The sequence below is a fragment of the Saccopteryx bilineata genome, chromosome 8, assembly GCF_036850765.1.
Source record: "Saccopteryx bilineata isolate mSacBil1 chromosome 8, mSacBil1_pri_phased_curated, whole genome shotgun sequence".
Taxonomy (NCBI): Eukaryota; Metazoa; Chordata; class Mammalia; order Chiroptera; family Emballonuridae; genus Saccopteryx; species Saccopteryx bilineata.
In genome coordinates, this window is record NC_089497.1 from 64,432,898 (window position 1) to 64,721,255 (window position 288,358).

At 40.4% G+C, this 288,358-nt stretch overlaps 1 protein-coding gene and 1 pseudogene across 2 annotated transcripts; both read right to left on the reverse strand.

Annotated features, from left to right (window-relative positions):
• Positions 1 to 30,854: 30,854 nt before the first annotated feature.
• Positions 30,855 to 186,557, reverse strand: TPRG1 (tumor protein p63 regulated 1). Of its 2 annotated transcripts, XM_066241635.1 has the most exons (6): positions 186,394 to 186,551; positions 152,407 to 152,637; positions 135,641 to 135,732; positions 111,848 to 112,024; positions 49,734 to 49,887; positions 30,855 to 33,013 (listed from the first exon to the last, which is right to left on the reverse strand). In XM_066241635.1, exons 2-6 carry the CDS (start codon positions 152,626 to 152,628, stop codon positions 32,819 to 32,821), a joined length of 840 nt encoding a protein of 279 aa, XP_066097732.1. In that variant the 5' UTR covers positions 152,629 to 152,637; positions 186,394 to 186,551; the 3' UTR covers positions 30,855 to 32,818. The 2 variants fall into 2 exon arrangements, with proteins under 2 accessions (XP_066097732.1, XP_066097733.1); XM_066241636.1 differs by lacking the exons at positions 30,855 to 33,013; positions 49,734 to 49,887 and adding an exon at positions 110,801 to 111,283 and having other exon boundaries at positions 186,394 to 186,557.
• LOC136312288 (5S ribosomal RNA) lies at positions 182,648 to 182,765 on the reverse strand (annotated as a pseudogene).
• Positions 186,558 to 288,358: the final 101,801 nt, after the last annotated feature.

Below are 288,358 nucleotides of genomic sequence, written 5' to 3' on the forward strand. Positions count from 1 at the left end.
TCAGGAAGTTAGCTCTTGGTCATCTGTGATCTCAGGGCACTTCATTTTGGGAAATGTAAAACTAAACCACTCACCTCTCAACTCTTTCAAGTGAACCACTGCATGCTATGAGTCACTTCCTCAGAAAACGTCCTCAGCTCCTCATTAGTTTGTTTGCCTCTCTCATCTGCAGAGTTCAATCTCACCATGGTCGATATGAAAATCATTCTAGGCTTATTGTTTCTATGCCAATACCAATTCATGCCAGAACCTTCATTATTAATTTCTAAATGCCCAGGCTCTCCCTGTCTCATGGAATTTCCTCTCAAGATTTTCCTTTCTGCCAGGGGCTTTAAAATCCTATTTTGGCCTGACCAGGAGGTGGCACAGTGGATAGAGCATCGGACTGGGATGCAGAGGACCCAGGTTCAAGACCCCGAGGTTGCCAGCTTGAGCACGGGCTCATCTGGTTTGAGCAAAAGCTCACCAGCTTGAACCCAAGGTCGCTGGCTCCAGCAAGGGGTTACTCGGTCTGCTGAAGGCTCACAGTCAAGGCACATATGAGAAAGCAATCAATGAACAACTAAGGTGTTGCAACACGCAATGAAAAACTAATGATTGATGCTTCTCATCTCTCTCCGTTCCTGTCTGTCTGTCCTTATCTATTCTTCTCTCTGACTCACTCTCTGTCTCTGTAAAAAATAAAAAATAGAAAATAGAAAATAAATAAAATCCTATTTTGAAACTAAATATTAGGCCTTTCCTCCTTTCACACCTGCACTTCTCCAGTAACAATTCACCCTGAGGGCACCTGGCTAAAGGGAATAGCCACAAGGTCCAAGTAATTGGAAGGAGGTACACACATCAATTAATATTTTTAAATGTCATTCAGCTTTCCAAAAACTAAATTGGTTTAATTTTTCTTAACAAAAAGGAGGGGTTAAAAGCACTTATAACCCAGAATATCCATATTCCCAATTTTTAAATCTGGCAGGTTCTTCTGCTGCAGGTTTCTAAGAAACATGCTTGGAATATCCTGCAAGATGCCTTATTCCTATATTATTACTCTTTCGTCCTGGTGAAATAGCAGGATTTATTCCTATCTGATTTATCTCTTGTCCAGGTAAGTTAAGGTAATCATATGCAAGTCACAAGAACTCCTTTTGGGCCCTGGGACCTCAGGTAGTGATTAGAGTGGCCTGGGCTGAATCATGTCGCTGTGTGGATAGCAGGCCTTCCAGAGATGCATAGGAAGGCATACTGGCAGGCCTAGGATGGTGAGGAAGAGCACAGCTTGACCAGGTCAGAACGCATTCCTCTGTCATAGTGCTCTGCTGAACTGGAATGTACCTCTGTCTTCCTGGGCGCACAATGGGATGTTATGAAAAAATACACACCAGTAGAGAGAGCCATTTCATCTCAATTCATGTGTCAGCTAAGGAGGACCTCCACTGTGAAAGTACCTTTAACAATGAAAATCTTAAAATCAATACATAATTATTAATCATTTCTCTATGGAGTGATACACTATGCAAATTAGATAGTGTTTTCTTAGGTCTTAGTCTCAAACTCAGGAGAGCAGAGAGTGTGTTGCCATCAGGAAATGCTGGGGAAATGCCAGCACGGGGTCAGGCAAAGGGTGCATGCTCAGGTGGTAAAGACACCACTATGGCTCCGATGAGAGGCTGCAGTGGAGGAACTGGTGGAAAAGAAGCAGTGCAGTGCCTGGGAGATCTAAGAGGCATCAAGGAGGAAGACTTACCCTGGGTGTTGCTTTTCTTGCATTTCCAGCACATCTCTCCTCTGCATCCCAATTCTGTCATAATCCACTGTGAGCTCAGGTAATGCAAACTCATTTTCATATCAGCAAAGGGGATTAGGAAGGTAAATCTTCAGAGGGAAAAAAAATCTGTGATGTATTTTAAAGCTGAATGCAGTATAAATGACGGTTTATCTACTCTTTTGTATTATTCATGCCATAGCACCCTGTCATGGCCACAAATAAATGAAACCTAACAAATGTTGAGTGGTCCCTAGTGGCCCAGAATCACCCCAGAAGCTGAGGATTAGCTGCAACTCATCCCTGGGTCTCACCGAGTATGAATGTGAAGGCCTGGAAGATAATCAAATTAAAATCAAAAGACTTCCTCAGTCTTTTCAAAGTCCCTTTGATAAACAAAAAACAAATTACACACCTCCATTTAATTGCATTTGAAATTCAAAGTAACCTAATATTGTGACAAAAAGGCGAATCAGATCAACGGAACAAGTGTGGGTCTGTGTACTTAGACCACACATCTCTCTCTGACTTTTATAAACCCTCCTTTGAGAGCTAAGGTGTCAGACAGAAATCAGCAATAGCCTTTGCATGGCTCGTGAGCTAAGAATGGTTTGTAACATCTAAAAGGTTGAAAAACCTCAAAAGAACAATAATACTTCATGATAGGTAAAAATGATATAAAATTCAAATTTCAGTTTTTGTAAATGAAGTTTCATCAGAGCCCAGCCACGCTCGTCCATGCTGTCTGTGACTTGCGTTTGGAGTAAGCAGGAGAGCAGGGGTCCCCAAACTTTTTACACAGGGGGCCAGTTCACTGTCCCTCAGACTGTTGGAGGGCCGGACTATAAAAAAAACTATGAACAAATCCCTATGCACACTGCACATATCTAATTTTAAAGTAAAAAACAAAACAAAACAAAAAAAAAACGGGAACAAATACAATATTTAAAATAAAGAACAAGTAAATTTAAATCAACAAACTGACCAGTATTTCAATGGGAACTATGGGCCAGCTGTTGGCTAATGAGATGGTCAATGTCCGGTTCCATATTTGTCACTGCTAGCCGTAACAAGTGATATGACGTGCTTCCGGAGCCATGACGCGTCACTGGAAGTAGTACTGTATGTGAGCGACGCCACATTTTGTGGCGCCACCACATACAGTATTCCAGGAGCACAGGATGCATCACTGACCACCAATGAAAGAGGTGTCCCTTCCAGAAGTGCGGCGGGGGCAGATAAATGGCCTCAGGGGGCCAGCAGTTTGGGGACCCCTGCAGTAGAGTATGTGTAACAGAGAGCCGGTGGCCTGCAATGCCTACAATATGTGCCCTTTGACCCTTTACAAAAAATTAATTGTTTATTTTTGGTGTAAACCAATTTTTTTAAAGATAAGGAAATTAAAACCCAAGCAGAAGTAATATCTCAATGCCACACAGCTGGTATGTGGCAGGGACCACACTGAACCCCAGTCACCTGAAACCCACCTAACATCTTTTGTCATTACACCACATGGCCCAGGAGTCGGCAGGGACAAGAGGACACAGCGAGTGACTGAACAGGCCATAGGAGCCAAAGCCTCTATTTCAGGGCTGCAGGAGCAAAAACAAATAATGTTACCTAAGGAAAGGAGAAGAAATATCAAAGCAAACATTAAAACTAATCATAGAGGTGTGTGTGGCCAATTCATTTTGGCCCATCACGTGCCCTACTGGGTGTGGTGGGACCATGTCACCTTCTGGTCTGAACTGAGTGTTGTGTGCTTTTGGATCAGAGGACCCATCGAATGTCTGTACTTATTCTTATATTGCCATCGCAGTCTAAGAACCACAGAAACAGGAATATGGAACATTTCATATGAGGGAGGGTATTGGAAAAAACAAAAAGAAAGAACCTCAGAGCAGGGGAGAGAATGCAGCTCAGTTTTCTGCTGGAGGCTACATTTTTATTTATTTATTTTTTTCTGACTGGCACGTGTCTTCTTTGTTTTGAATAATGGAGATAATTATACATTCAAGGGATCATACTCTAAACCCCTTAAACGATTAAGAAATCTTATTGCAGGCAATCATGAGAAAATGTAAAGGAGGATTACCCAGAGAGACAATGGAAATCATACTTCTGCGAGTCCCTCGCTTAGCACAGAGAACTAATCACCACTCTCCTCTCTTTCCCATGGCCTAATTGTTGATATTCCAGGCCTCTCTCAGGGCAAAGCAATGTTCTCTCCTAAACCCTGTTCATGTGAAGTCAGAAGTTTGGATGGGTCCCTCTTGGGAAACTGCTACCTAGGTGATTTTGATACTGACCTGTCAGCTCCTGTTTACTAGTAACTAGTCAGAGAACAAAGGCTTTCATTATATGCAGGCTGCAAGATTCTTTGTGTAGAAAGAAAGGAACCTTGGACTGAGTAGCTACCACATGGCAGACACTATTCTAGAAACTGGGGATTAAACAGTGAAAAAAAATATGTATCCCCTGACCTTAAGGACCTATATCTAGTCAAGCCAGATAGATAGAAAAGGAAAAAATTCAAATATGTATCGTAAAAATAGGAAAAACATAACTACAGATTTTTTAGGGCTCTCTAGGTGCTAAGCAATTTGAAGAAAAAAATGGGATTAATCAGAAAAAGAGGCTAGAGGAGGCATCTGTCAAGCTAAGGGGAGAAGTATGAAGCTCTGAAGATCAGCGTTACAAGAAGTCAGTCCTATAGAGGTCTTGTGGCCTCTCCTCTCCCTCACCAACACAGGCTTCTTTTCTAGGACTTGAGATGAAAATCCAGTGACTGACTGATTTCCATAAACACGAGTTGACTGTCAGTGGATCAAAAAATACATCACTGGAACTTCCCCACCACATGTCACTGTTGTCAGGTTTTATGGTCCATCGACAGTGACAACAATCCAGGCTCTGTTTTCTCTCAATTACACTTTAAGCTGATCAGGGTGAGACCTTTCATTAAAGAAAAATCAACAACTCTGAAAAGGCAGGTGTTAAAAGAGAACAAAAGGATTCAAAGTTAAAAATGGCTAAATCGTCTTTGCTGGACTTGGAGCGACCAACACAAGCCTTTGACTTTACAACACTAGCCATAATATAGAATGGAAGTCATGGTTCGCAAAAGTTATCTAGAGAGTGGTAGAGAACCGTCTCATTTTAGTGTCCTTAGGCTGCCAGGGGAGAACCAATGTTCACTTGTGTTTTAATAGTGGAAACATAACTTAATAGTCTAAGCTTCAGAATTCTTAGACTTCCTGGAACTAAAAGTTTCAAGTCTTGGCAAATTTGAGTCATAGCTTTAGTCTCTGCCTCCTTAGAAGAAAAAATGTGAAGAGCAAGTGATTTATGGTATGTTCTTCTGGAAGAGTTCTCCAACCCCTGGTCACTGAATGGACTTTGAAATATGCCCACAGGGATCCTTTATCTAAGGACAATCTCTGAGTGCTTATTATTTACTTTACTAGTGCAGAAGCTCTTTAATCATTGTCTCTGCATTTACTTTAATCTAGAAACTGTCAATTTATTAGCTCATAACATTCCTGAAGCTTCTCACCATCTTACTGGAGAGAGACTAGTATAAATTCACAAGAGGAGTCTAAAAAAGTCAGATTGATTTGAGATTAGGATATGAAAAGACAAAATAATATAACAACTACAATACAGACTTAAAGTTTATTTCTGAAAAGAAACATCCCATATTTTGTTTTAAGTGGAATAACACCATTTTTAACTCCAGCCAATGACAACAATGATGAGTTGAGTAAAAGCACTATTTATGATAAACCTGATATTATCCATTGCGAAGGATTTTCAAAATTATGGGAAGTTACTCAAAGTACCCGTTTGAGAGATGCTTCATAAAACAAAGTGATTAAGAAACCATACAAAGGCCATGAGCTACAAAACATATAAATAAGCAAACAAATAAATTGAAAAAATTCAGGCCCTGGCCGGTTGGCTCAGTGGTGGAGCGTCGGCCTGGCGTGCGGAAGTCCCGGGTTCGATTCCTGGCCAGGGCACACAGAAGAAGCACCCATCTGCTTCTCCACCCCTCCCCCTCTCCTTCCTCTCTGTCTCTCTCTTCCCCTCCTGCAGCCGAGGCTCCATTGGAGCAAAGATGGCCCGGGTGCTGGGGATGGCTCCTTGGCCTCTGCCCCAGGCGCTAGAGTGACTCTGGTCACAACAGAGCGATGCCCCCCTGGTGGGCATGCTGGGTGGATCCCGGTCAGGTGCATGCGGGAGTCTGTCTGACTGCCTCCCCGTTTCCAGCTTCAGAAAAATACAAAAAAAAAAAAAAAAAAATCCATAGAGAGCAATCAGAGCTTCAAGAAAAATATTGTTCAGGATACAGGGATACAAGAACCCAGGACAGCAAACAGCATATGAAGCTCATGCTAAAAACAAAAAGGATTAAAATAATTACTCCACCTTTAAATAAAACTGCAGTATCCTTGGCTTCTAGATGACCTCAAGACTAGCCACAGAGAGTCTAATTACTACAATGACTCAGATCTACCAATGATATTCTTGATCTCTTCCTATTTGTCTCTGATTTTTCTCCACAGAGCTGTTTTATCAAGTAAACATTCACTATTTTTTTCTTTCTTACAGAAGATATTAAAAGATTACCTGGCCCAATTTATTCACTTTACAAATCAAGAAACCAGGGCCCTGAGAGGTTAAAGTAAATTTCCCAAAGTCGTCTAAGTAGAGAGTACCACACACAGGACTAAAATCCTGAATCTTTGAATTCCTAAATCATATTTCATTCCAAGAGTTCATTCTTCCACTCAAATAATCACCACATTTCTCTTAATCATAGTGGTAATTTCTGCAAAGGTAGAAAAATACTGGAGGTGGCTCTCATGTTAGATTTTAAAATTAGCATTTGGGAACTATATATCTATAAGGATTTACTGAAAATTGGGAGGAAGACAATACCATCACATTTCTTTTCAAGGGAGTCCCAATACACTCTTCCAGAATACCAGCTTAAAATAATAGGTTCTGTCTGCTCTGTCAATTATCCAACCTCTTACTATTTTATTACCAGAAATAGAATTTAGGGATTCAAGGGATTTTAGAGATCACCTAGAACCTACTTTCTTATCTTATCAATGAGAAAGCTGAGGGTCAAAGATACCTTACAAAAGTCCCAAAATATTAGAATTTGAATGGGCAATGGATATTTAGTCAACTTAATTATGAATTTAGAGAAACAGAAGTACAAAATCACTTAATTATTATAACATGTTTCCTACCACCTGTAATTGACAACTATTTATATTTTGTCATATTTACTTCAAGCATTTTTATATAAGAAATAAAACTATTCAGATGCAGGTGAAATAACCTTTCCCCAACCCTTAGTCTCACTTCTCTCCTTATCAACCCAGGTACAGCCAGTATTAGAAATTTGTCTGTAAATCTTTGCCATGTACTTTCTATAATTTAACATACACTTGGTGTAGAGCCAGAAGCCGGGGCCAGGGCCACCACTATCAAAGCAGCCCGGCCCATGCAGGTTTGCATTGGATTCGGACAGTCGGTAAAGAAACAACGGAGCCAAAAACTGGTGGGCCATAGTCTTTAATCCTAGCTTGCACCCGGCGGGCAAGTAAAAACATACACTGGGCTCCAAAACCCACTCACATTCAGTGCTCACAAAGCCACTGACTTATCTGAGTTTCCTAGAATCAAAGGTTTCTAGCTCACCAGCCTTATTCTCCTCAGTTCCCCATCTCCTTCCTTATCCCAGATAGAAACTCTGCACAAACTGGCATCTCACTCAGCACTCCACCATCTTGGCTGCTTCTCCTGGCCTACTCCACGTGGCCTCCTTCTGCTCTCTGCTCTGCTCCCTCTGCTCTCTCATGCTAATCATCCCAGGAACCAAGAGAGTAAGCTCCTGTTCTATTTTATAGTGTAGCTTCACAACCTTTAATCCAATATATAAAATAGGGAAGTCTCTAATACAAAGTCACTTCTCTGAGGCATGATTGGATTGTACCACCCCACATCAAAAAGGGTGGGAAAGGCTTAATCCCAAAACCAAGCCCCAGGCTACAAGGATTCTCAACACACATTAATATCACCTGGGCGACAGCCTCACGTGGGCAGCACCATTTTTAACAAAGTGAGCATAATACATTTTATCTGCCCAACACTTGGTCAAATAAGTTTATAAATATGATATATATGTTTGCTTGCTTTGGGTGTGGGAGACAGTCTGTAAACTGGCGAAGTCATTATAGCCTAAGGTGTAGTTTTCAACCTAAGCTTTTCCCCACACCCTTGACTGTTGCATGGTGGGGGGTGGTGCACTCTTATGAGGAATCCCATTTATGCCTGAGATAAGTGACTTTGTATCAGAGACTTCCTTATTTGTATATTGGATTAAAGGTTTTGATTTCTACACTATAAAATGCGGCAGAGGAGCCCATGCTGGAAGAGAGCAGAGAAATGCCATGTGGAGGAGAGGAGAAGCAGGAACAGAAGTAAATAAGGCTGGTGAGGTAGAAACCTTTGATTCTAGGAAACTTGGATAAGTCAGTGGCTTTGGGAGCCCTGAATGGAAAGGGAAGTGTTTTTCCACTGTGTGTATTTCTTGCCCGCCGGGTGCAAGCTAGGATTAAAGCTGATAGTCCACCAGTTCTTGGCTCCGTTGTTTCATTACTGTCTGTTCGAATCAAATGCGAACCTGTATGGGCCAGGCGGCTGTGATGGTGGCCATGGCTACTGGCTTTACAACACTGTAGAGCCAGAAGCCAGGGCCACCATCAGAGCAGCCCAGCCCATGCAGGTTCGCATTGGATTCGGACAGTCGGTAAAGAAACAATGGAGCCAAAAACTGATGGGCCATTTTCTTTCATTCTAGCTTGCACCCGGCGGGCAAGTAAAAACACACACTGGGCTCCAAAACCCACTCACATTCAGTGCTCACAAAGCTACTGACTTATCCGAGTTTCCTAGAATCAAAGGTTTCTAGCTCACCAGCCTTATTCTCCTCAGTTCCCCATCTCCTTCCTTATCCCAGATACAAACTCTACACAAACTGGCATCTCACTCAGCGCTCCACCATCTTGGCTGCTTCTCCTGGCCACATGGCCTCTTTCTGCTCTCTGCTCCCTCTGCTCTCTCATGCTAATCATCCCAGGAACCAAAAGGGCAAACTCTCGTTCTGCCCCAATTTTATATTGTAGCTTCACAATCTCTAATACAATATACAAAACAGGGAAGTCTCTAATACAAAGCCACTTCTCTGAGGCATGATTGGATTGTACCACCCCACATCAAAAAGGGTGGGAAAGGCTTAATCCCAAAACCAAGCCCCAGGCTATAAGGATTCTCAACACACATTAATATCACCTGGGCGACAGCCTCACGTGGGCAGCGCCACTTTAACAAAGTGAGCATAATACATATTTTATCTGCCCAACAAACACTTACAGCTATCAATGGATAATACATAACTTCTGTTAGTACCAGGGGTTAGGGACCCTTCAATCAAAAATGTTTCTGATTTTTCTGATTGCAAATTATTCTTTCTAGAGAAAAATTGTTAGTAGAAAATTAATTTAAGACAACCAAATTGTAAACAATTTTGATCTAATATACGGTAAGGTGCCAGGAAACTGTAAAACTTAGTATTGGCAACACCATTTTAAAGAGGAAAAGTCAGACTTTCTGTCCTGTTCTTTCTTTGGAAAATGGAGGGAGAAGGATATAGAAATCATCTGACTTCCAAGGACAACTGGGTCATTTTGGTTTTAAATTCTCTGAAAGGATTAAGGTTATCTGAAGAACTCCCCTTTCATTAAGAGGCAAAATTTACATACCACCCTACACTGATTTTAGCTCTCCCTCCCTGGAATCCTGAGATTAACGAGTACCTCTAGGCATAAGAGAAGAGATAGATACCATAAGGATTTGTGAATGTCTTTGATTGTAGTACCTTGAAAGTTTTAACATTTTCCCTAGACAAATGTTAATCTTGTTGTAAAACCAGTAGCCAGGGCTACTATCACAGCAGCCCGGCCCATGCAGGTTCGCATTGGATTCGGACAGTCAGTAAAGAAACAACGAAGCCAAAAACTGATGGGCTGTCATCTTTAATTCTAGCTTGCACCCGGCGGGCAAGTAAAACACACTGGGCTCCAAAACCCACTCACATTCAGTGCTCACAAAGCTACTGACTTATCTGAGTGTAGAGCAGATAGAGTATATTATGCTCACTTTGTTAAATATGACGCTGCCCATGAGGAGGCCGTTGCCCAGGTGATATTAATGTGTGTTGGGGGTGGGCTAAAGGCAGGCAGAATCCTTGTAGCCTGGGGCTTGGTTTTGGGATTAAGCCTTTCCCACCCTTTTTGATGTGGGGTGGTACAATCCAATCATGCCTCAGAGAAGTGACTTTGTATTAGAGACTTCCCTATTTTGTATATTGGATTGAAGGTTTTGAATCTACACTATAAAATGGGGGCAGAACAAGAGCTTGCTCTCTTGGTTCCTGAGATTATCATTAGAGGAGAGCAGAAAGAGGCCATGTGGCCAGGAGAAGCAACCAAGATGGCAGACTGTTGATTGAGAGGCTAGTTTGTGCAGTTTGATGCTGGAGAAGGAAGGAGATGGGGAACTGAGGAGAATAAGTCTGGTGAGCTGGAAACCTTTGATTCTAGGAAACTCGGATAAGTCAGTAGCTTTGTGAGCACTGAATGTGAGTGGGTTTTGGAGCCCAGTGTGTATTTTTCCTTGCCCGCCGGGTGCAAGCTAGAATTAAAGAAAATGGCCTATCAGTTTTTGGCTCTGTAAAGCCAGGAGCCAAGGCCAGGGCCACTATCAGAGGAGCCCAGCCCATGCAGGTTCGCATTGGATTCGGACAGTCGGTAAAGAAACCATGGAGCCAAAAACTGGTGGGCCATAGTCTTTAATCTAGCTTGCACCCAGCGGGCAAGTAAAAATACACACTGGGCTCCAAAACCCAGTCACATTCAGTGCTCACAAAGCTACTGATTTATCCGAGTTTCCTAGAATCAAATGTTTCTAGCTCAACAGCCTTATTCTCCTCAGTTCCCCATTTCCTTCCTTATCCCAGATACAAACTCTGTACAAACTGGCATCTCACTCAGCACTCCGCCATCTTGGCTGCTTTTCCTGGCCTTCTCCACGTGGCCTCCTCCCGCTGCTGGCTCTATTCTCTCTGCTCTCTCATGCTAACCTCAGGAACCAAGAGCACAAACTCCCGCTCCGTTCCCATTTTATAGTGTAGAAATCCAAACCCTTAATCCAATATACATAATGGGGAAGTCTCTAATACAAAATCATGATAGGATTGTACCACCTCACACCAAAAAGGGTGGGACAGGCTTAATCCCAAAACCAAGCCTCAGGCTACAACAATTCTCAACACACATTAATATCACCTGGGCAACGGCCTTTTTAACAAAGTGAGCATAATACATTTTATCTGCCCAACAGGCTCCATTGTTTCTTTACCAACTGTCCGAATCCAATGCGAACCTGCATGGGCCGGGCTGCTCTGAGAGTGGCCCTGGCCGTGGCCACTGGACTTACACCGAGTTTCCTAGAATCAAAGGTTTCTAGCTCACCATACTTATTCACCTCTGTTCCCCATCTCCTTCCTTCTCCCTGCACAAACTCTGCACTAAATGGCTTCTCACTCAACACTCCAGCATCTTGACTGCTTCTCCTGGCCTCCTCCACGTGGCCTTTCTCTACTCTCTGCTGTCTCCTCTAAGGTTAATCTCAGGAACCAAGAGAGCAAGCTTCTGTTCTGCCCCCATTTTATAGTGTAGAAATCAAAACCTTTAATCCAATATACAAAATAGGGAAATCTCTAATACAAAGTCACTTATCAGAGACATGATTGGATTGTACCCACCACATCAAAAAGGGTAGGAAAGGCTTAATCCCAAAACCAAGCCCCAGGCTACAAGGATTCTGCCTGCCCACAGCCCGCCCCCAACACACATTAATATCACCTGGGTGACCCATGTGGGCAGCGCTATTTTTAACAAAGTGAGCATAATATATTTTATCTGCCCAACACTTGTTAATGATTATTTCATCCTGTCATGCCCCCCAATCTGTATGTAATCAAAGGGTATATAACCAGCCTCTGAAATATAATTGGGGCTGCATGATTTGGGTCTGCAGAATCCCCTGTGTATGCCACTGGCTTAATCAATAAAACTCCTCAAAATTCATTTTTGGACTTGGTGTCTCTATAAGAACCCGCTTAAGTGAGGTACAGTACTTTTCAGAATCTGGGGTATGGTACTTTACAACAAATACACCCATTTAATAGGCATGTCAGAGAGATTAAGTATCTTGCCTCGTTGGATAGTAGTATATTCAACAGGAACACAGATGTCTTCTGTCTTACACCCTTCTCCACATTACATTTTCACTAAAAGTCCCACCTGATTGTCTTTTTTCTCCTATTTTAAGTGCTGTGGATGTGTCTTCTTTTTATCATATTTAGAAAGCCACATTTCTCCCCTGCACTCCATTAAGGAAAGAAACAACCCTGGGGTTGGGAAATCTCATACCAGAAACAATCTACGCTTTAACTTTACACTTTGTTCTGAACAGCAGGGCTGCCAGGCAGACACCAGGCTCACACACTATTATGAATCTGTCAGCAATTAGAATTCTAAACCCTATTCGGTTTTTACTTGCTTCAATCAACTTGTCACTGCAGTGGGGATTATCTACTTTCTCAACATAAACATAAACAGAAGTGAGTGCAATGGCTTGCGTCCTTGGCTGAGGCACAGCCAGAGAGAATGTTAAATAGCACATTTTGCAGACAGGAGGGATCTGGGGCCTTAATGGGCCATAATTAGAGAGGGCAGAGCAACACTAGCCTTTGTGTGAGGCTTCAGAATTCTGCTTCTTAGGCTCGGGAGACATTTTGGGAGATGTAAAAGTCTGCTGTCTGCTTCTCCCATCTTCCTTTCCTGAACTAGAGAGAAAGGAACAAGAAAGAAGAAACTGCCTGTGCAATGTTTCTGCTCAGACTAGAAGGACCTTGGAGATAATTCCACCCAACCCCTCATTTAAAGGATTAAGAAACTGAGATTCCAAGAGAGTGTAAGGCTGTGGCCAAGGTCAAATCTGTGACAAAACCCAGTGTCCTGACTTCCAACCCAATGTCCTGACTTCCAGCCTCGTGCTCTTCCCACCTTACCACACTGCCCCCTGCAGGAGAGGTGGAAAAGATCACATCCTTCGCCCAAATTCTCTTCTGAGTTTTCCAGGGCACACAGTAGTGCAAAAGACAAAGCCACACAGTGCAATAAAAGTGAGGGCAAAGCACCCCATGATGCCAGGGACACCTACAGAAGATTCTCATTCCACATCAAATCTTTTCTGAAGAGAGTATGCAAGTACACAAGAAGAAATTAATTTGGTTCTTTTCAACAAGCTATTTTTAAATAATTGTCTAGGAAGTTAGAGTTGGGTGGCGAAAGACAAAGAGAGTTTGGTACTTTCTACAACTAATTATAGTTAATATTATATATTGAGTTATTTAACCCTCATAAAACTTTATAATATGAGGTTAGCATTATTATTTCATCTTTATTTTACAGATAAGGTAACTGAAGCACAAAGTGTTGTATAACTTGCTCAAGGTTATACACATGGTATGGAAAACTAAGATCTGAACCTAGATGATTTGACTCTAGAATCTTGCTCTTAACCACCAAGAGTCAGGGGACCAACCATCCTGATTTGCCTGAGACTGCCCAAGTTTTAGCAATGAAAGTGTCATGACCTGGGTAATGCCTAGTCTCAGACAAAGTGGGATAGGTGATCACCCAATGCATAACTATACTGAATCCTTTGTTTGTCAACAGTTAAACCCAAACCTGAAGAGGTGATCTGCCTACTGGGCTGCCATACCTTTCTTTGTCCCCCTGGGAGGCTGAGGTTACAAGAAGAACTTAAATATTAATATGTGCCAAGTAATATACTGATGCAATGATAAGACTGAATATGTTTTTAATTCCAGCATGCACCCTGGCTGAAGCATACAGATAAGAGCCTCAAGGAGGATTGGGTCAGTTGCCTAACATCTCAGGGTCAGAAAGTGCAAAGCCAGGTTTTGAACCTAGGTAAGCTGAAAGATCTTGAGGGAAATAGCTAAAATTAGGAAGACTCAACATATAAAAAGTCCTATCTGTTTGGTCTTTTTTCTTTTCCTCAGATATGGGAATTCACACCTAGAAACTTAAGTATGATTTTGAGAATTCCCCTCTTTCTGAGTAGAGCTTTGAGCGTCTGCCTCCTTCTCATGGGATATAGCATGAGCTGGCCACAAATTGGGGCCAATACCTCAATGCTCTTCTCATCTCCATGTTATGCCCTCATTGTTTCTTCCACTTAGCCAGTGATTTTTCAATCAGTGTGCCACAAAATTTTAAAACATGAGATACTTGACTATTTAGTCAGGGGAACTAACCTCTTTTCCCTTAGATTGTCAAATAAAAAAATGACAACAGCCAAAACAATAGTGGCTATCTGATGTGAATAAATCAAAGGTATACCTATTTCTTTTTGTCAGACTGGTAAAAAATATATTTTTTGGTGTGCTGCAGAATTTTAGTAATTCTGCAGATTATATGTGCCATGAGATGAAAAAGGTTGAAAATTGCTGACTTAGATAATCACTCCCCTACAGTTGTACACACGTAAAATTCCTACCCATTCTTCAAGAGTTATTCAAATATCACTTCCTAAAAGCCTTCCATGGACATCCTTGTTTAACTTAATCATTCTCTCATTTTCTTTTCCTAAAAATAATTTGCCATTTTAAAATAGGTATCTTTTTTGTGACAGAGACAGTGAGAGAGACAAAAAGAGGAACAAATAGGGACAGACAGGAAGGGAGAGAGATGAGAAGCATCAATTCTTTGTTGTGGTTCCTTAGTCATCCATTGATTGCTTTCTCATATGTGCCTTGACCAGGGGGCTACAGCAGAGTGAGTGACCCCTAGCTCAAGCCAGTGAACTTGGGTCAAGCCAGCAATGTTGGGCTTCAAGCTAGTGGCCTTTGAGCTTCAAACCAGTGATTATGGAGTCATGTCTATGATCCCACACTCAGGTCAGCGACCCCACGCTCAATCTGCTGAGCCCGTGGCCCAAGCTGGTGACCTCGGGGTTTTGAACCTGGGTCCTCTGCATCCCAGTCTGAAGCTCTATCCATTGCACCACCATCTGGTCAGGCTAAAATAGGTATCTTAATCTGCCATACTCCAGTCACACGAGCAGGGGTAGAAGAGGGATGTTGCCTGGACCTCTTGCTATGCTGAGAGCCTAAGTAGGCTTTATCCTATTTCCTCTTTCTGTACCCCACAGTACCAGAGGGGCCACTGTGCACAGTCATTAATTCAGGTGTCTTGTTATATAGGTATGTGTACATACATATCCATGTATTTCATTGTGAACCAGGATGTGTGTACATGAAAATTTGGATGATGAAAACAAATATCCAGAATGTTTGGGTATTTCAGGGCATAATTTCTTTGTCACTCCTAGGCTAAGCTCTACTGTAAAATTAAAACAAAAGATTAAAGCAATTGGCTAGATGTTTGTTTTAGGTACCTACTTCTATAAAACTCATAGAACTACTTATCTTAAAACTTATCTTAAGTATCTGTACAAAATTATTTGGTGTCAAGAATAATAATTTTAAAAACGTATCTTCTATAAAACTTACCTTAAGTATCTGCACAAAATTATTTTGTGTTAAGAATAATGATTTTAAAATGGTTTAATAGAAATAAATGTGGGGCAGGGAGTCAGTTTTCACCTTCTTAGTTATGACCTAAACTCACTGTGTGACCTTTGCTCCTATTTTTGCCCGAACTGTAGCATGGTAGTGGCAGAATTACATAATCTCAGCTCCACATACCTATAATCCAATAATTCGAATGATTAAAGCATTTTTCCCCCCATAGGGACGTTCTGTTCCCTACTGTTATAGCCTTGGCATCTGTAAACTTTTGGATGAATAGTATTATTAATAACAACTTGGTCAAGGACCAGTTGAAGCCACCTGAGGAAGAAGAGGGAGTTATGTTTGAAGGAAGGAAGCCAGAGATTCTGGAGGGACATGATGTGTGCAATGAAGGCTGGGGGTTTAATGAGTTTGAGGCGTGAAAAATTCAAGCTTCAGGGCAGCATTCCCTGGCAGTGTTCAGCCCAGCCTGTTTCCATGCCCTCTGTGGCCGAGTGCTATTTTAGAATGTACTTGCGCCTGGATCCTCTAACACAGCTGTGGCTGTCTGTTAACTTTTAGGCATGGCTCTTCATTCAAGCAAATGGCTCTTGGTCTTATATTGACAGACCTAGAAGAAAGGTGGCTGGAAAGGAGAGACAGAAAGTTGACTGGGGCAGAAGAAGTTGACTTCACTGAAATTGAAACGTAGCAAACTTAATCCAGTGGGTCAGGGAAAACAGATTAGTCTATGATGCTCATAAGCAAATGGTATGGGATGTCTTACTGAACAGCCCCACCCAGCAAAAAATGTTTAATTCAGCATTTGAGAGCCCCTCAAAACTCCTTTGCCATTAACGTGCCTTTCTAGCTAGGACATAACCTCTTGAGACCTTAACCCATGGAAAAAATGAGAGCCCTGATGAGTGTTTTCACTATGCTCCCACCCTTCTCCCCTCTGGAATCCCTTCCAGGGCCCAAAGTGCAGAGTTGTCAAGTCCTGCCCCGAATGCTTTTGTTAAGTGGATACCCAGCCCAGCTGAAGAAGCTGTGTTGGGTCAGGTTAAGCTCTCCAGCAGCTGGGAAGGGCAGAAGTGCTCACCATAGAAACAAGCCCCTCATCAATCATTCAGTGACTCACAAGGAAATGACTAGGATGCAAAGGGGACTAGAGTCCCTGGAAAGACTACATCTTTTTTCTTTAAAAAAGTTGACTGACTACATTCTTGTAAAACAAGGAAAAGCCACTTCCAAAACAGAGTAAAAATGGCAAGAGTTGCTTCTGTGTCTTGAATTTAGGCCTAGATATTATGGCATTCTGTTCGTGGGAAAGCCAAAAGTCCCCATCTGTGTGGATTTTCTTTTTTTTCTTTTTTTTTTAAATTTTATTTATTCATTTTAGAGAGGGGAGAAAGAGAAAGAAAGAGATAGGGAAGAGGGGAGGACCAGGAAGCATCAACTCCCACATGTGCCTTGACTAGTTAACCCCGGGGATTTGAACCAGGAATGTCAGTGTTCCAGGTTGATGCTTTACCCAATGAGCCAGCACAGGTCAGGTGAATTTTGTTCATGAAAATAGTTCTATTTGAACAACTCAATGTTGTATCAAGGAAGAAGACAACTTGATAACTTGCCCAAATTCCACCTCGTGAATCAGTAAGAGAGCCAGTACTAGAATCAACGTCTCCACTCCAGATCTGTTACTTCTTCCACATCATGGGGCGAATTTTACAGTGCACTAAGAAGATTAAATTTCAAAATATCTTCCTTAATGGGTCCCTTTCAAAGCTGTGAAAGAAGCTTTAGTAATGTATTCCTGTAGTTCTTTTCTTTTTCCTTTCAAAAGTAAAATATTTTTTTTTAATTTTTTTTATTTTAATTCATTTTTAGAGAGGAAAGGGAGAGACAGAGGAGAGACAGAAGGGGGGGAGGAGCTGGAAGCATCAACTCCCATATGTGCCTTGACTAGGCAAGCCCAGGGTTTCGAACCGGTGACCTCAGCATTTCCAGGCCAACACTTTATCCACTGCGCCACCACAGGTCAGGCCAAAAGTAAAATATTTTAACTGCAATTGGTTAAGAATGCTAGTTCTTTTCATTCCGTATCCCTCTCTGTCACTCTTCTCCTTAGGCGGGGAGTTAGAATGGCTTTGAGCATTTGTGAGATCTGGCTAAGGGGACATTGAGGTAGGTTAACATTTAGTCAACGTTTAGTAAGGTATAATTATATGGTTCCTAGTCACTCCTGGGAAGAGTTATTATCTATCTTGATGTAAGAATGAGTTCCAAGAACACTTCTATAACCAACTAGCCATCAAGATTCAAAAGAATGGAAGGGCCAAAGTTTAGGTCTTGTGGAGATCTTAAAGGGCCGTGAGGCATCTGCACAGTAAACCTGAGGGTAGCGGTGAACAAGGTTTAAAATATGCAGAGCCAGCAGGTAATCTGTAAAAATTCTTCTAAATCTCATGTTTCATATGTTGCAGAAACTTGCTAGACATTTTCCAGTGTCTATAATAAATTGTGAAGTGGAATGAAACTTTTTAAAAATATCGATAATAAATTTATAAAAATATGTCTCAATCAACTAAAGAGAAATTGAATTATATATTCTTTTTTTTTTCTTTACAGAGACATAGAGAGAGAGTCAGAGAGAGGGATAGACAGGGACAGACAGACAGGAACGGAGAGATGTGAAGCATCAATCATTAGTTTTTTGTTGCACGTTGCAACACCTTAGTTGTTCATTGATTGCTTTCTCATATGTGCCATGACTGTGGGCCTTCAGCAGACCGAGTAATCCCTTGCTGGAGCCAGCGACCTTGGGCTCAAGCTTGGTGAGCTTTTGCTCAAACCAGATGAGCCTGCGCTCAAGCTGGTGACTTCGGGGTCTTGAACCTGGGTCTTCTGCATCCCAGTCCGACGCTCTATCCACTGCGCCACTGCCTGGTCGGGCTGAATTATATATTCTTACAAAAATTAATTTCAAAAATATATTGTCATAGGAATCAGCCAATATACAGTCAACAATGTTTATAAAGTATTACAAAATTGTGTTAATAAAAGTAGTAATATGTGTTTTTTTCTGGATTTTTTATATTTTTATAGTATTTGTCAGATTTGTAATACCTGTAATTTTTTTGTAGTTGTTGTAGATATATATTGTCATTCAAAAATATCCATTTTTATGTCTAATTTTGTTTTTATAATATTATATTCTTTTATCTTAAAGAGAGCCCCCATGTTACATAGCCACATAAAATTTGGATCTGTCCCCTGCTTGAGATTCCTCTTTAATGAATTAACATTAATTATAGGATTACTAAGAATGACAAGATATGTTCTGGGTGCATTTTGTGAAATAGAAAACCACCCTTATTATACAATCACTCTAGCACTAGCTTTATTAAAATTTAATTTAGCCATTTAGAAGCGTGTTCCGAGTCTTTTGTTTCGTGCACAGGAACAGTTTCCCAATGCTAATCCATTTGGGTCAATTCCATTGCTGGTAACAGGAGCAAAGCCTTATATAATACTTCACTATTACTCATCAGTGTTATGTTTGTATACTGTTTATCCTCCAAGCAACCAAAACATTTCATCTCATTTGATTTCACCAAATTTGGTATCTAGGTTTACCTAGATACGCACATTTGTGAAATATATCTGAAGGACTGGTTATTCAAACCCAATGGCATAGGAGAGGATTCAATTATATTAATGAATTATTAAAATTTGAACTACTCAATTCTGTCTCTAATATTTACTTAGAGAATCTCTGTGAGTATTAAATAAGATAATATATATAAAATATTTTAACCTAGACACTAGCTCATGAGTGTTTGGTAAATGTTAATTTAATATTAGATGATTCTTTACCCATAGGCAAACATTTGCCAACTTGGGTTCATGAAACACCCAGATGCCTGGAGGCATTTCTACAGTTCCTTGAAAGAAAATGTGGTCACAGTACATGAGCTTCAAATTTCTCTGCTCCAACATGAACCACTGATTGTAAGCAAGAAATCCAACCCAGCTCATTTTTTGAAAACTTGAATGGTTAGGAAACTTTATTGAGAACAGATTTGTGAGGTGATAGGCCATCAGAAAATCTGATTCTCAATTTATTTACTTCCCAGTTACGTGACCTTGGTCTAGTCATTCTATTTCTTTCTATTTTTATTCCTTTTCCTGAAAAACAAAAATGTTAATAACTTAACACCTAAAAGAAAATAAAAAATAATAAAATATTTGATATATTTGAAGCTGCATAGACAACGAGCTATTATTTTGCAACAGGAAATTAAGATGAAGAACTAAAGCAAATCAGCAGGTAATATGTCTCACGTTCCTTCTTTCACAAACCCTATCACTACTTTCCTCAGAATTATTATGTGAAAACAAGTGAGATATAGTTAATATGTAAATATTTATAACCTGAAGATATAGAAGTAAATACATATTTGAAAAAAAAGGCAAAAAATTAAGAGTTGCTGAAGAAAACCTAGAGTTATCTTACCAACATCTTTATTTTCATAGAGGGGAGATGAGCTAAGCACAAAGATTTTAAAAAAAGGGGAGTAAAATTTATTATTTAAGTAACAAGTATAATCAATAAAGTAGAAAATAAACATTGAAGGAGGAAAGGGAAATGCAAAGTATAGTGTATGTAAACTAAGTTTGGGTTTTCATAAACTAAAGTCAAAAGATGATATCTGATGTTGATAAGTAAATACCTACAAATAAAAACATATTTTTGTAGAGTTATAAAGGTAACTACCAACAGAATCAGAAACACTGTGTCTTAAAATAAGTTATGACTAAGTTAGAAATAGAAAGGCAAGATTTGGGAAGCCATTGGTGTCCAACCCAAGCTCTTTTGTGTCATTTGATTTTCTTTACTATTTGATGAAATATGGAAGAAAAATATAAACAACTAAATAGGACAAGTTCTTGTTTATCATTGGTGGCATCAAGATAATCTCAGACAGATAGTCAATAGCATTACTAACAACTTGATTTTTAGGCATTTCATTTCTTATTTTTTATCCTATACTTGTATTGTCTACTAAGATAACCACTAGATACATGTGGCTCTTTGAAATTAAATTAGTTAAAACAAAATAACATAAACATTTCAATTTCTAAACCTCACCTGACATATTTTATGGCTAATGGCTACTGTGTTGGACAGCAGAGAATGATGAAATTTTACATTACTGCAGAAAGTTATGTATCCTCTAAGCAATCTATCCACACTTGAGGTTTTACCTATCACTCTTTCTTGGGTGACTCCCTGACCTTTATCTCTAGCCAAACATCTTGTTTCCTGAGTGACAGGCCTTCACATGCAGCTGCTGATTAGACAGAAATATTTTCACTTGATGTTCCATAGCTCTTCATATTCAGTGTATCTAAATCTGAACACATTGGATTTCCTGGGAAGGTTATTTCTACTTCCTATATTCCCTACCTCTACTATTGGAGCCATCATCTGAAAAGTCACTAGAATCTGATGGTGTGTCTCTGTCTTGAAGCACTCTCTCCCTAACCCTGATGGTAGCCGAGGCTCAGCACTTCCTGACATATTTCTTCTGGCCAAAGTTTCCACCAGATCATTGTGTTCTGATTAGTCTGGGTGTGGCCTACACTTCTGCTAGCTGAACTCTGTTCTAAAATTGACAAGCTCCTGACTGAAGCTCTGTGCATCACTCAACTAAGTCTTCTTTAGGTTTTTTCTAAATCCCAGTAAAATGCCATTCCTCACTTTCTGTAACTATGATACAGTCTCAGTGTTGCTATGTGTTTTGATGTAACCACAATAAAGTCTGGGGAATAAAAAAGACTTTTTGTAAAATCAAAATACTATTTTTTTCTAAGGTCAGGGAAAAGGCTTCAGTTGGTCTGCTGCTTTGTAAAACCAGACCACAAAAAGGCAGTGGTTTCACAGAAGCTTAAACATGTGCTACTGAAACAGGTTGAAACCCAAATGACTATGGCATCGGCATCATAAAATAGATTACTAACTGATTGCCTAATATGTGTAAAGGTCTAAGTTAGAAGAGTAATTGGGATACCTTCAAAAAGTTTACAGTCATTCAGGGCCAAAAATAGTTAAGCAGTTACCTTTAATATAAGTTAAGTTGTGGGTCCGGTAGAATGACCAGCTTAACACTTGTTGCAATCTTGTCCTAGTGGGTCTTTGGTATTGCAGAAATTAGAAAACCATTATAACTCTCAGGTTTTTTTGTAGCTAGATTCTGGAAGTGATTAAGTTCTAACTTAATCCGCATTTTCTCCTGATGAGTGTACAATCTTGGCCGAGTTTCTTAGCCTCTTTGTACTTTGCTTTTCTTGGTTTGAATAGAGTTTGTGACATTAATGTGTTCTTGAGAGGAATCTGACAATTCATTGAGATAGTAAACACAAAGACTTTTGCATACTGCCAGGTACCGATAAACACTCAAAAAATTTGTGCAGTTACTATTAAGAGGAAGAAATGAAATGCCCTTCCCACGTCCTGCTTCACAATAATTAAAGAGGAAGGGGCAGAGCGTATCACACTCATTTTGCTGTTGCAGACCTAGCACATACAAAGTGGCCCTGGAGCCAGCAGGTCTAGTGGAATCTGCTGCTCGTTAGAGTAGACTTAAGGTGTGCTGTTATCCTGCTCCCTGTTGTTAGGATAGCAACTTCCAGTTTACCTTCCTGTGTAAGGCAGAGATAACTAATCCTTTGGTTGGCCAATTTTGCACTGTTGTGCAGGGAATCTCTTCTGGAGTCACAGCCTAAACTTGTGTCTCCAGTCCTCCTAACAACACTATAAGTACTTAATTCTACATATTAAACCCTTTGTGTTTAAAATAGTTAAATGGTTTATATTATGTGACACTGAACCTAACCTGATATAGGCAGAAGGGAAGAAGTGGCATTCTGTATCTGCCACTAGCAAGCTAGGGTGGCTTTGTGAAATGTGTGTGACGGTAACTGAGTCATATCACTACTCCAGATCTGTTTTCTTATCAAATGAAAAGCAGCCTTAAAGCAGGGCAGAGAAATGGCATTTCATTCATTCTGCCCACCAGGAGGAATTTCTTGCACCACCATGTATCAGGACAGCCGTGGAGAAGGTGCCACAGCTCTCCACTTTCAGGTTATGTGGCATATGATACAGAACTATTTGGAAATCAAGTTCAAAATTCTTTCCTCAGGTCATTGCTTGTAGGAAAATCACCATGAAACCACAGCTATGGGCATTTAGGCTGCATTATTATTTGGTGGCTGATGGTCATGTGTTCAATCTCTACTAGGAACTAGTAGCAATCAAAAAGAAAAAAAGAATGTTATCTAAGAGGATGGAATATCTTTGCTGAAAATTTTAAGGTCTATCCAGTGATTCCCCTGTAGTGGCTGGCCAAAGGTTCCATGCAGGATCCTTGTGCCATGATACTTCAAGCAACCATTGCCCCTGCTGGGTGCATAGCCCACATGATGGAGCAGCTTGCATAGCAGCCTGAACCTGCTCCAGATCCTTCTCCTCTTCTGTGCCTCACTGAAGCTTAACAACTTTCAGGGGTTTCAAATAGAAGACCAAAGTGAGATATATGTTGCCTCCAAGATCCACAGGACCCCATTAGGCATTGTGGCTTTTTCTTAGTAATAGCAGAGCAGAAATCTTCCAAGTTCTTTAGAAGGCGTATCTTGACATATCCCAAGCTACTGATACTCTAAAAAATCTCCAGTGTGACTTTTAGGGACAAAAGCCGCAGAATTCAGGGGTGGAGAGAAGATATATTTCCATGCATGTATCACACAATTGTTAGAATATTTTGTACTTCCTGTTCACCTGATCATATCAACTTGATATTATCAGTGAAACAGACCGGTAGAACAGAGAGGTGATAAAATTCCCTGTGGACTGGAATGTGACATAGGTTTGTATAATCCTGAAAGTGTTACTGGTCCTGAAAGATGAAAGCAAACTGCCTGTGATGATCTTTAATAATAGGTAAAAAGAACAACAAAAGATACTCACCACATCAATAATTGCATACCAGGCTCCAGGGGATTTCTTGTTTTGCTCAAGCAAAAAACAAACATACAAACAAACAAACATATCTGGATTAAAAGCTGTAGTTGGAATCAACACCTAATTAAATGTGCAATAATTTGTTCTCATTCTCTATTGTTTCTAGAGTTATAACCAAATTCATTTTCTTACAAGTAACTAAAAAAGTGTGATTCATGAGAAGGTGTAATATATCCCAAAATAATTGTGAAGTTTGACAATTTATACCAACAAAACACTAAAGAACATGTATGGGAACTGATCCCAAGGGTATTAGTTCAGGGTGAAGGAAATATAATGTTGGGAGTAAAAAAAATTTATTGATTAGCATACCCTAGGTTAAAATTCTGGATTCATTGTATTCGGGCAACTAAAAATGGCTCTAAAAGTTTGTTTGATTGATTGAGTAAAACATAGGCCCAAAGTGTATATACACTGAACAGATTTGAAGGACCAAGGAAAGGCATCCAAGGACTTCGGGAGACTAGGATGCTAAAGTGTTTTAATTGCTTAAGACCTTCTCACTTACCTCTGACTGTGACCTCTAAAAAGTTCTAGAGACTTCAGGCTCCAACACCAAGGCCACGAGAAATGCATTTGTAAGAGAAATCTCAACATTCTTCAACAGCTCCATTGTGGCTATTCTCTGCAGGTCAAGAATGACAATGGGAACTGTTGCCATTGAATTGGGCAATCTGGATTCAGTGAGGATAATGGTATCCAAGGGTGGCAGTTTCTGATTCAAGTCAAACTTCAGTTCATTTCTGCTTAGACAGCAAATAAGACTTGCATGGGCTGTCCATTGTTTTATGCTCTAGGGATAAAACAATGAAGTAACCAATACCAAAGCTCTCTGTTGGTCAAACGATTCTGATTACTGCTTTGGCTCAGTTGTCCATCATGAAAACTATGCCTACCATGTCCCCTACACCGAAGACATTAAAAATAATGTCAGTTTCCAGATACTATGAAAGTGTAAGTTTGACACTGACTCAGGATAAAATGTGAAACAGACATTTTAACAAAAATTAACAAAGAAATATAAAGTCAAAAAAGAAAAGCAATAATTACTAAGAGTTAATATAGGCTCACTACAAGTAATCTGTACTAAAGTGCCCTCATTTGTTCCTTAAATAAGATTACTAAATCAGAAAAAAAAATAATGATATATTTAATTATAGTATAAAGTTGACCATAAGTTTCAGGTGAACAAATAGCATGATAAAGAAAACCTGGATTTCATTAACAGTATATTGGCCAGTACAGAACAACTACACAGTAACTGCACTAGTCAGCCTATATTTCAACTGCCATGACAGTGTTGAATATACTATTTTAAAAGAAATACATCACATGAAGAATGGCTGTGGTAACTGCGGCTTTTGTGTCAGAAATAAAAATGAAATAAAAAAATGAAACTATTTGGTTGGCAGAGCACTAGTTAGCTGCCTTTATTTAAAATGTAACCATATGAAATAGATAATTGATTAATTTAAGATAATCTCAAAGGAAGATCTGGAATCAAGTAGAGAAATTTCCAGGCAAGAATATTTGGATTCGTTATTCAGAAAAAACATCTTGTTGCTACAAATGCTTAGCAATGAGATTAGCTGCCGTAGAAAGCAAGGATTCTCTAACCTTGGGAAGTTTTTGCAGAAGCTTAGTCAGCATTGGCTGTGTGTGTTCTGGTGGAGCACATTTCTACAGTAGGTAGGAGGCCACACTACATGACCTTTAAGTTCCCTTCTAATCTGAATTTAAGTGAATCCATAAAGAATGAGCAGAGAATGTGAAAGGAAGGAGAAGGAATTTCTGAGATGCGTGGCAGTAGGCATTGTGAACAGGATGTGATTGAGAAGGTGGGGGTTTAGAGAACTTGATCCCACCCAATATATTCTCCATTCATAATATAGCATACAGGAGCATCAAGTGGTTCCTTGTATGTGCTCTGACTAGGGAATCGAACTGGCAACCTCTGTGCTTTGGGACGGGACTCCAACCAACCAAGCTATCCCAGGCTTAATTTTTCTTTTTTATATATTTTTTTAGAGGCAGAGAGAGGAAGGGAGAGAGGGGGTAGGGGGAAAGGAAGCATTCACTTGTTGTTCCCCTTATACATTCATTGGTCGCTTCCTGTGTGTGCAATGACTGGGGATCAAACCCACAACATTGCCGTTTCGGGACAATGCTCTTCATCAACTGAGCTAACCGGCCAGGGCCTCCCCTATATACATAAACACACACGACTCAAGTTTGTTCTCTCCTTAAATTAACCCAGCAGTTATGGTACACTGAGTTAGTTGGCATGGCTTTCCCTGGGCATGAAGATATATGGAAAGAGCAGTGGACCAGAAAGGAAACTGGAGGTTTTAGAATCTATTCTGGTATGACAAGATAGTCACCATCTGCTTTTTGAGCAATTTCTTGCAAATTCTTGTTGGCTTTACTAACAAAGAGGCTTGTGAGATGTTTATCAAGAACTTTATATAACTGAGTATAAAAGAGTTCATCAGGCATAAGATCTAGACTCAGGAGCAACCTATGTGTTTGCTTCTCATATATCACAATGGTTGCAGCCCCGAAATGAAAGGTAGTTCACATTTTTTTAAATCTTGCGTTTTGAGGCTAAAGCAAGTGTTTAATGGAGGATATCATAATTCTTCTTTTTGGCCACAGAATTGTCCTAAGAGGTTGCTATAATCGAATGGAATAAGGTAAGTATTGATCAAGTCTCTATCACTCCCAAGGCCACAAAGGCCTCTGAGGATCTGGTATCTCCAAGGAAATCGGGAGACCTGACCCCTCACTGCCATCAGAGCACATTGTGGGACGTGCAGGCCAAAGGTGATTCTACATGTCAGTTTCCTGCTGCTGAGCATAAGAAGTCACTCATGAGCAGTGTCCCTAAACCACAACTACAGGATATAGGCACAAGCTCTTGTATAATTGTTGGCAAAGAGCCAGAAAGCATTCACCTCTGTGCAAATACTGGGACATTTTTTGTTGTTGTTGTTATTCCCTTTGAAAACCACAGGCATTAGCCTCTTTTATTCTTCCCCTTGGCACGAGTCATCCTCTTTTCTCCAACTCAGTCTCTTGTGTGTAAAGAATTTCTGAGGAGCTTTTAAGCCTAAATTTAATACTTCTGCCCTCCCCTCTCCTGCCCCCCAAAATGCCAGGCAGAGGTAAAGCCTCCATACAAAATATTTGCTGGTTGTGCTGGCTTCCGCAGCTTTATTTGGGCTTTTTGATCAGAGAGGAAATCAGGGAGCTCGGTGAATGACCCTAGCCTTCAAGAAAATAACAGGCAATTTCTGGAAATTCCTTCTAGACCAGTGGTCCCCAACCCCCCTGGGCCATGAACTGGTACTGGTCCGTGGGCCATTTGGTACTGGTCCGCAAAGAAAGAATAAATAACTTACATTATTTCTGTTTTATTTATATTTTAGACTGAACAATGTTTTATTTTTAAAAAATGACCAGATTCCCTCTGTTACATATGTCTAAGACTCACTCTTGACACTTGTCTTGGTCACGTGATACATTTATCCGTCCCACCCTAAAGGCTGGTCCCTGAAAATATTTTCTGACATTAAACCGGTCCGTGGCCCAAAAAAAGTTGGGGACCACTGCTCTAAACAACAATGGCCTACTTTTTTTTCTCACTTAAGAATTAACCCAGTGACTATGAAACACTGATTTAAATAAAATGCCTTTCTCTGGGAATGGAATATATGGAAAGAGCAGTGGACTGGGAATAGAAAATTGGAAGTCTTCTAATCTAATTCCAGTAGTGCCAGAAATTCACCATCTGCTCTTTGAGCAATTTCTTTCCAGTTTCTAAGTCTTTGCTCTATGAAAGAAAAGCTTTGGATTAGATGGTTCCTATGCTCCCTTCGCCCCACAGTTCTGTGAATTGGACATTTTAGCAATGCTTCAGCAAAGGGACAAGGAGAAGGGGCCTCAGTGTAACAGATCCCAAAATCATAAGTTGTCTTTTTTTTTTCCTGCTTTTGAAGCTGGCCAAATGTCAGGCCTCTGAAGAGGCCCTATTGTCCAGTAGGAGATCAAGCATGGTGACTCTTGACCCTTCACCTTATTGTAAATGATAGAGAATCAATTAACCTTGACTCTGTGCCCAAGTGTCCTATATCCTGACATCGAAACCCAAGGTGAATCAACTCCAGCATAAGAATTTTTTTTTTTGTATTTTTCTGAAGATGGAAATGGGGAGAGACAGTCAGACAGACTCCCACGTGCGCCCGACTGGGATCCACCCGGCACGCCCACCAGGGGCGATGCTCTGCCCACCAGGGGGCGATGCTCTGCCCCTGGGGGGGGGGTCACTCTGCCGCGACCAGAGCCACTCTAGCGCCTGGGGCAGAGGCCAAGGAGCCATCCCCAGCGCCCAGGCCATCTTTGTTCCAATGGAGCCTTGGCTGCGGGAGGGGAAGAGAGAGACAGAGAGGAAGGAGGGGGGGTGGAGAAGCAAATGGGCGCTTCTCCTATGTGCCCTGGCCGGGAATCGAACCTGGGTCCCCGCACGCCAGGCCGACTCTCTACCACTGAGCCAACCAGCCAGGGCAATAAGAATATTTTTTAATAAAAAAGATGGCAGAGCCTGACCAGGTGGTGGCGCAGTGGATAGAGCATCAGACTGAGATGTGGAAGACCCAGGTTCAAGACCCCGAGGTTGCCAGTTTGAGTGTGGGATCATCTGGCTTGAACAAAAAGCTCCCCAGCTTGGACCCAAGGTCGCTGGCTCGAGCAAGGGGTTATTTGGTCTGCTGAAGGCCCACGGTCAAGGCACATATGAGAAAGCAATCAAGGAACTACTAAGGTGTTGCAATGCGCAACGAAAAACTAATGATTGATGCTTCTCATCTCTCTCTGTTCCTGTCTGTCTGTCCCTGTCTATCCCTCACTCTGACTCTCTCTCTGTCTCTGTAAAAAAATAAAATAAAATAAATTAAAAAACAAACAAATAAACAAAAAGATGGCAGAGGGGCATTATAGGGTCTATGTAAACAGAAAAATTTTCTATTCATCAGAACTGCCCTGGATGTATTAGAAGACTGTGACTAGGCTGTCAATAGAGGTGTTCAAGCAGTTTCTGAAAGGGAGACTTCCTGAATATCCTATTGGAAATTTCTGAATAGGATAAAGAACAGATAAAGAACATGGTCAACTACATTTTAATGAGGATATGTTTCATACTAAATGCCTCTTATATCTAACCCTATTCAAAATCAAATCTATGTTGTCCCTTTCAGAAACTTTATTGACATAGTTCAGATGATATAATCTGAAGAAAAAGCCCAGGTGTGTATATTATTCCTATGGCTTGTGGATGCTTGCTGAGCTTAAGGACAACGGGCCCAGGCCCTGACCACTTGGCTCAGTGGTAGAGTGTCGGCTCAGTGTGTAGAAGTATCAGGTTTGATTCCCAGCCCGGGCACACAGGAGAAGCACCCATCTGCTTCTCCACCCTTCCCCCTCTCTTTTCTCTCTATCTCTTTCTTCTCCTCCTGCAGTCAAGGCTCCATTAGAGCAAAGTTGGCCTGGGCACTGAAGATTGCACCATAGCCTCCACCTCAGGCACTAAAATGGCTCTGGTTGCAACACAGAAATGCCCCAGATAGACAGAGCATTGCCCCCTAGTGGGTATGCCGGGTGGATCCTGGTCAGGCGTATTCAGGAATCTGTTTCTCTGCCTTCTTCCCTGCTTCTCACTTCAGAAAAATACACACACACACACGAGTCCAAGTGAGAAGATCAAGTGTCAACTTAGAAAATTATGGTCAGTGTATCCACAGTGACCAAGAAAACACTTCCAGAAAGAACTGACTTTAGTTCCCTTAGATCAGGGGTCCCCAAACTTTTTACACAGGGGGCCTCAGACCATTGGAGGGCCGGACTATAAAGAAAACTATAAACAAATCCCTCTGCACGCTGCACATATCTTATTTTAAAGTAAAAAAACAGAACGGGAACAAATACAATATTTAAAATAAAGAACAAGTAAATTTAAATCAACAAACTGACCAGTATTTCAATGGGGACTATGCTCCTCTCACTGACCACCAATGAAAGAAGTGCCCCTTCCGGAAGTGCGGTGGGGGCCGGATAAATGGCCTCAGGGGGCCGCATGCGGCCCGCGGGCCGTAGTTTGGGGACCCCTGCCTTAGATGTTACCCCACTTTCTGCTGCAAAAGTTACATCACTCTGCAAACAGATACTCAATGCTTTCTCTTTAATAAAATAACTTCATTTCATTAAATCCTCACAAGATCTTTATGCAAAGGGAAGAAGGGGAATTATTGTCTCCATTTTGCAGATAAAAATATTAAACTTTAGGAAAGTTAAAGTAATTTTTCAGGGTCTCACATGACTGACTTAATTCTTTACAAACAAAAAAAGTCTAATTATATAATCAATAGCAACAATTTTTTTAAAGAATCATAAGAATCATAGGTTAAAGGATTATATCAACCATCTCTTTAGCAATTTTTTTCACAATGTCCACTTTATCTGTTTCTACTTGAACACATCAAGGGATAGGGGGCTCACTGTTTCAAGGAGCAACTCATTCTTTAGCCTTGACTCTATAGAGTTTTACACATTTCTAACAGTAAGAAGTTTATTCTTATCTTAAATTACCATCCAAATTCCTGTATTCCCTCATCCTCTGATCATAATCCTGCTTGTAGATCCCATTTATTACTTTATGACAGATTGCACAGGAGAGTTTTTGTGAAATGTGAAGACGGTTCTCACATAATCTCTGATGTCTCCATACTGATCAGCTTTGGTGTGATTAAATGCTTATTCTATTGTTACAGACTAGACATCAGGGCTCAGAGACACCTACGTTCTCTTATCTTTTCTGATTTGATTCCATTGATTCTGCTGCAATGTGTCCTTTAGAAGGTCACTTGGAAACAGTCCAGCTTAGGTTACAAAGAGTACAAATGTTCAGAGAGAAGCAATTGTCAGGCTGATCCTTAAATGGTAACTGAAAAGAAAGGGCTGGACATTTCAGAGACTTCTGCCAACAAATTGCCACTATCTTGAGGCAAATGGGGATTTTCAGGCAACAGTGTTATAATAATTTGCCAATTATATCTACTTCAGAACCACTGCCAAAGCAATCCAACGACTTTTCATTCCACTACCGTTGACAGGACAGCTAAAAATTTCAACATTTCCTCTTACAGTCTGAATAGAAGTTTCCTGCCTTGGGGACTATAACAATATTTACTGTCATGGGGGAAAAGGTGAATTCTGGGAAGGGGAAAGAGAGGAAGGGAAATACTTGTGGAAGTAAATACAGACAAAATGAAATGAGGTTTATTCAAAACTTGGGTTTTTGAATGCTTACATCAAATTGATGCCTGTGAATGTATCATAGGACAAATCTTAGGAATTGAAGAGGTAGGTTTTTCAAAGAAAAGACTTCAAAAAAAGATACCACATAAACAAGAAAAAACTGTTTTTTAACCTGAAATTTTTTATTTAAATACCTACCAAGGTATCTCAACTTTGAGACTAAGGACAGGCAAAAAGCTGATCATTGTGTTCAACATTCAAAACTTATCAAAATATATTTAAAATAAGATAAAATTTAAAAATTAAAAGGAAATACAAGAAACTTGAAGAGTTGAGAAAAAATGAGATAATCTCCCAAATTGTTCAAAATTAGACATACATCAAGGAGAGAGAAAGAGGAAACAAAAGAAAGATCAATGCATACAGAATAGGTTAGGACCTCACACCCTTTGGGATCCATAGACAATCCACAGGAAGCCCCTTTCACACCCAAAACAAGGATACCAGTAGTATTTCCACCTCTACTTCAATCATTACGGCCTACTTTTATTTATTTTACATATTGTATCTCCATTAAAAGGGGAGGGTCTGCTATTAAAAACAAGTTTGGCCTGACCAGATGGTTGTGCAGTGGCTAGAACGTAGAATCGGGACACAGAGGACCCAAGTTCAAAACTCCGAGGTCGCCAGCTTGAGCGTGGGTTCATCTGGTTTGAGCACAGCTCACCAGCTTGAACTTAAGGTTGCTGGCTTGAGCAAGGGGTCACTCGGTCTGCTGTAGTCCCCTAGTCAAAGCACATATGAGAAAGCAATCAATGAATAACTAAGGTGCAGCAACAAAGAATTGATGCTTCTCATCTCTCTCTCTTCCTGTCTGTCTGTCCCTATCTCTGTCTCTCTCTCTGTCTCTGTCACACACACAAAAAATGTTTGAATAAAAAAAACACTGCAGCCCTAGCCGTTTGGCTCAGTGGTAGAGCGTTGGCCTGGTGTGCAGGAGTCCTGGGTTCTATTCCCGGCCAGGGCACACAGGAGAAGCGCCCATCTGCTTCTCCACCCCTCCCCCTCTCCTTTCTCTCTGTCTCTCTCTTCCACTCCCGCAGCCAAGGCTCCATTGGAGCAAAGTTGGCCTGGGCGCTGGGGATGGCTCTGCCTCAGGCGCTAGAATGGCTCTGGATGCAACAGAGCAACGCCCCAGAGGGGCAGAGCATCGCCCCCTGGTGGGCATGCCTGGTGGATCCTGGTTGGGCACATGCGGGAGTCTGTCTGACTGCCTCCTCGTTTCGAGCTTTGGAAAAATGCAAAAACAAAAACAACAACAACAAAAAAACTGAAAACAGGAATGAGCTATTGAAAATTCTTGAGCAAGGAGTGATATAATCACATTATGCTTTGGGAATCTGGCAACCAGGAGCAGAATGGATCAGACAAGGGTCAGCCTCGGAGTAAGTATGGTATCTCATTTAAATGGCTATGACCTTTAAAAAGCACAAGCTATGCTCATTCTCCAAGTGAAAAAATTTAAAAAGTTGATCTAATAATATATTCATAAGAATGGAAAGGACTATATGAACAATTTGAAAAAAAGAATGAACAGTTTGACATCTGGGCACTGGGGTACCATGCTAAGTCACTTACATATGTGGCACTGCTATGGGCTGAATGTCTGTGTTCCCTCAGATTTCATATGTTGAAATACTACACTTTAATGTGGGGTCCAAAGGCAGTAATTAGGTCGTGAGGGCAGAGTTCTCGTAAATGAGATTAATGCCCTTATAAAGAAGCAGAAGAGAACACTTTTGTACCTTTACCATGTGAGGATATAACAAGAGTCTGCAACCTCAGAAGACAACTGAACCAGAATCTTCAATAATCATATATCTGTGAATGATGTACTTATACATCAGGAAGAGTCTCAAAAACCAATACTCCCACGGGCAAGGGAATAGCCAAGTTTGTTGCGGTTTCCAATGAATGACATCAGTCCCATGTAGGTCTCAATCAAAATGGGTTCAGTTAACACCATCAGTCCCTTTCCACTTCCAGATCCGCTTGAATTCTTGAGGGCATTCTGGATAGCTGGAACAAGCTTAGATGTGAACTCAGACAACTAAAGAAGAAAAGAATGCACAGAGTTAGTGAATAGAGTTTAGGTTCAGACAAACTCCCTCCTCAACCAGTCTTTACAAAAGTGGACTTCTCTTGGGAGCTAGTTATTCTTTATTCTTAAACAAGAATGATTTCTCAGAATTGTTAACATTGGTTCTATAAATCTTTTAAAAGAAATAATTAGTTAATAAGTTAGGTACATAAAGTTTATTTTTCTTATTAATCTTAATTTGTGCAACATTAAGAAGTCAGTTTAATGAATATTTACTGACAGTCTATTAAGAATCACACACCTGTTGGGTGCTACTGAAGATTTTAAAGACAAAGAAGATACAGTCTCTGTCCTCAAAGAAATAACAATATAATAATCTCAGAAATTACCTTGTAATGCTTATACAAAGTTCACAAAAAATAAATAGCAAAAAAAGAAGCGCAACACAAAAGAGGGAGAAATACATGGTTAGTGAATCAAAAAATGACTGAGAAAGGTGACTTTGAGGGTTAATAGAGTTTCAACTTGTGAAACAAGGATAGGGAGGGCCTACTTGACAGCTGCTGTTTTTCCAACTCAGCATCCTTTCTACCATTTGAGATTCTTCTTCTAAAAAGAATATTTCAATTTTCCTTTGGAGAGCTACTCTCTTCCATTTAGTACAAATCGTTTAAGTGAAGCTGACTTTAGCACAGGACTCAGGCTTACTCTTTCAGAGGAATTCATTCCTCTGGTTAGAGAGATTGGTTCAGGTACAGCCACATGGCCAATGTGATGGAGAAATTGATAGAATTCAAACCTGCTGGTATTTGTGGCCATTTTTGCCACACATAGTGAATAATGAGAACCTAACTAATAATGAAGCAAACAAAGGTGAAAGCACTAACACATTGAGAGAGATAAATTCTTTATTTATTTTTTTTTGTATTTTTCTGAAGCTGGAAACGGGGAGAGACAGTCAGACAGACTCCCGTGCGCGCCCGACCGGGATCCACCCGGCACGCCCACCAGGGGGCGACGCTCTGCCCACCAGGGGGCGATGCTCTGCCCCTCCGGGGCGTCGCTCTGTTGCGACCAGAGCCACTCTAGCGCCTGGGGCAGAGGCCAAGGAGCCATCCCCAGCGCCCGGGCCATCTTTGCTCCAATGGAGCCTTGGCTGCGGGAGGGGAAGAGAAAGACAGAGAGGAAGGAGAGGGGAGGGGTGGAGAAGCAGATGGGCGCTTCTCCTGTGTGCCCTGGCCGGGAATTGAACCCGGAACTTCTGCACGCCAGGCTGACGCTCTACCACTGGAAACAAGGATTCTTTCTTTAACTTCCAACAGAGGAAAAGCAAAAAGAAAGAATGAGTTAATAACAAGGGTATTTCATCACTGTGTGTAATTTTTGTTTTATTTTGTTTGTTTGTTTGTTTGTTTGCATGTGAGAATGACAGACAGACAGAAAGACAGGAAGAGAAGAGAAGCATCAACTCATAATTGTGACACTTTAACTGTTCATTGATTGCTTTCTCATATGTGCCTTGACTGGAGGCAGTTAATCCCTTGCTCTAGCCAGCAAGTTGGGCTCAAGCTGATGAGCCTGTGCTTAAGCCAGCAACCTCAGGGCTATGAACCTGGATCCTGATGGTCTCAGGTCACCACTCTATCCACTGCACCACCGCCTTGGTCAGACCATCACTGTGTTTTAAAGTTATTGAATTTCAAAGTCAGAAGTAATCTAAGGTTTATCAATTTGATCCATTCTCTACTGTATTATTTTATTTTCCTTACAATAACCTCACCAAAAGCCACATTCCTCTACCTAGACATATTCAATGATATCAAATTCATTGTTACATAAGTGTACCCATTTCTTCACTATGCATAGTGGGAAAATGCTTGAGATTAGATACAGAGGTTTATGTTTTCCTGCACAATCAGTACTGATAATTGGACTTTGAAAAAATCATTTAATCTCACTGAGCCTTGGTTTACACATCTGAAAATGGAAAAATAATAAAATTATAATGTTTCTAAAATCAACTTCATCAGATTAGTGTATGAATTTAAGTAAATTGCCCTGGCCAGTTGGCTCAGCGATAGAGCATTGGCCCAGTGTGTGGAAGTTCTGAGTTCGATTCCCTGCCAACGCACACAGGAGAAGCACCCATCTGCTTCTCTACCCTTCCCCCTCTCCTTTTTATCTCTCTCTTCCCCTCCTGTAGCCAAGGCTCCATTGGAGCAAAGTTGGCCTGGGCACTGAGGACGGCTCCATGGCCTCTGCCTCAGGTGCTAGAATGGCTCTCGTTGCATTGGAGCAACGGCCCAGATGGGCAGAACATCGCCCCCTGGTGTACACCCCCTGCCGGGTGTATCCCAGTCGGGCGCATGCAGGAGTCTGACTGCCTCCTGGCTTCTACCTTCGGAAAAATACAAAAAAATAAAAATAAAATTAATTATTCAAAAATATTTTGTAAAAGCATATCATTTATAGATATAAATATTATTATTTATAGGTCAGAAAGATTTTAGCTTTCTTAATCGTATTTCCTTCAATTGCATACTTAGAATGTGAATTTCCTTAATTCTATACTTAGAATGTATCTTAGACTCCAGGAAGCACTGTTTTATTAAAAAACTGTAATATGTACTTTTTAAAGAAGTCATAAAGAGTTAATTCCTTGGATGCCAAAAGATACATTACATTCTACTCAGAAACCATGATTTACAAAAAACATTGGTGGAGAATCAAAGTATTTTCCCCAAGAAATTTGTCAGTAATAAAGGGAAAAGTACTAACTTTACAGAAAAGAAATTCAGTACACACCACCTTAAATGAATGATCAAGGTTATTGCCACTTGTAATAAGACCCACAGGCATCACAATCTGTGACATGATGCAGTAAAAGAACACAACATTATTTCAGCAGTATCTGTGCCAAAACACACACATACACAACAAACAAACAAAACAATATAGACCTCAGTCTAACCATGAGAAAACATCAAACCAAGTTGAAAGATATTTTACTAAATAATTGACTAGTATTCATCAAAAGGGCCAAGAAAGAATGAGAAGCTCACAGTTTAGAGGATAATATCCACTTCTTTTTTTTTTTTTTTTTTTTTTTTTTTTTTTTTTTTTTTTTTTTGTGAGAGAGAAAGATGGTGGAATAGACAGGAAAGGAGAGAGATAAGAAGCATCAGCTCATAGTTGTGGCATTTTAGTTGTTGATAGGGACAGACAAACAGGAAGAGAGAGAGAGATGAGACGCATCAATTCTTCATTGCGGCATGGCGCCTTAGCTGTTCATTGATTGCTTTCTCATACATGCCTTGACCAGGGGGGCTCAAGCCAATCCAGTGAACCCTTGCTCAAGCCAGCAACCTTGGGCTCAAGCCAGCAATTTAGAGTTCAAGCCAGCAACCTCTGGGCTCAAGTCAGTGACCATGAGGTCATGTCTATGATCCCACGCTCAAGCCAGTGACTCCATGCTCAAGCCAGATGAGCCTGTGCTTAAGCCAGGGACCTCAGGGTTTTGAACCTGGGTCCTCAGCATCCTAGACCAACGCTCTATCCACTGCACCACCACCTGGTCAAGCCTTTTTTTTCTTTTTTTAAAAATAGTTTTTAAGACTTTGTTCACTTTAGACAGAAGAAAGAGAGACAGAGAGCAAGAGAGAGAGAAGGGGGGAGGGAGAGCAGGACTCATCAACTTCCATATGTTTCTTGACCAGGCAAGCTCAGTGTTTCCAACTGGTGACCTCAGCATTCCAGGTTGATGCTTTATCCACTGCGTCACCACAGGTCAGTAGAGGACAATAAAGATATAGAACAAGAACATGTAATAAAGGATTCTGGACTGAACTCTGGACTAGAAGACATTAAGAAAAACATAACAATAGCCTGACCAGGTGGTGGCATAATGGAGCGTTGAACTGGGACGTGGAGGACCCAGGTTTGAAACCCTGAGGTCTCTAGCTTGAGCACGGGCTCGTCTGGTTTGAGCAAGTCTCACCAGCTTGAACCCAATGTCACTGGCTTAAGCAAGGGGTCACTCGCTCTTCTGTAGCCCCCCGGTCAAAGCACATATAAGAAAACAATCAATGAACAACTAAGGTGCCATGACGCAATGAAGAATTGATGCTTCTCGCCCTGGCTGGTTGGCTCAGCGATAGAGCATCGGCCTAGCGTGCGGAGGACCCGGGTTCGATTCCCGGCCAGGGCACACAGGAGAAACGCCCATTTGTTTCTCCACCCCTCCGCCGCGTTTTCCTCTCTGTCTCTCTCTTCCCCTCCCGCAGCCAAGGCTCCATTGGAGCAAAGATGGCCTGGGCGCTGGGGATGGCTCTGTGGCCTCTGCCTCAGGCGCTAGAGTGGCTCTGGTCGCAACATGGCGACGCCCAGGATGGGCAGAGCATCGCCCCCTGGTGGGCAGAGCTTCGCCCCTGGTGGGCGTGCCGGGTGGATCCCGGTCGGGCGCATGCAGGAGTCTGTCTGACTGTCTCTCCCTGTTTCCAGCTTCAGAAAAATGGAAAAAAAAAAAAAAGAATTGATGCTTCTCATCTCTCTCCCTTCCTGTCTGTCTGTCCCTATCTGTCCCTCTCTCTGTCTCTGTCACAAAATATATATATATAACAATAAAAAAAAGTAAAATTTGAGTAAGATCTGTAATTTAGTTGATATTATTGTACCAATGTTTAATTTCCAGGTTTTGATAACTATACTACAGCTTTGTAAGTTGTTAGAAGAATTTGAATGACATATACATGGAAACTACATTTGCAGATTTTTTGTAAATCTAAAATTATTTCAAAATAAAAAGCTTTTAAAACTTAAGTTTAAAATTACTAAATATTAGTCCCCCAAAATTTTTGCAATTTTCAATTATTCAAGGAGAAATGTTTAAAAGAAAAACAGGTGCAAAAGAATATCCTTACTTTGTTTCTCTTATGTCTACTCTTAATATAAACCTATATCAAAATTATACAAGCATTAGTAAATTTTTATTTAATATTTGTATTATGACATGAATTACAGAGACAATTTAATGAAATCATTAAAATAATTTTCCATCCAAAGCATTTAAGCAATTTTTTCCATTTAAATATTTTACTGTCCTTCTAAAAAATTTGCTCTGAATTAATAATTTTCTTTGCAATTTTTACAACAAAAATTTGACCATTTCAAATTTAGCTATTATAAATTTTCTTCTGATGTTGTTTTTAATAGTGTTACTTTCCTGAGTTTGATTTTACTTAACTTCATTTTGTGTTTAATTTTATTAAGACTAAATTTCCTCAGGCAAAACTTTGCTTCTTAAATAATATGTAATTTTTCAGTTTGTTTGCCATTTATATAAGTATTCCCAGTGCCATTTGTTTTAGCTGCTTTAATTTTCTGTGTGTATATGAATTATTTCTATCAGTTCTTTAAACTAACTCTATGTGTCAAATACAGATGAAAGGGTATTTACAATCATTCAAGAAATATTGATGAAGCACCTAGATCAGGGGTCCCCAAAATATGGCCCACGGGCCGCATGTGGCCCCCTGAGGCCATTTATCCGGCCACCCACCGCACTTCCGGAAGGGGCACCTCTTTCATTGGTGGTCAGTGAGAGGAGCACAGGATGCAGATGCCGCAAAGTGCAGCATTGCTCATGTACAGTACTACTTCTGGTGACGTGGGACGCATGTGTCATGGCTCCAGAAGTGTGTCATATTACTTGTTACGCCTAGCAGTGACAAATATGGAACCAGACATTGACCATCTCATTAGCCAAAAGCAGGCCCATAGTTCCCATTGAAATACTGGTCAGTTTGTTGATTTAAACTTACTTGTTCTTTATTTTAAATATTGTATTTGTTCCTGTTTTGTTTTTTTTACTTTAAACTATGTGCAGTGCGCATAGGGATTTGCTCATAGTTTTTTTTATAGTCTGGCCCTCCAATGGTCTGAGGGACAGTGAACTGGCCCCTGTGTAAAATGTTTGGGGACCCCTGACCTAGACTATACTCCAGGCATGTTCTCTGTGAGTACAAGCAAGAATCCTGTTCTCAGGGAGCTGGTTCTTCCTCCTCCTCCTCCTCCTCCTCCTTCTTCTTTCTTATTCTCCTCCTTCTTCCTTCTCCTCCTCTTCCTTATTCCTCCTCCTCCTTCTCCTCCTTTTCCTTCTTCTTCTTCTTCCTCATTCCTTCTTTTCCTCCTCCTCCTCCTCCTCCTTTTTTAAGAGATGAGACTTTTTAAATTGCTTTTAGAGAGACAGGAGGGGGAGGTAAGGCATTCATTTTTTTGTTCCATTTTGTTGTGTACTCACTGGTTGCTTCCCATATGTGCCCTGACTTGGGGTTGAACCCACAATTTGGTCATTTTGGAATGATGCTCTAACTGACAGCTGACAGGCCAGGGCCTGGATCTTATATTTTAGTGGTACGAGACAAAAAGTAAAAGTGATTTTGACAGTAATATATTCTGGAAGTAAAATAAAGTGTAGTAAAGAAATAGCAATGTGACTGAGGGGAAGTTTACATATTATATTCAAGGCAAGTCATTCTCAGGAAGCAAAACTTGAACTGAGGTCCAAATAATAAAATAGAGGCAGCCATATGCAGAGGATATTCTAGGAAGAAAATGGCACTGTAAAGGCTGTGAGGTAGGGATGAGGTTAGTTTATTTAAGGAACACAGAAAGGGACCATAAGACTAGATTACAATAACCAAAAGAAAGAGGTAGGAGTACTAGGCATGAGGAATTTTGTGGGCCATATGAAGGACTTTGGATTGAAGTGATTTTAAGGACAAGTTTAAAGTTGCATGTTGTTTTTATTTTAGAAAAAAATAATCCTGGCTGCTATTTGGACAAGTTGCTGTTAGGGTCAAGAATAGAAACAGGAAGAAGAGTTTGGAGGGCACTTTCATAGTCCAGGCAAGAGATGATGATGGCTTAGACCAGATAGCAGTGGAGAACATGAGAACTGGTTGAATTGGGGATATTTTTTGAAGTAGAGCCACACAACTTGCTGGTATGATTAACTATAAGAGATGAAAATAACAAGAATCAAAGATGACATCTAAAGTTTTGGTCTGAGCAAAAAACCAAAACTTGGGCAGGTGGTGACATAATTACTGAGTTAGTAAAGCCTGTGGGAGTTGGGGTAGGAGGTGGAGAGATATAGTGATCAAGGTTTCTGTTTGAGATGTGTTTCTGAGGTGTCTAACCAATTTACAATACACAGGTAAAAAGTCTATGTCTATAGTTAAAAATTCCATATTAATTATAGATACAGGAGTTAGGAAAAATATTCATAAGTAAAGTTAATAGCTTAAACAAGATAAAGTACAGGATAGAGGTTATAAATTAACAAATATATATTTTGTTGGAAAATGTACTCAGCCCCAGGGACAATGCAAAGATTTAATAGGTAAACTGAAGGCTCAAAAGATCCAGATATTTGTCGAACAACAAGTAGCGAGCAAGCAGTTGAGCAAGGTCTTGGACTCAGCTCTCCTAACTTAAGTCTGAAAGTCCTCTCTCCTATAAAATACTGCTATGATTAACAGTAAAATTCTAATATTTAAGAAAGAATTTATGTTTCTTATTTTCTAAAAGTAGACAGAAAAAATCAGACTGAGTAATTTTTAAACCATATTTCTCAGAACATTGAATTCCCTCTCATAGTGGATGACAATGTAACTTATCATCAAACCAGGATTTTTTGTAAAGAGAGGAAGTGCTGTTATTAAGAATGCTGGGACAGCAGATTCCTGAGGGTTTGGGGAGAGGGTGTGGAAGGAAAGAAAGAAGCCAAGCAGGTAACTTGCTTTAGCCCCTGTGATCAAATCAAGTATATCTACTCTATTTTTATCAGTTTTATATACTTGAGGTCTAAGTAAAACTTCATTTTAAAAGGCTTTGCTTCTAAGGTATTTGGGAAACATAGGATAAAGCTTTTCTAGGAACCTCTGACTATTCCATTCACAGGATCTATAGTGCCCACATTTCTATTTGTCTTAACCAAGCTGAAATCCTAACTCGCCCACATGCCTTCCAATAGAAGGCAAAAGCTAGGTCTTATTCTATTACATTCCACTTATACCGTTATGTATATTATATATTTGTACATTACATGCTTATACATTCCCCTATACCACTTACATATATTTCATCCAGTTTTCTGAGAACAGGTGTGATTGTCTGTCTGTACAACTAAACCATGGTTTCTCTACCTTAAGGCCATTGCTATTTGGGACCAGAAAACTCTTTGCTGAAGGAGAGGATATTTCGTGAATTTTAGGAAGTTAAGAAGCATCCCTAGCTTCTACCCACCAGGTACCAATAACACCCCAGCTCAGGTATGACACCCAAAATTATCTCCACACATTGTCCAATGTCCCCTGGGGAAAAAAGTATTCCCTGTTGAGAACCACTGAACTAAAGAAAGTATAGCATGATGTAACATGAGTATGGAGATCAAACTGATCTGGTCTTAAGGAGCAAATATGGCAAACATTAACTATGTGAATTTTATACTTCCTCTGTGAGTTTTATAGTTCCTTTTTTATAAAATAAAGCTCCTAATAGGGTCAAACTCATAATTTGTAAGGATTAAACTAACTTAAATAAAAGTTGTTTGTTTGTTTTTTAACAGAGACAGAGAGAGAATCAGAGAGAGGGATAGACAGAGACAGACAGACAGGATCAGAGAGAGATGAGAAGCATCAATCATCGGTTTTTTGTTGCGACACTTAGTTGTTCATTGATTGCTTCCTCATATGTGCCTTGACCGTGGGCCTTCAGCAGACGGAGTAACCCCTTGCTCGAGCCAGTGACCTTGGGTCCAAGCTGGTGGGCTTTTGCTCAAACCAGATGAGCCCACATTCAAGCTGGTGACCTCAGGGTCTCAAACCTGGGTCCTTCCGCATCCCAGTTCGACGCTCTATCCACTGCGCCACTGCCTGGTCAGGCAATAAAAGGTTTTTATATAAGCTCTATGTGTGTGTGCACACATGTTTATGTATTTTAGGAAGTATTGGGGAAGTGAAATGTCATTAGTCTGAAAATTGGAATCACATTGCAAAGGCCATAAAGGTAGCCTGTTCCTAATAATCAATAAACATTGTCAATAAATCATTGACATTATCATCACCATCATCATAAAACTATGATTTCCTAATAGCCAAAGTACATACAGTTCACCTCAACCTTTCATTGTCAGCACCTTCTGGAGAGTCAAGATGCCTTTTCATAGATTAATATATGTTTATCAAATTACTGAATGCCTCCCTGGTCCTCATCATAAACTTCATGACAATCTTTGCAGCCTCAGAATCTAAGTGCTGAAAAGAAAAAGAGGATACTCTTCCATACTCAATAAACTTGGAATTTAATCATTAGAGTTAGAAGCGCTTTATTTCTAGTCATTTCTGTGAAGCTTCTGAAAGGAGGAGGGACCAGGAAGACAGAACAAGCAGTACATCGAAGGAGAGGTAGACAAAGGGCCAAGTCCCCAGGCCAGCTCTTGATGTTTAAAGCACCTGAAGTGAATCTGTGTGACAAGAATGCAGTGTCATCTGATATGAATGCCACCAGACACATACTTTCTCTAAAAGCTTTTATACATCCAACCCTGGTTCCTTCTTTTATTCCAGTTTCAAAAACAAGGGGTCAAATTTTAAGAACTCTGATTACACAGGTCCTGTATGTTGGTTAGGGTAAGGTACAGCAGTGTGTGTTTGTGTGTGTGTATATTGGGGAAGTGCAAAGTGTTGAATGTTTTTGACTTTACAACAATTATTTACCAGCTGAGTGACTGGGCACTTGGTTTGCTTTAGGTGCTGTCTGCCAGCAGTTCACTACTCAGAGTCTCAGTTTTCCTTATTACAACCATCACTTGCTTCCTGTTTACACTGGGGAAAAAGACCTGGTTTTATGCCTGCCCACCCACATTCCTCAGCTGAACAGGTTTTCCAAGCCTTCAGGCTATAAGTTTCAGTCTCCTTATGTAGAAAGTGAAGCATGCCGGGAAACAGAATACGTCCATCTAATACCCGACACTGGAAACCAGTTGGGAAGTTACACAGCTGGACAAAATGCTTATATCGTCTTTGCACATTTTACTTGGAATTATCTTTGTGGAGACACGTGACTATGGGTATGTCCAGGCATGCAGAAAGAAAAAGGAGGATGAGGCAGGAGCTTCTTTCCTACAAAAGAGAGGTTTCTACACATCTTAATTTGCATCTTCATCCTATCCCATTTCTTCACCTTTCCCAACACACCCATTCCCCCCCACACACACACACACACGCATACATATCACACATATACACACACTCATACTTTGAACTGGCAAAAATGTACTAATTTTTATCCAAGATTATTTCATATACCTTGCTAATTTGCAGTTTCTAACCATGCTTCTTTTACTTAAGTGTTTTTCCCTACCTTTTTAGGTACTTAAAGCATTCATTCATACCTTGAGATTCACATCAAATGTCATTTCACCTGTTAACTTTCGGATTTACCTGTTTCTTATTTTGGGCTCCCATAAAAATGTGTGACTCCATCTACAAACAGTCTTAGAACATTAAAATATAATTTAATTAACTTTTTTCTTTTTTACTTTCTCCCTTGCCAGTATAAATATTTGGAGGGCAAAATCTGTTTTTTTTCTTAGTGTTCCAAGCTACTAACACATTGCTGAGCATGTAATATTCAATGCCAGGTAGGTACTCAGTGAATAGTGGTTAGTCTGACCAGGTGGTGGTGCAGTGGAGAGAGCATTGGACTGGGACGCTGAGGAACCAGGTTCTAAACCACGAAGTCACCAGCTTGGGTGTGGGCTCATCCGGCTTCAGCATGGGTTCACCAGCTTGAGCATGGGGCCACTGCCTTAAATGTAAGATCATAGATATGCCTCATGGTCACCGGCTTGAAGCCCAACATAGCTGACTTTAGCCCAAGGTCATTGGCTTGAGCAAGGGGTCACTTACTCTGCTGGAGCCCCCCTCTCCGTCAAGGCATATATGAGAAAGCAATGAATGAACAACTAAGGTGCTGCAACAAAGAATTTATGCTTCTCATCTCTCTCCTTTCCTGTCTGTCTGTCCCCATTTGTCCCTCTCTCTGTCTCTCTCTCTCCGTCACACACACACACACACACACACACACACACACACAGATGAAGAAAAATAACAATATTGGTTAAATTGATGTGAAGGAAAATCAAAAGCCTAAGGATATAAAAGTTACATTTGATTGCTAAAACATTGATTCATTTTCATAATTCCCTTGAAGAAAAAGGTAAAGGTGCCAGAAAATAATTAAAAAGGTTAAAATACAAATCACTTCGATTTGGCTATAGAACTTGCATGATCCATTTGCTATTATTTACCAGCTCTGAGCTCTCACTAGTCACTCAGAGCAAGACTCTCCACACACTCCAAGAACCCAGCAAGGCAATAGTTAAAAGAAGGGAGGTACACTGCAAGCCACAAATGTTAAGTACATGAAACAGAAGAGGGTAATTTATCCTGGAGACAATGTATAATATCATATTATATTGAATCACATTAATAAATATAAATACACACAGAGTTCCTTTAAATTTAAAGGCATTTCTCTGCCTATTAGCAAATTGTTTTGGTGTAGAAAGAGAGCTATTTTATTGTAATACTGTACCTTAATCAACTCAAACCCTTGTTTTTAAAATGGAGGTAGCTATCTTGACCTCACAGGGTGTTTGTTTGTGAATTGCATTGAAAACATGCAAGCTGTAATTAATAAACTTAAAGTATAATTACATGATATTACATAAGATTATGTTCATATCTTGCAATAATATAATCAATGCCAAGAACTTTTCCTATGTTCACGACTGCTTTACATGAATAATGCAAAGTATGTGCAGACTGGAAATTGTTGGTAAGCCTCAGAGATAAGCAAGAATGTCTGGAAAGAGACCATCTGACCATATCTGCCAGATGTAGAAATGCTATAGTGAGATGAATTTTTAAAATCTATTTTGGAATAAATTTGATTGTGATTTTTAGAACAGTGAGACTAAAAAATAATAGGTTAGAATTTCAATGCAATTGTGTTCACTGTTCTTTCCTAGAGTAACTTCCTGACCAGTCAACCCCATGACTCAGCTTTGACCTGATGCTGTATAATCTGAAACCTCTGTCACTAGCTCAGCTTTCTCTCCTGAGCTTCAGACCTAGTTTCTAACTGCCTGACAACCAAAATCAACTCTACTCCACATTCCATGGACATTTCAAATTCATGAATTGATCTTCCAAACTAACTCTTCTTTTAGTTTTCCCCATTTAAATGAATAGACTCACCATCTACCTAACCAGAAACCATGTCATGAAATCTTCCTCTCCTTCACCTATTATATCCTGTCAGTTACCTTCTTCCATTGATTCTATATTCTGAATATTGCAAAATGTCATCATCTTCTCTCCATTCCCACTACTCCTAAGTTAGTTTAAACTTGCTTACTTTTATTTTTTTTTATTAAAAAGTATTAAAATATGGTGGGGACTATGTAAGATTATACTCCAGCAAAATCGAATTACTCTCAGTCCAAAACATTCCTTTTACCTTCACATTTCTCTGCTTCTCTTCATTTAATCCAAACTTCTTTTTTTATATATATTTTAAAAAATATTTTTATTCCTTTTAGACAGGAGAGAGAGAGAGAAAAAAAGAGAGAAAGAAGAGTGGAGGAGCAGGAAGCATCAACTTCCACATGTACCTTGACCGGGCAAGCCCAGGGTTGCGAACCGGCGACCTGAGTGTTCCAGGTCAATGCTTTATCCAGTGCACCACCACAGGCTAGGCAAGATCCAAACTTTTTTTTTTAAGTCATCAGTACTAACATAGAATTCTTTACATTTAATTTTTTTGTGTGTGTGATGGGGGGGGGGCAGATAGAGACAGACAAACAGGAAGGGAGAGAGATGAGAAGCATTAATTCTTCATTGTGGCTCCTTAGTTGTTTATTGATTCCTTTCTCATATGTGCCTTGACCAGGGGGCTGCAGTAGAGCAAGTGACCCCTTGTTCAAGCTAGCAACCTTGGGCTTCAAGCCAGTAACCATGGGGTCATGCCTATGATCCTATGCTCAAGCCAGAGACCCTGTGCTCAAGCTGGTAATCCCGCATTCAAGCCAAATAAACTCACGCTCAAGCTGGTGACCTCAGGATTTCAAACCTGGGTCCTCTGCATCCCAGTCCCATGCTCAATCTACTGTGCCACCACCTGGTCAGGCTAGAATTCTTTACATTTTAATATGCCTTCTCTAAAGTAATACATTTCACAAAGGGAAATGATTAACTCATTGATATCTGTATCCTTAACAATTGCGATAATTCCTGTGCTTTGTAGGTGTCAGAAAATAATTGTTGCTAATGAGATTCCAGGAACTGTAAGAGAAAAGTTTCTGAGTAAAAATAAATTTGGATTTCTTAATTTTTTACCTTTATTTTTTTAGCTTATTGATTTTAGAGAGACAGGAAGGTAGAGAGGAAGAGGGAGAGAGATTTATTGTTCCACTTACTTACGCATTCATTGATTGATTCTTGTATGTGCCCTGACCAGCAATCATGGCATATTGGGATAATGCTCTAACCAATTGAGCTACCTGGCCTGGGCAAATTTGAATTTTTTCAAATAATAAGTTGTTTCCTTATTCCCTTAGACTGTAAATAATTTGAAAATTTTGACTGCATGTAACTCAGCTCTACATGATTCCCTTTACTGTGCCATAATAGTTTTGTTAAATTAAATTGTTTCAGGTATTTGATCTAGTTATGCAATTTTCCCCATATTCTGCTACTTGTTCCTGTTTCATTCATATAGGAAATGGAAAAATTAGCGTATATTACCATTTTAACATCTTATGTTATGCCAAAAAATATTCATATAAAAGGTATTCTATATCCCCAGAATTATCTTTCTTCTTATTTATTCTTTTATGTTAATAGTACTGGGTCTTAACCAAAGCCACTTTTGGAAAGTGTCCTAAAAATAAATAATATTGTGACATAGAAACCAACAACAAAAGAAAAACTAAGACTCTAAGAACTGGATCAGAGTACTTATTATTTCACATCCCAGATGAAGATCACTTCTTTCTCTAGAGAGTTGGGACTTGGAGTGGTCTTTGAATTTAGAAATGGCTTGGCAAATAAGAAAGCTAGACTGTTGCCAGGAATTAAAAAAAAAAAGATAGAATAACTTAAGAAGCCTTAAAGATAACACACCTAACAGATCCATCCACGCACCCTGCTGTTCTTGCCTCTGTTCAACAAGAGCTATATGAATATCAAATTTCCCATTTAGCTTTGTCTAATAGGGAGGCTTCATGATATTTAATGTTCCAGTTCACTAATCACATTCATGGATATTTGGAAAATAATTATTCCAGCCTCCTTTTGATATTTTAGTTTTCATCTTCTTAAATTATTTGATTATATTTTTATATAACAGAATAAAACAACACACTAACAAGTATTAGAGTAATACAGTGGAATTTCTCTATAGTGATAGAACTTATTCTTTAATTCTTCACCCTAAATTTCTTCTAGCAAAGGACACTCAAAAAATAAGTATTTACTGCCCCAGTATGAGGAATAAGAGAAGACATGCCCTGGGAGTGGTGGATGTAATAACAATAGTTATTGTTGGTATTTATTTTGACTTACAATAAAATAAAGTTCTCTTAATATAAAAATATATATTATTTTAATGGCTAGAGCTAGATTCCCTTTAAAGGTGGAGAATGACTTTGGAAGGTTACATTATTAAGTTCTTGAGTTGGGACAGCAGGTGTTAAAAAAGAAACAGATAAACTACTTTGTGCTGCTAATAAGAAAAAATAAGACAGACTTTGGGGTGTGGCAAGAGGAGAGGAAAGAAGATTATGAAGCAATGTGTTAGAGTATTATTATTAATTAATAAAGTCTTTTAAAAACATTGAGATCTGGGCCCTGGCCGTTTGGCTCAGTGGTAGAGCGTCGGCCTGGCGTGCAAAAGTCCCGGGTTCGATTCCCGGCCAGGGCACACAGGAGAAGCGCCCATCTGCTTCTCCACCCCTCCCCTTCTCCTTCTTCTCTGTCTCTCTCTTCCCTTCCCACAGCCCAGGCTCCATTGGAGCAAAGATGGCCCGGGCGCTGGGGATGGCTCCTTGGCCTCTACCCCAGGCGCTAGAGTGGCTCTGGTCGCAACAGAGCGACGCCCCGGAGGGGCAGAGCATTGCCTACTGGTGGGCAGAGCGTTGCCCCCTGGTGGGCATGCCGGGTGGATCCTGGTCGGGCGCATGTGGGAGTCTGTCTGACTGTCCCTCCCCGTTTCCAGCTTCAAAAAATACAAAAAAAAGAAAAGAAAAGAAAAACATTGAGATCTGATATTCCATTTGAAGTTTGGGGCTTTATTATGATGTAAACTCCCACTCTGTCACCCCAAAGCCCTCAGTGAATTTACTTTTACATAAATGCTTGCTGTTCATACTGGTTTTCATTTTGTTTTGTTTTGTTGATTTTGGGTAATAAAAAATCAGGCTAGGAGATGATGTTGATTCTTGGGTTGATGTATTGTGAAACAGGATTATAGCAGAAAAAAACAGAAGCATTATCTATATAATTAACTAATTTAGTGCCTGCAATAGCATGAAGCCAGAGGTAAGCAAAGACCCTATCCAGCTTCTAATCACATATATTTTGTCTCAAATCCATTTTAGAATAAGGGACTTAACAATTTAAAATATTTGTTTATGCATATTTGTACATATACTTGCATGAACAAGTGTGTTTAAAATAATGCAAGAAATGTAATGTATGCCATCCAATCACAGAAAGCTTTAGATGTAGGTTGTCATGTTCTGAATTTATATCAAATGAAGAGTTGTGATATTTTGAAGTGAATGTCAGCTCATAAAGGTAAAGCATAGAAAGGGCAGCGAAGGCAAAAATTTCCAGGGCTATAAGTGTACTTGTAGATCTGGTTTTGTTGAAAATGTAAAGTTTGATTTGTCACAGCATGTATTACTCCAACAGTTTTACTTAGACTACTTGGAATATTCTAGTACTGCTTAAGTTTCCCTGGAGAAGAAGAAGGATAGTAAAAGAGACTCTCCCTGACACCAATAATTTTACAATCTACCTGGGGAGATGAGATTTAAAGACATAGACTACTGTTCATTGCTTTATGGTTTATAGAACATTTTTATACACCTTGGTCTCATTTTAGCCTTACAATGCTTATAAAGAGTTTGGGAGGAAGGTCAGTGTTCGTTATTTCCATTTAGAGATAGGACTACCAAGGCCTAGAGAGAACAGTGATTTAAATAAGGCCACTGAGCCTACTTCATATTTCACACTATTCCACACTCCTCTGAATAAAATAATTAGAATTTAATTATATATAGAAAATTATTTTACCCTGTGGGTAATAAACACAGTCTGACAAATGCAAGTATTATAATTTTAAAACAATATTACACTACAATGTTTTTGCTAAAAATTAGCAAGGAGGAAGCAGTATGGTATGGTTAATATAAATATTATTTTTTTATATAAAACAGCTTCATTGTTTACTAAAAAACCTTATATAAACCTATTTGAGTTTTTACCTATATAAACCCTAGTTTGTAACATCACTTTTTAAAACTGTACAGGTTTTAGAAGCACAAAACTTTACCAACAAAGCTAATCCAAGAGTGAATTCCAAACTGCTTTCTTACCTTGCATATTTTAAGGAACTTCTCACTGGTGTTTCTCATAGGATGCTCAGTGAAGGTAGCATAAGGCACCTCAGTGGACCATGGGTTCCAACGAGACAATAGAGACTGCTGCTCCGGACTTCCCCAGTAGATCCTAAGACCTTCTCCTTGTCTCCTATAATAAAGAAATTTTCTTTTAGATTAGCCATTTACATTAGATTAAAACTAAAAGGAAAAGGTAGGAAAGGAATGTGATATCTCAGTAAGCTTTCATACTGTTGTTAAAATAAGAGGCTTAACTATAGACTAGTTGAATTGTTCCAGAAAATTTGGAAGAAGAAAAGAATGAATTTGTTTTCAAACATGATGGGTTCAAAGTGTGGTTGAGAATTCGATGTGAAACTGCTTAGTTGGGCCCTGACAGGTTGGCTCAGTGGTAGAGCATCAGCCTGGTGTGTAGGAGTCCCAGGTTCGATTCCCGGCCAGGGCACACAGAAGAAGCATCCATCTGCTTCTCCACCCCTCCCCCTCTCCTTCCTCTCTGTCTCTCTCTTCCCCTCCTGTAGCCAAGGCTCCACTGGAGCAAAGTTTGCCGGGGTGCTGAGGATGGCTCTGTGGCCTCTGCCTCAGGCACTAGAATGGCTCTGATTGCTGCAGAGCGATGCCCCAAGATGGGAGGATCGCCCCTTGGTGGGCGTGCCAGGTGGATCCCGGTCAGGCGCATGCGGGAGTCTGTCTGACTGCCTCCCCGTTTCCAGCTTCGGAAAAAATACAAAAAAAAAAAAGAAAGAAACTGCTTAGTTGGAAATGTGATTTTGGTGGTCAGGACAGATGCCAGGGCTGGACATTGAGCACTGACCTCATGAGAACATTCTGATTATACGAGTTAAAAGAGAAAGGGAGAAGGAAGAATCTAGGTGGTAGGATAAGAACTGAAACAGTTAAGGCAGGAGATGGATTAAAAAAAACTCAAAAAATAAAACAAGAACAACAAAAAACCATGAAATAGTGGTGATGACAGTGGTTTCCACACAGCTGTAAATATAAACAAGAGTAAAAAATAAACTTGGGACTTCCCAAATAAGAAGATATAGAGATTAAAAAGGATAATGACCAATTTAAAATGTCTTGTGACCTCAACTTCTATATCTTACTATTCTCTGTTCTATTCACACATTCCATTCAGCAACAAAGATGTCAAAGCTTGTAGGGAAACTATCTCTGCCCTTTTCTACTAAATTCACTGTCTTGAACAACAGTATGCAAGAGGCAGCCAATCTCTGGAATAGCCAACACCTGATTATCTGGTAAACCCAAGTGCAGAGCAAGAGAAAGTATTTTGGGAATGATGGGAAGGAATTCGTGCCAGGGGAGTGTGGCCACATTGAATAATAAAATTATAATGTATGTAGCCTCTTCTTTTGCATGTGCCCATCAGAATGTATGGTTTGTGGTTTTAGATATTTCTGATTGCAAAGAGATCCCTGGAGTTTAAACCAAGCTCAGGAGCTTTGCATTCAACAAGCTTTAAAACTAAGTTGCCTGTAATTCTAAACAGCCCCATAGAACATCACAGAGGTCTTGTTTCTTCTAGAAATTAAATCCTGGGATCTAGACTAAAAAACTGGAGCTTAATTGTGGTCCCTTCACAAAGCTGTGACTTCCTGTATTAAGAAAGGATTCCTTTGGGAATGCTATTGTGGTTTTGAATGTTTATCCATATAGAGATGTGTATAAACCCAATCTCACACATAAGCATATTAACACCCCTCTTTCAATTGGCTGGTCTCTGAGCTGCTTCTTACAAAAGCAAAGTAAGAAAAGCCTGGCACATTCTGCTGCCTAGTTTTTAGACTTTTGATGATTGTATTTGAAAGCTGACACCCAACTTTTTTTGTACTTAATCCTTTGCCCAGGAAGAAAAGCAAAATAAAGAAAAAGAAAAAAAGAAGAAGAGAAAAAAAGAAAAACATTGTACATACCTCTAAAGTTCCCTCTAACTAACTATTTACCTTCTCAGCTGCAATACTGACATTTATCATCCCCTCTGTGCTTTCCTTAATTTATTTTTTCCTGGCCTGGTAATAAGCCCAAAGCTCAGTGAATATTCTATGTATGCTGGTTAATGGAACATTCTGGCTTGGTTCCATTAAAACAACTTTCACAATGGAATTATTTACTGCTTCATATGTCATACCGGGTGCAATTTAGCTTTTATCCAAAGGGTATGAAAATCTGCCAAGATAGCTTATCTAATAAGTATACTTTATATATGTTCACCTTAGGATAACCCCAAATGAAGTTTAAGCATGAAATTCAAGAGGGACTCTGTTTCTAAATAGACAGTCAATTTGAGTATGGCAGTGATCTTTCTCAGAGATGCACTATATACTTCTGAATATACAAGTTTAGCCAACCTTCTCTCCTGAGGTCCAGAGATGACGGATGGAAAGATAAATCTGGTAGTAAATATTCTCTCCAAAGGTAAAACTATGGTGGTACTTCTCAAAAAAGCCGTTAGAACCAGAGATGATAGACGAAAATCTATCATCTTTTGTCAAATGTCACTAGGGCAATTGTGAAGAATATAAATACCTTCATGATCAACTGTTTTATTAAAGAGTTCTTGTGCTTATCACGAGAGAAATCCTGTGAGATAGAGTAAAAATGCAGTGAACAAGGTGTCAGGTAGTCCAGGGTTAGAGTCTTGGTTTTGAAACTTAATGCTGTGTGACCATAGGCAAATATTTTTTTCTGAATCTCAGTCTCCCCATATGTTCTTTAGAGTAACTTCATATGGTGACATTCCATGACCTCACTAACTAACTCTTTGCAAATGGTGTAGACAGTTATGGTCATGATGCTACTAGCATTCACAGGGTCAAGGAGAAAAGATTCATTAGAAGTCTCTAAGTTATGGCTCCTTTAATTTAGGGGCAGTAAATTATTCCTCTTCCCCTAACACAGTGGTCAGCAAACCACGGCTCATGAGCCACATGCGGCTCAATCAGATTGAGGACATTTTTAGCAAAGGCCAGCTTAGGAGTACCCTAATTAAGTTAATAACAATGTACCTACCTATATAGTTTAAGTTTTTAAAAATTGGCTCTCAAAAGAAATTTCAATCATTGTACTGTTAATATTTAGCTCTGATGACTAATGAGTTTGCCAACCACTGTCCTAACAGAACACATCCTCTGCTACAAAGACTAGACCAAGTATTGTCCCACCACTTCTAGGGAACTTTAGCTCTCACTGCATCATTTCACAAACATATAAAAGCACAATCAGCCAGTATGAAGGAATAATAGTTTAAGACTACTATAAAATGTCAGAGCTGGAAAGGCTCTTAGAAGCTGTAACCTAGTGTCTTTTTTCTGGGGATGGGAAAATTAAAACTCAGGCAGGACCAGAACTTTCCCAGAGCATAACTAACATAGAGTGTATGTGAGTTTTCCTAAAACTTCATCTAAGAGTATTTTCACCATTCTGGGCTATTGTTACAAAACACATTCCAAGTTAAGGTCCTGCCATTACACAACACAACCTAATTTCCAATTAGACACAGAGTTAAAAGAATTGCCCTAAGGAATCTGCCATCTTTTGTGGGCAAAATGCCTGCTCAGGAATTCTAGCTAAAGGTCAGAGAGAAAATCTCTGTCTCAAGTGAAACTGTGGGTTTTTATATATATTCAATGTTAGCAATTCTGAGATTGTAGGAAAATAAAATAACATATTACTGGATATGGGAGGGGATTATAAAAACATTGTGTCATCAGGGTAAGAAGACTGGGTCTTTCTCACTGAATTGCAACGGTCAAGTTTTCAAAGTGGAGGTACAATTCAAGTAAAGAATGGCAACATCAAATCTTTAAACATGGAAAGATTTTGTAGTTTTCTTTCTAAAATTATACCCTGCGAATAAACTATGGCTTTCACTAGCTCTTATCTTTGAGCATTTTGCACCAGCTTTCTGATCTTTATGTAGCAACAACTTCATAAGAAACAAGAGGGTAACAGATGAGAAAATGTCTTAAATGTTGGAAGGCACTAAAGGCACTATCCAACTGGCAAATATTGAATGCTAGTATGTACTATAATGCTTATTGTGTACTATTAGAGACTTCATATTTTTAAATTTTATTTTACCCTCATATGATTTTTTTAAAACTTCTTTGGCAGAAGTTAACAGGAAATAAGATAAAGGACTTGACCAATCTCACCAGATCACCAAGTCAAGAACTATTATGGAGTAGAATAAAAAGCCAGAAGAGAAACAGCATTATCCCTGTGATATTGGTCCAAAGTCCACATATGCAGTACTTCAAAAAGTTAAAACTCAAAACATCAGAATTTGGAGTAAGGAAAGGTTTATTGATCAAGAAGATACTGACCAAGAAGATAGGAGACTTTGAGATGCTTCAAATCCATCTGTACAGAGTTTAGGCTCCTTTTATATCAAGGGGAGGGGCACTTAGAAGAGGCAACAGGTCAACCAGGACTGCAGATATCTGGGCACCAGCAGGGGTTCAAGAAAAATTGTGCTTAGTCTGTTGACCATAGTTGTGGTGAGTCTAGTTAGGATATGCCTTCAAATCTTTGATAAACAATACATACTTCCCTTATCTCTTCAAGAGAGGCACTTTCTGGTAAGGGATTATTTTTGTAAAACTCAAACTGCAAACAGAATTCCTCCAATGATTAGCATGTCTATATGCAAGAAGTTATTTACCTGAAGGCCATGGGAACAAAGCAGGCTTGAACAAGGTGGAGTCAGAGAAATTGAGCATTTCACTATGTTATAAATATAATTTATTTTGTTCCCACTTTTTATCCTCAAGAAAACCAGCTGTATCTGGCCTTTTTTCCTACTTCTTACTCTTCACTTTTGCTGAATATCAAAACCTCACGGAACAGTACAGAAGTTAGAGGAAGAGGTTCATAAGGACATATGAGAACTTGATACGAAAAGGGGTTTATAATAGAGATTTTTAAGATCCTAGACTGTCTGAGGTAGAAGGCCCCATAGAGTTATATATCTAGTGTTGGGCAGATAAAATATATTATGCTCACTTTGTAAAAGATAACGCTGCCCACGTGGAGGTGCCCAGGTGATATTAATGTGTGTTGGGGGCAGGCAGAATCGTTGTAGCCTGGGGCTTGGTTTTGGGATTAAGCCTTTCCCACCCTTTTTGATGTGGGGCGGTACAATCCAATCATGCCTCAGAGAAGTGACTTTGTATTAGAGACTTCCCTATTTTGCATATTGGATAAGGTTTTGAATCTACACTATAAAATGGGGGCAGAACGGGAGCTTGCTCTCTTGGTTCCTGGGATGATTAGCATGAGAGAGCAGAGGGAGCAGAGTAGAGAGCAGAAAGAGGCCATGTGGCCACAAGAAGCAGCCAAGATGGTGGAGTGCTGAGTGAGATGCCAATTTGTGCAGAGTTTGTATCTGGGATAAGGAAGGAGATGGGGAACTGAGGAGAGTAAGGCTGGTGAGCTAGAAACCTTTGATTCTAGGAAACTCGGATAAGTCAGTGGCTTTGTGAGCACTGAATGTGAGTGGGTTTTGGAGCTCAGTGTATGTTTTTACTTGCCCGCCGGGTGCAAGTTAGAATTAAAAATGATGGCCCACCAGTTTGTGGCTCCGTTGTTTCTTTACCGACTGTCCGAATCCATTGTGAACCTGCATGAACCGGGCTGCTGTGATAGTGGCCCTGGCTTCTGGCTTTACATCTAGTTCTTTTACTTTTTAGAAATATAAACTGAAGACCAGAATTTTCACAGATCAGTTCTTACTTTTGTCATGTTAATTACATATTTTACTCAGTGACTCAAACTCAGAATTCTACTGAAATACAATTGGCAGGGTGGAAGGCCTAAGCAATTATAACTTTAAACCATCAAAACATCCCAAAAGACAACTTGCCTTGTACACTAAAAAGAAGCTAAGGCATGTTAAAGAGATGAGGTTTACACAGAAGAAACTATCATAGAAGTGCCAAAGAATGAATAAATGCAGTTAACACAGAAAGGAGCTCGAAATTGAACAGAAGTAAGACTTTCTTCAACAGCAAGCCTTGTAAGACAAAAAATTATTTCTATCAGGAAACTCTCCCCTCTTTGAAGTCATTTTTAACTGAACTAAAAAAATATACCAACCAGTCACCAGTCTGGGCTAATTCACTCATTCCATACATTCTTCTTTCTTTGGAGAGAAACCACACATCCTCTTTTATAGCACAATATAGCCCACTTCCTCTCCTTTGACTTTCCATTCCCTGCTCACTCTGGCCTTCACAGATGCTGCGCTGTTGCATTAAACTACCTGTTAGAAGAACTGAATGAAGATGCCAGGCTCCCCGGAAGGAGAAATGGCAGCTTTCATTATTACCTCCGTCAGCTGCCCCTTTTTTTCTACACATCTCAAATCTCAAAGCTCCACCACAGAATTAAAAACATAGCTCAAGGCACCAAAGCAAGATTTATGAGGAAGCACAGACATTAACTCTTGCTCTAAATGCAGGGCGTGTGCTTGTAAGTATGGGTGAACAAATAGAGGGAAGTGGTGGGGGAAGAGGTTGGGCAGCAGAGGGGAGACAGCAGTTCAGAACAACACAGTATATTTTCTTAATGTCTCCTTTCAGCCTGTATTGTTGAAAGGCGGGCCTTCTAGGCCCATGAAATGTTAGTCTCTTGCTTATTTAATCTGCACAAAAGGGGGGACTGAGTTGGCACCCTGGAGGGTATTCAATGCTCCTTTGCTCATTGAATGACCTCAGACGAAATATTTTCCATGACAAGAACCCAAAAGACGCTGGCACAGAGTCAGACAATAAGATTTGCAGAATGTGTTTACATTCTCTCCATGTCCCCAGGCTGTTCTAAACCCATCGGCAGGTGCTGCCTTTATCTGCTCTCTTTGCTCACCTGGCTCCCTCCCAGAAGTTTCCAGGGCCTTGGGCTCAGTGTGATTAACTGTTTACTGACATGGGTAACCAAAATAGTCTATGGGTTATATTACTTGAGGGAGAGGTAAGTGATAAAGTAAAGCTCGATTAGCTTTACTAAATTAGTGTTCATTAAAGAGAGATTCAAGGGTATTCAGTGCCCTGGTAAGAATCTTGGGTAGCGATTAGGAACCCTGAGTTCAAAGGCTAGATCTGCCACTAACTTGATGGATAATTTGAACCATTTATTTCTCTCTGGGCTCCAGGGGTCCATCAGTAAAACCAGGTTGTTAAACTAGATCACCATTAAGGTCCTCCTCTGCCTCAGTAAATTAATATCTGGGCTAAAAGACCAAAATAATTTTTATTTTACTGGTTATATCTAAAACCTTTGGATAACTTAATGAATATGAGAAATTCTCAGAGGGCTGCTCACCTGATCATTCTTCTAGAAGAAACAATTTTAAACTGCAGAAAAAAAATGACCTATGGTCAAGTCAAAAGCAAAACGCAGAGCAAGTGAGGGTCAATAATTACAAAATGGGTTTAAAAAAAGGGTATGGAATCACCCAACCTAAAACAGATGTTTATCTACTTAGAAAGTTCAGATGTGCCTGCCTTATAAGCAGCAAGAGTTAGGATTGAGATGAAGACTAAGACCCAAACCAAGAGTACAACCTAAAGTTTTGTGACTCTGTTAGAATGTGTGTGCTTGTGCGTGCGCGCACACACACACACACAGCAAATACTTAGACTAAAATAAGCATGTGCTCTTATACTGCTTGGTACATAATATAGTAAACAGTTAAATTCTTCTTTAATGACAATGAATGAATGAGTGAATTCACAGATCAAGGTAGGATGCCTGTGAGATTGGATGCCATATTATTCCATTATTAGAAACATGTTATGGTAGTAAGATCCCTAAACTGGAAGTTCAGAAACAAAATTCAAATCTAATCCTAGCACTGATACTAACTTTTTGTGTAGTTTAGAGCTGGTTACAACATCTCTAGGTCTTCATTTCCTTTAGTTATGGTCTAAATGTTTGTGTACCCCTACATTTTATATGTTGAAATCATGATGCCCAAGATGATTCAATTAGGAAGTAGAGCCTTTGGGAGGTAATTAGGTCATAAGGGTAGAGGCCTCATAATGAAATTACTGCAGTTATAGAAGAGACTCTATAGCCTGACCAGGTGGTTGTGCAGCAGATAGAATGTCAACCTGGAAGTAATGGAGGCATTGGATTATATATTCTCTAGAGGATACTCCAACTAGGCACAAATCTTACACTTATGACTTATCAGAGCCAAGGATTACTTACCTTTGTGTGTTTTATTTAAGTAACATACAGGAATATTTTATTTTCTAGAATGAATCATTTAAATGGAAGTCATTCTAAAACTTATAAACTTATTTTCTTAACTAGATCATATTGAAAAATAACTAATTATGTTATAGCTTAACAAAAATAACCACAGCCCTGGCCGGTTAACTCAGTGGTAGAGCATTGGCCCAGCGTGTGGAAGTCCTGGGTTCAATTCCTGGCCAGGGCACACAGGAGAAGTGCCCATCTGCTTCTCCACCCCTCCCCCTCTCCTTTCTCTTTATTTCTCTCTTCCTCTCCTGCAGTCAAGGCTCTACTGGAGTAAAGTTGGCCTGGGTGCTGAGGATGGCTCCATGGCCTTCGCCTCAGGTACTAGGATGGCTCTGGTTGCAACGGAGCAAGGCTCCAGATGGGCAGAGCATCGCCCCCTAGTGGGAGTGCCAGGTGGATCCTGGTCGGGCACATGCAGGAGTCTGTCTCTGCCTCAACACTTCTCACTTCAGAAAAAATACAATAAATAAAAGAATAAATAACCACAAACTCCAGATTTTAAGACCTTTCAGGGGTTTATTGTTACTCATTTATATCCAACCTCCTCAACTCCTTAATTTTACTGATACAGAGACTGAAATCTGGAAAGTTATTTAGATTAATACTCAAACCCCCCATAATATTTTTTTATACTCCAATGCCTTCTTTTATGAAAATTACCTATTGTATATGAAGAGTAGGGCTATTTACCCAGGCTCTGAAAGATTCTTGACTGCTAATTTTATTAGTTTATACATCAGCTATCTCTTCCTTCACCACCACTCTGTCATTTCTTACTACTATCAATGTTCCATTATAATACTCTAGTAGCTGTTCTCTCTCTCTCTCCTTTTTTAATTTCTAGTGAGAGACTAGGAATGCATTACTCTTGGCATCATATGAAAATGATTAAACAACAAAAAAAGAATCTCTTTTTCATGCCCTTTTCTGTAAGGAAAATGTATCCATTTTATAGCAAAAGCTCTGGTTTCACAGATGCCATTTAAATGAAGAGGTAATCCAATGAGGTTGATAGTATACAATTTTTATTTAATTTTTCCTTTTTTTTTTTTTTTTTTTTTCTGAAGCTGGAAATGGGGAGAGACAGTCAGACAGACTCCCGCATGTGCCCAACCGGGATCCACCCGGCATGCCCACCAAGGGGCGATGCTCTGCCCACCAGGGGGTGATGCTCTGCCCCTCCGGGGTGCTGCTCTGTTGCAACCAGAGCCACTCTAGAGCCTGGGGCAGAGGCCAAGGAGCCATCCCCAGTGCCCGGGCCATCTTTTTGTTCCAATGGAGCCTTGGCTGCGGGAAGGGAAGAGAGAGACAGAGAGAAAGGAGACGGGGAGGGGTGGAGAAGTAGATGGGCACTTCTCCTGTGTGCCCTGGCCGGGAATTGAACCCAGGACTTCTGCACACCAGGCCGATGCTCTACCACTGAGCCAACTGGCCAGGGCCCTACTTTTTATTTTTTAACTTTTATTATTTTTTTTAAAGAAAGGAAAATGGCTACATGTGGATGTATTTGTCCGGAAGCTTGACTACTCAACACTCTCCTACAAGATGACCTTGAGAACTTGTTTGGAGATTCTAGCAGGGGAGCATAGCTACTCATATACCCTTGACCAAGGATGAGTCTGTCCTCTAGCAGAAAATGTCATCTTCTTTGACAGAGCATATGGCTCCTGGAGGATCGTACTTGGAGTGGTGAGGGAGAGAGGGGACACCCACTTAACCAGTCAGATAAGAGAAATCAATCCTGACAATCAGTAGGGTGACAGATATTGCAGCCAGATCACCCTCACATCTGACAGTAAATAATTTTTAGATAAAAGAGAAGAAACTATATGGTTCTTTTAGTTTGGGGCATCTAAAGGTCCATTTGGCACTACACCTGTCAAAATGAAACAAACTGATCCCAAGGTTAAAACGATAGTCTTCTTTCCACTGATGGGGATGATATAAAATTCTCTCATACTCTTGTCATAGTCTGGTAGACTGGTATTGTCAAATTCTATACAAGGAGCCTCATACTCTCATCCCCCTTCACACCTTTTTAGCGGATAACTCACACAATGTAACAATTGCTCTGAGTAGCAACATTATCAGCAAATCCTTGCTAGCATTCCTTCATGAATTCCAGAGAAATTTCTCTGAATAAAATTGTAATGAGAACTCAGAGACCGGAACAATTCTTTACAGTTAAAGGTATCAAAGAAAGCTGCATTCATTCATTACATAACTACCGATCTTCAACCTCATACCAAGTAACTTGCATTGAAGAAACAGGAAATCATGAGAACAAAGACCAGTTGAAGACAGGGGTAGGAGGAGAAAATTCAATGTACGTGCCATAATTTATATTATTATGATGATCTTATTTATCCTCAGCTGGGCTGCATGTGAGATGGTAGGGTGGAGGGAGATAGGTCAGAAGAAAGTTACAGAACTTTGTGGGGGTTGGGATTGGTTGTACAGGAGACTAAAAGGTCTAGAACAGCCTACTCCTAACATAGAAGCTAATGAGAAGCCTCAAGGAAATCAGTGGAGAGCGGTTTAATTAGCTAAAAAAAATTGTCTCTGATTACTATACTCAAAACTACAGAAGGAAAGGGAACTATGTGTAGAGGTAGGTGGGACATATGGCTAAGCCAGATGACCTCTTGGTCTCCAGAACACAAATGGGGCTGAGTCTTGACCACGTGTGGGCTTCCTACTGGGTGTCATTAAGAAGCTTAGAAGCAAATAAACAAAAAAAAAAGGATAAAATAAAATGTTGGGTGGCTGTGGTATCAATAGCAGAAGAGAGGAGAAGGAGAAACTTTAAATGGAATATACACCTAACTTTCAACTGATTCGAACAGTAGCTGCTATTTAACTAAATTACCAGGCTTCCTAATCTTAATGGCATTTCAGTTTTCTCTTCTGTTAAATAAAATTAGCAATGCTGTCTTAAAAATATACTAAAAGGGTTAAGTAAAATTAAAAATGTGAAGTCGCTAAGTGTCTGATAAATAGTAGGCACTCTATATTTGCTAGTTAGACAGTGCCTTACAACACACAAAACAATTTCTCATCCATTATCCCACTGTTCTTCATGAAATTGTTTCCATAAAAATCAGAAAGGCAGTATGTAATTCCCAGAGACACAGAACTAGTGAAAGCCAGATACTTCTGATCCAGAGCTAGGGCTCTGACCTAGGCCTCCTAGTCCAAAGTCCTGGGATCCATTCAAAGATATGAATGTTGAGATCTGAGGGTTGGTTAACAAACAGGACACTTAGTGGCATTGCTGGTGGAGATTGTCCATACCTAGCAGTACTCCAAGTAGAGGTTTGGTGCAGAACTGAGCCTGCAGTGATAACAGAGAAAGGAGAGCTTGAGAGCCTATCTAGGCCAGCGCCAGCTCTTCCCCTTACAAATATCAAAGAAAATCTGGCATCAGGAAACAGTAGTCTTGAGAAAAACAGGATTAAGCCTGCTACCCCCTTTCCAGTTTATTTATACTTAGACTTGCACTAAACCTGTGTGGAAATATAAAAGGATTGGAAAAGATGGAAAGAAATACATTAGGATATTAATACTACTGATACAATGGGATTATTTTTATTGTTTTAAAAAGTCTTACTTTCTGTAATGAACATATACTAGTGTACATAGAAATAGATGTGGTCCTGGCTGGTTGGTTCAGTGGATACCGTGTTGGCCCAGCGTGTGGAAGTTTCAAATTCTATGCCCAGTCAGGGCACACATGTGAAGTAACCATCTACTTCCTTTCTCCTCCCTCTCCCCTTTCTCTCTCCCCCTTCCCCTCTTGCAGCCAGTGGCTCTATTGGCTCAGGTGTCAGCTCCGGGAACTGAGAATAGCTTGGTTGATTCAAACAGTGGCTCCAGACAGGGCTTGCTGGGTGGATACCAGTTGGGGAACATGTGAAAGTCTGTCTCATTATATCCCCTCCCCTCACTTAAAAAAGAAAAGATAAATGGCATATTTAATCTATTGTCATCCATCAAAGTCAGAGAAAGGACTAATTTGTACCGGGCAGTATGCTAATACCTCCATATTTGTTATCTCCTGTCCTTACCACACACTGACAAGGTAGATCTATTATCTCTAGTTTACTGATGAGGAAACCAAGGTTTGAAGCCATGAAATAGTAAGTGGTAGAGCTAGGATTAGAAGTTAGGTCTCTCTTGTTCCACAACCTCTCCTAATTCCATGGTACCCTATGGATGGTCAGGACATACAAAAAAAGAAACATACCAACCAGTTGTTTGCTTCCTGGTGAGTCTACATAGACAATAATTTTAGAGCTCACATCTTTATCTGTAGTCTCTCTTTACCAAAACTAATCTACCCTTTGCCTTTCTCCATAGTGTTGATCCAACAATCTCCAAAACCTAAAGGGGCTTTCAGTTGCTTAAAAATTTCAGAAACTTTCCCAGCCTGACATTCCAGGCTTTTCAAGTACAGTTCTAGTCTTCCTTTCCAATGTTCAAAATCATGACTCCTCGGGGCTCCAAACAATTCAACTTGCTGAGCCTGTCTGACAGCATTTGCAATACTTTTCCCAACATGAAATAATTCTGTGTACTTGTCTCCTATCATCAAATGATCTGTGAGTTGTTTAATACCAGGGTCCATGTCTAAATTATATTTGTTGCCCTCACAATATCTATCTTGTACTACATGGTCAAACAGTTTTCCCTGGGTCTTTGCTATAAAAAAATAAAGTCAAACGAAACAAAATACTCATTCTTCAGACCAGATTGATTAGGCTGCTCCTTTTGTTTTCCTTAGTCCACATTTCTGAATGGCATTGTTTAAAACTGGGCACTTAAAATGTTTCTTTAAGGGGAATGGGTGAATCCTTTATCAGTTTTGAGGTGTACATAAAATGAAATTTTTTAGAGAAACCCCCAGGACAGAGGGTCTGTACTTCTGCAGGTCATTCTGCTCTGAAAGCACTGTGCTGAAGATGCTGGCCTGACAGGTCTACACCGGGGCCCTTCCACACCAAGAGGCTGCCTCATGTAGAGAGAAGAGCGCAAGCCTTGCAAAACAACCTGGGGAAATGCCACGCTATAAAGGAAACAATTTTGAGGTAACTCCTTCTATTATCAATTAGAATATTTGGCAAATTGCATAGGCCTCAAATTTGTGTCACCTTTCATCTCTCTCTTAAAAGGAAGTTGCTTTGAAGCATTCCAAATAACCAAGTTTCAACAGGCACAGAGTAGCTAAGTTTAAAAAAAAAAAAGAGGAATAAGAAATAAAGCTTCTGAGAAAAACATTTTGCTGAATCTCATTTCTTTCCATTACTTCCAAAGGGAAACTGAGATTAGAAGGTCTGGAATACATACATGGGCAATTAGAGAGACCAATTACCACAAACTTCTGGCCAGACTCTCTATGGCCCACTAGCAAATCACCTGAGCTGCCCAGGAAGGCAGAGGACACAGAGGGCTCTCTGATGGACAGAGCAGGAACCCAGCTCTTTTACCCTTCGATCACACTCCTACGATTGTAACCATTTTGCTGTCTCAAGTTTGGGAAAATTTGAAATGAAAACAATTTCAAAAGATTAAATGTGATATACACTTTTTCCTTGATGTTTTATGATAGCATTTCCTAGGGAAGTTTATTTATAGTATTTCATATAATATATTATGTGGACAAAGCAAAAAATGTCAATCTCTAACTTCCACATCCAAGTATAGTCTACAGTTAACATCATTTTCCTTCTTGGCCATGTTCAATGTGGGCCATTCAAACTGTTCAGCAAGAATTGCATGTTCAGTGGTCCCCTTCATCTGTACCTAAAATGATTACTTTCCACCTATCACAGGTGAAATTCAGACAACAAATACCCATGTTGTTTTTCAGGAACTTTGATATAATTAAAGGAGTGATGGAGTTTAAAAGATGCAGACCCGGGTTCAAATCTCAGTGCCTTTGTTTGCTACATGATCTTGGGGAAGGCACTTTAATCTTCATAGTATGTTTCTTCATTTGCAAAATGGAGATAAGGATGCCTACTTAGCAGAACTATTTTAGGGCTGTATGTAGAGTACAGGGGGTTACAACACAGTTCCGATTTTACGACAGTGACGTAATCCAAATTTTGGAGTAAGTCGAAACACACCCTAGCCTAAGTCACTTACCTATCCTAACACAGTTGTAAAATCATAATCTAGCACATAAAAACACAACTAAGCCACAGAAAAAGAAAAAGGACATAAATATATTGTGCTGTACAGTGTACTGTAGTAACAGAAAAAATGACAAAAAATGAGTAAGCTGAAATACTAATGTGTTAATTATTTTTAAGTTTTTATGGGAGTGAGCATCATAAACTTGAAACGTCTTATGTTGAGACTGTCATAACCCAAGGTCCCCCTGTACCTGGTATCTATCATCAGAGATTTAAAGTTCTCTTTTCACAGGCTTTAAAAAGTAAATCAAAAGAGAAGAAAATCATGAATTCTTTTGTATTCCTGCTCATTTCTTTTGCATCCACCAAAATACTGCCAAACCATAAATTTGGTGGAGGAGTGGGGGGTGGGTGACACAAAGAAAGAAGATGGTATGAAATACAAAACTATGTACAGTTAAGAAATTCCAAACAGGCCTGGCCTGTGGTAGCACAGTGGATAAAGCATCGACTTGGAACGCTGAGGTTGCTGGTTTGAAACCCCGGGTTTGCCTGGTCAAGGCACATATGGGAGTTGATGCTTCCTTGTTCCCCCTCCTTCTCTTTCTCCTCTCTCTCTCTCTTTCTCTATCTCTCCCCTCTTCTCTCTAAAATAAATAAAGTCTTAAAAATAAAAAATAATAAAAAAAATAAATTCCAAACGTTTACTGAAATACAGCTGATTTGCCTACATTCCAGTATATATTTACTTTGGGGTAAGTGAGCTAGAGTTTACTTGGAGATATTTTGATTTATCTTCATGTTGCAATAGTGTTGTTTTGCATACATATGAGCTTGGGGTTTTATAATTTTGTTTTTACTTAAGATTTCCTTCTACCACAGCGCTTTATATTTCCACCCAGGCCCAGGGCAACAGCACAGATAAGAGCCCTGGGAGCCTCCCTGTTGGGTTCCTGGTGCTCAGTCCCGCAGCGGCAGCTTTGTGTATGTAAGTGAGAACAAGCAGCCCACATCTCCAGGTTCCATCCACAGGTCACTCTCCAAGTGGCAACCTCTTGGTCACCCCTCAGGCCTAAGTACAGCCCACTGGCAGCATGTCAAGCTCTGGGAAGGACAGGATCTGAAAGCAGAAGCCGGGCCCATTGAGACAGAGACCGAGAGGGTCGTAGGTACACAGTGGGCTAGAACAGTGCTAGACAAACTTTATGTGTATTTGAATTACCTGAGGCCTATGCTAAAAATCAGATTCTGATTCAGTTAGTGGAGTGGGTCCTGAGGCTCTGGGCTCTGTACTTCTAACAAGCTCTCAGGTGATTATGCCACTGGTCCTATTAGCAAGTAGCCTGGGAAAGGGTATGAGTGGTGAGGGGGCATAGTCCTTGGCCATGAGGGCTACCCTCCCTGTGGGGGTGAACACAGCTAGATAAGGATCAAAGGAGGGCTGTCTACAGTGTGGGCCTAGGACAGGGGTCTTGGTTGCCCAGTGGGAGGCACAATGGTTTGTCCATGCTGCAAAGTAGTAATCTAAGAAAAGAGGGCTCTTTTGGTATGATTAAAGGGAAAATCCAAGGGATAGTATTTGAACAGAATAGGAATATTATACAGTGCAATTATAAGATAGGAATTATCAAGAAAATTTACTTTTATTAAGGAAATAGACTGCTCAGTTTGCTTAAAGATTATTCAAATGTTTATAGAGATACATTTTTTTATCATAGAACATCTCTCTCAATCTCATGTTCTCTCTCTTTATTTAAAAAACAATAACAAGAACAAACACCTAGTGTCTTCAACCATTCTCCATTGAACTAAATTGAAAATTTCCTGACAAGCCAGGTTAGCAGTTAGCCTCCTCTGAATATGTTCCAGTTTTCCAATGTCCTTATTAAAGCTTGTGCCCGAGAAAGGAAAACAATACTTCAACTGAGATCCTATCACTGTGGAATATATCATGAGAACACCCTCCCTCCTTCTGGCGGCTACATATCTGTTAATTTATTAAAAAACAACATTAGCTGTATTGATGCATTACCACTCTGCTGACTCACCTGGAGTGTGCCAGCACATATAGTTTCTAATTTCTAAGTCTTTTCCACACTTGCTGCTGCTTGAATACATTGTGAATAGTTGGTTTTCCAAATTGACTCTTAGAGAAAGTAGACATGGAAAATATAGCTCATATTTGGCACCTGATCTTTCATAAAGAAGGGTTTGATCACAAACTATATGGCAGAACAAACAAATCTTCCTGATTCCTTATTTAGGCTAAATCATGGGTAGTCAACTTTTTTATACCTACCGGTCCACTTTTGTATCTCTGTTAGTAGTAAAATTTTCTAACTACCCACTGGTTCCACAGTAATGGTGATTTTTTTTTTTTTTTTTTTTTTTTTTTTTTTGCATTTTTCTGAAGCTAGAAACAGGGAGAGACAGTCAGACAGACTCCCGCATGCGCCCGACCGGGATCCACCCGGCACGCCCACCAGGGGCGACGCTCTGCCCACCAGGGGGCGATGCTCTGCCCATCCTGGGCGTCGCCATGTTGCGACCCTCCTGGGTGTCGCCATGTTGCGACCAGAGCCACTCTAGCTCCTGGGGCAGAGGCCACAGAGCCATCCCCAGCGCCCGGGCCATCTTTGCTCCAATGGAGCCCTGGCTGCAGGAGGGGAAGAGAGAGACAGAGAGGAAGGCGCGGCGGAGGGGTGGAGAAGCAAATGGGCGCTTCTCCTATGTGCCCTGGCCGGGAATCGAACCCGGGTCCTCCGCACGCTAGGCCGACGCTCTACCGCTGAGCCAACCGGCCAGGGCCAGTAATGGTGATTTATGAAGTAGGAAAATAACTTTACTTTATAAAATTTATAAAGCAGTGTCACAGCAAGTTAAAGCATATAATAATAATTACTTACCAAGTACTTTATGTTGGATTTTTGCTAAGTTTGGCAGAATAAATCTTTATAAAACAACTTATTATAGTTAAATCTATCTTTTTATTTATACTTTGGTTGCTCCGCTACCGCCCACCGTGAAAGCTAGAACGCCCACTAGTGGGCAGTATGGACCAGATTGACTACCACTGGGCAAAATGCTCAAGGCAATAGCAAAAATAATTAGATTCATGATATCCTGGTAAGATAGGCATTGAATTACCAGCTCATCACAAAATGTACCTCCATTTTAGAAATAATTCCTGAATCAAGGGAAGTAAAGCCCAAGCATATAATAAATAAATGAATGGATAGATAGACCAATAAGTAGATAGATAGATAAATAGAGAGAGAGAAGGAGGTAGAGAGAGAGAGAGATAAATGATAGGGAAAAGTTTAAGAAATTGCTTAAGTGTTTTAAAAAAAAGACATCATCTAAAAATAAAACCAAATAAATCACCTTTCTACAACACATAATTAAGAGGTGGCAGAACATTTATGCATTTGACAAAATTAGTTCTGTTTGCATTAGAAGATGATCCAAAAGGCTATAATAGCCCCAGAGTTTGTGCATGGTCTTTAATGAATCCTGCACCATGCTTAGCACAGCAGTGTGCACCCTTGGAAAGTTTTGATCATTAAAATTAAAATTTGCACATATATACAATGTCCTGAAGATGCTACAAGTACAACTTCAGTCTTCTTCTACCATCTTACCATACATTTCTATAGAGAGCAGAGAAGAAATGACTCTCAGAATATCAAAGTAGTTTCTTTATAATTATTTAAAGGTCAATGAGACCAAGGGTTTTTTTGCAATCTGAGTGATGCTAAATAGAGTTTATGTTAACTAACTATTAAATACTCAACAAAATGAATTATCACTTAAAACCACAGAAACAGTGTCATTTTAAAGATATAAAGCATTGAATTTTGTTTTAGCAATAATATTAGTCATTTAATGAATGGATGCTCAGTGAATCTAAGCTCAGAACACTGCCCCAGGCAACATTCATTGAAACAGAATTTCTGCTCTATTTTATGTTTCTCACATTCTAGTAGGTAAGAATAGTGTTTTAAGAAAATAGTAGGAGAAAACAATGAAAAGAAGCTATAATTATCAAGAGGGAAACTCCATCACTGACTTTAGGATGTGAATCCTGAAAGAAGTGGCAATTGGAACATAAAAGTATAATAAGAAGTGCACACTCAAAGATGAAGAGAGAGGTTATTTCAAATAGAAAGATGTAATACAAAGGCATAAATCATGAGAATGGAAAAATATTGAAGTCAATGAACCTCCTACCCTAAGTAGGGTGATTCTGAGTATTGTCTTTAAGTTTAAAGTTTTTAACCAGCTCCTTTTTGCTCCTGAATGAGGAAAAATATTCTCTCCCCCCACTGCCGTGTGTGCGTGTGCATGTGTGTGCGTGAGTGTGTGGAGTAATTGGGGGTGGCCTAGAAAAGGGAGCATCCATTTCTGCATGGAAGCACATAATTGGCATATAGCAAACTCTCCCTGATAATTCATGGCCTGGTATGATAGGAAACATCACTGCTATTTATTAACAGGCACTTTATATAAATATTTATTTACACATTTTATAGAAAGCTTCAAAAACAGATGTTATTTTCTATATTTATTAAGAAATTGAAACCAAACTATTCGAAGAAACCTCTTAACAGTAATGAAGAATTCTCTTTGGTTTGTTTAACCTCAAGGCCTGTGGGCTCCCTCCTGTGATTCACAGCCCACTGTCCATGTCTCCAAAGGGTAGCATGTTTTCCTCACAAATTTGTAGGATGCCGAGTATTTCAGTCATGGTAACATTATTCCAGTTCTGCCTATGTTTATTCTCTTACACCTAAGAAGCAAAGTGGGCCTAAGTACAAATTTACAATCATATGAGGTGATCTTATGCCATCAATCTGATTATCACATAATTTAGAATTGGTTCCAAGAAAGGGTTTGGTTTTTCTTTTTCTTTTTTTATGACATGGATCATACATGTCACTGCAGAGATAAATGGTGTCTAAATACTGGATTCCAAAACTTCATTATTTTGATCACTGTTTAGAAAGTTCAACTTCAGTTTTCAAAATCAGCAGTCAGTCTTCCATGCACAGAACTGGCTGGTGGGAAGGGTAAACTGATAAGGAACATGGATGTATCTTGCTACCTCTTATTCTTAGAACTTTATACAGTATTCCCAAAAGAAATTGTACAGCATTGTACAGAAACTGTTGAATGCCTCTGTGTGACTTAAACCTACCATTTATGGAAAAAGCCAGTCAAAAGGTTGAATAATTGATTGGAGTTGTAATAAGAGACATTGAAAACTACCTAAAGAGTTTATCCTTATCTTATAAAACATTATCCTGTAAATAATTGGGGGCTGAGGGGACCTTTTAATAAGAGAAGAGATATGAACTTCACCACAGTTTTGATTTAAAAAGCTGAAGTAGTCAGAATTTGAGAGGTAGGATGGATTTTGGAGAGTATAAAATAAAGAAGATAAGCCCTGGCACATAGCTCAGTTGGTTAGAGCATTAACCTGAAGAGCGGAGGTTGCTGGTTCAATCCCCAGTCAGGGCACATATAGGAACAGCTGGATGTCCCTGTCTTTCTCTCTCACTGAAATCAATAATAATAATAATAATAATAAGAAGAAGAAGAAGAAGAAGAAGAAGAGTGTTTGCCTGATCTGTGGTGGCACAGTGGATAAAACATTGACCTAGCATGCTGAGGTCACTGGTTTGAAAATCCCAGGCTTGCCCAGTCAAGGCACATATGAGAAGCAACTACTACAGAGTTGATGCTTCATGCTCCTCCTCCTCCTCTCTCTCTCTCTCTCTCTCTCTTACTTGCTCTCTCTAAAATCAATAAATAAAATCTTTAAACTGAGGGAGACAAGTTAAGAGCCTCTGTGAGGATCTCACAAGGTCTGGATCAGGGCAGTAAGGAGAATAAAAAAGAGAATAAGGTAGACTTCAGAGTTAAAGATAATAGGACCTTCATCTCAAGTTGCAAAATAACCTTGAAAAGTTGTTTGGTAAACCCTTCTCTCAACTACTTGATGGTTCTGAGGTTTGTCTCCTCAGTGAGTGAGATGACAGCAGTTGCCTTAGCCAGAGCAGTCAGCACAGGTCCGGGAGGGCGTGAGTTCAGTCCCGGGCCTGCTGAGTTGAGGAGTCTGTGGCATAGCACACCCATCCTAGACTTTTCTTTATTCCCTTTCCCGCCCCATCTCTCCCCACCTTCCCTTAGTAAACCCTCCCCAGGAGTGAAAGAGCTCTTTGATTACCCACCCCACAGACCAGGCCTGCGGTGTAAGAGCAGAAAGAAAGAAGAAGAAAGTGGCTGGACCCGCAGGCATGTGGCCACTAGTGCCCTTCCCAGTTTGCAAAGGTGGAGCCATGGAACGGGAGGGCGTCCCACCAAACAGACCAGGCCTCCAACTCTCTAGAAACTGAGAACCAAGGTAAGGATACTGCCAGAGGAGGCCCATTTCACCTCCTTTAGAAACCGCAGAACCACCAAACAGATACGGATTAGATGGAATCTCTCCTCGCAATCTGGCTTCGAGTCTCTAACTTTAAAGAAAAGAAATTCCTAATGAATGACATAAACCAATTAGAATTGCCTACACTGCGCCCAAGCTCTAAAACAGAGGCTGCAGGTTCCTATTAGGTAGAGTAATCGAAACAAGGGCCAAAACACGCAGTTGTGGGCCCTGGGCTGCCTGAATCCTGGCCTGCCCCGGAAGGCAGGCTGATCCTCCGCATTGAGGAGGCCTCTCTAGTCCATCCACTCACATTTGAGGATGCTTTTGCAAACAGGGTTTTCCCACCTTCCTTCTCTGACTTCCCTGCTCGTTGCTAGGTAGCCTTCAAGTTTCCTGTAAGAACCTGTCACCAAAGGACATGTGGGAAAAAAGTATTGAGATCTGGAATAACTTGTCACTGTAAAGCTTTTTGCTTAGTTTTCTTTTATTATTGATTTTAATTTATTGTGTTTACATGGATTCAAGTGTCCCACCAAATAAATCTCTCCCCCACCCCCATGTTCCCCTTGATACCCCCTTTCCCCCCTTCCCTCCAGGATTTGCTGTCCTGCTCTCTATAACGCTGTGTTATATATTTATAATTTCACTCATCTCTTTCCCTTCTCTGATCCCATCCTTTCATCCTCTTTTGCTTAGTTGTTTTTGTGATGACTATGTTTATAAAGTTCCATATAGAATTTAGAGTTATAACCAAAAAATTTTTCTAGCCCTGAAACCACTATAAGTTTGAAGAATAGAGAAGAAGAGGTCGAGTGGTGGCAGATAGAGAGTAATTGACCATCTAACATTGTCACTTCTTTTCATCCCTCCACAACCCTATCAGCTGTGTATTATTATTATTATTATTATTATCCTGATTTCATCAAGAGTCAGAAAAGTGAAGGAAGTTTTCAAAGTCATGCAAGTAGCAAGTGCAGGAGACATATACCAACTCCAAAATGTGGTATTGTTACCAATCTAATATAATTGCTATTTTTTATAAAATGTAATGGGGGGAAATGGTGGCAAGGATAGAGAAGCAAATAGTAAAAAATAAAGAAAATTGCATCTAATCCCACCACCCAGAGATAATCACCCTTAATATTCTATTGTAAATCCTACAATTAAAGGAGTTTAACTGCCTTTTTGGAGCTTCTTCACTGATGCTACAGAAAGTTTTCAAACAAATTACATCTTCTTGTTATATTCAGAATTATGTAAAAAAAAAAAAAAAAAAAAGGAAAGATATTTTCACATTTTTTAAAAAGTGAAATTGGGAAGTAGCCAGTCCTAACACCTTGCTTGGTGTCTGGAAAATAGAAGGCATCTGTGTTCTTTTAATACCTGCCCCGGGGAGGTCACCTGGAGCGGCAGCCACGGATGTGCAGGCACAGCCAGAGGTCTGGAGGTCACTGCAGGAGCAGCCAGAGGGCTCCTCGGGATCCACTGCAAGCTTGTTTTGTGACCATGGCCTAAAACAGCAATTTTTTACCTTTTCCATTTCATGGCACTCATAAACTAATTACTAAAATTCTGCAGCCCACAAAAACATATATTTTTTGCCATTCTGACAAAATAATATGTATAATTTTGATTCATTCACATCAGATGGCTATTATTGTATTGAATTGGCTGTTACCATTTTTTGTGTGTGTGACAGAGACAGAGAAAGGGACAGATAGGGACAGACAGACAGGAAGGGAGAGAGATGAGAAGCATCAACTCATACTTGTAGCACCTTAGTTGTTCATTGGTCGCTTTCTCACATGTGCCTTGTCTGGGGGGCTACAGCAGACCGAGTGACCCCTTGCTCAAGCCAGCCACCTTGGGCTCAAGCTGGTGAGCTGTGTTCAAACCAGATGAGCCCATGCTCAAGCCGGCGACCTTGGGATTTTGAACCTGGGTCCTCCGCATCCCAGTGCTCTATCCACTGTGATACCACCTGGTCAGGCTAATTTTTTTTTGACAATCTAAGGTGAAAGAGATCAAGGACCCTAACTAAATAATCAGGTATTGCATATCTTAAGAATTCTTGTGTCACACCAGTTGAATATTGCTGACCTAAAACAATGTCTGTGGCTTCGTGCGTTCCCCTTCCAATTCCTCTTTATCCATCTTACCCTGCTTAATTATCAGGGTTGTTTTCAGAATTTATAATATACATATTTATGAATACCCTTTGAAATAAAGCACTCCGCCAACAAAAAGTAACTGTCAAAATCTCTAATAATTAAGGACTTGACTTCTGAAATGAAGATTTTGCCAAGGAGTAAAAGGAATCATAATAGAACCTCCCTTGCAAACCTAAGTTTGCAATAAGGTCATAGCAAAATTAAAATGACAATGCTACCGTAACAATATCATACCTTTTATAGGTGTAGAGTATGAGTGATAATGATGATTAAGAGAGCAAATACTTATTCCCTTTGGCATCATATTTTCAAACACTTTGTAATTGATTTGCACAGCTTTTTCATCTAATCCTCAGAATAACTTTATGTAGGGATATATTATTATCTCTGTTTCATAGATAAGGAAATATCAAAGTGTTTTTATATATAAACCAATAATCTCATTTGAGTCATGTATTCCCATTATTATTTCTATCTTGTTGGATGAAGGAACTATGCCCCAGAAAGTCAATTTGCCTAAATTCACAACATTCCTACAAGTCTGAGATTGCTCTAGAACTAAACTTCAATTGTCTTGATGTTCACACAATTACAGAAAAAGTCTGCATCCAATTAACTCTTCAAATACCCCAGGGTCAGCACCTGTGCTCCTTATGTTACGAGGTTGTTTATCTGACTCAGTTTCAGCCTATGTAATTCGAAAGGCATCGAAAGAGGCTCTCCAAATGGCCTCATCTCAAACCTCTTCAGTAATCCAAGTTTTGAAGCATCAAGGAAACAATGGGGCATCACTAATAAAATTCTGAGCAAGGAGGCAAATTGATCAGAGTGGGATTTTAAGATAATCGACGGTGTTCAATTGAATGGATCTGAGCACTCGTGACCATGGGGGGGGGCAGTAAAATCTAATAATCTCATAGTACTTAATATTTATTCAGGGATGTATTAGATACTAAATAGTTTCAATGAATCCTCACAATCTTATGCAAGTACCGTACAGTAAGTCTTCAGTTAACCTTGTCAATAAGTTCTGTGTCTTTAAGTGAAACGAGGTATAATGAAACCAGTTTTACCACAGGCTAATTGATATAAATGAGAATTGGCGTTCCTGTGGAATCTCATCAATAGTATAACAAAACGACATTGAAGAAACGACACTGTTCGAGGGTCTGATGTACAGACTATCATAATTATCATTTCACAGACGGGAAGAAAAAGGGGGGAAAATATAAGAGACATTCCACACACTATATAGTCACTACTTAAGTTCAGGTTAAGATCCTGAACTTAAACCAACACAGAAAGTCAGGATAATCCACGCTCTTAACCTTTACATTGAAGCCAAGTCAGGAAACCACCATAGTCTTTGAAGAGAGAGGTAATGAAAACCCAAAGTAAGATCAAAACGGTAGAAATGAAAAGGGTTACGTGTAAAAAAAAAATTGTGGCAAAAAATTAGACATGACAGAATTTGACAACCTGATCAGATTGGGGAGAAATAAGAAGGAGCCAAGGATGATGGAATTTTCAAGCCTGAATAATTAAGAGGACAGAAAGGCCATCCTCATAAATAAAGGCCTGCAGAAGAGAAGCAGGCTTGCTGGGGAAGCACCAGACGGGAGGAAGATGACAGGTGGGTTTGAGATGCCTATGGGGCATGCAGGTGGAGACTGCCAAAGGGAAGCAATGCAGGTGTGAGCCTTTCCCAATAGCAAGCCCCCAGACTTTTGGGTCCAATCATCTATTTGCAGCCTGCACTTACCCTGCACATTGGTGAGTGACACAGGTAGAATTTTCCATAAATGCTTGATTTGGGGAAAACAAAAATGCTCACACACAGGCCCAAGCACCCATAAACTCAGCCAGCTCTTAGCAAGCTGGATTATTGTGCAAAACCATCTTAAACTGCTTGTTTTCCAAACCTAATGTATTAGGCACACAAGTCAGCAGCTTGGGGATAGACCCAGAAACAGCCGAGCAATTCTTTCCTTTCCACAGCAAGCTGCTTTCGTGAAGGTGAATTTGCTCCTGCCTGATGATGAAACATACTTGGGATTTCTGAAAGTGAAGGTTGACTCAAATTGCTTTCCTCTGCCCAGGTCAAGCCTAAAAGGACCCTTGGCCTGGCGGAGGTGGGAAGAAAAAATAAAGACAGAAGGGACAATGAAGACATGTTCACAGCTGGCAGAGGAAAGAAGAGGCGGAGTATAAAACCTCAGGGCCCTTGACATAGCCACAACTGTGCCTCAGTTCCTTGAGACTGAAGATCGGGGCACTGAGTGCGTTTGCCTCTTCTAAAAAATAAGCAAATAACCCCAAATGTTATGGTGAATAGTACATCACTTTTCATATTATTACTGTTCGGTATTCTAGTCTTCCTTTCCTCCTGCACTACACGTTGACCTCTGGAGTTTTCCTCCGACTTCCCTCTGCAATCTCACTGCAGATTCTAGAAAGAATTACCCAGATACACAAGACTTGCTATCTCAGTTTTTCACAAATAGCAGTATCTGCTCCTACATACACTTCTCCACTCATTTTGGTTTTTTTTGTTTTTTTTAGTGTAAAGCAGCTATATTACTGGTCCAAATCTAAAAATTTTAGAAATTAATTTTACTTAGGTGAATTTTCAATGAGTATACACATGCATGTACACCCAAAGAGATCTCTCTGTTTCTTTCTTCTCTCTCTCTCTCTCTCTCTCTCTCTCTCTTTCTGCCTCTCTCTCTCTCTCTCTCCTCCCTCCCTTTGCTGCTGTTTCTAATATGAACTTTCTGTTAAAAATCAAAATGCTAATATACACGATTCTAACGTTGGGTGATAAAGTCATATTTCATCATTGCAAACTGAAGTTCTCTAAATATTTTCCCATCTGAAACTTGGTTTTCCTTTAAAAATCATACCTTAAATTGGTGGGGAGTTATCACAGATAAACACATCTGAGTTATGCTGATGCTTCAGAAGTTTACTCCTCATTGAAAATGCTGGTATTTTAAAGTCATTACAAAAACCCAGTGATTTTTCTGGGCAACATCCACTGAGCATCTTTAATCAAAATCATATTTGTACCAAAAGATATTGTGATGCCCAGGGCACTTAAACAGTCAAGCAATACCAGCTGCAGCTCTGAATACTTCTCTGAAATCCTCAGCACCCAGAGCAAAGTGCTCAGGTATTAAAAACACTTCCCTGGAAGAATCACTCTGCCCTTTGAACTGGCAGGGGCTCTGTTGTATTTCTTGTTTCTTTTCTCGTCCTGTCTGCTGGCTTCCACTTTCTCTCTCATTCATGTTCACATCTGTCTATTATCACAACAACACTTGCAGATTACAACTTAAAATAAGCATTTTAATAAATTTCAGCAAAGTATTGTCTTATTCTTTTTAGAGACTCTTAAGAGGTTGGGGGTATGTATAGAGAAATAATACACATTACTTTGATTTGAACTCTAGAGAAATATACAAACAAATTGAAGTTTACCAATAAATGAGTAAAACCCAATCCTCTGACACAGAGAGTTCTGAGATCTAGTATTCAGTGACATGTACAGTCACTTGTAGATTCATTGAGTCCTGACTATGAAGATAGCCTTGTGTTAGGAGCCTTTGTGTGTGTAACCAGCAAAGTGCTTACAATGGTGTTAAGACGTAAAGTTAGATAAGAAATGTTGCTGGAGTAAGAGATGATGGCAATCAATGAATTAGAGCTGAGTTTTTCTTTATAAGAAATAAGATTCTCAGACCAAATTACAATCCATAATTACATTTGCATATGCATACTGTGATCAAGAACTTTGGGAAACACATCTGGGGTTTTTTTTTAGATGTTCTCAATGCACATTAATCTAAAACATTCTGGAAGTGCAAGCATAAGAAATCTACTTGACTGTATGCAGTCTGATATTTCTTCATTTCCTGGAGCCCTGACCACATACTTGATGTGTGTGATTTCATGGAGCACGTTGGGCCTGACGTTCTCAAAGGACCCTTCAATCTCTGACCCAGAAAGGCTTCAATGCTATCACTAAGGGAGCCCAGCAGCACAGAGGGCCCACCTTTCATAGGTCTGGTGTGTCTTGAAAAGAAAGTTTCATGAGACAAAATCCACAAACATTTTCCAAACTGCATGTAACACCTGTCTTTTCCCAACAGTGTGGCAACCAGTATTGTAGAAAAATAAACAAGGACATCTCAGGAAAAAGTGATTTGAAAAGGAAAGAGAAGATGGGGGGGTGGGGTGGCAGACAGGAAACTTTTCCTGAAGTTAATGGAGAAACACTGATCAGAGCTAGGGAACACGAGTGTCCAGTCTTCTTGTCTGTTGCAAAACATGAAAATAGCATAGTGAATTCAAAGTGTTAACCCCCATCCAGATCTTTGATTTATTTAACTCAAGGTTTAGATTTGAATCTTGGCTCTGCAATTTACTAACTTTACTAACTCTGTGATCTGAACAAATAACTTTATCTCCCCAAATCTTGCTTTTTGAATCTTTAAAGGAAGAAAAAAAAATTTACCTCTAAGGATTATTATGAGGATTAAATGAAACAATGGGTGTGAAGATCTCCTGCCTTACTCAGTTTTCACAAACGTTTGTGGAATCAGTAATTGGTCATCCTGAACATTCCCCACCATGAAAATACCGTCTCTAATAAAACTTAAAAAAAAAAAAATAACTTTTAAGGCCTGACCTGTGGTGGCGCAGTGGATAAAGTGTCGACCTGGAAATGCTGAGGTCGCCGGTTCGAAACCCTGGGCTTGCTTGGTCAAGGTACATATGGGAGTTGATGCTTCCAGCTCCTCCCCCCTTCTCTCTCTCTGTCTCTCCTCTCTCTCTCTGTCTCTCCCTCTTCTCTCTAAAATAAATAAAAAGATAAATAAAACTTAAAAAAAAAAGAAAAGAAAAGAAAATACCGTCTCTCTTGGCTTCTACTACTCTATCCAATATTATTTTTAAGGAAATTGTTGAAAATATCAATTTCATAGTCAGTAACTCTAACTACATTCAGTTACTCTATTAAAACATATTCTTTAAAAGATAAATTACTCTAATTTCATAGCATCAAAATTGCCAGCAAATCATATTATAAGAAAATCTTATTTTGTTTATTCATTTCTATCACTACTATAAAACAAATTAGATTAGTTGGGAAAAAGAACACACACACACACACAAAATAAAACCAGGAAGTCACCATGGAGACATTCTCAGTCCTAAACTATGAAAGAAGCTGAATACCTATTTAATGGATCTAAAAAATTTTCACCAGTCCATTAGATCTAAGTTGTCCCATTACATAAAAAGATAGGCACAAACATGAGACAAAAATAACTGAGGTTTGAAATAAAAATGAAAATAAATGGTCGAGGAACTCCAAAGCCTTTAATAATTAACACATAAACCTTCTGGTAATTTAAATTATGGGCGAGATAACTCAGACCCAATACATTAATTCACCTTGAGAGTGGGCTGACTTAAAGCTCCCTGTTTAGATATGCATGGTTTACTCAGTAATAATAATAAAAGAGAACCACAAAATTCCACAAATACAGCATCACTCCCTCTGAACCAGCCCCAGCATGCCAGGTGGCAGAGCACTTAAACCCACACACCAAGAGTTTAACTTGAGCTTGGCTGGGGGACTTGGATGAGACTTTCACTATTCAGAGACAGAAAATATTAATTATCATCAAATCTGTCATTATCTTCCCATCCCCCCTCCACATCCTCATTGGGCCTATCTCATCCTTTCTCCCTCCAGCCAGAAAAATGAAAAGCAGCGATTTGCTGAGTAGGTTGTGGTTTTACTGGAAAAGCAAAGGAGCCGGCTGTGTATACCCATTCGAAGTAATCAAAACACGGAGATGGGAGAGGCTTCCTTTGAAGTGCCCCAAGGCAACTTTGTAGAAAATGTGATTTCATTAAGACACCTACAAAAGAAAAGCAGAGAGAAAGAGAAGGAAGGGAGAAAGAAAGAGACTGGGACAAACAGACAGAACGCACAATGAGAAAGAGAGGAGGAGAGAGAACTAATGAAAAAGAACAGAGAGATAGAAGAAGAAAGACAAAAGCAAATGAGGCTCCAAACCACGTGTTTAATGCCCTCCCCCACTCTCTCTGCCTTTTGAACTGCGTGTCCAGGCAGATAAAGGTGTTAGGAGAGTGTGTGGAAGCAGCAAGCAGCATTGGCCTGGAATACTGAAAGAACAGACAAACGCCTACAAGATATGACTTCAGGAGCGCCTGGGTGACCCATTGCCCAAAATAACACCACTTCACCCACTGCCTGGTGTCGAAAATTCCAGTGTTTTTGCTTCATTTATTTTGGAAAGGGCTGTGATGCCCACTGACATTACCCTAGGTTAGGGAACTCTTCCAACCTATTTGCAACTGGTTATATTCTGTGTGTGCCTTCCAAGGTCTTTCCTGGGCGCTGGTGTGTACCCGAGGGTAAAAAGAAAAAAATACAAAAAATAGTAGGATCTGCAGCAGGAAAAAGAGCCAAATCAGAAAGCTAAAGTCACTATAGACAAAACTTACCTATTCAACTAGCCATCAGTGCACCTGAAACCCAAGCTTACAAAAAACGTTTAGCTTGTATTAGAAATTAAGGGAGATGAAAAAATACCAATTACATTTTTATTTCACATTTATAAAATTATATGTGTTACATAATGTTGAAAATTAAGATAATTATGCAGCATTACAATAAAACACACATACACATAAGCACGCACACACAAATTCACAATAATACAACTCCAGGGTTGTTTGGCTCAAGAGCTAAGTGTCATTTTTCAAAACTATGGTCTTTCCATCTTTCTGCTCTGCTGTCCTCCATATTTCATTTTAGTTCCTCTCATGGTAGCAAGGTGGCTAAAGCTGGACCAGGTTTCACATGCAGACCCAAACACACAGAGTTTTTTCTTTCCATTAAAAAATAATAATCATAAAGAAAATATTCCCCTGGATTCCCCTAGAAGACTTTCACTCATGTAAGAAGCAATATTACTTAGTGGTTAGGATAACAGACTTTGGGGCCAGACTCCTGGGTTTAAATCTAGCCCTATCACTTATTAGCTGTGTTTTCCTGGACCAGTTACTTAACTTCTCTGTTCATCAGTTTTCTCATTTGTAAAATAAAGTTAACAACAGTATTTACCTCAGAGGATGCTATCTAAATTATAACAACATCTGGATCATAGTAAATCTCATTACATATTAGCTATGGGGCCTGACTTGGGTTGCACTCATGCCTAAGCATTAATTCACAAGGGAGGGAGCTGACCAGTCACTCATTCCTTGAATTTGGAGATTACCTTCCCTGAATCACATGACTTCTCAGAAAAGAGTTGATAAATAAATAAAGCTGTTTCTAGCTAGAATGGAAGAAGGGGTAAGTAGTACTTGGGTAGGCAATCAATGTTGTCTGCTATATATATCTTATCCATTATGATAACCCTATCAGCCCCATATTACAGAAAAAACGTCTTAAGACTCAAAGGACTTGACTTGCCTACAGTAATGGAAACAGCAACTGGTAAGGTTGGTGCTTTAAACCAAGCTGTTTGCAAGTCCTGTGTTTTTTCCATTAGGTCAATCAGCTTCATTTTAATGGAAGAGCCAAGGCTTCTCCAAGTATCCACTTGCACAGCTTTCCTTTGGTCTACAGAGTTGCAGGCAGAAATGATTTAGTAACTAGTCTCTGTATACCACAGTTTAGGGCAGTGAAACAATGGAAGAAGTGGGTGAGAAAGACAAAAGGAGCTACAAGTTCTTCAGTTCTAACTACTAACACATGTATTAAGTGAACCATGTCTGAGTCTCCTCTCATTTATGACACTCATCCTTTTTCTCTAGCAATTTAAAGGACATTAAAAATGAGAAAGTAATGATATGGATTTTAATGCACTTTTGGTAGAGAGGCTGAGTAACTTACACAAGTTAGGAAGAATTATCCCAAGAAGAAAACGGCAAAGCTATAATTTCAAGGTAATTTTACCTAACTCAAAGGCAATGCTCTTAGCCACTAGGCCATAGCTGCTTCTTTCTGCACCGTAATCATGTTGCAAAATATATTACAGGACATCGATTTCCTGAAACCTGCAGATTTACCAGGTGTGTTTTCTGCCATCAACTGAATCATACTCAGGAATGTTGAACAGGTCAAAACAGGGCCTCACTATAGGCTGCCAAGGACTGTCCTCCACTGTGCTAACTGTCCACCCTCTGGGGCAGTGATTGGCAAACTAGGGCCTGTAGCCAAATCTGGTCCACTGCCTGATATTTTTTAAAAAGCTGGATTGGAACACAGCCCCATCCATTTATTTATATATTGTCTATGGTTGCTTTCACTCTATAACAACAAAGTTGAGTAGCTATGATAGATAGTATATTGTCCATAGAGTGTAATATATTTACTATATTCCTTTAGAGAAAAGGTTTACTGACTTCCAGCCTAGACCATACCTGACCTCAAACACATCCTAAAGGGTTTGACTTATTGGAATCTTATCATTTTGTACTCTGTACACACTTCCTAAAAACACAGAGCATAGGTGCTTGGCACTTTTCTCCTTCCGTGATACCACATCCAGCCTTATTTAATGAGCACATGGACTGTAACTAGATGGATAGAAACAGGCATTGTTCCTGGCATCATGTATCTGGTTACTGAGTGAGACGGTGCATCATGGACCTGGATAAGCAATCTGCTCAGTGTATAAATCAATCAGCTCTCCAGCACCAGCTTCCACAACTCACCCTGGGCCAGAAGACCAAGGTTTATGACAGTGCGGACTCCTCCTGACATCTGCACTCCTGAGGCTCTCTCTCAACCCCAGGGAGCAGCAACCACTACCCAAACGTTCACCTTGGGAACACTAGCTCTAATGATCCAGGCAGTAGGTTATCCAGGCCCCTCACTGCTCCTGAGCTTTGCAGCCACAACACCATTTTAACTCCACAAAGACAGACTGTCATGGAACGAAAAGGCACCAATTCTAAATCAAACAGCCAGGGGTATGAGGAAAGGCTTGGTGGTGGAGATCTTTGATAAAAGTGAATGTCCTCTGTGAAGGGGGCCAATCAGCCTGGAGATACACATCTGAGAAAGCACATAACTTAATGTTTATAAATCTGAAACATATTTATGGATAGGAAGAATTAGGCTTCTGTGTGGCTATAGTGAGTTCCCCATTTCTGAACACGTTGGGCAGACACCAGTGACCCATTAGCGAGCTAATTTAATAGTGATTCTGATGTAAAATATGGATTTGGACTAGAAAAGCTATAAAATACATCCTAATTCATGGATTGATGCTACTCGTGCTCCTTAATATGTTTTTCTTAACTTGTCTCTACATCAATTGTTTTCCAACAACTGAGCTCCCTAATTAATTGACTTTTAGCACTTCAAGCACACAAACTATAATTTATTTAGTCTTCTATGTTCTGTTCACTGGTCAAATGTGTACCCCTTGCAAAGTCCTAATGAGTGAAACATTTTGATTTTGGGAAGCTTGAATCACAATTAAAAAAAAAGACTTTTTGTTTTTTAAAGCACTTGGTTAGAATAGAATTGAACTATGTTGCTTTCCCATTCTTAACTTCATCCTCCTATCTGCATTCTTTTCTCCACCAAACTATCAGACCACCCAACTCAGTTCCTCTCCTTACTTTGAATTTACTGTTTTCTGATACATGTGTGTGGTTTTTAAATTCCTGAGATCTTAGGGTATGAGGTATGCGCATATGTGTGTGTTTAAGATGCCTCTTCATATCCCGGTAATTACTTTCGGGGCAAATACATCATGTAGTCTTACCTCCATCTCGCACTCAACGCCTTGAAAGCCCTAGGAGGGCTGGAAAGCATAGGGGAAGCTGCCTTGGTTGGGCAGAAAGCCACAAGGCTCCATGTTTCACACAAACCTCCTGTTCCATGTTATTTCCTCTCTAACCTTCTGTTGCCAAACCACCACAGTTCAGCTAATTCCTCCCTGAGCAGCGTCTCCTCCAGTGCTGCAATTATCGTGGAGACAAAACTGGCGTTGGAAATGAAATAATGAGGAGGCACAGAGAGGAGCCCACATGAATCAGCGCTAAAGCATGTGAGGTCACTAAATCCACATATACGGTCCACTAGTCACTAATTTTACCCAGTAACTAAAAGAAAGATGGGCGACGTGAAAATTAGTTGTTTTGAGAAAACCCTACCTCTGTTGGTCCCTTTCCAAGAAAGAGCCTTGCTGAAAAGTGTCAACCTGTCGTCATAAATAATCCCAAGGTACTATTTAGAACTTCCATAAGCCAAGACAAGGCAGAGTAGGGAGAGGCAACTCTCCCCTACTTAGAATAGTTCAACTTTAAAATGGTGCAAGAGCGATACACACTCAGGAGAAATCATACTGCACCTTTTGAATTTTGACGTTTTCCTGGGCTAGTGACAGGCGGTGCAGTGGCTGCAGGGAGTGCAGCTCCCAGTCAGCCTGGCAATCAGACAGGTAAACATCCCAGACTGTACAATGTACTCTGTTGCCAGCATGTTTTGGATATTGTTTTGTGTGTTTTTTTGCATCCCATCACATCTACAGGACGCTCATCTATGTGTGTCTCCTGCTTCTCGTGAGAAGAGGAAGGAGAGTATTCTCTTGAGATAAAACTCAACATCATTGCCTAACTACAGGTAATGTGTGTGTTCTGAGCCTGTTGAAGGTCAGCTAGGCTAAGCTCTGATGCTCAGTAGGTTAGGTGTTTTAAATGCATCTGATGGTATTTTCAACTGGAGATGGTTTTATCAGCACATAAGCCCACCAGGAGCATCTATATAGGAACTGATAACAAGGTATGGTTTTTACAGTTTGTAGTTAATACACATGATCTTTTTGCCTTAGACGTCAATACTTTAACATATGCTTGAGGCAATATATCAGCACTTGTCTGATGGCCTGAAATTTTCCAAGGAACAAAAAAGAGAAACAATTACATCAATAGCCCAAGAAATTTTGCTCCTGGCCCAGTTTTATGGGCATTTGCTTACTCTGCTTTCTAGTAGTGACCAAACACTGAATTCCACCCATTTCCCCTGAAACTATTTTCTTCTGATGGCTGCATTCCTCCCGACAGCAGTGCAATTCTCCTTGCCTCCCAGACTTCAGTCATGGCCATTTGAACTGCTTTTCTTGTGCTCTTCCCCTTCTGCGACTCCCACCCCAGACCTCAGTTCAAATCACCATCTGCTACTCCTGCCACCTCTGTGGGAATAACTAGCTCCTCATCCTCAGAGCCATCTCAGTAGCTCAGGCCCTCCATGTCATTCCTGGCCTGCTGCAGCAGCCTCCAAACAGCCTCCTTTCCTCCCCCATTGTCCAGCTCCTATCCTTACACAAGAAGCTCTCCTCCTAAAGTTCCCTGTGTAAGCAATCACAAAATGTTTCAAGGGACTTAGGCGAGTAGCATTTCTCATTTCTTCCACTTGGAAAGCCGTTATTCAATTCTTAAGGCTCGTTTTCTTTAAGAGATTGTCCATGATCCTTTTGCTTTCTAAATAAGATGCCCTCTCCGTACTCATAACGACCTTAAAATAATTATATTTGACCTTTTGTCCCACAGAAGACTTAGAGTTATAAGGTTGTCTACTTTGAATTCTCAGTGTTTACACAGCATCTGACCTATGGAAGACATGTCGAAAAAGAAATATCTGTTAAATGGATGCACTTCCTCATTTGAAATTCAACTATAGCTTTCACGCTACCAAGAATGTCCAAGCATTTCACACTGGCATTCAAAGTCTCTTCAACTGACCCCATTTCTAGCCTTATCATCCACTACGCATTAATTACACTCAGGCAAAACTGCACGCACTCGCTATTCTCTGCATATCCCTGCTATTTCTTGACCTTGTGTCTCTATTCTTGCCTTTTCTTCTATCTGGACCAGGCTTTTCCTTTAACACTTCCTTTACATCCCAACTCCCCACAAATATCCTGGTATCCCTTCTTTAAAGGTCATGTCAGATACCACTTATTGTATGTTGTCAGATTCAGCCAGCATCATATGAATTCTCTTGGTGTCAACTCCTCTGCAATGACATAAGCTTACTGTACCTTAAAGCATAGTTATCCATATACTTGACTTATCTCTGCATTTGGAACATGCATGATTTATAGCACAGACTATGTTACTTAGCTCTGTATCACAACATCAACATAGTGATGTACATGTATTCACACCCAATGCATGCTTATTCTATTTGAACAGGTTGTTTGAACCTGGCTCGAAATACTACATATACTACTTTTATGCATAGTGCTTGGTGTCTGAGCCAAGTTGCTGAGCAGAAGCTTATTTGGAGTGGTTCAGTCAAAAAGAAGAAGGCCTTAGACCTCCTATAAGTGATGCATTTTTAAAATTCCATTCTTCCTAGAGCAATCAAAAACCATACATACACGCAGTGCCTTAACCTCAATAAATATTTGATAAGTAAGAGGGTTTGTGGATTATAATTGCAACAGTCAATAATGAACTTCATTTTTATGCATATATCAAAATTCACTGAACTCCCAAGATATGCTCTTAGAAAAACTTAGTGGTTCTTGTTTTGTTTTGTTTTTTAGAAAAAGCATAGATCAAAATTAAATTTCAGGTAAAAATGAATAACTGGCCCTAGCCAGTTGGCTCAGTGGATAGAACATCAGCCCGGCATATGGACATCCCAGGTTTAATTCCCAGTCAGGGCACCCAAGAGAAGCATCCATCTGCTTCTCTCCCCTCCCTTCTTCCCCTACTCTCCCTCTTGTCTTCCCATAGCCAGTGGCTCAGTTGGTTTAAGCATCAGCCTCAGGTGCTGAGGATAGCTTCATTGATTTGAGCATCAGCCCCAGGTGGGAATTGCTAGGTGGATCCCAGCTGGGGTGCATGTGAAAATCTGTCTCACTATTTCCCCTCCTCCCACTTGAAGAAAAAAAAATGAATAACTATTTGTATGCTTTCAAATATGGTGAAAATCAACCAACTCTTCTAAATGTTTTTAAACTGATAAGGAATACTTCTTGCCAAATTGAAGGACAAGCCTCATTCCCGTTAGTCTAGAAGAAAAAGAAAAAGAAAAAAAACAAAGGTGGCAAATCCTGGGGATTCTTTTAGAAAAAAAAATTAAATATTGCTTAAGGATAACTGAAATTACATTTACATTAGAAGACTTGTACTCTGATATGATGGTCTTAGAAAAACGCTCAGTGCCATTCCCTGGGCCCCATGCCTCGATTACCTCTCTGCTCACCATACACATGAGAATCATTCAAAATCCAAAAATCAATGGAACTACTATCCCTTAAGTCCATGTTCTGATTTAAGTTCTGCATCATATAAAATACTCCCAAGAAAGATTAGCATTGACCTTGAAATGTATCTAAACAAGCTGAACAAATGGCAATTAGATTTTCTTTTTTTATTCCAAAGAAAATATTTTATATAGTGAAACTTACAGACTGGATTTCATATCCCATCATTAAGGGATTTCCCTCCAGTGATTGTGAGATGTCCCATTCACCCAATATTTTTATTTCACGTTTGCTGCAAAAAGAAAAAAAGATCATCGCAGTGTGACTGAAACAGGTGCGAGGAACACCTTCCTCAGTTCTAACAGACTTCTCAAACCCCTGAGTTTGAGTCATTCACCCTTTTTCTGAAAATCCCTCCAAGATCAGTGAGAAAATAATTGGAGTGCAAGAATTTAAAAAATAAATAATTTGAAGGGTCAAGTATTTGGGGTACAAAATAACCTGTCATCAGGCCATTTTTCAACATACATTTTTTACTGGCTTCCAGACAAACATAACATTATTTCCACATAGGAGTGGGCAGGCACTGCCTTAGTCATCTTTTTGTGTGTGTGTGCTGGTCAATGGAAAGATCCCAGGGGCAACTTTCAATCTGCCTGGGCATGCTCAGCATTTCTGTGGGTTCTCTCTAAGTATGCTTTTAATTTAATGGTTGCTGAGAACATTTCAGGCAAAAGCTCAAGGTCACTGCAATGCAGGCCCATCATATGGAAGAGGGGGTTCAGTGGGACTTGATAAACTCGGGTGCAGGGAGAGCTAAGTACTGATTTTCTACTCTTGTCTGACCAGTGAGGTGCAGAAAAAAAGAGGAGAGAAGTATCAGGCTAGTATCAGATGAGTTGTTGACTATTTACTCTAATATGTGAAGGACTAATAACACAAAAAGATGCCACCTACAGCCTCTGCTATGGAACACGGATTGAATTGTTTATTTTTTCATAGGGACAATGGCAGCAAAAGTGGGATTAGAGCCTGACCTGTGGTGGCGCAGTGGATAAAGCGTCGACCTGGAAATGCTGAGGTCGCCGGTTCGAAACCCTGGGCTTGCCTGGTCAAGGCACATATGGGAGTTGATGCTTCCAGCTCCTCCTCCCTGTCTCTCTCTCCCCCACCCTCTGTCTCTCTCTCTCCCTCTCTTTCTCCTCTCTAAAATGAATAAATAAAATTTAAAAAAATATATATAAAAAAAATGGGATTAGAGTGCTAGTCTCCTGAGACTTGCTATGACTTCCAAAATTACAGATAAAGGAGGACATGAAGACTTGGATTTTCAAACTCTGCGGGATATCCTTTATGCTCTCCTCATCCCCAGAGTACCCCGTGCCTACACCCAGAAGGAGTGGCCACATCATACTGCAACTGATGTTCTGCTTTTGCCTTTCCAAATACTGTAAGCCCTTAGAGAAAAAGATGTCAAGTGTCATCTCTCCAGAGCTCAGCACAGTATCTGACATATAGTAGAAAATAAATAGTTGTTGAATTCATAAACTAACTCTTGATTCTGTGTAGCAATGGAGAAAAATGCTATGACCAAGAGGTGACATTTCCAAGAAGAGCTTATTTGAACTCAACACAAGAAAGACCATTCTAACCAGAGCCTCCCTGAGTGGATCAGGCCAACCAGAAGTAGTGAATTCTCTTTTATCAGAAGCCTTTAAACAGAGGGTAATCACCTTTCAGGGTTACTGGGTGAAGATTCCTGCTTGGTGGTCTCCAATTTAAAGATCTATGACTATTCCATTTCAGACCCAGGCCTCATTTACCTAACAGAAGAGTCTCTAGTGCCACCTTCCTGTAATTTGGTATATTTTATAAAGGACTATCCTTGCCAGGACTGACTAATAAACTTCCAGAACCTATTTAGTATTGAGCCCTTGCAGTGTAAAAACAAACAAGCAAGCAAACAAACAAACACCAAAAAAAAAAAACAACCCACCCAATTTAGCAGGAGACATTAGTGGTTAGGAATTCAGCTTAATCTTCCACTAATGAAGTGATTTGAGTTAGAAGAGCAACACTTGTCCTTATCCCACTAGAAGCATTAGACACACATAATAAATGGATCTCCATATATATATACTAGTAGAAGAAAAGACAAAAAAATTAAATCTGAAAACTGATCAGGATTTTATAGATTACCTGAACTAAAATGTTCACATTTAGGCCTCACAAGGAGGCATCTATAATCACACAGCTGGTGCCTGGTAGAGTTGGCACAAAATTCTCCTGATTACAAGGCCAGAATTCTTTTCATTACCCAATGCTGTGAAGCCCACTATAATATAACTCTTAATTATACAGGTTCAGAAATACAAGTCAAAGCAGATCCCAAATGTAATAATAGATGCTAAAACTACATATGGCAAAAGCATACTATAACATAGTTAACTTATGACGTGAATAAATTACAACGGGATTGATGGTACAGTGTTTTTCCCATCGAGAACTGAGTTGTACTCCTATATCATATGGGTAATCTGTGCAGTAAACTCTGTAACACATGATCTCACTAGAATCCAAGCCAAACAAGAGACATTGGGGTAACAGGGTGTATAGGAAACGCAAAGTACGCCTGCGCTACCTCAGGCTTTGGAATATACTAGCTCTTGTAGACTGACCAGTTACCTGCAAAGTAGGTATGTTTATGTTTATTTTTAAAGATTAGATCAGGACTCAGAGACACCAAGCATTTAATCTGTTGTCCTACTACTAGTAAATGGTAGTCAGGATTCAAATCCACAAATGTTTGGTTCCCAAGCCCAAGCTTCTTCCTGAGGGGTCAGGATAGCCCAGTCATCCATGTCTCTGTAAATAAGTTCGAATTTTCATGAGTAACTCTCCCTCTCTGGGCCTTAGAAAATCTCTAAGGTCTATTCCAGTTCCAGAAGTCGTCTGACACCTCAGATATTCAAGATTTGAAAAGAATTTCTTATCTACATTCTATCCAAAAATAAATTGTGTAAAATACTAACATGCATAATACCCAAGAGGTCTAGATTACTTTCTCTTCTATTTTCTGTTAGGAATCATTTAGCTGGGCTTGTCTGAATATTGGCACCGAGGGCCTTTAGCGAAGAAGCAGATTTGTAGTTTCATTATGTGCATGATAGGCAAGCTTAGGGAGCCACCTCCCATGTGCAGGACTCTGTAAACAGCTGCAGCTTAAACAGGCATTATCGTAAGTGTAGGCAGGAATTAGCCAGTGCTGAAAGATGAGGTCCATCAGATTGATGGGGATTGTCTCAACTTGGTGCACGAAGGCCTAAAACCGTCCCTCCACCTAAGAGGATGGCCTGGGTAGAGAAAACAGCATGTCTCTTTAAGGCTGCATGATGCAGGAGAATGTCCGAACCTGGGGAATCCAGAGACCGAGTTTTGCATTATTTACCAAGAATTTTGTTAAGGTGACCTCACTTTCAAATGAACCTCAGTTTCTTCATTTGTAAAATTCAAAGTTAATGACTTTCTTATAATTATTATGGATGTGTGTGTGTGTATGTGTTTGTGAATCCAAACAAATTAGAAGTGTGTAAGGGCTTTGCAGATTCCAGGACACTAAGAACTAAGAGCTGACATTATCATTTTCTCTCTAGCCTAAATGTGCCTGATGCCTTCACTCCCATTGATTCACTCACCTCAAAAACAGATGAGGTTTTTGTTGTTGGCTTTATCTCTACTTACTTAGCAGTCCCATGATAGGAAAAGAATGAGTTTTGGTGGTATAAGGATCTGTCCTAGGTAAAGCACTGGCTGGCAGGCTTTGTGCCCTTGAGTCTGTTGATCGTTCTCTTCATCAGTTTCCTCATCTGTCAAATGGGCATAATAACACCTCACTAGTGGTGATATTTAAATTCACAATGACATATCTAAAGAGTTTAATATAGTATCTAGTCCACAGTGGCTGTTTTAATAAATTGTAGTGGCTACTGGAATTATTTACCACCCTTTACAAATGACCAATGACAATGGCCACTCCCTGCCAATCCAAACTCAGTCACAGCTCTGTTACACTTGGGAAATAGGACACACAGTCAGTGCTAACTGGACATGAATATGACCCCTCTGCCCTTCTGCCTGGTCCGTAGGCCACAACTTTAACACATCTGCTGCCACCCAGCAACCACCCAGAACTGCATGAATTTCAGATGAGTAGAACATAAGGAACAGCTATTTAAAAATTCTAAGAAGCAGCCCTGGCTGGTTGGCTCAGAGTTAGAGTGTCGGCCTGGCATGCAGAAGTCCTGGATTCAATTCCAGGCCAGGGCACACAGGAGAAGCGCCCTCTGCTTCTCCACCCCTCCCTCTCTCCTTCCTCTCTGTCTCTCTCTTCCCCTCCCGCAGCCGAGGCTCCATTGGAGCAAAGTTAGCCCAGGCGCTGAGGATGGTATGGCTCTGCCTCAGGCACTGAAATGGCTTCGGTTGCAGTGGCCCAGATGGGCAAAGCATCGCCCCCTGGTGGGCATGCCAGGTGGATCCTGGTCGGGCACATGTGGGAGTCTGTCTCTGCCTCTCCGCTTCTCACTTCAGAAAAATACAAAAAAAAAAAATTCTAAAAGCAATGAGGGAAATCTTTTTTGAAAGGCTCTTAGTGATGACAATACAAAGATATGAGGGGTTAAATGATAGGATTGGGTCAAATTCAAAACTCCTGACACTGTAATGCAGGCATGTCTTCTTCCATATGTTTCATTCTGTAAAACTATCTATACCTTTTTTTCTCATCACTATGTCATTTATTATTATTTAAGAGTACCCAGATAAAAATTCAAATGATTGTATTTTGTTCTGAAGGACACCGGAAGGTCATAAATCAGTAGTCAACCTGGTCCCTACTGCCCACTAGTGGGTGTTCCAGCTTTCATGGTGGGCGGTAGCAGAGCAACCAAAGTCTAAATAAAAAGATAGATTTAACTATAGTAAGTTGTTTTATAAAGATTTATTCTGCCAAACTTAGCAAAAATCTGAAATAAAGTACTTGGTAAGTAATTATTATTATATGCTTTAACTTGCTATAACTCTGCTTTATAAATTTTATAAAGTAAAGTTACTTCTCTACTTTATAAATCACCATTACTGTGGAACCGGTGGGCGGTTAGAAAATTTTACTACTAACAGAGATACAAAAGTGGGCAGTAGGTATAAAAAGGTTGACTACCCATCATAAATGGTGCTCTCATTGCTCTACAGATGTTTTTTTTAACAGGTCCAGATAAGAGAGAAGATAGTCAATAGCCAATGTCAGGGAGCTCATTTATGGAAAAATTAAAACTCTTCTTCTGCATCTGCTATTCACCTAATCAATGCTCCATTCGCTAGATGCTTCTAACGGGAAGATTTCCTGTTCTCTGATGACATAAGAAGAAAACCTAAACATGCTAGAACTTAAGTGTGTAGGTCAATGAACAGCCTCCGTAGTTGTTTACTCATCTTTAAAATTTTACTCTCAGATTTGTCACGACGTGTCTTGACCACAGTTCCCTAAGACCATGGTTTAGATCTACAAAATGAGGGAGATTGAACCAGACACCAAAATCCCTTCTAGCTTTTGTTTCTTATCATTACTCTCATTTGTTAAAGTGTAGTAATAGCACCTTGGGAGAATTTAAACACATCTTAACTAACAGGTTTTTTCCTGCAGTAAATTAGGAGGCACAAATTCTAAACTTTAACCCTCTGTCAAGTGTCCCACAGTCCGAATGTTATTCTTCCTGATAGGGTCTCATTGAAACACACCCCACGCAGCTCCTGGACTCAAACCAGTCTTTTGAACAAGCCTCTTATCGCTTGAACTTAAGTTGCCACACGTGCGTCAAGTCTCTCTTTTCTAAGGGAATCTGTGTCAATGGGTATTAGTATGAACCCTAAAGAAAAGGGGTCCAAAGACTTAAAAACAAAAAACAAAACAATGTATAGCTGGTGATTAAGAGACACCTCAGAAAACCATGGGCAGAGTGGTAGCATGTGACTTCAATTTCACATGTTGTTATGGGTAATTATTAGAATGGATAAGAGGATCAAAAACACTAAACTTTAACCCAGAAAGTTAGGTTAAAAGTCTTTTTACATGTGTTTCCACCTTATGCCCTATTTTTTGATTGTTTAGTTTGTTTGCTGTGTGTTTTTGTTTTGTTCAGCCCTCTTTTATACATAGATAGAAAGATAGATAGATAGATGATAGATAGATAGATAGATAGATATAGATAGATATAGATAGATAGATATAGATATAAAAACTACAGATGTTACCTGGATTATTTCTAAAGACAGATGCCCCACAAAACAATTATAAGATTGAATTGCTGAATCCTAATAGTCTCATTTGGTGAAAATAGAAGGAAAATATATGAGGATTCTTTCCATAGAGTAGAAAAGCTAAATTGATGGCACCCCAAAAGCCAACATTTAAATATGAATTACAAGTAGCAAGGGCAAAGTTAAGATGCCCTGTGTCTAAAATATCCAAATTCTCTAGCTTCCCAGACTCTGTGCTTTAGATTCCAGAAAGGATTAAGCTCTTTTTCAGAGAACCAATTTCTCTTTTTAAAGCCAAACCCCCAACTTGGATTCCATTTGTGATTCAGAATCTTGTCATTATGACACTAGAAACCAGAAGCACTTCCTTAAAGAAAAATGCAATGTTGCTCTGAATAACAAGAAAATACTGATGGGTTTTCTTGTCACTCAGATTGTTGTAGAACCTCGAACTGGATGCCCTCCCAATAAGCACAGTTTAAGTTTTTGGGTGGTTCCAAAGCATTTCTCAGCTGGGAGGGAATCCTGCCCTCTGCAGGAATTCTTAGGCAACATCTTCCTAAGGAGGTATTTCTTATTTAAATATAACCTCCTGGCAACCAAATATTTATCTAGAAGAAATTGGGAGTGGCCCTGTCCAATCAGGCACCTGGGTTCAGTCCATTACTCAAAAATAACAGGATTGAGGCATTTGGGGAACGCCTCCTCCCAGATATTTGCCAAGAAATAGCTCAGCAATCCTCCACCATCCACCCATCCTTGTCAACATGCCTCCCTGGGCATTATGAGTGAGTGGACAGCACCACACCCAAGATCAAATCCAGGGCATTCTTGGCACAGATCCCCAAAGGCAAAGTCAAGAGCATGCATGACAAAATCCTTGCCTGCTGCCCAGTTCATCAGAGTATGTGATGTAACTTGATCCTTGTTGAGGAGGGTAAGTCTGTAAACCCCAAGGCAACTCTGTTTTCAGACTTTGCCTCCATCCAAGCAAATCTCAAGTGACTTTGCACCACTGGAGTATTAGTGTAGCACACAAAAGGATGATACATGACCTCTTCTTTCCAAACTCAGGTCAGACTTCAAATACTTCTCATCAGCATGGACTCAAAAGTCTGATCAAACTTTTCTGTGCTCAGATCCATCTCACACACCACTACCTGCTTTAACCATTTACTCACCATTTAGTGAGCACACAGCAGTGTGCCTGCCACATCCCAGAATCATGCTACCAGGTGTAGGGACACAAAAATGCATAAAGTCTTCTCTGTTCTAAAGTATTTATGACTCATTTGCCAATGAAAATATATAAAACCTTTATAGCCTGCCATTTAACACTGCCTATGAAAAAAGTTCACCCTCCCTCCCTCCTCTTTCCCTGTACCCTCTGAAACAACTTTCCACACTTTTGTATAACTCTTTTGATAATACTCTTTCCCAGCATATGAGGCATCTTACCATTTTATACCAAAATTTATCAATTTTTTGCTAAAGAGTCTCTTGTCTCTTTAGCAAAAATTCCCACCCTTAAAAAATAATTGGCTCATTTGTACTCCCATAATATGCTGTTTCTGTCTTTCCTTTAGGGTTTGTCGTGTTATGTGTTTTATGAAAATTAGTGTTCTGCATATTTACTCTCCCTGTGCCCAATTAGATCTCAGGCTATTTGAGGGCAAAACCAATATCTTATTGATCTCTCTTTCCCTGCAGAGACTGAGGACATTGTCCTTCAATTGTTGAATCACCTCATTAAAATTATTACAACTAAACCTTCTTTCCAGAATCTTGATGCAGCAAGATCAGATTTACAATGAAGGAGAGAAAAACAAAACAAAAAAGGAAACAAGGAAAACACACAATGACTGAAACTATATAAAAGAGCTAAAACAACTTTTTAATTTAAAAAGTCAGTAAATAGTAATTACCTAATGTCCTTATTTATAATTTAGGTTTTGCATTAAAATTGGCTTCTTCTGCCTGCTAGCTAAAATCAAATGGTATAAAATTATAACCCTAGGTGATTTAGGTAGCCATTTATTGGGTTTAAGGTCACTGTATCCATACCTGTAGAGTCATCCCTTCTGACTGTATAGGTTTCCTGCTTGGTCTGAATTGGTGGATACTATCTTGTTACTAAATAGATACATTTTAACATGTGCGTTTTCTGCTCACAGAAACAGATTCCCTATCTCTAGGCCCTCGCAAACCGATTCATCAAATTCCTATTCCCATTAGAAAGCAGGCTCCAACTCTCCATTAGTTTGTCTCTGAGTAACAGCCCTTGAGTTAAGTGAATAACTAACACTCCTTTGCTGTTAAATTTACAGCACAGACCAGTAGTCCTCATTGCCCTACTCAGGGACTCAGTAGTTCCCAGGGAGTAGCTCATTTATTAGCATTTTGCGATGCATTGAAGAATATCTATAGAGTGCAGCCTGACCTGTGGTGGCGCAGTGGGTAGGGAGTAGACCTGGAATGCTGAGGTCGCCAGTTCAAAGCTCTGGGCTTGCCTGGTCAGGGCACATGTGGGAGTTGATGCTTCCTGCTCACCCCCCCCCCCCGGTCTCTTTCTCTCTCTCTCCTCTCTAAAATGAATAAATAAAATCTTTTAAAAAAAGAAAAAAGAATATCTATAGAGTGCAATCTTCCTTATAAAGGCACAGAAAATGCGAAAACAACAATAACAACAAAGCTAATAATCTTGGAGCACCCACTAGTCACCAGCTTGGCACTTCTCATATGTTCTCATTTATTCCCCACAACTCCATCAGATGGACATTACTAACCCCATCTTTGAAAGAAGAACACAAACCTCAAAACAGAGATGCAGCAACGCCAATAAACGATAAATCTGAGATTGGAACCATGCTCTGTGGAATCCCGAACTGCAGAATCACACAAAACTGCCAGCCCCACCCTTCCTAGCCTTCAGGAGCTGGCAGAACCCCTTTGTCTTTTCTGGCTCTGTGTGCCTGGAGCATTACAGCCATATTATAGGTGAAGACGAAGAGGTAGAAAGATATAGAGAATAGTGCGTTCTTGCCTTTTGAGAAGTCTTCCTAAAAGGCCCTCTCATTTTTCTGCTTACATTTCATTGACTAGAACTCAGCCAAGTGGAGACACTTGGCTTCAAGAGAGCTTAAGAAATGCAGGATTTCAGTTAGTAACTGGCTGCCTCGGATAACTTCCGGATCCTGTTAGATGGAAAATTAGAGAATGTTGCTGCACGCCACTTGCATTTAACAGATATTTCTTCTACTCTGAGGACTAATTTAGGGGTTTTTTTTTTATTGTTATTTATTTTTTACAGAGACAGAGAGTGAGTCAGAGAGAGGGATAGACAGAGACAGACAGACAGGAACAGAGAGAGATGAGAAGCATCAATCAGTAGTTTTTCATTGTGCGTTGCAACACTTTAGTTGTTCATTGATTGCTTTCTCATATGTGCCTTGACTGTGGGCCTTCAGCAGACTGAGTAACCCCTTGCTGGAGCCAGCGACCTTGGGTTCAAGCTGGTGGGCTTTTGCTCAAACCAGATGAGCCCGCGCTCAAGCTGGCGACCTCGGGGTCTCGAACCTGGGTCCTCTGCATCCCAGTCCGATGCTCTATCCACTGTGCCACCGCCTGGTAAGGCTAATTTAAGTTTTAAAGACAGAATTTCCAGATTCTGATGTAGACAAGAAAGATAGAAAAAGAAAATCAAGTCACCTTTATTCATGACTGAACACAGTCTACAGAGAAGGTCAAAGCTGTTGCTTTTGTCTGAGCAGAAGAACACAACTCTTGAGCTTAACATCACTGTTTTGGAGAGAGGACTCACTTACTACAGCTCCACTACCCACTTCCATTCACTGCCATACTAAGACTTTGTGGCCCTGCTACTGTGTGTGTATGTCATGGCCTTCTCTGCTCGTGTGTCAGTCAAAATATAAACAATACTAAATTTAAAAGCCAAAAATTTTCATGAATACTGAAATTGGAATAGTTTCTTTGAAGATTTGTAGTTTTAAAATTTTTAATAAAGTACGTTAAGACTGAACTTCTGTCATTGTTTGGTGGATGTTGTTGCCATATATCTGTGCTTGTCTGCCTATTAGATAATCCAGTGTGGTTGATCGTTTCTCTTGAACTTCAGTTTTCCCAGGGTTTTTTATACTGAGTCCCATGGAGTGCGGTAATGTTTCAAAATGAATGACTAATTTGGAGGAAAAAAACAATACGATGCCATGTCACCTTATTTACTGAGAGAATATTTGGAGACGGAAGGGATAACTCAAGACAGACTGCACACTGAATCTTAATAACCTCTCACCTGCCTTCCACCACATAAAAATGTTTTGCTTTGTGTTTTGAAAACTATGCCTTCTTTGGGGTGAGGTAAAAATTCTGTTGGATAATTTAGTAGTCAGGCACACCTAAATGAAGAATAATTTAAACTACTTCATAATTGGATGCTAAATGAAGAATAATTTAAACTATTTCATAATTGATTGGATCTTTTTAATAGAGAAATAAAAAATGATATAATATAAAAATATGAAATATATGGCTAAATCCAGAGAATTCAGAATAAGAGAAGAAAAGAGCAAGGAGGCTGAAGGTGGGAAAAAAAAGTGGATCAAACACTAACAGACCTATTTAGTCTTTCCCCTGTGTCTGCAAAGCAATGCGCTAAAGTTCAAGTTCTGCTGGCAATGTTAAAAATTCCCAAAACAAAAACTGTCATTGGTTATAATATCCCTTGACTGCTGACAAGGGGTTTCTATGGTTTTTATTTCATGGGAGCAAAACCAGAAAGAACATTATAAAATGTTGGTTAATCATTGCCCACAAGATGTCAAAGACCTTACAGATTACCTATCTTAACCCTTTTTATGTTACATGGGGGTAAATTGAGGCTCTGAGAGAGGAAACAATTTTATTTTCAGGATGCATAGGAAACTGAAGACAGAATAAGGACTAGAATTCAGATTTTCTTATGCCCAACCCAGAGGTAGAGTATTCATGTTGCATTTTTAAGGTGTCATAGTCACTTAACCAGGATTAACAAGAGCAAGTACTCTTTTTTCTTAGAGTGAATGAATTAAAAAAGAGGGTTTCCCAATCCCCACCTTGCTGCTCATGCCATTCTCCTCCCAGCACCCTGCTGACACTTCTTAACCTAAAGCGTTTCTCAAGAACTCAGGTGAATTTAGCAGGTCTTAGTTTAGAGTAGAATGCCACAGTGTCAAGATGCACATCTGCTTTTAATCCCCCAGGACTGGTTCTATCATCACTGATAACACCTTGTGTTTATAGACTATCTTTCCCCAATAAGCCCAGGGTGATTTATGAACATTATCTTATTACACAAGAAGTAATTATCCTAAGAGATAAGTGGACAATTTTATTCATCTGATACACTGAATCAGACCCATTTCCCAGCAGTTCTAGAGACAGTCCCACAATTCAGAGTTAAGGCTTTCAAATTAATTTTAACTGTGAACCCTTTCATTCTCTAGTGAATGCCAAAGCAGTGACAGGTAAAAGCAGAATTACTCACAACTCCTCCAAAATGCGACAGCTCTTCGAAGTCTAAATACAAAACTCATCCAATGTCAGTGTCTCAGGCTCTTCCGATTGAGCAGATGTGTTAGCTTGCTTACAGTTCCTCAGAGGGACCAGGCTCCCTCCCCCCTTTGTGCAAATTCTTCCTCTCCCCAAAACCTTCTCTCCATAACTCCCTTCACCTTGTCAACTCTTATTTATCCTTCCAATCTCAGCCCCAGAATCCTTTCCTCAGAGAAAACTTCCTTGATCTTTGCCCTTTAATTTAGGTCTAAATCCTGTAATAAACGCTCTGATCTCCTTCACGTGGTAGGCTACTTCTCAGATGACCTCCAAGAATGTCTACTTCCTAAAATTTATGCCCTGGTGTGACAGCTTCCCCTTGAATGTGAACTGTATTTAGCAACTTGCCTCTAGTGAGTAGAGTGTGGCAGAGGTGGTGAGCTGTCACTTCCAAGATTAGGTTACCTGAAGACTGTGGCTTCTATCTTTCTCAACCTTTCCTGCTCTCTATCTCTCCCTTGCTCCCTCGGAGAGGAGCCAGTAGCCATGTTGTCAATAGCCTTGGGGGAAGGCTCACATGGTGGGAATGAATATCTCTGGCCAAACTCCAGTGATGACTTGAGCCTGCCCACAACTACGTAAGTGAACTTGAAAGTGATCCCCCTTAGTTGAGCTTTCAGATGCCACAGTATTGGTGGTACCTTCATCCTGAACCAGAGAATGCAACTAAGTTGCACCTATGCCTGATTCAGAAGCAGAAATAGTAAGTACTATTTTACTGTACTAAGTTTTGTGGATTTTTTAGAAAAATTAGTAAGTTTAAAATTTTTTTTAGATTCTATTTATTCAGTTTTAGAAAGAGAGAGAGAGAGAAAGGGGGAGGAGCAGGAAGTATCAGCTCCCATATGTGCCTTGACCAGGCAAGCCTGGTGTTTCAAACTGGCACCCTCAGCATTCCAGGTCAACGCTTTACCCATTGTGCCATCACAGGTCAGGCTACAGTACTAAGTTTTGAGGTAAGTTATTACAAAGTAATAGACAATTCACATGCTTCATCTATTTCCCTTCAAAGTACCACTATTGCCGTAATTGTATACATATCAGTATGCTTATTTGATTAGTCTGATTGCCTCCTGGACTGAGTTCCATGAGGGAAATCCTCTCTTTTCCACAATTTTATCACAATACTCAGCACAGCATCTGGCAAGGCAAGTGCTGAGTAAATGTCAGTGGTGTGAATAGTTTCTCCCAACCATCGTCTTTTCCCATAGCCTATCAGGCAGCCCACATAATAAACATGAAGTTCATCTCCCGCTCAGAGGCTCATTGTCCATCTCTCCTCCCTCTCCCACATCAGGGAAACCCAGTCTAGTCATCACATACCGGAGATTCCACTTCAGCCAAGTCTTCTCACACCCATGTCTTCCTTTCTCACCCCCTGACCCACCTCAGGTCCTTATGATTTCCCAGCTCTACCATTAGAGAATCTCTCCCATGGTCAGCCCCTTCCTACAGTTTCTGTTTTTTCCAAACTGTCCCTTATCATGTTGCTAACTTTATCTTCTCAAAGAAAATGCCAACTGGTTTAAGTTCCTCCCTCAAAACCTTCAACATCTCACATCCTAGCATCACTAAAACCATACTAACACTAAAACCAAACCATCACTAAAACTCCCCTATACTATTCTTGTTCAAAACCATTCAGAAACTTCTACGCAGCAGCTGGAACCAAACCCCTGGAAGACCTGGTATGATCACAGCATGTGTCTGGATCGTGCTGCCCCTCCCTATCTCTCTGCCCAAATTCGGCACATCCTACATAGACCTGCTCAGATCACACCTCCTTCAAGAGACCTTCTAACACCTTCCAGCAGGAATTATTTCTGTCTCTCCTGGGCCCATGATACTGTTGACTTTCTACTGGAGCACTAACCAAAGCCTGGTTAAAGCATGAGTATATGTGGGTGTGGGTGTGGGTGTGGGTGTGGGTGTGGGTGTGGGTGTGTGTGTGTGATCCCACATGCCTGTGAACACCTCAGGGACAGTATCAATGTCTCTTCACTTTGTCATGCACAAGGCCTGCCACCTGGCCAAGGTTAGAAAAAATTCACTGAATTAATTAGATTACTACTCAAGAAGAACATAGCTTTAGGGGCTGACTTTCTATTTTCAGAATGGTGCTGGTAGGGTGGATTATTAAATCAGTGGCTTTTTCTTTTTTAAGCAAAGACCACAAACCACCTTTGAAGCCAAGAAAAAGATGTGATTGGAGTTGGAGGGAAATAAATCAGTACCTTTAATCCTCCACTGAGTTTAGAAAAACAACCAAATGCCAGCTTCCACCAGATCTTTTTTTTTTTTTTAATTAAAGGTTAGCCGAATTCTTTTAGAGGGCTCAGTTTTCTGGTCAAGTCAATGAAAAGGAACTAATGCCATCCACCGCCTTCCCCTGTCCTCCACCCCCACTCCTAGAGGTAGGCAATCCTTGGAGGCAGCATACACTTCAGCTGTTTGCTCTGTGCTCATAATTAGGTTGTCTAGACAAGAGATGTTGCTGGAGCAATAGAAAATATTTTACACGGTGTTTCGCAGAACCACACTTATAACAGTGATTAGAACATACCGACAGACGCAAAGCCAGCAGAATCGGCCGGGCCATGAGCTGATTCACCCAGAGCTGAGCAGAGGCTCTTTGAAGGTCTTGTCTGAGGAACAGAGGCCAAATTAGAACTCTAGGGCCACAGAGCAGCTCCCTGGCCTTCGGATACAAGGGAGCGAGGCTGGGTGCTGGAGTAATGTCTGCAGTGCCCTCCTTCCACCCTCCTGGTGTCAACAGGGGGCAGTCCCGAGCTGCAGCTCTCGCCACCACCAGCATCACTACAAGTGGATGGCAGTGACCACCACAGCAGTTTCCTGGGCCTCACATCTGCAACATGGACTATCCCTTATATTTTGCAGGATGTAAATTTTAAACAGCAAATTTTAAAATGGAAAGGTAAGCCTGACCTGTGGTGGCGCAGTGGATAAAGCATCGACCTGGAAACGCTGAAGTCGCTGGTTCAAAACCCTGGGCTTGCCCGGTCAAGGCACATATGGGAGTTGATGCTTCCTGCTCCTCCCGCCCCCTTCTCTTTCTCTCTCTCTCTCTCTCTCTCCTCTAAAACTTAATAAAAAAATTCTTTAAAATGGAAAGGTAAGTGTGTGACACCCTCTTGTAAGAAGACATGTATTGGCCTGACCTTCCCACTCAGCTTTTTTTTTAATTCTTTTTTTTCCTTTTAATTTATTTATTCATTTTAGAGAAGAAAGAGAGAGAGAGAGAGAGAGAGAGAGAGAGAGAGAGAGAGAGAGAAGGGGGAGAGGAACAGGAAGCATCAACTCCCATATGTTCCTTGACTGGGCAAGCCCAGGGTTTTGAACCAGTGACCTCAGTGTTCCAGGTCATCATTTGATCCATTGTGCCACCACAGGTCAGGCCCCTCTGAGCTTTTGATGGCAAATCTATGTGACAAGAGCAATGTTTTCCAACAGAACTCCTCACCAGAGATATTTTATTCACTGAAGTAATTGATTAGGTAAAATGGTTTGGCCTCTCAGATGAATGACTTTTGGTTAACTGCTATAGCAAAAGAGAAGTATTACAAAAGCACAGGATTTCAAGACCAGAAGAGGCCTGGTCAGTTGGCTCAGTGATAGAGCATTGGCCCAGTGTATGGATGTCACTGGTTCGAACCCCGATCAATCATCTGCTTCTCCACCCCTCTCCTCTCTCTTTATTTATTTATTTATTTTTTACAGAGACAGAGAGAGGGATAGACAGAGACAGACAGAAATGGAGAGAGATGAGAAGCATCAATCATTAGTTTTTCATTGCGCGGTGCAACACCTTAGTTGTTCATTGATTGCCTTCTCAAACGTGCCTTGACTGCAGGCCTTCAGCAGACCGAAGGTTGCTGGAGCCAGCGACCTTGGGTTCAAGCTGGTGGGCTTTTGCTCAAACCAGATGAGCCTGCACTCAAGCTGGCGACCTTGGGGTCTCGAACCTGGGTCCTCTGCATCCCAGTCCGATGTTCTATCCACTGCGCCACCACCTGATCAGGCCTCCTCTCTCTCTCTCTCTTTTTTTTATCTCTTTCTTCCCCTCCTGCAGCCAAGGAACGAGGGAACCAGTGTCTATCTACCAAACTTATTATCAAACTTGCATCCTCTAAATATTTACAATATAGCCGATATTTTCCTAAGCATTTTATATGTATTATCTCTTTTAATCATAAATGCAGATTAATGATATAGTTTAAAAATTTTAACTATACTCTCTAGTTTACAAATGAGGAGACTGAGTCAAGTACTGTTAGGAGACAGCTCTAGGTCACTCAGAAGCAGATCTAGGACTGGCTCCCAGGCAGCCTGACTTTAAACTTGCTCTTTAAACACATGAGTATCTCCACTCTACCTCCTCATCACAGAGTTCAGAGGGGAATAGAGGAAAAGAGAGGGGATCCTATAACCATGAAAAACTACTATGCAGTTGAGGACTAATAGGAATTAGCTGCATGACAAAGGGAGGGTTTGAAATAGAGAATCTCATGTTTCAGAGCCACCACCATCTAGTTACATGATCTCTTACAAGTCACTTGATCACACACTGTTACAGTTTTCTCATCATTATCTATTAAGGGCATATTAAAAAATAAGGAGGATGCCTGACCAGGCAGTGGTACAGTGGACAAAGCATTGGATTGAGACTTGGAGGACCCAGGTTTGAAACCCCAAGGTTGCCAGATTGAGTGCCGGCTCATCTGGTTTGAGTGCCGGCTCACAAGCTAGAGTGCAGGGTCGCTGGCTTGAGCGTGGGATCATAGACATGACCCCATTGTTGCTGACTTGAGCCCAAATTTCACTGGCTTGAAGCCCAAGGTTGCTGGCTTGAGCAAGGGGTCACTCGCTCTGCTGTAACCTCCCCCCATCAAGGCACATATGAGAAAGCAATGAACAACTGAGGAGCCACAGCGGAGAAGTGATGCTTCTCATCTCTCTTCTTTCCTGCCTGTCTGTCCCTATCTGTCCCTCTCTCTGTCTCTCTGTCTCTGTCATCAAAACTAAATAAATAAATAAAAATAAGGGGAGATTTGACAGGTAAATATGAATTTTTAGTACTCTTCAGGTGACAGGTTTCTTTAATTTAGCATTTTACAATGTATAAAACACTTTCATATTTATCATTTAAATCTATAGTGAACCATGAGTTAAACCTGGCAAAGATTTTTTAATACTGACATTTTATAGATTGGAAATTAAGAGCTCAAATACAGTGACTTGTCCAAATTTAAAGGGCAAGAAATGGGTGTAGTTACGATTAGTCATAGCTTTAGCTTTATGCTTAATTCTCATAGAAGCCCAGTCTTCTTCTCCCTTATCTACTTTTTGGGGAGGTTAAAGACATAACAGGATGTGAAAATTGATTTTTAACTAAAATCTGAGAATAAATTTAATAATGATAGAAATAAATTTAGGGTTTGTGTCTCAAATAAGGAATGACAGCAAAAGGTATGTACCAGAAACCAGTTAGCCTTGGAGGATAAACCAGGCCTCTTACCATTTCCTGACTTTATCTCTTGGGAAGAGAATCTGCGTCACCTCACAAACAAATGACCCGCAGCCTCTAGTTGTCTCTTTCCACTGCCTCTCCCTTCACATGAAGCCAAAGGCAAACAGTGAACAGAACAAAACAACTCTGTTTTTTGAGCACCCGTCTGAGGGATATGCTGGCACATGTTCCGCTAAGTTCCAATAGTCCCCTTTCTGGTTTCTTAGGAGATGCAGAAGCTACATGAACAGAAGGTGTCTTCATCCAGAGAGACAGAGAAGAGGAAAGAAGAGGAGAAAGGGCAAAAAAACAGGCAAGATCAGACAGAAAAGGAAGGAAAAGAAGGGAAGAGTGGGTAGGAGAAGGGAAAAGGAGAAAGGAAAAGAGGGAGGTAAAATATTATTTATTCAAAGAAAATAATACTGAACGGCAAATTGGAAGAATTGATTCAGAAACTCAGCTCTGATACTAATTAGCTGATAGTTCTGAATCCCTTGTCTCATCTCTAATGTATAGCCAGTCAGCCCTACATACTCTGGGGTGTTGAGGATCAACGGCACAGGGGAGGTAAAAAGCTCTTGGAAAATGAGGCCAGTATTACCACCTACAGCTAGTGGATGATGTCAAATCACTGCCTTTTCTTATAATAAGGGGATCTGCTCAGACTTGGTGCAGGCTTTCCTCTGAAGTCAGCTTACCATTATTTAGCAGCTGAATTTTCCTTTGCCTCTTCCCTTTTTTAGTGACCTCTGACCTTATAATGGTGACTTCATGCCCGACCAAGAAGGGCCAACTGACTTGGACATAAAGATAACAATCATATTAATCTACTTAGTTCCACGTTAACAAAAGCTTTTATCTGGGAGAAAATCAGAACTGGTTAACACCCAGCATCTTTGAGGCATATTACAAAGTGCTTCCAGCTATCTCATTAGAGCCTCACAATAAGACTGGTAATGAAGCCGAATGGCAAGTCCTATGAATGACCCTTTGATAAATGAGGAAGCAAAGAAAACAGCTGTAAAATTGGGACTGAAATCCAGGATTCTACTCCTAGTCAAAAACTCTACTAAGATGGTTTTCTAAAAAACTGAGCAGAACATGAAAACGCTGCCTTCACCACAGAGTGTTCCCACCTCCTGGGGCTCAGAGGCAGCCCTCTAACGTCTGACAGCATGCCAGCTGCTGGCGAAGGCACTCTCATTCTAACCCCTGGATGCAAATCTGGATAAAGCCCCACAAGTTAATTAGGAAGGCTGGAATTACACCAGCTCTCCGTGGTAATAATCGTATGCCTCATGGGAAATAAAATAAAATATACCATAAAAAGTGAAATTTGTCTGGTAAAAGTAATGAAGGAAGGGGAACGCAGGATTTGTGAATGTGGGATTAGTGTGAATAAGCAGATTTCTTACTCTTTAGAGTAGAGGCTTTATATACACTATTTAAGATAGCACATCAGTGGAAATATATTATTTAAATAAGTTACCATTGAAGTAACTAATAATGGTCATTATCAACAACTTAAAAAATGAATGATGGAGGCCTTGGCTGGTTGGCTCAGTGGTAGAGCATTGGCCTGGCGTGCAGGAGTCCAGGTTCGATTCCCAGCCAGGGCACACAGGAGAAGCGCCCATCTGCTTCTCCACCCCTCCCCCTCTCCTTCCTCTCTGTCTCTCTCTTCCCCTCCTGCAACCAAGGCTCCATTGGAGCAAAGCTGGCCCGGGCGCTGGGGATGGCTCCATGGCCTCTGCCTCAGGCACTAGAATGGCTCTGGTTGCAACAGAGCGATGCCCCAGATGGGCAGAGCATCGCCCCCTGGTGGGCATGCCGGCTGGATCCCGGTCGGGCGCATGTGGGAGTCTGTCTGACTGCCTCCCCGTTTCCAACTTCAGAAATAAATAAAAATAAAAACAGAATTAAAAAGTAAAAAAAAAAAGGAAAGAAATAAAAATGAATGAGGGAGTTTTCATTTTCTTTTTAATGCTATGCTAAGTTACACTGAGAATCACCAGTATGGAAAAATAGACTATAGATATAGATATAAATAGGCTTCTTGTTTAAAAACAAAACAAACAAATTGTGTGTGTGTGTGTTCAATGGAAAGCAAAGGAAATGAATATAGAAAATATAGTAATATATTTCTAAAATACAATAATATAAAAACTAAGATGGGTTAACTAAAACCATAACTGTTTTATCAATATATATAAATAGGTTAATCTTACAGATTAAAAGAAAAGATCCCCAGGTTGGATCACAGAGTGAAACTTATTTACATCTGTATAGAAAACTACATCAAAAAGCAAAGAGACTCAGAAAGTTTAAAGTTAAAAAAAAGGCAAAGTATTGATATATGAAAAAATTTTAAAGAAAAAGAATAGAAGTTCTGCAATATTCAGCAGGCAAGACCAAAAACAAGCAAACAAGCAGAGCCTTTATTATGAAAATGTTTATAATCTGCTCTGCCCAGGTGGTTCAATGGATAAGGTGTGATCCCAGCACATGGTGGGTTCAATCCCTGGTCAGGGCATATAAGTAAGAGAAGCAATCAATGAGGGCACAACTCAATGGAACAACTAAGTGGAACAACAAGTTGATGCTTCTCTCTCTCTCTTTCTCTCCCCTTTACTTTCTCCCCATTCTCTCTCTCAAATTAATGAAAAAAAATTTAAATTAAAAAAAGAGTTGGTATCCTTAAAAAATGGTTATAATCTAAGATAAAGATTCAACATCTATAAATGATCCTACATCAAAGAAGACAATATCAACATTCTTATGGTAAAGTCACAAAAGCAAAATAAACAATCACAGATAATCTCAGCAAAACTATCAAACAATGAACTAAATGAAATTTATAGAAAATTGGACACAAAACTCTTTTCAGCTGTACATAGTATATTCACCAAGATATACAACAGTTCAGTCAATAAAATAAGTCATCTCTAAATTAAAAAATAATAATATTAAAATATCTAGAAAAATTCAAAATGCTAGGAAATTTACCAATGCACTTCTAAAGTATTCATGGGTTAAAGAAGAAATCATATATCAAAAAAGAAAATATTTTAACTGAATGATAATACAAGCACAACATATAAAAATCTGGGAGATGCAGTAAAGCAACACTCAGAAAAAAAATTATAGCTTTAAATGATCTTATTACAAAAGTAGAAAAAACCTAAAATCAATCCCCTTTGGTTCCAAATTAAGAAGTTAAAAAAGAAAAAGAAAATCTAAAGTAAATAGAACAAAGGGGAAAAAATAGAGAACATTGAAATGCAGAAATCAACTAAATAGAAATAAGACAACTGTGGAAATTAGCAAAGTGAAAAGCACATTTTGCTTAAACCAGCAAAATTGATAGGTTCATCAACAGAGAAAAAATGCACTATCACTAATATCAGGGGAAAAATTTTTAATAAATATTTTATAGCATTAAAGAGATAATAATAGAATATTAACAACTTTGTTTTCAAATACAATGTAAGTGAACTTGAATTCCTAGTCAAATATATATATAAGTAACATAAAATCAAAGAAAAACAATGAGCAACCCAATATTTATTTTTTAAAAATAGCTTTATCAACAACTACCCACAAAGAAATCTCAGACCCAGAAGATTTTTATTGTAAATTCTATTAAACATTCAAAGAAGAGATAAAACCACCCATATACAGAATCCTTTAGAAAATAAAAGAGGAAAGAGCACTTCCCAGCTGGTTTTATGAGGCCAGTGTAATCCAAATACAAAACCCTGACAAAGACATTACAGAAGAATGAAAATCATAGACTAAAATCGCTCATAAGCAGACACACAAAAGTCCTTAACGAAATATTAGCAAACTGACTCCATAAATGTACAAAAAAAATAATATACCATGACTAAATTTGTTTATCTTAGGAATGCATGGTTGATTTAATATTTGAAAATCCTAATAAAAATAGGATTAAAAAAAATTAGTCAAGCTGCTTGAAAAGTAAATATGCATAAATAAAAATTCCTTTGAAAAAGAAAAGAGGGGAGTAACTCTAACAAATATTAAAGCATAAACAGAGGTTACAATAATTAAAGTCATATTGTACTTTAATAAACAGATAAATGGAGTAAAATTAAGAATACAGAAGGACACACAGGCACACATGGTAAAGTATATATGATGAAAGGAAAAAGATGAAGTATTCAATAAGTGATGTTGATATAACTAGCCTGCCATCTAGGTAAAAAATAAACCTGAGGCCCTGGCCCATTGGCTCAGCGGTAGAGCATCGGCCTGGCGTGCGGGGAACCCGGGTTCGATTCCCGGCCAGGGCACACAGGAGAAGCGCCCGTGTGCTTCTCCACCCCCCCTCCTTCCTCTCTGTCTCTCTCTTCCCCTCCCGCAGCCAAGGCTCCATTGGAGCAAAGTTGGCCCGGGCGCTGGGGATGGCTCCTTGGCCTCTGCCCCAGGCGCTAGAGTGGCTCTGGTCGCGGCAGAGCGACACCCCGGAAGGGCAGAGCTATCGCCCCCTGGTGGGCAGAGCGTCGCCCCTGGTGGGCGTGCCAGGTGGATCCCGGTCGGGCGCATGCGGGAGTCTGTCTGACTGTCTCTCCCTGTTTCCAGCTTCAGAAAAATACAAAAAAAAAAAAAAAAAAGAAATAAACCTGACTGCATACGTTTTTCCTTGCTTAAGACAAATTCTAGATGAAAAACTAAATTTTACTGTTTTAAAAAATGATAAAAACACTAAGAGAAAAATTGGAAATACATTTATGTATTTACAATTTCAGTATAGTTTTTCTCAAGAAGAAATATACTTAGACGCCTCAAAAAATTAATACAGCCTGACCAGGCAGTGTCACAGCAATAGAGCATTGGCCTGGGACGCATTAGCTTGGGATGCATTGGCCTGGGACACTGAGGACCCAGGTTCAAAACCCCAAGGTTGCCTGCTTAAGCACAGGTTCATCCGGCTTGAGCACAGGCTCACCAGCATGGGTGTGGGATCATAAACATGACCCTATGGTTGCTGGCTTGAGCCCAAAGGTCACTGGCTTAAAACCCAAGGTTGCCGGCTTGAGCAAAGAGTCACTGGTTCAGCTGGAGCCTCCCAGTCAAGGCACATATGAGAAAGCACTCAATAAACAGCTAAGGTGTCACAACTATGAGTTGATGCTTCTCTCTCTCTCCCTTCCTGTCTATTTCTCTTTCTCTCTCTCTCTCCTTTAAAAAAAAAAGACTAATACATTTGCCAACCTAACATTCAAAGACAGTAAAAAAAAATAGCATTATAAAGTTAAAAGAATTATGACAAAGTAAAAAATAATATATTTGTGGCAGAGAGGGGATCATGTTCTGTGATATATAAAGAGCTCTTACAAATAAGTAATAAAAAATTTAATATCCCAATAGAAATATATATTGGCTATGATCATAAATAGATAGTTCACAGAAAATAAATAAAATGGCTTTATAAGATAAGAAAAACAGCCTCAACTTCCTTCAATTCTAGTGATGGGATATAAACAAAAGTAAGATATTTTTCTTTATCACACTGACAAAGAAAAAGAGTTCATAATATGGAATCTTGGTAAAAATGTGTAAAACAGGATCTTTGTACTCCATGGGAGCATAATTTGGAGTCACCTATTTAGAAGGCAATGTGGCAATAACTCTCAATAAAAATTCCTGACTTTTGACCTCATAATTCTAGTTACAAAAATTTATGTTACAGACATATTTGCACATATATGCAAAGTCCTGTAGACAAGGATATTTATAGTGACGTTTTTTATATTAAAAAGGTAAAAATAAATACCCATTAATAAGGAGCTAAATACATTGGGCTTAAAATAAAATATTCTGCAGTATTAAAAAGAGTGAAGTTGCCCTGGCTGGTTGGCTCAGTGGTAGAGCGTCGGCCTGGCGTGCAGGAGTCCCAGGTTCGATTCCCGGCCAGGGCACAAAGGAGAAGCACCCATCTGCTTCTCCACCCCTCTCCCTCTCCTTCCTCTCTGTCTCTCTCTTCCCCTCCCGCAGCCAAGGCTCCATTGGAGCAAAGTTGGCCCAGGTGCTGAGGATGGCTCTGTGGCCTCTGCCTCAGGCGCTAGAATGGCTCTGGTTGCAACAGAGCCATGCCCTGGATGGGCAGAGCATCGCCCCCTGTTGGGCATGCCAAGTGGATCCCGGTCGGGCGCATGCGGGAGTCTGTCTGACTGCCTCCCTGTTTCCAACTTCAGAAAAATACAAAAAAAAAAAAAAAAGAGTGAAGTTGATCTATATGTGATTATATAAGAGTTCGCAAGATATATCATTGAGTAAAACTGCTTGAGACAGGGCAGTTTATGAAGTGTACACACTGGATAAAATAATTTTGATAATTTGCATGTATAGATATATATTGTGCTTACAAATGTGTACAAATACACATATGGTATATCCATAAAAGACATTTTTATACATTTATAGACTATTCCTTCACAAAACACATGAAACTGCTATCACTTATGGAGAAAATCCTAGAGAACTGATAAATCTGAAGTAGTAGAAATATTTCTTTTTTTTTTTTTTTTTTGACAGAGACAGAGAGAGGGACAGATAAAAACAGACAGACAAGAAGGGAGAGAGATGAGAAGCATCAACTCATAGTTGTAACACCTTAGTTGTTCATTGATTGCTCTTTCATATGTGCCCTGACCAGGAGCTACAGCAGAGCAAGTGACCCCTTGCTCAAGCCAGTGACCTTGGGCTCAAGCTGGGAAGCCTTGCTCAAACCAGATGAGCCCGTGCTCAAGCTGGCGACCTTGAGGTTTCAAATATGAGTCCTCTGTATCTTAGTCCAATGCTCTATCCACTGTGCAACCCCCTAGTCAGACTGAGAAATATTTCTTGAAAAAACAGAAACATTCTCTGTGATGTTTAAATATATCCTTACAGTGTGCATATATTATTGGAAAATCTCACCAGTTCAAAAAGTTAGTGAACTAAATCAATTAATCATTTCTTGCATCTATGAAAAGAGTAACTAAAAAATAGGTCTTTGATATAGTATGCTTTTCATAAGAAAAAAAAATCACTTAATCAAGCTCTGCTTTTTCACAATTTTAGAAAGATTTTTAAGTTTGTCTTATTTATGAGGCAGACCAATAACCAGGTGCTTAAATAAAAATAAAAATAAAAAAGGTACTTCATCTTCAAGAATCCCACAGTTTAATGGGAAGAGCTCACATGCAGAGACCAGAAGAAAATTCTTTTTATGGCTTAGATCTAAAATGTTAGGTCTAAATAGCTCTTCCTGAGATCATAACAAAAAATTACATAGGTCTACATCTGTAATCTCACCAGTTCTCTTGGTAACTATCAACAACTCTGAGACAATTGATGTCCTTACCACTAAGCATCCCCGAAAAATACAAAGAAACTTCTTTTAAGAAGAGTTATTATGGTCCTGGCCCATTGGGTCAGCAGTAGAGTGTTGGCCCGGCATGTGGTAATCTTGGGTTCAATTCCTGGTCAGGGTGCACAGGGGAAGAGCCCATCTGCTTCTCCATTTTTCCTTCTCTTCTTCCTCTCTATCTCTCTCTTCCTTTCCTACAGCCAAGGCTTCATGGAAGCAGAGTTGGCCTGGGTGCTGAGGACGGCTCCATGGCCTCTGCCTCAGGTGCTAGAATGGCTCCGGTTGCAATGGAGCAATGCCCCAGATGGGCAGAGCATTGCTCCCTGGTGGGCATGCCAGGTGGATCTTGGTCAGACACATGCAGGAGTCTGTCTGCCGCTCCCTGCTTCTTACTTTGGAAAATAAATAAATAAATAAATAAATAAATAAATAAATAAATAAATAAGCTATTAGCCCTCATGGAATCTAGTCATTGAGCTTTACAGAATAATTTTAATTCCCAAAGACATTATACCTTTTTCCACGCCCATTACTTTGATTGTACTGTTCCTTCTGCTTGGAATGTTCTTGAACTTCCATTTTCCTTCTTTGACTAACTCCTACCCAATGTCAAATATTGGCTTGGGGAGCAAAGCTCCAGGAATGCCTTGCTGTGTCTCTGTCGAACAAATTGATTGAGAGCCTTTTCTACCATGCTCCCACAACTCTTTGCACCTTACATTTAACTCTTTACTTGTCAGGTTTCCAAAATAAAGTAAAAATGTACTTAAAATTTTATTCCTGTCTGACATAAAATAGGAACTTTATGATGGTTTGATGAATGCTACTGTAGAGCTTCACTGTTCTTCCCTGGGTTCTCACAGCTTACAGAACTAAACTGAATTTTGTCATTGTTTTCCCTAAATGTCCTGACCCCTTACTGCACCACTTTCCCAAGCTTAAGACATCATACTCACTTGTCCAGGGAAATCCCAGGGAAGGCAAACTTGCCCAGGCAGATGCGATAGATAGCACTCAGGGGAATTTGCTGTAACTGCACACAGCTGAGCATGATGAAGTCATATTTGCAGATCAGGAGAGTCTTTTCAGTGACCAGCAAGATCTTCTCCTTCTCATTGTTCCAGTGATCTATTCTGTAAGAATCATCACAGGGAAGTATGGTTGATGGCATAATCTTTCCAAGTTAAAGATAATGAATGGCATTCACTAAACCATCTTTAGTATCACAGAAGGTGGTGAGGTATGATCATTCAGTAAAAATGGGCGTTGAGGAATACCATCTCCTCTCCCTCACAGTCTGGCTCCACGACCAAGGTAGGAGGAAAGGTGGAAGATCACAGGGAAATGTTCTATGGCCACAGAGTTCAGAGATGATTATGGATGATGGGATTCATTAGGGGAAGAGCAATTCTATAACATGTTGGCAGTCAAGTAATTCATGCTCCTCCATATCTTCCCAGTTTTCTAAGTCTTCATAAAGCACATCTTCCTTCAAGGGCACCAAAATCATCTCTTTGTTCTAGCACAATCTGCACCACAAATTTTACTCACTAGGCACTAGTAGTTCATGATAATCTCCAAAGATCATATTGCTGCCTGGAGGTAAAATGGGGACTTGAATATAGGTCCACTGATTCCTCAAGCCATCACTCTTTTAAGCTCATCAATCCTACCATATCATGTGGTAGAAATGTGGTGAAACAAATGAATTGGGATCCTTATGAGCCAAGGACAAACTAGGTACTAGATAAGTGTTTATTGATTTAATTTGCTTCAGCTTTGACAGCTTTTCAGGGTATGAATGAAAATTCTGAGTGTTAAAAATCTCTCCAACAGAGAGAATAAGAAAGAATCAAAACAAAGGCTCTGGTTAGAAGGAGGTAAGCATGCCTGATAATTTCTCTCACCCACAGCACTTTTGCTGTTTGCTATCGCCTTTAGTATGCAGCACTTCATGACTTTTATTAGAATTGTTTTTAGTGCATGTTTTGTCTTCCCTAAGAGAATAAAAAGGGTGATTTGTGATTGGTTTATATCTGAATTCTCACTGTACAGAATTAATCTAACATAGAGATAGTATGCACATCCCACTCCCATCCACGCACAGTAACCACAGTGCTATTCTTTTTTCCTTTTTTTTTTTTTTTTTTTTTGTATTTTTCCAAAGTTAGAAGCAGGGAGGCAGTCAGACAGACTCCCACATGCGCCCATCAGGATCCACCCACCATGCCCACCAGGGGGCGATGCTCTGCCCATCTGGGGCATTGCTCCGTTGTGGCCAGAGCCACTTTAGCACTTGAGGCAGAAGCCATGGAGCCATCCTCAGCACCTGGGCCAACCTTGCTCCAATGGAGCCTTGGCTGTGGGAGGGGAAGAGAGAGACAGAGAAGAAGGAGAAGGGGAGGGGTGGAGAAACAGATGGGCGCTTCTCCTGTGTGCCCTGGCCAGGCATCAAACCTGGAACTTCCACATACGGGGCCAATGTTCCACTGCTGAACCAACTGGCCAGGGCCCACAGTGCTAGTCTTAAAATACAAAAGAAATAATATCATTTCTGTTTACCTTATTAAATAGCCTCTTTTTGATCTTAGGATCAAATCCAAGTTTTCTTAACTGGATGGCAGGCCCCTGAATGCTCTGGCCTCTGCCAAGCATCATCTCACAGCAGACTAAAAGAACCTGTTGTTCAAGTCAAATGTCTCATTCAAAGATGCTTTGCTAAACATTTATATAAACTTGACCCCCTAATACACTCTCTCAGAACATCCTGATCTTTTTTTATAATATTTATCATTGTTTGTATAAAGGAATTATAGGTAAAATGTTTACTAATAAATACCACATAGACCCTGACAAATCAGAATGGACCCAAGGGTACAGAAGGTGGAGCGATGCCAGTGGGACAGGCTGAATATCATCCGTGTGTGTGTGTGTGTGTGCGCGCGCGCGCGCGCGTGTTTTCTCCATGAGATCAGAGACTATGCTGTCAGGCTACTCACTCTACACATTTCCTATCAGATAGCCTGCCCTAAATACATATCTGTGGAGTAAATAAATGAGTGCCTCTCATAACCATTCTGGAGACCTTTGGGCTGAGTGAGGGCAAGAGTGGAAACTTTTGGTTCTATCACTTAGGAACTCTGTAAAGTCAGACTTTTAACCTATCTTTGGCTCATGCCCTTTATTTGTGAAATGGAGACTAGGCTAGAATTCATCTCATTAGTTTGGGGAGAGGACTAAGGGATCTGAGTTAAATTGATGGGAGGAGGAATGGGAGGAGACATGAAGGAAAGGAAAAAGGAGAAGGAGTGGCCCTGGCCAGTTGGCTCAGTGGTAGAGCATCGGCCAGGCGTGCAGGAGTCCCGGGTTTGATTCCTGGCCAGGGCACACAGGAGAAACGCCCATCTGCTTCTCCCCCCCTCCCCCCCTCCTTCCTCTCTGTCTCTCTCTTCCCCTCCCACAGCCTTTGCTCCATTGGAGCAAAGTTGGCCTGGGCACTGAGGATGGCTCTATGGCTTCTGCCTCAGGTGCTAGAGTGGCTCTGGTTGCAACAGAGAAACACCCTAGATGGGCAGAGCATCGCCCCCTGGTGGGCATGCCAGGTGGATCCTGGTCAGGTGTATGTAGGAGTCTGTCTGACTGCCTCCCCGTTTCCAACTTCAGGAAAAAAAAGGAGAAGGAGAAAGAAAGAAAAAAGCAGAAGAAGGAAAATAAGAAGGATGGGATCATTGATGGAGGTCATATCATATGCCAGCTCTTATGGATATGTAAATATTAATTCTACATCTCCCCACTACTCTTTCATGAAAGTCATATCTAAAGTCAATTAGAACATGCTAGTAGATTTAGTAGTGTAGAATCTGAGAGATCTGGTTTAATCCTTGGTTCAAAGGTTTCTGTCTACTCCAGGGGTCAGGAACCTATGACTTGCAAGCCAGATGTGGCTCTTTTGATGGCTGCATCTGGCTGGCAGACAAATCTTTAATAAAAAAATAATAACATTAAAAATATAAAACATTCTTATGTATTACAACCCATTCATTTCCTACCGCTCATGTTCATGGTTGCGGGTGGCTGGAGCCAATCACAGCTGTCCTCTAGGACAACACCAAATTTTTATTGGATAATGCGTAACGTACATGGGTCGTTGTATGGCTCTCACGGAATTACATTTTAAAATATGTGGCATTCATGGCTCTCTCAGCCAAACAGTTTCCCGACCCCTGGTCTACTCCAACAACACTGCAATACTCAGTCCTGATTTCACCAAGCGAAGGAGAGAATGCCTAATGATCTACTTAACACTCACAGTCTTAGTCAGAAAGAGAAGGGGACTCTGAAGTGTCTTATCAGATATCTACATAAATTTCTCTAAATAAATTGCATCTACTTAGCAGCAAGTTATAAGCTGCTGCCTAATAAACCAGACTTGTTTTTAGTCTAAAAAACCGCAGCTCTTGGTTGAATGGTTTTATTGAAAATGTCAGCACTCCATAATGAGATTTATTTTAAAAGGTAAAGGGTTTGGGAAAAAGAAAAACGACAGTTCTTTTTAGGAACACAGAGTGTTATGCTTTGACACAGACTCTGCATAATTTACATGTCAGAAAATTCTAAATTCAAGTAAACACGCAGGCTTATAAATAGTTTGGGGCCACCATCTCTAGCTCCTAGGTGGTGTACTTATTTATTTAGACTTCAATCACACCATTTTTCCCCGAATAACTCATGAAGAAAACATTGAATTTTATATTTCTAATATTAATATAATTGGAGTTTGGTTGGTGATAATATCCGGAACAAATATGAGCATAGGAATAACAATAATATATTGTGTTTGTACAGCCTGTGGATGTTTACACAGCCCTTGAATATCAATGTTCTCATTTAATTCTCACAACAGCCCTTTGAACTAGATGTTATTACCCTCATTTTAAAGGCAATGAAACTAAGGTCCAGAGGCCTTCAAAATGACTTGCCCAATGTTTTACACCTAGCAAGCAGTAGTGCAGGGATGACCTTAAATAGGTATTGAGATACCCAATCTAGCCATAGTGTTGGCTTTCTCCCCCATACCAAATAGAAGACCCTTCAGTATGATGTAAAAATGTGATAAATTTGGAAGGAGATGGTGTGATGCTGTGTATCTCTCTTAGAATTGTTCTCTCTCAGAAACCTCTCCCCAGGACAACACTCTGACTGTCCCTCCCAAACCTTGTCCAATGTTTCCTGTCTTGGGGAAGAACCTGCCTTCTATTCAATCGTGCAAGTGAGGGACGTAGGAGTCACTCTGGTTTCATCCTGTTTCCTCACTTCACATGCCAAGTCATAGACATCTTACTCCAAAAATATCTCTCAAAACCATGCACTTCTCTCCTTCTCTACCTTCACCATTCCAATCCTGCTTTCCTTCATCTCCTGCCTGGACTATTGCCCTCACCCTTTGTCTAGGCTTGGGCTATTTAGACCCAGTTTACATACATCTGCTCTTGTTCCCTTCCAACCTCTTCACCATACTGCAATGAGGTGGATCTTTTGAAAAACCAAATCTGGTCTTCACCTCCCCACTCTGGCTTCAACACTTCAACAGATATGCACACACACTTCAACTGTTCCACAGCATTCTTATGAAAAAATGACAAACATTCTTCCCCTGGTCTAAGAGGCTCTGCAGGGTCAGGCCCCACCTGCTTTGACAACCTCAGTACAGACCAAGCCTCTTCACTCCTTTCTCCTTGATTTTCTTTCAGTTTCTTGTATTCACCACACCCACTCCTACTCAAGAGCCTCTGAACAGGCTGATAGCTCTGGTAGCATTGATTTTTTCTAATCTTCTTTACCTAGTTAATGCCTACAGTGCTGAGCTCGGTTATCACTTGGGCAAATGTTTCCAGATCTCTGTGACTACTTCTCTTTTTCCTAACATATGCTGTCATAGCACCTTACAATTCTTCTTCATAGTACTTATCTTAGATCAAATTTTACATCATTTCTATGATTATCTAAGTAACATTCATCTCCTCTCCTACACTATAAACCTCACAAGACAGAGCCAGTTCTTAGCATCAAGCCCCAACGTTGCATATGTGTCCAAAAAGTATTTCTGAAAAGAATTAATAAGGAATAAATAATCCTTGTGCTCTGCAACCTATAAGCCTTGGCTCATATGGGAGTCCTATCCTCAGGTTGACACACTAAAATACTCCCCCATAAAATAGCACATTTTCAAGAAAGAATTAGTAACAATGGGAAATGTTCATTCCATTTTAGTGAGAAAGAACAAGATATAAAATGTTAACTTTGGTATACCTTCAAATACAACCACAAAATACATATATCAAAATTTCTGTGTGGTGAGATTTCAAGTGACTTTTTTTTCATGCTTTTATAAGTCAGCTTTATTTTTTTAAACAATGAACATATTCTACTTTTATGATAAAAAGATATTATTAAAAATTATACATATCACCATCCTTCAAGTTTTCAGCTTTAATGCTTGCTGTTTCATAAAGCCTCACCCTCACCTCCCCACCGCAAGTGGATGTCATCTTTCTTTTCCTTTAAATACACAAACCTTTACCAGCGCCTCAGCTATGGCACTAGTGACCATCCTGTCTGCATTATAGGGATTTCTGTGCTTGTCCTACCATTCTCCTACATTTGATGTAGAGACTGTGCCTGAGTCCTGCCTGGGTCCCCTCACAGTGTTCAGTACTAAAACAAAGAGAGAGCAGGGAGGTTCTCAGCAAGTGAGCAGAGAATGGAATAAAAAAACTAGAACCATAAGATTTATTTCTTCCGTTGTGAGAGCCAGTCTCTCCTGGCCGAGGAATTGTCACATCTCCTCTCCACACCAGTGTCCCTCTGCTCTAGAGTCATTTCCCTACTTGACAAAGAAGGGATCCCACTTCCCCAACATATGAGGGAAACTAGCAGCTCCTGTGAAATGTGCACTTTCCGGGGATGACAACAGTTTTACCAGCAGAGGGCAACAGCGAACTAACAATGACGGGAAGAACTTGACTGAGCAAGTTTCCAGAACTGACAGCCAATTACTCAAACCATCCCAGATGCCTTTTCAGAGGTCCTAGCCCGATGTTTAGCAGTACTTTCAGTTGCTCTTTTAAGGCTGTGTCAAATCAATTTGTGGCTTGGAAATTATTTTCTTCCAAAAAAGATTTTCCCCCCCAATATTATTCACACACACACATGCACACATACACACAACATGGTGCACACAAACACACACACCATTCAGCAAGACATCTTCCCCAACACTGAATAAAGTGACAACCTGATTGACAAATCAACCTTCTTTTGTGTGCCCCTCTGGCCTCTTAGCATAGCCCAGCCCCTGAAAAGGGAAGACAGTATCTCAGCTAGCCAGGAGTCAGCAACCCAAGAGAAAAACACTGAATCATTCATTCTGCACATATTCCCTGAGTACTCACTGGGTTCCAGACCCTGAAGAGAATCCAATTTGGGTTTTCTCTTAAAACACTAACAGATGAAAAATGCATGACTTTGAAGCAAAGCAATTTCTCTCCTCCTGAGTTAAGTGAAGACTTATAAAACCACATGCAATTCTTTCAATCATTTAGTTACTCTTTCCTAGACTTCTCCGATTTGTTTAAAATAGAATACCCTCCAACTAACAGTATTCTAATGGAAACCTGATGTCCATAAACCTTCCCTGTTCCCAGGTCCCCTGACTTGACTTCCCGTGATTAACTTTTTCTTCCTACTTCCCCGAACAGCCAAACGTGTACCAGATTCTGTGCTAGCTATCATGGATACTGAGAACATTCTGCTCTTAAGGGATACACGGTTCTCCAGGATGTAAGGAAGAGCTGATGTGGCATCGAAAGATGAGATGAGAGTTGATAATGATGACATAAGACTACAAACTCAGATCTCTGGGTTTCCAGTCTATTGCCCACAGGGCTGAGGCAAAGGAAGCCCAGGCACCTAACTGCCGACCTTGATGAAGGTGCTCCTCAACACTTCCTGTTTTGTGAACATCTCAGCTTTGGAAAAGCACAAGTTACAAAGTACAAATGATTCTTTGGACTCTATATCAAAAATAAGTCTCAGGATTATTTATTCATTCTTTCAACATTTCTTTATTACGTACCACTATCGGACAAACAGAATGTCCCATAAAACATAGATAGGCTAGATCTGGAAACATCCATTTATGTATCCATAAAGATATTTTATTTTTCCTGAGTAAAAAAAGTCTTATCATGAAATTCTGTACTGTTCCAGTTGATTGCAGAAAAAAATGACCAATTTTCCCCTCAGAAAACAAAAGGTTTAAATATCTATATTAAATACATATTATATATTAATAAGTATATTTGAAATTTATATATATTTGTACATGTATATACATACTGTATGTACCAGTATATGTGTGCCAGGTCTAAAACATGTGAAACCTACATGTACATATGAATAATTCTGCTGTACATTTCCCTTAAATTATAATAAGAAGTCTCCATTTATTGGAACTCGTCTCTGGATCAGGTACTATGGCAAATGGTATGTTCATGTTATCTCTTAATTCTCACCAAACAATCTTTATGGAGATAGGTGAGGAAACTAAGGCTAAAGGAGGTATTATAGACTAAACTTTTGCTCCCACCTCATTTATATATTAAAGCCCTAGCCCTTAATGTGATGGTACTAAGAGGTGAGGTCTTTGGGAGGTGACTAGGTTTAAGTGAGGGTACACTCCTATGATAGGATTAGTACCCTTATAAGAAGAAAAGGAGACACCAGGGTTTCCTCTCTTTAGGATGTAAGGACACAGTAAGAAGGCAAACTAGGAAAAAGTACCATCAAGAGCCAATTGTCGGCATCTAGATCTTAGACTTTTCAGCCCCAAGAACTGGGAGAAATAAGTATCTGTTGTTTAAGCTACCAAATCTATGGTATTTTGTTATAGCAGCATCTGATGACTGATATAGGATAGTCAGTTGTTCTTAGCAACATAACCAGGATTCATCCAAGGTAAATTTTACTTTAAACCCTTGAGTTTTTGCCTCACCAGGCAGTGGCATAGTGGATAGAGTGTCAAACTGAGACATGTAGGACCCAGGTTAGAAACCCCAAGTTGCCAGCTTGAGTGCTGGCTCATCTGAATTGAGCACAGGCTCGCCAGCTTGAGTGCGTGGTCGCTGACTTGAACATAGGATCATAAACATGACCCCATGGTCACTGGCTTGAGCAAGGGGTCACTTGCTGGGCTGTAGCCTCCTGGTCAAGGCACATATGAGAAAGCAATCAATGAACAACTAAGGTGCTACAACAAAGAATTGATGCTTCTCATCTCTCTCCCTTCCTGTCTGTCTGTCCCTATCTGTCCCTTTGTCTGTCTCTCTCTCTCTGTCACACACACACAACATACACACACACATACACACATACAAAACAAAACAAAAAAACAACAACCTTTAAATTTTCTACTTAACCAAACTGGTATCCATTAGGAAAATAATAAAATCTCTTCAATTAATGAATAAATATTAAAGATATTATATAGGTTCTCAGACTATAAAAGTTACTTATAATTTTCCCTGTCTTTAAGAAGCTAATATGGGAGGGGATAAGTAAATCAAGTATAATGGTATAGAATGATAAATAATAAACTGGAAATTTGCACACAGTGCTATGGAAGTCAGGATAAATGGCTAACATTTAATGCTTACTTTGTGTGAGTTTTTGCTGTAAGTGTATCATGTAGATTACTTCACTTATGCTCACAGCAGCACTGAGGAAGGCAGTGTCATTATCCCCATTTATAGGTAAGAAATGAAAGAATTTAAAGGTTAAATAATTTGCCCAAATTCATACAGTCAAATTCTGAAACTAGAATTCAAACTGAGGGAATCTTCCCCCGGAGTCCAGGCTTTTAATTAAACACTTTGCTCTACTGAACAGCATCTAAAAACACCTAGGAAGGCAGGCAAGGCTCTAGGTAAAATGTGTAGGCTTTGAAAGATGAGCAGAAGATAGCTGATGCAGAGGACAAAGTGATTACTTTTAGACAGAAGGAACAGCATATGCAAGCATGTACCAGGATGTACATGTGCAGACAAGTATAGCAACATGTACAGAATGACTTGTTAGATGAAACATGTTGGCAAATTAAATAGTATGTAAATTAAAATCAGGAAAATAGAATTACTCTTCAAAGAGGAGGGTAGCAACCACGCCGATTCTGGTTCGGGATTGCTGGAATGGGATCCCAGGCATTGAAAGCTATCCAGATGCAGACCGAGGTTTTGAAACACCAGGACATTTTCAGGAGCTGATCTAGGAATCTGAGTCATGCCTAAAGCTTTCAGCCACCCAAGTGGTCCCTCTGGGAGTTTAGACCAAAAGAATTTTTTGGTGGCACTGGAGGATTTGTGGTTAACCCAACATTTCACACTGGAATGCCGCAGAAGATTTCCAAAGAGCGCTTGTCCCATCCAGCTAATGAGTCCTGACCACCTTCACTTTATCAACAGTTCCTTAATCCAGGAAGGAACCTCTTTTGCTCCCTATTTCTCCAACCAGGATAACCTGGATAACCAGCATAATCTGCCTGTTATTAGCTGTAAGATCTTGCAGAAGTTACTTTTCCTTTCTCAAGTTTATTTTCCACATCTTCAAAATGAAAATAATAATGATATATACCTCACAAGAGTGTTGTGAATTTAAGAAATAGTGCACATATAGCACTTAGTAAAATACAAAGCACATAAAATACTCAAGTATTGTTGGATACTAATCTGATGATGATAATGCCAATGAACTCCTCTAAATCCCCTTTAAACAATTTTGCAACATTTATTGATTTAACAGATAATGAATAGCTGATTGAAGTAAATTACTTAACTAGAGTTCCTCTAACCTATTACAGTTTTAAGATACACAAAATATTTCTATTTCAATGACCAAAAGTTAAAAGAGTAGTCACAAATGCCACATATACAAGACATGTTTCTGTCTGTTTGCATATTTATTTGTCTGACACAGCTGGGGTATATTTTCATTCCGTTGGAGGTTACGTTTGAGTTACTCTGTTCTCAGTATCATAATATCACATAATGGCATGTAACGTTCCCTTTTATAGATGGCTGTTGGGGAAGATCAGATGTAGTTGAAACAAAACCCAACAGGAACCCCATGAGAGTGTCAATGGCAGGAGTCCTGTCACACTCACTTAGCTACCCTGACCTGAGAAGCCAACAGTAAATTCAAATATAAAGCCAACTCAGAAGTCACAAGGGAAAGAGCTTAAGAACTATTGCTCAAAGGAAAGTTGTTGAATTTCGATTGAATTTCTTTTCTCCATGTGGCAAGAGGAAGGCTTTTCTTTAGAAAAGCAGTACCAGGTAACTACTCCAGAAATATTCCCCTTTTGTGGTCCAATAAATATTTATTGAGCAATTATTGTATTATACTCCAGGCTCGGGTGGTCTAGTGGGGACCCAAACAAGCCCGTTTCTCCTGTACTTAAATTCTAAGAAGGGATGTAAACTAAATATAGAGACCTGGGTAAAAGGGAGACCGGGGAAGATCTGTGGGAATAGTATCGACATACAGTGAAGACCTAGGATAAAGGCCCCAAGATGGGGTTCGTCGTGTTCATAAAGCAGCAAGGCGATCGGTATGACTGAAGCAACAGGAGCAAGGAAGGGGGTGGAGGGAGATGTAAAGTAGAAACCAGATCACATGCTGGAACACCCCAATTTCTTTCCAGTCTATGAAAGTTTTTCACTTTAAAGATTATTATTTCCTACTTTACAGATGAAGAAACCAAGCCTCAATAAAGCGGCATGCGTCGGCCTAGCGTGCGGAGGACCCGGGTTCGATTCCCGGCCAGGGCACACAGGAGAAGCGCCCATTTGCTTCTCCACCCCTCCGCCGCGCTTTCCTCTCTGTCTCTCTCTTCCCCTCCCGCAGCCAAGGCTCCATTGGAGCAGAGATGGCCCGGGCGCTGGGGATGGCTCTGTGGCCTCTGCCTCAGGCGCTAGAGTGGCTCTGGTCGCAATATGGCGACGCCCAGGATGGGCAGAGCATCGCCCCCTGGTGGGCAGAGCGTCGCCCCTGGTGGGCGTGCCGGGTGGATCCCGGTCGGGTGCATGCGGGAGTCTGTCTGACTGTCTCTCCCCGTTTCCAGCTTCAGAAAAATGAAAAAATGAAAAAAATAAAAAATAAAAAATAAAGCGGCATGCATCTGGTACTGAATGACAGCCAAGCCCAGAATCCTGCTCTCTGACCCCCTTCCCAGGCTATGTACGTACCATCCAGCTGCTTCTCCCACGCGTTTTTCCCACACAGCCAGGCCACTGTGCTTTCCCTACCACATGGCCAACAGTAAAAGGTTATTTTAAAAGCTACACAAAAGAAAAGGCCCTGGGCACACCTTCATCCTTTTCTCTTTCCCCTAAAACGACTGACTGGCTGCTGAATAGCTCCAGTCCCCCACAGCACACCAGAAGCTAACAAGAGGCCCACCCCCCTGATCGACTCTTGCCTCCTCTGAATTCATTTTAGGGGGTTCACTTGCTCAGAAGCCAAGGAAGCTGGCAAGAGAGCAAGGCCTGATTTTGATGGGGTGGCAGGAATAAGGAAGGAATGAGTGACAAGGTACAATAAATGCTCACATCTTGCCACCTCCATTGTCTTAATGAGAAATATGCTACTTGCTGTACTGTGTTAGTTACAGCTCATTGAGTACCGGGGACATAGTCCAGAATCTAGCAAGCTCAAGTAGAGGAGACTTATTCTAAAAATACTCTAGGCCCTGGCCGGTTGGCTCAGTGGTAGAGCGTCGGCTTGGCATGCAGAAGTCCCCGGTTCGATTCCAGGCCAGGGCACACAGGAGAAGTGCCCATCTGCTTCTCCACCCCTCCCCCTCTCCTTCCTCTCTGTCTCTCTCTTCCCCTCCCGCAGCCGAGGCTCCATTGGAGCAAAGATGGCCCGGGCGGTGGGGATGGCTCCTTGGCCTCTGCCCCAGGCACTAGAGTGGCTCTGGTCGCAACAGAGCGACGCCCCAGAGGGGCAGAGCATCGACCTCTGGTGGGCAGAGCTAGCCCCTGGTGGGTGTGCCGGGTGGATCCCGGTTGGGCGCATGCGAAAGTCTGTTTGTCTCTCCCGTTTCCAGCTTCAGAAAAGTACCAAAAAAAAAAAAAAAAAATACTCTAAGGAATTTCTCTGAAATCCAAGGACAGGATTTATGGTTAGGCCTTATGAAACCTGGAAAGCCACAAGGAATGAGAGCTGCTGTCTTAGGAGTTGTCTCCCTCATGATTCCTGTGTGTCGCTCTACACACCTCATCTGTTTCCTTTTGACTGGTGTACTCTTTCTGCTTGCTAACAATTTTTAGGCCTCTTTAATTCCACCTTGTCTCTAATCTATAATCGTTTCCTTTGGCTTTACTATATCCATGGATATTCAGATCTACTCACATAGTTAATTGACCTCTGTAACTCTCCAAGTGCAAATTCTTAAACACGGAACTCTTTTAGCCCAAAGCATTCTTTTTTGGGTCATAGTTCAGCTAACAGACTAACCTCTTTTTGTCTAATCAGTCATAGCCAGGGCTGAAGTTACACAGTAGAAAACAGGAATGGCCAGTGAGATGCATGTTAGTCTATTTCAGAATTGTTTCAGCTATTCTAATTTCTTTGTCTCTCCATCAACATTTTAGAATAATCTTGTCTAAACCTACAAAAATCTCTTGCTGAGATTTTTAAAGAAATTATGTTAAACCTGTATACTGAATTTGGGGAGAATTGACACCTTTACTGCATTGAGTCTTCCAATCTGTGAATATGTTATGTCACACTATTTATTAGATCTTCTTTCATGATCATTTAGTAGCTTTCAGCATGTAAGTCCTGTACATACTTTATTAAATTTACACCTAAGTATTTCTTCCTTCTTTGCATAATTATAAATGTTATTGTATCTTTTTTATTTGTTTTCACTTCTTTAAAGCCAGTTGTATAAAAATACAATTGATTTTTGTATGTCAATCTTGTACCCTGCAACCTTGCTAAACTCACTTTTTCAAGTTCTGGGTATAGATTCCTTAAAATTTTATACAAAGACTATTGTTCCATTTACAATTTTATTTCTTCTTTCTGATCTTTATGCATTTTATTTTATTTTATTGCTTTATTATGCTGGCTAAATAGTCCAGCATTATATTGAATAGTGGTTATAAAATGAATGGTTTTGCCTTGTGCCCAATCTTAAAGGGAAAACATTGTCTTTTCTTAATAGCATGATAACTATAGGTTTTATGTAGATGATCCTTATCAAATTGAAAACTTATCTTCTATTATTTTTCTGAGAGATTCCAAGTGCTTTCTGCACATTGATTGATCTAAACATGTGATTTTTCTTTTTGAGCTTGTTAATATGATTGAATACCCTAATTAATTTCCAATACCAAAGCAGCTTTTTATCCCTGGAGTAAACCCCAGTTGGTCATGGTATATAATTGTTTTATACATGCTGAAATCTATTTGCTAACATTTTGGTAAGAATTTTACAATTATAACATTAGGGATATTGCTTTGTAGTTTCATGTTTGTGCTGTCTTTGACTGAATTTAGTATCAGGTTAATAATGACTTCATAGAATGAGTTCCCTCCTCTACTATTTTCTGGAAAAAAGTATGTAAATTAGTGTTCATTCTTCTCTATAGCATTCTCCAGTGAAATCATCTAGGCCTGGAGAATTCTTTTGTGGAGGTTTTAATTACAAATTCAATTTCTTAATTGTTATAGGCCTATTCGAATTATCTACGTCATGTTATATGGGTTGTGGTAGCCTTTGTGTTTTGAGAAATTAGTCTTTTACAACTAAATTGTCAAATATATGTGTATACAGTTGTTAGCTATAATCATTTATTATCTCTTTGTTGTTTTCAGAGTCTATAGTCTGTAACGATACCATATTTCTTGCTAATACTGGCAATTTGTGTCTTTCTCTTCTTTTTTAGCAACCTTGCTAAAAGCTTGTCAATTTTATTAAACTTTTTAGAGAACCAGCTTTTTGCTTCATTAATTTTCTGCATTTTTATTTCTTTTTCACTCATTTCTACTCTTATCATTATTTTCTTTATTCTGTTCACTTTGTCTTTATTTGTTTGTTTTTTGTAGTTTCTTGAAGCAAAAGCTTAGATTCTTGTTTTAAGACTTTTCCTCAATTGATTTGAGCATTATTCCTTTAGTGTTATAAATTGATCACTCAAGACTGTGCTAGCTGTATCCCAAAATTATAATATCTTCTATTTTTGTTTGATTTTGGTGCAATGTACTTTTTTTTCCCTTCAAAACTCCTTCTTTGACACTTGGGTTATTGTAATATGCTGTTTTTTTCTAAGTATTTGGATATTTTCCCTTTATCTTTCTGGTATTAATTTCTTTGTCACTCCCACTGTAGTCAGGGATCATACTCTGTATGATATCAGTTCTTTTCAATTTGGTGAGGATTGTTTTGTGGCTCAGGTTATATTGGATCTTGGTTTATGTTCTGTGGGTGCTTGAAAAGAACATGAATGTGCTGTTACAGGGTAAAGTGCTCTATAAATGTTAATTGGGTCCTGTTGAGTTCTTCTAAATCTTTGCTGACTTTCTATTTGTCCTATCAATTATTAACAAAATGATGTTGAAGTTTCCAGCTATAATCATGAATTCATCTATGTCTCATTTCAGTTCTATCAGTTTTTATTTTGCATATTTTTCAGCTCTGTTGTTTGGTGCATACACATTTAGAATAGCTTTCTGTCTTTATGGTGGATTGATCCTTCTATAATTATATAATTCCTTCTCTTTGCCTGGTAATTTTCTTTGCTCAGGAGTCGACATTTTTATTAATTCACATAGCACAGCATCATTTCAGAGGCCACAGCAATTCTTCAACTCTGTCGTTCTTTCTACTAAATAGACCAGTAGAAGCCAAGGTCCCCTCCTCTTCATACCAATACCTTCTCCTAGACCCACACTATGTTCCCTACAACAGGGCTTCTGGGGACAACCGAGGGACCCCACAGAGTAGAGACAATTTACTGTTTATGAATCAGGCAGCATATTTATTCATAGAGTCTATAATAGTTGTTTGTATAACTGCTGTAGTAGCTTAAATGTGTTGATAGCCTCAATATTAGATTGAAGTCTTATTTGTTTTCTTTACTAAATCACACACTGATAGGCCCCTACATAATCAAGATTAAGTTTAAATTATTGCAAATTATTTCCAGAACCTGCTGCTTTTCTAAAAATGTCACTATCCTATTTGATACCTTTCAGTAAGTTAATAAAAAATGTCCATAGTGGTCATGAAGAAAGCATAAAGGCAGCAGTATGCTTTAAATGGTAAACGCATTCTAAAATAATGATGATGTGCCTGACCTGTGGTGGCGCAGTGGGTAAAGCGTCAACCTGGAAACGCTGAGGTTGCCGGTTCAAAGCCCTGGGCTTGCCTGGTCAAGGCACATATGGGAGTTGATGCTTCCAGCTCCTCCCCCTTCTCTCTCTCTGTCTCTCCTCTCTCTCTCTCTCTCTCTCTCTCTCTCTCCCTCTCCCTCTCCCTCTCCTCTCTAAAATGAATAATTAAAAAAAAATTAAAAAAAAATAAAATAAAATAATGATGATGATGATGATTTTGATGATGGTGATGATGATGATGATACACTGATTTTATTTCCGTGGCATAAATTTTTCTACCACAACTGAACTGAATATATCAATGTGAGGTCACTGGACATGTGGTTGGAAGACATGCATACAGTTGGCTCCCACATGTGGGCAAGCCCACCATAAACCACAACATCATGGGATGAAGGGAGGCCCAACCAAGGCAATGAGGAGTGGCAAGATATTGCAAACCGGGAAAACACACACTGCCTAAAAGCTTTCAAATGGCTTATAGATCTCCAATTTGTGACTTCAGAAAAAAACATGACCTAAGTTCTTTAGCCTGAAATTTAAAATTCTTGACTTTCTGGATGCTTTCTACCTATCCAGCTGGTTTTTAGGCCTCTCACTCTCGATCACTATAATCCAGCTGCAAGGAAATGCTTGTGGTTCCCTGAGTCTTTGCTCATTACTTTGCACTTATTTGTTCCTCTACATGGGATGTTCTTTCTAATTTATCTTTTTGGAAATTGCTCCTCCTTCTTTAAATCTGACTATACCCTTTGTCTATCTCCACAACAGAGACACAGTGAGGTCTGTGATCCCACAGAATCATTTTCAGGGCTCTATATCAGTAGGTATCCTATTTTGTTATGAGTTCATTTACAGTCCTCCTTCCCTACAAGACTGCGAGATCCTTGAAGACAGAAATCTTGTCTTACTTGCTTCCGTATTTTCATCAGTTAGAGTAGAGTCTGACTTATGGAAGGAGCTCAGTACCTGTTTAAATGAATGTACGAATGAGTAAATGTGAATAAATAATAACAATAATAAAAGCCAACTCCTATGTGGCTCATACAACATGGCGAAAATTGTTGTAAGTATATTACATATATAAGTAATTTAATTCTTAAATTAATAACCTTCTTTATATCCCCATTTCATAAGCAATAAAACTGAGGCCCAGAGAATATCAGATATCTATACAACCAAGGTCACATAGAAGGTAAGTGAATGAACTGGGTATTTAACTGCATCAGATCTTTTTTACCTCTTGGCTCTTCCTCACTCCTCCCTAATTGGTAATTGTCTTGGGAAAACAAACACTTCCAAGTACATTTGTGACTGCAGTAACTAAATGCCCTCACTGTCCTGTAATTCAGGTCACTCAGGGACCATTAGCTATCTGGATGAAGCTGCTGCCACAGGGAATTTATAGAGAAAAGCAATGTGTTTAATTAAGTGGTTGTCGAAAACACCCACCCAGTATAAATGGATTCTGGCAACGAAGGTGCTTTTCTTGCTGTCAGAGTCCTGCCACAGGTCATTAACATCTTGATAGATTTGAGGCACTTTTCAGCCAGAGTGCTTTCACCCAAGGACGGAGAAAATCTCTTTGCACTTTGAGCGACTTGAAGGTCCAGGGAAAGGGAGGCAGGACCCCATGGATGGACCCAGCTCGTGGCAGGGAAGGACCTCAAACAGTAGACAACTCTATCAGAATTAAATTCAAGTCCAGTTCATGATAGATTCTGAGACCTACCGTGTGCCAGACACGGTACCAAGCACTGGGAGGTGGGCATACATGGTCCTGGACAAAGGTGACTCAGAATCAATGCCTGTCTCACAATATGCACATGAACCTCACTGAGAAGGAGAACGTGAGCACCAAAAAGGGGGAGAAAATTACTCTGGTAGAATTATTATTGGAAGGCTTTATGGACAAAATGTTCCTGAAGGACGAGAAGATCGAGATGAGCAGGAAGAGGAAAAAGGAATATAAAATAGAGCAAACTGGGTGAGTGCAATAATAAGGCCAAGAAATTGTATCAGGAACTTTTAGGGAATAGCAGGCAGTTTAATTGTCAGTCTAGGACATGCAGGGGCATAAAGATGAAGCGAAGGAGCATGCAGGCAATGAGAACCTACTGAAGTCCTCAGACCATAGTATGAGACTGGTATGGACAAGTATTTCTCAAATTTAATGCGCATAGGAATCAACAGGGGATTCTGTGAAAATGAGAAGATTCAGGCTCAATATATCTAGGGTGAGTCCCAAGGGTCTGCATTGCTAACTAAGTTCTTAGGCGATGCTAGTCTACTGATTCTAAGACTACACTTTGAGCCACAAGAATCTACAATATGTAAATGAAAGTACAGAAACATTATGGAATTGGATAGGAGATATATTTTAGAATATTAACTTAATTTTCATAGTATGTTTATTACGCATGACTAAAAGGATTAGAAATCCCTGATTTCCAGGATTTTTAGATTTTTTTATTTTTTAATTATAAGTAACATTTTTATTATTATTATTTTTTTGTATTTTTCTGAAGCTGGAAACGGGGAGAGACAGTCAGACAGACTCCCGCATGTGCCCGACTGGGATCCACCCTGCACGCCCACCAGGGGCAACGCTCTGCCCACCAGGGGGCGATGCTCTGCCCCTCCGGGGCGTCGCTCTGCCGCGACCAGAGCCACTCTAGCGCCTGGGGCAGAGGCCAAGGAGCCATTCCCAGCGCCCGGGCCATCTTTGCTCCAATGGAGCCTTGGCTGCGGGAGGGGAAGAGAGAGACAGAGAGGAAGGAGGGAGGGGGGTGGAGAAGCAAATGGGCGCTACTCCTATGTGCCCTGGCCGGGAATCGAACCCGGGTCCCCTGCACGCCAGGCCGACGCTCTACCGCTGAGCCAACTGGCCAGGGCCAACATTATTTTTCATTACAAAAATAGTTCAGCATTTCTTATAACAGAATTAGACCATGACAAGGTAAAGTGTTGATTGGTCTTAACCGTTAGTGACATCCACCATCCCCTATAGGTATCTGACTTTTTAGTTAATTCTAGGAAAATACTGAATAAAGTCAAATGAATAGCAAAAGGCAGAGCATGATCTAAAGAGGAAAAGTTCTCTGAACCTGTCCAATGGATCTCTGACCCTCCTCCCTGCAAATAATAGACAATCAACAGAGGCACCAGACAGCAGCACAAAGGTCATCTAACCTATTAAAACTGTGGTGATCACAGTGTCAGGGCATAAAAAAATCACAAAAGGCAGCAAGAACAGTGCTTTGAGGAAACAGTGAAGCTGGGTGAGAGGTCCCGTGAAGTCAGCCCCGCCTGTGACCCTTTATAAATGGTTGCCCTCAGACAGGCCATTTCATCTCTGGTTTTCTTCATCCATAAAATGAAGCCAATAGTTCCCCCTTGCCTTCTCCTGTGGGTCTGTTTGCAGAGCAAGTGTGAGAGCAGCTGTAAAAGTGGTCACAGGCAGTTCTGCTTTGGGGTTCAGTGTACTCCAGAGAGGCCCCCCCATTCCTTGGGATTCAGTCCCTAGCCACCTGTTCTGTCATGTCCCTTTGTCTCCTAAGATGCCATACTTCTTTATTTATACATCTATAGAATGGAACTTTTTTTCTGGGGGATCTTTCTAGATTAAGCAGAGATGCGCTGCCTACTGCCACTCACTCCACCAAGCCCAAGAAACATAGTTCTGAGTCTACCCAACATGTTTCTGTCAGAGAAACCACACTGTGATTTAGTAAAAAGCACACGTGGAATCTTTGCACAATGCCTAAAGGACTATTTTAGCAAAAGTCAGGCCAGCATGATGCACGGGAGCCCTCCCTCTGCTACTCAAGAGCTGTGTTACTCTTCCGAGCCTTGAGTCCCTCAGGTGTAAACTGCAGGTGACATTTCCTATGTCAGATGATTGCCATGGAGACTGACTTATCAGAAGAGAAGTGCTATAGCAATAGTATTTATTTTTATCATAAAATAGTATTGTTATTTTTATTAAATAATAATTAGAGAATGCATTATATAATTTTATTTCTCTTTCTAATCATGGAGATTTACTCTATCCCACTTGTAAATATTCCTCACTTTGTGCTTCAATTTAAAGAGAATAATATAAACCCTTAAATGTGTGTAGCCATTGACAATTGAAGAAGTAATTGTCCAGTAATAGGTGAATGATTGAGTCACTTAATAAAACTACATGATAATAAAGAATAAAACAAGGAAAAACCTGAGAGATGTACCAGTTAGAGATCATCACAAATATAAGTATTATATTAATATAACAGCAAATAAATGGAATGCATTTATTACAATACTTGGTACAGTTTAAAGTGTTTAATAAATGTTATCTACTATATTACAATGATCTTTGGCCAAAATTCATAGGGAAAATCTGCAATAATATATACCAAAAATGAACAATGGCTGTGGGTTTTTTTTCAAGAACAGTGAATTCTAGTGAACTGAAGAACTGATTTAAACAAATTCATTCATTAAAAAGAAAAAAACAAAATATACTCAAGGTCACCCAGCCGCACTGACAGTAAATGGCAGAGCAATGATGCAAATCCAAGTTTCCAATTCCAGATTCAGGATTCTTTCTAGGACACCAGGATACCTTGTTGACTTCATGTTTATCCTATTGTCTATATGGTTGGTGTAGATAGAATTAAATTTCCTGTATTTATTATACCAAAGTCCTCAGATAGAAACCTTGTGGGTTAGGGAAAGGTAGCGAATGAAACATATTGTAAGTATTTTCCACAGAGATGAAGAGCTAGAGTTACTTGATCCCAGCCACTAGAGCAAGTCTTCTTGTTCATGGATAAGAGGAATGAGCACCACAGTCCCCAGCACCACTTCACACGAATGTGTATGGAGATAGCCTGTCTCCTCCCGCCTCCTTAACCACCACAGACAGACACATCTCAAGTATATTCCACTGAGGAGCCACTTCACTGTCATCATATCACACTTTCTGAGACTCCCTAGAGTGTCAAGATGTTCTTGGTTCTGGCTTAATGTATCACTTCTAAAAGGGTACATGCAATCTCTTTAAAAGTACTTTCTTAGAAGGGCCAGGCAAAACAGTGAAAAAGGAGACAAAATTGAGATAAACACAGTCTTGTCTTTACAGCTGTTGAGGCAAATAAAGTTCCCGGATGAGCTGGGGTGGAGGCCCATCCTAATTTGGGGTCTTTGCGGTGTTCTTAATGGTTGCAGCTACCTGGGACTTAGATGGAAAGGATGGTTATCTCTCTGTTTCTCCTTTTGGCCTCTGTTCATCCTCTCCAGGTCCTCTGACCTAATGTCTTCAAACTCATTTTTCTAATTTTACAGAATAATATATCTGTATCAATCTAAAAAAAGAGAGAGAGAAAATCTTTCCTTTTGCGACAGCATGGATGGATCTGGAGAACGGTATGCTAAGTGGAATCAGCCAGTCAGAGAAAGACAAGTACCATATGATTTCACTCATATGTGAAATATAATGAATAAAATGAACTAATAAGCAAAACAGAGAGACTCACAGAGAGCAGGATGACAGCTATAAGGGGGGTTGGGTAAGTGGGGGTGAAGAGATAGAGCAAAAAAGACAAAAATCCTCATGAACACAGACAACAGCATGGTGATTGGGGGGAGGTGAAAGAGGGGATGGGGGGATAACAGTGATGGATGGACACTTGACTTGGGGTAATGAACACACAATATGTTATACAGAGATGCGTTGTAGAATTAGACAGCTAAAACTTGTATAATTCTGTTAACCAGTGTCACCCTAATATATTTAATTTTAAAAAAATAATTAACGAAAAGCAAGCTCACCTAAACTAATTCAGGCAACATTCCTTGAAACCTTTACTGGCTTAATGTTATTTCAGCTTCTATAAAAAGCAATACTACACTGCTCACAAAAATCAGGGGACCAGGGGACGTGCAGTTACTGCAGTACTTTCAGCCTTTTCTATAGTGCATTTTCACCAATGAAATAAAAGCTGATTTTGCATCTCATTTGCATAAATGAACAACTTTCTTTGACTTGTCATTTGCTTTTCTGATGTTCTTGTTTAATAAAACAAAAGTCAAATGCTTCTTTTTTTATCACTTTATATTCATTTTGAAATATCCCCTAATTTTTGTGAGCAGTGTATAAGAAGCAAGCATGTCAGGATTCGTCTGCGTTTTGAAAAATTGTTCATGAAAATAATATCTGGATCCATATGTAAAGCATTCTACTCAACATCTCTTTGCAGGTGCTCTAATGAACATGTTAGGCATGTTTTTCATAAAACTATACTCAACAAGTTCTATAAAAAGCGAATGACAAGATTGCTGGGATCATGAAGTAAAATTGTGTGCACCAAGCTCCCTTTACAATGTTTGGCATATAGTAGTTTCTCACTAAAGTAGAGATTTTTTACTGTAAACCTAGAACAACACATCATTTCTCCAGACCAAAGCCCAAGAGTAACCCCGGACTCCTTCCTCTTAGACAATTAAACTCAAAGATCCGCTAAGCCCACTTGTGTCAGTTATTGGTTTCATTGCCTCAGTTCTAAATGCACCTGTAGTATATGCTCTATGATAAACAACACAATTCTCTTAAGCAAGTGTCTAAACCGCACACCACGTTATGCTTGCACAGGAGAGAGCGCTAGACTGACAGAGCAGGAAGAGGCTTTTGTCATTTCCAGCCTGGGATGGGGATCAGCAAGTGTAGGCGTGAGAACAGCCCATGTTTCTGCCCAGCCAAGGGCCCAGAGTACAGCTCCTCTGCACCCTAGCCTCTGCCTGGCATCACCCCTCCTCAGCCACCTGCCAGTCTTCATTCATTTATCAGTGAGAACAGTGATTTTTTGCTGAATTGGATAAAACGTTTTGAATGCTGGAGGAACAAGCTCCTCAATATATTTTGTGCTATTACAATGTCACAGCCACAGAGATGACACACTTAAAGTTTAATCTGCACTGTTAACATATTTTCTATTACTTTCTTAAGTTTAGACAATCAAAATAATACATCAAGCTCTGCCGCTGGTATTTGCTGAACTCCATAGTGTAATCATTGTCACCAGGGTTAAGATCACATTGCCAATGTGACATCACTGAATTTCCAGTTGGAAAGAGATGTGCAGTAGCTCACTATCATATAATATTTCCAGCACACAATGTTATAGGCATAAATAACAACAAAATGAAGTAAAATAACCAGAAAGTGAGGAGTTTGAGTATATTACATCTTTGTTTAAATTTAACTTATTTGCTTAGAAATTTTATATAATTTAATTTTAATAATTACCAACTGATTCACAAAATTCCTGAAATGGTATCATTCACCTCTTATGAGCCAGTATGAATCAATTTTGGCTTGCCGCTGGGTCAGACCGTCTTCACACAAGGTACAGGGATTACTGAGCTGTTCTGCTGAAATCCTTGGTGATCATGTTACCAGCACAGAAAACTCACTGCACCAATTAAGCATCTGACATGGGGTTCTAATTTCTTTCTCCGTATAATGTTATGGATTCTGTAGTAGGAAAAAGGGTGCCTCTTTCCCTTATTATATGAATATTTTACTTATCACTGTAAAGACAATGGTATTCTTAATATTTTCCTGGTGGGTGAAGAAAAGGTTACACAGGCACTAGGATTTCAGGGTGGGACAGAGAAGTAACCATTGTGGGGGTTTCATTTGCAATAAAAACCTTTATAGATAATATAAGATTTGGTGGTAAATAGAGCAATTGTTAAAGTGATAAGGACTTAAGTTTTAACCTGCATTTTTTTATCCTTTTTGGACAGGTGGCCTATCTTTCCTATTCTGCATGATTTTTCTGGTTTTGCTGCTCATATTATTGTACACAAGATAAAATTCAAACTGTATATGTAGACCTCATTCATCCTCTTCCTTAATCTTCCTTTCTACTCTGCCCAGAGTGGGGTGCTTAGTAGCCTTAGATGGTTGAAGAGAGAGTGTAAGAGACAGAAATTGGAACCAGAGAGTTCAGTTAGGAAGCAAATGCAACAGCCCTTGAAATCAATGATGAGGGCCTGAGCTAAGGTAGTCATAATGATGGCTGGATGAGTGCCTAGCCTGGGAAACAGTTGTAGAAGTCAAGCCTGGTCTTAATATCATCCATGGGGCACTATGAAACTGTACTTTCTAATTGGATATGTCAATCAATTATCTTACTTAACAACCAGAAGATATTCTTCTGATGATCCATCTTACTCTGTTACAGTGGTGTCAAGGAAAAAGCTAGATTTCCACTTCCCTTCACTGAGCCAGAACTACTCACTCTGTCAAGAGCCAGAAGCCTTGAATTGTCTCTCCAGAAGTCTTGGCTATGTGGCCTCTCAAGTCTTCCACGGCAGTCTCAACGGCCCCCGGCTGAGTGGGAAAAAGAAAGTACCTAGTTTAGCGAAGATGGAGTCTTCTTTTGTGTTCATGCTTAGTTACCATATTTCTCCAGCTTCTCCCAAAAGCTAAGTAGGAAAGACAAAGTTCTTGCATTTACTTATTTGTTCTAGGCCCTGCCTGCTACGGAGCTTAGTCTTGAACTCTTGTCGTTATTAAGCTGCTCTCCGTGGTGGCGGGACCAAAGTGATCCGAGTCCTGGCTTCCATGATCTTACTCACACTCTCCCATAGAAATGAAGACATCTGGTGTCAGAGGACCAGTTTTTCTGAACAAACATGTTTTTGGGCGGCTGAAAGCATTTAGCAACCCATCCATTTTTTTTAAAATCATACCTTCCTGTCTTCAAAGTGCACAGGGTAATAAAACACAAAAGAGAACCCTTCTCCCAATAGTCTGACCATAATTTTAGCAGTCTCTAGAAAATAAACATTTTTGTCTCCTGATTTCAAGGAGACAAAACTCCCTTCTCCAAGTAGGTGTTCCTACTTATGGACCTACCTCTAGCTTGAAATTAATCCCTGTCCTAATCAGAAATTTGTAGATCCTCCAGCTCAGTGACTTTTTTTAAACATCAGTACACGTCATAATTACCTGAAGTGAGTTTTAAAATCCAGATGTGCGGGCTGTCTGTCCCCAAAGTTTCTGACTCAGTAGGTCTAAAGTGGGCTTGAGAATTGGCATTTCTGTTGAATTTCCAGGAGGTGCTGTCAGTGAGGGGCTCTACTAGAAGAACGATTGATCTCTAAACAGTTATTTTCAATTCTGGCTGCACATTAGAATCACCAGGGAAGCTTTAAAAAGTCCTAGCTAGGCTGTGCACCAGGCCAATGAAATCAGATATTCAGTGGATAGGACTCACATATCAGCACATCAGTGTTTTGTAAAGCATCCCAGATGACTCCAATGTGTAGCCAAGGTTGAGAATGACTATAGCTTAGGGCTTATTTAGTCTAAGCCATTTCATTTTATAGGTGTGGAAACAGAAACGAGTGCGGGGAAGTAACTTGTCAAGTTCACTCAGCGAGGAAGTGGCAGATACATGAAACCCAGACCTTCAATTTCTGAGCCTGCAATGCAGTGCTGGCCTCATTCCCAAGTCTGGGCTACTGACAAGTGACTGGCAAACTTTCATATAGTTTTTATATAATAGGGGTTTTATGTTAAACAACTTATTTTTTCTATATATTAACATTCTTAACATTCTTAACCTGAGACGTTTCTTTCACAAAAGAAGACACTAGCCTGGCTAGGACCCACTTGAGTAACGTTTCCTACCAGAGGTGGGGCAGCGATGGGATTTTGGTTTGCTTGTCACCTCAGTCTATGATAAAAAGCTGTGAAATATTTTAGCCACAGTGTCCATTGGTCAAGAAAACATTTACGTAAGATTCCATACATGAAAAACAGGAACAGAACTGAGTGGCTCCAAATAAGTGGGGGTGAAGGTATAGCTTTACCTTCTTAGCTCCCCCCTTTTTCCAATTTATTACACACAGCCCAAGCTAGCCAGGAAAGGGACAGGGCAGCTCGGAAACAGAGGTGAGTGGCCCAAGTTCATATCCCGGATCTGTCATGAGCGAATTCTGTGACTTATAGACAAGTATTTGACTTTTCTTGGCCTCCATTCCCTTACCTAAATAGTAGACCAAACCAAGCTTTTTGAGCCCAGTAGATGATCAAAACCTCTTTGACATCTTGAAGAATATATATAGGTCATAGCCCTTAAACCAAGAGAATCTGGTTCTGTCATTTTAACAAGTTTCCTGTTGAATCAGATGGTCAGATAGTAGACTGAATGATTTCTGACCCTCTTGTTGTCCCTTGCTGCTAGTTAAAGGGTTGTCAGAAAGCTACCATGGCACCTCATGCCTATGAAACTTGTGTGTCATGAAATCAGTAAGTTCTGGGACGTTAATTAAATATTTTTTGAGCTTCCACTGATAGAGGTGGTTGTACCAATGTAACTGGTCCAGTGACCCTACTGGAAGGACTAGACTGCCACAGAGGGAAATTTCTGATGATCCCATGACAATTCTCCCATTCCACAACCTCAGCTCCCTGTGACGTAGGCTGACTATCCCAGGCCCATTGGTCAAATTCTCTAAAAAACAATACTCTCTGTGATGACTCATCATGGGTATTTTTCCAGTCTCTTTTCTTATATTCACATAATTTCTGTTATAGCTAATATAATTTTGTGGTGAAACTAATACTTTTCAGAAGAAAAATATCACAGATGGAATTGGAGAATAATAAAATAATCCTAAAATAAGTATTTTGTTAAATGCTTTTATGTCAAGTACTAATAATATTTGAAAATGAATATAACAAAGTGGAATTTTTCAAAACCTTACCTGTCTCGTTACGGAAAGCAATTGGCAAAATCAATCAAAATAATCTGTTCTTTGGTATACACATTCTAGCTCTGTGAAGTTATACTATAGATATTGTTACATACATGTACCATGACATGTATAAAGTGTTTGTGGATAGCCAAGACTTGGAAGCAACCCAAATATCAATATGAGGCTAGTTACATGTATCATGGGATATATCCATACATTGAAATATATTGAATATATTTTAAAATGAGGAAATATTTTAACATGAAAAGATTTCAAATAGGAGTGCAGTCATTACTAAGGGGAAAGAGAAAGAAAGAGGGAGGGGGTAGAGGAGGGGGAGGGACAAATATAAGGTGATGAAGGATAATTTGACTTTGGGTGATGGGTATACAACATAATCAACTGTCCAAATGATGTGGAGATGTTTGCCCAAAATCTATGCCCTCTAGTTAACCAATGTCACCTTATTAAATTTAATCATCTAAATAAAAATAAATAAATAAAACAAAAGATTTCAAATTATATTATTAAGTGAAAGAAAACAATGTTCAGAAGAGAGGATAAATATTGTAGCTTTCATGTAAAAAGGAGGAGAAAGGATAAAAATAAATGTTTGTGCTTGCTTGTTTATACTTATAGTAACCCTAATTGTCTAAATAAAATAAATAAATAAATAAATAAAGAAATAAAGTAACTTTAAAAGGATATAGAGAAATGTTAGCAATTGTTCTCTAAGAGTAGGGAAGGAATTCAATAGGGGGAAACAGTGGATGGAGGTGATGTTTTATTGTATATCTTTTTAAAAGTTAAATAGTAAATAAAGTATGTTCTTTATTGAATGGTTTGGAAGTCTCTGAAATTCTGTCAATGCCCTCACTGTCTGTGATGTATTCCTCCAGTAAAGACATTGGTCACACCCTAGTGGAGTAGTTATACGTGGCCGCCAATAAAGGATGTTACTCTCCTCCATTTGTTATTATTGATACTATAATAGATTAACTTCAGCCACTAAGTACTGGAAAGGAAATAAGAGTGTGTGAACACTGACTTATTTTGAGAACAAGTATAAATCTGAGAATTTCTGCTTGCTGTGAGACCCATGTTAAGTCATTTTGTCATGCTATATACGCATCAGTTCATTCATTTGTTAGGTGGATCAGGTAATATGAGTTGTAACAAAGCTGTTGGGAGATGCTAAAAACATCTGGTAATACTGAATAATAAAATACTTTATTATCATTCTTACTGATAATATAAATAGAAGGTAAACAGTTGTACCAGGATTTGGGAATCAAATGGTTACTGTAATGCAACAATTAGCTCTGAGACTCCTTATAGCCCAATAGAAAATAATGAAAAAATAATATGTACTCATCAACTGATTAACAAAAAAGAGCTTATCAAGGCAATATACATATATGTCTAATTTTAAATTTTAACAAAAAAAATCTTTGGGGCCCTGGCCGGTTTGTTCAGTGGTAGAGCGTTGGCCTGGCATGCAGAAATCCCGGGTTCGATTTCTGGCCAGGGCACACAGGAGAGGCGCCCATCTGCCTCTCCACCCCTCCCCTTCTCCTTCCTCTCTGTCTCTCTCTTCCCCTCCCACAGCGAGGCTCCATTGGAGCAAAGATGGCCCGGGCGCTGGGGATGGCTCCTTGGCCTCTGCCCCAGGCGCTAGAGTGGCTCTGGTCCCGACAGAGCGACACACTGGAGGGGCAAATCATCGCCCCCTGGTGGGCAGAGCGTCGCCCCCTGGTGGACATGCCGGGTGGATCCCAGTCGGGTGCATGAGGGAGTCTGTCTGACTGTCTCTCCCCGTTTCCAGCTTCAGAAAAATACAAAAAAAAAAATCTTTGGGAGGATTATTATTTTCAAGTCACTATATAGCATAATGGGCAATATCTTCTCTAATAGCCTAACACTGAATATCTTCCATCAAAACAAATCTGAGAGAATTTCAAAGATATGTATGTCTTTGTTTCCTTGCTTTTCCTTGAATTAGACTACCCCGAGGCCAGTTGTTACACAAACACTCATGTCTGCTGCTGATTTCCCCCCATGTACTGGACTCCTTAGCTAGGTAGTGAAAGGAGGAAATAGAAAGGAATGGCTCCTAAGATTGTCAGCCTCTGCTGATGTGGAAACACATTTCAGAACATGCCATGAAAACACTAAGAATTTGCCTTGTTCATTTTGTCTCAAAATTTGCAAAACTGCAAAAACTGACAGGAAGCATTGTTGGAAGCACTGGAACAAGGGAATCTTCCAGAGTTCCAAGTGTTGGCTACAGTTTTTGACTTTGAAGGAGAAAATGGAACACCAAACTGAGAATCATCAAACATTTAACAATCCAGAGCAATAGGAAGGATTGTCTCTTGAAACAGAGGTTATTATTCAAATTTTACTTCAACCAGATCAAGAGGTAAAGCATCCATTATTAGGAGCAACACTGACCACATACAAAGTAAAAGAAGTGTGACTGAACACTACATATTCCAGCTGTCTCTGCAGCTAGCGTGCTGGCTAAAAATTTTTCCTACTTACCTCCAGGAATTTTAAAAGCCAGAAGTGAGATTAAGACATCTGTACAACATGGCTGTAGAGGCCAGCAAACAATGTCAGCAACAGTCAGGTTTTACAGTGACAGTTCTTCAGCTCCCTCGTGTCAATAGGAAGCTCAAAAGTCTTCTTCATGCCCCTTACCAACCAAACCCCTCCCCAAAGTAAACATTTTCTGACCTCTATACCATAGAGTTGTTTTTTCTGTAAATGGAATTGCACAAAATAACAAAACAGAAAGGAAGAAAGAACTGCTTCTAAGTACTCGGGTACAAAACTGTCTGCCTTGTGGTTGTCATCATTCTACCGCACCCTGATAGGATTGCTCTGTGGAAAATACATAAGGTAAGAAGATCAGCTCCAAATTGTATGTGATTTGTGAAGTCTGAGAACACATGTTTTCCCCTACAAATGCAGGGCATGCATTGTATTTTATTATTGTTAAGCGTCTGCCCTTAGAAAGAAACATCTATATTAGAATTTTCAAGGGATTTTAGTGTAAGGAGGGGAGTTGAGAAAACTTTTTTTCCAGTGAGATATATAATTTCTAGACAAGAAGCTCACACAGACAATAATAATACAACGAATATATTTAGTTGTTCCCCAAGCAAGAACAAGACATAGGGAACCCTATAGTCAGAGAAGAGGGAAAGGGAGAGTGTGAAAGCCAAATTAGTGTCATGAAAGCAATGACATCTTGCTACACAATGGGAAGTCTCAAACGTGATTATTAAAGTCTAGTTGCTCACAATAGAACACAAGCTAGAAAAAGGCCATGGGGAACCATTAATTAAATATTAAAAGATCAAATAGTTTTAGTCCCAGTAGTTTATATGTAATTTACATTCTCAAGTATAAATTTAGAGATAATTTCCCATCCCTAATCACTTTCAACTTTCTGATAAGGTATCTGCAAATACAGAATACTACAGGGAGTTTAAAAATATCTTTCCCCCTGTGGATCAAGTATTGTTTCCTTCATAAGGAATTGCCTTTGAATATGTCTCCACAATAAAGTGATTATCATAATATACCTCGAGTTATTAGCCTTGAGGGTTACTATTGTTCAGAGAAGGCGCTAGGCCTTTTTTAGATATGGCTAAACGATAATAGCAGATGAACTACAACAGGAGGAAAAGGTTATCTAAGCAGACTGACAGCAAGTGGTTCAGCCCTTCCTTACTGCAATCTCCCATTCATTGTCCAAGATTAGAGGCCATGGAGAGGTGGTGGAAAGTGTCAAGAGTTTAGTCTCAGCATGGCCGGAAGGCTCTGGTTGACCTTGGGCAAGTCTTATCTCCTTCATCTGTTTCAGGGGTTGGATCAGATATCATGGATGTCCTTTATGCCTGAGCAAAAAAAGGTGCTAAGCTATATCAGAAGGGCACAGCTTCGTTGAACAGGCTGAAAGCCTGAGGGAAGGAAGCAACATCTTTGAGTGACCCATAAAAGGACACAACAGGTGTAAGGGACCACAGTGACTTCTTTTATAATCCAGTGTTCATAAGTGTGATCTAACACATGAGGTCATGATGCTAAAAATGCCTCTCATTTGTCCAGAATTAACATCTACTTCCATATCTGTCATGACCGTGCATATCCAGCTTGAAACTCATATGACTGACCCCCTCTGTCATTATAGCATTGGGTGTCTACTTCTAGCCTCAGTGACACTGAGTGCCATTCCTCCCCAGAAAGCCACAAAATCACTTCCTTTTCAGGTTAAAAGATATAAACAGGAAACAATCTATATAGCCAGCAAGTATTAAATTAATTGTAGTACATCTCCATGGCGATATAATTGTAGATTTGTTAAATATGATGGTACAGAAGCATATTTATTAGCATAGAAATGAATATTTTGCATATAATTCTATTTCTGCACCAATTAAACATTAAAGAAAAAAAAGTAAGAAAGGATATGCACCAAAAAGGAAAAGTACATATTCAATATATTTTGGTTAACTTTGGTGACTTATTTTGCTTATCTATATTTTTCAATTAGCCACCTCTTATAAAAATAATTTTAAGCCTTTTAATAAAATAGAATGCTTGGCCAAGGAAATCCTCCACTAAATTAGTGACTGCTCTTCTGAATTTGCCACATAATATGCTTCAAATTCTTATACTGGAATAGACAGATTTCTTTTTAATGGCTGTATGGGATCACAGAACTATGGATTGGGCTTTGGGAAACTGGTTCTGAATCTACCTTTGCAATTTACTCGCCTCTTGGGCAAATTGGTGCTAACTGCTAAGACATTGGACAAGTAACAATCCCTCTCTGTGCTTTATTTGCCTCTGAAAATGAGAATATTGACTAACACCTTGTAGCTCAAAGAGTAATCTCTGGACAGACAGAGAGAGTATTGCCAGACAGTTTGTATAAATGCAGAATCTAAGTCCTCACCCCAGACCTACTGAATCAACATCAGCATTTTAACAGAATCTTCAGATGATTGATTCTTTGCATAATAAAGATTAAGAAGCATTGGGCTAGATCATCTGAAGGTCTCATTTCAGCTCTATGAAGCAATACTTTAAGATGAACTTTTCATAGATCTGAATAACTCCAAACCTTGATCTTATTCTTTGAGAAAATAAATTAGCTTTCTTAACTCAAACTTTTTCACAGCTGAAGATTCTATACATCTACATTTATGCCTTACCCTGGAGGTCATGGTCAATATGTCATTCTTTGCCTATGTCCAATTACAGAAATGTGAATTTCAAATCAAAAAAAAAAAGAGAGGAGGCATTTATAATAGCAATGAAATGCCACTTATAAAATGTCAAGAGATGTGGCATGCTTTGTACTAAGAACTCTTACAAAGTTAGCTTACTACAAATATTCAATATAAAACTTGTATTTTCTGATTTGTGGTGGTGCAGTGCATAAAGTGTGGACCTGGGATGCTGAGGTCGCTGGTTTGAAATCCTGGGCTTGCCTGGTCAAGGCACATATGAGAAGCAACTACTACAAGTTGAATCAATGCTTCCCTGCTCTTCCCCACCTCTTCTCTCCAAAATCAATAAATAGGCCCACCAGAGGATGGCAGCAGAGTAGGCGGACGCACAGATGCCCAGCTCTCACCACCAAACTGAAATACAAATCAATTTAGGAAAAATCAGCATGAAAAACCAACTCTGAACTGCAAGAACAGCTCTCAAAAACCAAGGAGCAAAGAAGAAGCCACAACAATCCTGGTAGGGAGCGCCTGAATCTCCTCTGCTTACAAGAACGGAGTGGGGGGAGGGGGGAGGCTGAGAGCCCAGAGGGGATCTCACACAGGAAAAAGAGCAGAAACTACTGCTCACAGCCACTTGCCTGGTGACCAGGGAGCGAGGCGTGTTGAAAAGACCAGCTTATCTCCCAAGTGGAAAGGACAGGGAGAGGGACAGACTGTGAGGGGCTAAGGAATGCAGGAAACGAACTAAAAAAGCTGACTCATCCATGCTGGAGGTGGCCATAGCTGGGGGAGGGACTGAACCTTTCACAAAACAGAGCTGAAGTGCTTCCGGATCAGAGATCTCTGGACATCTATCCAGCTCCAATCAGCGCAACAAGACACAGCTGAAAACAAGAAGTGGGGAAGAGGGGTAGTAACTCAGGTCTCCATGGAGATCTGAGATACACCTCCCCCTACTGAAGCTGAGAAAACACCCTGCCCCCAGTGAGATTAGCTGGCTAAAGAGGCCTTCAAAGTCTCAGGTTACACCCACCGCATTCCTGAATACAGTTTCAAGGAAGCCCCCTGCTGAGATCAGTAAACAAGACTATCACCTGTTAAGAAAACAAACAAATCAAGACTTCAAAGCTGCCCAAATCTGAAAGTGGATTACAGATCACAGCTGATACCAATCCAAGAAGACCTAGAAATAACACAACTGAAAACTGGAGGAGACAACATCAAGCCTAGACTCAACCAACTCTACAAATAAAACACCCAAAAACGGATGATGAGAAGACAAAGAAGTGCAATCCAAATGAAACCACAAGAGACACCTTTAAGAGATGAACTGAGTGATATGGAAATAATCAAACTTCCAGATACAGAGTTCAAAATAATGATTGTAAGAATGCTTAGGGATCTTAGAACAACAATGGATGGTCATTATGAACACCTAAATAAAGAAATAGCAAGTATAAAAAAGAATCAGTTGGAGATGACAAATACAATATCAGAAATAAAGACCACAATGGAAGGAATTAAAAACAGGATAAATAGAGCAGAGGATCGAATCAGCGAGTTAGAGGACAACTGGAATGAAGACATGAAAGCAGAGAAGAAAAGAGAAAAGAGACTCAAAAAGTCAGAGGAAACTCTTAGAGAGCTCTGTGACAACATGAAGAGAAATAACATTCGCATCATAGGGGTTCCTGAAGAAGAAAAAGAACAAGGGATAGAGACTTTGTTCAATCATATCATAGCTGAAAACTTCCCTAAATTAATGCAAGAGAAACTCTCACAAGTCCAAGAAGCACAGAGGATTCCATTAAAGAGAAACCCAAAGAAACCTACACCAAGACACATCATAATTAAAATACCAAAGCTAAGTGATAAAGAGAAAATATTAAAAACTGCAAGAGAAAAAAAAGTTATCACCTACAAAGGAGCCCCCATAAGGATGACATCTGACTTCTCAACAGAAACACTTGAGGCCAGAAGGGAATGACAAGAAATATTTAAAGTGATGCAGAACAAGAACCTACAACAAACAAGGCTATCGTTTAAAATCGAAGGAGAAATAAAAAGCTTCCCAGACAAAAAACAACTCAAGGAATTCATTACAACCAAACCAATGCTACAGGAAATGTTAAAGGACCTGTTATAAAAAGATCACAGTGGGAAAAGAATATAGCAAAAAAGGAATACACCTTTAAAGAAGAAAATGGCAATAAACAACTACATATCAAAAATAACCTTAAATGTAAATGGATTAAATGATCCAATCAAAAGACATAGGGTAGCTGCGTGGATAAGAAAACAGGACTCATACATATGTTGTCTACAAGAGACACACCTTAGAACAAAAGACACACATAGATTGAAGGTAAAAGGATGAAAAAAAACAGTTCATGCAAACGGAAATGAAAAAAAAGCTGGGGTAGCAATACTTATATCAGACAAATTGGACTTTAAAACAAAGGATATAGTAAGAGATAAAGAAGGCCACTACATAATGATAAAGGGAGTAATCCAACAGGAAGATATAACTATTATAAATATCTATGCACCTAATATAGGAGCACCCAAATATATAAAACAGACTTTGATGGATTTAAAGGGCGAGATCAATAGCAATACTATAATAGTAGGGGATTTCAATACGCCACTAACATCACTAGATAGATCCTCAAGAAAGAAAATTAACAAAAAAACAGCAGACTTATTAGAAACACTAGATCAACTCGATTTAATAGATATCTTCAGAACCTTTCACTCTAAAGCATCAAAATATACATTCTTTTCAAGTGCTCATGGTACATTCTCTAGGATAGACCACATGTTAGGGCACAAAAGTGCTCTCCACAAATTTAAGAAGACTGAAATCATATCAAGCACTTTCTCTGATCACAATGGCATGAAACTAGAAATGAATCACAATAGAAAAGCTCAAAAATTTTCAAACACATGGAAACTAAATAGCAGGGTGTTAAATAATGAATGGATTAAGAATGAGATCAAAGAAGAAATAAAAAAATTCCTAGAAAGGAATGATAATGAACATACAACTCAAAATTTATCACACACAGCAAAAGCAGTGCTGAGAGGAAAGTTCATAGCACTACAGGCACACTTTCAGAAGCTAGAAAAAGCTCAAATAAACAACTTAATTCTGCATCTAAAAGAATTAGAAAAAGAACAGCAAGTAAAGCCCAAATGTAGTAGAAGGAAGGAAATAATAAAGATCAGAGCAGAAATAAATGACATAGAGGCTAAAGAAACAATACAGAGGATCAATGAAACTAGGAGCTGGGTCCTGGCCGGTTGGCTCAGCGGTAGAGCGTCGGCCTGGTGTACGGGGGACCCGGGTTCGATTCCCGGCCAGGGCACATAGGAGAAGCGCCCATTTGCTTCTCCACCCCCACCCCCCCTTCCTCTCTGTCTCTTCTCTTCCCCTCCCGCAGCCAAGGCTCCATTGGAGCAAAGATGGCCCGGGCTCTGGGGATGGCTCCTTGGCCTCTGCCCCAGGTGCTAGAGCGGCTCTGGTCACGGCAGAGCGACCCCCCCGGAGGGGCAGAGCATCGCCCCCTGGTGGGCAGAGCATCGCCCCTGGTGGGTGTGCAGGGTGGATCCTGGTCGGGCACATGCGGGAGTCTGTCTGACTGCCTCTCCCCGTTTCCAGCTTCAGAAAAATTCAAAAATAATAATAATAATAAAAAAAATCAAAGAAACTAGGAGCTGGTTCTTTGAAAAGGTAAACAAGATTGATGAACTTTTAACTAGACTCACCAAGTAAAAGAGAGAAAGGACTCAAATAAATAAAATTAGAAATGAGAGAGGAGAAGTTACAACTGACACAACAGAAATACAAAATATTGTAAGAAAATATTATGAAGAACTGTATGCCAAAAAACTAGACAACCTAGATGAAATGGACAAATTCCTTGAAACATACAATCTTCCAAAAATCAGTCTGGAAGAATCAGAATACCTAAACAGACCGATTACAACAAATGAGATTGAAACAGTTATCAAAAAACTCCCAACAAAAAAAAGTCCAGGGCCCAATGGCTTCACAACGGAATTCTACCAAATATTCAAAGAAGAACTAACTCCTATCCGTCTCAAACTATTTCAAAAAATTCAAGAGGAAGGAAGACTTCCAAGCTCCTTTTATGAGGCGAGCATAATTCTGATTCCAAAACCAGGCAAAGACAACACAAAGAAAGAAAATTATAGGCCAATATCTCTGATGAATAGATGCTAAAATCCTCAACAAATTTTAGCAAACTGGATCCAACAATATATGGAAAAAATCATACACCATGATCAAGTGGGATTTATTCTGGGGAGGCAAGGATGGTACAATATTCGTAAATCAATCAATGTGTTCATCACATAAACAAAAAGAAGGAGAAAAACCATATAATAATTTCAATAGATGCAGAAAAAGCTTTTGATAAAGTCCAGCACCCATTTATGATCAAAACTCTCAGCAAAGTGGGAATACAGGGAACATACCTCAACATGATAAAAGCCATCTATGAGAAACCCACAGACAACATCATACTGAATGGGCAAAAATTAAAAGCAATACCCTTAAGATCAGGAACAAGGCAGGGGTGCCCCCTTTCACCACTCTTATTTAACATGGTCCTGGAAGTCCTAGCCACAGCAATCAGACAAGAAGAAGAAATAAAAGGCATTCAAGTTGGAAAAGAAGAAGTAAAACTATCATTATTTGCAGATGATATGATATTGTACATAGAAAATCCTAAAGTCTCAGTCAAAAAACTACTGGACCTGATAAATGAATTCAGAAAAGTGGCAGGATATAAAATCAATACTCAGAAATCAGAGGCATTTTTATACACCAACAATGAACAGTCAGAAAGAGAAATTAAGAAAACAATCCCCTTCACAATTACAACCAAGAAAATAAAGTACCTAGGAATAAACTTAACCAAAGAGACTAAAGACTTGTACTCAGAAAATTACAAAGCATTGATAAAAGAAATCAAGGAAGATACAAACAAGTGGAAGCATATACCGTACTAATGGTTAGGAAGAATAAACATCATTAAAATGTCTATATTACCCAAAGCAATCTATAAATTCAATGCAATACCAATTAAAATACCAATGACATACTTCAAAGATATAGACCACATATTCCAAAAATTTATATGGAACCAAAAGAGAACACGAATAGCCTCAGTAAACTTAAAAAAGAAGAAGAAAGTGGGAGGTATCATACTTCCTGATATCAAGTAATACTACAAGGCCATTGTACTCAAAACAGCCTGGTACTGGCATAAGAACAGGCATATAGATCAATGGAACAGAACAGAGAACCCAGAAATAAACCCACAGTTCTATGGACAACTGATATTTGACAAAGGAGGTAAGGAAATACAATGGAGTAAAGACAGCCTCTTTAACAAATGGTGTTGGGAAAATTGGACAGCTACCTGCAAAAAAATGGAACTAGATCACCAGCTTACACCACTCACAAAAATAAACTCAAAATGAATAAAAGACTTAAATGTAGGCCGTGAAACCATAAGTATCTTAGAAGAAAACATAGGCAGTAAGCTCTCGGACATCTCTCGGAGCAATATATTTGCTGATTTATCTCCCCGGGGAAGTGAAATAAAAGACAGGATAAACAAATGGGACTATATCAAACTAAAAAGCTTTTGCACAGCTAAAGACAACAAAAACAGAATAAAAAGACAAACTACACAATGGGAGAACATATTTGACAATACGTCTGATAAGGGGTTAATAGCCAAAATTTATAAAGAACTTCTAAATCTCAACACCAGAAAGACAAACAATCCAATCCAAAAATGGGCAAAAGAGATGAATAGATACTTCTCCAAAGAGGATATACAGATGGCCAATAGGCATATGAAAAAATGCTCAACATCTCTAATCATTAGAGAAATGCAAATTAAAACCACAATGAGATATCACTTCACTCCAGTCAGAATGGCGCTCATCAACAAAACAACACAGAATAAGTGCTGGCGAGGATGTGGAGAAAAGGGAACCCTCCTACACTGCTGGTGGGAATGCAGACTGGTGCAGCCACTGTGGAAAACAGTATGGAGATTCCTCAAAAAACTGAAAATTGAACTGCCTTTTGACCCAGCTAGCCTACTTTTAAGAATATACCCCAAGGACACCATAGAACAGCTCCAAAAGGAGAAATACACCCCCATGTTTATGGCAGCATTGTTCACAATAGCGAAGATTTGGAAACAGCCCAAGTGTCCGTCAGAGGACGAGTGGATTAAAAAGCTTTGGTACATATATACTATGGAATACTACTCAGCCATAAGAAATGATGACATCGGATCATTTACAATAACATGGATGGACCTTGATAACATTATACAGAGTGAAATAAGTAAATCAGAAAAAAAACTAAGAACTATATAATCCATACATAGATGGGACATAAAAATGAGACTCAGAGACATGAACAAGAATGTGATGGCAACAGGGGTAGGGGGTGGGGGGAGGGGGGAGGGGTGAAGAAGGAGAGAGGGGTTGGGGGAGGGGAGGGGCACAAAGAAAACCAGATAGAAGGTGACAGAAGACAATTTAGCTTTGGGGGAGGGGTATACAGCACAATCAAATGTCAAAATAATGTAGAAATGTTTTCTCTCAACATATGTACCCTGATTTATCAATGTCACTGAATTAATTTAATAAATAAATAAATAAAATCTTAAAAAAAAAACCAACCTGGTATTTTACCCACAATTGTGGATGAAGAAATTTGTGTGTGTGTATATATTTATATATGTGTATGTTTATATATATGTGTATATATAGACTACACACACACACACATACATTCCACCCATTTTCTCAACTTCCACCACATCAGTAGGTTTATGATTTAAAAGGTAGTAAAATTGAGACATTCCTTTATTCATTGAAAAAAAATGTACACTATAAGCTTCAGTTGAGCCAATAGTGTATTTTTATTATCCTCACATGCATTAAAGCACATTCATTATACTCACATGCCAGAAAGAACCCTTCATGTTTTGTCTCTTGGGAGGAAACAGAATAAACGTAGAGTGCCTTGGGAAAGTAGCCCTCCCAGCTCCTCCAGAGTCCTCCCAGCTGCTTTAGACTCATTAATACGATTAGGAAAATAAAAAAAAAGGTTTTCTTTCTCAAGCTCTTGAAAACTTAGGTTTGTTTTCTACACACTTGTTAGAGATGTTTTTCACATAGATCAGTCAGTGATTGAAAACCCTTCTAAAGAAGTCACAAATTTAGTTGTAATTTATGGCAGGAAGAGTGCTGGACTGGAGAAACGGAGTCTAGCTACTGCTCTTTGGAAGAAGGGAAACATCAGTCATTTTCCTACGGCTGCTTTTCTCCTGGTCCACTTGACAGCGTGGGCAGCACCTGGACCTACAGCTTCTTTATAGAACAGTCAGACCTCCTCCCTCAGATTCTCCTTCACCTGAGCTGGGTCAGGGGAGAAAGGCACCAGTTTTTCCTGAAAGTGATTCACATCTTCATGTATAGACTTGGGAGATAGACATGTTCCAATTTCCCCTATTCAGTACTACCTATTCCCAATTCACAACTGCTAGTTGGTTCACCTGTCCTGTATCAACTTCAGGCCATCACAAGATACAAAGATTTTTTTCTTTCTTTTTTTTTTCTTTTTGCATAGATTTCTTAGCCTTTTCTCATAGACACACAAGCTTCTAAAGATCAACCCTTTCTACTCTAACGCTCATGGTTGGCATTTTCTTACCAAACCCAGACTATTACATCATAATATGAAAGATTAAAAAAAATTAGGGGATGCTTTGCTTTCCTTCATAGCTATATCTAACAACTTAACTTTTGTATTCAATAAAGTCCACATACTTTCAGAAAACAAACCGTATGGTCTACATATACAAAAACACTAGCACAAACACATACATAGTATACACTTACCAAAGAACCTTGCATGTAAGAGTCACAGAATATAAATGAAACGAGTATAATCTTCAAGCACAAACATCCATACACCCACCACACACATTAGGTTGCTTCAGTTGAAACTTTATCTTAACCAAAGATATTTTAAAAGCTATCAAATCAGGATTCATTACTTAAAATTTTACTAATAATCACAAAGTCTTAGCCACCATTTACTTATAAAGTTGAGTTAAAAGATTTTTTTTCAACAATGAGAAGCACCACGTACTCTTGAAAAATGAGATGGTCTCCTTAGCCACAGTGCACAATCCCTGATTTCGACCCCACTTGTTGTATAGCCTATGAGGTAACCACCACTGTGTTGACAAGAATATGGAAGGATTGGAAAAGATCTCTAAGTAGGAAAGAGAGTTCAAGACAGAGATAGGTACAAGAAACCAATGAAGCACTCTATACTAATTCAAAGGCTAAAAGATTAAAATATATGGTTTTTTCATCGAGATACTCAAACCCCATCCTATTGTCCACCCACCCATTTACTTTCCCAGCTCTGATGCATAAGGAGAGAGCTCAGCTCCAGACCACAGCTACAGGTTTGAGATTGAAAAGTTCCTGCTCCCACCCTGTAATACCACCTCCCAGTGTGGAGCCTGGAGGCTCAGTTCCTTCTCAGCGAGCTTTTCCACTCCACCACCCATGTTTACAAAGACTAACAAGTATCCACCTTGGCTTCACAGCATCATATTCTAGCTGCTCTGGTTCTCTCTCCATAGAACATTAATTCATTCAGGTCACGTTTAGCATAAACACAGGATGGAGGAGGCAAAGAGCCAAAGAGACTGCAGGACTTGTTTCTACTTGGTACTATCTCGTGATCAAAAATACACTCCCTTAACTTCTCTGAAATTCAGATCCTTCACCTGTAAAATGGGGATAAGGATATTTACTTTGCAGTTATTATGACCATTACATGAGATAACAAATGTGAAAACATTTGGTAAATAAAACATGTGGTATATAGAAAGACATTAGGATATTTATTTATTTATTTATTTATTTATTTATGTTTAGTCTTGTGTAGCATTTAAGAGTACCGATGATTTTACCCGTGTAACGAAGTACTTCCGAGAGATATAAGGCCGGTGATAAGGGTTGGGGTAGAGAGTTGATTCTGTCACACTTGGCTGCCTTGAAATCTGCCCTGGTGCTGGGTCCTTGCCTGGGTCCCCCTCCTCCATGGACAGTTGATCAGTCTCTGAGGGCTGGTCATCTCCCTCTTGCTTCAGAGACACGGGCTGGAAGCCGTCGAAACTCCCAATCATTGACATTTCTTTAGCCTAAAGAAGGAAGAAACAATCTTGTCAAAAAAAAAAAAAGTCATCTGGCGGCTCTGGCAAAACAAGTACAGGAGCAAATGATGTTCCTAAAACTGACAAGCCTCTTCCTACCCCCCCCCCCCCCCGCCCCACACACACAGGTATTAACCAAACAGAGCACTGATGGATACAATTGGGTAGCTCAGGCTCCACAATGCTAAAGGGCTATTCTCTAGACAGAGAAAAGGAGGCTGAAAATACTATTGTTTTTTATCTTTAATACCCTCAGACAAGAAGCTGAACAAGGGAAGAGCTGTATGAAATAATTATCAGACAATTTTGTTTGATTTCCTAGGATTTTGCCTGAAAACCCACAAGGCTGCAAACTTATTTAAGAGTTAAAAGCAACAATAATGTACCTTCTTTTATGCTTCTTGGGTAGTAATAAGGCACAAAAGCACTTAAAACAGCATTTTTTTTAGCTGAAACATTGTAATTTAAAAAATGTATCCTAAGGAAATAATTTAGAAAAAAGCTCAAAGATATAAATATAGAAAGTTGTTCACAATATTGTGTCTAATAGAAAAATATACAACTTGAAGTTTAATAGCAAAACGTACATAATAGCAACATTATATAGACATACAACATTGTATCTATACCAAAAAGAAAAAAATTATAGTGAAACCAAGTACTATCCCTAGGAAATTGGCTAAATAAGATACATTGTACCATGCAGTGAACAATAATGTAGTCACTAAAATTGTAAGTGTACTTTTTCTTTTTTCTCTTTTTTAAAATTTTCATTTGGAAAATTAAATTTAATGGGGTAACACTAACCAATAAGAGTACATAGGTTTCAGTTAAACATTTCAACAGCATTTGAACTGTTAATTGTGTTGTGTGCCCATCACCCAAAGTCAAATAATTTTCCATCACTGTATATTTGTTCCCCTTTACTCCCCTCCCTCCAACCCCACCCCTGATAACCACTTCATTTTTATCTATGTCCATGAGTCTCTGTTTTATAACCCACTTATATGTGAAATCATACAGTTCTTAGTATTCTCTGATTTACTTATATCACTTAGTATAATGTTCTCAAGGTTCATCCATGTTGTCATGAATGGCACTATGTCATCATGTCTTATGGCTGAACAGTATTCTATTGTATATATGTACCACATCTGCTTTATCCAAAGAACTCAAAAACATTGATTCACAAAGATCCATGGACTCCCATGTTCATCACAGCATTATTCACAGTGAGCAAGATATGGAAACAAAAAAAGTGCCCCTTGATAGAAGATTGAAAAGAGGATTTTTAAGTGTATTTTTTTTGTCATGGACAGATGTCCAAAATATATTGTTAATGAGAAAAGTAAGTTATAAAATATTATGAATAATGTTATTCAAATTGGTAAAATAATTCAGAAAGCAAGAAAGAGGAAAGAAGGAAGGGAGGAAGGGAGGGAAGGAAAGAAGGAAGGAAGGAAGGAAGGAAGGAAGGAAGGAAGGAAGGAAGAAAGGAAGGAAGGAAGGAAGGAAGGAAGGGAGGGAGGGAGGAAAAGAGAGAGGAAGGGAGGAAGGAAGGAAGGAAGGAAGGAAGGAAGGAAGGAAGGAAGGAAGGAAGAGAAAGGAAGGGAAGGGAAGGAAGAGAGAAAGAAAGAAAAAATACTTGGGCTTATGTATATACATCTATGGTATGAGAGAGGTTAAAAAGGTCTAAAAAGAGGTAAAATGAAACATTAGCAATGGTTATCCCTGGATAGGGTTACTAATAATTTTTATTTTCTGTGGGGTTTTTTTGTTTTGTTTTGTTTTTTATTTATTTTTTTACAGAGACACAGAGAGAGAGAGAGGGATAGACAGGGACAGACAGAAACGGAGAGATGAGAAGCATCAATCATTAGTTTTTTGTTGCACATTGCGACATCTTAGTTGTTCATTGATTGCTTTCTCATATGTGCCTTGACCGCAGCAGGCCTTCAGCAGACCGAGTATCCCCTTGCTAGAGCCAGCAACCTTGGGTCCAAGCTGGTGAGCATTTTGCTCAAACCAGATGAGCCCGTGCTGAAGCTGGTGACCTCAGGGTCTCAAACATGGGTCCTTGGCATCCCAGTCCGATGCTCTATCCACTGCGCCACCGCCTGGTCAGGCTTATTTTCTGTTTTGATATAAGTCTCTTGATGCTTAAAACTATTATACAGAGATGAGCAAAAGTAGGTTTCCAGTTGTTCATATCGATAAAAACAAATAATATAAAAATAATATAATAATGAATAAATAATAATACAAAAATAATCTGTACATGTACCTTGCCCCCTCATGTATATGAACTAAAATAAATAGAAGCCACACAGCCATCCCTACAGTAATGCACTACCAATGCCATGTGGAAGGAGGGCCTCCCACCCAGCTTCACCGTATAAATGGAAGTGCCATCCTGTTCTCAGGGCTGCCTCAGTGTTCTTAAACAAAGTCAATTTCCTCAGTTCTTGTGAAATACCAGAAAGTGAGACACAGTCCGTCTTTCCAGAATGCTTACATTCTTGAAATTTGTATTCAAGAGAGGTAAAAATAATGTGAACATGTTATTTGTTGCTTACATCTAGACACTTTTTAGGGTGAAAAGGGCGATACTAGCAATTACATGGGGATGATGGGAGTAAACTGGGATTGTCTCCGGCAAATGTGGGCATAGAGTCATGCTGAGGAGTTTGAACATAGGAGAAAGCACAGCTGGTTAGAACTCATGAGTGAAAAGCCCTCTGCAGATCCCATGATGGGTAATCTGGTCTGATTCACCCAGAGAGCAGTGGAGCATGAGCTCATCTCCATGTCTCTGGGGGGCACAAAGCTGGATGATCTCAGAAACGCTTGGATAATTATGGCAGCACCTGGACTCCCACCCAGGACTCCCCAACACGCTCTGAGTCCAACGAGCCCACTGGGATGCACACATTGTTTTACAACAGGAGGGGGTTTGCTGGGTCTTCAGGTAATTTTTTTTAAGTTAGGTGTAGAAAAGGTAGAAATTAGCTTTTGAGATACAGAGCACATATGAAAAAGCAGGAAAAATGTAATGTGTGTGTGTGTCATTGGTGTGTGTGTGAGAGAGAGAGAGAGAGGGAGAGGAGGAGAGAGGGAGGGAGAGAGGGAGAGAGAGAGAGAGGGAGAGAGAGGGAGAGAGAGGGAGAGAGAGAGAGAGAGGAGAGAGAGGAGAGAGAGAGGGAGAGAGAGATCAGTGCGACATTGGCCTCCCTGGCAGTTACGTCCTCTATTAGTACAGGTCTGCCACCTGTGCAACAGTGACTGTTGGGAGAAAGTGCCTTTCTAGAGTTCCCTGTAACCTGGGAAGGAAGGTCTGTGCCTTGGGGAAGGAAAGCCTGCTTCTGTATTTGCGCACTCTGTGAACAGGCGCCTAACAACAGACATCTGCAAAAGATTCCTGTGCCTGGAAAACAGGGGGAGGATTTAATTAGCACCGTTTCCTCTCCCCCAGGCTGTCTTCTCTGGAAACCCTGAAGAGGAGCAGAGCACTTGAAGACTGAGTGTCTGAGATCCAGGAAAGAAGGAAGCTCCACTCCAGGTAAATCCTTACAGCCATGACTAGAGGGGAAGTGGAACCCTGCCACCTCAACCCAAAAGAGTCCAGCTCTGTTCCGGTCATGGGCACATCTTGTCAAGGCCATGTAACTTCGCCAACAACCTCCTCTGTAGCAGAGGATCAACGTGCCTCTAAGCAGCCCACTCCAGTCCTCATAACCACCTGCTTAGACGACGTTTATTTCCAAGGCAATAAATTGTGCCCTTCTATCACTACATAAATAGACTATCTACATTCGAATGCTAAAAGCATATTAATACTGGTTTCAAATTCAGCCAAATCTAAATGTTTCTATTGCTTTCCATGAATACATTATGCCTTGCAATAGACCCATTCAGAGCCACTTAGTACTAAAAATCATCATTCCCTAAGATTACCCAGCAAATTTACCTTAGCATGCAGTGCTCAAGTGAGTACAATTTCTCATAGAAGTAAAGTGTCAAGGCTTAGAAAAAAAATATGTTCAAACTTTTTCACCTAATTTTCTAATTCCAGAAAATTCATGTAATGAAAATTATCCTAAAGAAGAAAAAAACTACTCTGGCCAAGTAGCTCAGTTGGTTGGAACATCATTCCCATACACCATGGTTCTGGGTTCAATCCTTGATTAGAGCACATACAAGATTCAACCAGTGAATGTTTTTTTGTTTGTTTTGTTTTGTTTTTGGTAATTTTCTGAAGTTCAAAACGGGGAGGCAGTCAGACAGACTCCCACAGCACCCGACCGGGATCCACCCGGCATGCCCACCAGGGGGCAACGCTCTGCTCATCTGAGACATTGCTCTGTTGCGACCAGAGCCATTCTAGTGCCTGAGGCAGAGGCCACAGAGCCATCCTCAGCGCCTGGGCAAACTTTTGCTCCAATGGAGCCTTGGCTGCAGGAGGGGAAGAGAGAGACAGAGATGAAGGAGAAGGGGAGGGGTGGAGAAGCAGATGGGTGCTTCCCCTGTGTGCCCTGGCCAGGAATCGAACCCTGGACTGCTGCACGCCAGGCCAATGCTCTACCACTGAGCCAACCGGCCAGGGCCCAGTGAATGTTTAAATAAGTAGAACAGTAAATTAATATCTGTGTGTCTGTTTCTCTCTTTTTCTCTCTTTGAAAAAAAAAATAAAAAGAAGAGGAGAAGGAGAAGAAGGAGGAGGAAGAGGAGGAGAAGGAAAAGACTACAATATTGCTTACTTCAGGTGGTAATGAAAAACTAGAAACCAACTAAACATCTAATGACCAAGGAATTGCTAACTCTATACAACTGATATTATATAAACATTTTAAATGATGTTGGCAAGTACTGCAGAAGCATAGGGATAACAGACATATCTTCTTGGGTGAAAAAAAAGAAAAAAAGAAAAAGAAAGATTTGCTCTGGTAACAATGATTTGAATAATTTTTACAGTGCTAAGTCCTAGATAGGTAATATTGAGATCTATTGAGGTAGTTGGATTTTAAGTGAATTTTTGCTTTTAAAAAACTTTTAGCCCTGGCCAGTTGGCTCAGTGGTAGAGCATCGGCCTGGCGTGCAGAGGTCCCTGGTTCGATTCCCGGCCAGGGCACACAGGAGAAGCTCCCATCTGCTTCTCCACCCCTCCCCCTCTCCTTCGTCTCTGTCTCTCTCTTCCCCTCCCGCAGCGAGGCTCCATTGGAGCAAAGATGGCCCGGGTGCTGGGGATGGCTCCTTGGCCTCTGCCCCAGGCATTAGAGTGGCTCTGGTCGCAACAGAGCAACACCCCCGGAGGGGCAGAGCATTGCCCCCTGGTGGGCATGCCGGGTGGATCCCGGTCGGGCGCATGTGGGAGTCTGTCTGACTGTATCTCCCCCTTTTCAGCTTCAGAAAAATACAAAAAAAAAAAAAACTTTTAAAATGTGTGTTTGTGCTTCCTGTTACAACATTTAGAAGAAAAGCAGTTGGCCCTGGCCGGTTGGCTCAGTGGTAGAGCGTCGGCCTGGCGTGCAGGAGTCCTGGGTTCAATTCCCGGCCAGGGCACACAGGAGAGGCGCCTATCTGCTTCTCCACCCCTCCCCCTCTCCTTCCTCTCTGTCTCTCTCTTCCCCTCTTGCAGCCGAGGTTCCATTGAAGCAAAAGATGGCCCGGGCGCTGGGGATGGCTCCATGGCCTCTGCCTCAGGCGCTAGACTGGCTCTGGTCGGGACAGAGCGTCCCCCCGGATGGGCAGAGCATCACCCCCTGGTGGGCGTGCCAGGTGGACCCCGGTCGGGCGCATGTGGGAGTCTGTCTGACTGCCTCCCCATTTCCAGCTTCAGAAAAATTAAAAAAAAAAAAAAAAAAAAAAAAAAAAGAAGAAGAAGAAGAAAAGCAGTCATCAAACTTACGCATTGGTAATCCCAAAACACTTCAGCCAGATGTCTACTTCATCAGCTTTGCTTGGCTCTGGAACTGGAGACACAACTCCCATGAAGCAGGGCTCATCTCCAGCTTCCCCTGCATCTGCAGCCTTCCACCCTGTGCTGCAGGCTACAGTTTTCTCCTTCCCTGAGGTCAGACTGATTTACCCATTAAGCACAAGAGGGGCAGTGCCTAGCATCCAAAACCATTTAGGGGATCGGGAAATATTTTTGTTTATGTTAAAAATCAAAAGAAGGTCCTGGTTGAGTTGCTTACTGTATAGAGCATCAGCCCAGCATTTAGACCTCTCAGGTTCAATTCCCAATCAGGGCACACAGGAGAAGTGACCATCTGCTTCTCTCTCCTTCACTCTCCCCTCTCTCTCCCTCTTTCCCTCCCGCAGTCAGTGGCTCAATTGGTTTGAGCATCACCCCACATTCTGAGGATAGTTCAGATGGTCTGAGCATCAGCCTCAGGCACTAAAATTAGCTCAGTACTTGAGTATTGGCCCCAGATGGGGTTGCTGGGTGGATCCCGGCCAGATGCATGCAGGAGTCTGTCTCACTATCTCCCTTCCTCTCAGTTAAAAAACAAACAAACAAAAATCAGGAGAGAAAGATTAAATCTTACAGTTGAAAGAATGTTTTAATATTTTTCTCATATCAGAAAACAAGAAACTTTATAGGTCCCCCAGTATCTACTACATCTTGCCTAACATCAAATAAAAAAATTGAATCATGCAGAGTTATAGAAATATGTTTATTTTGTTTTGTTTTGTATTTTTCTGAAGTGAGAAGTGGGGAGGCAGAGAGACAGACTCCTGCATGTGCCCAACCAGGATCCACCCGGCATGCCCACTAGGGGGCGATGCTCTACCCATCTGAGGCATTGCTTTGGTGCAACCGGAGCCATTCTAGCACCTGAGGCAGAGGCCATGGAGCCATCCTCAGCGCCCGGGCCAACTTTGCTCCAATGGAGCCTTGGCTGCAGGAGGGGAAGAGAGAGACAGAGAGAAAGGAGAGGGGGCAGGGTAGAGAAGCAGATGGGTGCTTCTTCTGTGTGCCCTGGCTGGGAATCAAACCCCAGGTCATCCACATGTTGGGATGATGCTCTACCACTGAGCCAACTGGCCAGGGCCCAAAATATAAATTTTAATATTGATATTATTATGGTGGAGAGGTCTACAAAGGCAAAAGAATTTTAGGCCCAAGGAAGTTGAAATGTGGCCCTGGCTTGAATCCACACCCTATGATTCACATTTCCTTCCTCCTTCATATTTGATCCCGGGGCTGCATCGTAGACATTGGAGTTGGAAGTTTTCCCACCCACCCCCATTCCAGTACTTCACAGTTTCTATTTTGGAGAGGTCTATTCCTCAAAGCCCTAGAAGATGTCTGTGCAGTAGACCAACTGTGCAATCTTAAGATTGTGATTTTTGCTTTTTTAAAATTAAAGACAGAGTCAGCATAATAGATCTCCAATAAATATTTGTCTCTGAGGGATGTGCATAAATACCCTGAGAACTTCAAATCAGCCTGAAAGGAGTAGCTGGCTTTAGAGTGAGCACGATTACAGCCAGTGGCAAAGAAAGGGGGGCTAGGGGATGTTTTCTCCTCTCCCAGGAGTTTTAGACAGAACAGTCAGGACATATCAAAAAGTGTCATTTCTGTCAAGAAAACAGGATGGGCGTTAAGTAGAGACACTGGTGAAACTCAGGTCTGCTTCCGGAGGACGCTGTTCTCAAGCGCCAGGCCCTTCTGCACTCCTCCAGCACCACTTCCCCTCTCCATCTCACTGCAAATCCTCCGCGGGTCCTGCTCTCGCTGCCGGCCTGGCTACCTGGCACAGCCAGGCTCTCCCCTCTGATGTCTGCACATGGCCCCATGAACTTTGCTTGAATCCTCTGCAATTCCATGGTAAAGGATGTTCTCCACAGAACACCCTGTTCTATGTTCTTCACAGAGTTTCTGGAATCCTAACGACTTCAGGGTCCTCATTACTACCACTCTGGCTCCTTGGGAAGACAGAATTCCTAGTTACAAGATATTCGTGTTTTCTAACTTTCGCATCGTGGGAATGAGAAAACTGAGGCTCAAGTGGGTCATGTGTCTCCCTCAAACTCTCAGTTTAGTCTTTTAAGATTTAGATAAAGACAATAAAGAACAAAGTTATGGCCACCACAGGATTTAAAATAGTCTGCAGAGAAATACTTGTGGGCAGACCAGGAGCTTAGAAAAGTCTAGGGTCTGTTGACAAGAACTGCTCCATTCTTGCAGGTGGGGTAGTGGTGGGTACGGGAGGGAGTGTGGGAGTTGGTTCTTGTGACTTGTGTTGCATTCAAAAATGTCAACTGTGTTTTTCTGATGATGGCATCCCTATCCACCTGAAGGGGTTAACATTCTCCAGGCATATCCCCAAAATAAAAATCCACTTTTAATTTTGACATTTTGTAAAGGTAATTTATGTGAATTTATGTATGCAGCCTCTCTTGAATCTCGGTGCAAACTGTCACAGGGTGTGCGGTGGATAAACAGCAATACTCTAACACCTCGCACTCCAGAAAGCCCTGCTCTGTGCCAGCTGAGATAAGAAAACTGGCAAGCAATGCACTACCATTTTGCACTTTGTACAGTAGTGAGAGCAAGCCAGCAGGGCTGCTCTGTGTGCAGGGGGCAGGTAGAACCGATGGAGGGTCTCTGCCCTCCCAGTGTCTCCCCTGCAGGCAGGGCCCTCTGCTCTGCTACCAGTGCCTTCACTCACAGAGGGCGAGGGGAGGACCTGGGGCCAGGATCAAGAAATGTGGGCCCTACTCACTCACTCATTGGGTCACCCTGAGCAAGTGGCTTCTCTTCTCTGCACCATAGTTGTCTTATCTACAAAATGAGGGGCCAGATTTTATGGTTTGCAAATTATACTCTTAGAAAAGAATAACTCATTTTAATCAATAAGAATCCATTTTTCTGTTTCTGGATGTCTTTTGAAGCTTTCAATGTGGGGGTTGGGGTGAGATGTATTGAAGTTTGAAATCTGTAGGACTAAATTATTCCTAAATTTCCTTCCAACTCAGTCACTCCATACAAGTTGACTAATTTTTCTCCAGAGCCCAGACTATGCTAGATCTAAGCCTATAAGGTTGCTCATATATGGACTTCCTCACCTCATCTTTCTTATGTGACTCAAACTGCCATAATTGTTCCCTTGTGATTCAAATGTTGTGGGGTCAGAGCAAGAGGGTTATGATGGTAGTTACAAATATGGCCATTCATTGCAGAGATTCTGGCATATTTGGCTCCTGACATTTTGCTAACACAAATGTACAGCCACCTTGATCAGAGCTGCTGGAGACTCTAGCGTGGTGCACCAAGCCCCTCACCCAGGTGACACCGGGGCCAGAGACATGCCAGAGTCTCAATAACCAGACTTGAAGAAGGGGAAGAAATAGAGGTTAGCTGAACTCTTCATACAAAATATCAATTTTTAAAGTAGTTTCCTCAATATATATATGAAAGTGAATTAATAAAAACAAGAATATTGACTAGAGAAACTACAGATCCCTTGGGCTCCTTGAGATGAATTTTCTTGCACATTTCTATGAGCACTTCCACTGCTCACCCTGAAGAGGTTATCACAGCCCTGGAGTCTGTGATGCCTGTAGCTTGTCGCGCTGCTCTGCGATCAGTATTTATTTTCATGTCTTTGCTGCCAGGCCATGAGCAGAAACTCCAGAGCAGGATCTGTGTTGCATTCATCCTTATAGCTGGTACTTGGTGTGGATGTGGTACACAGGAGGTACTCAGTACAAGCTCTGGAACAGATGAATGGATGCCCTGCTGTCTCTCTGTTGAGTCTGAGATCTGAGGGGCAGCACTTGTGTGTGATCCCTCGCTGTGTGCACACTACTGCACGCCTCAGCCACGAGCGCTCAGTACAAGTCTGTGGACTGAGTAATGAAGCTCTGTGTGAGGCGTGAGTGGAAATATCTTCTGTACACACACACAGACACACACAGCACCATCTTGCATCTATCGAGTGCACAGTCCAGTGGAGGTGGTAGGAACGTGAGCGGGTAACTGCTGACATGGGACAAAGCTACAGCAGGAGAACGTTCATGAAACACGGTGGGAACAGAAGGCGGCAGTAACAGGGTAGACAGGTGAGGGTTGAGTGTGTGGAGAGTTAGAGGTATGGAGAAAGGAGCCTCAGCTCTCACTCCGTATTAGAGGATGGGCGAGGACATTCCAGGCAAAGGTGTGAGATGTGGGTGTGTTCAAAAGATGGCAGGTATATGGTGTGTGGAACTGAGATGTCACCTGCTCACTTCCAGCCCCTGTCCCTTGGAGAGCTGGTAACACTTGCTTAAAACTACTACTCTCTGACAGGGTGAAAGTCTGAAATCCTCCTCACACCTCCTCTGTATTCCCTTCTTTCTCCATCACATGGCATCCCTGCTGGGACAGCTCCCTTGTAGTCAGTCCAAATGCAGAGCCTGGGCTCGCCCTGTAAGGAGTCCGCACTGCTCAGGAATGTCACGAGAGTGCAACCTCATTACAGATTTAGAGGTGTCATGCAGATTTAGAGGGGAGTCACACTGTATGTAGTCCAACTTTGCACCATCTGTTCCCTCTTCTCTCTTCCCAGGGTAACAATTTCTTTTTTGATTGTGTCTTTGTTTAGTATTGAAGTTATATCTATTTTATCCACACAACCCAGTCTGTCAGGCTCTCTCCTTCAACCTCCCAAGTAAATGAAGTTCTCTCCTTCCAAAGATAAATTCTGAGGGAAGTTATTAATGTAAATGTGTACCAGGATGTGTGAGTCAGAGGAGAGCTGGCTGGACATGTATCTAGAAAGTAGAAGAAACTCAACTGGTAAGGCTGGCTTCAGTGTAGTGACTTATGTCAGGCAGTCGCAGAAGTGTCCTACCTTGCAACTGGAAGGGAAGAGACAGAAAAGGGGTGGAATTTAGGAGACGGGAATAATTAAGGTTAAATTACCAGCCTCCCCACTATCTTCAAAATAAAACAAAAAAAAAAAGAAAAGAAAAATAAAGAAAGGAATAGAAAGGAAAGGAAACAAAAGAAGAAAAGAAGGAAAAAAGGAAAAAGCAACATGCAGGAACTTCCCAGGATAAAGATGTTAGTCCTGACTCGATACTGCGGTACTTTGGGGGGGGGGCTATAAGCACTCAAATATTTCCTCCATGAACAAGTGAAAAAAAAAGGAGCAGCCTGACCAGGCGGTGGCACAGTGGATAGAGTGTCGAACTGGGACACGGAAGACCCAGGTTTGAGACCCCGAGGTCGCCAGCTTGAGCACAGGCTCATCTGGTTTGAGCAGGGCTCACCAGCTTGAGCCCAAGGTCGCTGGCTTGAGCAAGGGGTCATTCGGTCTGCTGAAGGCCTATAGTCAAGGCACATATAAGAAAGCAATCAGTGAACAACTAAGGTGCCGCAAAAAAGAATTGATGCTTCTCATCTCTCTCCCTTCCTGTCTGTCTGTCCCTATCTCTCCCTCTGTCTGACTCTCTCTGTATAACAGGAAAAGAGGAGAGAAATCAAAAGATCAACCCAGTCCAACAGTGCTGACTGCAGCTGTCACCTTTCTTCTCTCTCCAAAGTCAGCGGGTCCCTGAGTTTAAATCTGCTGTTTCAGAAACTAGAAGGTGACAATGCTTAGACATTAGAAAAGGCCTCTTTCCCAGGTACTGGGACAGCCCAGAAGAGTGTGTGGACTCTGTCCTGCAGGGACTCCTGTCTGCCCACCGAGCATCAGTCCTGGTGCGGGACAGGGGCACTAGCACACGGTCCACAGCCAGAGGTTCTTGCCCTGGAGCTTTGCTTAAGGAAGCCACACCAGCCTGCTAAGCCAACTGCGGCTTCTCATGTACGGATTTCATAAAATTCATGGAAAGACATCCATCCAAATGCTGACAACAGCATTTTCCCTACCCCCAAGAAAAATTAAAAATGACATCCTTAATTTATTTTAATGACATTTTTATTGAAGTATGATGTGTACTCAAAAATCATCAATGTGCAGACCAATGAAGTATAAAATAAACATATCCATGTAAGCATCTCATAGGTCCAGAAATACCATGTTGCTGGTACTCTGATAAGATGATATTTTTCAAAGTGAATATTTGGTTGGTTTCACATGATAGGATCTGAGAATGCACCAGACATTTGGATATTATCTAGCCCAACACCTTCACTTTACAAATAAGAAGCCAGATGTTCAGCTGGGAGCAGGGAAATGACTTACGGCAGGTCACAAAGCAGGTCAGACAAAGTGTCAAAGTTTCAGGCTTCTCTTTTCTGTTTTTATTGCCTCGAATTCCCAGGAAGCCTTAGCCAGCCTGTGGAGCAGGAGAAACCAGCTCTTCATGAGGACTTGTTGTCTAGGAGCCTGAGATGAGCTCTCTCCTGTCTCCATAAAGCCGGGCTCTGCGGAGCTGTTCCAAACACACAGCTCTAAAGCTCACACCAGCAGTCTCTTTCCTTATATATCATGGTCTCAACAGACGCTTTTCAAATACCCCCTTCTATTTCCATTATCTGCCTGGTCACTTTCACTTCTGGCCTGTGAGGTGACCGTCCCACTGTCTAAAGAGGTGATCACTTGGATGTGCCTGTGTCACATGAGGAACAATAAAGAAAACTGGAGAAATTCAGTCTAGAAGAGACAAAATGTAGAGGACAGTGATCACTCTTTTCAGATATTTAAAGTTTGCCAGAAGGAAAAGAGCACATTTATTCTATTTCATTTTAAAAAGCACAAGAGGATGATTAAATCTTTCATTTTTTATCACCAAGCTTCTCAAAAAGTGGTCCACCCTTGCTGTCTTGACCTAATTTCATCTCATTCATACTTTTTTTTTAATTTTTATTTTTTATTCAGTGAGAGGAGGAGAGGCAGAGAGACAGATTCTCACATGCACCCCAACTGGGATCCACCCGACAAGCCCACTAGGGGGCAAAACTCTGCCCATCTGGGGCCATGCATCCTCAGCACCTGGGGTAATGTGCTTGAACCATTTGAGCCATGGCTGCAGGAGGGGAGAGAGAGAGAGAGAGAGAGAGAGAGAGAGAGAGAGAGAGAGAGAGAGGAGAAGGAGGGGTGGAGAAGCAGATGATCTACAGATGATCTCTTCTCCTATATGTCCTGACCAGGACTCAAACCCAAAACATCTACACACTAGGCTGATGCTCTACCACTGAGCTAACTGCCCAGGGCATCACTCACAGTTTAATCCATAAAAATCTTCTTTTTAATGTCAACATATCTTTGAAATATTCTCACCCAAGCTCTTGTGACTGAATCCAATAGATACTTTCCACTCTTTATCTTTCTTGATCTGTTGATTGCTGACATCATCCTTGAAATTCTTGTTTTCTTATTCCTTGGAATTGAAGGTTCCCAGTTTTCTACTTCTGCGTGCATGGCTTATATATAGTTTCCTTTGTGAAGACTGTCTATTTCTCATATGTGATGTTTATCAGAGCGCTCTGGCTGGTGCTTTTGTTAAGCAATATCCTTTACTCTCATTGTTTAACAATAATCTCTATATCCATGTGACTCTCATCTCATATCCCCAGCTAGACACCTCTCCCAAGCTACAAGTTCACCCACACAACTGTTTACTAGATATTTCATCTTAGTTTAATCATATTTACTTCTACTTCATCATATCCAAAGATGAACTTACTGTCTTCTTACCTCCCCCATAAACTTGCTCTTGTTCCTTTATTCCAGTCTCAGTGAGTGAGACCATAGGTATATGAATTTCCAGGCCAGAGACGTTTCTGATTTCTTCCTCTTGCTCAATCCTAACAAATCAGGCACTTAGTCCTATAGCTTCTAAGTTCTTAATATCTATTGGAGTCTCTATTTTACTCTACTCCTGTTGCCACAGCCTTAGTTCATCTCTTGAAGATTATTACAAAGATTTTCTAACTGGTCTCTCACCAATATTACTGTCTCAAATGTATGCAGCACAAAACAGAAACTAATCTTCCTAAAATACAAATGGGATTGTGTTACTGATCACTTAACTTTCAATAAATGCCCACTGTGGTCTAAGTGAAATCTAAACTGCTGAGCATGAAAGGCAAGACTTTCATGATTTACACTCCTAACCTGTGAAGGTTCATGTCTCACCTTCTTTTCTCTCCCTTTCCTTGTTCCATTTATCCTTCATTAATACTAATTTACATTTAGTCCCACAAATCCACCAAGCTCCTTCTCATTCCCTTTACCTGAAAACTCCCACTGCCTTTCCCTCAGCTTAGAAAGAAGCTAGAGCCTTCCCTGACCAACACTGTCTTATGAGTTACATAGTTCCTACTTTTCCTCCTTGTAGACTATGCTTATCCTTATGATAGCACTGATCATACTATATTGTTGCTACTTATTAGCTTGCCTTAACTTTCACATTCTTCCCATTCGTACAGAAGACCTAGTGATAGGGGCAGAGCTTGTTTCCTGTGGCATCCTTAGCATCAAGTATAGCACTAGAAAACATCCATTCCCCGTATTAGCTGGACAAATGGATCAGTAATAAACATCTTCACTCTGTGGAGCACTCAGGATGGAAAATGTAAAGGAGACACTACTGAGAGGATCTCTCTCATCAGATGTGATGCAACCAGACCAGACAAGAGAAGATTTGAAGCTCTTTCTCCCATACCAGGCTCCAAATTCACCAGTTTTCACAAGCTTAACATAAATAGCAATTTAGAAATGCAGTTTTTCTCTATGTCTTCAAGACACCAGGATCTTTTATGAACCAGTTCTTTGGTCATTGCCTATGATTGGTCTCTATGAGTAGATTTAAGCTCTGTGAGGGAAGGAGTCATGCCCTCCTTTGTCCTTGCAGATGCCCACAGGACATTTAACCTTTTGTGCAGAACAGAGAGCTCAGTCACATCTGATGTCACAGAAGGTGTCTGCACCACCAGAGAAGATAGAGCAAAAAAAACTCAATTCCACCCGACATGACCCTGAAGAGTAAGTAACAAATGTGGTAGCCTTTCCGAAGAGCGCATCTAGGGATCAAGGGAGTGGAGGAGAGATGCTTCTCCTGAAACCAAAGGGCAACATTCAGTAGCAGGCACTTGAAAGGGATGAAACAAACCCAATAGGGGAGCCAAGATCTTAAAAACAGATACTGTCAACTTCTCATCTTGCTGGTCACCATAGCTGAAGGGCAATTTATGTTTTAATAATGAAACATACAGTGAGGTCCTAAAATCGGAAATGCTAAACAAGACACCAATTTAAACAAAATAATTAGATACAAGAAGGTGTTAGAATAATATTATTCTAAGGCAATTTTGACCCCATTTCCACTCCATGTAGGTGAGAACATTAACACCTGGAATTCAGCCTGTTCTACAAGATTCTAAGAGGATTTAAATAGGTTCAGTAAGCTCCACCCAGAGAGAAAAGGCAACAGAGCTAGATAGGGATAGTTTTCATGAAAATAATGGAGACCAGAATATAAGGATAGAGAAATAAAAGCAGTTCTCTCTTAAGAATGTCATTCAAATTCACCTGTCATGATTGAAGAAAAGTCAAGAGTTGAAATTGCCAAGAATAAACTTTTTAACGAGAGTTTATATTAGCTGTCCTAGCCAGATAGCTTGGATGGTTAGAGCATCATCCCAAAATGCAGAGGTCGCCAGACTGATCTCTGGTCAGGGGACATACAGGGACAGATCAATGTTCCTGCCTCTCTCTCGCTCTCTCCCTTCCTTTCTCAGTAAAGTCGCAGGATACAAAATCAATATACAAAAGTTCACTGCTTTCTTATACATCAATGATGAAACATTGGAAAATGAATTTAAAAAAACAATTCCTTTTATAATTGCAACAGCAAAATAAATAAATAAAATACCTAGCAATAAACTTAACAAAGGATGTGAAGGACCTATATACTAAAAACTATAAAACATTATTGAAAGAAATTGAAAAAGACACATTAAAAAGAAAAAATATTTCATGTTCATAGATTGGAAGAATCAACATAGTTTAAATGGCCATATTACCCAAAGCAATATACCAATTTAATGAAATCCCCATCAAAATCCCAATGTTTTTTTTTTTTTAAAGAAATAGAACAAAAAATACCAGGTTTGTATGGAATCATGAAAACCCCTAATAGCCAAAGCAATCCAGAGGAAAAAGAATGAAGCTGGAGGTATCACAGTACCTGACTTCAAATTATACTATAGAGCCACAATAATCAAAACAGCATGGCACTGGCAGAAAACCAGACATATACACCATGAAACAGAATCAAAAGCCCAGAAATAAAACCACATATATATGAAGAAATCATCTTCAACAAAGGAGCCAAAAACATACAATGGAGGAAAGAAAACCTCTTTAATAAATGATACTGGGAAAATTGGAAAGCCACATGTAAAAGAATAAAACTGTCCTCCTGCACAATAATTAACTCAAAACTGACCAAAGACCTAAAGATAAGATCTGAAACAATAAATTACATAGAAGAAAACATAAGTACTAAATTCATGGACCTTGGCCATAGAGAACAATTTCTGAATTTGACCCCAAAGGCAAGGGAAGTAAAGACAAAGATAAAGGAATGGGACTATATCAAACTAAAAAGCTTCTGCACAGCAAAAGAAACTGACAACAAAACAAATAAGCAGCCAACTAAATGGGAGATGATATTTGCAAACAACAGCTCCAATAAGGGGTTAATATCTAAAATACATAAATAATTCACAAAGCTCAGAAACAAACAAACAATCCAATTAAAAAATGGGAAGAGGACCTGAACAGACATTTCTCCCAAGAGGACATACAAATGGCCAACAGGTATATGAAAAGATGCTCATCTTCACAAGCTATTCAAGAAATTCAAATCAAAACTACAATAAGATACCAACTCACACTTATTAGATTGGTTATTATCAACAAGACAGGTAATAACAAGTGTTGGAGAGACTGTGGGGAAAAAAAAACCTCATTCACTGCTGCTAGGAATGCAAATTAGTACAACTATTATGGAAGAAAGTACAGTGGTTCCTCAAAAAATTAAGAATAGAATTACCATAAGACCCAGTAATCCCTATATTGGGTATCTACCCGCAAAACTAAATTGCTATGTAAAGACACATGCAGCCTCATATTCATCGCAGCATTATTCACAGTGGCCAAGACATGGAAACAACCAAAGTGTCCCTCGGTATATGACTGGATAAAGAAGATGTGATACATATATACAATAGAATACTACTCAGCCATAAGAAATGATGAAATATCGCCATTTACAACAACATAGATCGTCCTTGAGAACATTATACTGAATGAAATAGGTAAATCAGAAAAAGCTAAGAACTGTATGATTTCATACATAGGTGAGATATAAAACTGAGACTCGTGGACATAGATAAAAGTGAAGTGGTTACCAGGTGGAAGGGGATGTGGGGGAGAGGTGGGGTGAATGGTGTAAAGAGAAACAAATACAAGGTGACAGAAAATGATTTGACTTTGGGCGATGGGTATACAACATAACCAACAGTTTAAATGCTATAGAAATGTTCACCTGAAACCTGTGTATTGAAATTAATCAATGTCACCCTGTTAAAGTTAATTTTCTAAATAAAATATAAAAATTTAAAATAAAATAAATATTTAATAATAATAATAAAAGTTTATATTGGCTCCCGAAGCTTATTAGAAAAGAGACACAGATGAGGAACAATAATATCCATGACAATAGGTCTTGTCTTCATCTATATTTCAGGAAGAAAATAAAACAAAATATATCTCTAAGAAAGTACAATTATATGTGCACATAAGCATATAAGTCAGTCCAGAATATTAAAGTAAGAACTAATATATATTTGTATGACTTGCTACAACTACAGTTAAAGCAGTGACCAACTTTACCAGAACAGATAGTAAATACACTAAGAAAAAAATACTACCTGTGATATTCCCGTTTTCGTGTTCTGTGTACATGGGTCTCAGGGCTGGCTTTCTGGGGAGGGTTTGTGTTTGGTTTCAATCAGTAAAAGTACAATTTCACTCATAAAGCAATCAAGTGGGGAGTAGGAGTATGGACCAGGGAAAGACCAATCAAAACAGTTATTAATAAGAGTGGTTTATAATGCCAACTTCTTATATTTGTTGTACATAATAATGTTGTAATAATATCTCTCAACTTCATCATTTGTGAAAATTCTATAACATAGTTTGTGAAGAACAAATAAAAATGTTGAGAAAGGACTTTGTAAGTGATGGAGTGCCTTGATCTTGCATTGTTTGAAGAGCCTTTGGTATATTATCACAGAAGAAGGAGAAAGCAATAAAATAATAGCAGAGCAGAGTCCCTGTAAGATGCCAAAGGGAAAGCACTACTGCCCAAAGCTTTTAGGAAGGGAGATTCCTATCTCGATGAAGTTAGAACTACTGGGAAGACGTAGGGGGTGATAGTGAGAAGACGCCATGTGTCTAGACCTGGGCTGTGCCAAATCTTCCCGGGAAGCAATTGTTCCAACTAGTCCAGGGGACCAGACAGAAATTGAAGCCCACAGGACCAAAATTTGATGCTGCCTACGTCACCTGTACACACACTTCCTGTGTCAATTCCTGCCTCTAGAGTATCCCTTCAGAATATAAAAGCAGTGAAAGAACATCTGTGGCTTATATAATATGTCCTGTTTGTGAATGGAGAAATTCAAGTAAATGAGTAAATCTGACCACTCCTTAGACTAGAGCTTCTCTTTTGAGATAAGTATCACCAAAAGTAGGTTAGCTTACAGTATTACTGTATCTCTGGGGAGTATCTCTGCATCTAAGAACTTCAACTGTGGCATTCTGTGGCATTTAAAGAGATCAGTGAAATGTTTGACATGTCCCTAAAATATATTCCCTGCTATTTTTCCTTCTTAATGTGCTAGAGCCAATCTATACTTCCCCGTACTATTCCTAGTTAATATTATCCCGCCTACAACAGGCATGTCAGGCTCCAAGTGCCATTCATGTTTGACTGTGGAACATCTGTAGTTCTCCCCCAAAGCCCCAAAGTCCAGGCGGTGGGTAAATATTTTAGAAAACACTCAGAGCCTGACCTGTGGCACGGTGGATAAAAAATCGACTTGGAACAGTGAGGTCGCTGGATCAAAGCCCTGGGCTTGCCCAGTCAAGGCACATACAGGAAGCAGCTACTACGAGTTGATGCTTCCTGCGCCCCCTGCTCCTCTTTCTTTCTCCCCTTTCTCTAAAAAGATTAATCAATAAAAAGAAAATCTAAAAAGAAAAAATTCTGCAGGTAGTGGTTGAAGTCAAAGCTCCCATTGGGAGTAACACAGTGTAGAATCTTCAGTTTAGAAGGGAATCTTACTTATGCTGGTTCCACATTACATCCAGGACAGGCCTCCTAAGACTGGTACTTTGGTTCACTCACAATGTTACCTATCTATAGATTTAGGCCTCATGATAAAGAAAGTGGGATTAACCAGCACATCATTAGAAGCTATATTGATATATTCTAACATACAAAATTAAGAGAGCACTTAAAATAAGTGATATCACTAGCTCTTTTCAATTCATCATCTTCCAGTGACAAATCCAAACCCCTTTTAAAAATAGCAATACTACTTTCTTTTTTTTTTTTTTTTTCATTTTTAGGGAGAGGCACGGAGAGAGGCACGGAGAGGAACCCGAGCTGTTCCCGCATGTACCCTGACCAGGGATTGAACCAGCAACCTCTGCACTTTGGGACAACACTCCAACCAACCAAACTATCCAGCCAGGGCTTAATTTTTTATTTAGTGATTGATTTTTTAAAAGAGGCTGAGAAATAAAAAAAGAAAGACGAGAGAGAGAGGGAGAAGAGAAGCATTCATTTGTTGTTCCACTCAGTCATACGTTCATTGATTGCTTCCTGTGTATGCCCTGAGCGGGGATTGAACCTACAACCTTGTTGTTTTGGGATGGTGCTCTAACTGACTGAGCTAACTGGCCAGGGCCAATAGCAATACTACTTTTTGAAAACTATATTTATAATAGGTAAGCTACCTAAGTGACATTCAGATAGACTATTTTGTAGCCATTACAATTAACATTGTATAAATATAATAGAAAGACATTCATGGTTTGTATGTATATATAATTATAAAATAGGACTTAGAATGATCTTAGTTTTTATAAAAATAAAATATTGATATGTATACAAGAAAGTTTACAAGAATAGCCAGAAAAATGTTAGTACTATTTGGGGATGGGGCAATGGGATTATAGTGTTTTTTTTCCTAATTATATTTTCTAACTTCCAACAATAAAAACATTATAAAAAAGATAAAATGAGGAAATAAAGTATGAGTTCTATACAAACCTTTTGAAAACTAAGTTTCTGTTTTGTTTTAAGCACTCACATTTTCATCACAGATTCCTCATTCTCCAGCACATATTGTCAAGGAAAAAATTAAATCCTGTCTCATACAGAAAATATACCAAAATTTGGACTTCAGAAATTCTCCACAGATTTAGAGTAGAAAAAGACTAAAATTGTACCCACGTGGGGAGTTTCCTGTACATGGATAGTTGGGCTATTGGGCAATGTTTTTTATCTGCCCACTGATATGCAAAGTCTGCATTCAGGAAATAAAATCAAAAGAGGCTTTAACAGATGAAGAAAGATAGTGTCTCTTGAGCAAGTTTTATCACAAAAAATTATGAAACTTATATAGACTTAAGACATTACAAACTTGTTAGAGAAATTACATAAGGAAGAAAGGTAGAGGAAATACTTGTCTTTGAGAGATAAGTCCAATGTACTTCTAATGAACAAATCCTCCGAGAACAAAGCCCTTAGTTACCAATCTTACCAATGGACTGGACGGAGTAATTCGACAGAAGTTTTAGTTTTGTCACAACAGGTCATAGAAAGTGATGTGAAGTTGCATAAGAAAAAGGTGGCAATAACCCTTTTTAAAGAGTGGCCTGGGGGAAGAGTAGTGAGGCAGACTCTCAATAAAAGCCACTTCACACCAACTGACTTTGAAGTAGCCCAGGTTCAAAAACAGTGTTCTGACTGACTAGAGTAAAATGCTTTCCTTCTTTCCTATGCAGTAGGCCAAAAGAGGTAGAAGTTATAATACAGCCCATCTCTTCTGTAGAAGTAAAGAGAGAATGTCTGACTAAGGAAATCCCTATCCCAAAACATGGCCCGACATTTCCTTCATGCCCACCTACTCTTCAATAAGTCTGAGCTCGGTGCTTCTCCCTGAAATCCGTCCTCTCTCTTAGTAGATAAGACATTATATGATATTGAAGAAGGATTTTTATTTTCTTTTCCTTTCATGTTTATTTTTCTTCAACATTTCCAAAACTTTTATTCTTGTTTCTTTCCAGTTATTAAACTTCACTCCTGTGTGGGACCTCAGCCAATCCATAGGAGTGGCTAAGCCATGCCATTTAGCTTCCTCCATTAAAGCCTGAAAGATGTCCTTACTTTTGATTTAAACACAACTCTGTGGCTGATGTGCTGAGATCACTCACATACAACACAAAGGTACAAATGTTTAGAGAATTAAGCCAAGCCTTTCACAAGATAAGGGACAAGGAACAGTGAAGACATAAACTGATTCATTTAATTAATCAATTCCTGTATCAGGAATTGGACCGACACAGTAGAGAAATACTTGGAGCCAGAAAGACCTGGGCTTTGATTCAGACTCCTCAAGTTGCCAGCTGCCTGAGGTTGGGTAGCAATTCAAAAATCCTTAACCTCAGTTTTCTCAAATGTGGAGTAGATCCAATATTTACCTTGCAGGACAGTATATGAATTAGAAGAGCTAATGAATCTAAAGGCCTAGCAAAGCCCCTAAAGTATAGGAGAATTTCAAAGCACAATTTTAAATGTTGGAGAAAAAAGAAGGCTAGAGGATTCTAATAATCAACCAAATCTGTTTTAGAGAAACTTACAATATTAAAAATAGAGTATATGATAACTAGTGATGGGGAGAAGCCCTGAAGTAGTAGGAGTCAGGAAGTCTGGGTTCAGATGGAGGTCACTTCTCTTTGGGCGTATTTTTTTCACATAGTCTAGGAAGGTAATGAGCCACTTGGTTCTCAAGTTTCCTTGCAGCTCAATTAGTCTAGGACTTCACATGGGCCTGGTGTGGAACCCCCGTTTTAAATCAAGTTGGAGAGCTAAGAAATTATTTACAAAGCAGGTCAAATACCAAGGACAACAAGGCGGGAATATATTTATTTTTACCACCTTTATCCCAACATTAATAAAAGCCTTTTAGACCTTGGTTATAGGCATATAAAAATTTTCATCTTTGGCCCTGGCCGGTTGGCTCAGTGGTAGAGCGTCGGCCTGGTGTGCAGAAGTCCTGGGTTTGATTCCCGGCCAGGGCACACAGGAGAGGCGCCCATCTGCTTCTCCACCCCTCCCCCTCTCCTTCCTCTCTGTCTCTCTCTTCCCCTCCCGCAGCCAAGGCTCCATTGGAGCAAAGATGGCCCGGGCGCTGGGGATGGCTCCTTGGCCTCTGCCTCAGGCGCTAGAGTGGCTCTGGTCGCTACAGAGTGACTCCCTGGAGGGGCAGAGCATTGCCCCCTGGTGGGCATGCCAGGTGGATCCCAGTCCGGCGCATGCGGGAGTCTGTCTGTCTATCCCCGTTTTCAGCTTCAGAAAAATACAAAAAAAAAACAAAAACAAAAAATTTTCATCTTTAAGAACAACAGGGATGCTTGACCAGTGATGGTACAGTGGATAGAACATCTATCTGCAATGCTGAGGTCCCAGGTTAGAAACCTCGAGGTCACTGGCTTGAGTGTGGGCACACCAGCTGGAGCATAAGGGTGCTGGCTTGAGCATGGGATCATGAACATGGTCCCATGGTTGCTGGCTTGAAGCCCAGGGTTGCTGGCTTGGCTAGAATCCCCAAGTCAAAGCACATATGAGAAGCAATCAATGAACAATTAAAATGCTGCAACTATGAGCTGATGTTTATCATCTCTTTCCCTTTCTGTCTGTCTGTTTCTCTCTTTCTTGCTATAAAAAAAAGAACAATAGGAATACAAAATTAATAAGAACAAGTTATTATCTTATTTCTGTTTTTGAATTCAGCAAGCCCAAATCACTGAATGGTAGGAACTTCCTCTCTGATTCTATTGGCTGTTCCTATCAACTAATGAGAACTGCATTTCAGAGAGGACTAACCTACCTAGCATGAAGTTTTATTCAGCTAGACCTGGTCCACATGAAGTAAAATTCTCCCTCCCATCCAAACCAACCATAACATTGTGGATCATGGCTTCTTTCAAAGTCTCTAAAATGACTCAGCAATCACTTTCCAGATTCTTTCACTAGTGAAAGCTACTGCTTAGAGCTCATCTCACCTAGATTGAATGATTTTGTCTTTGTTAATTGACTATGCAACTACAATTTAAAGATGAATCAAAAATATATCTTCTTGCATGGAATTTAGAGCCAAATGGATGGGATAATAATTTAAGCATCAATCCTGAATTAGAGATATTTAAACTTAAAGTTACTTATTGTAACACACTGTATGTACACATCCATAGTGGAATACAGTGCAACTCTTAAAAACCACACTCTTGAAGACATAATTGTATCTGTCATAATTAAATGACAGATAATGCTAAGGAAAAAGAAAAAAGAAAAAAAGAAAGGTCTGAAATGACTCATATCCAATGGTTTCATTTTCAAAGCTTAAGTATATATAAATAAGCAAATAAAAATACTAGAAATTAACACTCTAAAGTATTAAAAGAAGTTTGTCTCTGAGAGACAGAGGTTGAAAAAGATGTCAGAAAATAATCCTGTACACAAATATTAACTGACAAAACAAAGATGTTATTATAAGGCAGAAATAATCATTATGAAATACTATATTAAAAACCACCTACATATGCACCAATAGGCTATAATTATCTCTGAATGACTGGCTTATGGATATTTTTTTTAATTTAAATTTTTAAGTGAGAGGAGAGGAGATAGTAAGACAGATTCTCACATGCACCCTGACCAGGATTCACCCAGCAACCCCTTCCTGGAGCCAATGCTCGAATCAGCTGAGTATCCTCAGTGCCCAGGGCCATTACTCAGACCAACGAAGGGATCCTCAGTGCCCCGGGCCCACGCTTGAATCAACTGAGCCACTGGCTGTGAGAGGGGAAAAGGGAGAGAAGGGGGAAAGAAACAGTCACTCCTCCTGTGTGCCCTCACTGGGAATCAAACCTGAGACATCCAAACACTGGGCCAATGCTCTATCCACTTAGCCAACTGTCCAGGGCCTAAAATTTTTTTTTTCCAATTGTTTTGCATTCAACATTCATTATATTTCTGATTGAAGGAAGAAATTGTAAAGATAATGTTTTCAGGAAGTATACCAAGTAAATATGTCATAGTTCTAGAAATATGGGAACAAAAAGAATTAATTGAAATACAAGATATAAATCTAAGACCCAAGAAAGTGATGGGTCAAGAGACAATCATATAAGAAACCTCATCAAAGCTAATGGTGACACACAGAGTTTGGAAGGATTCCAACCTAGCCAGGGATCACTATTCCTGTGGGCCGTGGAAATACGCCTGATTTCCAAGTCCACTACCAGCTCAGTCTTCCCTCCTTAAAGAAGCTCTCCTTAGTCACCAAAACTCACTTGAGACAGAAGGACCTCTTGAACAGGATGAAGCATTGCATTTACCATCGGTAGGAGGCCTTTCCCTCCAGGGGTATGATAAGCAACCCAGGTCAGACCGTTCTCTGTGCTGCTTTGGGTCTTATCCCCACTGCTAATCCTGAGTGTTCTAAACAGAACAGATGCTTAATAAATGTTTATGATGTGTCACGCATATGTTATGGCAGAAGGACTAGGGAAGAGGAGCAAGGGAACCTGGAGGTAATTAGCTTAGCATTGCCAACCACTGGGTATATGGCCTTGATGACAATGGTACAGAGAGATTTTCATGACTTGACGATGAGAAAAACAGTGATAGCACAGGCAAAGAACTACTGCATTGACAGATGTTCATTTATAGGCAATGATGTCAATGATTATTGGGACACGCTTAATTTTCCTAAGCATGTTGTAGAGAAAGCAAAAGAAGGAAATTTTTCCTTAAATCTACCATGCAGAAAAAATGAAAGTAAATAATTTTGATGTATATCCTTTTAGACTCTTTATATTTTTCTGTAGATAATATTGTTTCTCTACTTCAAAAAATGGAATTATGCCATAAATACTATTTCAAAAGCTTCCGTTTACATTTAACACATTAAAGAAGATTTGATCCTGATACTTACAATAGTGGCCAATGCTTATTAAGAACGTACTGTGTGCCAAACACCTGGCTTTAATTGTATTGGCTAATTTCAAACTCCCTGTGGTCCAGTTATTATAATTAGCCTCACTTTACATTGTGCACCCCCCAAAAATACTTTCATGCTTTTACTTTGAGCAGTTTTAGTTACCCTGGTCAATCACAATCCAAACATATTAAATGAAAAGTTTCAAAAATAAACAATTCATCAATTTTAAATTGCATGCCACTCTGAGTAGGGTGATGAAATATTGTGCTATCCTTCTCTGCCCTACCTGGGACATGAATCATCCTTTATCCAGGGATTACTTAATAATAGCCCAAAGCTATTCACGTAGCTTTTATTACAGTATATTGTTATAATTGTTTTATTTTATTATTAGTTTTTATTGTTAATATCCTTAATCTCTTATTGTGCTTAATTTATAAATAAAACTTATAGTTATGTGTGTTTAAGAAAAAATGGAGTATATATATCTGATTCAGTACTATCTGTGGTTTCAGATATCCACTGGGGGCCTGGAGCTCTGGAGGTTTTAGAACATATTACCCCTGGATAAGGGGGCAATACTATATGCTAATTGTCACTAAATATATGTAAAGTTCACTTTTCTTCAGGTTAGAAGGTTTTATAACTTTAAAAAAAATTATAGCTAATGGTTTAAATGAGACCAATATTTCTTTTAATTTGCAATGCTCTTAGTTGTGAGATTGAAAGGTTGGGGTGTGCGTGTATGTTTGGACATCTTTGTTAATCTTCTTTGTATTACTAATTCACAGAACTTTCTCATTTATTAAACACGTCAACAATTAAACTAATGTTTGCGATATCAGCAGCTGTTAACAATTATACTGACACTACTGAGGATTATAGGCATGAGTAACGATGATGTGAAATTTTCAAAATTGACACGTCCATTATACAAGCTTATGTACCCCTGACTACAGAGCAACATGAACCACACTAGCTGGTTTCTACAGCTGTAAACTTGATTTCCCTAATTCGCTAATTCTTCATCTGAGAATACCTTGAATGTGGGTATTCCACTTTTGTTCCTGTGGACAGTTTAACTCTACATGGCAAAAAATGCTCAGTTTAATTTATTAATTCAAACACATTTGGGGGGGAACCTGCTCAGTGTCAAGCACTGTGCTAGGGAAAAGACAGGTAGGAAGTAGAAGAAAACCCGCAAGTGTAATTTCTGTTAAGAAGTACAATGTCTGTGAAAGAATCAGTTCTGCAAATAGAGAATTACAGGAAGGCTGAGTAAAGCCCTTGATAGGAATCTGTGCTAAGTGAAATAGGAGCATTATAGGGGCACTGTAGGGTCACACGGAGCTGTCCAGACACATTTGAATCTAAGAGCTTTTACACAAAACCAAACACTCATCAGACACAATATGACCTGCTGCTGAAGACAATGGTTATATTTTACTCCAGGAGTTTCCATTTGATAGCGACAGTGATGGGAGAGAACTGCTGCCCCAGAGGGCAGGGTGACAAATGGTGTATAAAGCTTCTTCTTCTGAACATATTGTCCAAAGATGGATCAAATATGTATTTCAATGTATCCCCACTTAAAAAAATAGCAGTGTCTCAATTGAGAACGAGGTAGTGTTGAAAACCCAGAAATGTAGGTTTGATGCTCTATGTAAACAGAAAAAACAAATAAGCAAAGAAACAAAACAGAAACCAGCAGATAATTAAGGATGTAGCATAATGCCAGTGATGGATATAGAATCACCACTAGAGAATGAGATTAATGTGAAACTCAGGCTGAGATTGTAAGCATGAGACATTGAATCCCTGGCCCTGGCTGATTGGCTCAGTGGTAGAGCGTCTGCCCGGCATGTGGAAGTCCTCGATTCGATTCCCAGGCAGAGCACACAGGAGTAGCAACGATCTGCTTCTCCACCCCCCTTTCTCCCTTCTTAGTCTCTTACTCTCTTTTTTTCCCTCCTACTGCCTTGGCTCCATTTGGTTCAAGTACATCAGCTCCGGGTGCTGAGGATGGATCTGTGGAGCCTCTACCTCAGGCACTAAAAATAGCTTGGTGGTGAGCATGGCCTCAGATGGGCAGAGCATCAGCTCCTGATGGGGGTAGCCAGGTGAATCCTGGTTAGGGCACATGCTGGAGTCTATCTCCCCTCTGCTCACTTGGAGAAAGAAGTAAAAAAAAAAAGAAATAAGTTGCATTTCCATCCTCTGACACACAGAGGTTCAACCTGAAGACCTGTGACAACCAGTCTCGGAAAACTCTTCCCAAATATTTCAAGTTTTCACTGTGCCAACGCTGAGTTCTGGTTTCCTCCCAGGGCCCCAAACATTCTTCATCTGGTATAATAGCACTTACAGTTTTGGAGTTTGCTAGGAACTGTGAATGCCCTAGGACTTACGAAAGGTCCTTAAACAATGACAAAATGGAAGTTTTATAGAGCGTTATAGAAAGTTCTGAAGCTGTAAGTTATCTCCAAAATTAGCAGTAACAGTAAAGAGAGACATGAACTTGACTTTTAGAACCAGGTTTGACTCTCATCTGTTATTAATATGTTCTGTGATTTGGGGCAGATAACTTCAGATAGCTTCAAACTCTAGAGCCTTATTTTCCTTCCCTGAAAAAAAAAAAAAAAAGGTAAGACCATAACACTTACTAGGAGAACTTCAATGGGGTAGAAAGTTAAATAAAATTATCTATCTCTATGTGTATCAATTAAGTTACAATTTCTACAAAATTATATTCTATCACCTTTCTCCCATTTTAAGGGGAAAAAAAGCCACTGTCTTTTCCTCCTGGCTTGTGCCCATTTCTCTGTGTCCCTTAACAAAAAAGCTTCTTAAAAGACATGTGTCCAGGCCCTGGCTGGTTTGCTCAGTGGATAGTGTGTCAGCCTGGTGTGCAGACACCTGAGTTCAACCCCCAATCAGGGCACACATGAGAAGTGACAATCTGCTTTCCTTCCCCTTCCTTGCCCCCTTCTCTCTCTTTTCTCTCACGGTGGCTCAGTTGGGCAAAGTATTGGACTCAGGTGCTAAGTTTATAGCTCAGTTGATTTAAGCATTGGCCCTAGAGGGGTTGCCAGGTGGATCCCAGTCGGGGCGCATGCAGGAGTCTGTCTATCAACCCTCCTCTCACTTAAAAAAAAAAAGTGTCCAGCCACCAGCTCACCAGCTCCAATTTCTCTTCTCCCGTTCTTTCTTTAACTCACACCAGCCACATGCTGCATGCTCAGATCTCTGACAACATCTCAGTTCACTGCTCAGTAGCATTTGTGCTGCCTGACAAGTCTCTCCTTGGAAGGTTTCTTTACTTGAAAACCAGAACACACCATACTTACCTGGAGTTCACCCACCAATCTGGCTGCAACTCCTCCACCTCCTTTTGTGGTTCCTGTGGAACCAGAGGGGGTGGGGTGGGGGTGGGAGTGGTAAGCATGGCCTGCTCCAGGGCACAGGTAATGATAAAGGGGTGCACTGTTTACAGACAAATGTAAAAAAAGAAATGCTTTTCTTTATACCATGTGCTGGGAATTCTAAACAATTTCAGTGGTTAATTCCTCCTCTCTGCTAGCATGGTCCACCCCCACCACGCCCTTTCCCTTTTTAGTACACTATTATCTAGCACCTCAAGTTAGTCGTTACATCTCTTGTCTTTTCTGTCTACAATAACTCCTTCGATGACCTAATTTAACTTCACTGCTGTAAATATCATGTATATTAATGACTCCCACTTTTTCTCTTCAGCTCAGACAGCCTCGCTGAATCCCAGATTCATATACGATTTCACTGTTTGACATCTCCAGATTAACCTGTCCAAAAGTAAGCTTCAACCGCTCCTACCAAACCTGTTTCTCTCATGATCTTCTCCATCTCAGATAAATGCCACTCCTGTCTACCAGTTGCTCAGCAAACATCTTGGGAGTCACCCTTGGCTTCTTCCTGGCTTCCCCATTCAATGAATCAACCCTAAGATCCAATCACTTATCATCACCTCCCCCACTACCTGCTTGTCCAAGCTTCCATATCACTCATCTGTTCTATAGCAATAACTCCCTACTGACTCTCCCTGTTTCAAAGGGATCCCTTTGACATATAAGGAAGGTCACACCATCTCTCTGTTCAAAATGGTTCCAATACTACTCAGAGTGAAAGTCAAAGTTCTTACTATGTCTTTCAAAGTCCTTCATTATTGCTGTCCCCACCCCATTCCACCGTCATTTTTCTAACTTCATTTCCAAAGATTTTCCCACACAATTTAATCTATGCTGTATTCTCTAAAGGTGCCAAGAAGCCAGGCTGCTTGCCCCAGGACCTTTGCTCTAGCTATGGCAGTTGCCTGGAATGCTGTTCCTCTGGTTACTCACATGGCTCACTCTCTTTTATCTTTAAGAGTTTTACTCAGATGACAACTTAGTCCCTCACTATACACACTCTCTGAAATCTTGACTCTCAGACTGACTGTCCCTTTCCTGTTCTGCATTTCTCTATTTCTCACATCTTATATATTTTACTGATTTTTCCCATTTGTCTCACTAGAAATGTAAACTGCTTGAGAGCAGATTTATACTTTTTGTTCACTAATGTTGTTTTCCAAACCTTAGAACACATATTTAATACATAGTTTTGAATGAATGAAAGGATATTTTTATTGAACAGGTGTGAAATGGTTTTACATGAATGAATAAATCTTGTTCACATGCCTCATTTTATTCTGTGGAACATCACCTATCCATTTCCCTTGAAGCACAGGTACAATTTTCCCAGGCGGTCTCCCATCCAAGTACTAACCAGGCCCGACCCTGCTTAGCTTCCGAGATCAGATGAGATCGGGCGCGTTCAGGGTGGTATGGCTGTAGACTACAGGTATAATTTTGAACCAATCTTACAAACCATTGCAGGTGTGAAAATGAGAAAAGTTTTGTCAATTACACAAATACCTTGGGGAACATATACAAACATTTTTTTGATGACGGAATGCAGCCCTTCTCAAGACCAGAACCTTCCCTTCAACCCACGAGGAATTCTGTACCTGTAGTAGTCAGTGGAATATTCACATACTATGGAATACTCCAAATGTGTTTATTATGGAAGGTTCAGAACATTCAAGAACCTTTCTATATATATTCCACAGGGTCCCAGAACAAAGGAAAAAGCTTATCTACTAAAAATAACCCTCTACATTCCACAAGTTAAGTTATACAATATCATTTTTCTAACTAAAGGAATAGTCTTTGTTTTTTTTTAAAGTCTTAACCATATTTTATCCAAACAATTTCTTACATTTGCTGAATGTAGTTTAAAAATATATTCATCTATTTTTCTAACCCCATTGTGTATTACTGCTTTTTCTCTCTCACTAAGCATCTGATACTTTATACTGTTTAAAAGTTCTCAATTCTGTTTTTCTTCCCTCTTAATTCTTCTGAAAAAAATAAAGTAGAGCTAAGTGATATCTACACAGACTTTCTGCACTACGAAACTATGGACTTGGATAATCATGAGCTTGGACAAAATGTTTGGTCAATAGTTGTAATGCTCCTCAAGTTCATAATACTGTGCATGATCTGCAGCTCTTAGCCTGTCAGTCAACACCCAGGATCCCCCTTCACTCCCACTGGCCCCCTGAACAGCCAGAGAATTCTTTCTATCCCTCAGGTATACTTCACACAGGCTGATTTAGGAGTTTGCTTAAATTCTTCTTTTGCTGGAAACTCATTTCACCTCTATCTGTCTAAAGCCAAGGTCAAATGCCATTTCCTCCTTACAACCATCCCCAATGGGAAGTTACCTAGTCGCCATGAGTATATACTTAGTAAAACCAATATTTGCTTTCTTTCTTCTTACAGTATTTATCATATTTTGCCCTGTATTGTAGTCATTTGTATACATATTTTTAATACTAGGGAGCCCCTCTGGAGAAAAAATCATTGTTCTTCATCCCTAACCCCAAGATAAGGGTGGTGTACACCATAAGTGATCAAGAGGTGATTGTTTTAGTAATGAGTGGATTATAGAAAATACATCATCGGGCTAGTTTCCAGGATTTGAGCAATATGTTCTGAATGCAGGGCATTGTGATACTATCCATGTGTTAACATACATCATAATTTATTCTCTTATTTTTATGTCATTGATCTCTCCAGTAACAAGTGTTATTCTGCTTGTCAATTTTTCTTTATTTTCTCTTAGAGATTATCCTGAATCTGTGTCAGCTTGTGTTAACACTTGAGCTTTCAAGTCACCAAGACTCAGTACTTTGCTTAATATCCTGAATGGGTATTAACGCCAATGGTGTATTCTGCAGACAACATAATTTTTTCTCCTACCTCTTAAATAATGAGAGGTTAAGGCCAAAGAATTATTTTCATCTCCTCCTTGGTGCCATTAATCTGTGGCCTGGTGTAGCATTATATAAACCTAGATTTCCCTTGAAAGAGAATGATTTGAACACATAAAACATCATCGGAGGTCACTCTGGCAATGTAATCAGGTCCCACGGGGACTGTGGAAACTGAGGAATACACGTTCCGTCTACAGGGCGCCTGTGCTGCCCGGATCTAGGCAATGTGTGTTCCGTGTGGGCATGTGGATCCACTATTACCAGATCTTCTCATCTTCCCGAAAAAAATGAGATCACTGACTGTTATAAGAAATTTCTGGATGTTAAATATTTGCAACCAGCTCGATTATGTTTACCACTGCTGCACAAACAAAGCACATCTGCATGGGAGCCACCTGTGCCTGCTGGTCTGCAGCCTCTGGAGTCAAGGGACTCTCAAGGTCAACCACATCATTAGATTCTACAACTATGAACAAAATACCAACTAGCATTACAAATTCTGAAATAAGTGAACCACTTTAGACGGATCCTAGAAGATACAAGGAAAGATCTAGATTACTTGAATAAAATGAATATATCACCTTTGCTTGCTGATCTCCCAACAGTACACCTAAGAAGTTCCAAAATTTGACAAAACAAACATTTTACAAGAATCAAGTTAATAAGGAAAGATGCTTTAATGGCTAACTCCCCACTGTACCCAGTATGATATTTCCAAGGTCAAAGTGCCCTAAAAGTTTAAATTGAAAGGAATCTTAAAGGATATTAAGTACAGTCCCTAAAATGACAGAGCTAATGCTCTTTTTTAAGGGTGCCCCCACATTTCACTGCATGTCCTGGGCAGCAAAAGAATCAGAGACCTGCATTTGTTTTACAGCTCTAATGATCACTGGCTGGTGCCTGTGCACATTATGTCATCTTTCTGGGCTTCAGTTTTTCTATTTTGAATAAGGTAATTGAGTATGTGATTTCTTCAAGATCATTACAGCTAGACAACACTAAGAATATACAGAAGTCTGCCAAAGACTGTGTAGCATTTCAACCCAGGGGATAAATATTGGCACTGTCATAATAAACTCAAGCACGCGCGCACACACACACACACACTATTTCTTGCCACAACTAAGAACGATACAACCTTTTGAGCATGAAAGATAAAATGATTGCTAAAATTAGCATCCTAAAAAATATAAACTACATAATCACTGAAGATGAGATTTTCTTAAAACTGTAGAACAATAAGACATAATGATAGCTGTCATAAGAGAGGAAATTGCAGGAGTCAGTTTGAAGGAATTTAGGGGGTGTTTTTCCCTCCTGTTGAGATTTGCTTTTCCACATATCACAGTAAGACTGAAAAGCTAAATATTCCCCCAGGGTCTGTGTGATCCATGCCTCCTAGTGCTGCTGCTGACATTAAGAGAGTGTCATTCAGCCCGAATGAAAGCCTCTGACAGGAGAGCCAGGGCAGGTTTCAGGCTCCGTGGAGTCATCCTCTCAAATTTGCGTATCATTTTTCAGTTTACAAGGCCCCTTTACATATGGATTCTCATTTGTTCTCTAAAAATAGCCCTATTTCATGGAGCCTAAATAGCATTATAAAATGTCTCTCAGGTGAATTAAAAAATATACCTCCTAACCTGCCTGCAAGAAAATAATACCTTTTGTTCTTCATTTGACAGTTCAGGAAGCCCTTTTACTTCTCTTGGCTTTTTGAGATAAGGTCTGACCTGCTGGGGAGTAGGGTAAAACGAGAGGGAGGGAGGAATCAAAGCTTGGCCTTGCCCAGCTGATCAGACCTACACAGATCACTCCGATTCACCCAGCCTCCGTTCTTTAAGCCACTGAATAGAGAAAATTATACCTATCCTGCTGCTTTTATAGAGCAGCTAAGATCAAAATCAATATACAAATAAGCACGTGAAGTGGTCAAATAGGCTGAAAAATTGTGGCCTACATATCTCATCAACCCTGGGCAGTGAGAAAGAGTGGACTGTCCTATGGTCATGGAAAATTATGGGCCAACGTGGAACAGCAAGGCAGTGGTGGAGGTGACCAGAAATGCAGGCTAAGGGACAGGAGCACCCAGCTTATAGAGAGTAATCCAATCTCTTTGCAGAACTGGTGACAAGCCACCCGGCCTTACCTGGTTAGGCGATGACTGGTCCTCAATGCTCTTCTTTCTGTGGGACAAGGGGGCTCAGAACAGGCAGTGGCCGGTGGTGGAGGTGAGGTTGGCACAGATGAAGCCAAACAGCAGGGTGTCCTGGTGCTGTCACTCTGCTCAGCATGAATCTCGCCTCACTGAGTGGGCTGAGTTAACTACTCAGTAACAAAGGGTCAGCAAAAGGACTGAGGATGTTTACAGGGTGGAACTCAACCTGTCAAAGACAGGGAACTGGATTTGTGGGTGGGGCCTTTCTCGTTCTACAATGACACACATCTCTCTTCTGTCTTCTTCTTCAAGAAGTCCTAGATTTTCTGCCAGCTTCCTCTTTCACCGAAATCTTTCAGTGCCGTGAGCAGGAAGAACCATCTCTCCATTCCTCCCAGGCATGTGTGTGGCCCCGGTAGACTGTAAGAAAGCTGAAGTCTGGAGCCTACATTCCTATTATTAATATTCTTTGACGATGACTTAACTTATTGAGTATTTGTGATTTATGAGCCCCATTACCACTTTTGGATCAGAAGTATAGAGGACACATAGAACAGTATATCTCTATGAGAACAAACACAAACACTATACGTTCACTTGGGATCTCTGAGCAGTAATTCCATTAAGAGTATTTGCTTCATGATATTGTATTTAAGTGTATGCTCCTCTCATAAGACTGTGAGTCCTTGCAGGTAAAGGCTACATCGTATTCTTCCATAAGTTCCCATGGTGATGGGACTTAGCATGTAGTAAATACTGAATAAATACATAATGAATTAATGATGGTCAATTAATTTATATTCAATGAATCATGATATGCCATTTAATGGCAAGTCATATTTAAATTTTTATTTATTTATTCATTTTTAGAGAGGAGAGAGAGAAAGGAGGAGGAGCAGGAAGCATCAACTTCCATATGTGCCTCAATCAGGCAAGTGCAGGGATTCAAACCTGCAGCCTTAACATTCCAAGTCGACACTTTATCCACTTTGCCACCATGAGTCTTGCAGGATGTCATATTTTTATCATTCTGAATTGATATTTTGGTCACCTGTAAGTAGGAGATATCATTTCTCCTTCAGAGAAGATGAATTTGGAAGGAAACATATGAAAATGAATCTAGAAGAACAATTGACATAGCAATAATTGCTACAAAATGTCATTGAATCTTAATAAGTTGTTTTTAAAGCCCAAATAAAAGTCTGTATATAGAGAGTCAGCCAGCATAAAATATAAAACTAAAAAAGTATCACACATCCACCTGTCTTTTAATGCCTCCACAATATCTAGGACATAATCAATTTATGTTTTCATTTAACAGGTAGTTTAACTATAATATTTTGGCCAACCTCAGTTTTTAAAAGAGAGGGTTAGAAAAAAAAATGAATGACAGTTCCAGGAGCACCGAGGTCACGAAGAGATCCTATAGGAAATAAGAAACTGCCAACCCGCTTCAGGCTACCTTGGAGAGGTCCCAGTGAGTGAAGAGTCGGCTTCCAAGCCTCCACAGTGTCTAGAATATAATCAGTTTGTGCTTTTATGCAGCAAGTACTGAACTGAGCCACTACCTTGGCCATTCTCGGTTCTCACAGTAGACAAAAAGAGAAAAATAAATTAGACACTGTCTCTCACATGAGGAGTCCAGGAAGATGAAATCTGTAGAAAATGATAAGCACCAAAGATAGGCTCAGAACAAGCACTGTGGGAATCCAGAGGAGAGAACAATCCAGAGAGCCTTCACAGAGGAAGAGGCAGCCTTAGGTCTGGCCTGTGAAGGAGACCTGGCAGCCTGACCAGTGAAGACATGGAGTTACATAGAAATGTTACTGGGGATGCACTCAGCCGCTGCTCCCTGATCTCATTTCCCTCCTCCTCAATACAGACCAGAGGATGAAAAGAGAAATTCACATAACTGGTATCTAGGTCACTCCACTTATACACCACAAAACTACAGGGCAATTAGAAGTAATTGCAAGATAAATACTGTTCCCACTCAGCTCCAAGTGTCTTTATGATGGCTCAGGATGGGAGCGAAAAGATGGGGGACATCTGAGAAATGCTGGATCCCAGCCTGGTCTCTTAAAGAGTGGAACCAACTAAAGCATTACTGTTTGAAGTATGTTATTTTAAAGGGCAAGAAACTGTGAAAAGATATCACATGTTCATGGGGCAGCTACCTCATTATCGCTACATCTCCAGTGGCCGCTGAACGCTTCTCCCAGCTCACGCTGCGCTCCTGAGATAACTGGAGCCGGAACGGCGCCTCCAGGAGAGGCGCTGTAGTTAGAAAGGTCACACAGGAAAAGAAATCTTGGCTCTAGTCCCTCATCTGCCACTCACTGGAATCAACAGCTAGTAGCTTAGCCTCCACCACACCTCAGCTGCTGCTTCTGTGTAATGGGAATTATAACGCAGACTCCACCCACCTCCTGGGCTATTGAGGAAGCAAATGAGATACTAAAAGTGACATGGGCATTGTAAATGTTAAGAATTGGCAAGAATGTGCAATGGCGTTCTGATGAGACCTCTGATGACACATGGGATTCACCTCCTGTCCATTATTTCCAGTCATATCATGGACTATGCACAGCCCTGGAGCAGAGCAAGTTCAACAGCTAAGGAGCACAGAATCACAGGCAAATCGTATTACATTTCTTTTAGTGTCTTGTCCCTCCTCTCCTTCTGCATCAGACTTATCAATGCATTTTGCTTCCTCTCTACTGCATTCCTGTTGTCACTAAGAGAGAACTTAGGTGTTCTTATTTGGGCTAGAAAACACTAGTTTACGAGACCTCCTCCTTTCCTGACATTTTTCAGATGGGCACCGGGTGACACCCCAGTGATCACACAGCTGGCCCTTTTTCCCTGGCCCCAGAGGGCAGTTTTCTAACCTACACGCCGAGGGCAGCAGATGGGCAGGAGATGGTATGAGTAGGCACAGATGCTCGCCAGATCTGAACCAGAACCACCTCCACCCCGTGTTTTCCCCCTGGAGGATCATGCAAAGAAGGACTGATTCATAAACATGTGTCGCCAAGGGTAAATAGGCACTGTCTATAAGAGTCCCACATCTCAACTCCCCAGCTAGGCCCACTCCCCAGGAGTCTTTTGGGAAGAAGAGCAGAGTGATGATGAGTAGATACTGGCTGCCATTGTCGGAGCAAAGAGGAACCTGCAGGCAGGTTATCAACTGAGAGATGTAAGCAGTATGAATGGCATTCACAAACTACGTGGCCAGTCCTGTCCTCTTTCTGAGTCCCAAAGGCACACAGCATGGCTCACTAGTAGTACTCCTTGTTATGATTAGTTTTCTCCCCTGATGCATGACTGTCCAACTCTCCCTAAAGGTTGGGGTCATGTCTTAAACATACTTTTTAGAGTCTAGCACAGTACCATGCTAATAGAGCTGTTCAAGAAATGTTGGATAGATGGACAGATGGATGGATGAGTGAACAAACACACAAATATATGAACTATCTCTTTACAGCCCCACCCGGCCAGCAGGAGAAGGAGAAGCAATTAGTTTCCCTGTGATTTTGACAGGGGACTAAATTCAGCCCAAAGCATCTTTTTTCCTCTGTCTATTTACTCTGGACAATCTGTCCCTTATCAGATGAGCTCAAGGCTGGTTGGAAATATGTGTATTCTATTTGAAAATCTCTTTGCACAGTTCTGTTTGGCTGCCCAGACATTTGTCTGCTTTGCTGTATGTTGTGTATCAGATAGGACTCAGACAAACTGCTTTGGCTCTCGAAACTGTTTTGTTTTCTCCATTCAGTTATCATTTATCTCATTTCCTTTCCTGCATTTCGCTCTTATTTCCAAGTTCCAATGTAACCCAGAATGACAGAGAAGAATTTCATTGTTTCTTGGATTCACTGAGGGCTAGAAAAGACTTCACAGTTCGGAGTCCTGAGATTTAGACCTCTTAGCCACTAACGAGCAGTCTGGTCATCCGCTGATCACCTTGCCTACCTTGCTGCTTCTCTTCTGCAAAATAGAGTCTGCTCTTGACTGCCACCAAGTTTAAGTGCAACAGCCTGAACTTCTCTGGACACCAAGCTTCGATAATGCAGGTGCCATTTTTCACCTTCAGTGCAGCTGGAAATGTCTCGTCATATTTGGCTTTGGTTCAAGACAATGGTCCAAGGCCTGCTGGCCCAGGGAAGTCCCCCCTCACTCCCCACACCAGATCCCCATCCCACTCCCTGGCCACCCAGGGTCACCGCAGGGGTGTGCAACCTTCAGTTGCACAGGGCTCTGAATACAAAAAGGCCCTGTGCTTGGTTTTGCTTTGCCGTCATGAAATTCTTAATTGTTGAACAAGAGTCTTGTGTTTTTATTTTGCACCATGGATCATAAACTAGGTAGCCAACCTGTCCCCTTTTCTTATACCCCCACTTACCCAGAGCAATATGGAACTCAAAAGCATTAGGCAGAGAAAAACAATGGGGTAGCTTCACCAGACACTAATGAAGGGCTCCCCCAAGGCAGAGCCTTGTCATGAAACTCCCTTCCTTATAAATATAAAACCAAAGGAAGGACAAGGTGGGAGAATAGGAAACATGGCCACAGTCCCCACCCCTATGGACCTTCCCCAATTTGGGTGGATTAGAGGCCTGACTCATGACCAGGGTGTGGCTCCATGCCTGAGAAGCACTGGGCTTGTCCCTGCTTATAGAGCTGAGGAGGACATGTGGGTTGCCCTGGAGTGGATGTGGAAACCAGTCACCGCCCCACATCACAGAGCAGGACAGGATCTCCAAGCAGACCTCAGGCAGCCACCATAGCCCACCTTCCTTTATTAGTGAAGCAATCTCTCCATATTAGAGAATCGCCTGACCCAAGTTCACACAGTAAGCTGGTTTCCCACGCTCTTCTCAGCTTTAATTCTCTTGTGGGTTCCTTCCCTTTTCTAGGTTTCTGGGGTCCAGAAGGGAGGAACGTCCTGCTCAGTCACACAGGTGACACAATCCTGCACCCTGTGCAGTAACCAGCAGATTCTGATGCTCAATATATATATATATATATATATATATATATATATATATATATATATATGTCAAATTAAATTGAAGATGACCTCGATATTTTAAAACCACAGGATGATGAAATCATTCCCATTGGTTCTTTTCTCCTTCCCAATGTTCCCCTTCTAATAGCCTGAGTCATTTCACATGTCTCAGCAGGGGAGAAATGAAAGAAGGGAGGCAAACCCTGTCAAAATTTAAATGTGATTAAAAAGTGTATCATAAACTACAAGGCAAATAGGACAAGCTTTTGACGCACTGAGGCTCCAAGTAAAGTATGAAAGGCACTAGTTAAGGTGAAAGGTGTTACCCACCTGCACAGGTATGAGGACTTTCTTCTGAGCCCTCATTCACAATTCTCCAGGTGTCCTTGGACAAGGAGACACTTGGGAAAGTTTCCTTCTCTGGCCTTTGGCTTTCTCATCAACTAGATGAAGAGGTTTGGATGTGCTCAGAGTGAGGTCCCTTCCAGGGCTGGCATTCTATGCTTCTAGTACCAAATTGTTATCACCTTCATATCAGCATCTTGACTGTGAGACAGATTTTCAGGATAAGGTTATATTTTAGGACCTAAATTGGCATGGCAAAATAATAAAAGTGAGGAAACAAGTCAATTAAAAAGACCGAGTTCTGACCATAGGTGTTGACTCAAAGGGGAAGCTGCTATAGAATTTTTCTGGTGCCAAATAGACAGGGCTATAACTCTGAGGTACCAGAAACACACCATGGTGGGTATGGCCCAGATGTCTAAGAAGGGGCACAGGAACAATGAGCTTCCCACTCCCAAGTGACTCAATTTAGACTGAACCCCAACCCTAATCATCATCACTTAACAGGCGTCTGCCCTGTTTAAATGTGTGAAGAATGAAAGGAATTCATTCTGGACTCTAAGGCTAAGACCATATTACTGAAAGTCTTAAACACTAAGCCAAGAAGTTTGTACTTTATTTTCATCATTTCTGTGTGCTGGGGATTGTGCTTGCTGATTCGTTTTGATATTTGATGAGTTCCTGTGAACTATAACCAGACAGCAGACGGACAGCCTCAGCTAGTTGCCCAAATCACGCGGGGAGGGGAAGGGAGTATTTTTCTTCTTTCTTTCTTTCTTTCTCTTTCTTTCTTTCTTTCTTTCTTTCTTTCTTTCTTTCTTTCTTTCTTTCTTTCTTTCTCTTTCTTTCTTTCTTTTTCTTTCTTTCTTTCTTTCTTTCTCTTTCTTTCTTTCTTTCTTTCTTTTTCTTTCTTTCTTTCTTTCTTTTTCTTCCTTTCTTCTTTCTTTCTTTCTTTCTTTCTTTCTTTCTTTCTTTCTTCCTTTCTTTCGGTCTTTCTTTCTCTCTCTCTCTCTCTCTTTCTTTCTTTCTTTTTTTTCTTTCTTTCTCTCTCTCTCCTCCCTCCCTCCCTCTCTTTCTTCTTTCCTTCCTTTCTTCCTTCCTTCCATTTTTTTTTGGTCTGTCTTAGTTCTTGACCCAGCCAAACTCCTGCCTCTGTCCTGCAAAATAAGGACTTCTGTACATTGGTAACCCTCTGAACCAAAGCCCATCCCACAGTTTGGGCTTCATGACTCCAGCCTCAGCCCAGACCTTGATGCCAGGGCATCCTTCAGCAGAGGCCAGGGAAGCCAATCTGGAGACAGTCAGATGTGGGGGCAATCCCTGGACCACCACCCCGAGTGCCTTTTGTTTAAAATTTATATTCCCAGCCCTACTCTTGATTTACCAAATTTGAATCTCTGGGGTGGGCTCAGGAGCCTCAATGTTAAGAAGTCCTGCCGGCCCTGGCTAATTGGCTCAGTGGTAGAGCATCAGCCCAGTGTGTGGAAGTCCCGGGTTCAATTCCCAGCCAGGGCACACAGGAGGAGTGCCCATCTGCTTCTCCACCCCTCCCCCTCTCCTTCCTCTCTGTCTCTCTCTTCCCCTCCCGCAGCCAAGGCTCCATTGGCGCAAAGTCAGCCTGGGCACTGAGGATGGCTCCATGGCCTCTAACTCAGGTGCTAGAATGGCTCCAATTGTAGCAGAGCAATGCCCCAGAGGGGCCGAGCATCGCCCTCTGGTGGGCATGCCTGGTGGATCCTGGTCGGGCACATGCAGGAGTCTGTCTGCCTCCCCCCCCACACACATCCGCCTCTCACTTCAGAAAAATACAAAAAAAAAAAAAAAAAGTCCTGCCACTTGACCCTTGTTAACATTAAAGTTTGAGAACTGAAATGTCACATTTTCTCAATCTTCTGTCAGAAAACTTCAATATGATAAAGGCTATATTATCCCAGTAAATTCAGTTAAAAAACAAAAACAAAAAACAGGGGCAGGAGCTGGTAGGATGAGTCAGCCCCGCTGCAAAGAGGCAGTGGTGACACCTGTGAGTGGCACACTGAAGTGTGTGGTATGTTAGTAGACAAGTAATTCGTACACAGGTGACTCACAACCCTTTTATTGCTGCCTTGCCCCTGACTGTAGGGTAAGAAAGTTCCTCTTCCATCCCAAATTCCAATAATTGGATCCCTGTACTCTCACTGGCTTATACGTACATAAACAAGGCACTCATTTAACGACAATAATAGGAAATAAAACCCCATGATGCAATGGGACAGGGCCCAGAGCTAGTAGCTGCGTTATGCAAAGACCCACAAAAAGGAAGAGCATGAGGGTTTTTATGAAGAGAAGGAGTCTGTAAGACCATCTTCCCTGCCGGGGAAACTCCCTGACATGCAAAGGACACACTCCCACTCCTTTGAGTTTTCTTCCAGCACGTCTGGGACCCCAGGTGACGTGGGAACTGCAGAGGGAACCTGCCGCACCACATGCCACATCCGTTTTCAGAGGGTGTCAACACCCTCCTTCCCACACCTGCTGTTGCCAAATATCACAACCTGATTTTCTCTCCAGCCTCCTGTCTTGATGATGATGATTAAATATTCATGAAATGCTGTGATGCCAGCATACTTTGTGAAATTTCAGATACCTTTTTTTTAAAGGAAGATTTTTTTTTATTATCACAATTTTGAATAGCAGTAAAAGAATGACAAATGCCAGTGACTCAAAAACGTAGAGACCAAACACAAAGCCAGCTCCCTAAGTCTTCATGATTGCCTTTCAAGCCCAAACAGCTCCCCCCACTTTCAGAAGAGTAAAGCTCAGAATTTAGAAAACTTTCTAAATGTTGTTTGTACAGCAAAATAATTTTTTCATTTTTCCACAAGGTCCATTTATATGGCCAAGTCTCCAACTGGGTACAATACAAGTGGATGTATGTATGTATGTTTTATTTATTTATTATGCTAAAGCAAGTTCACCTTATTTGAAACAAATGTATTTTTAGAAATATTTAGGATCCCAGACTATTAGCTAAGAGTTAATAGTCTCTTATTACCCAATTGTTTTCAGAATGAGTCTCAGGGAGCCCTGGGTGGCACACAGAGATGCCTCAGGGGCTACCATGTGAGACAGGCTAAGCCCAAGAGCACAGAGAAGACAGGCACTTACCCCAATTCAACTAGAGCAACTCTACTGCTACTTGAGTACACATTAGAAGTTCTCATAATATAATACTTCCTTTTTAAAAAAGTTGATGGGAGGTAGCCCCAGCAGTACACATAGAAACTTAATTCCTTAATTTTATTTACATTTTAGAGAAAAAGAGAAGACACAGAGAAAAGTAATTGTCCCAAAATCACATCATGAGTTTTAGCTTGAGTTCAATACTCACTTTTTTATTGTAGCTTAGTGCCCCACAGAGCTCTCGTAATTTTATTGAAGAAGATCATTTATCTTCTAGAAGTGTTAGGCTTAAGCCTAAAACTGGTAAATCATTAAAATAAGTTGGACAACTCTCTATGAAATAATCATAAACTGAAGGTAAGATTCAAATCATTCTGCTTCCTGAACAAGTCTGACATTCTCAAAGGTCTTCAGAATAGCTGAATAATGTCAGTGCTGATCACAACAGCTCCATCTTCAATCATAACACAGTTAAGTTGGGCTAGCACATTCTAAAATTGTATTTGAAATACCAAATACAGCAAGGTGTCATCAATCTGAATCAATCCTTCAGTGAGAAGCAGGCACTCAGAGGAAAATGTCTCAATAAAAACCCTATGTTGGATTAACTCATGTCTTAATATTTATTTCTTTCTAGTTATTTAATGGCTTACTGTGTGCCAAGAACTGTTGTAAAGCACCTTACTAGTAAAGTATTAGTTACTAAATCCTCACAACGACTATGTGGGGAGGTGCTATCCTTATTGCCACTTGCAGGTGGGAAAATTGGGCACAAGAAGAATAAGCAATTGATGACTATCACAAAGCTGTTCGGTGTGACAAGTTCCAAAGACACCCTCCTAGATCACATTCAGCATAAAGGGTACTAAATCACTGTCAGGATTTTTATACCAAACTCCCCAGAAGTTACTCTGAGACCTCCAAAAAGCAGAACCAGTTAGAATCTCTGTCATTTATTCCATTATTAACAATCTGATCATATTATCTAGTATTATTGCCATGTAGTCAGCCAACACTGTGTTAATAATGCTTTGCATACACAACAATTCTATTAAGGAGAGATTGTCATGAGACTCGTTTTTATAGATGAGAAAAGTAACTCAGAGAGGTGATGGAATATGCCAACAATCGTGGGAATTTAAGGGTGGAGTTGAAAGTCAAACGCACATCTTGTATGTTCTAGCAGAGGTCTTTAATGAACTCCTGAAGATTTTTTGTTTTATCCACAATGTTTTATCATTTTTTTTGAAAAGATGCTAAAATCTAATAATGGGGAGACTTCAATGGAAAATCTAGAGTTTACTTTTTCCCTCTTTAAGTGAGGCATGCACTTCTCCAGGATACCAGGATTCTCACCTCTCACCATCATTTTACAGCTTTGCACTTCTATGTTACTAGCCTGGCTCCTTGAAGCACTTAAGCTGCTGGGCAAGATATTCTGTGAGTCTCGTCCTACAGCAAGTCATCTTTGGCAGTAGGCTCAGTTTTTCAGACTGGAGGAATGCATGGATAGCTTTTACAAGACAAAAATAGTGTCATAAACCTCTGAACTATATAAAAAAAACCTCTAATATTTTGCAGAGCCCTATTCAAGAATCATAAAGTTAAAATGTAATTTCTGTGACCATGAATATTTTCAACTGCAACATTGCATATACCAAAAATGAAATTTCAACTGGTAATTTAGCATCAAAATAAAAATAAAACTAAAAACCTAAATAGCATTATGCCTTCAAGCTTCATCCAGTTGTAGCATGTATCAGTACTTCATTTGTTTTTATGGCCAAATAGTATGTCATTGTGTGGCTATTCCACATTTTGTTTATCCATTCATCCATGTGTGTTATCCAGGGGCTGGGAAAGGGAAGAGTGGGAAGTGACTGCTTAATAGTTACATGTTTCCTTTGGAGGTGATGAAAAGATTCTGGAACTCAAGAGCGGTGGTGATTGCACAACATGTGAATGTACTTAATAGCTAAAATGGTACTTTTATGTTACATGTATTTACCACTACCACAACAAAATTTAATAACACATGAACCTTTCAAGAAACCAGACTTCAAAGAGACAGTAATTAAAGTAAACTCATTTAGACTGTTTGATAGCCTTATAAGTACTCTGCTCTCCTCTAAATGCAAACCAGCTTTCCTGTTAGAAACCTTTGAGATTCTGTCAGCCTATTCCCTTTAAAGTCATCCCCCCATGTTTCCTTACTTGTATGTAATGCTCATAGCAGCCTGGAATTACCTGTTTCCAAATAATTTTTGAAACTCTTCTACCTCTGTGTTCTTACCCTCCTCTTGATTTAGAACCCGGAATGCTGCCTTCCTCTCCCATAGCAGCCATCAGAGACCCAGACAATGCCATTATCTGACCATTGTAGAGCCCAATGTAAACGTCACTTCTGCTACAACTTATTGTATCTTCCCTGTCATATTACTTACCCTCAAGCTCAAAAAATCCCTCCATATTTCTTCATTGCAAGTCAAACAGAGTATAAAATTATTACCCTGTCATTAAGGCTCTTAACAATAATGCCTCACCCTTATTCCTCATAATGTCCCTTCACATATTATATACTCCAGTCAAACTAAACTGTCATTATTCCCCTGCATGTCTCAGTCTCACACACTTCTACACCCATGCCTTTTCTTAGGATGTCCCCTCTGCCTGGAGTCCCTCCCCATCACTTTTGCCTAGAAAAGGCTTTATAGCCTCAAAACTTTGTTCCAAACTTATCTTACCCCTGAAGCTTCCTCCATTCAGATGCTGCCTGTCTTGACTTTGACTCCTCATACCCTTTAACCTCTTTTATAGTATGTACAGTATCTCTTATAACATAATTATTTCTAGACTGTGCCATTCCCTGACTAATCTGTTAGCTTTTTGAGAGCAAGAACTGTTGCTTAATCACTACAAGTCTCATTGTTCCTAGCATTTAAGAAGGACTCAGTTAACATTTATTTCATAGAATAAAATGGTATAAAATAAATAGATAAAAGGTGAAAAATGGATAAAGCATCTAGGTACAATCATTGCATTTAGACCTATTGCCAGGCTTTTGGGTCTGGAGAATGGAATATTGTTTATAGTCGTGGCTCCTGAAAAAAAGTAGTTGGTGAGGGCAGGCAAGCATATGTGGATAAGAAAAACAATAGGAAGAACTTGCTATTTATTATGTTGGGGGAACACTTGGTTAGGCACTTAATATATTTGTACCTTTTGATTCTCACAATATCCCTCTACTTGATGGTCAAAGCAACTGAGAAGAAAGAAGAGTGAATAAGTTCCCAAAGTTGCACAGGCAGTCTGATTCTAAAGCCTACACACACTGCTTCTATAACAAAAAGAAAAGAAAAGTGGAAAAGGTCATCCATAATTCCTCAGACCCTACCCCATGATGATTTTACACTAGATCACCTCAGCAGTTATATGTGATAAAAAAAAATAGTAACAATAAAATCTAATGCTTTCTAAATGCCCATCATGTACCATTCAATTAATAGGTACTTGAAACACAGTGCCCAAATTCTCCCAATCATCCCATGAGGTGAGTATTCCAAATCTCATGACAAGGAAGGGAAGTGAAATCCGGTGATATGTCCAAAGTCATGCTACAGGGCAAAGCCAAAATCCAACCCATATCTCTTTGAGGGGTCTTTCAATTATTCCTCATCATCTCTTCTTCACATCCTATCCATCAGTGGTACTTTAAAAGGATTCTCAAAAAAGCAACACCTTAAAAGGAATTGCTACCTTGAATACGAAGAACACAATAATAATTTTCCATTTGGTTGCCTAAACTTTCATCCCCCAGAGAAGAATATACCTGGAAACAGGTCTGGCAGGTGAAGAGGGTGGGGCAGCACCAGCATCCCAATATTTCCCCCGAGTTTTTACCTTTCCCTAGAGTTCTTTAATTTTTGCCACCACTAAGCTAAATCTCCATCTCCCAGGGCCAAGGACTAGGAGAGGATGAGAGAGAAGTATTTTGCTTCTTTTCTTCTCAGTTTAAGGTAAACATAATCTTCCTTCTTGTTTTCCTTAGCACAATTGAGACAGGCTGACATATTCCAAATGAAATTTACCAAACATGAAGAACAAACCTAAATGGAAACAAAGAAAATACCAAAAGCACAGAATAGATGACTGCTCCCAACACTTTTAATTAGAGAAGGTGTTATTGGCCACCAAATTCTGTCCCATTTTCCAGCTAAAGATCATCTCAACCAATTCACAAGCACCTTGATGAGGGTCATTTTGACTCCCATGTGGGATCATCTTCCCACCATGAAAAGGAAATAAATCCAGTCAGATCCCCAGTCAACTTGAAGACTGCCTAGATTCCTTCCACTCCAGGAAAGGAATTCGACTTCACTTCTGGAAAATTCAACTCATAGGTCATTTGCCAAGTGTCGCTAACTGACCTCCATAAGTCCCAGTGAGACCTGTAGCCCGTCTCAGCTCAGGCTGACAACTCTGCCCACTGCCTCCTGGGCATTCAGTGGAGCCCCCTGCCCATATGCCCACCCATGCACCAAGAGGTTTTCCTTTGGAATTTGAATTTTAGTATCTATTTTGACATTAAACATAGAGAGGCCATCTCTGACAAGGCCACGTCCTATATTCCTCTCCAAAACTGGCCAAGGCTGAGGACAGGAGATCTTTGCAGCTCATGAGCCCTACAGTAAAACACTCCATCAAGCACCACCTACCAAAAGAGCATTTATGCAAGGGCTGTGGGTATGAATATGCAGGACCTGAGTAAAACAAATGCCTTGTTTCTCATTTGCCGCACTGCACATCCAAGACCAAGAACAACACGCAAGACAATTAAACCACACCAGTCACTGAATCGTATCGTTTATGTTAGGAACTCCCAGCTGACACCAGGTTGTTGGTAATAACAGCAAGAACACATCAACAGTACATCATCGTTAACAAACAGCCTGCCTCACACTGGCACAGTGCTCTGTAGTTCACGAACCCATCCCACCTCTCTCAGCCAGTGGACCTCCAGTCAGTTCTGAGAAGTCACCCTGATAAGGCCTATAAATCTGTCCTGCCCCAAATAATTTAACACCAGGTTCTCTGCCCTAATGACATTTATAAGTATATAAAAAAAGATATATCAAAAGGTAGTTTAGGCCCTGGCCGGTTGGCTCAGCGGTAGAGCGTCGGCCTGGCGTGCGGGAGACCGGGGTTCGATTCCCGGCCAGAGCACATAGGAGAAGCGCCCATTTGCTTCTCCACCCCCACCCCCCTCCTTCCTCTCTGTCTCTCTCTTCCCCTCCTGCAGCCAAGGCTCCATTGGAGCAAAGATGGCCCGGGCTCTGGGGATGGCTCCTTGGCCTCTGCCCCAGGCGCTAGAGTGGCTCTGGTCGCCGCAGAGCGATGCCCCGGAGGGGCAGAGCATCGCCCCCTGGTGGACAGAGCGTCGCCCCTGGCGGGCATGCTGGGTGGATCCCGGTCGGGCGCATGCAGGAGTCTGTCTGACTGTCTCTCCCCGGTTCCAGCTTCAGAAAAATACAAAAAAAAATAAATAAATTAAAATAAAAAGGTAGTTTATTATTTCATGCATTTATACTTAAATAAGAACAATAAAAGTGGCACACAAAACTAGATTATAAGAAAAGAGTTTTAAAATATTAATGAAAAAGTGTTAACTAAGCCCTGGTCGGTTGGCTCAGTGGTAGAGCATCGGCCTGGCGTGCGGGAGTCCTGTGTTCGATTCCCGGCCAGGGCACACAGGAGAAGCGCCCATCTGCTTCTCCACCCCTCCCCTTCTCCTTCCTCTTTGTCTCTCTCTTCCCCTCCAGCAGAGAGGCTCCATTGGAGCAAGGATGGCCTGGGCACTGGGGATGGCTCCTTGGCCTCTACCCCAGGCGCTAGAGTGGCTCTGGTCGCGACAGAGCGACGCCCCGGAGGGGCAGAGCACCACCCCCTGGTGGGCAGAGCGTCGCCCCCTGGTGGGCGTGCCGGGTGGATCCCGGTCGGGTGTATGCAGGAGTCTGTCTGACTGTCTCTCCCCATTTCCAGCTTCAGAAAAAAAAAAGTATTAACTAATACCTGACAAAAAAAAGCCCCAATAAAACTGTTATTTAAGATATTTCCACATTGCTTCTTGATTGGCATTCTCACTTGCAATTTTTTTTCACCTATGGATGAAATGAACATTACTCTGGGAGCTTAGAATATGCTGTTGTGTAGATGAATGTTAAAAAAAAAGAGTAAGGAATGTAGGCTCTGGACTATTGGCTCAGTGGTAAAGCATCAGCCTGGTGTGTTGATGTCCCGGTTTGATTTCCAGTTAGGGCACAGAGGGGAGGTGCCCATCTGCTTCTCTACCCACCCCATTCTTTTTCTCTCTCTCTCCCACTCCTGCAGACATGGCTCGATTAGAGCAAATTGGCCCTGGGAGCTGAGGATGCCTCCATGGCCTCACCTCAGGGCTAGGAAGAGCTCAGTTGCTGAGTAACAGAGCAATCCCCCAGATGGGCAGAGCACTGCCCTCTAGTGGGTTTGCCAGCTGGATCCCAGTTGGGGCACATGTGGGAGTCTATCTCTCTGCCTTCTCTCTTCTCATGTAATAAAAAAAGAAAAAAAGAGTAAGTAATGTAAATTTGTGATTTCCATATTGGGCAGCTGCCCAGGTGCCTACCTTAGAAAGAACCCTGATTACAAGTGCCATTTTAACAACCAGTTTGCCGAATTCAACAACAACAAAAAATAGGTATTAGTTCTACCAAACTGGTGCGAATCAGCTGAATCCCACCATTGCCCTGCCCTCTTCCCAAACTACTCCTCCAGAATTTTCTTTCACTTTCCCTCAGCTTACCCTTCTCCATTACCTTGCAAGACCATGCCCGTATCTACTTGTCTGCTTTTGTCTGTCCCGTTCTCTCTACCTGAAACACCACCTTCCTCTCTTCCTTTACTTGGTGAACATCCATCCTCCTGAGTCCAATTCAGTGGGGAGCCTTTTGCAATTCTCAGAATGGGGGCTTCCCTTGCTCATCTCTATTTAAAACACTAGAAACAAGGTATTATCTTTTTCAAATGCTTTTCTCAGATTAATTATGATTTTGAATGTTTTTTTTTAAGAGTATACTAGGATTTAGCATTGAAATGAAAATCTGCGCATCCAGAATGACATAAGCCTGGGGTAGCAGGATGGAAATGTCGTGTGAGAGGAGCAGTCTTTGTCATTATAGGAAGAACTTCCAGCCGCTTAGAAGGAAATCCTGGAGACAATAAACATTATTATATTAAGAGCTTTCACAATAATTCTTTTTAAGAAGAAAATTGCCTTTGTCTAGCGCAATAAAAAAAAAATACCTTGATAAGCTCTTGGGAGAGAAAATGTGCTTTTGAGGACTTCTTTCAGAGACGTGAGCACACATCAGGGGTGAAAATTAGATTAATTTGGTTTTTCTCCTGAGAAGGGGAGGTGTGAAAAGAAGACAACCGCACTGCAGAGTGAAAGGGAAGAGACAGCCAACGAGGTGAACGCAGATTGAACCAAGTTGGGCAAGGTCAGCGAAACTAGATGTTGGTGGGAGAGGTGGAAGGTATTTTTAAAAAGGTGGTGCCTGCTGGCCTGACCTGTGGTGGCGCAGTGGATAAAGCATTGACCTGGAAATGCTGAGGTCGCCAGTTCGAAACCCTGGGCTTGCCTGGTCAAGGCACATATGGGAGTTGATGCTTCCAGCTCCTCCCCCCCCTTCTCTCTCTCTGTCTTTTCTCTCTCTCTCTCTCTCTCTCTCTCTCTCTCTCTCCCTCTCCTCTCTAAAATGAATTAAAAAAAAAAAAGATGGTGCCTGCTCTTCCCATTTGAAGGTCATAAAAGGCTAGAGATCTGCTCAGTCTCTCAGAGCCTCAGCTCCCCCAATGGAACCAAGATAATAATAATTATGAAACCTCATTCACAGGGCTTTTTGGGGGCAAAGTGATAAAAATGGGTATAAGACCAGTTTGAAAACCATCATAGCAATGGTTATTATTTCCCATATGAATGGTTTAAGGGATGCTCCAGTGTGGATGGTGAATGACTATCATGTTGGTATTATATATCTTTTTGATTACATTAGGTTTGGCCGGAATCTGTTTTATTAATGCAGCTCCTGAGAAACAAGAGTGAAATAGTATTTATAAAGTCTCACAGTAACTGATAATATACTTTTAACACATTTACTTATTTATCCAAGCCTTTATTAGTCTACACCAGGGGTCCCCAAACTTTTATACAGGGGGCTAGTTCAATGTCCCTCAGACCGTTGGAGGGCCGGACTATAAAAAAACTATGAACAAATCCCTATACACACTGCACATATCTTATTTTAAAGTAAAAAAAAAAAATGGGAACAAATACAATATTTAAAATAAAGAACAAGTAAATTTAAATCAACAAACTGACTAGTATTTCAATGGGAACTATGCTCCTCTCACTGACCACCAATGAAAGAGGTGCCCCTTCCAGAAGTGCAGCGGGGACTGGATAAATGGCCTCAGGGAGCCACTTGTGGCCCACGAGCTATAGTTTGGGGACCCCTGGTCTATACAATGTGCACTACACAATACATGTATTCAGTATTCAGTCTCGGTGCTGTGAGACAGGTCAGCATCCCTATAGTCAGAAAGGAGAACTTAGGAGGACTCCTGTCACACAGCCCCAGCCAGCATCCCCTCATTAACCTGGCCCCAGGAGGAAGACTGGAGTGCAGTCACCATGCAGATCTGCCCTTCCCCCCCGGATGTGGCAATACGGTGTTTTATTTTCATGGAAACTTCCTCCCAAAGAATAGAGAATGCCAACTACACTCTCATAACAGACTAATCAGTTCCTTCTTTCTGTTTTCTGGTCTTCTTTGTCTTTTGCCAGAAGCATCATTAGGCAAACCAGAACAGAAGGTGGCCGGAACCTGGCCTGAGTGTCCGCCTCGCAGAGCTCCAAGCCAGAAGGAGGCTGCCCCTCACTGAGTGCCTGGCATGAGGTGTGCAGTCTGGAGAGGAAGTGTGGCCATCTGCCTTGGACTCTAGCAAATGGAGCCTGTCCTCACTGCTCCATCCTGTGGACATATGAATCATGGACCAATGAGAATAGAAACAGGCTATCTAATGCAGCTTGAGCAATGACAGCTCTGGGGTCAGAATACAACCTAACAGGGTGGCAGGGAGGGAAGACAAGAGCAGTAGCTCAGTGCAGGCTCCTCGGGACCTAGGACAGAACGCTGGGTGCTGAGACCCTGGCTAGCTCAACACTCCTCCCATCTTCAGTGAGAACCAGAGAAGCAGGCTCAATGGGGTTCCTGAAAAACACGGGTTCAAGCACCCTCACTTGACAGATGAGGAAACTGAGGCTCAGAAAGAGAGAGTGACAGCAGATGAGTAGCAAAGCAGTTGTCAGAACCAGGCATTCCCTCTGCCTGGCTTAGCCCTTTTCACTACACAGAGGATTCTTATCACTGGCTGAGGATAGCCAGAGAAGGGCTGCGGTCCCACTTTAAATGACTCGCACTGAAGCTCAGTGTAAGAAATCTACCCACAGCCTGAGAACCCCATCAGCCGACCATCAACAGGCCTCCAGATAATACAGTTTATGTCAAAACAACTTTTATTTCCTGAGTGTTTTCTCAGCTGTGCCTTAAAATAAAATCTATGTGTCTAATCTCATCCAACTCCATGCCGTCTGCTGCCATCACAGAACAGTGAGGAAGTGCTGAAAGAAGAGGCTCCCAGGAGAGTGTGAAACTCTGCTGGGAAAACAGGGGATGGGTGATGGCAGCGGATTCACCATCTGACCAGATGAACAGCATCCTGGCTCAGCCTCTTGGCGCAGGAAGAGGGGAAAGGCCATAGCTAGGTAGATGTGGTCTCAACGTTGTCCTGAGCAGGCCTTCCCTGTCACAGTAAAGGACCGACCATCTGCCCAGTTGCTCCATAACAAACTCTGAAAGTTATCCCTGACTCTCTTTTCTCACACTCTGTATCCAGTGCATCAGTAAACACTGTTGGCCCTAACACCAGAGTAGAGCCTCTGTTTATTCCTATTGCTGCCACAGAGCACCACAAATGTGGGAGGCTGAAAGCAATGTTTATCTGAACATTGGGAGGTCAGATGTCAGCAAGACTGCCTTCCTCCTGGAAGCTTGAGGGGAAGCCCTTGTCTTTGACTTTTCTAGCTTCTGGAAGCCAGCTGCATTCTCAGGCTCACGGCCCCTTCTGTCATCAAAGCCAGAGCCTGGCATCTTCTCTCTCTACTTTCAGCATCATATCATTGTCTCTCTTCCTGACTCTACTGCCTCCGCCTTATATGGACTAAAATCATCTCCCCATCTCAGTATCTCTCATGCGACCACATCTACACAGTCCCGCTTGCTGTACGGTGCCAGGGATTAGGTCGTGAACATTTGTTAGGGGGTCATTATTCAGCTGACCATGCAACCATGTCAGCTGACCATGTAAGACCTCCACAGCCACTGCCCTAATCTCAGCCTCCATCCTCACTCACCTGCTGTTTTGCAGGAACCTCCTAACCAGTCTGCTTCTGCCATCCCTCTACCAACACCTCCCTTTCTCCACACACATGGTCTCTTCTAGACACAGCCATCACAGTGATTATTAGAAATGTAAGTTATAGCATGTCAATTCTCTGCTCAAAACATCTTGTGGCCTCCAAGGCCTCATAATCTACTCCCATGTTCCATTTAGCTCTTACTGACTCTCGCAGCTCACGCTATTGCTACTCGGCCCCAAGATCACCATGTGGGTCTTGGGGTGTGTTTGGTACACACATGTGCCACACAGAATTTGGTATGGGCTCATCCCTCTGCCTGGGACATTCCTTCCCAGATACTCAATGGCTCATTCTCTTACCTCCTTCAGCTCTTGGATCTAATGTCACATGTCTTGGAAAGACCTATTTCTTTCACCTAATTAAAATGGCAGCATCTCCATAATGCAGTCACTTTACTACTCGCCTTTACTAGTTTATTTTTCTTTCTGGTATTTATATTCATTTCATATTCTACATGTTTTACTTGCCTGTTATTTTCTGCTTCACTCTCCCCACCACACACACACTCTGCACAAAGGAATTTTGCCTATTTTGCTCACAGCTAAAACCACAGCACCTAGACTAGTGCCTAGCACATAGAATACACTCAATGAATATTTGATGAATAAGTGAATGAAGTATTTAAGCTCTCTGAGTCACTGAATGAAGATATTTCTTTGAATCTCAGTTCCCATAACTATAAAATGGGGGTAACAATAACCACTTTGCAAGCTTTTCAGGAGGTACTCTGGACATCCCTCAGGTAATAACCACATTCAACCTTTTTTCTTATTTTTGAAGAATATTCCATGATAAGAGCTATGGATAAAATGCAGAAAACCTTCCTCACCCTTGCTCCACTTCTGGGCATGCAGATAATGAACATGTGATATAAACCTGGCCAACACGTCCCTCTACCTACCCAAAATCTATGTACTCTTGCTGAACAATGTCACCTGTTAAATTTAATTTTCTAAATTAAAGAAAAAAATTCCTTTCATCATAACATAGTAACTGTAAAATAAAAGCTGACAGTGGCCATGGTGATGTTCAGCGGTATCAGCATGGTGTCGACCTGGCTCATCAGTTATGGCTAGAAGAGACTGTGCTCAGGGGCTTCTGAGACTGCCTTCTCTTGGACCTCTAAGAGTGCCTTGGCTTCCGCCAATGGTGCAAATCTAGTCTTCCTGCTACTCCTCAAATCAGTTAGCCTTCTCCAGTCAGTTTTTTCCCCCTCTCTTCTTGCACTATCCTGAGTTTCTGTTGCTTGCAGCCAGGCTCCCTGCAATAGAGCCAGGGGAGAGGGTTGAGTTCTGGCATAGGTGTTGCTGGTGGCCCAGTCAGATCCCGCTGGCCAGCTAGTGTACCCACCTTGCAGCCTCTGCAGCTGCTACAGCCAACAGCTCACACACTCAAATTATAAAGAACTGCCCTGGCCGAAGGGAGCTGTCTCACCAGAGACACTGGGGAGGTTATGACACTCTTCTCTCCTCACATGCAATGACCGACTAACACAGGGTTTAAAAAAGTCCAGACCCCTTGCCTCAAATTGGGACAATTCTCTAGTGTATATTATACTCTGGACTTTCCCTGGATCAGAACAAGACTAGCTGTTACCTCAGATCACATTGTTGCCTGCTCTTTCCTTCTCTGTCTTGTTTTCCTCGTTCTTTTGGGATTTTTTTTTCTGAAGAACATGCCCTTAATAAAACATGTATACCTACATCTCTTCTTGGGTTCTACTTCTAGAGAACCAGAACCAAGACAGATCTCGACTTATACCAGATGATGAGAAATAAAATATTTATTTAAAGCCATACTAGCCAGTGCTGGAGCCTAAATGCTCAGCACGTGGTAATGAGGACATTTGTAAAAGTCTGACGACAACAAACTCACTCTCTGACATAACCTCCCACCCCACCTGTGTTGTGCTCCATCACTGAAAAATAAGGCTGAAATTCTTTTCTGTGTTTGTTCTGTTTCTCTCCTCTAGAGTGAGCTCAGAACACCTGATCCTCCTTTCATAAAAAAGATGTGCAAATAATAGAAAAGAGCAGTCCTCTCCTTCTTAGGTTTTGTCATCTCCAAACAAAACATCCCCAGTGGAGCACACATGACCGTTCCACCATCACACATCCCTTTGTAAAAAAAAACAAAACCAAAAACTTCTCATGCACAGTCTTTTCTGGGGCATGGGATTTCCTCCAGGTTAAGAGTAGCCATGTTTACAGATTAGATACTGCCTTCTGGCCAAAGCTTATTGGATCAAGAAGTATCCGTGACACAAGGGTTGCCAAAGTATCAACTGATCAAAGATTATGACATGACTTGAAGGAAAAAATCTCTGAACCAGGGGCTATGGTAATTAAACATAGCAATCAGAATATGTCTCTCCAGATTTTATAATATGGAGTACATTGTGCAGTCTGGCAGCAGGAAGAAAGAATTATAGCTTCTGAGAGTAGCAGAAACTGCCAAGATTAGCCAACCTGCACTGAAGGTGAAACACCGGCTAAGTTACATTTCCATTTTCTCTAATGAAACATACAACAGCCCCAACCCATTCATTCTGAAGTGTGATATTCACTTGGTTAATGTTTATTGAACTTGGCACTGTGAACATAAAAGGACACTGGTCAGTGTGCCCTCAGGAAAATAGCAATTAGCCTAAGTAATGCAGGCAAGAGTCATGCTCAAGTAGTTGTTCAACCATGTGGAAAACACAGCGTACATAATCAAGTATAGGGGAAAGTCTTCAAGTGAAAGTTAATGTCTTTTTGTGAAGATCTCCAAGAAAAGGTGAGGGCCCAAGTTAAAAAAATGTGGCAGATGTCAGTTGTCAAGGCAAGAAGGAGGCACAGAGAACTTGGCACAGAGAAGTTAGTGTGGGAAAGTGAGAGCTAATTGACCCTATCACACAGAAAGTGGGCAAGGCATGAGGAAAAACAAGGAGCATGAAAGGAATTAGAGGAAATGCTGGGTGGAATTTGTGTTTTGCATCTGAAAGTATGAATCTAAAAGGGCAGGAAGATAACCATGCTGGTGGGTAAAACAGCTTTTGACATCAGAGGATTGGTCACTCTTGATCAGTTCTTAGACTGAGATCTCTCTCCCTGTGGCAGCTGCAATCCAGAGACTACATGGCTTCACAGAACAGAAACACCAGCACATCTTGATCATTTCAGCCACTCATCACAAGGCTCTTGAATACTTTCCCAGAGTTCAGTTCTTAAAATGAAAGCAGTAATTTTCATGCCATTAGTAAGAGTCAAAGTTCTTTCTCGGAACTCCATCATAGACGATCTGTGGGTTGAGTATAACACATATGCTGTAGATACTGAATGTAAATTAACACCCTGGGGGGCAGACAAGTGATGCTCTGTCCTCATTTCTACATATGCACTCTTGCAATATAAAGCTGAGGGCCAAGACCACCTGGGTGACATAGGTTGTGTGTTATTTTGTTTGTTTGTTTGTTTGTTTGTTTGTTTTAATCAGTGAGAGAAGAGGCAGAGACAGACTCCCACGTGTGCCCCGACTGGGATCCCCCCAGCAAGCCCACTAAGGGGTGATGCTCTGCCCATCTGGGGCATAGCTTTGTTGCTCAGCAACCGAGATCTTCTTAGTGCCTGAGATAGAGGCCATGGAGCCATCCTCAGTGCCCAGGGCCAACTCTGTCCAATTGAGCCATAGCTGCTGGAGGTATGAGGATAGAAAGAGAGAGAGAGAAGCCTGACCAGGCGGTGGTGCAATGGATAGAGTGTCGGACTGGGATGCGGAAAGACCCAGGTTCGAGACCCTGAGGTTGCCAGCTTGAGCACGTGCTCATCTGGCTTAAGCGAAAAGCTCACTGCTTGGATCCAAGGTTGCTGGCTCTAGCAAGGGGATACTCGGTCTGCTGAAGGGCCACGGTCAAGGCACATATGAGAAAGCAATCAATGAACAACTAAGGTGTCGCCACGAAGAAAGAGAGAGAGAAGTGAGGGGGGGTGGAGAAGCAGATAGGGGCTTCTTCTGTGTGTCCTGACAGGGAACCAAACCCAGGCCATCCACACACTAGGTCAACACTCTACCACTGAGCCAACCAACCAAAGGCAGGTTGTGTGTTTAAGAAAGTTAACTTAAGCCCTGGCCAGGTAGTTCAGCTGGTTAAAACATCATCCTAATACATCAAGGTTGTGGGTTTGATCTCTGGTCAGGGTACATACAAGAATCATCTAATGAATATATAAATAAGTGGAGCAACAAATAGATGTTTCTCTTTCTCTCAATCAATTTTTCAAAAAAAAATCTTTTAGAAAAGTTAATTCATCCATATAATAAGGGTTACTATAAAATGGGCTCACCAGACTATAAGCAGCTCTAGCAAAAGGGTTGAAAAAGATGTCCATCTGAACAAGCTACATCCTGTATAATTCCAACTACCTGACATCTTGGAAAAGGCAAAACTATGAAGACAATAAAAAGATCAGTGGTCTCCAGGTAGTGGCGTGGGGGCAGATAGATAACTAGAGCTCAGAGAATATTTAGGGCAGTGAAAATACCTGGTATGATATTTTAATGATGGATTCATGCTGTTACATATTTGTCCAAACTCATAGAATATACAAATACCAAGAGTGAACCCTAATGTCAACTGTGGACTTTGGGTGACATTGGGTTAATGAAGGTTCATCAAGTGTAACCAATGCACCACTCTGGTGGGGATGCTGATAATGGGGGAGACTATGCATGTGTGGTGGCAGAGAATACATGGGAAATCTCTGTACCTGCTTCTTAATCTTATTGTGAACCTAAAACTGCTCTAAAAAGTCTTAAATAATAAAAAATTAATGACATAAAAATACTTCAAAATCAATTACTTGCATCGGCCTGGCGTGCAGGAGTCCTGGGTTTGATTCCTGGCCAGGGCACACAGAAGTGCCCATCTGCTTCTCCACCCCTCCCCCTCTCCTTCCTCTCTGTCTCTCTCTTCCCCTCCCACAGCCAAGGCTCCATTGGAGTAAAGTTGGCCCGGGCGCTGGGGATGGCTCTGTGGCTTCTGCCTCAGGTGCTAGAATGGCTCTGGTTGCAACAGAGCGATGCCCCAGATGGGCAGAGCATCGCCCCCTGGTGGGTGTGCCGGGTGGATACCAGTCAGGCACATGCAGGAGTCTGTCTGACTGCCTCCCCGTTTCCAACTTCAGAAAAATAAAAAAATTAAATTAAAAAAAAATCAATTACTTAATTTAAAAGATAGGAAAAGATCTAGAACCTAATTAATGAACACCCACATTACAGGAGGGGCATGATGTAGTTGCCTCTAAAACCAAAGCTGGAATGGTCGTGTTAGGTAAGGAGTCCTCCACTACAGTAGTTATTAGTCCTGGTTCTGCTGAGCCTTAGACATGCTCCAAAGCATCCACATATGCCAAGGGTGGAGAAATGGGATGTGATACAATTCATCAGGCTCAGAACCTCCACTTCCACTTCAACCACAATAGCAATAGTTTCACCAATTTCACAGAATGGGTTTCTTTGTGGAAGAGATTTCAAATAATGAGAAGATTCAGAATGCTGGAAAGCATCTGTAACAGCCTCTCATTGTGCATATTACTTAACCATCAAAATCCAATCCCATCTTTTTCCTACTAGTGAATATTGAGTAAATGCGTTGCCTTGGTCAGACACTCATGGCCTTCCATGGTCTGGCCTCCGCCTTCCTCCAGCTTTTGTCTATACCTTCTTTCCCATGATCCTTACTCACCAGCCAGACTAACAACTCACAACCCATACTGGCTTGTGCTGTTTCCTGTGTTCCTGGTCCAGCCCCATTTGGTTAACTACAAGGCATAGGTCAATTTAAAAAATAAAATAGCCAGTTATGTTAGCAGCAAAAATGGGTTTCAATGAAAATGGCAGAGAATTGCCTTTCAGGACAAGCCAGCTATGGCAGAACCATAAGCACGACCCAAGAACGAAGGAGAGGGGCTTGTTTGTACTAGGTTTTAGGAAGAAATAGGGGAGGGGCATTTTGGACAAAAGGTCATTGGAGAAGTACAGAGATCAAGGTTTTGGTGGTTTCTCAGTGGCTGCAAATGGTGGTTAGTACATTGTTTTGGGGACAGGAGATAAAATTCCCATGTGGTTAATATTCTCCCTTGTTAAAATAATTACTGTTTTTCTTCTTCCTGCTGATTATGCCGACTGCAACCAGTGCTGTTTGTGGGAGATGTTCCCCCTTCAGGGGTTCCCACTCCATTTATATGAGGTTTTCTTTATTTATTTTCATACATGCTTCAAGGACCTCAGAGAAAGATCCTTTGCTTTGGTAACATTTGACACCTTCTCTTTAAAATGGCGTTTTTAAAAGTTATAATTAGTCCTTGTTAACATGTCCATTCCTTCCACTAGACTGGGAACCCCTTAAGGGCAGGAATCATATTTTGTTCACGGTTGCCTTGTTAAACTGGTAGACAGCCGACCCTTCTAAGTGTTGAGTATACGTTTTCATTTAAACTGCAGTGACCAGCAGTGCCCACCAGATGGCAGTATGTTGACATTTTTCTCTTACCAATCACAAGGCAGGGGTAGGGTTTATAGCAAGTTGACTTTCATATGTGTCCTTGCAGAAAGACAAACAAATCTTTGCAGACACCAGGACATTGGACTGGGCAGTACAATTCCACCGCTGAATCAGAACCTCAGGAAGCCATTTTATTCCCTAGATAACGTTCATTTTCTAAAAACATTCCTCATGCAAACTGAGAAAGGATTACATAGTTCTGCATTCCAGGACAGAGGAACTTGGAGCTGGGTTTGATTGTCACAGGCACAGTATGACCATCTTTTCTGCACTTATGAAAAATGGACACCAACACCCACTGATTACTGCCATCTGTTGAGGTTCCTTAACCTCCTGCCAGCAAGAAAAGTCAGCCAAACATGCCTTTTGAGAACAGTGTCTTCCCTGAGTTCCTTTCTCCTTCCCCTCTTGAGAGCCCTGGGTGGGGCGGGTCAGGAGACCCCCAGGTGCTCTAAGCGTCCAGCCCCTAGCTGCTTTACCTGGGACCCTGTGCTCAGCTCTGAAGCTCCTCAGAAGCAAAGGGCTCCCAAATGGAAGAAATCCCCCATTGAAATGAAACACAAACAGAAACATTTCTCGAAGGATTTAAAAAAGCCCAAAAGCAAAAGACCCTCACCTTTCTACTTCTTTCCATTTCTGTGTGTGGCTCTCCTCACTGCAGTCTGGAGGGTGGGAGCCTTCCCTTCCTGCTACTTTGTAATCTCCTGTGTGGTCTCCTGTGCATCCTGTTATAGCTGCTCCAAATGCATCCCATTTCCATGGACTTCTTTCTCCACTACTAGAGCAGAAGTCATAATGGAATGAGAGGGAAGGCGATTCTGGAGAGTTCTACTTCTTTTAATCAGACAAGGCTCTCAGTTTTAGGGGGATTTTCCCTTGAGGTGGGATTCACTGGCTCACTCTGCCCCATCCTGGGCAAAATTCCTTATTCAGTTGGTAGTAGACTAGTTAAGGCACAGGCTCAGAGTGAGCAGAACTTGGGCAAATTTTGGTTCTGTCACATCCCAACTATGTGATCTTGGGTGAGTTACTTAGCCTTTTTTATATCTTAGTTTCCTTATCTAGAAAATAATAAAGTCATCTATATATAACCTCAGAGAGACATTGTACTGATTACATGATGAGGCATGCAACATGTTTAGCAAAGTCCCAGTGCATGCAAAAATAAATGTTAGCAATACTGTTAGCATTAGAAGTAATACCTTGCAGAAGGCACAGGTCCCTAGAAGTCATCCTCCATATTACACTCAGCACAGATTCAGAACTTCTAAGAACCCAAAACTTCTTCATAAATCACACCAAACCAAGGCTCATATTTTAAAGAACATCCATATTGATTTCATTTATTTATTCGTTCATTCAGGAGAACTTACTGAGTCTACAAGCTGTGGCAAGTTCAAGGAGGGTTGTGAAGATACAAAGATGTGCAAGTCATAGTCTCTGCCTTTGAGGAGCTCGCAGCACACTGAGGAGGGCTGCCCACAGGTAATAACAATACAGCAGGAACCCTGCTTTAAGTGGGTACTCACAAGATACAACAGATGCAAAGGGAAGGAGTTTGATCCTTCACAAGACATTGACTGTTCTTCATGATCTAACCCTTGCCTCCCTAACAATGTCTACTCCCAGAAATAACAGTCTTTCTGACAATAGAATTATAATGTTTCATACTTCCTACCTTGGCACTGACTATTCTCTCTGAATGGAATATCCCCTCCCCAAATGGAAGAAGTTCTTACCAACCTCCAGGTCTCTGCCTGAAGGTGGTAGCTATGGGAAGTCTTTCTCAGCTCCTCCAAGGAGACTTAGGGGCTCCTTCTCCCCACTGGTTGTGATCTCATTGAAATAGAAACCACATACTTTTCCTTTGGCCCCAACACTTGATTCTGTGCCAAATGTAAAACTGACATTCAGCAATGGTCATGCAAAATGAAGTCAGCTTCAACATACCCCTCTGCCTCCAACACCACCCAGGTTCCAATCGGAAAACTAGTGAACAGAGGGTCTCTTGTTTCCCAGGTCATACAGACCCATTATAGGACAGCTTACCTGCTACAGAAGCTTTCTGTTGTCCTCCAAAGGTTCTTTCTTTTTATGCACCACTCATTTTGGGGTGGTTTTGCTCTTTAGAACAATGCAGGATAAATATGTACTCATTCTCGACACAGTAGTCCTTCATATACATATGAAGACATCAGACACATATAATATTAATACAAAATCCTCCTTTCTGGCTTTTTTCTTTTCAAACAAAAACAGCTAATTTAAGCCATCATTAGCACACATGTTTAAGTGCCTAACATATGCTGAACACTTTGTAGAAGCTTCAAGTATCATAAATTTAGTCCTGATACCTCCAACACCACCCACAGGCATACACCTTAGGTTTTGATTTGTTTCATTGTGTTGGCTTTACTTCTGTGTTCTGCAAGCTCTAGATCATTTTCGATATTAGTCCTTCAACGTTGGTATTAGCATGGCATTAATTTATTGAATACCTATGCCAAGCATGCCACTGGGCCTTTTTTAAAAAGAATCTCATATCGAACTGAAACCAAAAGCAACCATATTGCTTCTTTGTACAGGTGATGAGACTCAGCTGTCAGAGTTCCACCCCTGTTCAATGTCACCTTGTAGGCAGGTTTCAGAGACAAGAGACAAGGTTAGCCCAGGCCTCCTCCAAGGTCAGTCACTACACAATGTCATATCTTAGTGTCAGTGTGTGGTATTTGCGTTGCATTTTAGTTTGGTGTTATCTCTAAATTTGGATGTTCCTTCGACTAGATAAACTTTCAAATCATGAATAAAAAATATTGGCCAGAAAAAAGGCTTTGATCCTCTTTAGAGAATTCTTTCTAGTTTACATGGAGATGTCACAGACCTGGAGAGACATTTTTGTTACTCAGCTGTGAAATCAAGTGGCTATGATATGATCCTGCTCACATTCCACCATCTTGTTATGATCACGTCTACTGCTAAAACTCCTAAGCCTGTTGATTGACCAAATTAGTGGCACAATAAGAAGAGGAAATGTGGTGTCTCTAGCCTGACCTGTCGGTGTTAAACTTGCATTAACTTCTAGTGGTCAGTGCCTATTCTTCAAAATACCCACAAGTCAATTGTGTAATGCTCTGTTCCAAAATTTTAGCAGAAACTGAAATAAAACTCATACTGTTTCCTGGTTTCTGTGTTTGGTCCTGTGATAAGGTGCAAAGTAAAGCCCATTATTAAAAGGAGAAAATGTTACCTGACCAGGCAGTGGCACAATGAATAAAGTGTTGGTCTGAGATACTGAGGACCCAGGTTTGGAACCCCAAGGTCACTGGCTTGAGCACAAGCTCACCAGCTTGAGTGTGGGATCATAGACATGACCCCATGATAACTGGCTTGAGCCCAAGGTCGCTGGCTTGAGTAAGGCGCCACTCGCTCTGCTGTAGCCCCCAGTTAGGGCACATATGAGAAAGCAATCAGTGAACAACTAAGGCGCTACTAAAAGAATTGATGCTTCTCATCTCTCTCCCTTCCTGTCTGTATGTCCCTGTCTGTCTGTCTGTCTCTCTCTTTCTCTCAAAAAATAAAATTAATTAAATAAATAAATAAAAACAAAAAAGGAGAAACCTTTAAGAACCTATCAAAATATTAAATATTCCTGGGGCTACTGAAAGGCATCCTCACTGCCATGCCAGTTCCATGATAATGCTCAATTTAACAGAAGAACCTCCCACTATTTTGATTTGGAGTGTGAGACACATCAGGACTTATCAACAAGACAGGTAATAGCAAGTGTTGGAGAGGCTGTGGAGAAAAAGGAACCCTCATTCACTGTTGGTTGGAATGTAAAGTAGTACAACCATTATGGAAGAAAGTATGGTGGTTCCTCAAAACACTGAAAATAGAACTACCTTATGACCCAGCAATCCCTCTACTAGGTAAATACCCCCAAAACTCAGAGACATTGATATGTAAAGACACATGCAGCCCCATGTTCATTGCAGCATTATTCACAGTGGCCAAGACATGGAAACAACCAAAAAGCCCTTCAATAGATGACTGGATAAAGAAGATGTGGCACATATACACCATGGTATACTATTCAGCCATAAGAAATGATGACATCGGATCATTTACAACAAAATGGTTGGATCTTGATAACATTATATGGAGTGAAATAAGTAAATCAGGAAAAAACTAAAAACTGCATGATTCCATACATAGGTGGGACATAAAAATGAGACTAAGAGACATGGACAAGAGTGTGGTGGTTACCGGGGGGAGGGGGAGGAGAGGGAGGGAGAGGGGGGAGGGGGAGGGGCACAAAGAAAACTAGATAGAAGGTGACAGAGGACAATCTGACTTTGGGTGATGGGTATGTAACATAATTGAATGACAAGATAACCTGGACATGTTTTCTTTGAACATATGTACCCTGATTTATTAATGTCACCCCATTAAAATTAATAAAAATTTATAAAAACAAACAAACAAAAAAGAACCTATCAAAATATTAAGTATTCCTGGGGCTACTGGGAAGCATCCCCACTGCCGTACCCAGTTCCATGATAATCTCAATTTAACAGAAGAACCAATATTTTGATTTGGAGTGTGAGACACATCAGGATGTCATGTACCTTTTCCTCTTTATTCACTGTATGTCACCTGGCAGGATGTCTGGCTAAATATTCCTAACCCTAAATTTAAAGGTTAAAATCACTTCAGCATTGTAGGAACAAGTGGCTCCCTAGGAGGTATGTGGATCTCAGAAGCCCACTTACAGGAAACAGCTCCATGTCCCAAGCATGTTAAATCCAGAAAGTGTGGGTGATGTCTGACTACCTATCATTGTATTCCCAGTACCAGGAACATAGTGAGTGCATGAAGAGTTTGTTACAGTGAAGGAGGAGGAGATGATTGTGAAAATATGTATACCCTTAAGAGAGGGAACTCAGAGTCTTAAATTCATACTAAACCACGTATGATGACTATGAGAACCTGTTTAGAAAGCAGGTCTGATCAGAAGACTGCAGGAAGAGTTCCCAAAGATTCTGAGAGCAGGATAGAAAAGCCACAGAGAGAAAAAAGGGAAGAAGAGAAACGTTGGTCAGGGAGCTGAGCTGAAAGCAGTGGAATAGCCATGATGTTGGAGACAGAGGTCCAAGGTTCAAGCCCCCAGTGTTCCAGCATTAGTTATTTGTCACTGAATAACTCTCACTCCTTGACAGAGCCCTATTTCCTGAGTGATATGCCAGAGACAAGAAGTCACATATCACAGAAGTGCTGTGAGCATCAAGTGAAATAAAGAATGTGAGAGCACGTTGTCAAGTCAGTATCACCTACAACTCACTCTGTGTCAGGGTCAGCTTGAATGGAAGACCTGGACAGAACAGGGCATATCAAGACTAGAGGGTGGAGTGAGAGAATACATCCTAACTAACTTAGGAAAAACATTGACCTCTGCCAGGCTGAGAAGATGGTGTTTTACGAAATACGAGTGCAGCTGAGAAACAAAGCCATACTGATATTTATCAAACTTCGGGGTTAATCAGCTAAAACCCAGCACATCCTAAACAGAATCTTTTGCAGAGAGCCAGTCATCCCTGTTTCTGGTACTGACAAAGTAGTACCGCAAGCCATTTGGACTTAAAATCTGTGTCTTCACTGTCAACCCTTCTATCACTCAAAGGGCAAGGGAAGGAGGGAACTTCATCACTATACCTGTCATCCTGAGAAATCTTTACCTACGCTGAGCACTCTATTCTCATCTGTTGAATGGAGAGAATACCATCAACAGTACTTGGTTTCCACATTTGAGGAGAACCTACTGATTGATATAAAAGCTTTGTGAAAACTGTAAAATGCTATAAAAAAGATGGCCTTAATAATTACAGTATTATAGAACTAAACATGAACTGCCTTTGTCTAGCCTGTACATAGAAAATTGAAACAAAACAGTTTCATATCTAGTAATACCAAAGATATTGGTTCAAAGAATCGTGACTACCACTTGTATAATTGTTCTACTTGTCCTCTAGCCAAATAGCTTGTATCTATGGAGTCTGATGCAGCAAGAATTAAGAAAATCATTACCACATTAAAGGTGTGAAATTTTTAAGAAATATATTAATGAGGTTGTGGGAAGTGAGCTGACAGTAAAGCAGGTTTGGAAGTGTTTGGTTTCCCTAATTAAATGGAGCTAATGAGTTTCTCTACTGAGCCTGAGTGCTGGGCTAAACAGTCTAACAAGCCTGGGATTCCTGTGATCTCAATAAGGGGCGGCCAACTGACGGCCGGGAGCATCTGCGTCACGGTGTGCTTCATCCTTCACACCTCCGCGCGGAGCCTTTCCGGCAGAATGCAGGGACAGGACACACGCACACTGTAGGGCTGAAGTTAGATCCTCCCGGGTCCTTTAGAAGCTGCCAACTCCTTATGTCAAGAGACCTCAGAAGGTACAGAGAATCACAAAGAGAAAGCCACCACAGTCCTCAAATCAGAGCCGGGAACAACATGGCAAAGAGAAAATGGGAATGAATTTAATGAACAATAATTGAGAATGGAAGTAGGGGTGGGATACAGAGATACAAAATTATGCCCCTGCCCTCCTTGTAAAACTAATGAACAAGTTGAGGTGATAGATACAATTTTTAAAAATGAAAAAAGAATTTGAAACATCTTCAGTGCTGCCCTGGTGTCTCCAGATATAACCAATCCATTGACATAGTTTAGGAAGTCATTTATGACATGACCCAGGCCCCCTCTTCCTTTCTGTCCCTGTCCTGAACTTCTTAGCCATACACACCAGAGCACGGGTGGAGATTTTCCAGACCTGGTGTGACCTCTCGGCATCCTCCGAATATGCTGTCCCCTCTTCCTGAAGTGCCCTGTCTTGCCCTCTGGACATGGTCAATACTCCTTTGTGGGACCACCTGGTCTATGAAACACTTTCTCACCTCTTCCTTCCTGTCACTCTATTTCTTTCAGTTCCTCAAACTCTCAAAGCTCATTCCATTTTAGGGATCTCTGCCTACTCACTTCCCTGCATCTCATTCATTCTTATTTCTACTCATTTCTCTGGTCTCTACTCACATACAACTTGGAGAAGCATTTCTTGACACTCTACCCACATTTAAATCAGGGCTTTATCTACTTTTTTGAGACTCCTGTTTTCTTCTTTCATGACACATCACAGTTGTTAAGCAAGTAATAAACAAACAATAAATTCTATGTGTACTTGTCTAAAATCCACACCCACAAATACTCAAGACTGTAACCAATAAATTTCAAGGGCTATCTCTTTCATTCTTTTGAGATTCTAGTACATATTGATGTTCAGTAAATAACTGTTGAACAAATTCTCTCTTTAAAGTGCTCAGAGCACTTTATATAATCTTTAAATACAACACTTCTTCCAAAGTAAGACAATTATTTTATGCATATTTATTGTCTCTGGATTTTTGAGCTGCTCAGACTGGTGAGTTGGTCCCTAGAGCATCCTGCATTTGGTAGTCCTGTGGGTCTTACCACCCTGTGTCTTAATTGGCTTCCATCTGTCTGCCAGCATCTTTGTGGCAGGAACAGATTGTTTGCCACTCCATCCCAGGTACCTAACACTGCATCTGGCACACAAATAGTTTTTAAGAGAATGAATGAATGAAATTTATTTTTCGATTTTTTTCCTAATTTCTCAAAATAGTCTTCAACGTTGGAAGAATATTATGTCGCAGCACGCTGGCGTCCCCTACACCTTCTATACCTATGTTTCCTGCTTGGAGCACACCCAATAAAACCTATACAGCTTTAGCTTTACAGAGAACATTAGTTTCTTTGGGGGGGGGGAATCATTTTTTTTTTTCTCTACAAAAATGATTCAGGGACCTGTAGGCATAAAAGTCTTCCCACATTGAATTTAAAGTACTACATGATTTATTGAAAACTACTTTGTAAATTTTCCAGAGAGGCTTTTTTTTTTTTTTTTTTTTAAAGCTTGATGTAATCCAACAAATTTTCACTCATCATTAGGCAGGACTAGCTGGTCACATTCCTTCTATGAGTGCTGTTCTGCACGCAGCATGAACATGCCCAAGCCACCCCGAGAAGGAGGGCCAGGATGGTAAGAGGACTGACTGTTACATCAACTGTGGAAGTCGAAAGAACGAGAGGCGCCGAATGAGAACAGAGAGTGCTGCAGGGTGCACGTAGCCTGCCCAAATATCTGAATGTCCACCACCCAATTAGACATTTTCTGTGATTCCCAGAAGAAAGGCTTGAAGTGGGGTGAGATTTGTGTTTAATATCAGGAAAAACTGCTTAACAGAATTGTACAAGAGAGAACGGGCTGCCTCAGAAGGAACTGACATCCCAGACGCCAAAGTGTTACCAGAGCAAGAGAACAATGGTGGGGGATGTTGTGGGGGATATTTACGCATCTGATGGGGAAACAGAGACCATGGGGAAGAGATGCTGAACATTAATGGCCATTGTTGATTGAGTCAGGTGTTGTGCTTAGGTATTTAATCCTCCACAACATCCCAAGTTGTGAGGGTATTCTCATTACCCTCCATTTCGCTGATGAAGAAACAGAGGTACTCAAAGCTTCAGAATGTACCCATGGTCACCAAGCTAGGAATGGCATTAGGATTCAAGTCCAGGTTCATCTGACTCTAGAACAGGAGTTTTATCTGCAGAGACTACTGAAGTCCCATGCAAATCTAATATCTGAGGACTCTTTAAATAATAAGACATTAAGAAAACAAACAAACAAACAAACAATAAAGCAGTCTCAAATGTACGTAAAGGAGCAGGTCCTATGCTTTCTCCTCTGCCTTTACCCTCCAGTGTAATTCCTAAGCTTGTGAATACAGAGCATCTAATTGGGTTTTGCATTTATTGTGTGTTTCTGTGTATAGGTGAGCATAGATCTGACAGGGCTAGTTCATTTCAAGTAACCAAGTATGTCTTTGAGAAAGCTCTTGTCAAGATCCAATAGAAGAGCCAATTCCAAAAATATGTTCCTCTAGTGGTTTTTTAGGGTTCTCCGCTCTGCACGGATTGACAATGTGGTAACAAGAGACATTCTGGAGACTGGATTTAATGCAACCATATGCTAGACAGAATGAGAACCCATATTGCAGCAGACCAGCCGGTACATTTCCATGTTAACAGAAGCTTGATTGCAAATTACATTTAGTCTCAACAGCTCAGTTCACTGCACACAGATGCCATGGGGGACTGTAAAGTTAGTGAGATGTGGGGGAGTACAACTAACATTTTTTTTTTTGAAAAAAAACAAAAACCCTTCAGTTGATAGAATGCCAAAGAGCATCAGCGCTGATGCTGAAAAGAAAATGCTGCTATATTTGTTTTGCCAGGAGAGGAAAAATAATCATTGTCACAAGTTGTTAGTCAAATTATAAATACGAGCTCGGCTGGTAATTGTCTGATAATACAAACAGTGATGCTAGGACTGTCAGATGTTGCATGCACTGTTTGACAGCTAACATGTACAGGCTCTCTGAACGAGGAGTTGGTTCACTGGTTCCAAAAGTCAGGCAGACAGAATGGTGGGTAATTGAGAAGAATTTCTTCCAGGGCCCTGGTGTCATGTCCAAGGCCAGATCTGGGTCAGCTTCTCAGAGTGTGGACAGCAGCTGCCCCACGCAGAGAAGATATCCATGGAATTGTGGGGAAAAAACAATATGGGTTTGAGTTGCGGTTCTCTCTTTTAACTTGCTCTGCAATCCTGGGTAAGTCATTTAATATCTCTGGGTATCAGTGTCCCAAGGTCCTCCTCCCAAGAGCATTGTGAGAATCACAGCTAAAAACAGTAAACTCCTAGTAGTCTATAAATGTTGGAGCTGTCTACTTGATTGGGCTTCTTTTTGTTCCCATCTTAAGAGACCAGCTGAAATCATTTCTTATCTATTTACTTGTGGCTTGAGCAAAATATTTTCTGTCTAGATACAAGCATCTTGCATCTTCTTTCTTCTGAGGAGTCTGGCTACAGATACCGCTCACCTAGAGCCTGGCCTAACTCATTTATCACACGGGTCTCCCTGTGGGAAGCTAGAAGGCTCCCATCAGTTCCCAGCAGGTATGCACTGCGCCTGCACCTTTATTCTTTTCGTCTTCCTGTTCTCTGGACTCCAAAATTGGGTAGAGAATGTCCTGCTCAACATGTTCACCCCTTACCCTCTAAATCCCAGGACACTCGGCAGTTAAGTGTGGCCGTGTGGTTAGATTCTGGTGAAAGAAATAAAGGTAGCAGTGCAGCAAACAACCTCCCAGCCTTACCTTTAAGTCACATTCTAGCCTCATTCTCTTTCTCCTTCCACAACTCAGGGGCAAAGACTCAAGGACCTATGCAAAGATAAGCCACAGAATGGAAGGCATTTGGACTCCTGAAACACTATCTGGAGCATAACCCCCTGGGCTAAAAAGTGAATGAGAACTGAAAATTTACTCTCTTAAACCACAGAAGTTACTTGGTTAGTTGTGAAAGTAGCTAGCCTACCGTAAGAAAAACAATTACCTGTTTGATCTCATTCCACAAAGTATGATGTTACCAGGAACACAATCAGTATCTCATAAAATGCTCCCTGAACACATCATGCACTTTCATACCTCCAAGCCCCGGCTTCCACGGTGACTGAACAGCCTGCTCCCCACTTTCCTCAACTCCAACTCCACTTTTTCACTGAGCGAACTCCCACCTCCAGAGTCCAGCTCTGAAGCCTCTGACCAATGGGCTTTCCCAAAACTTCTACATGCCTCTTGATTATAATGGAATTATAGTTTACACATGTTTCCCTTCTCTTGAGGCAGGGTCCCTGTCTTATTCAGACTTTTAATAAATTGTCTGTGGAAGTAGGTGCCCTGGGCTATGAAGAGAGTAAGAAATATTTTACAGCTTAAAGATGGAAGGACACAGAGGCACATGTAAATGCCTACAAAAGTTTAGATCTCTTATCACAGCTCAGGGGGCAAAAGTGACAGCTTCCTTTTTACGCATCTACTAACCAATGCCAGCACTTGATACACAGTATGTTGTGGGCATGGTGGACAACCCAATGAATGGAGACTGCTCATTCTTCTTGCTTACCCCATTCTTCCTTGTCATCCCACTGGGACCCCTATTGATCATTCTTCACCAGGCAAGAGGCAAAGCTGTGGCCCATTCATTTCTGAGTCCAGCTGAGCCAGTCAATCAGGACTGCTGCTTCCAAGATCCAAATGTAAAGTTCTGTTCATAGCAGGACCACCATGCTCACATCACAGGCCACTTTGTACAATTTCAGGACACCCTGCTGGGTTCTAGCTTTTAGGGAACAAATGGTTTTGGTTTTGTTTCCCAGTGGCTGCTACTCTTCTGTTATTCCTGTTTTGGTTTGGAATCTGTTTCTCTCTCCCAATTCTGTGGTTTTCAGGAGCTGGTTTATTTCCTTCTTTCTTGTATTTGACACTTTGAGCTTCTTATTTGCCTGCTAACATTCTCATTAGCATTAGCTATTTTGTCATTTACCTCCTAGAGAGTACTCAGTCAGGGATGATCTCATCTCGCTGAGGAAGAACAATGGCTGAATCAGAGGCCTGGACTGGGAGTGCAAAGGTCAAGTGAGTACTCTCTCCACCACCTGTTTGGACAAATCATCTCACCTTAGTCCTTTTGTCTTTAAAATAGGAACAAAATAGGAACTCTATCCCTCTAGACCAGGCGTCCCCAAACTATGGCCCTGCAGCTGCATTCGGCCCCCTGAGGCCATTTATCCGCCCCCCCCCCACCGCACTTCCGGAAGGGGCACCTCTTTCATTGGTGGTCAGTGAGAGGAGCACTGTATGTGGCAGCCCTCCAACGGTCTGAGGGACAGTGAACTGGCCCCCTGTGTAAAAAGTTTGGGGACCCCTGCGAGTCTAGACCATCAGCTCCATCAGAGCAAGGATCATGTCCATTTCATTCGATAGTGTATCCCTACACTTATCCCAGTGCCTGGTAAGTTGTAGGCTCTCAATAAAAATTGTTGAGTGACTGTTGACTGACTGATGCTGTGGAGACCAAACAAGGCAATAGACATAAAAACACAGGGAAGTGTTATTATTGAACAGATGGAGACTGTATGGACTGTCTCAAAACTGAAGAGTTACTTAGCTAGTAAGGTATTGGAAGGTACTTTGGCAAATATATTTCAAATATGCATCTATCCTTGGTATATCCCAGGACTGCAATTCAAATGGGAGATAGGGAAGAGAGGTAATTGCTTTCCTAACAGAGGTGGGTTTTTAGAGAGGCCTGGAATAGTCCTAAGAAGAAGAGTTACATGTCAAAGAGGAATCTTAGGCTCACTTGTTATAACTAAAAAACCTTTATTGTCTAGCCAAGGTCATTGGAATCCAGAGTTGGATATGCATTTTCCCAAGAAGTCATTATTTCCTCGTGTGTTTTATATTTATAATTCCATCAAGTCTGAAAAATGACTTAAGACAGAACTTGTCAAAATAGACTATCCCAGTTGACATTGGAGCAGGTCAAATCTTTCATTTTCTAGATAAGAGAATGAGAGAAATGATGTGTCTAAGGTAACTATGCTACAGGTGATATTCAGTGCCAGCCACATTCCTAACATAGCTTTCTGAATTACAAATAGCTGGAAACACAAAGAATACTGACTGACAGCAAGAAAGAAAAACAAAACAGACACATAGAGAGAATAACGACAAAAGTAGAACCACTTCTTGAGTTTCCTGTAGCTCTCCATCTCATGGTTCTAGCTCAGTTCAAGATCTAGCTACTTGCCTTTGGATTCTGACTTCCCACATTCTTAAAATAAATTTCTCTTTGCAACTCAGCTAGCAGTTATTTTCTCTTTATAGGAATCAGGAGTCATAAGGAATCCAATTACAAACTAGAAACTTCTTGAGGGTTCGTGTGTTTCCATAGCACTCAACCCAAAGCCCTTCACAGAATGGGTACTTAGCAAATGTAAGACATTGATACTGTAGCTTCAGCAATCTTCCCTAATATCTGCTCTCCAAAAGTGGCTCTCCTTTTCCAGGCATCCTCTCCCATCAGGATCTTGTACTATAATTGCCAATATATTTGTCTCATCTCCTTCTCTAATGATCCCGGTTTAACCCCTAGTGTTCCCCATCTAGACCCAGGTAGTAGGGGAGGTGAAGAGGTTGGAGACTCATGTACCAGAGCTGTAAGATTCTTTTTTTTTTATTTGCCATTTCTTTTTTTTTTAATAATTTTATTTTTTTAATGGGGCGACATCAATAAATCAGGATACATATATTCAAAGATAAGTCCAGGTTATCTTGTCGTTCAATTATGTTGCATACCCATCACCCAAAGTCAGATTGTCCTCTGTCACCTTCTATCTAGTTTTCTTTGTGCCCCTCCCCCTCCCCCTTTCCCTCTCCCTTTCCTCCCTCCCCCCATAACCACCACACTCTTATCAATGTCTCTTAGTTTCACTATTATGTCCCACCTACGTATGGAATAATGCAGTTCTTGTTTTTTTCTGATTTATTTCAGTTCGTATCATGTTATCAAGATCCCACCATTTTGCTGTAAATGATCCGATGTCATTATTTCTTATGGCTGAGTAGTATTCCATAGTGTATATGTGCCACATCTTCTTTATCCAGTCATCTATTGACGGGCTTTTTGGTTGTTTCCATGTCCTGGCCACTGTGAACAATGCTGCAATGAACATGGGGCTGCATGTGTCTTTATGTATCAATGTCAGAGCTGTAAGATTCTTTATTGTGTCAAGTTCATCAAGTATCAACTATAAGTTACTCTATCAATGTTAAAGAAAGTGAAATAGAACAGAATCACCATTTTAGACTTGTGACAGCAAGATGAGTAGACTATAGTTCCCAGTCCTTAAGGAGCTCAGAATGTGTTGGGAGGTAGATACTAACACACACAAATGCAATATAATTTCAGTGTTATAATAGTCACAAGTACTAAGTTTGCTGAGAACTCAGGGGTTATGCTGGGACGGGGAATCAAAGAAGGCTTCAGAGAGAAAGAGACATTTGAATTGGGTTATGAAACATGCGTGGGATTTCCCCAGATGGCAAGAGTCAGGAAGAAGGGCATTCTAAGCAAAGGAAATAACAAGTGTGATGACAAAGAGGGGTGGACAGATGTGACAATGATTAGGGACTATAATTTCATCTAGAATGGCCAGACTAGCATTTCCCAAAAGATGCTTTGGAAAAAAAAGTTTCATGGTCAATAAGTGAGGGGAAATGCATCCTATATTCCCATATAGAAATTTAAAATGCATTTGTGCCTATTAAAAGCTTCAACAAATCAGTGAGGAGACCACCTGGATAGTTCAGGGAAACATGGTGAAGGACATGAAGGGGGTCACTGGACATGAGTACAAAGGGGGATGCGTGTGAGAGAGTTCAGAGGCTCAGAGGGAACATAATCAGGACTTACTAAATGCAGAAGAATAGGTTTAAAAATACCAGGACTGAATTGATGGCGACGCAATGCGAGAAGAAAAGAGAAGTATGTGGGGAAGATAGCTCAGGTTTTGCTCTATTGACTGTGAGTTAACTGTGGGGCAATCACGTGAAGATATCAACAAATGGCTGACAATATAGGTCTTGGGGTTCCAGAAGCAAAGCTGTAGTTCAAGAAGATGGTGACACCATTACAAATGTTATAGAAATGATCAAGCAGTAGACAAGGCAGTAAATTAGATAAGCTCCCTGGTCCTTTTGGCCTTTATGTGTTCTCCACAGCAATCATGCATAAAGACACACACTGATGAGTGTAGATGGTCCAGTCTCTACCTGATGACCACATCCAAGTGCACAACCTCCTAAAACAGGTCGTGGAAGTAATGGCTGCAAATGGGAGATTGACAGCTACACAGCCCAATGAAAGGAGGTACCTTACAAAGAAAAAAGAGAAGTAAAAACAGTTTTACTTCCAGAAATAAAACTTTGCAGTGATCCTGGTGAAACGGTTCCCTTTCTTTGACATGGCCACACTTAGGGAAACAAAGGAAGTACAGGATATTTAAGAATAATCATGAAAATTGAACATGCTCCTTGAAACGCACTTCCCTGACCCTTCCTGGGTATTGGTGCAGCCTGCAAGAGTGGGAAGAGCACTGGACTGAGGACCAAGTTCTGACTGTGTCAGTAAACCACACCGTATGTCCTGATCTAGCCCTCACTATATCATTAAATCACTGCTTGCCCTTGTGAGGATTACTTACCTCCATGTGTTTTTATACCTCCATTTACACATCTGTAAAATACAGTATATTCAAATAATGAGAGCCACACTGCTTATTCCTAGGGCTGTCGGGAGGGTTCAGTGAGATAGGTTTGGTGGAAGAGAACATTAGTAATGGAAACTTCTTTTTCTAAATATGTGTCCTAAACTGTTGGAGCTGCAAGGGACCCTAGACACTGAATAATGTAACATGTTCATTTTGTAGCCAGGAAACCAAAGTCCAGAGAGGGCAGGTGATGTACCCAAGGTTATATAAGCAGCTTAGCAGAGCCAATATATAGCTAGGTGGCTGCTCTTCCTTCCAAGCACCACTACCTTTTGAAGACCAAGAGCTGGGGGGCATCACTGGGAAGAAATCATAGGCTGGAAAGAAAATGTGGCTGAGTAGCCAACCTGTTGCATTCAGAGCCCTGAGCAGCAAATACAGCCTGCAGTGTGTGTAGGCCAACCAACACTGCTGGCCTTATACTTCTGTAGAAAGTGGGCAATCTACTTTTGTTTGTGTCCAACTGAGTTGGCCTCAGCTGAGTGCCTTGGACCCCTCAGCTCAATAACTTCAACAGACACTAAACCATTTTGTGATGGTGAGTGTTTTTACAGTGATATCCTCACTGACTCAATTAGAAGTTCAGACAGCACCACTTCACCATTTTGTGTAGATCCTCTCCTCTCTAACCCCAGAAGGAATGTTTTAGGTGGGGGACAGTGGGCTGTTTTTATTCACAACACTTCTGACACCAAATGTGTGTGGGAGGGTTTCCCACACAAGTTCTCCAACCCTCAAACACTACTTACCCAGACTGAGTGCAGACCCCACAGGGGCGGGCCAGGTTCCTACGAGACCAGTGGTCCCCAACCTTATTTTGGCCACGGACTGGTTTAATGTCAGAAAATATTTTCACAGACCGGCCTTTAGGGTGTGACGGATAAATGCACAAAATAAAATTATGAGACCGGCGTAAAAACTGTGGTATTTTTAAATATAATTGTCGAACTTACGAGACAAGCATCAAGAGTGAGTCTTAGACAGATGTAACAGAGGGAATCTGGTCATTTTTAAAAAATAAAACATCGTTCAGACTTAAATATAAATAAAACAAAAATAATATAAGTTATTTATTCTTTCTCTGCGGACCAGTACCAAATGGCCCATGGACCGGTACCAGTTCGTGGCCCGAGGGTTGGGGACGACTGCACGAAACCACTCCTCTTCAGAGGCCCATCTTACAGCCTGTACTTCTGACCAATTGATTATAAATTTTGGGCTCCCCACAACTCTCTCCTCAGGTTTGTTAATTTGCTAGGACAGCTCACAGGACTCAGGAAAACACTTCACTATTACTGGTTTATTATAATACAGGTCAGGAGCAGCCAGATGGAAGAGATACAGAAGGCAACATATGAGGGAGGGAGCACGGAGCTTCCATGGCCTCTGAGCCCACCACCCCTGGCACCTCAACGTGTTCACCAACCCAGACTCTCACCAAACCCCATTACTTAGGGGTGGTTATGGAGGTTTTGTTTCGTTGGCATCATTGATTAAATCACTGGCCACAAGTGACTGGCTCAAGCTTCAGCCCCTTCTTCCCTCCCCTCGCCAGAGGCTGGAAGATGGAGCTGAAAGTTCCAACCCTCAAATCACCTTGACCTTCTGGTGACTCCCCTTCATCCTGAAGGTATCTAGGGGCCTCTCATTACTTTGTTAGAAAAAAAAAAAGGCATTCCCGTCATCCAGGGAATTCAAAGAAATTTAAGAGCTGTCTGTTAGAAAATCAAAAGACTCACATCACTTAGGAAATTATAAGGATTTCAGGAGCTCCATGCCAAAAACCAAGGACAATGACTAAATATAATATATATCTTTTTTTTTTTTTTTTTTTTTTTGTATTTTTCTGAAGCTGGAAACGGGGAGGCAGTCAACAGACTACTGCATGCACTCGACCGGGATCCACCCGGCACGCCCACCAGGGGGCGATGCTCTGCCCATCTGGGGCATCGCTCTGTTGTGACCTGAGCCACTCTAGCACCTGAGGCAGAGGCCACAGAGCCATCCCCAGCGTCCGGGCCATCTTTGCTCCAATGGAGCCTCGGCTGTGATAGAGGAAGAGAGAGACAGGGAGGAAGGAGAGGGGGAGGGGTGGAGAAGCAGATGGGCGCTTCTCCTGTGTGCCCTGGCCGGGAATTGAACCCAGGACTTCCGCACACCAGGCCGACGCTCTACCACTGAGCCAACCAGCCAGGGCCAATATATATCTTTTTTTATGCCATAGGGGCCATAGTTTATTTCTTTCTTGAACTGTGACAACAGTCTCCTAACTGATCTTTCTGGATCTTGTTTCTCCCTCATCTTCTCCTCCCCAGAGTTGGCGTTATCTTCCCACCGAGTAACTGCCACTCCCCTCCCCATCTTCACAGCCTACTGACCAAAGCCCCAAACCTTCATCCCGGTATTCAAGTCCTTTCCAGATTGGGTCCCAATCTCTCTTCTGAGACTTATTGCTTCTCTTTCCTTACTTGTTCATTACACGGCAAGCTAGACCTGGACTCATGGCTAAATACACATGTCCTTTCTTCAACCAAACCGTCAGTCTGGTAGAACATTTTGTCAAGATCCACCTCTGTTATCTATGCCCACTGATGATTTCATGTTTTTCCTGTTTTCATTACATTTTTTCCCCATAATATCATGATGTGTGTACTTGTCTCACTTCCTCATTAGATGGTCTTCATATCAGTTCATCACACCATCCCCCACAGCACTCAGCCTAGTTCCTGGAAACCAAATCTCAGCCAGAAAAGCAATTTATATTATTTGAGAAAAAATAAATACATGCACTACACCAGAAATGAAGACCACTATACAAACAACAACAATAACAAAACAGCATTGGCTAAAGATGAAAGCATTTCCGGGCAGCTTCAAATCAGAGTTAAGTAGTTGGTTCACCAAACACTTTGAAAAATTGTTTCACCTATTTCCCATCTTGTCTGTTCATTTGCTTTGAAGTCTATAAAATGGCCAATATCTCCAATCAAAGCAGTTTCCCTTCTAGACAGGAAGGCTGCTACTAAGCAGAGAAGCCACGCTTGTTTTTGCGGTCTGGGCTGCAACGGTGACTCATCCAGTAAAGCCAGAGGCTGTCTATTTTGATCTTTCTATGTTCAGAGTCTATTTATGGTTGTAATTTTCTTTCTTTTCCTTTCTCTCTTCTCGCCTCTAGTGACTTATCGGAATGGTCACAGACATTTGACAAACGGAACCTGGATACGGAGAGCGAGCGAGGAGAGAGAGAGAGAAGAGGCATGATTGAACACGCACTCAGCTAAAGCCCACGAATAAATGCTTGTGTTTACAGCTCTGATGATAGGGTTCCGGTAATGACTTGCCCTTTTTCTCCTTGATTGAATATTCCCCTGGGCCTGCCAGTCTGGGCTTCTGTTATTTAATGAGGACACGGGAGTGCAACCTCAAGATGTCTGCAGAAATGACCTTTTCTTTGGGCTTATTCCAAATGCAAAGAAAAGTAGAGCCCAAGTTAGACATGGTGCTTCTGGAACACAGCTTTGGAACTCACTCTTTCCCCTCGGCGCTCAGCAGCCTGGACTCACGCTGTCCGAGCAGAGCGGAGGGAATGTGGAGGTGACCTGGCTCCACGTTTTCATCCTGCAGCTGGAGAAGCCCAGAGCCAGAAGGAAAAGCGAGTCACCATAAATCACATGGCAGATACAGTCACAACAAGTGCGTGCTTGGAATCAGTCTGTAGCTGTAGTCCGCGTTGTTTTGAATGGTTTGAGATACAATTTAACAGCTGACTAAATGGACACTTAAATGAAGGAAAAGTTTCTCTTAGTGTCCTGCATCGCTGTATGGCAGCTTTAGGCTCTCCTTTCCCTGCACCTAAGATGAAAGCCAAGCAGCACAAGTAAAGGAATCAGCCTCTCATTATAAGCACAGGGTCTCATTGTCAGCTTTGAAAACTAATGCCAGATTAGTATGAGTCAGTGGGGGAGGGTCTTAGCAAGGACAACCTCAGAAGTCCCAGATCTGCCTCGTGCACTGTGTATCTGCGTTTTGGCTTCACCTGCAAAATGGGGAATAAGTTTATGACTGTGAGCATTCCTCTAGAGTTTAAATAAGAAAATATGGTCAGAAAGTTCTAGATAGGATAAAGCTAGCTGTGTTCTACTTATGAGAAGCATCATTACATTGTTAGACTCTTATCTATGGTGTCTTTTCTCCAAGATAGTGATTCATATTCCCATGTTAATAGAAACCCCATAATTCTATATGAGAAAATTTTTTTTTATTATTATTATTTTTAATTTTTCTGAAGCTGGAAACGGGAGATACAGACAGACTCCCGCATGCGCCTGACCGGGATCCACCCGGCACACCCACCACGGGAGATGCTCTGCCCACCAGGGGGCGATGCTCTGCCCATCCGGGGCGTCGCTCTGCCGCGACCAGAGCCACTCTAGCGCCTGGGGCAGAGGCCAAGGAGCCATCCCCAGCACTCGGGCCATCTTTGCTCCAATGGAGCCTTGGCTGCGGGAGGGGAAGAGAGAGACAGAGAGGAAGGAGGGGGGGGGTGGAGAAGCAAACGGGCGCTTCTCCTATGTGCCCTGGCCGGGAATCGAACCCGGGTCCCCCGCACGCCAGGCCAACGCTCTACTGCTGAGCCAACCGGCCAGGGCCTACATGAGAAATTTTAAGGATTTTTTTTTAGCTATAAATTTCTCACATGATCATTGTAGACTACTTGGAAATCTAAAAACATATTTTTAAAAATCTGTAATTTCATTATCTAGCTGTAATCCTATGTCTATACAACTATAATCAAATTATTATATGTATAATTTTGCCTTTTTTTTGAGAACTTTTTTCCAAGTCATTAAATATTTTATATACACATATGTGTGTACAGATATATATATTATATATCTATTATTCAAACATTAGATTGCATTATAATATATTTAAATGACATAATTATGTCTTAACATTTAGGTTGTTTATTAATGATTTTCTTAACATAAGTTTAAAGTTTCATGCATCCCAAGCTGGAATTCCTCTGGGCCTTCCTGTAAATAACGTAATCATATTTTTCTGGTCTAGAACAAGGCATTTTTTTTAGAGTAGAAAGTCATACTGTTGATAATTATGCTGCAACAAAAACCATAAATCTGAATGATCCTGAGTAAAGTGAGACATGTGACCACTCTATTTATAGTCTTAAAAACAATTTATGAATAGCATTGATCAGAGGCAACAGCATAAAGTGAAAATCGTACTCTAGAATCAGAGCATTGGTTCCAAGATCAAGATCTACCATCATTTTCAAAAATGGCATAATGGAAATGAACCTGATTTTCCTCATCTCTAAATGCAGGCTATTACCTGCATCTCGAACTTTCCTGCATTTATGTCAGAATGTTATGAAAGCCTGTTGCAGCTGAAATAATCTCTATGGCTTGAAAGATTTTTTTTTTAAGTGGTATTAGTGTAATGATGCTAAATTCTCTTCACATCAGCCTTGTGCATGGTGATGCCTGAATATGCAAGTGATCCACCCATAGAAACCACTGACCCACACAAGAAGAATCTATACTTTCCTCTAGTTGGATTTCATTCTACCCCACACAAAGGGGCAATTAGTTATCTTTTTAAAGCTGTCCTTCAGCTTTCTTTACTACTGGTTAAAATAATAGAGAACCGTATGGAAATCTTTGGACCATGTCAATCCTTTATCCCTCATGATACTTAGTCACTGGGATTATACTTTTATGGTATATTGTTGTCAGTCACCTATAAAGAAAGACAGCACCAAAAATATGTTTATTTTTTCCAGGTACTATGTATAAATTATTCCCAAATTTTCTAATGAGAAGCAATGTTTGAATTCTTCCAGGCAGGAATGAAATCATGAGTCCCAAGTACAGTCAAATGGGTGTCTTCTAGTTGAGTTCTTCTCTTTATAAGTTAGGAGAAAGAGACTATAATACTTATAACCCTATGGAATAAGGAGACAGGATCTCACATATATCAAGATTATCTTGTTGGGGATGTTCTATACTACACAGAACTGCCCTTGCAGGGAGGACTTAATAACTGCATTATGATGTACCTGTCCTGGCCATAATCATCAATGTAATCACGTGTCAGTTCAATATTCAGTTGAGAACTTTCATTATTCCTTTTATCAAGAGAGCCTTAAGTATTAAGCTTTGATTTATCAAGATTTTGGGGGGACTTTGGGGGGAGTTTTTCTTTTTTTTTAGAGTAACTCACACAATGCTTTGTATAGAAGTAAGTATATATTTGATTCATCGTGGGAAAAGAACAAATTATCCCCATCCCCTTTCCTCTGCGCACATGAATCAATCATGTCTTTACAGTAAACCCAAACTCTTACTTTTTTTTTCACCTGGGCTCTAGTGAAAAGAACAATAAACTTTGAATGAAAATAAGTGATTTTAAATTGGAATAAAGCTAAAATTCTTCCCTACAGTAGAATTCCAATTAATAAATGTGGAGGACTAAGAAAAATAGAAAATAACTAGAAACCACAGTAATCATGGCAGCAAGCAAGATTCTCCAATAGATACTAAAATTAGTGGGTGAAAGTTTGAGTAGAAACAAGATACTTGTGTCATCTCATAGTATCTCCTCTCATAATGTTTAGTAATCACAAAGGGAAAAGTAGTAAATTGACAGTGGATAAACCCAGCAGATGCCATCTTTACCAAGGGATCAAGATTAATTTCACCAATAGTGCACATCAACATAATCTGATACGCCCCATAAAGGATACACTATCTCTGTGGTATCCGTCCCAATGCCCTCAATATAATTACAAGAAAACATCAGACAAACAGCAACTGAAGGACACTTTACAAAATAACTCATCAGTCCTTTTCAAAAGTGTTAAGATCATGAAAGACAAGGAAAAACTGTGAGGAACTATTCCAGATGGTGAAATTTTAGGAGACTGAGGAGACACGACAACTGACAGTAACGTGGGAATCAGAATTGGATCCTAAGCAAGAGAAAGGGCGTCAGTAGGAAAACTGGGGAAATCTTAAAGTCTGTCTGTACTTTAATGGCTAGCTCAATACCAAAGTTAATTTCTTAGTTTGATATTGTTTTATAAGTTTATAAGATGCTAATGTTAGGGGGAGTTGAAAGAGGGTTTATAGGAATAATACCCTGCATGATTTTTGTAATTTTTTGTAAGCTGAAAATTATCTCAAAATAAATTTAAAAAATAACCGACCTTGAGTGCTTAACATTGCCACTACCCATGGCATGTCTATAGGTAAGTCACCTAACCTCTTCGAACCTTACCTTTTATTATCTCTAAAGTTAGAAAAACAGTATTTATCTTTTGTTAATGTGGATTCAAAATAAGATAAGAAAACCTGAGGGACTTTTAAAACTATAAACTCTTTCTTTAAAAAAAAATATTGGCCCTGGCCAGTTGGCTCAGTGGTAGAGCATCGCCTGGTGTGCAGGAGTCCCGGGTTTGATTCTCAGCCAGGGCACACAGGAGAAGCGCCCATCTGCTTCTCCACCCCTCCCCCTCTCCTTCTTCTCTGTCTCTCTCTTCCCCTCCAGCAGCTGAGGCTCTATTGGAGCAGAGTTGGCCCAGGCACTGAGGATGGCTCTATGGCCTCTGCCTCAGGTGCTAGAATGGCTCTGCTTGCATGCAACAGAGCAACGCCCCAGATGGGCAGAGCATCGCCCCTGGTGGGCATGCCAGGTGGATCCCGGTCAGGCGCATGCGGGAGTCTGTCTGACTGCCTCCCCGTTTCCAACTTCAGAAAAAGAAAAGAAAAGAAATTATTAAAAATATCATTTTTATTACTATTTAACCCCCTAGCCTTCCTATCCCATCCACCTAGGATGGCCAGAAAAAATACAGGATGCCCAGTTAGATTTGAATTTCAGATAAATAGTAATTTTTAATATATATATATATATCCGCTATATATTTGAGACATATATATATGATATATATATATATCATGTTTGTTCATCTGAAATTCAAGTTTGACTGTGTTCTCTATTTTTACTTATTAAATCTGGCAATCCTACCTCCACCAGCTTCCAATACCCTGTCCTTTTATTTTACACTCCTTCCTTCCCTGTGCAGCCTTTCTTTATACGAGCTGACGGTCCCCACTCTGAGGACCCTCCGGCGTCAGGATTCCCCCTGCCACTAGGTGGCCCGAGCTGCAGGAGAGACATAGGACTCTGGATCCGGCCAAGTGATTTCATGGGGACTGTCTGACGCAGAACGATATCTTCTTTCTGATTTGCAATTGTACAAAACTTATATTCAAATTGTTAGGATATATCTACTATCCACCTCTGATAACAGCTCAGGAATATAAACCCCATGCCGACTTTTAAGCCACAGGAAAAAATCAGAATCACCAACAGCTCAGAAGATGGACCATGTTGGGACTTGTGGTGTGGTTTGGGGGAGGGAATGATTGAAAAACAGGGAGCATTTGAGCACAACATTCTCAGGCACATCAGCTGACCATAGAGGGAAAGGGTGCCTGTTTTCACTTTCTTGAGAAGCTGAGGCTGAGGGAAGACGAAGAACTTATACTCACCTCATAACGAAACGATTATCTGTTTGCTTATAGTAACTCATTGCATCTACTTCTTATTTCTTTGCCACAGAATCTGGTCATCAAGGTTTGGCTCACAGGACACTCTCCTGCGAGTTCCCACACCAGAGACTCCAAACCAAGCAAGCCAAGTATGGGCTGTTTTTCTCGGGCTCTCCACATTCATTTGAAAAGGACTAAGACCTTTACCTATGGTTATAGCCACATGTCCACATTTTACCTCCTTTTTCAGCATTGAGAGCAAAGATAGTGTCATCTTCACGTCAAGATTTCCTCCAGCACTTCCAAAGTAAAGGTGAGACTTTCCAAATTGGGAGCTGAGAGGCCTGAATCTGGTTCTGATTAACCACTAACTGGGCACACTGATAACAGTACCTATGGTTGCAGGTACAATTTTAAATTGGTGAATAGCTTCTGTTTATTCACGTATACGATTGCCTAGATGATTTCTAAGAGCCGGCCAGTTCTGACATTCTGCCCTCCAGGACGAATAGCCAACGGACGAATAGCATCTGCGTGATGGTTTTGTGCTACGGACACCTTCCCAGCTTCTGAAAACAGCTGCCCATGAGTAACACAACTTCTCTTCCAGTGGACATGACCCCTGTTCTCTTCTCCCCACCTTGGAAGCGTATCAGAAATATTAAAAGCAAGGAACTTCTATAGGAGAAGTCTCAGGCTCCAAGGACACCACTGCTCACAATGACAGCGTTTCTGTGACTCAATAGCATCAAATCTTGGGGCAACTTATCCCCTAGGTCACCTTCATGAATGATGTTTGCTGTCTCAAAGGGAAAATGCAGTTTCGTTCTAACCAACAGTAGTCACAAGTACATGTGTGGCTTTACAGGATATTCCTGCTGGATTTAGGTAAATGCACGCACTTCATCTCTCTGGGCTTCCAGTTACCAGCTGTTTCACAGTGGTAACTCTGCGAGTAAGAGTTGTTCTTCTTCCCTCCCAGTTTGGTAGAAAGGAAATACGATACAAGCAGCAACCACTTACAATACATACCACATGCTGGGTATCAAGCACTTCATGCATATCTTTTAATCCTTCTAACATCCCTCTAACTTTGATATTACAATTCCCATTTGATCAATAAGGAAACCTATGCTCAGTAAGTTTAAGCAAATTGTACAAAGTTGCAGGGCTAAAAAATAAACAGAATGAGATTCAGATAAATACTGCTGCCCTCCCCAAATCCGTGCTCCTATACTTCCCACTGCTCACACGAAAAAGCTTTTAAATCTGAAAGCATCGTGCACATAAAGAAATTGCCCCTTAATCCTCACAACATACCAGGGGGTGACAAAAGCAGGTATTTTATTCCCATTTTATAAATAAACATAGGTCAGACCCATTGTCATCCAGCAAAACTAAGAGTCAAGCCACAGTCTGCTTCCATGACCGGGTCCCCTTAACTAAAGGAAGAGGCATAACCTTCCAGTTCTGTCTGAAAGCACGTTTTCCTCTATAATTCTAGAAGATCATGCCACCCTGTGTGATTATAGCTCTACCCCCTATGTGTCTTCTGAGTCAAATTGACTTATTTTATCCGGAACAAGGAGTTTTCCCCATGTCAGCACCTCATAGTCCAAAATGGACTTTCCTCTGTCTCATGCATCATTCCCCAAAAGAAATTTGCCAGCTGAGTTCCGCTTCCAGAATTTTTATTGTCTGAAATGATGCTGTGAATCCAGGGGAAAAGCAAGCTCCGTTCCAAGCATCCGTGGTACTTATCTCGCTGGTGGCAGGAATCCACCTTGCAATTGGTTGGCACAGTTCATCTGATATGAGATGGTGACAATGAAATGCCCTCAGGGTGATGTTATGGTAGAAGCCCTTTGCTGATCATTAAAGACATTTTAAAAATTAAGCAAAATCTAAACAAAACAAAACAGAGGGTTTTTTGGGGGGTTTGTTTTTTTTTTTTGTTTTTTTTATTTTTCCAAAGCTAGAAACTGGGAGGCCGATAGACTCTGGCATGCGCCCAACCGGGATCTACCCGGCATGCCCACCAGGGTGTGATGCTCTGCCCATCTGGGGCATTGCTCCATTGCGGCCGGAGCCATTCTAGCACTGGAGGCAGAGGCCGTGGAGCCGTTCTCAGTGCCCAGGCCAACTCTGCTCCAATGGAGCTTTGGCTGCAGAAAGGCAAGAGAGATATAGAAAGGAGAGGGGGAAGGGTGGAGAAGTAGATGGGTGCTTCTCCTGTGTGCCCTGGCCAGGAATCCACACACAGGGCTGACACTCTACCACTGAGCCAACTGGCCAGGGCACAGAGCTCTATTTTCTGAGCAGGCAAAGGAATCGCTCACTGCAAATAAAAAGAGTCTGCCATGAAGAATTCTACTGAGGAGGAGGAGGAGGATCTGAGGCCATCAGGGTGGCAGGATCCTAAAATGGAACTAGAAGGTGTTGCTTCAATCATGGATTGTGACTAAGAAGACATGACTAGGGGAACCAAAGAAGGACTGAGTGCGGGCGGAGTTGTTTACATGAAAGCTGTGGCTATTTATCGTGTCTCTCACCTCTGTGAACCTCAAAGAGAAGGCAGAAGTGGGAGTGGCGCAGGAATGAATCAGCTACCAACAAACAACCCAGGTCCTGTGGTCTGACAGGCCCAGGGCTCAATGAATAATAAGCACATTCACTTATGTGGCACTTTATAGTGCACAGTACATTATCAATTAGGTCATTTCTTTTGATCCTCAAAACAGTAAGGGGAAGTCAAGTGGGATTAGTATCCCCATTTCATATCTGAACATACTTAAGCCAAAAGAAAAAAACCTGTCCAAGATGATAAAGCTAGTGTGCAGCCAAATGAGATTTTGAACTGTGGTTTCTGATCCTACAGTACAGTTTCTCCTCATTATGCCACACTAATCTGTTAAAGTAAATGTTAAAAATAATAACACCTATTATTTGAATAGAAGCAGACTTCCTTTTTTCTTAACTGTATACTTTTTTTTTTTTTTTTTTTGCATTTTTCTGAAGCTGGAAACAGGGAGAGATAGTCAGACAGACTCCCGCATGCGCCCGACCAGGATCCACCCGGCACGCCCACCAGGGGCAACGCTCTGCCCACCAGGTGGCGATGCTCTGCCCATCCTGGGCGTCGCCATGTTGCAACCAGAGCCCCTCTAGCGCCTGAGGCAGAAGCCACAGAGCCATCCCCAGCGCCCGGGCCATCTTTGCTCCAATAGAGCCTTGGCTGCGGGAGGGGAAGAGAGAGACAGAGAGGAAGGCGTGGCAGAGGGGTGGAGAAGCAAATGGGCGCTTCTCCTGTGTGCCCTGGCCAGGAATCGAACCCGGGTTCTCCGCACGCTAGGCCGACGCTCTACCTCTGAGCCAACTGGCCAGGGCCTTAACTGTATACTTTTATTAATGGATACATCCATCTGATTCAGATATAGGACACCTCTATCACCCCTGAAAGTTCCCCTGTGTTCCTTTGTAGTCAATCCATGCCAACCACCACTACCCCCACTAAGCCACCAGTGTTCTGACTTTTTCACTGGACAATAGTTTTACCTGTTCTAGAACTTAATTTAAAAGGAATCATGAAGTAGGTACTCCTTTGTGTATGGCTCAGCATAATTTCTGTGAGATTTCACCATTAAATGCAGACTTCTTTATGTAGTTATGTAGAAATTAATCAACTGAGCCTGACCAGGTGGTGGTGCTGTGGATGGAGCATCAGACTGGGATGCGGAGGACCCAGGTTCAAAACCCCGAGGTCGCCAGCTTGAGTGTGGACTCATCTGGTTTGAGTAAGGCTCGCCAGCTTGAGCCCAAGGCCGCTGATCAAGCAAGGGGTCACTCGGTCTTCTGCTGTAGCTCCCCCGGTCAAGGCACATATGAGAAAACACTCAATGAACAAATAAGGTGCCGCAATGAAGAATTGATGCTTCTCATCTCTCTCCCTTCCTGTCTGTCTGTCCCTATCTGTCCCTCTCTCTGACTCTCTGTCTCTGTCACACACACACACAAAAAAAGATATTTAGAAATTAAACAACCGAATAAAATTAACTTTTACCATCCAAGACTGGAAAACAAAAATATAAGCACACTAGTATAGACATGTACCTAAAAGGTCACCTAAATTAAAGTGAATCATTTAGGATCTCATTGTAGAATCAATCATTGCTTAGGTAGAAGTTAAATTTTGAGATAACAAACTCAAAGTTACAATTCCTTTCACATAGGTATTCTATACAAAGAGGGATCTAGTCTCTGCCATCATTCACCCCTTCCCCAAACATTTATCTTGCTCTGTGTCAGTTGCTGAACTCCCCAAATTGAATGTGAAAATACTTCAATTCAGTAGCTTGGTATTCTGGAGCTCATAGAGGAAGAAATAAGAATAACTACTTTTTTGTGTGTGACAGAGACAGACGGGGGGTGGGGGGCAGATAGGGATAGACAGACAGGAATGGAGAGAGATGAGAAGCATCAATTCTTGGTTGTGGCACCTTAGTTGTTCATTGATTGCTTTCTCATATGTGCCTTGACCCTGGGGGGCTAAAGCAGAGTGAGTGACCCCTTGCTCAAGCCAGCAACCTTGGGATCAACCTGGTGCACTATGCTCAAACCAGATGAGCCCACGCTCAAGCCGGTGATGTCAGGGTTTTGAACCTGGGTCTTCTGCGTCCCAATCCTATGCTCTATCCACTGTGCCATTGCCTGGTCAGGCAAGAATAACTACTTTTAGTACTTACCATGAAGTAACAAATGTTTATTTAATATAACTATTTTTCTCATATATACTATGTAGAGGGCATTGCCTCCTGCTACAAGGATTATTTGAATGTTAAAGGAGTTCGTAAAAACTATTTATATGGTCTATATTTGTTTAGTAAAACCCTTTGTTCTAAAAAAAAAAGCTCTTCTAAGAAATATACATATATAAAACAAGTAAAAGAAAAAGTTTCCTCTTGAGGGCAGGGGTTGTTGGGGCCGCACGAGAGTAACCCAAGCCCTCCTAGTCATCCCTGTCTCCAAGCCTTCCCTGGCCAGAGCTCAGGTACAGATCTACTACTGGACTCACTACACAAGAGAGAGCTCTCACCACCTCTTCTCGACTCCCCGTGCTCTCTGTACTTGCCACTTTTCCAAGCTGCCATGACTTATTGTCATAAGGAATTTCCCATCAAAGGGGTTCAGAATGGGGCTCCCCAAGATGTGTCACTTTGGCATGTGGATTATTGTGAGCTAAAGGCAATCAAGACCCTGCAAGCTTAATGGAAACTTTTACTTCTCCCTTAAAGAATCTAAATTGGGGCTTTGCCCATATTGAGTTATCACCAGAAATAAGTTTTTATGATCTATGGGGAGGGGAAAGCTACTAATTACTGAACATCTGCTTGTCTTATAGCCCTGCAGTTGCTCTCCTCCCTGCTGAAGCCCCAAGGTATCTTACCTCATTCCTTGGCTCAGGATGCCATATAGACCTCATTTTACCTTTCTGGCTCTGAATCTCTAATGAATGTGGGGTTTCCATATGTACATATGTAATTAAAATTTTTTTCTTGTTAATTTGTCTTATTGAGATCTAATTACTAGACCAGCCAAAAGAACCAAGAAAAGTACCAGAAAATTTCTTCTTAGCCACACCTACCTGCTCCCTATGCTGGACTGAGCTTTCCTTGAGGACAAGCACCATGTCTTCTGTGTCACCACTCCAGAGCCTTCCAATACACTAGGACTCATCAATTAATGTGTTCTGAATAAATGCATAAATTAGTGAGTGAGCAAATGAACAATAAGGATCTTTAAGAAAATAATCTTATTGAAAACTATGATCAGATTAAATATAATTAAGTTGCATTATTCTCGTGAGTTTTAAAACCTAAGCAATCCCAGGATAACAGGTCTATGTTGTAAATGGAGGAGAGGCAGCCTTGATGGGCCTGCCAAGGCCAGAAAGTCAGGGTCTGAGTGAGAAGACCCAGGAGTCTAGTTCCCAGGCACATTCCCAATCCTAAAGAGAATTGGTGTTGTCAAGTTATCAGCTGAATCCTTCTGATTATCAGAGGTCAAGAGCTCGTGCAGCACAAACCATTTCTCCACTCGCTTAGGCCAAGGAGAGGCTTGATGGAGTGCCAGAAAGCACAATGAATGTTTTACCTTACAAAGGCTGTGGAGACAACATGTTCCTTTTAGCATTAATTGCTTCATTCAAAGGAAGCATCTGAGTCTGATCTTTTTCCTTGATGAACAATTTTAGGCTGCCTACCAAAGCTTTTTTGTTTGTTGGGAGGAGAGAAGAAGAGAAAGCATTTTGTTAAGGCATTTTAATTTTCATATTTAATGAAACAGATTGGCTAGCAGGTTCTTTTGATTTTATTTTTCTGTTCCCTGAATACCTTCTTGTGTATTACATATTCTGCTGGAGCTTCCTGTAAGAACTTTTCTGCGTTTCACAAGTTAAAGCTGTCAAATGTTACCCACTGAATCAAATATATTTCTTTCGCCAATATTCGGTTATTATTATTGTAATAGACCAATCGTAAATCTCAAAGCTGGAGAGAAAGAGAACATGCACTGATGTTTCCCCATATTCTCTTGAGCACATAAAATTATATAACTCTCTGAAGCCCTCTTTTCATTGCTGCACTGAAAATGCTTTGCATTCTTTACAGGAGAAATTCTTCAAAAGGGTTACTTCTCCTTAGTAAAAAAGAATTATCCAATCAATCTGGAATTTTATTTGTCTTAATTAATTAACAAAAATGTCAAGATAAATACCACTGGATTGGAGTCAGTAGGCAAGCTCACTCATTTCAGCAAATGTTTATTATTATGTTTTCTCTCTTTTTTTGCCTGATGAAGGAGGACAAAGCCTTTGTTTTGTTCGCATTTAGAATAAAATGAGTACAGTGCTTAGCTGACAATAGGGGCTCAATAAATACTTGAGGAATAAATGACCGAGATAATTCAAGGATTTAACTTGGTTTTTCTGGGCTTCAATTTCCTTGTCTATTAAAAAACAAAAGAATTGTTCATGTCTGAGTTTCCCACCTCACATAGGAAAAGTTCAGAGGAGATAAATGATGGCTTTGTGAAACTGTTGAGTTATGCACATAATTAAAGGAGCAGTATCATTAGAAATAGCACCAGGTCTACACCTAATCAGCCATGTGACCTTGGCCAAAACATTTCTATTCTCTATGATTTTGTTTCCTCATCTATAAATGCACAGGATTGAACCAGATGATCCCTAGTTTCTTTTCCAGCTCAAACCAAGATCTTTAAACCAGTCAACAAAAACTGATTTAGTACCCATCGCATGTAAAGTGCTCTTCTAGGAGAAAAGCACCAAGGGATAATCAAAAAGATTTTAAAGAAAAATAAAAACAATAACTTTTCTAAAATATTCTTCTTGGTTATTTTTTGAAATATAAAGCAGGCCAATAGGGAAAAAACATGGGAAAATGTGAAAACCAGATTTCACAAGAGAAGTCATTTGGGGAAATCAAAAATTGAGTTAGCTGCTGGTATGCATCTTCTGGAGATCATTCTGATGTTCCAAAGGGTTTGTGCAACAAACTTGGATCTGACATTTAGTGGTGGTTTTTATAATTAACCTAATGAGAAATATCTTTACAAAGAGAGAGTGCATACTAAACAAAAGAGTTCAGAGAACTGTCAATCTGGGGGAGGGGAAGCCAAGAAAAGAAGCAGCATAAATATGCTATTGTGGTTTAAACAAGCTACTTTATTTGAGTGTGTGGACAACACAACGCAATTCCAGGCACCAAAAGAATAAGTATCTTCAGAGTTCTCAGAGGAGTTTATTGACTCGGGGGTGAGAAAATTTTTTCCAAAATTTAGCTGATCCAGTCAAGGAAAGAGACAGCCCATCAGCAAATACAGGTAGGGGCAAAAGTAGGTTTACAGTTGTTTATATAAAAAATAATACAATAATCAGTAAATAGTAATACAAGAATAAACTTTATGTTTCATGTACTCACAACAGTAAACCTGCTTTTACCTTATCCTCTATAAATAGCATATGCTATAGATACCATAGGTACTTGATATTACAGGGAACTAAACTGACAAGACAACAAGATTTGACCTCAGGGATATTTATAAGATCATCCATGATATAAGGCTAAATATCCTTCTAGCATAACATGTCCAACATTAATTTCATACTTTTAATTCTCAAACCTACATTTCTCCATGAGCTTATCTTGAAAAATTCCATCTTAATTCACCACTTTACGTACACAACCCAAAGAACACAAAAGCTCTTTTTGATTCCTGCTCCCTCACACATCCTATGACCAATGAGTTAGTAAGACCTATTGTTATAAACAACCCCCACAACATCCAAAGAAAGGCGGGAAAAGACCTCTAGGAGGAGGAATATATTTGTAAGAATAAATCAAGCTATGCCTCAATAACACATAACCCTTGAGACATCAGTGGCTTAACATAATGAACATTTGCTTTTTGCTCATGTTATAGTCAGATGTAAGTTGGCTTTCCTCAGTGGTTCTTCCCAAGACATGATTTAAGGATTCAAGTTGGCACTGCTCTTTAGCTACAAAAGTAAAATATTGTCTTCCAGACTCGCGCAACATTAACTTCCAGATTCACCATATGAAGAGAAAGGTAAACAGAATGTGAGATACTTTGAAAGGCCAACTTTAGAAGTGGTTTACAGCTCTTCTGCTCACATTCCATTGGCCAAAACTCAGTCACAAGAAACTCAGTCCTAATCTAACCTCAGAGACATTGAGAGATGCAGTCTGCTAGCGAATTTAGAAAGAGAAAATTGTGTGGTGAACTTGGAACATTATCTCTGACACAAATACTGATATCTAAATTAGGTTATCTACCCTATTAAAAAAGTTATTTTGGCACTAAAATCTACAAACTCTCAGGGTTCTCTAATAACTGACAAAAGTAATTCATAATTAAACTTCTCCTATAATTTTTGTGGTTTCAGCCTCTAAGAAAACAAAAATGTATAGATCTGTGTCTTTATTGTCACCTGCCTCATTCTGGGATAAACATTCATTATTTATAAAATACTATAAATCTTATAATTTACCTTTAGCTTTTGCACAAGTACTCTCCTTTCCCATTACAGAACAAAATGCTTTACTATTCTCTATGGCAGGGGTCCCCAAACTTTTTACACAGGGTGCCAGTTCACTGTCCCTCAGACCGTTGGAGGGCCAGACTATAAAAAATACTATGAACAAATCCCTATGCACACTGCACATATCTTACTTTAAAGTAAAAAAACAAAACAGGACAAATACAATATTTAAAATAAAGAACAAGTAAATTTAAATCAACAAACTGACCAGTATTTCAATGGGAACTATGGGCCTACTTTTGGCTAATGAGATGGTCAATGTCCGGTTCCATATTCGTCACTGCTAGCCGTAACAAGTGATATGATGCCCTTCCAGGGCCGTGACGTGTGCATCCTGCGTCACCGGAAGTAGTACTGTACGTGAGCAATGACGCACTTTGCGACGTCTCACTGACAACCAATGAAAGAGGTGCCCCTTCCGGAAGTGTGGCAGGGGCCGGATAAATGGCTTCAGAGGGCTGCATGTGGCCCGCAGGCCGTAGTTTGGGGACCCTGCTCTATGGTTTTCATTCTCCCTACATTCCCTTAAAACTACAGAGATCTAAACAAGACCTAGATTCAGAGAGGGGTATCTAAACAAGAGGAGAAATTCCAGAAATTATCAAAACTCCAAAATCATTCAACCCACACCATCACATTTGACCAGGTTTGCTTTTAACAGAATTTTTTCAGCCCTCTTAACACTGTTCTTCTCCAGCCTCATTTAGCCAACCAACCCTCACTCACATTTCAGGTCTATACCTAAATAGCACTTTTCTCCATAAAGCTTTTCTGGCCTCACAAATTGTCTGGTTGGGTGTCCCTTTTAAGTGAATTTAAAGTACCCTGCTCTTACCTGTTTCATAGGTCTTGCCACACTCTTGTTATAAGCACCTTGTTATAAGATTTTAGTGTTCCTCAATGATCTATAAGTGCTTTGACACAAGGACTGAGTTGTGGAGGTGGTGGTGGTGATAGTGACATGTCTCCATCTCCTAAAGCTATTATGATCTTTAAAATCATGTTTGTTGAATGAATTAATGAATGAACATAACCATAAGTAAGAAAAAGTAGCAGCTAAATGAATTCTGTGGTAATTCAAGGAAGGTCAAATGGTATTGACAATTGGTAACCACAGTGGAAGCCCATGTAAGTTACAATAAAAAAGTTTCTAAAGGATTTACTTTGGAAAAGGGAGATGTTTTACAAGGCAAACCTGCGTATCACTTTTACCACAAAACTTGCTCTGGTCACCTCAACTTAGAAGTGCTTACACACAGATTACCATTTAAGATAGCAGGGTAGGTACAAGTTGTACTAACTTCCTGCCATGACCACATCAAAATTACAAATAAATTACAGAACAATCAAAGTAGACAACAATCTGAAGACTAGCTGAACAGAAATCATTTAACCAAGGATATACCGAAGAAGCCACATTAAGACCTGTAGGAGGGATGGAGATGTGAAAAGGATGGTAAGGCAATGAGAATCCAGAGGGCTATCTCAGCTGCAGAGTCACTCTTGAAAAGTGAGGCATCCCAGCCTCACACTGAGCTCCCCAGCCCAGATCACCAGTACCAGGAAGAGATGCCTATATAATATCTGGCTATAAAAATCAGCAAGAACTCCATCCACCCAAGTGAGATGAAACCCAGGCATACTTTTTAAAGGGCGGTGATAAACTCTTGCTCAAAGGCACTCACCCTAAGCTCTAGCAGAGGTACACAGTTCATGGATGATAGAGTCTTACAGGAAGAGACTAAATTGTGGGGCTGCAGAGAAAGGACCGAAGGGACAGCTGCCAATGTCCTTGAGTTGAACCTCCCTCCCGCACAGCCCACAAGCACCATGTCCCCTGGACTGAGCACTCCCCCCACATGGCTTTAGCCTGGTGAGCAACATTAGCTCCATCCCAGACAGCTTTCTGAGGCCCAACCCTCCCCAACTTGTACATGACCAGGATCTCTGTCAGTGAAAACCAGCCTGGGCCTATGTGTAGCTTGTTTTTAAAAACTCTGAAGGAATTTTGAGAAATTTTGGACACACAGGATAAAACTTAGTTGTGTGACTTTAGGGCAAGGGCCATCTTCCTGCACACTCGACAAATGCCGCCATTCCTGTGTTCAGTCTTCCCTCCACACAGCCAAATCTTGATCTGCTTTAGCCTGGTGGACTCTACGAGTGCCATCCTTGTATCTCTCTGAAACTCTGTCTCACTGCAAAGGTTCATAGGCCCCAGGTGAGTGACAGCTGATCTTGGTGTACCCAGTTACTTTTGCTGAGTGACCTCAGACTCAGGATAGGCAATGAGTTTGACTCTAATATTGACCTGGTGAACATCACTCACCCTTACCTAATGACTTCCTGAGAAGTTGCCTCATGCAACTAATGTACCATTTGAGGCTCTTTTAGTAGTTGAGACTAACAGGTCACGAGATACCATGGGCTTTGTGCTGACCTGTGTCAAGTTTGATACTAGTAGGAGCTGGCCTCGGTTTGCAGCTTGGCCCCACATATGTGCAGGCCCACACAGGCAGCTACCAACTGTGGATCACTTTGTATCCACATACTTGTTGGCTGGCTTCAGACTACAGCAGAGCACCAGCCAGTTAGCTCCACAAGTAGCATACAAAAATGAGATCTTAGTAAGCACCAGACTCTGTAGGAGAAAATACAGCTTTATGTAGTCAACCCACACACAGCAGCTTGTATTGAGGACCTGGACATTCCTCACAGCCAGTCAGACTGAGGATCACCCCCAGCCATTAACATGACAAAAATAATCAAGGCTCACCTACAATAAGAAGCATGCATAATCAACACAAGTGACTCTCCTGGAGCACTCAGCTAAGAGGATCAGGGAGAGTGCACCACTCAACCCAACAGGGCACTTTCTACATAAGGTCACCCTACCAAGACTAGGAGACATAGAAGATCTATGTAATATATAAAAACAATGACAGAGAGGCAGTCAAAATGAGGAGATAAAGAATCATGCCCCAAATAAAAAGAACAGGAGAAATCTTCAGAAAAAGAATTAAATAAAATTGAGACACACAACCTACCAGATATAGAGTTCAAAACAATGGTTATAAGGGAGTTCAAAAAACTTAGTATTTCAACAAAGAAATAGCAAGTATATGTGTGTGTGTGTATAAATATAGATATAGATATAGATATAGATATACTCATTGAAACTATATGTATATGCTCATAGAAACTATAAAAAAGAACCATTCAGGAATAAATAACACAATAACTGAAATAAAAAATACACTTGAAGGAATCAATAGCACACTAGATAAAGCAGAGGTATGAATCAATGATTTGAAAGATAAGGTCCTCTGAGACAATATAAAGTATAATAAAATCTATATCATTTGGGGTACCAAAAAAAGAAGTAATAGAGCAAGGGATTGAGAATCTGTAGGAAGAAATAACCACTGAAAACTTTTTCAACCAGGTAAATTAAAAATAAAATACAAGCTCATGAAGGACAGTGAGTCCCAAACGAGATGAAGACACATCATAATTAAAATGGCAAAGGTTAAAAACAAAGCGAGAATGTTGAAAGCAGCAAGAGAATGACAGTTACTTACAAGGGAGCTCCCATAAGACAATCAGCTAATTTATCAACAGAAATATTTCAGGCCAGAAGGGATTGGCATCAAATATTGAAAGAGATGAAAGAATGAGATACAGCCAAGACTACTGTACTCAGCAAGGCTATTATTTAAAATTAAAGAAGAAATAAAGAACATTTTCAGACAAGAAAAAGCTAAAGGAAATCATCACCACCAAACAAGTATTACAAGAAATATCAAAGGGATTTCTTTAAGAAGAAAAAAGAATCATAAAAATTAATAATAAAACAGCAATAACTACATACCTATCAATAATTACCTTAAATGTAAATTAACTAAATGCTCCAATAAAAATAGGGCAGCTGAATGAATAAAAAAAACAAGGCATATATATATATAAGGTCTTATATATAAGGTCTACTGGAAAATTCTGTTCGTTTTTGGAATAAAACAAAATACAAATTTTTCTTACCGTCAGTAAACTTTATTAAATAATATAATTGCCATTATTATTAATGATTTCTTGCCAGTGTGAGGGCAATTTGTATATCCCATTTTTGAAAAATGTTTTATCTTTTGATGCAAAAAATTGAACCAGTGCTTGTTTAATATCTTCTTCATTTTTGAATTTTTTGCCCTTCAAAAAATTTTGTAAGGACAAAAACAAGTGATAGTCGGAGGGTGTTAAGTTCGGGGAATATGGTGGATGCGACAGACATTCTTCTGTAGCATTTCTTCCTTGTTGAAGTTCGTAAAAATTACAGTGGTGTAAATGAATTTTATCAGTAGCCATGGGTACACTATTGCTTCACACATTAAGACTAACGTGAATCAACTTTGTTTTAGTTAATTTTCTATGTCAGTATGTATACATTAAGTAATAAAAATAGAGAGGCACACATGTGCCAAATAAACGTGCTTACGTGTCGAAACTTGTGATAGAAACGGACAGAACTTTCCGGTAGACCATATATATATATATATATATATATATATATATATATATACTATTTATAAGAAAGCTACTTTAAATTATAAGACACATGCAGACAGAAAGTAAAGATATGGAGAAAGGTATTTCATACAACTAGACACCAAAAAAAAAAAAAAAAGGCTGAGGTAGCAATACTTATATCAAACAAAATAGACTTTAAAACAAAGGCTGTAATAAGAAACAAAGAAGGATATCACACAATGATAAAGGGATTACTCCAACAAGAAGATATAACCCTTGTAAACATTGAAGTACCCAAAATTGGAGCACTAAAATACACAAAGCAAATACTGATGAACATAGAGAGTTTAACAATTATACAGTCATAGTAATTGAACACCCAATTGACATCAATGGATCAATCTTCCAGACCGAAAATTATAAAGAAAACAGCAACTTTAAATGACATTTTAGGCAAAATCATTTAATTGATATTTTAAACACATTTCACCCAAAGCAGCAGAATATACATGTTTTTCAAGTGCATATAAAACATTTTCTGGAATAAACCACATGTTAGGACATAAAACAAGTCTCAGTTGAAATCATATTGTGTGTCTTCTCTGACCATAATAATATAAAACTAGAAATCAATAAAAAGAAAAAAATCTGAAAAATACACAAGCACATGATAGGCAATGAGATCAAGAAACAAATTTTAAAAATACCATAAAACAAATGAAAATAAGAACACAATAACCTAAAATGAATATAACACAGTGAAAGCAGTCCTAAGAGAGAAATTTACAGCAGTATAGGCCTACCTCAAAAATACAAGGCAAATCTCAAATAAATAATCTAACCCTACATCTAAAAGAACTAGAAAAAGAACAACAAACAAAGCCCAAATATGTAGAAGAAAGATAATAATAAAGATCAGAGTAGAAATAAACAAAATAGAAAATAATGCAACAGATCAATGAAATGCAAGTGTTGGTTCTATGAAAAGATAAACGAGATCAATAAACTTTAGCCAGAATCATCAAGAAAAAAGAATAAATAAAAGTAAAAGAGAAATGACAACTGACACCACAGAAACTCAAAGATTTATAAGAAAATACTATGAACAATAATATGCCAATAAATTGAACAATCTGAAAGAAATATATAAGTTCCTAGAAACAAATGATATTCTAAGACTGAATCAAGAAGAAACAGAAAATTTGAACAGACCAATTACTACCAACAAAATCAAATCAGTAATTCAAAATCTTCTAACAAACAAATGTTCTGGACCACATGGATAGCATCACAGGTGAATTTTACTAAGCATTCAGAGAATTAACACCTATCCTTCTCAAACTATTCAAAAAATGTCAAGAGAAGGGAAGGCTCGCAATCTCGTTTTACAAGACCAGCATTATACTGATTCCAAAACCAGATAACAGCATTATCAAAAAAAAGAAAATTATAGGTCAATAACCCTAATGAACATAGATGCTAAAATCCTCAACAAAATATTAGCAAGCTGAACTTAGCAATACATTAAAAAGATTATACAATATGATCAAATTATAATTATTCCTAGGATGCAAAGTTGATTCAATATCCTCAAGTCAATTCATGTGATTATGCCACATAAACAAAATGAAGTATATAATTCATATGATCATATCAATAAATGCAGAAAAATAATTTGACAAAATCTAGCACCTATCAGCAAAACTGGAATAGAGGGAACATACCTGAACATAATACAGGCTGTATATGATAAACCCACAGCCAACATCATAGTCAATGTGGAAAAATTAAAAATATTTTCCTTAAGATCAGAAATAAGACAAGTAAGTCCACTTTTATCATTCTTGTTCAATATAGTATTGGAAATCCTAGCCACAGCAATCAGACAAGAAGAATTGTAAGCCATCCAAATTGGAAAGGAAGAAATAAAATTGTCATTATTTGCAGATCACATGATACTATATAGAGAGAACCATAAAGATTCCATCAAAAAACTATATATTAGAACTGATAAGAGAATTCAGTAAAGTAGCAGGATATAAAATAAATGTTCAGAAATTGGTTGCATTTCTACATACCAACAATGAACTATAAGAAAAAGAAACTAAGAAAACAATCCTATTTATAACTACATAAAAAATAAAATATATAATATACCTAGGAATAAATTAACCAATGAGGCAAAAGACCTGCACTCAGAAAATGTGACATTGAAGAAAAATGTTAAAGAAGAAGATACGAATAAATGGAAGCATATACCATGGATAGGAACATTGTTGGCACGTCCCTACTACCCAAAGCTATCTTTAGATTTAATGAAATACCTCTCAAAATATCAATGATGTTTTCCACAGAATTTGAACAAATTATCCAAACATTTATATGGAATCACAAAAGACCCTGAATAACCACAGCAATCTTGAAAAAGAAGAACAAAATTGTAGATATCATGTTACCTGATAGCAAACTGTAACTACAAGGATATAGTAATCAATACAGCATGGTACTGGCATAAAAACACATAGACCACTGGAAGGGAATAGAAAGCCCAGAAATAAATCTATGCTTCTATGGTTAGTTGATATGACAAAAAAGGCAAGAACATGAGATGGGCTACAGACTGTCTCTTTTATAAATGGTGTTGAGATAATCAGACAGATACATGCAAAAAAATAAAACTAGACCACCTTCTTACACCATATATGAGAATAAACTCAAATGGATTAAAGACTTAAAAGTAAGACTTGAAACCATAAAACTACTAAAAAAAAATAGGCAGTAAATTCTGACATTTCTCTTAGCAATATTTTTTTTTTCTGATATAGCTCCTTGGGCAAGAGAAACAAAATAAAAAATGGAATTACACCAAACTAAAAAGTTATTGAACAGCAAAGAAACCATCAACATAACAAAAAGTAAAACTACTGAATGGAAGAAGACATTTGCCAATGATACATTCATTAAGAGGCTAATTTCAAAAATTTATAAAGAATTTATACAACTCAACATCAAAATTACAAACAATCCAATTTTAAAAATAGGCAGAGGACCTAAGTAGACACTTCTCCAAAAAGAACATACATGTGGTCAATAGACATGAAAAGATGCTCAACATCACTAATTATCAGAAAAATTCTAATTAAAACCAAATTGAGCTATCACCTCACATCTGCAGAATGGCTATCATCAATAAATCATCAAAATCCAACTGATGGTGAGGATGTGAAGAAAAAGCAATTCTCAAACACTGTTGGTGGGAATTCAGATTGGTGCAGCCACTCTGGAAAGCAGTATGGTGCTTTCTCAAAAAATTAAAAATGGAACTTCATTATAACCCAGCTATTTCACTTTTGAGTATATATCCAAAGAAACCATAAACACTAATTCAAAAAGATATATGTTCACTGCAGCATTATTTACAATAGCCAAGAAGTGGAAGCAACCCAAATGCCCATCAATAGATGAGTGGATAAAAATGTAGTGGTGCTTGCCTGACCAGGTGGTGGCGCAGTGGATAGAGCGTCGGACTGGGATGTGGAAGGACCCAGGTTCGAGACTCCGAGGTCGCCAGCTTGAGCGCAGGCTCATCTGGCTTGAGCAAAGAGCTCACCAGCTTGGACCCAAGGTCCCTGGCTCCAGCAAGGGGTTGCTTGGTCTGCTGAAGGCCCACAGTCAAGGCACATGTGAGAAAGCAATCAATGAACAACTAAGAAGTCACAGCGCACAAGGAGAAATTGATGATTGATGCTTCTCATCTCTCTCTGTTCCTGCCTGTCTATCCCTGTCTATCTCTGCCTCTGTAAAAAAAAAATAAAAAAATAAAAAAATAAATAAATAAAAAATGTAGTGGTGCTTATATACAATGAAATATTACTCAGCCATAAAAGAAGAATGAAATCTTATTATTTTCAATAGCATAGGTGAACCTAGAGGGGATTATACTTAGTGAAATAAGTCAGTCAGAGGAAGACAAATACTGCGTGATTTTATTTATATGAAGAATGTAAAAACAAAACAAAATAAACAGACTCGAGGAAATAACAAACAAACTAATGACTGATAAATGGGAGGGGATTAGGGGTTGAGTAAAAAAAGGTAAAGGTGGCCCTGGCCGGTTGGCTCAGTGGTAGAGCGTTGGCCTGGCGTGCAGAAGTCCCAGGTTCAATTCCCGGCCAGGGCACACAGGAGAGGCGCCCATCTGCTTCTCCACCCATCCCTCTCTCCTTCCTCTCTGTCTCTCTCTTCCCCTCCTGCAGCCAAGGCTCTATTGGAGCAAAGATGGCCCGGGCGCTGGGGATGGCTCCTTGGCCTCTGCTTCAGGCACTAGAGTGGCTCTGGTCGTGGCAGAGCGACGCGTTGGATGGGCAGAGCATCGCCCCCTGGTGGGCGTGCTGGGTGGATCCCGGTTAGGCGCGTGCGGGTGTCTGTCTGTCTCCCCGTTTACAGCTTCAGAAAAGTACAAAAAAAAAAAAAGGTAAAGGCATTATGTTTATATACTTATACTCCATAAGTATAATACCTGTAATGCTTTGGTTCTTTTTTATAGCACTGAATATATGTGACTTTGTGTCATAGCATTTTTGTCTTATGGCTCTAACCAGATGGCTCACCCTGAAGACAAGAACTAGTCTCTGTCTCAGCATATTTCTCAATACTTAGTTCACTGCCCCATGTATAGTAGTACTCCTGAATAGGTATCGTAGCTATATTGCCCTATAAATATATTTGAATTAAGTGTAGATATGCCATACAGCAGAATTTTATATCTGAACGTACAACAGAATTTTACATCTTTAAATCTGCTTTTTGTGCCCTTATTGGTTCAAATCAATCTTAAGATCTCCGCTCTGGTCTGTCTTCCATTTCATATTCTCATTTAGAAATATCAATAATATAAACAGTGTAGAGAGGAAAAAGTTGATTCACAACTTTGGGCAAATCCATACTTGCTGTGTCTTATTTTTCCCTTTGGAAGTCGAGGGTAACAAACTTTGTCCTGGCTAACTCACAAGGTGGTATGTAACTCAAATTGGATATTGTTTATTATCATACTTGTAGTGTGTGAAAGGCTTTTAACTATTTTATAATCTTCATTACATGCCATCTGAAGGCAGATTGGCTTTTCTCCTGGGGGGAAGAGACCATCAGACCCTTGGGGTAATAACAGCTCCTTTCATAAGGTAGTTCCCCCAATCAACCAACCTGTTCCTTTGTGCGTCCTCCTGGAGCCAAGGTGTATGGTTTATCTTTTGTCTATAAAATACTCAGATGGATAAGAAGTGTCATTCATACATACTGGACCGAACATGTTCTTGTTCTAAATCTAAACAATTCCCATTCACTATAACTATTCATTATAAATGTTGAGTTTAAATGTCAAAGTAAAAAGTTCTAAGAAACACAATATTAAGTGTTTCAGATTTGAACAATAACTTTATTCCATTATCAAATTCTCAAAGAGAAGTTGAGTTCCAAAAATTAATGTCCTTCTCCATTGTAAGTTCTGTGCCAGGAAACAGACTTCCCTATTTACTTTTCTTTAAAAAAAAATTTTTTTTTATGTGTACACAGGTTACACTTTATTTTTTATTTATTTTTTTTTTTTTACAGAGACAGAGAGAGAGTCAGAGAGAGGGATAGACAGGGACAGACAGGAACAGAGAGATGAGAAGCATCAACCATTAGTTTTTCATTGCACATTGCAACACCTTAGTTGTTCATTGATTGCTCTCTCATATGTGCCTTGACTGTGGGGCTACAGCAGACCAAGTAACCCCTTGCTCGAGCCAGCAACCTTGGGTCCAAGCTGGTGAGCTTTTGCTCAAACGAGATGAGCCCATGCTCAAGTTGGCGACCTCGGGGTCTTGAACCTGGGTCCTCGGCATCCCAGTCCGATGCTCTATCCACTGCGCCACTGCCTGGTCAGGCTACTTTTCTTTTTTATTTCAACCAGAGGGTTGGTTGGCTCAGAACCCTGGCAGAGTCTGGATTCCTGTGTCACCCCCAGTTTGAGCTCTCTACTCAGGGATAGTTCCCTAAATGTATCTCAGATTGAACTAATCCAATCAACAGTTTCCTGTATCCCACTAGTTAAAAATACTGGAAATTGGTAGATACAAATGTTACCACAATGCCTGCTCTGCAGTCTTAATATGTAAAGATTTTAAAAATTAAGAAAGAAAAGAAAGAAAATCTGCAGCCCTTATAACAAAATCCCAGTCGAAATGATGCTGCTAGATCTCCAGATCTATAACATTAAGACATAAATAGTTGTTGCAAAGACCCAAGCAGATAACCAGAATATCTGAATAAAAGTGAGTAAAAAAAAAAAATGATATTCACAACTTTTAGCCTTACCTGTCTTTTTGTCCAGAGCCTATGTTTTAAAATATATACTTGATGAGAATAAAATATTTCATTAACTTGTGCATACACTCAACATTTTTTCAGAGAATGACTTTCTTGCTTTTTTTTAAATTTAGAAATTTTTAGTGATAGCAGCCCCAGTCATCAGGTCATTGCTGAGCATGTTTGTTTTTCTTCTATTCAGCATATTAAACCTCTAAAAATATCCTGGCTCTATTTTGAATCTGTATTCTTGGTACCTTAGGGATAGATTGAAGTTTCATAACTTCCAAACCCAATTTTAAGGTTGTCTATCGCAAACACTGATATTTGGAAGTTTGCTTGTTACATCAGATAGTACTACTTACCCTTACTCATACAGGGACTCCTTCATAGTGAAAATTGTGTAGTCATGAGTTTTGAGTTTTCCAATTGCATATATTTGTAACTAAATCTGGTCTGTCCACATCTCCCAGTATTAGATAATTCTATTTTGAACATATTATTCCATCATGTCAGTATTTACAACCTAGCCTGGACCCATCTGCTACTGACTCACTATAATCTCCTTTAGTGTGTCTCTACTGGCACAGTTAATATGCCCTATCAGGTCCAATAGGCTCTCACTTCTCTCCCAGACACGTGAGCACTTGTTCTTTAGATGCCACAGTCACCTCCAACGCCTCCTCCTCTTCTAGCATGACTTCCATTGTACCTTGTTGTGGTCAAAACCAGAGTAGGCCCTAGGGCTGAGACCTGAACCAATCCACAAAGGTGCTTGCTTCTTCTACCACTTCTGACCTTGAATGCAAGGCTAACCCACAGGGCAGGGAACCTGGCTTCTCTAGGGATTACCCCTTGAAAGAGGCCACCTGATGCAGCCTACAAGTGCAAGGTTATCTCTCTACAATGAGAAGTTTGACTATTGAATGATAGGTGGTGATAAGAAGCAGGCAAGTAAATTCCTGTCCTCTCCTTTTATCCTTCCAGAGACAACCCACATGACTCAACAACCATTGGTGATTTTTATAAAGATAGGACCAGCTCAGCAATTATCACCTTGTGTTTACTTACCCCTCTTTTCCTGTTACTCTCTTTTCCTTCACTCTCCCTGCCTGAGACTGGCCCTCCCAATTAAGTGTTTGTATTAAACTTTGCAGGGAGCAAGACTGTACTGGAGAAAAAGAAATTTCTTCAGGGAAAGTTTGCGATCTTGGAGGACAGACTAACTGATATGAAAAAATAAAAAGAGATACAGCCAAATCTAGTTTCGTTGTGAAAGAAATAGTTTTAGTGCTTTTAAACTTATTTTCATTTTAAATTATGTTAAAATATGTATAATGTAAAAATTTACCACCATCTTAACCATTTTTGAAGTGCCCAGCTCAGTAGTGTTAAGTATGTTCAAGTTGTTGTGTAGCCAATCTTCAGAACTCTTTTCATCTTAACAGAGCTGAAACTCTTAACCATTAAACAACCCTCCATTTCTCATTCCCCCCTCCCCCAGCCTTTGGCAAGCACCATTAACTTGCTATAAATTTGACTATACTAGAGAACTTATATAAATGAAATTATACAGCATTTGTCTTTTTGTGACTGGCTTATTTCATCCTAGCATAATGTCCTCAAGGTTCATGCATGCTGTAGCATGTGTTAGAATTTCCTGATTTGTAAGGCTGGATGATATACCATTTATGTATATACCACATGTTGTTTGTTTATTCACCTGTCAATGAACACTTAGTTTGCTTCCACCTTTGGCCCTATTGTGAATAATGCTATTGTAAACATGAGGACAAAAATATCTCTTTGAGATTTTTTCAATTCTTATGGGTATATGCCCAAAAGTAGAATTGCTGAATCATGTGTTAATCCTATTTTTAATTTTTTGAGGAATTGTCATATCATTTTTTGTAGTGGTGGCCCTATTTTACATTTCTACAACTGTGTATACAAGTTCTCATTTCTCCATATTCTTGCCTAAACTTGTTATTTTCTATTTTGTTGGTTTGTATTATTATAGTAGTCATCCTAATGGGTGTGAGGTAGAACTCAGTGTGGGGTTGATTTGTGTTTTCCTGAGAGATTTTTAAGAGATTGTTTTGTTGTTGTTAGCAGGTAATGAGCCCAAGGAAGTCTCAGAAAGAAGAGAAGAATTATGGTAAGAATTAGAACTCCGTTCTCTCCTGGGCCTTAGAACTTCATGCAATTCCAAACAAGACAAAGAGAAACAGGATTTAGTCAATTTTACCTAATACTAACTGCTAACACTAAATACAATTCAGAGACTATGTCTCATCCTCTGTAACTATGGAACTTAGTTTTTCCTTATGTAGTTTGAAAGCCCTGTAAAGCCAGTGGCCACGGCCAGCACCACAGCCGCCTGGCCCATGCAGGTTCGCATTGGATTCGGACAGTCAGTAAAGAAACAACGGAGCCACAAACTGGTGGGCCATAGTCTTTAATCCTAGCTTGCACCCGGCAGGCAAGCAAAAACACACACTGGGCTCCAAAACCCACTCACATTCAGTGCTCACAAAGCTACTGACTTATCCGAGTTTCCCAGAATCAAAGGTTTCTAGCTCACCAGACTTATTCACCTCTGTTCCCCATCTCCTTCCTTCTCCCTGCATAAACTCTGCACTAACTGGCTTCTCACTCAACACTCCGCCATCTTGGCTGCTTCTCCTGGCCTCTTCCACGTGGCCTTTCTCTGCTCTCTGCTCTCTAATACTAATCTCAGGAACCAAGAGCGCAAGCTCCTGTTCTGCCCTCATTTTATACTGTAGATCAGGGGTCCCCAAACTTTTTACACAGGGGGCCAGTTCACTGTCCCTCAGACCATTGGAGGGCCGGACTATAAAAGAAACTATGAACAAATCCCTATGCACACTGCACATATCTTATTTTAAAGTAAAAAAACAAAACGGGAACAAATACAATATTTAAAATAAAGAACTAGTAAATTTAAATCAACAAACTGACCAGTATTTCAATAGGAACTGTTGGGCAAATAAAATGTATTATGCTCACTTTGTTAAAGTGGAGCTGCCCATGTGGAGGCCGTTGCCCAGGTGATATTAATGTGTGTCTCTGTGGGCAGGCAGGATCGTTGTAGCCTGGGGCTTGGTTTTGGGATTAAGCCTTTCCTACCCTTTTTGATGTGGGGTGGTACAATTCAATCATACCTCAGAGAAGTGACTTTGTATTAGAGACTTTCCTACTTTGTATATTGGATTAGAGGTTGTGAAGCTACAGTATAAAGTGGGGGCGGAACAGAAGTTTGCGCTCTTGGTTCCTGAGATTATCATTAGAAGAGAGAGCAGAGGAGAGCAGAGAAAGGCCACGTGGAGGAGGCCAGGAGAAGCAGCCAAGATGGCGGAGTGCTGAGTGAGATGCCAGTTTGTGTAGAGTTTATATCTGGGATAAGGAAGGAGATGGGGAACTGAGGAGAATAAGGCTGGTGAGCTAGAAACCTTTGATTCTAGGAAACTCGGATAAATCAGTAGCTTTGTGAGCACTGAATGTGACTGGGTTTTGGAGCCCAGTGTGTGTTTTTACTTGCCCGCCGGGCGCAAGCTAGGATTAAAGACTATGACCCACCAGTTTGTGGCTCCGTTGTTTCTTTACCGACTGTCCGAATCCAATGCGAACCTGCATAGGCCAGAAGGCTGCTGTGATAGTAGCTCTGGCCTTGACTCCTGGCTTTACAGGAACTATGCTCCTCTCACTGACCACCAATGAAAGAGGTGCCCCTTCCGGAAGTGCAGCGGGGGCCGGATAAATGGCCTCAGGGGGCCGAATGTGGCCCGTGGGCCATAGTTTGGGGACCCCTGCTGTAGATTCATAACCTTTAATCCAATATACAAAATAGGGAAGTGTAAAGCCAGAAGCCAAAGCCAGAGCCACCATCAGAGCAGCCTGGCTCATGCAGGTTCGCATTGGATTCGGACAGTCGGTAAAGAAACCATGGAGCCAAAAACTGGTGGGCCATAGCCTTTAATCCTACCTTGCACCCGGCGGGCAAGTAAAAATACACACTGGGCTCCAAAACCCAGTCACATTCAGTGCTCACAAAGCTACTGATTTATCCGAGTTTCCTAGAATCAAAGGTTTCTAGCTCACCAGACTTATTCTCCTCAGTTCCCCATCTCCTTCCTTATCCCAGATACAAACTCTGTACAAACTGGCATCTCACTCAGCACTCCGCCATCTTGGCTGCTTTTCCTGGCCTCCTCCACGTGGCCTCCTCCCGCTGCTGGCTCTATTCTCTCTGCTCTCTCATGCTAACCTCAGGAACCAAGCGGCAAGTTCCCGTTCTACCCCTATTTTATAGTGTAGCTTCACAACCTCTAATCCAATATACAAAATAGGGAAGTCTCTAATACAAAGTCACTTCTCTGAGGCATGATTGGATTGTACCACCTTACACCAAAAAGGGTGGGAAAGGCTTAATCCCAAAACCAAGCCTCATGCTACAATTCTCAACACACATTAATATCACCTGGGCAACGGCCTCTTTAACAAAGTGAGCATAATACATTTTATCTGCCCAACAGGAAGTCTCTAATACAAAGTCACTTATCAGAGACATGATGGGATTGTACCACCCCACATCAAAAAGGGTGGGAAAGGCTTAATCCCAAAACCAAGCCCCAGGCTACAAGGATTCTGCCTGCCCACAGCCAGCCCCCAACACACATTAATATCACCTGGGTAACGGCCTCCACGTGGGCAGCATCATCTTTAACAAAGTGAGCATAATACATTTTATCTGCCCAACAAACCCAGACCTCCAGTCCTGGCAGCATACATAGAGCAAGGAAACACTGGTCAACCAGTAATATGTTAGAGACTTAGATAATAAAGCACAACTGTGTTGGACAAATGTATGCTTTCTTTGATCCCAGGTAAGCTTTGAGGTCCATTCTAATGCAAAACCATCTGTATAGGTAAAACATAAGCCACACCAATCACCCAGATTAAATATTCAAGAGATTTGTCTTATCAGAGTATCAAAGCCTATACCTATTGCCTCACTACTGTGTAATGTTCAATTTCTCCTGAATGTCAGCTTCCAAATATCAACTCTTGGGACTGTTTCTTAAAGGTTCCCAGCCCATGTACCAATGTGTGGAGTTTGCAGTAGTAGGCTGTTGGTCAAATAAGTTTGTAAATATGATATATATGTTTGCTCGCTTGTGACTTATATTGGGTGTGGGGGACAGGCTATAAGTAGGCCAGGTCGTTGTAGCCTAAGGTTTGGTTTTAGGACTAAGCTTTTCCCCACACCCTTGACTGATTGTATGATCTGGGTGGTGCACTCTCATGAGGAATCCAATTATGCCTTGGATAAGTGACTTTGTATCAGAGACTTCCTTGTTTGTATATTGGATTAAGGGATTTTGGTTTTCTACACTATAAAGTGGGACAGACCAGGAGCTGGCACACACAGTTCCTGCTATCACGATTGCAGGGGCTTCCTTGATCCCTTGCCCTTCATGGGAAGAGCTGGTTTTCTGCTTTTCCCTTGTCTTCTTTTGTGGTTTGCCTGTCTCGGTGAGACACCAATAAATAGGATGGCTCACCATCCTCCAACTCCGCCGTTTCTTTACCATCTGCCTGAATCCAATGGGAACCTGCATGGGCCAGGCGGCTGCTTTGATAGTGACCGCCATGGCTCCTGGCCTTACATAGGCAATAAATAACACTTCTCTCTTATTGGTCAAATAAGTTTGTAAATATGATATATATGTTTGCTGGCTTATAGTTTGCATTGTGTGTAGGGGACAGGCTGTAAGTGGCAGGGTCATTATAGCCTGAGGCTCAGTTTTAAGACTAAGCTTTTCCCCACACCCTTGACTGATTGATTGCATGATGTGAGATGGTGCACTCTCATGAGAAATCCCATTATGCCTCAGATAACTGACTTTGTATCAGAGACTTCCTTGTTTGTATATTGGATTAAAGGTTTTGATTTCTTCACTATAAAGTGGGGCAGATCCAGAGTTTGTTCGCTCTCAGTTCCTGAGATTAGCATTAGAGGAGAGAGCAGAGAGAGGCCACGTGGATGAGGCCAGGAGAAGCAGCCAAGATGGAGGAGTGTTGAGTGAGAATACAGTTTGTGCAGAGTTTGTGCAGGAGAAGGAGATGGGGAACAGAGGTGAATAAGGCTAGTGAGCTAGAAACTTTTGATTCTAGGAAACTCGGATAAGTCAGTAGCTTTGTGAGCACTGAATGAGTGGGGTTTGGAGCCCAGAGTGTGTTTTTACTTGCCCACCGGGTGCAAGCTAGGATTAAAGGTAATGGCCCACCAGTTATTGGCTCCATTGTTTCATTACCATCTGTCCGAATCTAATGCGAACCTGCATGTGAATGGCCACAATGGTGGCTCCTGGCTTTATATCTCTCTTTTAAAAATCTGGTCCATTTGAGAAATGATTAAGGAGCTATCAAGGATCAAAATAGCAGTTTTACTACATAGAAATGTTGTTTTTTCCTCCTCAGTTTAAAATTAAACTCCCTGAATAGAGTACATACATCCTAGCTTAAGCAGAGCTGGAAAATATAACCACAAGCTCCTACCAAGCAAAGTATATGTCTGTCCTGGAATCAAGTCTCTCCAAGAGTAAATGAAGTAGGACAGAGATTAGTGCTCTTTACTTTTTACTTCTGCAAAGAAAAGAAATTTCTACTTTGTGTATTAAGAGTGCTACAGTAGGAATATAGTTCTTCTTAAATTTTCTTTCAACCACAGCTATGGATTAATTCAATAGTCCTATTGTAGTTGAGATTTTTCTATGAGTCTTGCAGCCTCTCAAGGTTATAAGCAAGAAATCCAGTCAATAACCAGGTTGACCCTCATGTATACCTTTTATCTAGGGTTTCTATTGCCCAAGGACCAAGGATCAAGGTTTAGACAAAGTGGGAAGTGGAATACTGGGTTCCTTCTCAGTGATTAGGTCAAGCCTGAATCTAGTTTTATCATCACTAGTCCTCTACTTTCCGATGGCTTGTCAAACTCTTATCTGGGGGAAGTTCAGGAGGATAAGCTCTTACCCTATGTGTCTTTCATGAAAGAATGTCAATGATATGAATTCTCCAGACCTCAGCTCTAGTTATTTAAAAATATATATATTTGGAATTTAAACACATATATACTTTATTTTCTCTCAAAGTATTGTCTTTGTCTTTTAAGAAAAGTTATCTCTAGTTCCTGAATGGTGGGAAAGGGCTCTAGAAAGCCTAGCATATATAAATATATCTCACTTTAACATTTTCAAATATTATTTTGCTGCCTATGGAAATAATATTAGAAGTCTCTAGTTGATAAAATTGATGGATTATTTTTATTTCTTTAAAGTTTCTATAACAACCATGAATTATCTTTAAACTTAAAAAAGAATACTAAAGCATTTTAAAAATATAATGTAGTGGAGATGACGTCAGAGTAATGGCGGAGTAGGAAGCGATACCGATAAATCTCCCCCAAAACTCAACAAGATCTTCAACCAGAAACAGAAAAACCTATACTTGGAGCTTCCAGATTCTTCGCAATACACCCAAAGGTATGATTGAGTGAAAAATTGGCTAAATATATAACCAAACCCCGAAGGAAATAGGGAGTAAGAAATGCTCCGCCTTCCTCACTAACCTAAACAGGGCGGCTTTCTCTGGTATCATCAGAAAACCCCCACTCCAGGAATTACTAAAGGGGGTTCTCCAATCAGATACAAAGAACAAAAAAAAAAACAGAGCCACAAGTAAAAGCTCCAAGAAGAACACAATAAAACCAAATTTAAACTGTGACAACAACAAAAAGAAAGAGGGGGAGAAGACGGAGATTAACAGTAGCAAAGGACGATGGAGTGCAAAAGTACTCACAAAATAGTTCGCTACAATGAACAGGGTAGGGACCCTTTTCATTACTCAAAGGTAACCACCATTGAAAAAACCACCACAGAAGCACATGAGATAGAAAAGATAGCAACAGAGGAAAGATGTATGGAATACAACCAAATAAAAACAAAAGATAGAAAAACGAAAGAGAAGGATCAAACAAGACACAAAACTAACAGAAAGCAAGATATAAAATGGCAATAGGGAACTCACAAGTATCAATAATTACACTAAATGTAAATGGATTAAACTCACCAATAAAAAGGCACAGAGTAGCAGAATGGATTAAAAAAGAAAATCCAACTGTATGCTGCCTACAGGAAACTCATCTAAGTAACAAGGATAAAAACAAATTCAAAGTGAAAGGCTGGAAAACAATACTCCAAGCAAATAACATCCAAAAAAAAGCAGGTGTAGCAATACTCATATCGGATAATGCTGACTACAAGACAGGAAAAGTACTTAGAGACAAAAATGGCCATTTCATAATGGCTAAGGGGACACTGAATCAAGAAGACATAACAATTCTTAATATATATGCACCAAACCAAGGAGCACCAAAATATATGACAGCTACTTATTGATCTTAAAACAAAAACTGACAAAAATACAATCATACTTGGAGACCTCAATACACCGCTGACGGCTCTAGATCGGTCATCCAAACAGAGAATCAACAAAGACATAATGGCCTTAAACAAAACACTAGAGCACCTGGATATGATAGACATCTACAGGACATTTCATCCCAAAGTGACTGAGTATACATTTTTCTCCAGTGTACATGGATCATTCTCAAGAATTGACCATATGTTGGGCCACAAAAACAATATCAGCAAATTCAGAAAAATTGAAGTTGTACCAAGCATATTTTCTGATCATAAAGCCTTGAAACTAGAATTCAACTGCAAAAAAGAGGAAAAAAATCCCACAAAAATGTGGAAACTAAACAACATACTTTTAAAAAATGAATGGGTCAAAGAAGAAATAAGTGCAGAGATCAAAAGATATATACAGACTAATGAAAATGACAATACGACATATCAGAATCTATGGGATGCAGCAAAAGCAGTGATAAGAGGGAAGTTCATATCGCTTCAGGCATATATGAACAAACAAGAGAGAGCCCAAGTGAACCACTTAACTTCCCACCTTAAGGAACTAGAAAAAGAAGAACAAAGACAACCCAAAACCAGCCGAAGAAAGGAGATAATAAAAATCAGAGCAGAAATAAATGAATTAGAGAACAGAAAAACTATAGAAAAAATTAATAGAACAAGGAGCTGGTTCTTTGAAAAGATCAACAAAATTGACAAACCCTTGGCAAGACTTACCAAGGAAAAAAGAGAAAGAACTCATATAAACAAAATCCAAAATGAAAGAGGAGAAATCACCACGGACACCGTAGATATACAAAGAATTATTGTAGAATACTATGAAAAACTTTATGCCACTAAATTCAACAACCTAGAAGAAATGGATAAATTCCTAGAACAATACAACCTTCCTAGACTGAGTCAAGAAGAAGCAGAAAGCCTAAACAGACCTATCAGTAGAGAAGAAATAGAAAAAACCATTAAAAACCTCCCCAAAAATAAAAGTCCAGGCCCTGACGGCTATACCAGCGAATTTTATCAAACATTCAAAGAAGACTTGGTTCCTATTCTACTCAAAGTCTTCCAAAAAATTGAAGAAGAAGCAATACTTCCAAACACATTTTATGAGGCCAACATAACCCTCATACCAAAACCAGGCAAGGATGGCACAAAAAAAGAAAACTACAGACCAATATCTCTAATGAATACAGATGCTAAAATACTAAACAAAATACTGGCAAACCGAATACAACAACATATTAAAAAAATAATACATCATGATCAAGTGGGATTCATCCCAGAATCTCAAGGATGGTTCAACATACGTAAAACGGTTAATGTAATACACCATATCAACAAAACAAAGAACAAAAACCACATGATCTTATCAATAGACGCAGAAAAGGCTTTCGATAAAATACAACACAATTTTATGTTTAAGACTCTCAACAAAATGGGTATAGAAGGAAAATATCTCAACATGATAAAGGCCATATATGAGAAACCATCAGCTAACATCATATTAAATGGCACTAAACTGAAGGCTTTCCCCCTTAAATCAGGAACAAGACAGGGTTGTCCACTCTCTCCACTCTTATTTAATGTGGTACTAGAGGTTCTAGCCAGAGCAATCAGACAAGACAAAGAAATAAAAGGCATCCATATCGGAAAAGAAGAAGTAAAGGTATCACTTTTTGCAGATGATATGATCCTATACATCGAAAACCCCAAAGAATCCACAAAAAGACTACTAGAAACAATAAGCCAATACAGTAAGGTCGCAGGATACAAAATTAACATACAGAAGTCAATAGCCTTTCTATATGCCAACAATGAAACAACTGAGAAGGAACTCAAAAGAATAATCCCCTTCACGATTGCAACAAAAAAAATAAAATACTTAGGAATAAACATAACAAAGAATGTAAAGGACTTATATAATGAAAACTATAAACCATTGTTAAGGGAAATCGAAAAAGATATAATGAGATGGAAGAATATACCTTGTTCTTGGCTAGGAAGAATAAATATAATCAAGATGGCTATATTACCCAAAGCAATATACAAATTTAATGCAATTCCCATCAAAATTCCAATGACATTTTTTAAAGAAATAGAGCAAAAAATCATCAGATTTATATGGAACTATAAAAAACCCTGAATAGCCAAAGCAATCCTAAAGAAAAAGAATGAAGCTGGGGGCATAACAATACCTGACTTCAAACTCTATTATAGGGCCACGACAATCAAAACAGCATGGTATTGGCAGAAAAATAGACACTCAGACCAATGGAACAGAATAGAAAGTCCAGAAATAAAACCACATATATATAGTCAAATAATTTTTGATAAAGGGGCCAACAACACACAATGGAGAAAAGAAAGCCTCTTCAATAAATGGTGCTGGGAAAACTGGAAAGCCACATGCAAAAGAATGAAACTGGACTACAGTCTCTCTCCCTGTACAAAAATTAACTCAAAATGGATCAAAGATCTAAACATAAGACCTGAAACAATTAAGTACATAGAAGAAGACATAGGTACTCAACTCATGGACCTGGGTTTTAAAGAGCATTTTATGAATTTGACTCCAATGGCAAGAGAAGTGAAGGCAAAAATTAATGAATGGGACTACATCAGACTAAGAAGTTTTTGCTCAGCAAGAGAAACTGATAACAAAATAAACAGAAAGCCAACTAAATGGGAAATGATATTTTCAAACAACAGCTCAGATAAGGGCCTAATATCCAAAATATACAAAGAACTCATAAAACTCAACAACAAACAAACAAACAATCCAATAAAAAAATGGGAAGAGGATATGAATAGACACTTCTCCCAGGAAGAAATACAAATGGCCAACAGATATATGAAAAGATGCTCATCTTCTTTAGCTATTAGAGAAATGCAAATCAAAACGGCAATGAGATACCACCTCACACCTGTTCGATTAGCTGTTATTAGCAAGTCAGGTAATAGCAAATGTTGGAGAGGTTGTGGAGAAAAAGGAACCCTCATACACTGTTGGTGGGAATGTAAAGTAGTACAACCATTATGGAAGAAAGTATGGTGGTTCCTCAAAAAACTGAAAATAGAACTACCTTATGACCCAGCAATCCCTCTACTGGGTATATATCCCCAAAACTCAGAAACATTGATACGTAAAGACACATGCAGCCCCATGTTTATTGCAGCATTGTTCACAGTGGCCAGGACATGGAAACAACCAAAAAGCCCATCAATAGATGACTGGATAAAGAAGATGTGGCACATATACACTATGGAATACTACTCAGCCATAAGAAATGATGACATCGGAACATTTACAGCAAAATGGTGGGATCTTGATAACATGATACGAAGCGAAATAAGTAAATCAGAAAAAAACAGGAACTGTATTATTCCATACGTAGGTGGGACATAATAGTGAAACTAAGAGACATTGATAAGAGTGTGGTGGTTACGGGGGGGAGGAGTAATGGGAGAGGGATAGGGGGTGGGAGGGGCACAAAGAAAACAAGATAGAAGGTGACAGAGGACAATCTGACTTTGGGTGGTGGGTATGCAACATAATTGAACGACAAGATAACCTGGACTTGTTATCTTTGAATATATGTATCCTGATTTATTGATGTCACCCCATTAAAAAAATAAAATTAAAAAAAAAAAATATATAATGTAGTGTTATCACTTGGTCAAATACTTATAAGAAGAAAATTACCATTTATTTTAATTTTTAAATTTTATTTAGAAAATTAACAGGGTGACATTGATCAATAAGAGTACATAGGTTTAAGGTGAACATTTCTATAGCATTTGTACTGTTGATGATATTGTATACTCATGACCCAAAGTCAAATCATTTTCTGTCACCTTATATTTGTCCCTCTTTACACCCTTTGTCCCACCCCTTCCCCCTCCACATTTTCCCATGTCCCCTTCCCCCTCCCCCACATCCCTTCCCCCTGGTAGCCACTTCACAAAATTACCAGATTTTATGAGGCATTGTTTCCTGCCCTATGAAATTGGAGAAATACTCATACCTACTTCTTAGTCTTTAAAGACATAAAGGAGCCTGACCTGTGGTGGCGCAGTGGATAAAGCGTCAACCTGGAAACGCTGAGGTTGCTGGTTCAAAACCCTGGGCTTGCCTGGTCAAGGCACATATGGGAGATGATGCTTCCTGCTCCTCCCCCCCTTCTCTCTCTCTCTCTCTCTCTCTCTCTCTCTCTCTCTCTCTCTCTCTCCCCCCCCTCTCTATAATGAATAAATAAAATCTTAAAAAAAAAGACATAAAGGATACCCTGGATACCTAGCACCTAGGAAGTCTGTGCCCAACAAATTGGTTTCTCTTTCCAAAATTATCAAAGCATGCTTTAGTATAGGCACCATTGGAGCTGCATTCACTAGTTATCTCTTAAAGTACATCACAGTAAAATTACCTTGAAAGAAGCTCCCTCAAGTAATAAGAGGTTTTGGTATTTTAAATGCCAGGTAAGTAAAAAATTTTAACAAATATCTGAATTTTTTAATTGTGAAAAATAGTTCTGTGTGTGTGTGTGTGTGAGAGAGAGAGAGAGAGAGAGAAAGAGAGAGAGACAGACAGACAGGAAGGGAAAGGGATGAGAAGCATCAATTTGTAGTTGTGGCACTTTAATTGTTCATTGATTATGCATAGACTAGGGGCTCCAGCTGAGCCAGTGACCCTTTGATCAAGACAGCAACCTTGGGCTCAAGGCTGCAACCTTGGGTTTCAAGCCAGCATCCTTTGGGCTCAAGCCAGCCACCCTGTGCTTAAGCTAGTAAGCCCACACTCAAGCCAGCAAACTCAGGGCTTCCAACCTGGGTCCTCATCATTCCACTTTGACACTCCATGCACTGCACAACCACCTAGTTAGGCAATGAAAAATATTTCTTAAGCAAGAAATAATATCAATTCTACATAAATTCTCCAAGATATAGAATAGGAAACACTTTCAACTAATTTTATAAGATCAGAATTACTCTGATAACAAAATCAGACCAAAATAAGGAAAAAAGATATAAACCAATATCTCCCACGAACATAGAAATATAGCTGCAAAAATTTCCATGAAGTACTATCAAATAGAACACATCAGCATAAGACCAAGTGGACTTTATCATAAGCATGCATGCAAGGCTGTTTCAACATTTAAATATTAGTTGATGTAATTTTTCATACCAACAGAATAAAAAGAATGAACTATAGATAAACTCAATAGACACAGAGAAAGCTTTTGAGAAAATCTGACATCCATTCCTGATAAAAACTCTCAGTAAACCAGGAATAAAAGAAAATTTCTACAACCTGATAAAGGGTACCCACAAAAGAGCAAAGCTAACATCATACTTAAAGGTAAAACACTGAATGTTTTCATCTAAGACCAGGAGCAAGACAACAACAGCTGTTCTCGTAATTTCTATTCAACATTGCACTGAAAGAACAAGCCAGGCAACAGGTAAGAAAAAAAAAATACAATATGGAAAGAAAGAAATAAAAGACTCTATTTACAAGTAACATAACTGTCTAAAGAGAGAGTCTCAATAATGTAACAAAAAAAGCTTCTAGAACCAATATACGAGTTTAGCAAGAGTGCAGAATATATGTGTAAGCATATTTCTATATACTAGCAATAAATAGTTAGAAATTAGGATTTTAATTCTATTATTTACAAAGACAGCAAAAAATATCAAATACTTATATATTGATCTTTTAAAACATCTTCAAGATCTTTATGCTGAAAACTATACAATACTGATAGAAAGAAAAAAATCAAAGGAAAGTTAAATAAATGAAGATATATATTATGTTCATGCATCAGATGACTCAATATTGTTAAGATGTCAATTTTTCCTAAACTGACCCACAGATTTAATGCAATTCCCATTAGAATTCCAGTAGAACTTTTTAAAATTGATAAGCTGATACTAAAATTTACCAAGAAAAGCAATAAAACAAACACACAAACAAAAGCTGAAAAACTAAAAGAGAAAACAAATCTGGAGGGTTTATACTTCTTAATTTCCAGACATGCTATAACACTATAATAGTCAAAACAGTTTGATAATACAGAAAGATTGCACATACAGATTAATGGAACACAACAGAATCCAGACACAGACCTACACATGCTCAACTGTGCTTTAATAAAGGTATAAAGACAATTCAACAGAGAAGGGTAGCCTCTTCAACAAATATTAGTGTAATAGTTATGTTTATCTGCAAAAATCAACAACAGAAAAACACCTAGATCCTTTATACCCAATGCAAAACTTAACTCAAAATGGACCATAGATTTAAATATAAAAACTATAAAACACCTAAACAACAAAAAAAGAGAGGAAATACACTAACTTTGGAACAAGCAAAGAGTTCTTAGGTATCACACAAAAGTATAAGTTGTAAAAGATAATTTGATCAATTGGAGTTTACCAAATGTAAGAACTTTTAGTTTATAAGCCACCTAAGAGAATAATACACTGTTCACAAAAATTAGGGGATATTTTATTGCTTCATATTTATTTTTTAAATATCCCCTAATTTTTGTGAGCAGTACATAAGGCACAGAATGGGGAAAAAGTATTTCAAAATAATAATTCCACTTATGAACCTGTCCTGTAGTCAGAATATATAAAGGATTCTCTAAATTCAACAATTGAATAAAAAATTAAAAATGGGCAAACCAGGCCCTGGCTAGTTGGCTCAGTGGTAGAGTGTTGGCACAGCATGTGGAAGTCCCAGGTTCGATTCCCGGGCAATGCACACAGAAGAAGCGTCCATCTGCTCTCCCCCATCCCCCCTTTCCCCTCTCTTTTCTCTATATCTCTCTCTTCCCCTCCCACAGCCAAGGCTCCATTGGAGTAAAGTTCTCCGCCTCAGGTGATAAAATGGCTCTGATTGTAGCGGAGCAAAGCCCCAGAGGGGCCAAGAATCACCCCCTGGTGGGCATTCTGGGTGGATCCCGATCAGGCATATGTGGGAGTCTATCTGCCTCCCCCCTGCCCCTGCGACTTCTCACTTGGGGGAAAAAAAGGGGAAAACATTTGAACAGATAATTTATCAAAAAATATAAAATGTCAAAGGAGGTGTGCAAATTAAAAACCACAATGTAATATCATTACATACCTATTAGCATAACAAATAAAAATTGACAATGCAAACTGAAGCAAGTAGAACTCATACAGTGGTGGCAAGAACGCAAATTATTAGAGCTACTTTAGAAATGGATTTGGCAGTATCTTATAAAGCTAAACATAAACCACACAATGAATGCAGCAATCCAACCCCTAGGTATTTACCAAGTAAAATGAAAACCTATATTCACACAAAAATCTGTATATAACTGTTTTACCACCTTTATTTGTAATCAATAAAAACTGGAAACAACCATGGTACATGCCTACAGTCAAATACTTCTCAATAATAAAAAAGGGAACAAATTACATAACAATTTGGATGAATATAAGTGCATTATTCTGCGAAAAAGAAGCTAGATTCAAAAGGCTTCAATAGTGTATGATTCCATTCATATAACATTCTTACAAAGCCAAAACTACAGGCACACAAATAAATCAATATTTACCAGGAGAGAGGGATTGACAACAGAGGAGCACTGGGGACTTTGGGGGAAAGAATCATTCTATATCACAATTGTGGTGGTGTGTATTAAAAAGGTGTATATTACTGTATGTAAATGTTTGCTTAATTTTTTAAATGAGGAAAATAGTTATTGATTATAGAGCCAGTATGTCCCTCAGACCACACACTTAAGAGGTGTCATCAATATTTATTTTCTTTAAAAAAATTTTTTTTTATGTATTTACTTATTGGTGGGTTCCAAGATGGTGACAGAGTAGGCAGACAATCCAACTGCCACCTCCCAGAACCAAATTTTATTATAGCTTAATTTAAGAACAATCATCCTGAAAAACCAACTTTGGACTAAACAAAAAGGAACCTATAACCAGGGATCACAGAAGAAGCCACACCAAGACTGGTAGGAAGGGCAGAGACACAGAAAAGTCTGCCCCGCTCCCAGGAGTGAGTGGAGGTGGAGGTTCTGGAGGGACTCTCACTGCAAGGAGGATTTCCCTGAGAGGTGCAGGTCCTATGCCCCAGGCCTGTCACCCCAGCCTCGAGCCCCAGAACCCAGAAGAGGCACCAACATAGCAGTTGGTGGTAAAAAGAGCTGAAGTTTCTTAAGAAAGAGAAAGAGATGGAGCTCTCAGAGTTGTAGGTGGGCTGAGAGGACTAGAGTTGCATGAAGAGAGTGTAAAGTTAGAGTCCCAGGGAGAGACACTGTGGGGGATGGCCACCGAAGCCCCTGTGCTGAGTCATTCTCCAATAATGCAGTCTCCATATTTCTTGGCTAAACAGTCCCCTCTGGGCAACATCAGCCTGGGGAAAAGCTACTTCCCGACCCTCAGGAGAATCTCCTACCCAACTCTATGGAGACTGGGGCCGTTCTGAGAAGCCAGGAAGCAGAGGGCACATTAATGACTCAGTTTTCTGGCATTAAGGTTGGAGCACGCATGTGCGCGCGCACACACACACACATGCTCCAGAGACTCTCAGTGCTTCTACCTCATGGGAGACTCAGTAGAATCTGCCTGGATATCTCTGGGGCTCAGAAAACACACCCACCTGACTCCTGGGGCAACACCCTACTGAGGTCTGTGAAAAAAGTCTGGACAGACTGATACCTGGGGTCGAGTGACAGAGTCACACTCACCACCCTTCCTAATCCCTGAATTGCCACAGGCTCTAGATTCTACCAAAGGTTTTTTCAGTGGCCAAGCCCAACAAGCAGCCAGCAGACAGAGGCTGCAGGAGGTGGTCTCAGGGAACCTTGGCCTTTTGTGGACCTTCCCCCAGGCTCAGTGTGGCTAAAAGCCAGCCTAGGATGTGTAGCTAGGTGTTTCCATGTGCACCTGGGCACAGTAGAGGCAGCCACAAATTCTGGATTGCTTGTAGCTCCAGGAAGGTTGCTGAGGGCCAGTCACGGGCAGTGTTCCTGTCCCAGTGGAACCCAAGCTCTAAGTCAATCAGGCATCCCTGATTCAACTTCCCCGTGCAGTGAGACGCTCCTGCTTATTAGCAGTGTTGGCACCCTTTTCGAGACTACTATTGAGGCAGCTCTGAGGATGCTACTGATAAGTGCTGACACTAACTGCCACCAGAGGAAAAATACAACCAACACATAAATTAGTTGTAAGAATTACACAGGCCATTTATTACTCACAAATCCTTTTAGCCTGGGTACAGCTTAAGGGGGCCCCGTCAGTGTGCTCCTCTTGACTGTCTTTGGTCAGAGCTCAGAGCGGTGTGGAGACAGTCCACATGCACATTGGAGTCTGGGCGACTACCTCAGCAGGGGGACCCTCAGCTTTAGTACCATTTCTGGCCAATGCCTTCTAACAGGTGTCAATCTACAGGATTATCACCTCAAATCACCTTTTTGGAAGTTCCTTGCAGGGAACCCTTTTTATGTTAATCTACTGATATTTTACATCAAACCACTTTTTAAGATGTTCTTATTTATGTTAACTTACAAAGTTATGACATCAGGCCACTTCTTATCTATGTATAACTTCACACACACATACTAGTTGGGCTCTGCTTGAAAGTCAGAGTCTGTTTATCACACTGGCACCCACTATATTAATTCCTATCCAGATGGCATAACTTTATTTAATTTCCTTAATTATTTTTAATATTACATCTTACTTACTTTTATATATCTTCCATATTTTTGTTTTTTATATTTCTCTACATTTAATTACTATAATATTATATTACTACAACAGTCCCCCACTGGTCTGTGCTGGGTTCCCTCCAAGGAGGCCCAAGGTTGGCACATCCAGAGACCAGAAGCAGAGAGCATCAGTTGAGGAACTAATGACCCTTGCTGGCAGCTGGTTCTAAGAAAGGGCTCATCAGACACCAGGCCAAGCTGAGGCAAGTTCCACTTTCTGTGATCAGCATCTTACAGCAGCTAATGTGCATTGGACAGGGAAATTCCTTCAGATTCAGCAGGCCCAGATGATGGATATCCTGCCCCACTGGGGTAGGTTCCACAGGGGGAAGGGAGAGAGGCTTGAAGCACAGACAATCAAAAAGTGTGGGTCCTTATGAGCCTATTGTTGGGTCCAGTCAAGAAGCCTAGCTACTTTCTGGGAGCAAACAATCAGCCCCAGGGAAGGATTTCCTCAGCCTTCCTCCCTGAGACCAGGGGCTCACCAGCTAAAAGAACTTCTGCAGAGGGGGCAATTGGCCCAACCCAATCTAAACCTGCTGCTCACCTTGCTGGGGAGAAGTAGAATTGGAGTATCCAGTAGTGTCTGAGGGACTAGGCTGTGAAGTAGGGACCACTTTCCCCATACTGAACTCCTGACCAACAGACCCCTGAAGTAGGGGGTCCCACCAATGTTGTATTCCCAACCTCAGCTGCCCTAATCCAACAAGCTTTGAATTGAGGAGTTGGTAGGGTGAGGCCACTCTGAGTCCATACTACAATTTTTCTATGGACGACTGTGGGAAGATCAGGCAGCTGCAAAAGGAGGTGCAGCAACTAAAAAGTGGAGGCAAATCTTACAGAGCTTGGGGCTTTTACAGACTGCTGTCATCTCTAAGCAGGAGGAAGCTGGCCCTTATACACAGGTTGGCCCCTCCCATACTACCCAGGCACAGAAAACACAGACACAAACTGTAAACAGAGCAGCAGCTCCAGACAGGTAGCCCACAGCAGATTACAAACAATGGCTGATACTACCCCAAGAAGACCCAGAACCAACATAACCAGTAGTGGGTGGCAGACAGCACCAGTACTAGACTCAGCTAGCTATACAAGCAACATGTCCAAAGGAGGAGTCCAGCAGGCACCAGACACTGCAGAGAATAAATACAACTAACAAGACAGAAAGTGCACAGTGTCTAATACATATGATCAAGGTTGACACTTAGAGTCAGCTAGCCTGAAGTGATAACCCCACCCATGAAAGGACCAACTGCATTTAATACTCACATACAACAGGAGAGTAAATACCATCCTCAAGCAGCATTCCTAGAGCAAGGAACTCAGGTAGCCTGTAGCTCAATACTGCTGAGCCCATCTTTCTATAAAGACACCAAAAAAAAATGTCAAAGTCAGACTAGATCTATCTAATACACAGACAAATGGGAAGACAAAAAAATATGACCCAAATGAATCAACAAGAGAAATCACCAGAAGAAGAACTAAATGAAATGGAAGTAACCAAACTACCAGATGCATAATTTAAAATAATGATTATTAGGATGCTCAAAGATCTTAGAGCAACAATGGATGGTCACAATGAGAACTTAAACAAAGAGACAGCAAGCATCAAAAAGGACATTGAAATCACAAAATAGAACTATTCAGAAATGACAAATACAGTATCAGAAATGAAGACTGCACTAGAAGGAATTAACAGCAGGCTGAATAAAGTGGAGGATCAAATCAGCAACTTAGAGGACAAGATAAATGTAAGCACAGAAGCAGTGCAGCAAAAAGAAAAAAGGCCTTAAAAGACTGAGGAAACTCTAAGAGACCTCTGCAACAACATGAAGAGAAACAGCATCCACATCATAGGGATTCCTGAAGGAGAAGAGAATGAACAAGGAACAGAGAACTTGTTTGAAGAAATCATACATAGCTGAAAAATTTTCCTAAATTGATGAAGGAAAAAGTCACACAAGTTCAAGAAGCACAGAAAGTCTCATTAAAGATGAACTCAAGGAGGTCTACACAAAGACACATTGTAATTAAAATGCCAAGATTATGAGACAAATAAAGAATACTAAAAGCTACAAGAGAAAAGCAGTTAATTACCTATAAAGGAACCCCCATAAGGATGACATCTGACTTCTCAATAGAAACACCTCCTTAGGCCAGAAGCAATTGGTAAAAAATATTCAAAGTGATGCAAAACAGGAACCTACAGCCAAGACTATTTTATCCAGCAAGGCTATCATTTGAAATTGCAGGACAAATAAAAGCTTCACCAACAAAAAAAGACTCAAGGAATTCATTACAATCAAACTAGTACTGCAGGAAATGTTAAGAGGCCTGCTATAAAAAGAACAAAGAAAAAAGTCAAGAGAAAGAGGATTGCAGGTTTAAAGAATAAAATGGCAATAAATAAGTACATGTCAATAATAACCTTAAATGTAAATGGATTAAATGGTCAAATCAAAAGACATAGTGTCACAGCATGGATAAGAAAACAGGACCTGTATATATCCTACCTACAAGAGACCCACTTCAGAACAAAAGATACACATAGACTGAAAGTCAAGGGATAATAAAAAGTATTTCAGGCAAATGGAAATAAAAAAAAGATGTGGTAGCAATACTTATATCTGACAAAATAGTCTTTAAAACAAAGTCTATCTATAGTAAGGGATAAAGAAAGCCACTACATAAAGATAAAGGGAACAATCCAACAGGAGGATATAACCATTGTAAATATTTATTCACCCAATATAGGAGCATCTAAATATATAAAGTAGATTTTGATGGACATAAAGGGTGAGATTGACAGCAATACTATAATAGGCGGTTTTAATGCCCCACTAACATCAATGAATAGATCCTCCAGAGAGAAAATTAACAAAGAAACAGTGGCCTTAAATAACAAACTAGATCAATTGGATTTAATTGATATCTTTAGAACATTTCACCCCAAAGCAGCAGAATATACTTTCTTTACAAGTGCTCATGGTACATTTTCTAGGACAGACCACATGTTAGGGCACAAAATAAGTCTCAATAAATTCAAGAAGATTAAAATCATATAAAGCATCTTTTCTGATCACAATGACATGAAACTAGAAATCAACTACAATAGAAAAACTAAAAAACATTCAAACACTTAAAGGCTAAATAGCATGTTATTGAATAATGAATGGGTTAACTAACAATAAGATCAAAGAATAAATTAAAAATGTTCTTGAAACAAATGAAAATGGTCATACAATAACCCAAAATCTATGGGACACCGTGAAAGCAGTACTGAGAGGGAAGCTCATGGCATTACAGGCATAACTTAAGAAGAAAAAGCTCAAACTAACTACCTAACCTTGCACCTAAAAGAACTAGAAAAAGAAAAACAAATAAAGCCCAGAGGAAGTAGAAGGAAGAAAATAATAAAAATCAGAGTGGAAATAAATTACATAAAAGCTACAAAAAATACTAAAGATCAATGAAACCAAGAGCTGATTCTTTGAAAAGGTAAACAAGATTGATGAACATTTAACCAGATTCATCAAGAAAAAAAGAGAACCCAAATAAATAAAATTAGAAAATGAAGGAGTAACAACTGACACCAAAGAAATACAAAGGATTGTAAGAAATATTATGAAGATCTATATGCCAAAAAATTGGACAACCTAGGTGAAATGGATAAATTCCTTGAAACATACAATCTTCCAAAACTCAATCTGGAAGAATCAGAAAATAAAAACAGACTAAATACAACTAATGAAATTGAAACAGTTATCAAAAACTTTCTTGCCTGACCAGGAGGTGGTGCAGTAGATAAAGCATTGGACTGGGATGCGGAAGAACCCAGGTTCGAGACCCTGAGGTCACCAGCTTGAGCGCAGGCTCATCTATTTGAGCAAAAGCTCACCAGCTTGGACCCAAGGTTGCTGACTTGAGCAAGGGGTTACTCAGTCTGCTGAAGGCCCACAGTCAAGGCACATATGAGAAAGTAATCGATGAACAACTAAGGTGTCGCAACAAAAAACTGATGATTGATGCTTCTCATCTTTCTCCGTTCCTGTCTGGCTGTCCCTATCTATCCTTCTCTCTGACTCTCTCTCTGTCTCTGTAAAAAAAAAAAACAAAAAAACAAACAAAAAAAAAAACACAAAAAACTCCCAGCCAACAAAAGTCCTGGACCAGATGGCTTCACAGGCAAATTGTACAAAACATTTAAACAAGAACTAACATCTTTCCTTCTCAAACTATTACAAAAAATTCAAGAGGAGGGAAGACTTCCAAGCTTATTTTATGAGGCAAGCATTATCCTCATTCCAAAACCAGGTAAAGACACTACAAAGAAAGAAAACCATAGGCCCATACCACTGATGAACACAGATGCTAAAATTCTCAACAAAATATTAGCTAACTGGATCTAGCAATACATTAAAAAGCCACACATCATGATCAAGTGGGATTTATTCCAGGGAGGCAAGGCTGGTACAATATTCACAAATCAATAAATGTGATTCATCACATAAATAAAATGAAGGATAAAAATCACATGATTATATCAATAGATGCAGAAAATGCATTTGATAAAATCTAGCATCTATTTATGATCAAAACTTTGAACAAAGTGGAAATACAGGGAACAAAACTCAACATAATAAAGGCAATCTATGACAAACTGACAGCCAACATCATAGTCAATGGGAAAAAATTGAAAACAATCCCCTTAAGATCAGAAACAAGACAGGGGTGTCCCCTTTCATCACTCTTATTCAACATAGTTCTAGAAATCCTAGCCACAGCAATCAAACAAGAAATAAAAGACATCCAAATTGGAAAAGAAGAAGTAAAACTGTCATTCTTTGCTGATGATGTGATATTGTATATAGAAAACCCTAAAGTCTCAGTCAAAAAACTACTTGACCTGATAAATGAATTTGGCAAGGTGGCAGGAAGTAAAATTAATACTCAGATATCAGTGGCATTTTTATACACAATAACCTGTCAGAAAGAGGAATTAAGGATATATCCCTTTTACTATTGCAACAAAACAAAATAAAGTACCTAGGAATAAATTTAACCAAGGAGGTAAAAGACTTGTACTTGGAAAATTATGTGACATTGAAAAAAGAAATCAAAAAGAATAAACAAGTGGAAGCATATACCGTGTTCATGGATAGGAAGAATTAACATTATTAAAATTTCTATACTACTGAAAGCAATCTATAGATTCAATACAATTTCTACTAAAATACTAATGGCATACTTCACAGATCTAGAAAAAATATTCCAAAAATTTATATGGAACCAAAAAGAATTCGAATATACTCAGCAATCTTGAAAATAAAGAACAAAGTCGGATGTATCACACTTCCTGATATCAAGTTATACTATAAGGCCATTGTAATCAAAACAGCTTGGTTCTGGCATAAGAAGAGGCATAAAGATCAATGGAACAGAACAGAGAACCCAGAAATAGACCCATGCCTTTATGGTCAGTTGATATTTGACAAAGGAGGCAAGAATATACAATGGAGTAAAAACAGTCTCTAATAAATGGTGTTGGGAAAATTGGACAGATACCTGCAAAAAGTAAAACTAGGCCACCAACTTACACAATCCATAAAAACAAACTCAAAATGGATAAAAGACTTAAATGTAAGTCGTGAAACCATAAAAATCTTGGAAGAAAACAGGAAGTAAATTCTCCAATATTTTTCATAGCAATATTTTTGCCAATTTATCTCCACAGGCAAGTGAAATAAAGGACAAATAAACAAATAAGACTATATCAAAATAAAAAACTTATGTACAGTGAAAGACACCATAAGCAAAATAAAAAGACAACCCACAAAATGGGAGAGCCTATTTGCCGATATGTCTGATGAGGGGTTCATTATCAAAATTTATAAAGAACTTCTAAAACTCAACACCAGAAAGGTAAACAATCCAATTAAAAAATGGGCAAAGGAACTGAACAGACACTTCACCAAAGAGGACATACAGATGGCTAATAGGTATATGAAAAAATGTTCAACAGCACTAATCATCAGAGAAATGCAAATTAAAAGCACAGTGAGATATCACCTCACACCTGTCAGAATGACTCATTAACAAATTGACATACAAGTGCTAGTAAGGGTGTGTAGAAAAAGAAACCCTCCTGTACAGCTGGTGGGAATGCAGACTGGTGCAGCCACTGTGGAGAACAGTATGGCGTTTCTTCAAAAAATTAAATATAGAACTGCTTTTTGACCTAGCTATCCCACTTTTAGGAATATATCCAAAGAATCCCAAAACACTAATTCAAAAGAAGATACGCATCTCCATGTATATTGAAGCATTATTTACAACAGCCAAGATCTAGAAACTCACGTGTGCATCAGTGGACAAATGGAAAAAAAGCTGTGGTATACTTATACAATTAAATACTATGCGAGCATGAAAAAAAAGGAAATCTTACCTTTTGCGATGGCAGCATGGGTAGACCTGGAGATTATTATGCTAAGTGAAGTAAGCCAGGCAGAGAAAGACAAATATCATATGATCTCACTTATATGTGAAATGTAATGAACATGGTGAACTGAGGAATGAACTAAATGCAGAGACAGGGTCACAGGGAGCAGAGGGACAGGTGTCAGAGGGAAGGGGAATGAGGGGTCAGGATCAGAGAAGGTGAAGGGATTAGTGAAATTATATATACATAACACAGAGATACAGATAATAGGATAGCAAATCCCAGAGGGAAGGGGGGAGGGAGTCAGGGGAAGAGGGCCAAAGGGGTATAAGGGGGGGCATGTAGTTGGGGGGTGAGGGTGTTATATTGAGTGGGACACTTGAATCCATGTTAACACAATAAATTTTAAAACAATAAAAAATTTCAAAAAAAAGACATTTTTGTTTATTGATTTAAGTGAGGGAGAAATGGAGAGAGGAAAAGAGAGAGAGAGAGAGTAACATTGATCTGATCCTGTATGTGCCCTGAGTAGGGATAGCACCAGCAACCTCTGTGTTTCAAGATGATGCCCTAACCAACTGAGCCTTCCAGTCAGGGCAACATTTATTTTCTATAACTTAATGTAATGTTTCTGTCCTTATAAATTGGTGGACAAAGTTGTCCTGAGTTCTTCCTAAGACTTATCCCCTATCCTGTTCCTCCCAAGCCATAGGCAGGATTCTATACACAGCAGCAAGGTGGGAACACATTTGCAATGATTCAGAGTCATAGCTCTATACACTTGCTATACCCATTTTTCCATGCTTTATGGCCCGAGATATCTGGTAACTGTCCATGGTTTTCTTGTCACTCTTGGGGAAAGGAAATTTTTCCTACAAAGCTGCTGCATCTCGATTTTCACATTGTAGTCCATACATGAGGCAGACATTTCCTCTTTGGGATCTAGTTACTGCTACATCAGCACTGCGGGCAAGTAGGGGTCAGGATCCTTCTCTCTGGACTACAGAGTGCTCTGAGTCATAGTCATTCTCTCTCCTCTCTCCTCTCCTCTCCTCTCCTCCCCTCCCCTCCCCTCCCCTCCCCTCCCCTCCCCTCCCCTCCCCTCTCTCCTCTCCTCTCCTCTCCTCTCCTCCCCTCCCCTCCCCTCCCCTCCCCTCTCCTCCCCTCCCCTCCCCTCCCCTCCCCTCCCCTCCCCTCCCCTCCCCTCCTCTCCCCTCTCTCCTCCCCTCCCCTCCCCTCCCCTCCCCACTCACACTTTCACACACAGACAGTGCCCAGAGGAATACTCTTCTCTCTCCTCTGCTTGCTTCTGGCCAAACATACTTTGTCTATACCTTTAAATACCAACCTTTTACCTTCTCCCCAAAACTCTCAAAATTTCCCTGAGGGCTCAGGCTTTTCCATGACAAATGTCAGAAAGACAAGTAGGCTATTTCTGAATTCAGCCCTTCACTGCCGCCCCCGCCCCCGAGGCAATCAAACATGGAGCTGTGTAGAGTAGCTGGAGCTGGTGTATTGAATTAAGAATATGCAGATCATGACCTGCTGAATGAGGGACATAAGCCAGCCATGCAGGGTCTGCGGGGGCTCCCTCAGCACCCCAGCTCCCACTTTGAGAAAGTGAAACCTACAGGGTCATTTCTATTGTAGGTGCAATTTTAATACACACACACACACACACACACAAGAAGCAGAGTCACAAGATTTAATACTTATAGATCCCAGAAATAAGAAGGCAGGGGTTTGGGGGGTTGGGGTGGGTGCTGTAAAAGGCAGTCCTCCATCACAGGTCACAGGTAAGCAGGAGAGAGACAGCAGGAGAACAAGTGAGCACCTAATACTTGTAAGACTTAAAAGGAGGTTGGAATGAAGTCCACTAACTTATCAGGGCCTTACCTCTAAGCAGTTATTTTAAAAGCTATCTAAATGTTAATATTCTGGGTGTGAGTACAGTTATCATACTGTAAAATGCCTATGCAGCAACTCAGAAAAACAAAGTTGTTTTTCTTATCACAAGGTTTAACTACACTACAGGGGTGCAGAGAGAGGGTGGGAAGATGGAAACATTGTGAGAAAGAAAAAACAGATTGGTATCTTAAAATATTAATCCACCTCCCTTGGATACAAATTTTTCTTTTTTTGGAAGTTAGAAGCAGGGAGGCAGAGAGATAGACTCCCACATGCACCTGACCAGGATCCAACTGGCATCCCCCCATCTGGGGGCATTGCTCCGTTTCAACCGAAGCCATTCTAGTGCCTGAGGGAAGGCCATGGAGCCATCCTCAGTGCCTGGACCAACCCTGCTCCAATGGAGTCTTGGAGGGGAAGAGAGAGACAGAAAAAAAGGAGAGGGGGAAGGGTAGAGAAGCAGATGGGCACTTCTCCTGTGTACCCTGGCAGAAAATCAAATGTGGGACTTCCACACACTGGGCCGATGCTCTACCACTGAGCCAGCTGGCCAGGGATGGATACAAAATTTTAAAGGTGCTACTATTATGGCAGTTTTCTTTACAATATAGAAATACCAGAGCAAACTACATCATTTCACAAGGTAACATAAATGTTGGGTTTTTATTTGACTGTCAAAATTATGTTATGAAATCATGTTATTCTACAGAATGCAGAAACAGAAAGATTTTTGAATGTAAGGAAAAATGTGTGAACCAATGAGTGAAAAAGAATGTACATAAAATTATACCAAGAAAAGTTGTGGCTCTATCAGCATTGTGGATAATTGTTCTAAAGCAAGAAATAGGAAAAAACAAAGTCTAAAAAATTAAATTTATAAAAACTGTGCTGCCAAATGTTAAGTAAAAAAATAATTAGTTTAAATGTAATTGGCCCTGGCTGGTTGGCTCAGCTGTACAGAGTCGTCCAGCATGTGGAAGTCCCAGGTTCAATTCCCAGTCAGGGCACACAGAAGAAGCAACCATTTGCTTCTCCATCCCTCCCCCTCCCCCTCCCCTTCTCTCTCTCTCTCTCTCTCTCTCTCTCTCTCTCTCTCTCCTCCCACAGCCATGGCTTGAATTGTTTGAGCAAGTTGACCCAGGCACTGAGGATGGCTCCATGGCCTGCCTCAGGTGCCGAAATAGCTTAGTTACTGAGCAATGGAGCAGAGGTCCCAGATGGGCAGACCATCGCTAGGTAAGGGGCTTGCCAGGTGGCTACCAGTCTAGGCGCATATTGGAGTCTATTTCTCTGCCTCCCCGCCTCCCCACCTCTCACTTAATAAAAAAATTTTTTAAGTAGAAGAAGAAAGAAAAAGTAGTTAATTCACATATTGTATATACTTCTTTTTTAATCCTCGCCAATGGCAAGCATGTACTTTTGAGGGGACATCTGGAAACCTAAGCCCACTTGAAACATTCTCTTTCTAGCAAGCAGCTGCAGGAGTCTTCATATTCTGAAAGCTGCTATCAGCTCGTCCCTGCCTCCAGCCCCAAATGAAGTCAGCCCGCCTTGCTATCAGACAGTCTAAACAATTGCATATTGGCTCCAATTGCTGAGAATACTCTCAGAGGTCCAGTTTTCAGGCAAGCTATTGTTCAGACACAAATGAAGCCCCATATTTCACATGCCAGCATCCTTCTGGTAACTTAGAGGGACCGCATTTAGTTGTATAGGCAACCAATCTCATTTACCACTTGGTGCATTCAGTAGAAATATGGTGGTGACATCCCCTCCCCACAAAGTGTTCAAGCAAGAGATAGATAACATTAGAAGGCAGGTTGCAGAGGGGATGCCAAGGCAGTTGCTCTAAATGGCCTGTAAAACCTCCTTCCAACATAAGACCTTCTGATTCTATGAAATTTCCTTTTCGCAAGGAAGCAAGGACAGAATACTACATTATGAAAAAGTTGTCTTCTTCAATGAATCAACTGTTGGCTGATTCCTTAGAGAAATGAAATAAAATCTTCCCATATTCAGAAATTATGTAACTTGAGATATAAATTGGAGATAGATAACAAATTAGAAACTATTTAAAATTATATATCAATTCAGTAAAATCCTTGTAGTGATATACATAATTTTTTCCTTTTCTTTTTTTTTTTTTTTTTTTGTATTTTTCTGAAGTGAAGAGTTGGGGGCAGAGAGAGGCAGACAGACAGACACCTGCATGCGCCTGTCCCGGATCCACCCAGCATGCCCACTAGGGGGCAATGCTGAGCCCCTCTGGTGTGGTGCTCCATTGCAACAGAAGCCATTCTAGTGCCTGAGGTGGAGGCATGGAGCTGTCTTCAGTGCCCAGGCCAACTTTGCTCCAATGGAGCCTTAGCTGCAGGAGGGGGAAGAGAGAGACAGAGAGGAAGGAGGGGAGGAAGGATAGAGAAGCAGATGGATGCTTCTCCTGTGTACCCTGGCTGCAAATCAAATCTGGGACTTCCACATACCAGGCCGACACTCTACCGCTGAGCCAACCAGCCAGGGCCTACATAATTTTTCCTTTAAAGTAAGTTTGTGTTATATTACTATACTGGGATTCTATGACTTTATGAATGCAAGAAACTAAACAACAGACCTTACTCATTTGAAATAATGAAAGAAGAACCGTATGATTCAGTGGAGGAAAGAAAAGGCTAATGCATGGAATTTCTATAAAGGAAGGATGTTGTTTTGCTCTCAAGTCTACATGTTATTGCAAAGGTAGTGACTAATAAAGTAAAGTATGTCAATATGAATAAAAACAAATTTGAAATAGACATATCAGAAAGTTAAATTTACATTTGAGAGACTTTTAAAAAAATTTTAAGCCACTGGTTTGACGAAAACTAATAGTTTTGTTTTGACCAATTGCTCTCGTAAGAAAATGTATTAAATGTATTCAGATGGAGAAACTGTTTTCTGCCTTTAATCAATATATATTCTGTACAGCCTGTATGAAGTTCTGTGAAGCCAAAGGAATTAAGTCAATGAGCTCTTTTCTTCTCCACAGTAGGTTACATAAAGAAATCAAGTCATAAAAATCATGGTGTTGCAGGGGGAGTGTGGAAAAATTTCTATATATTTGGCTTACTTTTGCAGTAAACCTAAAACTGGTCTACAAAGCAAAGTGTACTAAAAAATTAAGACAGGAGTTGTCATTTACCTTGATCTTTCCATGAAGTAGATACTAGATTTTTTTTTAAAGATTTTATTTTTTAAAAAGTTATTTTTTTTATTTTTAGAGAGAGAGAAAGGGAGAGAGAAGAGACAGACAGAAACAATCTGTTCCTGTATGTGCACTGACTGGTGACTGAACCGGCAACTTCTGCGTATCTGGATGATCCTTTAAACAACTGAGCTCTCCAGCCAGGGTGATACTAGATTTTTAATTAGTAGACTAGGAATCACCCATTCAGTCTCAGTTCTAATCACAGCTCCATCTGCCACCAGCTAAGTGAATTTGGGTTAGTCAGTTCCCTTTCCTGGACCTTGTCTCATCAGATGGAAATTGAGACAATAGTAACCACCCTTCACTACTTAAAATGACAGGAACATGAAAAGCATTAGAAAAAACCAAAGCACACAAATGTAAGCAAGGAAAACAGTATGCTGCAGGAATTATTAATTAATTTATTCATTCATTTATCCAGCACATATTATGTGAATTTCCAACATAAACCAGGCTCTCTGCCAGGTGCTGGCAATATCACAGCAAACAAGACAGGCAGGACTGCCCATTCCAGAGTTACAGTCCAGTGGAGAAGACAGGTGCTAAATAATCACGCTAATAAACATATTTAAAATTGTGATGTTTGCTGTAAGGAGAGTTAAAAGCAGGTTGGAAAATAAAGATAGGTGAGCTAATTTAGATGAGGGGGTATGGTAATTTAGATGTATGGTAGGGGGTACAGAAATCAAGGAAAAGTTTCTCAGAGGCTTGAAGCATGAACAGTTGAAAGGCAAACATTTGAGGATACAGAGAGAATTCCAGACAAGGGAAAAGAACATGCAAAGGCATTGAGGTGACAAAAGCTTGACCTATTCAAGTCACTAACAGAAGACCAGGATGGCCTTTATGTTCTTATTATCATGATGATGACCTCATAGTGCTTTTTGAGATAGACTAAACCAATTTTGAAAATGGACACACTTTTACTTAGACTAAACTTTCATTTCCAATTATGTTTCCAATTTAGAATATCTCTATTTTCAAAGCAAATTTCTAATTCCTATATACTTAATATTTATTATGCCTGAAGGACATGGTAGAGATCTTCTGTGCTTGATGTTTCAAAGAGAGAGTCAGCTTGTTAAAACTGAGAATTAAAAATGAAAATTGATAGACCGGAAACTATCCTGAGAAAAGCTAAGTGGACCCAAAACCATAATATAGAAGCAACAGTTGAAGGTCCTATCACTGATGGTGTTAGAAAAGAGAAAAACAAAAAACACAATCTTGGTCCCATGTACCTACTCATATAAAACTATCATATAAAGAAAAAGTTACTTTGACCATATGTCTCATAGTTACTAGAGGATTTTATGGTCAATGTTTGTAGGAGGACAAAATGTTTCTTGATAGGTAAGAAAGAACTGGATAAGAGTAGGAGATATATAGTTTGGCAGGAGGAAAATATAGGTATTCCTCTAGAAGGCACAAATAAATCATAAATGTAAGTACAGATTAGGTCGCTGCTGGAGGACACGTAAAGAAAATTCAGGCATCTTTCAGGACCAATGAGACAACCTCTAAAGTGTCTGTCAGGAAAGAGAGATGCCACTGAAAAATGCTTCCTTAACAGAAAGACTTAAGAAACTATTCTCAGTAAAAAAGAAGTTTCATTTCCCAAAACTATTAATCATTCAGGAAACTGGCACTGTGATCAGGAGTGGGATGGCCTTTATAAAACACTACGAAATTGTTGTGGGAAGATTTGCATAACATAAATGGTTCCACAAAGCATTTATCAGGAAAGAGAAATTTTTTTTTTCATTAGAAATTTTCAGCCCTGGCCAGCTGGCTCAGTGGTAGAGCATTGGCCCAGCATGTGGAAGTCCTGGGTTTGATTCCCAGTCAGAGCACACAGGAAAAGTGGTCATCTGCTTCTCTACCCCTCCCCCTTCCTCTTCTCTCTCTCTCTCTCTCCCTCCCCCCCCCTCTCTTCTCCTCCCGTAGCCATAGCTTGGTTTGAGCAAGTTGGCCCTGGGCACTGAGGATGGCTCCATGGCTTCACCTCAGGTGCTAGAATAGCTCAGTTGCTGAGCAGTGGAGCAGCAGACCCAGATGGGCAGAGCATTGCTTAGTGTGGGGCTTGTCGGGTAGATCTGGTCTGGGCTCATGCAGGAGTCTGTCTTTGCCTCCATGCTTCTCACTTAATAAAAAAGAAAAGTAAAAAAATTTTCTTTAGCATTGCCCAGTCTGAATTCAGAAGGAATAGTATGGTAAAGGAATTGGGGTAGGAGGTAAGGACATCAGGTTTCTGGCTTGTGCAGAAATGTTCAGTACCAGGTCTGGGAAAAGGTTGTTTTATAGTTTCTGGAGGTAGATGGGGACAGGTGGGAAGGTATAGAGCCAGAATAGGTACTGAAGTTTGAAAAGTATTCAGGTGCATGTAACAGGACAGAAGGACCATTTCAATATGAGATCAAGAGTAAGTGTGACCCAAGAGAGAAGGCAGATACAAGAAAAGTGCAAGAATCAATAGTTGAGGTGTATGTTGTGTTAGCTAGTTTGGTGAATAGGTAAGCTAAAGCTTTGCTAATGAAAGAATAAACTTTGATCCAGTAGATCAGGGG

What these genes read in the sequence shown, in the direction of transcription:
- TPRG1 (XM_066241635.1), bottom strand. Translation starts at nt 152,628, where the DNA reads ATGTCAATGATTGGGAGTTTCGACGGCTTCCAGCCCGTGTCTCTGAAG. An exon ending in GGCTTCTGGCTCTTGACAGA is followed by an intron (nt 112,025 to 135,640) that starts GTGAGTAGTTCT and finishes TGATTCTTACAG; the next exon opens with AATAGATCACTGGAACAATG. An exon ending in AGTTCCTTAAAATATGCAAG is followed by an intron (nt 33,014 to 49,733) that starts GTAAGAAAGCAG and finishes TTTCTTCTTTAG; the next exon opens with TTGTCTGAGTTCACATCTAA.